This window comes from Caloenas nicobarica, chromosome 4, assembly GCF_036013445.1.
Source record: "Caloenas nicobarica isolate bCalNic1 chromosome 4, bCalNic1.hap1, whole genome shotgun sequence".
In the NCBI taxonomy this organism is placed as follows: Eukaryota; Metazoa; Chordata; class Aves; order Columbiformes; family Columbidae; genus Caloenas; species Caloenas nicobarica.
Genome location: NC_088248.1, coordinates 20,011,576 through 20,299,933, shown reverse-complemented (window position 1 = coordinate 20,299,933; position 288,358 = coordinate 20,011,576). Strand labels below are relative to the sequence as shown.

At 41.0% G+C, this 288,358-nt stretch overlaps 3 protein-coding genes across 6 annotated transcripts in view; 2 read left to right on the top strand and 1 right to left on the bottom strand.

The window, feature by feature from the left end:
* Positions 1-48,680: 48,680 nt before the first annotated feature.
* On the bottom strand, positions 48,681-62,964 carry ZNF330 (zinc finger protein 330). Of its 2 annotated transcripts, none has more exons than XM_065633795.1 (10): positions 62,758-62,964; positions 58,378-58,507; positions 58,087-58,106; positions 57,907-57,977; positions 56,438-56,517; positions 54,801-54,927; positions 53,993-54,097; positions 51,341-51,387; positions 50,123-50,240; positions 48,681-49,414 (listed from the first exon to the last, which is right to left on the bottom strand). In XM_065633795.1, exons 2-10 carry the CDS (start codon positions 58,495-58,497, stop codon positions 49,137-49,139), a joined length of 966 nt encoding a protein of 321 aa, XP_065489867.1. In that variant the 5' UTR covers positions 58,498-58,507; positions 62,758-62,964; the 3' UTR covers positions 48,681-49,136. The 2 variants fall into 2 exon arrangements, with proteins under 2 accessions (XP_065489867.1, XP_065489866.1); XM_065633794.1 differs by having other exon boundaries at positions 62,794-62,964.
* A 27,231-nt stretch (positions 62,965-90,195) lies between these two features.
* Positions 90,196-212,442, top strand: RNF150 (ring finger protein 150). Its single transcript, XM_065634075.1, has 7 exons — positions 90,196-90,668; positions 159,807-160,057; positions 167,031-167,102; positions 167,520-167,602; positions 174,572-174,668; positions 181,032-181,242; positions 204,559-212,442. Exons 1-7 carry the CDS (start codon positions 90,203-90,205, stop codon positions 204,675-204,677), a joined length of 1,299 nt encoding a protein of 432 aa, XP_065490147.1. The 5' UTR covers positions 90,196-90,202; the 3' UTR covers positions 204,678-212,442.
* A 26,994-nt stretch (positions 212,443-239,436) lies between these two features.
* Positions 239,437-288,358, top strand: part of TBC1D9 (TBC1 domain family member 9) — a 50,796-nt gene continuing 1,874 nt past the window's right edge. Inside the window, exons 1-19 of one of the 3 annotated variants that reach the window (XM_065633443.1) lie at positions 239,437-239,563; positions 254,867-254,977; positions 261,638-261,756; positions 263,428-263,656; positions 264,624-264,885; positions 266,042-266,249; positions 268,978-269,184; positions 270,875-271,045; positions 271,500-271,650; positions 273,175-273,389; positions 274,128-274,245; positions 275,201-275,486; positions 276,247-276,376; positions 279,492-279,590; positions 279,671-279,739; positions 280,853-281,093; positions 285,963-286,028; positions 287,256-287,342; positions 288,248-288,322. In XM_065633443.1, the coding sequence (XP_065489515.1) occupies positions 239,437-239,563; positions 254,867-254,977; positions 261,638-261,756; positions 263,428-263,656; positions 264,624-264,885; positions 266,042-266,249; positions 268,978-269,184; positions 270,875-271,045; positions 271,500-271,650; positions 273,175-273,389; positions 274,128-274,245; positions 275,201-275,486; positions 276,247-276,376; positions 279,492-279,590; positions 279,671-279,739; positions 280,853-281,093; positions 285,963-286,028; positions 287,256-287,342; positions 288,248-288,322 (2,971 nt within the window). Of the gene's footprint in view, positions 239,564-254,866; positions 254,978-261,637; positions 261,757-263,427; positions 263,657-264,623; positions 264,886-266,041; positions 266,250-268,977; positions 269,185-270,874; positions 271,046-271,499; positions 271,651-273,174; positions 273,390-274,127; positions 274,246-275,200; positions 275,487-276,246; positions 276,377-279,491; positions 279,591-279,670; positions 279,740-280,852; positions 281,094-285,962; positions 286,029-287,255; positions 287,343-288,247; positions 288,334-288,358 lie in introns of all 3 variants that reach the window. The other 2 variants (XM_065633444.1, XM_065633445.1) reach the window with 2 other exon arrangements.

Here is a 288,358-nt window from a genome sequence, read left to right as displayed (position 1 = left end):
ATGAAGCTCTGTCTTCCATGTTGCTTAATAACCTTTATTTCCTTGGACATCCTAACAGAATTTTCTTCTTGTAGAATATTTACTGAATGCAGCTATAAGAAGTTTGTTTTGGTTTGGTTTTTTTTAAGATAAATTATTTTTTAGTGCTTCTAGATCCTTTTTTAGGCCTATAGACATATCTTCATGTACTTTTTGGTAACATGTAAAATTAGAAGAACTGTCTAAATGCAGGCACTGAAATTGTCTGTCACTGTTAAGTTGCTTGTTATCATCTAGCTACAACGAATGCTGTCTTGATTTGTTCTCCATAGTCTTTCCAGCTGACTGGTTCTACATTTCTATGCAATGACACTCCATGATCACCTGCCAGACTGTTGATTTGAGGCAGGATAATGGTAGCAAAAGTTTCTCAGCAAGTTTTTGACTTCCTTTCCTGCTGTCACCAATATCTAGCTTAGTAACTTCTGTGCTTTCTGTTATTTATATTCTTTAGCAAGCATGGAACTCCTACTGCTGCACTTCAGTGCCCAAAACAATTCTTTGCAAGGCAGCCTTCATCTAAGCATCCCTGGATGGGGTTTAACAATGCAAACAAAATATATTGCTGCTTCTGAATAAGCTTCCCATAGGAAATGTTTCTTCTGCTTTCTCAAAATGGATGCTAATTTAATGGTTTTGAATGATATCTGTCAAGCACTCACCAAAATCTTGACAATCAATATTTTTCTCTTTCATGATTTCTATGCAATTCCACCCTCTCTTATGCCGTCCCTTTATATAGGGTAATTGTTCTACAGGTTTTTCAGAAAATCAGTTTTTTTCAGAAAAGTATAAATACTGACCCACTTAGTTTTTCTCTAAACAACTCTCTCAGAGACTTTTTGCAATCTGTACTGTTTCACAGGAAATGTTTAGTCATTTGAAAACTTTTCTCCTGTATTTGCATCTTAAAAAAAAAAAAAAAAAAGGAAGCTGTGGGTGTGAAATGAAAATATATTTAACAACTTCACTACTCTTGGAAATGCTGAAATAGTTATAGAAACATGGATGTGCTAACATGGATGTTAGTACATCAGTTTTAGAGGTGATCTATTCTTAATGTGTTTGTCCAGGCTTCAATACCGCTTTCCTGGTATTTAGAACAGTTTTTAAATTTACTTCGACTAGATCAAAATTAGTTGCCCCTCTGATTCTGTAATTATGGTCTGTTAAAACAGACTGTAATTAGAAACTACATAATGGGCTTGCTTGCTTAATTGACTAATACAAGTGGTTTGATTTTTATTGTATAACTGATGCCAAAACACTTATTAAATAAGTTTGCACACATAGATCGATAGTGTTAAATATTCAATCTAATTATAATAACTTGCTAGGGACACTGAGGAACACACCTTATCTTAGTATTTTCCCTCTCTGAAACTTTTACCACAGAATAAAAGAGGCAAGGTTTGCATGGAGAAGCAATATCTCCTCTTAAATCAGCTGATACAGGTAAAAGGACTGGCCCAGCTTCCAGACACTCATTTCTGAGGCAGAGGCAGCAAGATTCAGTCTGGCAGAGATTAGGAGCAACTGCCCTGGAATGAACAATGTCCTGGGTTGCCAAAGAGGAAGGAGCTGTTTATGAGGAAAGTGTACTTTGCACTTGCAGAGAACAGGAGAGCAATAAAAAGAGGAAAAGGAATGTAGTGTTAGGCCAACTTGACTTGAAACAACTCTACTGTTGCCAACTTTCTTGAGCAGTCTTGATCCTAGAACACTTTCCCAGAAACAATGTGAGACAGCACTGGAACAGAGGAATTAGTACACTAAAAGGAGCATCAAAATACTGCTCTTATCATGAGATTTTCTTTGTGCACCTAGAAGCCATCCAGCATCTCATCTTTGTTATTTTATTTGTTCCATTGAACATGTTTCTAGAAATACTTGCTGGCCAAAAGCGGCTTTTCAGGAGGACTGTGTCACCAAAGTACCTGACAGTAGGAAAGTACAGCAGTGTATAGCATAGCAGCTCTGTGATGGTACGTTATAGTAATACGCTATCAAAATGATTATACGTTACTCCAAAGACCTTGTAGGCCAAACGTAGATTAACTTTATGCAGTCTCCCTGGCAAAGGCACAAATGGTAGAAGTGGGTGACATAAGGCTATTAAAAGGGAAACAAAACAGGATCATAATTAGTGTTCTTCTGTGTTGTACACAGAATTCCTAGTATCTGTATTTCGTTTACTTTGTCCTGCTGTTGGATTTTCATGATTGCATTGAGTTTACCAAGATCTGACAAAGCTCAACAGTGTCTTGCAATCAAGTGACAATGTTTCTGGGAATAGGCTTTGGAATGGCTAACATGACACGATATAGTTCTGGCTCTTTCCAGTCAATCTCAAAAAATTGCCCTGGAATCTTTTTTGTAAGTCATTTCACTCTTTCACTGTTTTACTGTTCATACATATCTTAAAGAAATCTAAGAGGTATTTAGCCTTAGATGGCATTCCCTTGGCAAGATTTGAGAAAATACATGCTAGAAATGCTGAGCTGGTTCAGCCTGTAGCCTCACTGATCACCGAGTCTCAGAATTTACACTTTAGCAACAATCCAAGTGTTAGGGAGATTACAGATGGAAATGTTTACCTAACTGTTCAGTTCATGTTGAGCAGTTTCATGCTGCATGTTTACTATTGCTTTCTTCAGCCCAGCTTAAGTGTCTTGAGAGACAGTGATTCTGCAGTATCCTTCTTGGCAAGTGTTTTGTTGGATGAGTGGTCTTGCCATTCTGTAACTGCTTTCCCTGGAGAAGTGAAAAAATAAAATACTTGACAGTATTAACTGCAGATCTAAGTGGGTCATGCCATGCAAATGTCTCTGATTAAAAACACAAGAGATACTTCCGTATTTGAAAAACGCACTTTAACATGAGTACTAGAAATGTAAGTGTTAGAATATAATAGGCACTTTTGTACCTAAGTGCGAGTGCTGAGCAAATGCCAACGAGGAAAGGGTTAGCTGAGTAGATCAACAGAGATTAAATGTCTGCACTTTTAAAACAGGACTGAAATATGATATGCTGGATATTTTTTTTTAGTGCAAAAACGTTAATCCTCATCTTCAGGTACCAAAGATGTCATGAGAGTGGATATTACATCTCCAGCTGTTCTGAATTTACATATTTTACAAATGCTTAAAGCAGATAGTAAGGAACGTTTGTTCTTTTTTGCTTTTCCCCTTTTGTGTCCTGATTCCAGAATTCTTTGTTTCTACTCTTTCTGACAATCAGTCCTAGCAGGTGCCGCCCCTGTTGTGGTAGCATTTGTGAGAAGAAATCAGTGGTCTGTAACTACCTTTAAAAACAGTGACAGAGCTACAAAAAAGGCACCAATAGTTTGGAAGCTTCAGCAGCAAACGACCTAAAGGAAATTTGCTGCTGGTGATCAGCTCAGTCAAGTTTCTGAGCTTTATTTAAAGGCTAGGAGAGAGGTTTATGGACAAAGTTCTTGCATAATGTGATGTTTTTCAAGCATAGGTTGTAGTTCTTCAAGAATAGTGTATTAAAGTTTCAGTTCAGGGTAGGATAGAACAATCAGAGTTGCCTATTTAGTGCCAGTTTATCCTGTTGCCTCATGACAAGATTTGCTGTAGTACTCAAATGACTTGTTCAAAGGCTCATTCATGCTTTGGAACAGAGTTCTTATTGACCTCTCTTTACATGGATGAGGTGAGCTCTATGTGTGTTTTTCTCAATGCATATGAGAAAAATGGTGACATGAGGTACCTGGTGGTACTTCCTAGATATTTTTTAGTGCTTTCGATGTAAAATGGTGTGATGGATTTTTCTGTAGATTCCCTCTTCACGGGTGGCATCTCTAATTTTCCTTTAGATTTCCAGCTGTTCCTTATGCTGAGGTTTCACAGCCATTGCAGTATGATAATAGCACAGTTACTGTGTTATTTTATTTGCTGCAATTGCCAGCATATTTTCCTGCATGAATTGAAATTCAGTAAGCATGTATTTTTACTTCACTAAAGTCACCGTTATTAGCAGCTACTTATCTAACAGTATGTGTTACATCTCATGCTGGTTAGTGAGAATATAAGGATGTCTCAAGATAGCAGGTAATGGACAAATCTAATGGATTAAATTAATGCCTGTTATAGTCTGAACAGCTTCAGCTGAAATTAGCTTACAAATTAACTTGACCCAATAAGTGAACAGGACTGTTATTATCAAGAGTACTACTGAAATCTTCTCCTTCACTTCTATTATTAGAACTATAATACAAACTTTAGTCCTTGTGAGAGTGATTGAGGAGACATCTGCCCTCACTAAACTCAGATGTATTCTTCATACATACAGCCAGATCCTTGGCTACTGTTATTAGCCCAGCAGATTTCAATGCATCTGTAGAATCAAGCACCATTCTCTAATGTTCTCCAAGAAAACAGTATTACAGTAGGTTTGCACAATGTTCTTGGCACATAATTACAGAACTTAATGTGTGATCTGTTGGATTTTTTTTTTTTAATGCTGCACAGGCCAGAATGGGAGCTAAGTGTCAAGGCTGCCTTGCAGATGGTATGAGACTGTGACTAGTCATGGTAATGTGCGTCTGAAATCAGTAAAAGTAGCAAAATTGCTTGACAACTGGTTAATAGTTAAGTGCATGTCAATCTGCTTGGTTGATCAAATACCTTCCTCCTCTCTCCCCCTTCTTTATTTTCTTTTCTTTCAATTGATTTTAGTGGGTTTGGGGCAAATCCTTTTCAGTAAAGAACTTACTATCATGGCATGAAAGGTTTGTTTCTTAACAATCAAATACCTCAAATGGTCTACTGCCAGCAGGCTCTTAAAGAAACGCAAAGACTTCCTGGTGATCTGAAGCAAATGGACTTATCTTTCCGATTTGTCCTGAACTACAAGTTGCTATCTTCCAACCGTTACTGTTGATTTGCATTCTGTTGATAAACTCTGCCATGGTATGAAGTTTGAGGAATCATATTAAGTAACAACACCCTCTTTGGGCTTACCTTTTTATCAGGATGCACACATGGAATATTTGGCTTTCTTTTTTTCCAATTAGTGCAATGTAGTTTGTTTGCTTGCTGTCTGAAGAAAAAAAATGATATTACAGGAGAAAATTTTCATATTTACAGTAGATCTACTGTATTCTAAAGATCTTTGATTAGTACCAATCTTTTAAAGTTTTTCAAAGACTAATAGAGTGACCACTAATGCAATCTCAAACAGCGTAACAACAGTCTAAGAAGATTTTTCTTGCAAATTTTTCCTGCTTAGCAGATTAGCTCTTTCACTTTCATGGTCAGTCTACCATGTCCTTAACTACCTTTGCAATTTGGCAATAATATAGGTGTCAAAACTGGTTTGGTGTTTAAGTGAGAAGTCATCCCTAAAATGGAAAACAGCCAAATGAAAAACAATAGACGAAACCCCCCAATAAAATTAATTGACTCATAACAACAGAAGTCCTAGATCTTGAGACATATAAATCTTATTTTTCTTGATCTCATTGCAGGTAAAAATTGGCATTGGGCCTGGCTTTCAAAACTGGGATGTTAAAAGAGCTTCTACATTAGGACAGCGTTTATCTTGCTATTCAGTGGAAAAACGCTAATGAATTACATGCTATATCATTTTCCTGAACTGGATCATTCTACAGTCTGCTGTGTCTATATTCAGTATTTTAATAGTCTCCTTTCTAATTGCATGTCTACCTTTGGTTAGCGCTGTCCACTTCAAGGAAGGCCCTGCAATGTGTTTGCGTGAAGCTCTGAAGTATTTGAATGTCTCCCCCTCCAAGGGAGTCTTCATTTTAAGACAGCGTTCTAAAGTGTATAAGAGGAGCACAGATACTGAAGGTAACAGATTCTGGCAGTCACTGAGTCTCATTTGTGCTCCTTGAAAATTAGGACTTCAAGAGTAGGAGCTTTTTCCTGAGGCATTTCCCTAATGCTTTCCAAATGTTGCTTCATCAGAGCCAAATGGTCAGAGCTGCCATAGAATCCTATTACAGACGCACAGATTTTTTCTGTGTGTGTGCATTTCCAGCATATTTAGCTGCATTCCTGAAGCTGTAACTGATATAAAGCATTTGTAAAAGTTTTGCTTATAGACTTCTCTACAGCTGAATCTCAAACAATTTTCCTTCAAGATGCATTAGAAACAAAATGTTCCCAAAGTGTTACTGATGCTGGTTGCTTTGTGTCATACACAGTTAATCTGGTTCATGTGAAACATTCCTTAATCGGCAAGGAAGCACATTTTCTGCATACTCTTGCACAAAATTCAGCAGGAGTTCAACAAATTACAATTCAGCTGCTGAAGCATAGCCAGCTTGGACTGCTTTGGGTATCTATATTTCACTTATTGCACTATCTGTTTTATTATCCCCTACACTCAACTAAAGCTAGAAAGAAAATAGCGAAACAGAAGGAGGAGGAGAAGTCAACGGTTCTGTAAGATTAAAAGTGGTAGCCAGGAACAGGTATGATAAAAATTAAAAGTGTGTATACTTAAATCAAATAGAAGCCTCTGTGTGTGTTGTACATATTCCAAGCTTTCGATCTGAGGGTCTTGATCTTCTATACAAATAGGCTGGCTGAAGGTGTGAGTTCATGGTGCAATACATGCCTATTTACAAAGATGCTTCAGATAAAATTTTTAGGCATGAGTAAGTAGTGTATAATTTCTTGATGTTTCTTCCAAAACCTTTCCTTTTCTTTCTCCGAGTTCTGTTGCTCTGGTCTTTGTAGGGTCTCTGTTGAGAAGTCTGCCTGGATTTTTGCTTGAAGCATTTATGCCTGTCTTTGCTGGGATGGACATTTTATGGATGGTTCTCTGCAGGATCCTGGTTGTTGTTGCTGGACCACTGAAGCCTCATTGAAGCCTCATTGTCGTTCCTCTGGGAAACTCACTTCTATTCTTGCTTCCTGCAGTGTGGGTAAGAAAAAATGTTCTTCCATGATTAGACTGGCAGTAACAGGGACTGGTGGCAAATTTAAATGGGCCATTACTGAAACACTACTTGAAAAATGCAGAAAATTAATCTAAGCTTTCTGATTTTCTTCTTTTTGTAACAACAAATCAGTTGGTAATAGCAGGTGATACCATATTAAAGAAAGAAGAGAGAAAAATTAGCTGAAATCTTTCTACCCACAAGCTTGGTAATATTAAACCCAGTTTCCTGTTGTGCAATAGGTTAATGTTTCCAACATGCAAACATGAACGAGTTGGCTTCAATAACATCATGGTAAGAAAAAAAGAAAAACACCAACAAAGTAGGCTACCAGGGTAACACATGATGCTTAATTCATGAAATGTAGCTATTTCATAAATCTTCTCCCTTTCGAGGAAACCCATGAAGGCAAATATAGTATTTACACACCTCTCTCCAAGCCTATTTTACATGTAGTTACTGTTCCACATAATAGCTAATTCAGGTGTATGCCTTTGTATAGAATTGATCAATGCAGACATAGTTGATGCATAATTAGTTAAAGTACATGTAGTCAGTGTGTATTTAATCTTGAGAGCATGCAGAGTATATTGTCTTGCCCCCTTGAAATATATTAATATGTTTCAGAAATTTTAACTTTATTAAAGAGATAATAATATTAGAGCACATTGTCCAAGGGGCTCTTCAAAGCTAAGTCCCCATCCCAGGCTTCATTGCTGTCAGTGACTGATGAATCTGTTTGTGAGCAAGGCCTTGTCAGAATACTGCTGAAATTAGAGGAGTGAACATCACTATGGGTGGAATTGGCATGCCCCGAGCAGAGGTCTGTGTGGTACTGGATCATAGCAGGGTTCCCAGCAGCAGGAGGGACACAAGATTTAATAATGTGCTAGCAACTTTTCAGGGCTGTGTCTTTCTTACTGGAATCTGGAAAGAGCCAGTGCCTCCTCTGTGCAAAACGCCAACCTTGGCCCCACAGCACCCCCTGCCAAGTTTGGCATTGCCAGGCGGAGCTGGACGGCCAGGTCCACCAAGACCTGATAGTGATGGGCACAAGTGACCATAGCTGGTCCCCACACTTTCTAGCCGCTTCCATCTGTGGTTTTTGTTCTATATCCCTTCTTCTTTCTTCTGCTCTGCAGCATTGCTAAAGTGACTCTTTTTTTCAGGTCCCAGCAAGAAAGGCTGCTGTGGTCTTCTTGCGCATTTGGGAGGCTCCTAAATAGATTCCTGTCTCTTGGTTCTCAGGAGGCATCAAAAGCTCTTCACACTAGACAGTTGCAAGAATATTCTAACAGAATCTCTTACTATTCTCTTTCCTTTTCTAGGCTAATTTTGCAACCCAAGCCTGGAAATGGCTGTTCTAAAAGTAAACGCTCTCACCTCTGTGCCCAGTTTGATGGTTTTCCCTGGTTTAAACTGCAGGACCACCCAAACTATGTAAGTAAAAAGTGTATCTCCATACCATTTTGTTCATCTCTCCTCGCCATCACTGCGAAGCACTCCAGAGAGGATGTGGGAGGCTCCACTCCAAATGTCTCCAGTAAAGGGCTTTCCTTTCCTTTTTGACCTCAGGCACTGAGCTTAAGCAAGGCAAGACAGTGGCAGAGATTGATACTAAACATAAAAGTTCCCAGAGAGACTATTAAATCAGTGTTGACCTGATTTTAATAACACATAATATTTCCATGGCTTGCAAGCAAGTAAATAAGCTTTGACAAATACCTTGCATTTCTGCACTTTGAAACAGAAAAGACCAATAAAGAGTCAGAAAGTATACAGAGGCTATTTTCTGGAGAAGGGAAAAGAGAAAAAAAAAAAAAAGAGAGAGAAGCATTTTGTAGAACAGCATTTTACCAAGTTAGAAGCTTTTTGCATCACTAATGTGCCGTTTCTTGTACAGCTCCAGTATAAAATGCTATTGGAAAAGCTTTTTAAAAACCTTAGTGTCACACCTTGTTGGGATCAACTGGGGAAAAAAATGTTCTTCAGAAATCATGGAAGTGACCTGCAAGGACAATAGAAAGTTTATCTAGGGCTTAGTCCTCTTTCAGATGAGACATGTGCCAACACCTGTTAAAATTGAGATATTCCATATTACTCTTTTGCAGATTCTTCATGATAAGTACAGGAGGGAAATGGGAGCGCCTCTTCTAATAAATTATATTTGGGATAACACCGTGAACTTCAAAACAACAAAGATCCAGAACTGGCAGTAGGACCGTCCTAGGTAAATACATTGCGCCTTTGAGAAGAGTTACTAGTTAGTCTGGGGCTCAATATTGTTGGTGACATGCCTATAAATGGCTGGTGTCCTAAGCGGGAAGTAATCACCCCCTAATTTTCTGGATTATACTTTATCCCTTTCAATTAAATCTTATCTTGCTTTGACAACTACTTAGAGAGCTTCGTGGCACTTTCTCCTGACAGTATGGCCAGCCCTGGAGTGTGGGTCTTTTGGCTCAGTGAAAGCCCAATGGAGAGATGTTGTTATATGTTGACAGAGTGCTTACAGTTCTGCAGAGCCTTCAGCAGTGCATCTGGGTGCAGTGCTTGTCTCTGGAAACAGCACCTGCTATTCTGTCTGCCACAGGTAGTGAACTGCCCCCTCGTCATCGTGCTTCTGCTATATCCAGTGCTACAACATGCATTGTGTCTGCTTAGTGCGCTTGTGATGTTTTCTTGTGAGCAGACCATGTCTCCACTTCATTTTGCAAAAGAACTGCTCCACGTCTGAGAGCATAGACTGTATCTACTGTTGCTGTAGAACTGTTGCTGTAGCTGTTGTGAAGAATGTAGTATTTCAAAACTGGTGTCTCATTCACAGCTTTTTTTCTTTTACTTTGTTTTACAAATTCCAGTTCTTGAGTCTGTTCTTACCTTACAGCACTAATTGTAAACCTTTTTTTTTTTTTTAAAGCTTCACAAGTTGCGAGAGTCTTATGCAGTAGCTGAAGTCTTGCGAATATATCCTTAATGGCTCTTAGTGCCTCAAAGGATATCTGATGTTTAGGGGACTTCATTTCTGCTCAGCTGCAGCCTGTGAATATTCTGCCTAATATTCCATTCCCAGCACATTTAACGTTGTCACACCTTGGAACCTTCTTTCTTGACCTCTCCTCTTTTCAGGTGGGAATGTCGTGATGTTTAAGACAATGAGTCTCTCTGGATCTGGTTCTGTTGACATGTGGTCCCTTGGCAGGCAGCCGAGGTCCTGTCTTCCATTAATAATTGTACCTAGTGGTGTGGTGAAGGCTTGAATGTCTGATTTGTGTCTTCTCTCACAGTAGAAATTCTGCCCAACATTGCAGATGACCCAGGAATATAAAGTAGGAAGGCTTATTTGGTCAGGTCAATTGACCTCAGCTGCTCAGTGGCTTTGGGCTGACACCATTTTTGAAGAAGTTAGGATGCATTTCCTGCTGATTTTGATAGCTCTTCCTTCTAGCTCTGCCTTGACCAGCTTCCACATTGTGAATCTTGTGCTTGGGCAGACTCAGATGAACTGACTGAAGGACACGGAGGGGTTTACTTCTCAATCTTCTGTCCCAGAGACTCTCTCCTTAAAATTATGGATGATATTTAGAGAGATCTTCTTTGGGAGAGAATAGAGACTTTCTGATTACTATTCTCTTCCACGTTGTCTTTCATATGAAATCTGGTACTTAATTCAATGTTCAAGCCTGTGGTTTGCCCTGCCCTCCTGGCCAGCTACTATTGATATTCAGTACGTCAGTCATAATGTTTTAAATGATGGCATGGCTTGTTTTGCTGAGTTTTCTTATTCACAACTCCATTTGCTATTTAGTCTCAAAATGAAGCTAATTCTTCCATCTAATTATCAAGTCTAATATTGCTGCTTTATCTGTGCTCCTGAGATTACACCTCAGCTGCAATCAACTGCCTGTTGTTTATACACCCTGGCTGTAAGAATGGCAGCCAGCTTCTGTAGCCTGTGTGCATGTGAACTGAGTGTCTCTGCAAGCACTAGTCACACCATGAACAACCTCCTTTTCATTAGCATTGCTTCATGACATGAATTACTGTTTTCTTTTCTTGAAGTAGCTGTGGTAACGGGTCCCAGAACTGCTGTTTCCCATAACTCTTACATCATCGCCTCTCAGCTGCATATTTATCTTCCTATGAGGCATGATGTTTCCATAGAACATTTCCTGGCCCTCAACACATGCATCCTGTTTTCATCCCTGTTTTCTACTGGATGTCTTTTAGCTTTAGCCTATGTACATGTTCCATCTCAGCGGTCTTTGCTGGGGGAAAAAAAAAAAAAAGAATGTGCACCACAAATTGCACTTGAACAAGCCCAGGGACAGAAGTTAAATGCTGTAAGAATGTTTCACCATATGCTCATCCTTTTTCACCCTACTGAGATCCCGTCTACTGCTGAAGCAAGAGGGAAAGGGGCTAGAGAAATTCCAGCTGTCATTGAAACACTCTTCTCTACTGACATAGTTAGTAGCAGTGTACCAGGTGGTGTGCAATTGCATTGAGCAGATTCATTTTCACGAGTTCAGCTGAAGCCATCTATTGACTTTATCACAAATCCAAGTTTAGAGATTCTAGACGGGGATCAGAGAGGTTCTGGCCGCATGGCGCACAGCAGTGAACCAGTGTAAACTCACCCTGCCAGTTCAGATTTGTTTAAAGCAGCAGGTTCAACAGCTTCATGTTGTACTAGCATGCTTTATGTTAGATTAGGCATTGCTTATTCTCACAAAACCAGCATAAAAACACTCTGTGGTGTGTACTCTGGCTAATCTGCCAAAAATACCACGGCCTGATCCAGATCAAATTAGTACTGCTGGGTGACCATGTGCAGCCCTGGCGTTGGCTGTGGCCCTGCAGTGACAAATACATGCTCTTGAGCTCTTGGCAGAGCTCGTGCTGTAGGTGTTGCTGTTCAGTCTGCCTGAGCCATGGCTGATGCCACGTAGGGAGGCTGAAGAATCACAAAAACCTTTAAGGCCACAGAATTAGCTCTTTCATTCTCCAGCCTTAGCCAGCAGACTGTTTTGGCTTTGACCTCCGTGGGAAATGGTTCCCACTTGTGCCTTGATGTTTCCGTAGCTTTGACTGCTTCCAGCATTTGAAGACCAGTAGTCACACCAAGTCATGAGAATGCCCTCAGCACACCCCTGTCACTGAGCAGCATTTAAGAACATGTGAGGAGAAGACCAAAGTTAAGCCAAGATGTTTATGCTATCCATAGGTCCAGCTAAGGGTGCTGAATATCTCAAGACAAGATAGTGAGAGGAGGTAATATTGCTCAGGCATCCCCATTTCTCGTCTCCACATTACAGAGTTCCCTTTTGATTCACTGCAGGCTGCTGGATCTATTACCAGAAAATAACTATATTTTTTCTGTGGTCCCCTGACCATATTTTTTGAGGAAAATGTGGGTTTTTTTCTCCAATAAATTGCCGCCTTGGCTAGGGCTAACCTTCAGAGTAGCTCAGTGGTCTGGTGAAACATTAAAAAAAAAAAAGGGGGGGGGGGGACGGACGCAGAACAGCAGAACAAAACAAACCCCTACAACACATTCTGTGTTCAATATTCCAGTTTGCATGGGCTAGCAATCATTGTCAGTTGTTAATGACATAGTGACAGGAGCTGTAATTTGAATGCCATTGCAAAATGAAGATTTAGGCACTATCCCTCCTCTGCCTGCTCCTCCGTTTAGCAGGCATCCATGTATTGGGAAGAAATATTTGAATCTGCAGGATGTAGCCACCTTGTTCTGTTAATCTCACAAAATGCGTAGTTTAGGCTGTGCATTATTCAGTATTAACCCTTTGTATATCTGCTTGTAATTTGTTGTGGGCATTCGAACTGATCTGGAGTATTTCCTAAGCCAAGATAGCTATTCAGTTTTTCTCATGCAGTTCAAATGCAGTTGGGCAGGGTTAGAGCAGGTCTGCTGGGTGGGTCCCACTGACTCTAGGAGAAAGGGGGTGACAAAGGGTCGGTATTGTAAAACTGCCTTAGATCCCAGCTGCATATTCAGCCAAGATTTGTCTTGCAGAGCCATGTCCTTCTCTTTCTCTAGGCTGGTGCTTCACCCTTGCTGCATTCAGTGCTGCAGAGAGCAGTGCAGGCTTGGAGCACCCAGGTTTCTTCTGGCAATGGCTAAACCAGAACAGGTTTTTGGGCTTTGCTTCAGTCACTGAATTCCCACTTGTGTGTATAAAGCAGTCACTTGATTTGTTAATCAGGCCTGGCCTGTAGTCAAACTGGTTAGTAAAAAATGGGTAGAAGTGATTCAACTTAACAAACCAAAATAAAGAAGGGGCTTATCTGGGATACTCTTCAGTTTCATTTCACTTCTCCAGTTACCTGCTACTGTAGATTTTTGGATCAGGGAGGATTCTCAGGCAGTCCTCAGGTCTTGATGTTCCCCAATGCTAGGTCTTGTGTGAGGCTGTCACTCTCTTTTAATTATCATATTGCTTAACAACCTCCTGGATAGCTCCAGGGGATAATTCGGAGTACATGGATTATACCACATTAAAATGTGTCTGTACTATTAAGATGCATGGATGACAGGCAAAATCAGAAAGCATGAGAAAAATATCGGTCAGAAGGTCTCCACTTAAGCAATTTGTGTCACTGCTGGGTTTGTGCAGCTGATCTTTTTTACTGCTGTCTGCCTCTTGGCCATTTGGAGAATTAAACAATACACAGTGGTACAGTGCAGAGGTATATTATAGTAGCCACATTCTAAAATGGAGAACTCTCTCCAGTTCAGTTGGGTTTTAAAAAAAAAAAAAAAAGGAAAAATGCTCTAATTATGAGAGAGAAATATCAGGGTTGATGCAGAGCCTTTAAAGGCAGCAGGTAAAGGTGCGATTAAGTGTCTCTAATGTTGGAATCCTCAGTCAGGGTCATGCAGCAGAGGGAATTCTGGAGGTCTTCTCTAGCTGCCTGAAAAGATGACAAGGCAGTCCTGACCCCAGTGACTCCCAAATTTTTCCCCACGTATGGTGCCTTATTTTATCTGGAACACTTCAGCAGTGCAGGTACGAACTCTGCTCTCTGTGGAACACAGAGGAGTAAATCTATTTACTAAGCAGAGCCCAACATGCAAACCCTTCCTGAGAGCCACGGTGTGCACCCGGGCACTGCCCCTCCAGCTGCCCTGGCTACGGGTCTTGGGCTGTGCCTCAGGCAGCTCAGACTGAGCCAATAAACTGCTGCTAGTTGCCCCTTGGACTGCAGTACAAAACACACATGAATGCTTTCTGTGCTGGATGCTCATCTCAAAGCATTATCATCATAACCCGTTCTGAAAATGTAACTGATTGCACTGACCGGGCCCTGGGTTTTCCATCGTATCTTGCCAAGTGCCCAGCTTTTAAGGGCAGAAGGAGAAGACTGCACTTTTCCCTAAACAATGACCCTAAATATCCTTTGATAAAGCCTTCAGGAAACTTACATGCAATATCTCGTTGTTTATTTTGACAAAGGAGGAGGGATCTTCACAAATTCTAGACAAACATAAAAGGAAGAACAGAATGAAAAAAGGTGATATGGGAAATCGGCTTTTCATCACAAAACCCTTCTCCAAATACTACGTATTTTTGGTGTTTGGGCCAACTTAATGAAGTACTGTAGTGCTATGTTTTGATTAGTATTTAGATCCTTGAAAGCAACAGATTTGCAGGAAAGATATTTTGGAAAGAGGAAAACCTCTTATAATGGTTTAATACAGATGTTACAAAATTCTTTACTCTAGAGGTAAACTTAGAATCCATATTTTCTGAGCATGTCACATAAGGTCCTTGTTCTTCCTCTGTATTTATACATACAGCTTCATGGTTTTTCCCTTCTCAGCTTTCTCATAGTTACTTTCAGCAATCTCTGTGTGTGACTATTTTCTATTAAACCTGCATTTGTATTATTTACAGATACCTCTGTACTATTCCCAAGAAGTTTTTCATGTTGACTTCTTTATTTGTTGTAGTTTATGTTTTTATTTCATGGGTGGCTATAGGTTTTCCTGAAATGACATTCCAATTTTAACATTGCAATATAATGTCATTGCTAAAATGTTTCTAAGCAAGAAATGCACTATGATAATTAAAGCCTCAGAAAGTGAAGAGGAGGCTGTTATAAACCGAGCGGCTCTTCTGAGGTCAGGCAGGATTCAGCACTCCAAGGGCTTCTGCCACCTTGGCTCACCCTGAGCATCCCATGATTTCTGAGAGGCTGTGCTCTTTCAGATGACTCAGGCTGCTCGCCCAGTGAAAGTCTGTTCAGCAGGGACAAGGGGAGATGAATCTAAGAGTCTGCTGCCTAGAAGCTTGCTGAAAAGATTAATTACTCTGTAAAATAACCCAGTAATGAGAAATGGTGTTGCTTTTGTTGTAGGCCATTGGGTCCTGGATGTGCGTTCCCATTTTCCAGGGCTAATCTCTAAAGTAAATAGTTTTCTCTTTGTTGACTGTCAGTAGTGTGTCACTGTGCAGTGACCTGGATGTGCAAGTGCTGTGGGCTAGAGATCTTGTGGCCTCTGCCAAATCTGTACAGGGCATATCTCCTGCTCCCAAATGCCCCTGCCACCCATTCCTTTCAGTCTGAAAGGAAGGAAGTGGGCTCTGAGTGGGCTGAGATTGAGCAGTTTGTCATCGCTTCTCAAGAAGTGGCCTTACGTGCCTGACTGCCACGTCCTTTCTTGCTGGCCTTTCTTTTCTTACTTCCAAACCTCTTTTTCATCTCAGCAATGATGCTTTGCTCTGCTCCTTTTCCTGCCTTTTATTTGCCTTTTTCTTTTCTCTGCTTAACTCCTTCTTTCTTTACAGGATATGGTTTTAAGTAAATTATAAGTTCTACTTCTAATAGACACCTGCAGACTTTGCCATTTACCAAACTTTTTCCTCCATGATTTCATAGTATTGCATGACCTACTGTCAGTCCCTGACTAATTAGAGTGATCATGACACCCAAGCAGCATACACGTATTCTTCCTAGTATTTTTGTCTTTAGTTGCATGTATTTGTTACTTCCTTTCTAAGAGATACGAGAGCACCTTCTAAGGTACTGTTTCTTTGAAAATTACTGATGACAATGAACAATATATGAGTAGTCACTTGTTGTGCATTGAGTCTTCCACAAGTAATTATGAGAATGCTTAAATTAAAAATCTTGAATTTTATTAGAAAGCTTGTTTGCTCACGTGAGACTTTCACCTGCTGACAAATTTGCCTATATATCTGCAGCCAGCCCTTAACATCTGCCCCAAAAGACTGAGAAGACTGCAAGGCTACCCAAAAGTCCAGTCCTCCCTATCCCACAACAGTCATTCTTCATTCTTACTGTCACGCTCTACAGCACAACCATCTCCCTTGGTGACCAGATTGGTGACTGCAGTTTGGGTCTGGGAAGAAAACCAGGTGCACAGACTTTATTCTGTGTACAGCTACACGGCTATTTATTTTTCAAGTCATTGCCCCTTGGTGATTCCTCGTGAATAAAAAGGTGCAGTGAGGAGATCCTCACTGTGACGGACCCTGCAGCGCTTCAGTAGTGCTTTCACAGCTGGTGGCTGGAGGCAGTCAGAGAAACCGAACCTTAGGCATATCAGACTAATAAAGTAGATTGTAATCCAGCACTGTCACTTTTTGTCCCAGGTCTTTTTAGGGACTTTATTTCTTTCTCATAGAATGATCCAGAAGGGTATCAGTGGTTGACTGCTCACAGAGCTCCTTCTGACCTAGGGATGTTTTCAGAGCTAAATTCTGGGGCAAGTGAGGAAGCCGGCTTTCAGCCATGGATGTCCTGGGCTTTACATGAGCTGAGACCTTGTTCACACACCTCTGAAAAGCTTAACCTCTTATCTTGTAATGAAGTGTTTCTAAACAGTCACATACTGCTGTAGGAAAAAAAGCCCAGCCTCACCTTGCAGATTTTGTAACCCGAGTATGTGATGAGAAAATTAGCAGATGCAAAACCAAAGGTAACGTCCAGCTGAGCTTTAGAGTTTGGAGTAAGTATAGAGGGAGTAACCACAGCACAGGGGTAATGAGTCACTGTCAGGAGCTATGTGCATGGGCAGGCATCAGTAAGCCTTAAGAAGAGATGTGAAGTGACTTTGTAGATTTTCTTTAGAGGAAGCTTTTCATTTCCAAAAGTAACGCAATAAAAGAAGAAGGGGCAGTGCTGGAGAGCACCAGCAGCTGGAGATCCATCTCTTATCGCCTTGGTCAGCTGCAAGCAAGTACCGGCCAGCATGTGCTTTGAGAGAAGTGGGTAATAGCAAGGTGCAGAGCTTGTTTGATGCATTAGGAAAAGAAAGAAGTAGATGAGGGATGCAGAGTAGGTGAAAATACAAAAGAGATGTTAAGTCAGAAAGATAGTTTCTACTGTGATGCATTAAATGGTTTTGCAGGGAGAAAAAAAGAAGAATTGTTGAAACCAGGAATGGGAAGCTTTAGTTGTGGATGTGACAATAAAGACCTGAACCAGAGCTTTACTAAAGAAAACAGGACCGGATTTTTAAGGCAGTGTGCAGGAAGAATGAACATGATTTGTGTCAAACAGGTTACCCCTTTTCTTGCCAGCTGTGCATGTTAAAGAGAATGCTGCTTTTTGCCATTCACAGGTTACTCCTCTTACAAAATCACTGAACATTTCCATGCCTGTTGTTATTTAGACACGGTTAAAATTAAGCTAATCTAATTATTTCAGTTTTCTCTATTTTGGTTCCTCTTATTGTTGGAATTAGTTCCTTTGCTAAAATCTGCAAGCTTTTGCAACTTGTGTTTCACTCATTATTCCTGATGTAACCATTATGCCAGCATAAAAGTCCTCCCAGCTTCTACAGTATTTTTCTATAGGTCTGCCTTATGCCATGTAGGCTGAAATCCTGGGAGGAGATTTTTGATCAGGAACCTAAAGCTTTAATACTACCCAAACTGTGTTCCTCTTGTTTATTTTGTTCCTAAAATCAAAAGCTCACACAGCTGTTGGGCTTTTTTAATTAAGTCTGATCTAGCTCCCACTAATGTCAAAAGAAATACTTCTTTTCAGGTCAGTGAGCCTGATTTAGGTAAAATTAAAACCTTGATTAATATCAAGCTTACTTCAAGAATCCTAAAGATTGGTATAATATGAGCAAAGACTAGTGCTGATTGTGAGCCATAATGATAATTTTGATAAGGGGCACTCTTTTAAAAAATGAAATAAAAATCAGAATTTGTTATGTTCCTCCAGCTAATATCCAGGTCTGCTGGAAAAAAAAAAAAAATTCCTTCTGGGACTGTGAGAAATTGCTTAAAGTCTCAACTATGGAATCCCCATTTTACCATACTATACAGAAGATATGTTTTCCAGTATAGCAAACATTACAGAGGATTTTCCAAGTGTAGTGTTTACAATTTGGATTTGGCATTAACTGTAGTTGTGTTGGATTCATCCTTATTGTATGTAACCTACAATGAAAGAAATAACCCCTCCAGTTTGGAAGCACAAGGAGGGTGGTAGGATGTACCACACCAGAGGGAGATGATTAGCCAGAGGAATTGCAAGCACATGGAGCCAGTTGTCTCTCCTGGAGGACATCAGCGCTAAGAGGAGTCAATGCTTCCTGAGATGTCCTAGGGAAGAAAGGTATGATGCATTTTGCTCTTGTTTGGTTTAGTGGTTTGTTTCCTCAACATGATGAGAACAGATGTCACCTTTGGGTCAGGAATTAACAAAAAGGAAAGTTTTTGTTGCTTTTCATTTTCAGACAGAATAAAATTCTCCAGGTTTTGCTGATGGTCTTGGTGAAAAATATAGACGTGGAAACCCACTGACTACAGGGGGAAATGGAGTAAGCTGGGGAAGGTACAAGATAGTACAAGACAGCCTTTCTCCTCTTGTTACAGGGCTTGAGACTGAGGATCCAAATTATGACATTATGACTCTATTCATAAAAATACTGAATCAAACTGACACATGGGGCTGTGGAAGGGAAGGCAGCATATAAGGGCATGCCTTCAAGCTGTGGTCTGAAGTTTCTCTTTTGTCTTCACAAGACAATGCAAGCCTAGGGAAGATGAATAAAGCTGAGGCTGTGATTCTGCAGTCACTCTGCACTGACACAAGCGCAGGCTGCTGCCAAAAAGACAAAGGCATGTGTTTTGACACTAGTCTGCCCTTGCACTTGCTTAGGGTAACCAGGGAGTAACGGCTTCAGTTAATTCAGGCTTACGTGTTGATAGAAAATAGAGTGTTAGTCTGGTTTCCATGCAAAAAGAAGCAAAACCACAAAGGTAACATTTTATAACTCCCAAAGTACATTAGGTAAGATTTCTCTTCTAGGTTTAATAATTTCAAAAGCATTAAGGTGTTTGAGGCACTCTTACCTTACCTGCTACATTCAACTTTTACATAAATTTGATAGTGAACATGAGTCATCATAACAGAAAAAACGGGGGAGGAACAATTATGCCAGCAGGTTCAATTAGCCACAGGAGCCTCTCACTAATGGGCACTGTGCTCACTGTGTCCATGAGGAGAGCAGTTTGCCTCCTGGGAGCACGTGTTGAAGATACCGGGTGTCTGGTTGTGCTGGTGGCACGACCTGCCTCCGTCACTGCTCTGCTCAGGCAGTAGGGTCCAGCTGTGTGGTGAACTCCAGCCTTTCTCACTTTCCTGGTGCCAAGACTCTCTCTGCAGGATAGGGAGACATGGGGTCTCAGCTCTCTTCACTGCTCCTGGCTCCCAAGATGCTGTCCTGTCACTGCGTTGGCTGCAAAGGTCACGTCTTCGTGGACATGGTGCTGCCAGTTTGGACAGATACACAGACTTCAGGAGAGGTACAGAAATGAATTGTTCTATAATTGGCAGAAGAGAGGTACAAAACCACAGAAGCTAGCCAAAACCACTCCAGATTGCTTGTATGTACTCCCCTGCATGAGCTTTTCATCTACTTGCAGGGCATTCAGTAAATTTGAATCAAACCAAGGAAAATATTTATCCTCCTGATCCTGGATGCACAGTTTTTCTTTCTTGAAATGCAGTCTCTTTCTCCAATACAACCAGTTTCCTTCAAATTATCCATGGATGCCACACCTGCCCTTTCTTTTTCCGTGGTTGTGTCCAGCCCTCTTTTATGGTACTCCCTTGACCAGCTTCTTCAGGCAAATGCCTGAAGTGATGCATCCAGCTGATGTGCTCTTTTGGGAACAGCCTCTCAACATACAAAACATTCCAACAGTGTAAAGGACAAAGATCTATACACTATTGCTAAATACCCAAAATGTATACAATCTGTGATTGGTTGATTGGTTGGGGATTTCCCCCCTACCACCTTCTGACATTCAATTTTATACATGTCTGTATTTATCTACCCAACACACTTGTACAAGCGTGTGTAGACAAAATACAGCACTATGATTGGTGGAAGCCTGTGCACTAAGTGGATTTGAGACAGGAGTATGGGCAAAACAGAACTATAATAAAGCAAGTGTGAGAGTAATTCTGAGTAAAAGGCTGAAAAAGCGAGAGCCTGGAGGATGTTAAATTCTGCATGGTGATACCTATCCTAACACACATCCTTCCTAGTGCTTCTCTTTTCCTGAGAGAGGGATAGGGCTTGAAAGAATAGTGGGATGGTATCATTACGCACAACATCATAAATGCAAGCTAAATGGGTTACCACAAAGGAATTCAGGTCGCTGGCTTTGAAGTTTGCAAATACAATAAACAGGAGAACAGTATGTGCTTAGGTGTTCCTCGATCGTGGTGGCTGCCTTGATGAGGTTTCTAACAAAAGGAAATGCATTCAATGCTCGGTCTCTTCAGCTTTACTTCACTATGTGAAGTGATCATGCTTTTCCACCTACAAAGGAGAATAAAACATTTTTGTTCCCTTTCAAAATTCTCTTTTGTGGTGATTCCTGAAAAAGCATTGATAGCAGGCCACGTACCATGGCACTGCTTACCTTACTGATCTCTGCTGCCTCTTGTTCTCACCATCTGTTGATTTGTGTTTTATGAAAGGTGTGAAGCAGAGATTGTGTGTACAAAACCCAGCAGAGTATGGCTTTGATCTGTGACCAGCTCTTATTATCAAACTCATTATTAATAACATGGAGTTCCTTGAGCACAGTTTTATGTGGAATACTATCCCCAGGAGTTACCACATCGTTTCCCCAGTACCTAAAGAAGGCTCTCTGTCACTCAAGAGGTGCACAAATAGCATTCCTCTTTTCTTCCTGACTACCTACTTTCATGAAACATGCTGAAAGGTAGCACACAAGAGATCTTTCTGTCTCTGTCAAGTTGAATTGCAGCTGGCCAGAAGTTCAGAATGATGAAGGTGGGAGCCATGAAATGCTAAAAAAATGACTGATGTTTTACCTTCAGATCTGCTAAGCTAAAAATGGGCTGCTTTATTTTCAATTAAAGAAAAACAAAACTGGGATGATATCATGTCAAGCAGTGTGCATAGCTTGTGTAAAACAGTCCACAGAACAAAAGTAAGGCTGCATTACTAGTTTGTAACTTTAATGCTGTCCTGGGATGTGGATTTTTTTTTTTTAATGAGTGCTGTAAGCATGACTGGAAACTTTTTAGTCCTAGGATGTATGCACCTCTTCAGCTTTCCCACAAAGTGTAATACCTTGTCAGTAATATATCTTTCTGCTGACAGAGGACAATATAGAAAAGTAAACACGCACATCCAAAGCCTACTGTTCTGTAAGTGTGAATTCAAGCCATTTTTCCTTTGTTTCTTCTTGTGAAGTCAAATCTGTGTTTCTGGAATTCTTGTGCTTCATATAAAGTCTTAAATATCTATGGCTAAATCTGTGATGACAATACCCCAAATCACAGTCGTCATGAAAAGCTGCTTCAGTCCACACCAAGTCGCTGTCTTCATACTGAGCTCTTTTGGAAGAAAAATCTAGAGGAAGTAAAATGGGATCTCGCTGTCTCTGCTTTTTTCCCAGCCTCTCAGAAATAGTTCTATTAGAAGATAATCATTTCAGCAATTTAAAACTGGTTTCAGAGGTTGCTGAAGGATTGGCTTTGCTTCACGAGAATGTGCTTCAGGTTCTTCATGCAGAGATGGGAGGAAAAAGTCACTCTGCCTCGGAGTCTGCAATGCTGATCGAGCAAATGCTGGGGAGACAGACCAGCTTTCTGTGGTTTCTGGCTGATTAACCAGCAATGGGGTAACCAATCCAGTAAATAAATAATAACAGTGTTTTTCTGTCTTCATTAGATGGATTTGGATCTGGTAGGTATTACATAGGAATATAAACCTTCCTTAAGTGCACAGTAGCCGCTGATACGCACATTCTGTGCTCTGGGTGAGAGAAGATTTCTCATTTGTGGTCACTACTGCAGTGCTGCTGCTGATGGAGTGGCTGCATCTCTTTTCCCTCTGCAGCAATTGCAGAGTATGCAACAGCAGCAGCCAGCGGCACTGCAACATAAATGTGTCCAAAATGATACTTCAATTACCTATAAAACTTATTCCGTTAAAGAGGGGAAAAAAAAATCACTGTTGCTTTCCTTAAATAGATCAAATTTCAGTAATAATCCTGACAGTCTCTTTACCTTTGATTTAAAGAATGCAGGAGAGGCCTGCGTAGTCACTATATCAGCTGTCCACTGGTAGAAGGAGCTTGGTACTGCAGAAGAGATTCAATGTTCTAATTAAAAAGTCTCAAGCTATTAGAATTTTACATTATTAAAATAGAATGTCTGTTTGCCTTACAGTTATGATGTTATCTTGACTGGTCTCATATATTGTAGATATGTGGAAATTAATTTGAGGAGGGTAATTTAGAATGTGTTCTTTTAAGCCACTCTCTTTTGGGAAGGTGGAAAAAAGAAAAGAGCACCAACCCTTTAAATGCCCTAAAATTTGAGTGCTTTTATATTGTGCCCCAGGACCTGTTTTTTGCCTTCTTTTTTTTCCCGTTAGAAAAAAAATATATCTGCTTGCTCATCTTTCTTAAAATGAACAATGCTGTAGGAGCTATAAAGGGCTTAAAATATCTGCTTACGCTACATATTCTTCCAATTTTCTGGGTGTAGGGCTTTGTACCACTGCCTGCATTTTCTCTGAGCAACCTATTCCAGGGTGGTTTCCATTTCAAAAGAACCTCTTCCATTTGAAAGCACTGTTTCTTTTGTTCCTTTCTAAACATTTCTTGGAGGTCATATTTCTAAATTACGTACGCAAATCTCCACAAAAAAAAAGGTAGATTCTGTCAAGAATCAAAGTTAGGGAAAGAGTATTCTCTGGTAAGTGATATCTGGTCATGTCACTATCTAATATAAAGACAAGAAGGTAATACAGTCCTAAGTACTTAGGAAGCCTGTTGAGAAGAATGGCAGGACCAAAGAACTGAGAAGCCATTTCATGATTATGTTTTAAGCTGCAATCTTTAGTACAAAATTCTCTTGTCACATACTTTCTTTTCCAGATTTATTTTATATATGTGTGTGTGTGTACATATATAAAAATTTATAAGGTATTGGACTAGGCAGTAACTGGTACATGATAACTAGGCAATAATGAATACTGTGATTCAATAAATGAGTATGTAAGAAGGTATTTTCACTCCTTTCTGGGCAAAGTTCTATTTCTTAATTAACAGTTAAGGCCTTCTGTAAAGAGCAATAGAAACCACCAAAGTTAGACTGCTCTTCTGAATTGCCTTTCAGAGGATCCCTTGAGTCCCTCCTGAGAGACCAGGCTCCTGGTTTTGACATCACCATTAAGTCTCCAACATCAGAATATGCCAGGATAAACAACTGTATAAACAATTATGTGTGTAAGCTTGTGCATGTTGAAACAAATTCTGAAAATACACTCTCCTGAAGCAGAAATTGATTTTTGTAAAGCTTATTTCATACTTCACCTGAAACCACCTTTTTCACAACTCCTATGTGATTGTTACTCACAGAAGACTGCTAGAGAACTAGGCTATATCTGGACAGTGGAACTTGGGCATGGTCTTGTGTTCACAGACTTGAGTCCACATCCAGTCACATCCCAGTTTACATCAACTTAGACGATGTGGATTCACAGTTTAGTTTCTGATGCAGGATTTTTGGCAAGCTTATGATTTGCGAATAAATTTACTAATACTTTTAGTCTGACATAACTTGATTTACAATTGTAACTTCTCAAAGGAAATAGTAAATATCTTTGTCATTAAATGTGGAAATATTAGACTGTTAATTTTCCCTGCATTGATTTTTTCCTTTTATTTTTGAAACATATGCCTTTTCTTCTTTATCCTATCTGAATTTTCTGTTTGGAAGAAAGACTCTCCACTTGCCCGCCACTGAGTTGTCATGAAGCTCATTACCTCCAATGAGATGAGCAGTAGTGTGGAATAATTAAACTTACTTCCTGCTGGCTAGTGGTAAGTTTTTCCACTCCATTCCTTTTGATTTGACCTTTGACTAAACATATTTCTCTTTGCTATGTGGATGGTGTTTAATCTCCTGGATGCAGTGTGTTGCCTTATATAGGATGAGGCAGTGATTTCTACAGCATTGTTTTCTAACTGTGTTTGCAAGAAAGAAAATATGATCTTTTTTATTGTTGAATGAAAAAAATGCCTGTGCAGATCCTTGTTAGATGGCAATAAAAGCTGATTTTTCTGCCTATGTGAATTAATTTCCATGATGGAATTTTGTTATTAATGCTTTTTAATTAAGTTGTATTGCTTTGCTTATACGTGTAGTATTTAATCACATAAGAATCTAAACCAGAGCTTTCCCACCATGTAAAGAAAGCTCTTGGGAGACTCGGGATTTAATTTATGCTGAAATGAAGAGGAATAAAGCTTCTATTATAAGCTTTTCCTTAGTTACCAGTAAAAACCATCCAAAAAAAAAACCATCAAGGCTGCCTGTCAAAGTGAAATGTAGCCTAGTTACAGTATGACATGAGTTTGATTTAGTGGTATCCAGTTATTGCCTGTGGGTAATTGGCATTTTCCTGCAGCAATTTTTCCTTCTTTTATTTTTAGGTCATTTGAATGCTTACGAATATGGGCAGCCTATTGACCTAAATGTGTGAGAAACACTGCATGGGAACCAACAGCACACACTCACACCATCCTCCTAACATTGTCCAGCTGGATTTGGTGAGAAAGGAAAACAAGAGACATGTATTTTCTCAGCCTGCTAGAGGCCGTTCTCTGGGGACCTCTGGTTCTTTTTGCCTGCTCTGCTTTTGCAATTATAGTTTTATATCAGTAAGAGCAGTCTTAGTATAGTATCTCCCCATCCCTAGGCAAGAAAGTAATTTCCCTTCCATGATTTCTCACTCTGATCTTACTTTCTTTTTTCTTGTTTTCCAGTGGAAAAACTTGCCTGCCAGGGATAACAGAGGAGAACATGTGCACTCAAGGCCCTCCGTAGCAGAGAAAGGAGGACTAAATGAGGGTCTCTCTGATCTTGAGGGCATTAGCTCACCCAGCACTGATGGGAACACTGCACTGCTTGCAGTTTTCCACCCCCAGCTGCAAAAGACTTGTTTGCTGCTGCTCATTTTGTAAAAGAAGTATACTGACACTCTTCCCCTCTGGAGAACGGGTGGAGGTATGTCCCTGAAAATCCCTGAGGAAAATCCTATCTCTCCATGCCAGTCTTGACTTCTGATGCCCGTAGGCATTTTTCTCGGGAGCAGGGGGTACCACACAGACTTGCGTGGGGCTACCAACTTCAGCTTGGATTGTCTACCCATGTGCTCCAGAGGCAGCTTGCACAAAAGAAAGCTGCCTGTGTCCTGCCTGGGGTGGACGAGGATGCACCCACCAGCTGAGGGTCACCTCCCTGTCAGGTGGGACTGCCGAGCCAAGTGCTTCAACCTGGCTCTCCAGTCCCCTCACCACCGCTTACCAGCTACAGCCCAAATAGACTTTTGGGGGCATCTGCGTCATCAAGCTGTGGAAGTAGGTCTGGTATCGGGGTGCCCTTCTCATTTGAGCTGGGAACAGTAAAATCCATTGTCAGCATTTGTACCACTTTTTCTTTGCCTTTCTGCCCTGTTGGCTTCACTGAGCACCACGCAGCTAAAAATTTACAAGGCTGACAGGGTCTCGCTTTCACCTGCTGTGACATCACTGTTAGACCATGATGATAAATGAGGTATTTTATCTTGGGGAAGTTAACTTTTGCAGCTGGACTTTGTTACCGATTTCTTCCTCCATTACTGCATGCCAGGCCAAATGCCCCCCTGCTCAGGTCCTCAAGCCTCTTGAAAGCATCTAGAGAAAGACTATGCGCTCCACTAGTGTCAATGTAGATGTGAGAATAGGCAAGAAAATAATCAAGGAAAAAGCTGTGACATTTCTGCCTCAATGAAACATCATCTTCTCAGATTTATTTAATCGGAGGCTGGGGGTTTATTAGAAAAACAGTTTTCATTTTGCTTAAAATAAACCTTAAGTAAGCTTGAGATTTCAACCTTAGATAATCCTTAGGATTTCTGTGCATGTTTTTCTACAGAATTCCATGGTTTTTGTCATCTTTCTAGGTAACAAGCCAAAGCATAAGGTCCATGAGAATATTTTATGGTCATTGCTGTAACGTGGTTCACAAAGGCAAAAAGACAGCTTGAAAAACAAGATTAGGCAGGGTGTTTCATTTGTTGATCCATATAGAAATTTTCTTGTATTAAAATGATTGCGGCTAGCATACAACATTATTGCTTACAAAACAAATTCCAATTTAATTCCGAAGTGCTGTTGGCATGGGGTGCAGTTATTCCAGTGCTCTTGGCTCAAATATCATTCCACCAGGGAATTCATATGTAACATACTTCTTTCATTACTCTTGATCTTCCAAAAATAACATGGGAATATGACAAACCACAAATGCAGTACCTCCCAGATATCAAAGATGTTCCTTAAAATTTGAACCAAGGCCTGCTTTTCAGTAAACAACAGGACAGAGATAAGCAGAAAAGCAGAATTTTAAAGATTTTTAATGAGGCTCATGCTGCCCCAGATGCTGCTTTTCTCCAGGCTTTGTGCCACTCAGTATTTTGGAATTGGGTTTTCTAAATCACTAAAACATAAAAGAAAACAGCAAATGCTCCTAACTATAGAGAGATTTGTGAAATAATGAGTCAGGTTGGATTGCAAGAGCCTTTTAATGTGAGAAAGCATAGATACTTAAGCATCTGTTGATGGCACAGGCAAGCTGCGGGTGATGCAAAGAGGACACACGGCGACACTGACCTGTTTGAGCTGCTTCTAAACTAAAAGACTCACTTATTGAAATATCTGAGCTGGATCTTCAAAATATTCTGCTCTCAGTGAAGTCTGGGCATGTTTTCTCTCCGTTTCTGACTTTCATGGCTATAGTGATTGGAAAAATGCATTACTGAGTCTAGAGGAAACTTAAGCACCATACAAACCCAAATTCTTACCATTTCTCAAAACTAGATTTAACTTTGAAGATTGAAGATTGCCTTTCTGAGTGATATCTAAACATCTTAAAAGTGCAAAAGTGTAGTAATAACATCAAAAGATTGTAAAGGGGAGGAAATCTCAGGTGAAGAATTATTACTGAGACAGTTCTCTCATGGAAATTCTTGTACAATTTTGGGAAATTGTTGACAGGAACAGCTGACAAGGTATTTAGCCAGTTTATATCTGATATGTTCCTTCTGTCAGGACGAATTTCATCTTTTTTTTCTTTTCATTATTGACAATACTGAAATTTATATAAGAGGCAGAGGCATAACTTGTAGCTATGTGAGTTTAAAAACGAAGTAGAAAATCCGACAGCCAGTAATGTACATATGTTATGCTGACCTGAAGGCACATTTTTGTACACAGAGTTCCCAACTTTCTACAAATGTGTTCCAAAGCATGCTCAAAGGTATAACTTTGAAATTAAAGCTGACTTAGGGAAAAGTACTGAGAACAAGTTAGCTAGTTGTATATCAGCACAAGATAGTAAAACGACCTGGTAAATAGGACAGGATTTGCATCAAAGGGAATTTTGCTTTAAAAATGTGTTTCTCATTTCTATAAAACTTTGGTTGTGAGAATGCTAATATTCTTTCCATAGCACGGAAACTTTTTTTTAAGCTTTGGCCAATGATGCAGGTTTTTTTTCCAGCTCCATTCCAATAAAGTTAGTTCTTCTGAAGTCCCTAAATACAAAAAAAGATAGATTGTAGTAAACAGCAGACTTTCACTGGAGTCACAAACAATATATTTTTATTCCTGTATCTAGCAGCAGAAGGCTCTGATATGGTAATTTTTACGTCCTTTACTTCATTTTCTCCTCCTTCCTTTACATTCATCTCAATTTATTTAAAGAGACGCATGGCTGTGTATATGCATTCACACCAGAGAGCTGAAAAACACATATGCTCTACCCACCAGAGTAAGCCAGAGACTAGGGCTGGCTTAGGATATATTCAGGCTGGTCTATTTTATCAGGAACAGCAGCTGAGAAGACCAGTCAGGCTGCTCTTGGCAGGCTGGTTTGCTGGATCGAATTTGGTGTTATGACCTTTTTTTAATTGCCTACCTGCCTTATAAAAGTCACCCACAGCTATCACGGGCGCCTTTTAGTCAGCTGAATAAGCACAGCTTCTAGTTTTTAATGTGATTCCTTTCATAGCTTTCGATTTTCCTGTCAACTCAGAATTAATATTTGGGTAATACTTTCACATGCTGTCTTCTGGGGGCTCATACACATTTTTTCAAAAGCTGCTGAGTCAAATTAAAATTCTAGCAGATCTTTGGTTCCCTGCTACCTAAGTTGCTCTTGGAAACTTTAAGCAACAACTTGTTACATTAAAAAAAAAAAACAACAAAAAAACCCCCCAAAACCCAAAAAAACCCAAAAAAACCCAAACCCAACCAAACAACAACAACAAAACAACAAACAGAAAACCCCCACCACCAAACCACAAACAAAAAACCACGCAAAACTTATGTGTGCAACTTTAACAACAAAAGAAAAAGGGTATTGAAGTTGCAAATTTTGATATTCATCCTGCTCAAAGAAGCAGGATTAAAACACACATGGGCCTGAGGTCTATGTAAGCACTGCGATCAGAACTGACAATTCTTTGTTCAGCTATAGTGCAGAAAATTTCATGTCTAGTAAGAATGAGAATATTGAAGAAAATATTTTAGTTCCCTAATACCTCATGTAATACAGAAGCATCCCTGGAATGCACATCTGAGACTGAATAATTCAGGAATTATCTAAAGAAACAATGGCAGAAAGGATTCTTTAATTCAAAAAGCCAAGTGCTCAAGCCACACAAAACCCGCTAAGAAAGTGCTACAAAAGATAAGTGAACAAGCTGTTGGCCATGTAATTATTCTCCCAGCAGGCCCTCCTGCCTCTTCTGGGGATGTTTTGACTAAATTTAACAAAATAATAGCTGCAGTCATCTCCTTTTACAGTCACTTGTGATACAAATTGGATGCAGTGTCAAGTCCTTGAAGAAACTGATGGTTCTCATCAGCAGTATTTGTCTGTCAGATGCAAACCACCTGGCAGACATGCAAACATTGTGAAGGCAATTGGAAAAAAGCATCCTTTTTTTTTTTTTTCTAGACTGAGAAATCCTCAGCGAGAAAGCCTGCTGACATATGCACTTTTCGTATGTTTCTTTTTAAGACAAAAGGGATTTCTTTATATAATTTTACATTATTTTTAGGAAAATGCATCCGTGCTTTTGGAAACTCCTCAAGCAAATCATGCACTTTGCTCTTCCTTAGCATAGGTATCATCTTTGTCCTCATTAGGAGCAAGGAAGTTGAGCAAAAATAACTTCAGAAGCTGTTTCAAGGCACTTGTCCATTCATTGCATCTTTTAATACTAGTCATAAATATTTATTGTTTTAAGAATTTGCTTCCAAAATTGAACTAGAACTCAAAGCTTAATTACCACACATCTTCAACATGAAAACCATTCTCAGCTTTAACATGCCTAGGTGAGACCAGAACTGCTAATATGAATGTTTCTTTCATCGGCTCTGTGATGAACCCAGAAAGTAACCTGGAGAAGAGCTTCATGATTAGTTAGATCTCTCATAGCCATTGGTCTCATATCACAGTTTTGATAACTATAGACATGTTCTGTGTCTCAGTAACACATAACAATGGCAGAAATTTTAGCAACTTGTAGGTTTTAAATGCAGAAAAAGCTGTAACACCTCCCAGAGGAATAACAGTACAATAAAGTTGCAAGGTGAGGTGTGATTTCTCTCCATCTTTTTCACACTATCAAACGTAAACGTAAAGCAATCTACTGAATCCTTTATGTCATAAAAAGTCGAAAGATAAAAGTCAGTTGCCCTCCCTGATGTGCAGAAGTCTCCACTAATAATAGACAGTACGAGTTCACACAGTGCTTAGTCAGATTTTCTGGATTTGAATGAGGAATATATTTGAAATCTACTTTTACTATAGGACATGAACTTTGGAGCACCTCACTGTCATTGTCCTAATTGCAAGGCTGTGTGCCTGTCTGTTAGTGGGCGAGGAGAATTAGAATATCTGAGTAAGATCATGGTGGTCAAGATGGAAAGTTGATCTGTTGTCACAAGGAAGCTGCAAGGCCACGCTAGGCACCCCTGAGACTTCAGAGTAGAACTGACAGGAGACCCCATTTAGGTTTGGAGGGCATCAACAGCAGACTTCAGCCCTAATGTATTGTGCACCTGTCCACCACTGGCCATTTCTGCTGTTGTTGGATAGGCAGCAAAATGCATTTTTCCCTCTACAGACATGGAGATGAAGCAGTACCTGTGGCATAAGTCAAAACGGTTCTCTTGAAATAGTTACCTCTAAGAGAAAAACCCCATGATTCCTACTGTGTGTGCTATCTATGACTTGTCATACTTTTGTGGGGGAGAAAAGTTATTAATTTCTTGGTGTTTCTTATTGCTTGACAAATTCATGTCCTTTAAGGTGAGGAAGGATCATTAACTTCTCTCTCTCCTGACTGTGCCTCACATGGGTCACAGCATCTCATTACCAGTGCAGCAAGGCCTATAACTTGAAAGTTATGAATGAGGACAAAATAAATTGGCCAGAATGAAATCCCTGGGGTTTTCCTTCTGCTCCATCCACAGAGGGCAGTTGGAGCATGTTTGGTGACTGCCCCTTCAGCACTGACAATGAGCCCTCTCCTCTTCCAGACCAGGCAAAAGGGCCTGGCTGCCCCATACCAGGTACTTCTAGGTAGGGAAGGAGCTGTGCTTCTAGAAATACTTGCTTGTGAAAAGATTATGAAGTGGAAAATGTTATCTTTAAATCCTCTTTAGAACACTGAATGCCAGTAAAGCAGACTATTTTAGTTTTGTTCTCTTTTTTTCCGCCTGATTCTACATGGTTTGCAAGCTTAGGACAGCTGAAAAATCCAGCTTGACTTTGGAGAAAGCTGTTTTCAGTCATGACAATTCAAAATGTTAGACTTATTCAAAACCTGACATTTGCATGTCCAAGTGGATAGATCAGTTTCAGCATGTAAGTTAGAAAGTCTGCTCTCATCTGTCGTTTAGTTTATAGAAGTGTATCTTCTTGGAACAGGCTTCCTTTTTTTTTAAGGTACTTACAAACTTCACCATCTCAAGCTATTATACAAAATCTGTACTGCATTGACACAGTTTACCATGGTTTTTACAGTCTTTAGGGTAGTGTGTTGGATAATGGATAATTTGCTCCAGATTTCATTGTAAAACCAAGTTAACAACAGGGTCATCCAGAATATTCCTCCTTTACACTACTTCAAGAATTGCGGATATTCTTTCTATACTAACATGCAAATAGAAATATGATCCTTAGCCTTTGTGAAGCTGAACTCTATGTGAGATATCTGGCAATTTCCTGCGTCTTACAGAAAGATCCCTAATCCTCTTTAGTCCTCGAGAGATCTGGTTCTCCTTCATGTGGCCTGCCCCACCAGCTTTTCCTGGTCACATTTGCTGTGTAAGGGCTGCTTCGGTCTCCACTCTTGCCTCTCATTCTGGATCTAACAGAGCCAGCCAAATTAATTAACTTGAGCAAATGGCTGCGATGCTTCCCAGATCTGCTGCCTCGTGCCCACAGGAGCACAGGTCCTGCGGGACTTGCCTGCACGTTGTGGTCAGAGCACAACTGCACCACAGTCCCTGGCTTTTGCTGTCCCCAGAAAAAGACATTTTACTGTTCCCACTGAATTCAGTAGAGATTTGGCAGATGTTCCTTCTGCTCAGTCCCCAGAAACTTGTGTCTGTAGATATAGACATCATGGGTTCAGGCTAGACTATTTCTTCTGTCAGGATGGCCAGGAGCACAGGTTACAGTGGTGATGAAAGGTACAAAATGATAGGTCCTCATCACCTTTCTCGCACTCACAGGGACTCAATCCCCCTCCATCTCTGCCTGCTGCAATCCCTCCATCTTCTCAGCCTTACGGTCATTCCCCTCAGGTCTCAAAGGCATTGACCCACTGTTTTATCTAAAAACTTCTAGTTTCAAATGTGGTCTGAGGAAAAAAAAGCATTTCTTTGGGGTATATATTTCCCCCTGCACATCTCATTACAGCCTGGTCTGTTTAAACATCAAAAGTGCTTGTGTAAATATATACAACAAGGCTAAGTGATTAGAATAATCTAATGCAAATTTCAAAGACTGAGCAGATCTGAGAAATCAACACTCTCATAAGTTTCATTTCCACAGCATGAATGGAAATAATATAACTAAAGTACATGTTATACTTCAAAGAAAAGCAGTGTCAAAATTCTAATAAGTAAGAGGATTGCTTGAAGGTGGGGAGGGGAACATGGCAGGTGGGGGAAATACTCTTTCCCCAGTTGTAGATGCATTTTATTTGCTCATAAATGCCTTTAAAAAAGTAATAATGTATCTGCAGGCAATGAAGCACTCTTTTCCATTAACTTTTGCCATATGCTGTTTTCACACATCCTTATTCATCCCCTGAGCCTGACTTCAACTTCACAGGCAGTCCTGACGCGGGCCAGCACCCTGGCCTCCCTCTAAGCCACAACCACTGAGGGCAAGAGACATTAGAAAGTGTCCCAAGGGAAGTGCAGCACTTCTCCAGGCAGTGCCCTGGTCTCTGCCACTGCTCAGACCACCAGAGGCAAGGATCCCTGTTGGTGGTGTGAGCATCTGTCCTGTCCCCATCACGTTGCTGATGTGTGTCACTGCTGAAGGGGATGGTGGAGAAGGGTGTTGAGGTGTAGAGACACCCCATCTCTTGTCTGGTGGGGGTGCAAGGGAGCCTTGTTAAAACACTCACTTCAGATTCAAGCTTTCATGAGCCTGCACAGCATTGCCTGCCAACAGCGAGCAGCAAGTTTAAAAAAAGCTCCTGGGCTCCAGAGCTGCCGGAGCAGAAGCATCTGCCTTCCCATGAGGGGAGTGTGTTGCAGAGCAGATGGTGGATCTGGTCCCTCAGCTGGGGCTGAGTCTCCCACCTCCTTTCCCTCTGAGACACAGGGCAGCTCCACAGCCCAAAGTGCTCATTGCCTCCATCATCATCACTTCTACCCAAAGTGTGGTGGATGCCTCGTAAGGGAGCTGGTGGAGAGGTGGCACATCAAGGCTAGGAGTACATCTTCTTTAATTCTGGAGACAGATATTTTCATGAGAAAAAAGAAAAGGTACATTTTCAAATCAATATTAGGTGAACAGTTCAGAAATGGAAGCTTTTCCCTTAGCAATGCAAATCATCTGGACTGCTCTAACATGTTCAGGGCTCTAATGCTCTTAAAGCACTGTCTCTATGCTGACTGCAAAGCAACCATAGATTGACCTCTGAAGGACAATTTCATTTCAAGTGACCTGGGGAAGTAATAAAAATATGAAGACAAAATGGAAAGACTTATTTATTGGAACACTCATGATGCTATTTTTGTTTGCATCACAGAGAGCACTGACCAGTTCTGTATGTTTTCTCCACTCTGTAGAAATTGCAGTGTTGAACTGTAGCAAATGCACAGAGTTTAAGGTCAATGTCAAGTCATAAAACAGCTACAAGTACAATTTAAACATTTGCAATTATGGGCAAAACAAGAAAAAAAAAGTATACTTTATACTCCATCTGCAATTCTACTCACTCTGTACACAGTGTTAATAAAATACAGATGCAACTCAGGCCAGTGGTAATCGAAAGTCATTAACAACAGACGCTGTTCAGTGGCCTGTATGAATTGTATTTTGTTGGTCTTAGCCCAGGGCCCGTTAGACAGATATCTACATTACAGCCAGAGCCTTTGTGTCATTGGCAAGGACCAAGGGCTGTAACACGTTTTCTCACTGAATTCCCCTTTTGGAAGTAGAACTAATCACTTTTGGACACTGTGGGGTCCCTCCTCTCTGGCACTACTCGTGCTCATAACGTTCGTGGTCTCTGAGGGCAGAATGTCCACCTGCAGGACTGCTATATCAAATGCAATATATGAATATTGCATGTCAAATGCAAATACACACGGGCAACCAGGAGAGCCCTGACTGACATTAAGCACAGCAAGTGCAAATCATCAGATTGTCTGTTTTACACAGAGGGTGGTGGTACCTTTTCGCCACCCACTCATCCAGAATCAGTCCCATGTGCCAAAGTCTTTGCTGCCAACAAAAGACGCAGTGTGCCCGCAAAGCAGCTGTCTGGGTACACGACATCCAGCATGGTCAGGGCTTTGCTGTCTGATGCAAGAGCCATGTGCGTATTTCGGTTTTGCTGTTGGTCTTCAGCCTTGCACAGAGAATGGGCATGTGCACTTTTCACCCCTTCTAGCACTATATAAACTCTTTGGGGCAATGTTTGCCTGCTGTGATACTCAACATAAAGTACAATGAGTCTTTACAGGAAGCCTCTAATCAGAGGAAAAATATTTGTAAGCACATCTCTCTTCTCTGCCATGCAACTTCTCCCTTACCTGCCTGTGCTATTTCTCTGTGGGACCTTGCAAAATTCAGAGCTTAATACTGAGGCAGCATCTCCCATACCACTCTCTCTGGTTTGCCCTGCTCTCTATAAACCAGCCTTTGCTTGCATTTGGTATGAGGGAGACAGTTTCCAGTCCACATTTTACAGGATCACCCTTTCTGAGAAACACAGTCGTTCGCTACCAGTGGAGTGTGCCTCAGCCCTGCACTCAGCCCGGCTTTCAAGCCTCATTGGATCCATATGCTCTGAATGATCGGAGTGATTTTTCTCCTAGTTTCTGCACGGGTATGAGTTCTGGTGATCTCATCCATGCAACGATAGCTGTATGCTCTCGGGTACCAGCAGGAGCAAGAGAGGAAAAATTATGATCTTCAGAGAACCGTGTCTGTCATTAGCACAGTTGCCGCCATAACAGTACAGGGCCGGTGACCTTCAAGTTTTCCTGTTAAGACTTGCTGTTCTTCTACGATGTGACCTTTTATGCTCAGATTTGTCATGCGCCTCACAGGTTGGAAATCATATCCCGAGTCATTAAATCCCCTGGTCTTGTTTCGAATAATATCCTTTGTAGAAAAATTTCTTGAAGGCATTTCCGTGAAAATACAAGTAAATTTGTTTTTAAGGCTGTAAGGATCTGGAAATATGTATTCATTCACTGAGATGCTTTAAAAAGAGTACAAGGCTTAGCAAGTGAAAATAAAATAGGTCTGATTTATACAGTAACACAGTAAAAAGGCTGTGCAGGAAAAATGCAAACAATCATTTTATATGTGTTTATGCACATTAACTCTCTAAGTGATTATACAGTCTCTAACATCTAGATTTTCATGGGGTTTTGTAATGCTTCAAAGGAATTTAGCTGCAAATAGACAAGTATAAGTTCCATTTCTCTCATTTTGGTAACAGCAAATGCATATTTTTCCTTACAGAAGCTGCCTTTTCTGTCACTTGTACTTACATTTTTGTCTGCTTTTATGCTGATAAAATTCCACTGACGTCAGCTATAGCAAACCTTCATGCTTGATAAATGTGTGAGCAAGAAGAGAATCAGGATCGCGCTAAACAAACAAATGTCAATCATCAAGGAATAAGTGGTGTTGTCAGCCTCCTCGAAGGAAAGATAAGTGGAAGGGACTTTGTATAACTCTTCCTCCATGCTCAAAGGTAATAGGTGGATGGGTTTAGCTAAGTGAAAGCTTATATTTTGCCTTCTTTTTTCCTTGTGTGCTCTTGGAGGAACTGATATTGAAAAGGCTAAAGCCACTGACATTTTGATGTTGCAAAAGAGTGAGAATGTAAACTAGAAATTAATGGAAATGCTCCCCTAATATATGATCCATTAAGTTGTTTTGCAACGCCGAGAAATGAAGCGTAGAGTATTTTGTTAAAGTCAATATTCTGTGGGGATGAAAGCAAGATTAGGATCTTGCACTGTAACAGGCCAAGCCCTGTCAGTAAGCACGTAGGTATAAATCCAGAATGCCTCCAGTTTAGCAAAAGGAATCACCCTCAATTTGCACTGATGCAGCTGAGGACCAACCCAGGGCCTGTATCCTCAGTTTGGGTGTCTCCAGACCAGTATCCCCAGTTTGCATGTCTCTGGGCCTGTGTGCCCAATGCTGTGAGCCAGCCATTGGCAGCTCTCTGGCCTGTGAGCAGAGAACTTCAGCCAGATGTGTTGATCCAGGAGCAATGCAGGACATCATGGACTCCTCCTGCCCTCTGCCAAGTGCGGGATACCTTGTTTGCACTAGGATTTACTGTGGTTTTCTGAGTGACTTATGTTTTATTCTGACTGCAAGGAGTTGGCTACTTTTTCAAGAAAATAAGATATCCGACCAGTGGAGAATGAAGTTTGCATTATTATTCTGCAAACGGTGTTTATAACATTCAGTCATTAACGCTTTGCCGACAGCTCTAGCACTGAAGCACGACGTTTCACTCTGTCCTGGCAGAACAGATCAATCACCAGTTTTTACTGGGGTGTATCTTGGTATGCTGCTGCCTTTTTCCCACAAGTACGGACTACCTTGACATGGTAATTGCATTGCTCAGCAGTTTCTGATTGCTCTGCCAGGTGTTTAGTTATTCAGTTGGTATTCCAGCATATTTTCTTCTGCTTTGCTTACAGACCTGAAGGCCAGGAAAAGGGCCTCCCAGGCTCAGCCTGAGGTGAATCTAGACGGGTGTTTTCAGGGGTGCTCAGCTGCAGCAGGTTTTTCTTTTCAAACTCAACACAAAGGACGAAATAAAGAAAAATAACCCTCTGGAGGTTTTCTTTATATTGCATACCTGAAGCCCGAATAAAAAGAAACCAGGCATTAAAAAACTGCCAGCTTCAAAAAGCTGTTGGCACTGGCAGAACGTGGCTGATCAATGGTGTTTTGTTGCTACAAGAGGAGCTTTAACTGAAGCTGCTTCTCCTTGGTCTGCTGCCAGGGACAGCAGCAGAGGTCTCTGAGGAGCTCAGAAGGGAAGGTAAAGGCGCCAGGAGGAAATTCCTTTGTGACAGTGACTACAGACCAAGAGAAACCTCTCAGCCATGTGCATTTTTTACAGCCGAAAGCTCAGTAAACATTAAAAGCAGGCAGTAGGTTGTTGAAAAGAAAGGCAAACCAGTCCTCGAATACCCTTTTCATAGTATTCTGTCTCCAGGTTTCATGAAATGACAGGAGAGATGAAACGCATCCAAAGACACGTAGGTACTTTTTTGTCTTTCCCTCTGCATTTGGCGTACTGGGATCTACAAAGCAAAAGAATTATGAAGCAGCAGTTGCCCAGGGTAAGGGCTGTCTCCCCATTGTCAGTTCAAGAAAAGATACGACCTCAGCAGGAGTTTTGCCCGAGTGAGGAGTCTTACCCAAGCGCAGCGAGAAGTTTGTTTGTGAAGGTTAGCGTTCCTCAACCTGGGATTTCACAGGCGACCCCCATGCTAGAGCTGCAGCAACTCTGATGCTTCCAAAAATCGACGTGTACGGTGCACTCCTGGAGCACAAATATACGGGTCCTGTGCAGAGAGACTGATGCTCCCAGGGTGCTGCAAACCTGCTCTCCCCTAGCTCCCCTGGGACTGAGCGGTGCGTGCACAGCGAGTGCCAACCTCGCTTGTGCATTTGTAGGGGAGGCTTCGGCCTCTGCTGTGAGTAGATCAGAGAGCCACAGCGTCAGACTTGCAATGTCAGAGCAGATGTTGAGGGATGATGTTGGCCCTACTGCGCACACACCGCTTTAGGGCACCCCGGGCCCGTGACTGTGCCATCTCGTAGGGACATACCCGAAGGAGCTTTGTCCCACCTGGCCCAGGTGCTGAATGCTGCTCAGGCACCTTGGCCTTGGGAAGCCGGTGGCTCATCCACTGGCTTTGAGCTGCTGTTTTTACAACTTCAGACCTAGGTCAGGTTTGTTTACACAAGCTGAACGCACACACATGAACCGTGCAGCTGATACCCTCCAGCAAGTACCTTGCAGATGGTGAAGGAGCTGTGCTGAAGTCAGGAGGACTGCTGGTGTGACCAACAGCCACATTTAGTAAGAGGTGGAGTGAGGACCCCTGTCATTCCACGGACTTAAAGGAACTCTGTTTTTCTAGTTCTGCCACACAGTTTTTGAGGCAATGATTTTTAATTTTTCTTCTGAAAATGAAACAGATGCTTCTAATAAACAAGCAAAGCCCTTGGGTCCTGCATCTTTTAACCAGATGACAGAGTGGCTAGAAAACATCTCTCAATATGATAACTTTTGCCTTATCTCTACAGTAACACATTTGCCCGATCAATCAAATACAAAAATGCAATTTAAAATGGCTACATTTTGGTTTCTGAAATTCACTACGTCTTTAAACTGTTACTCTTCTCCCCCAAGCTGCAATATTATTTTAGTTAATAAAGTTCTCTTTTGCCTTACAGTATAGTCCCATCAAGACTCCCTTCCTTTCAAAGAAACCAGTTTGATGTTTTGGCTGCTGGAGGTGAGGAGGAGGAAAATCTGTGTTTGTAGAGGAAGCAGGATTGCTTTCATGTTTTGCTTTTCTTTCTGTGCACACAAGATTGAGACAATGGGTAAACCTTTCCCATCTGTGACTATGCAGAAGTAGGTTATGATGCCTAGAGCAATTGCAACAACTCCCTTGCCATTTTTATAGAACTCTCTGCTTTATTAGTTTTATGCTGATAACTTTATAGTTACTTTCCAGGCATATGAAAAGTGGGTAATTGAAATCACAAAGGTAGCGTAGTACCTGAGTTATCATGTAAACATCTGGATGCATCTGAAACTAGATTAATACTATGCTACCTCTTTGAATGGGCCAGTGATAGGGTTGATATATCAAGTAACTGACTGTTTTCCTTTAAATCGGACAAGTGAGAGAAGGACACACTTCCCTCACAGAGCAAGTTCTGTAATATTTAGGAACACAAATTTAAGACCATCTGGTCAGAAGCTACTCTTCTAACGTGAAAGGTGCACTGGCATGAACCCGGCATCCTAATGTTTGGATTAGTGGTGTTAGAAAAAGCAGAAAAATCTATGAATCTGCTGGATCTTCAGAGTGTTAAAGAACTTTTATTTATTTATATCAAAAGCTAGTGCTTTCATGGCTTTCAGGCACAGATGGAGAAACAGCTTTCACCGTGTCAGCCATGATGAAATATCCCATGGTGACTAGTAGAATGCAAGAGTGAAATTAAAGACTTCTCTTTCCATGACAAAAATAAGAATGGAGACCATGGATTACCGGTTTAGCCAGATCTCGAGAATAACCTAAACTGACTAAGGATGGCGTGCAATTCCAACATCTCGAAATGTATTGCAGTATACAATAGACATGGGAATTCCTCTACTTAATCTTCCACATTTTCAAAAGGTATCCCTTCAGTCAAGCATCATATCAGTTTCATTTTCCCTGCAGAGTGTAGTTGTAACAGAAACAGTTCAGCCAGGGTGCTGTAAATTTCAAATTAAGATGGCAATAAAGGTCTCATGGTATGTGAAAGCTGAGTTTGGAAAAACTGTTTTCAGATTGGGCCCTCAGAAGAAATGCAAGGTATTCTGGTGTTCATATAGTAACGACTAGAAGCAGATACTTGGTATCTCCACACATTTCCAACTTTCCTAGTATCACTTGCGCTACTCCCTTAATTTAAATGACAGGAAATTATCATTTGCTTATTTCCTACACTAAACACACAGGCAGCTGACCTTTGTCTTGAGGTTTTTTTAAACCACAGTCACTAACTCTACGTTTACATATATTCATTAATTTTGAGTCTCAGAAGGTGGAAAGTCCTGTCATGAGCAGAAAACCAAAGCACGCAAATGGATTTTTGTGCTGGTCTTTCTGTTCAGCTGCAGAGAGAAATACTGTGTGCTGTTAACTTTGGGGTTTGAGGCTCCATGCAGAGGCATTGCCCGAGGGAGCATGGGCTCTGCAAGCAGCTGGAGCATGTGCTCTTTGCCTTGGTCCTTGGTTAGACTCGATTCTTTAGGCAGAAATGGCTCCTTGGAAACCAGTCACTAGTGCTGGGCTGAGGCTCCTGAGACAGGAATTGCCTTCTGCTGTTCCCAGCTGCCAGTTCTGCGTAAATGAAAGTGAGTGGTACATGGGCTCTCCATCACTTAATGCACTGCAAAAGCAACTTACGAAGCTCCAAGTATTTGATCTCACAAACCAAATGGTCAATACTAGTGCCAGAAGGAACACTAACAACAGAAAAGGGGGGAACGCAAAGGTGCGGCCCCTGCTGCAGTTCAGAGAGGGGTGTCTGAGCCCAGGTGGGAGTGAGCAGGCAACCCCCACCAGGTCCTGCAGGCTCAGACACAGGAGGTGGTTGTCCAAAGACCACTTTCACCCAGTTCACAGACCGTGTTTCATAGAATCATAGAATCATTTCAGGTGGAAGAGACCCTCAGGATCATCGAGTCCAACCATAACCTAACTCTACCACTAAACCATGTTCCTAAGAACCTTGTCTAAACACCTTTTAAACCCCTCCAGAGTTGGTGACTCCACCACTTCCCTGAGCAGCCTGTTCCAGTGCCTGAGAACCCTTTCTGTGAATAAATTTTTCCTAATATCCAATCTCAAGCTCCCCTGGCACAACTTGAGGCCATTTCCTCTTGTCCTTTCCCTTGCTACTTGGGAGAAGACACCAACACCCTCCACGCTACAACCTCCTTTCAGGTAGTTGTAGAAGCGATCAGGTCTCCCCTCAGCCTCCTTTTCTCCAGGCTAAACAGCCCCAGTTCCCTCAGCCGCTCCCCATCAGACTTGTGCTCCAGACCCCTCACCAGCTTCATCGCCCTCCTCTGCACTCTCTCTAGTACCTCAATGTCTTTTCTTATCAAAAGAAAGACATGTCTTTCTTCAGTTCAAAATTGAATGTAGTATTCAAGGTGGGGCCTCACCAGTGTCAAGTACAATGGCACGATCACTCGTCCTGCTGGCCACCCAGCTCATCCTGACACAGCTGTGCCTTACTGGATGCTAGAGCTCAGCTCCCATGGTTCAGCTGCACCTAACAGTGAGTGGGCAGCAGGGGGGTCTTTGGCTGGAGGGAGAAGTGCAGATATTGAGGAAAGCAAAGGAGCACAGCCCACAGAGCACTGTAAGGCTCCCAGGGTGCAGGTGGGCTAGAACTGATGGCTACGGGAAAACCATTCCTCAGGTTTGTCAGTAATGTGCTTTGGCAATATTCTGTATATTAGAACAAACCGCAGACACTAGAATTAGTCCAGTAAAGAACACGACAGGTCATTTGGCTTTTGTTTTCACCTTAGGATATTTCACCAAAGGACCTGAGCTTCGTTGGAAACAAAAATACCGTGTCCTGAGGCTTCATAGGTCAGATCACTGCTTGGTACAAACACTGCTGCTCAGCCCCAGCAGCACCTGTCACCCCAGGCCATGCTCTCCTGCTGGGCTGCAGCTTACAGGACCAGCAATGGAGCAAGTGGGAAGATCTCTCAACTTTCTGTACGAAGATGGAAGCAAGCCGATTATCCGGGAACCAAACATCTCCAACACGGCAAAGATTTTCAGATATGTTTAAAAGGCATTGTAGGGGCTGTGCCTCACTTTTGCTGTTAATAATTTAATATGGCTGTAATATATATATTTTTAATACCAAAAGACAAATTGTAGCACATAAAAGACCATGAGGTTATATTTCAGTTTTCTAGAAGCTGAGAGTCATATTAATATATTATGAAAGCATTGTAACAAGATGCTAGTGTTTTAATGATAAAACATCCAGGGTCAGTAGAAAATATATATCATCATCTGCACATTCATTTTAGACGTAATAAAATAGCACAGAATAGGGGATCTGTCACATTTTAAATAGGATAAATGTTATTTATACTTTATGCTGCACCATTTTATCTTTTGAGGTGAGAAGAAGCAGCAGAACCGAGTATTTGATCATGCAGTGTCTGCAAATGTCAGAGGGGCCACGGCAGCTCATCTGACAGCAACGGGCAAAGGCTGCAGGTAATTATGGGCTGGCTGCTGATGAAGGGCAGCTGCAGAGAGGCCACGCTCACTTGTCTCATTGGAGTGGGACAACTGGGCCCTGCTGAGGGGGTGCAGGTGGGGAGGAAGGTCATAAACAGGGGAGCAGGCAGCGAGCTGTGAGCTTTTGTGGTGTGGAGCAGCATTGGCTAGGAGCCTGGTCTGGAGTGGTTTTGCCTGGGCGTGAGTGATATTTTAGTTTTCTTTACAAGGGGAGTGTGATGGTCAGATGTAGTTGGTGGTGATGAGAGGAGGGGAAAAGCTTGTGGTGGAGAGTGGTTTTCCCTTGTGAGTGAGACCTGGTGCTTTCAAGGGTGGCTGTGCGAGGCCATGGGAAGTTACTGTGGTCATGGGAAGTTACTGTGGCCATGGTTTTGCATCGTGTAGCTGAGCTTGGGGCAGGCTTTGAGCATTCTGTTGCAGCAGCCCTGATGGAGCCCAGGGAATGGGAGGTGCACATCTCTGCTCCAGTACCAGCATTTTTTTGGGCACAGGTTCACCCTCAGTTGACTGAAACTTACTGACTTAAATGAAGGTCAGAAATGTTTCTTGCTGGAAAGGCTTCTTAAGCTGTTAATTTGCTGATGGCTTTGTGAAGCGTTGGACAGAAGAGCAGTGTTTCTCTGAAGGTGTGATACACTTAGATGGTACTTACTATGTTTTATGTTGGCACTGTCTGCTTAGAATTTTTTTTCTGATGGTAGATCAGACTGGGTTTTTGCAGTACTACCATGTAAATGTTATGATGGAAGCTTACTTTGAAATATATGTAACATCAAGAAAGTGAGGAAAATATGCAAGGAATGCAATTTTTCATCTAAATTATTCTTAATGTTCCAAGTCTGGTCATAATGGTTGTGTGCAGTGAATGTTTCATAATAAATTGTATAGTGTTCCCTTGGAACTGTTGATTCTTTGGCAAACAAAACCCCCAAGGTTAAGCTCAGTATAATGCTTTCTTGGCCTGTACTCCAGACTTAAGAGGACAGGGCAGAAAAAGCCAGTTGTGAGCATATGGTGTTGTCTGTACATCTCCCTCTTCCAAAGTGTTCAGTATAGCTTAGTTTTTCAGCCGTTGATAGTGTAATATCTTTATTTTTTTTGTTGCTGTTTCTTTTTCTTCCTTAAATCCACACCCAAGAGACTTTTTTTTTTTTTTTTTAAGGAAGAGACCAGTAATAATGAGTTCTGTCTAAGCTTGTGGACCCGTTCTATTATCACGGAGGAAGAAGTAGAGTGAAAATACCTTCTTGTTGGGATTCAGCTTGGTCGTAGTTGTTTTTCCAGCCAATGTGCATTTAAAGAGCAGTAGAGAGAGCAGCATTTGGGTTTCTGCAGGCTTCCAGAGCAGTCTAGTGAAAGGCCACGTTTCAGTTGTTACCACCTTGAACTGGCAGGAGAGTGCGCCGTTTTGAATTGATGCTGATAGCAAGAGTGAGGTCCTTGCACATCTCCCCTGCTGGTAGGAAAATCTTAGAGACTCATCCTTGTCTCTGCCATCAAAATAAGGTGCTGGATTTAAATTGGATGGAGGCAGCCTAAGGGTTTATGTGCCTGACTTGCAATGTTTCACTTTCAAAAGAATTAGCCTCTTTCTCTATGCCAAAAATAAAACAGCAGAAGAGCAATGGGCAGCTAGAGCAGTAAAATATTTATATTACTAGCTAAAGAAATTGTGGATCTTGGGCATTCTCCCTGATAAAAAAATTAAGATAAAATTTACTCAGTGGTTTTGTAATGTAAAAATGCACAACATATATCACGTAACACCATGACGAAGTCAAAATATTATTTAGGCCCGAGTACTTGTTATTTCGGAATGAAACAAATGTGAATTTCCATATAAGGTTAAGTTTGGGGGTCACTGTGGAAAGAATCTTTGTATGGCTTCAGAAGTCAGTTTACAAAGAATGCAGCAAACATTTTAGTATACTTTGGTGTTAAAAAATAGTAGAGATAGCTACAAAAGGTTTTCTCACTTCGCAGTTGTTTCTCTTTCCTTTTCGGAAAACATTGTGTGTTGCTTAAAAATGGGATAGTTGTAAACTAACAGCAAACCTGAATGCTTATTGGAAGTAACTTCATTTGGTGAAAGGCTGAAATGTGATTTTTATTTTTTTTAATCTTCTTCATATTGTATGAGTAGCTAATCAAGTAAATAGCTGCAGAAGACAAAATAAAAGCTTGTGAGGCTATTGTTTGCTTAGCAAGGGGAAAACAGGCTTTTCCATGGAATGATGCTCATGTCTGTAACATTCTGCTGCTGGTTTTTTGTGTTGTGGTTTTTTTTGTTTTGCTCTATTCTGGCTATGGAAGCTGAAAGATAAAAACCAGGCTCTGCTTCAAATTTCAGATGTGTGGTAGCTAATTACAGTACACATAATCTTAATAAAGGAGCGTCATTAGTTATAAAATATGTTTGCTGTAGAATTTCATGGGTAAGAGACAGAGTCCAAGCTGCAGAGGGCTGCTGCCAACTGGATGGCTTAGGCTGTGATTTTTGTCAATTACTGTGTTTTCTATTTAAGTACCTAAAAGCAGAGATGATAAAAATCTGTCTGTGTCCTAATTACCTTGAGCTTTCGGCAAATATTTATGGACTATGTGCAGACTTTCAGGAGATGAGTAATTACATTTCTACATCTTGTTAAATATGTTTTGTAGAATCTTATCTCTTCCTGCTTTAAACAGCTTCCTCTTTCAGTCTTGAAAGCACTTTCCATTATAGTTGTTGAAATTAAAACAAAATATTTTAATGCTAATTGTAGCACATTAACCTCATGCTAAGCTTTGCTCAATCTTTCTCATTTCAGTTTATCCTCATGTTTTGTTCCTTAACACCTCTGGACAATTTAAGGTGAACTGTACATACTAAAGACTACTAATTTGCTCCCACCTTGATAAATGGGAGCTTTGCCATTGGTTCCTCTGGAAACAGGCTCAGGACCTGGATAGATGTGTGTAATATCTTGTAAGACACGTTAATATATGTTTTTCCTGAACAAATAGGACTCTAAGCACTCCTGAAGTTTGTTCTCTGCAAAATGCAGGCTACTGCTCGATCAACTGACAATCGAAACTGTTCAGTACATTACAATGATCTTCATATTAATTTGTGGAAAACAAAACCTGCAACAGGACTGACCAAAAGACTCCCAGTCACTAAATCACACCCGAGCATAAATTAAAAATGCATTAAATGCACATAAGCACCCAATGAATTAATAATGAGCTGGTGGTGTCGCCATAACTAATGCCAGAAAAGAGCCTACAGAGGTGGCCAGGGCTCTTGTTTTTTTAGGGTCTACAGGCACAACAAATATTACTGTGGTTTTTTGGGTGTTTGTTTTTTTGTTGTTGTTGGGTTTGGTTTTTTTTTAAATTGAATTCTACTTAAGCTTCGTTTAAATAGTCAAAGAGGTAGAAAAAACTAAAGTTTTTACACTAAAAAAAGTGTAAGACTTTACGAAGATCTTGGTTTCCTGGAGTACTATATGTAACTCATGTATTCCTGATTACATATTAAAAATATCCTACTGTCAGCTCAGTATTTCCTTAGTCCAGGACAGGATTTTTAAAGCAGAAGTCAATGTCATGTGCCATCTTGGGACTGTATTTATCTGACTCCTATCCCACCAGGACATACACTCTGCAGTACTGCAGTCTTAAAAACATGCAGTTATGCACAGGGGTTTTCTGTGTGCCCAGGCACCAAGTTCTGGACTCCATTCACTTGAAAAACTGTCTCTCTTTGACGGGAGCAGCTCAGCAGTCACCTGAAAGTCCTTGGTGGATTGTGGCAGTGTCTGAACTAGCTTGAGGTCCTGTGAGCTGTAAAACACATGTCATCGGTACCACAGCATCCTCACCTCCAGATTTAGTTAACAGCTGACTTGGCTGCTGAATTTGGAGGAACAGTAAACGGAGCAGTAATTTACATTTTAGGTGCAAAGATAGCATACAGCCCTGCCAGTGCCCTACTAGCAGTCCTCCAAGACACTTCAAAGTGGGATAGTAGCAATGACAAAAACCAGAGGTGACAAGACTGGAAGTTTGTCCCAGACCTGTTTTTCAATAAAGCTAGAATACATGTTCATTCTATTTCATCCTGTTCCTACAATTTACCTTAAGACAACCAAAATGATGCACTTGCCATGAAAGCTAGCTCTGAGGACCCCTCCCCAACAGACCATGTGCTTTTAACTTTACTAAATAAGCAGAGAAGGATGAGAAAGTGCAACCTGTAGCATCATATTCTGCCTGTCCAGTCACAAATCGACCAACTCTGTTTATAGAAAATGTGGTCGTGTTTGGCTGTTCTAGGTTTAATCCACCAGATTACTTTAAAGCAGCTTAAACTTGTTTGTTTTGCCCAGCCATTGCAGGTCTAATAGCTGGGCCCTATTTACAGCCAGGTTCATAGCACAGACATTCTCAGTGTCATGAACAGCAGCACAAAGAAAAAGCAAACAAATGCCTCTGTCGATTGAGTGGTGACCTTGCTAAATTACAGCAGGTATCCTGAGCATCTGTCGTAGGCAGTGCTGTGGCCTTCTCTTACTACACTATCATTAGAACATGCATTAGCTCTGGAGGATTGATCTTGCAGGGATCAGTGCAAGGACATTTCAATGAGAAAATGAATAATTCTTTACTCTGATTATGATGATTAATTCTGTTATGTCAGCAGCCTTTGGCACAGCCAGTGACAGCAGCAGATTTCATATGGGAAAAATCTAATTCAATAGCCAAGAACCTTAAAGGGAGTTTTGTGTGGTTAAGTAATAGTATTAATAAATGACACACAAGCAGCTACAATTTTGTGTACATCTAGAAATGTGCATCCTTTCCTCAATCCTATATAAGAGTTCATACTGGTGTGTAATTGTTTTGCATTTGAAACATCAGCCAAGATAAAAAACTGCCATTGTTGCTGGAACTGACCAGCCACAGATGGACTCAACTGTGGAAGTTTTTGGACCATGTGAATTTCAACAGAAATTCTATCACAGGTGCCAATTTCACAAATAAGTAATCACTATTGAACTGGCAGGCATCCTACTTCCCTCACTTTGAGTCTGGTTATGCAAAAGACTAATCAAGACATCTATCGGGTGCATAATTTAAGATGGGTAGGTCTTCCCTGGCACATGAAACTGGATGGCCCTAGAGTTTCAATTTTTGAAGGGGATTTGGCTTTCAGACACAGCATTAACTGGTTTCCTCTCTGGTTCTGAAAGCGAACACTTGACATGCACTGATCAGATAAAGTCCTCCTCTCCAGTACAGGTTCTTATCTCAGCTGCCATAACCAAGTTGCGCTGTTAGTTTGTTTTTGTCTTGGATGAATTCCAGCTCATAACTTTAATGCATTTGGTGTGGGAGGCATTTAGGAGAGAAGTATGAAGACCAGGTTCCTCAATCCTGTTTTGTTAAAAAATGCTCATTTGGCAATCCTAACATTGTTAAAAACTATTCTCAATAGGGTATGCTCTGCCAACATATGACCTTTAGCTGTTAAGAAACCATAGAGAAAGTACCACAAAAGTAAGTAATTCTACAATCAGTTCAGATATTTGACAGATAACATGACATAGCTCACTTGCATTTAAGCATGACATTTATAAAGGTGGAGTAACATTTCAGGTGACTGTCCTTGTATCTTCGTCTGTCTGCTATTAAAAGTCACTATCCTCTCAGCATTCCCCTACAGGAGGAAACTAAATTTTATCACTTAGTAATTGCCAATCTACAAATCTATGTTTACTTTCAAATCAGGATCACTGCAGACACTTCTGCGAGTGTCACCTCAGCTCTGATGCACTGATCACGTACCTTGTACCAGTATATTTGCACAGAACAGTATAGGAACCCAGCATCCTGACCCCATCTGTGTTTTCTCACCTTATCAACTCATATACAAGGATTGTTCCCTAGCGATTTTTTTTTTTTTTTTTTAATTTCTTTGTATCAAGTGCAAGGAAAAGAGCTGAAGGCTAGGCACCTTTTGATCTAATGAGAAATTGTCTTTAGAGTTTAGCGGCAGAGAGGATACACCAACACTTTTATTGCAATAAAATTTATTATCTGGCGTGCAGTTGTAATGACTGCGTATAATCCCACTGATTAATATCTAATACTAAAAACGCTGCAAAGGTAACGTTCAAGTACATAGCGAACTACATTGATCTGCCTTACCTACATAAACAAGGAAGTTATTTTAGCCTCCATTTACACTTTGTGTACAATCAGCTTTCCAACTATTCAAGGGAGATCAATATTTGAGATTTGAGACAATGCAGTTGATTTTTATTGTGCAGATGAAAAAAATGCAGTCACCAACCCACCACTACATTAATTTTATGAAATCTGTTAACAATTACTGTAAAAAAAAAAACTTAATTTCTGATGAGCAAATGGAAATGAGTTGTACAGCCTTCCCACATTCCTGCACTGATGGGGAAGTGGCATTGAACCATTACACTCAGTAACCTGAGGCCAAAACCCCTGTTTGCTTAGGGGAATAGAAATATTTGTGGGTTTTTTCCCCCTAGTCCCAAACCCAATATTGGTTTATACCAAAAAAAATTCTCAGTTGGAGTTACTGCAGAAGTCTCACACTCTTTACCCTCTAACTTAGATATGTAAGTACCCGATAGAGCTACCCTACTGGCACGTACACAACACAAGTGAAGCACAGCTTGGCTCCTCTCAAATATTTTCAGCTTGCCAGCATACTAAGCTTAATCTTCAGGCTCCTCATAATGTGCATACCCACTAGCATAGGTCCTTCCCAAATTCAAATTGCTGAATACATCTGTGGTCTCTGTATCGGAATCCTTCCCTCCCTCATCGTTGTCGTCTTCATCGTCATCTTCTGCTTCATACTCCTCATATTCATCCTCACGATCACCTGCATCTGCAGCCTTGCTGGAAGAGAGGCTCTTCCAGTAGGCATCATAACCAGAAGCTCCATCTGCATCTTCACTTCCAGTCTGCCGGCCAAATTTCAAAGAGCGTGCTGCAGGCAGAGAAAAATCATTACGTTCTCACCCCTCAAGAGCAATTTGAGCAGAGCACCTAAAATTCTTTTCCATCCTTTTTCACTACTCAGCAAAGAGTGTACAATGTTAGATAGCCTTTTTCTAAATCTGACATTTTCAGATGTAATTCTTACTCTGACAGAACCTTTCTCCTACACACAGTCTCTCCCTCTAAACCTTTCTGCTACACACAGTCTCCCCCCTGCAGTCAAGTTTGTATGAAAAATAATGGCACCCAGAGTACAATTTAGGTTTTAGGATAAACTTTTGGTACTTCAGCCAAGAAAACCTGTAACTGGATGTGCTTTGCAGACATAATACATATTGTGATTTATTCAAGTGGTTGAGGTAGATTGTATGCACGTCATCTAATTGCACTTCAAAATTCATTAGACAGCTTCTTGCAGGGGGAAATAAAGGCTTAAGCAGTGTTTTTTTGCAATTTTTGTATAACTGAAATATCAAATTAAACAAAAGCTGTCGCTGTTTTGGAATCCATTAATGATTGAGAATGAGAAACGGCTCAATTCTAGAAGTAAGAAACACAAAGCTTTTCTCAAAACAAACACAGCAAAGCTCTGCAAAACAACTGAAAGCCATTGGACTTTACTCAGTGTTCCTATGCAGAAAAGTAGTCACCTATGGTACTTGTATAGCTTGTTAGCTAGAGAAGCAAGCAGACTTACTTGACATGCTGAGATCCTTTGTCTGCTGAGTTTCATGGCCACATTTTGGGCAGGGAGGCTCTTTTCCTTTTTCCTGCTTGAAAACTTTACTTCGCACATGATCATCACAAAAACAAGCCTGTGGGGTGAAAGGAGAATAAAAAGGCTAAATGTTTTAATCATAGAAACATACACTTTGGCAAGAAGCAAGCAAAAAAAAAGTCTAACAGCAGTAGGATTTTCTGGCTGGCATAAAAGTTTAATGAGCTCTATCTGCAGTGGAACTGGAGTCTGTACGCTACACACAGAGCAACCACTTCTGTGTTGAACTTAGTTTCACGGCTTCCTGGGGAAAAGGCTGCATAAAAGTGCTGATAAACAAGTAGAAAAAGTAACATACTCAAGGACTGGATCATATTCCTGCCCGCAAGGAGACTGGCAAACTTTGGTTTACATTGACAAGCTTAAATAAAATACAATCAGAGATGTATGCCAGAACATAACTATGCGGTGACCTGCAGGCAAGAATTTGAGATAGAAATTTCACATGTTGAGCACCAGAGTGAAGGTATCTGGAGAAAGGAGCGATCTGGAATATGAAATCAATGCCATGGGAGACTGCACGGAAAAATATGTAGGGTATGAAGAGTAAGAGCAAGCAACGAACCAGCACCTGGAGAAATCTAGGCAATGCTGATGGTGAAGCACGGGGAACTTTTTATACAGTTACTTCTGAGTGCGTAAAACCAAGCCTGATATCAACAAATTAGTCTGTGCATGTGTAAAACTGGATTAGCTGTGGAGATGGTTTCTTTCAGATCGAGGCTGCAGTGTTTTCTGGTCAGACCACGCCTTGACTCTTTTAGAAAAAAAAAAAAAAAAATTCATTGTCTTAGTTCTATGCTGGATCAAAACATATCCCAAAACATTGGATTCTGTTCAAGACCAAGGGTTGATTTGTTTGTTTTGGTACAGCCCTAATTTAAACACAGAAGGCTGGACAAAGTGAAGACCACCTCACCTGGCATAAGGGTGCACAACACTGGCTCATGGCTATAGGCATACACAGACAAAAGCCCTTTCGTCCTCTGTGAGTCTGCACCCAGACTTCAGAAACTAATACAAAAAGTATGCTTTTTTTTTTTAATAACGCAGAGGAAGACATGACAAGGCTTGATACCAGCCTTTGAAGCTAAGGAGAACAAGTCTCAAATCACAGCTACTCGCAACTGTCTTTACCTTACAACGCAGGCAGGAATGCTGCCCAAGCCTGTTACAGGAAACACCTGTTGGAGAAAATCAATATGTAAAATGCAGTACTTGGAAACCACGGATCTGTTTTTAACACCTTGTAAAAGTATGAAATAACATAACTTAGGCATTTATTTTAATTCCCTGACATAACTCCACTTTGGAAACACAAGTCAGTCATTTTACCATACAGAACAATTTTACTACATTTTTTCAAGTCTAAGCCTCATTGCAATAATATGGTTTGACATAAGAAGTGAAAGTTGAAGAGGGAAAAACATTTATTTCTTGAGTTTCCAAAGTTTTAAAAACAGAAGGTTCAGAACCTATTTGGAATTAAGTGATCACCTTACTTCTCCTTTTCCCACAATGTCAAAAGGAGGAGTGCTAGTATTTTACAGTCACTTTAAACAATGGCAGCCTTTAATACCTTTATCTTCTTTAAACGGGATTTGGGAATATTTGAAGCTTGCAAACTTCCAAACCTAGAATAATTGTTTTGTTTTGTATTTTCTGTCACATCCTCTGGAAAATGTACTTCGTTGCACAGAACTTCATATGAAAATCTACCTAACTGTTAAAGAATTATAACTGGCACATAGCTGTGAAGAGCAGAATTGGTGCTCAAAATCTAACCTGTCCTGAAGCTTCCAATTTTTTTTTACTCCACTAGAGGGAGTACAGTAAAGGCAACCACACAGGAATTGGCAGCAGTGTGAAGCTGGGTGAATGTCGCTCCTCAAGAACCAATAATATGTATTTTATCAGTCTCTGTGCAAGTATTCACTCTGACCTTGCTTTACCTCTGTGACGATAAAACGTTTTTGAATCTGAAGTAATAAATATCATGAGTTCTCCACAGGAACAGGACAGCCATGATGGGAATTAGCACTCTGTTATGTGTTTGAAGATGGAATTGGAAATGCTAAAGCATATATATTCAAATACTTCTGGAGAATCTGCACTTTAAAAAACTTCTCTCAGATAGTGATGGAAAGTAACAGAACCTTTTTCACAGCTAGAGTGGGATTTAGACTACAATTGCAGAACCACATTTTAAGGTTTGTGTACTCTGTAAAACTTCAGGCTGTACAATCTTGTTAGCATACACTGAAAAAAAAGTCCTGCTTCTCTACCAAAACTGCACTGTGCCACAAAATGCTGAACACAGTGAAATCCCTCAAAAAGCAACTTTTCTATTCAGGGTGTGGCATCACATCTGTGATTTAAAAGCTTCCAACAATCACTGAAAAAAAACATTCTTGTGGAACAGCTGTTGCTACTTCAATTTTGATATGCAGGAAGATATTCTGGCAGATTATATCAAGGGAAGCTAATCAGGACTCAGAAAATAGCTGCCTGGGAAAAAAAGGATGGAAGATGAAAAAGAGATGAGAGATTTCTAAAGACAGACTATAATGTTGAAATCAACAAATATTCTGAATTGGGAGAAATCAATTAGGACAAGATTAGTCAGTTCTGAAGAAAACAGTCTTATACATGATAAAGAGCACCCTGAATTTCTATAAGGATTGAAAATGTTATAATAACCAAAACACATGCGTTTGAGTTTTGGAAGGGACAAATGCTCATCTCATGGGCTAAACCAAATAGTTAATGGTGGGTAGAAAAGAAATACTTCTACAAAAAATTGATTATTTCAAACATGCATGATCTTGGTTTGTTTGGGTTTTGTTTTTGTTGGGGTTTTGTTTTGTTTTGTTTGTGGTTGTTTGTTGGTTTGTGGTGTGTTTTTTTTTTTAAGTTTGCCTGTTTCAACCAGATATGAGGACAGGACTAACAAAGTCAGGCATGGCCATCATGTTCTCTTACAACCATCAGTTTCAGTTTGTCCACACAATTAGTCAAGGTTTGAGAGGACACGAAGTCTTCGGCTACCTGTTCTTTACTCAGTGAAGGTGGATACATATCAACATTTGATACATCTAATGGCATGTCCACTGGTCAGTGAAGAAACTAACACTGAGTTTATGTGCTGGATGAACATTATTTTTGTTACATCCTTCCATGCTCACTGTCTCACTACATCAGACAATGACTGCTTCCTGAGTCATGGCCTTTCTTAGGACTTGCTGCTTTTGCAAAATCAACAGATGTGAACCCTTCAACATACAGGCCATCCACAGCAATCTGGGTAGGTTTAGCCAGACTAGACATAGGTGGTAATATTTAGAGCAGCAGTTTTCCACGAGAAACAAGTATCTAGAAATCACTCATCATATGGTGAGAAGAGTGGAAGAGAGCTCCTTGCCTGCAGAGCTTTGAGTAAAATAAGCAGCAGCAGCTGTTCCAGCAGTTTTTCTGCAGTCCTGGCCACTGCCAACGCTGCTACTTCGGAGACTGCTGGCTCCTGCAAAGGCAACTTCCCATGGGAGGATTGTAAAAGCCAGGCATGGAAACAACTGCCATGTAAAATCTGGCATGGAGGAAGGTCAGAGACAAAGGGTCTGGTCTAAATAATTGCATATCGAGACCAAGCACAAAGGAAACAGAGGCCCTTTCCTTCAGTGGTGGCAAAAGCGAGCTATTTGGAACAGGCAATGGAAAGTATTCTGGAGCACAGAGGAAGCAACTGGAGATTCTGCTTAGCCCTGGTGAAAGGGACTACGAATAACTTACATTTAAATGTCTCTGCTTCCAAAACTTGGCAGCTGGCTTGATGTTCAAACTGATCATCTTCACAGAGGAAATTGTGGCAAAAAGAGCAGGCGAATATTCTGCCTCCTGAAAGATTTATCGAGGCAAAATAATCAGCAACAGGCATACACATCAAGTTCTGCTCTGCAAACAATTTAGGCAGTAGTTTTGACTGAGGACCAGTTCTGCCTTCTGTCACAAATGCTTCAACAAAGTCCTAAATTAGACACTGCTATCCATTATTATATTGAAAAATACCATGTATGCTATAATACAAGACAGCATAAATATAAAGTAATATTACTTCTAGTCCTTTTCATTTTGACTATGGCATTTTTTTCTTAGTTCTGTTTCTTCCAGTCTCCTTCCCTCCTACCCCCTTGCCTCTGATGCACACTGAAATACACACTTTAAAGGATTCCACAGATGGACATCACTATGGTTTGCCAAGGAACTGGGAATCCAAATACCAGTACTAGTGCAGATGAATGGAGTGGGAATGGCAGAAAATTGTGTGTTAACAATTTGATGTGGTGCTTAATTATGTGAAGCACTCAGCTGCTAGGACAGTTAATGCTTTACATAAACGTACTTGAGTTGTGCACTGTATGTTCTTGGGTAGGTCACTTATATTCCCCACTGCACAAGGTCTATTTTTAAAATGGGGAGAACACCTTGCTTTGAACATACTGCAAGGACTGATCAGTGAAGATTAAAAATGCTATGCTAAGAATACAGGTACAATAACTTTAGCAATGTCAGGGCATTGCTTAAAGTGTGAGCAACCTACCGTGGTCCCAGACACTTCTTTCACACTCAATACATTCTGCATCTGCAAGAGGGCAGATACACGCGTGTGTACTGAGACATTTCCTCCCATGACACACCCAAGCTTCGCAGAAATCACAGATTGCACCCTGCAATTACAGAAGGATATTATCTTGAGACTTCTGCAATACCTAGAGAGAGACTCTTACGCTATAACCCTGAATGTATTCAAGTATCCATTCCCTCAGTTGGTTCATTCCAGTTGAGCGAGAGTATGAACTGCATCTATATTCCTATCAAGACACTCCACAGTTCATCTTGCTTGCTTGATATTAATTTCAGCAAGATTAAGTATAATGCAAAATAACTAGTTTTTCTCCTTTATGTAGGGGTTTGTTTTTTGTGGGTTTTTTGTTGTTGTTGTTTTGGTTTGGGTTTTTTTTTGTTTGGTTGGGGTTTTTTACATTTGTATCTTAAATCTTATGCATGAAAACTCTGTCCTCCAGCTGAAACCTGAGATCCATAAATTATGATAATATTCTGGCAAAAATGCCATTTCAAAAAAAGAACTGAAAAATGCCACTAGATTCTTACAGTTGAAATCACTCATTTGGATTTTAAACCGTTATATTAGAACACAAGCTCTGCAGACAGCCAAGATCAAATAACTCATTAAAAATTAGGCTGTTTAATTTTCATTTTGATTAAACTACAAGATCTACACATCAACTACCCCTTAATTGTAGCATTTAAGAAGCTTCCTCAGCTTCTATGTAACAAACTACTGTGTTATATACTAAGAAATCCATGGTGAATCCAAATTAATTGTTGATGAAAGTACTGTGTCAGTTTAGACACAGAATGAGTTTAGGAACTTAATTCAGACTGAAAAGGGAAGGTGTGTTACTGAGAAAAGCTGACTGCTAACTGGAGGCAGAAACAGGTCAGAGGTTTAGTCCATACAGCATTTAATTCAGAGGCTGCAACATCTCATACCTTGCTTCCCAGAACTGAGTAACTTGTCCTTCTAAGAACAAAAATTGAAAGGCCAGAACTCACAATTATCTCTGCTAAAAGCCCAAATGTGGTGGGATTTTGTTTTGTTTTGTGGGGGTGTTGTTGTTGTTTTGTGCTTTTTTTGTTTGTTGTTTTTGGTTCTTGTTTGGGGGGTTTTTGTGGGTTTTGTTTGGTCTGGGGTTTTTTTGTTGTTGTTGTGTTTTGTTTGGTTGGTTAGTTGTTTTGGGTTTTTTTTTAAGTAAAATTCCCCACTAACACCATGGAACAGATTCTTCTCTGTGATTATGATGGTCTCTGCAATACTGAGAAGTGAGCAACAAAAGTCCACTGTTTTCTACAGAATGATCCTGGATTTCAATGGCAACTGGGAATTCGCTGTGGGGCATGTAAGCTCCAGTGCTGCTAGTGCACATGCTTGGGGCCTGTCACCAACACACATCTGCTAGCATCCAGGACATGTGTCAGAATTTGCAGGAGTTGTGTTTTCATTATAAGGGAAAAATCAGTTTGTGAAAGTAAGAAGAGAAAAAGATCTTGCTATGGTACATGCTATCATCCTATCAAACTGTTTTATCTTTTTTTCAGAAAGAGTTGCATAGAATAACCTCAGTGCAAAAAAGGCTGTGATTTTTCTATACATACCACCATTGCTAGTCCAGTACTGTACACACCAGCATGTTTTATGACACAGTCTGAAGACTTCATCATGCATTTGGTTTTTCCTGTTATAAAAAAAGGCAAGCAACAGAAGAATTTTTTTAAAAATTAGAAGTAATGTTCATATAGAGCAGTACTTTAATAAAGCACCTGTACTTAATGGTAAATCTAGGTAAAAATAATGCAAACAAATGTCTGCAACCTGAAACCTACCCTCACATCTCCCTTAGATCAAAATGTCTATTTTCAGCCAAAATCTCTTGCCCCCTGCAAACCCATCCAAGAACTGACAAATTCTACTCTGAAAATGTAATGAAATCCCAGTATGCAGCATCAGCAGAGCTTTGTATTAAATCACACCTCAGATACTAAATGGCTATTGGAGGGTGAGGAAGAACCAGTGGTGGGCTGAGCTGAGCAAAGTGGGGTGCTGGGGTTATTACTGGGTCTGGTGCACTGCAATACAGCTGCCTTGCTTCCATTCCTCAGGGACTTCTCCAGGAAAGATGCTCTTGATTTATAGGGGCTGTCACCAATGCAGAATTAAGCACCAAACAGCTCCTACAGTCTTTGTCTTGGAAAACCCTGGGACTCAAGATATTTTTATGGTTGTTATTAGGAATGCTTTTCCTCCAGAAACACGGCGCCGATTAAGGTAAATTCAACACAGAGGAGTCAGCTTCAGATGTATAATATACCATAAGATTGACGACATGTTTTTAGTGCTTCACTGCGTGATGACAGAAGACGACGTATAAAGGATGACATGCTGCAATTGCACACTAACAGCCTTGCTTGTGGAAATGCTCAGTATTTGAAGGTCCCAACAAAGGTACTGGAAGCTGCAGATGTCAGCAGCTCTGAAAGTCAAACTACAAAACAGCCAGCTTGCTTAATGACAAATTGAAAATCTGCTAGGATGTGTAGAAATAGTAAAACAACAAAATTCACCTGAAAGTATGAAATTATTATCAACATCCCCTGCAAGCATGCAGTTGTTTTGATTGATACTAAAGTGATCAGAAATTAGATCATCCCCAAAAAACAGTATTTATTGCTGCCTTGCTGGCAGTCAGAGCCTTTCTAACTTTGCTGCTGTTATGAAACAATACCCCACAGGGTCAAACTAGGGAAATGATCAATCAGATGTTCTCAATCCTAAAAGGTAGCATGAGAAATTCTTTTAAAGATCAAGTGCTGAAGACAAAGGCCCATGACCCTGACTTGGAAACTTCTGGAGGTCAGAGGCATATGCGTTACTGTGTGATGAAGCAAGATATCTTCTCAAGGAGTATATTCACAGCAGATTTATAAGAACCCACTCCAAAAATAACAAAGGTGCTTTCTCCAAAAATTGCAAAGGTACCTTAAGACAAAGATATTCTAATTGCTGGGAGTTTAACAATACAAATGAGGCTGAGGATAGCATGTTTTCCTTCATTATTTCTACTTACCACATTGTGCACAAATGGGTAATTTTTGAACAGAGTTACAGAAGTAGCAAAAAGCTCTATTCTTCTGTCGTCTAGGCACATAGAGGGGGGGAGAAAGAAAGCAAGGATTAAAAATCCCTGTAAAATGTTTAAAACCAATTAATATTAAAGGACTGGTTTTAGAAAGGGAAAAATACTTACCTTTGGCATTTATCACATTCCTAAAAAAAAAAATTACTGGTAATTATTTTTATTCTAGGTAAAATACATAAAATTTACACACCCTACAGGGAGTCTGAATTAAGTTCTGATTAGGAACCAAATGTTTTATTCAAGTATTATGTTACTGATGAAAAAGTAACCCTAAATTTAAAGGAAGGATGGTAGAATGAATGGCATCCTAGTGGCATTAAATACAGTCAATGTATTATCAGTGCTTTTACAAAATGTAAAATCAAGTATTGTAATATAAAGTACTTTAGGTTATTTTACCATAGAAGCATTACAAGGATGTTTGGCTAAATCTATGTTGGCTCTTGAAGCCCTTATCTGCTTTTCACGTTCACGACGGTTCTCAGCTTTCTTACGGGCACCAGTCTTCTTTTTAGGCATTTTTTGCTATCTGTGAGGGGAAAAAAAACAGGTATGTAAGGAATGCACACAAACCCATGTATGTAAATACATGGATACACATGACACATCCAGTGCTAAAACTGCATCTTGGAGTTCCCATGTTAACTGTGTTTCACCTCCATCCATTTCCTTTTCTGAAAGTTTCTTTTCAAACGTAGAACAAGGGGATGTCCAGTCCTGCAGGAAGAATCATGTAATGAACCATAAAGAATCTTGTGATCTGGAAAGGACTTTGCTATCTTAAACTTAACTATCTTTGAAGTGTTTTCCCTTAAAAAAACCTGGTATGCTTTGAGGTTTGTTTGTGATGGGCCTCTTTGCTTTTAGTTTGCCTTGTCTATTTAATAAGGAAAATATTCAGCTATTTTCACTTCTCTCTCATGCTTACTAACTAATTCAATCAGGTAAAAAGTACTCTTGAGGTAAGCGAATCATGGTGTACTGCAAAAATGTAAATTTCACACTTCATGAAGGCTTAGAAAACAAAATTTCATTATTATGGATTTAAGAGCTATGACAAAGGGATGTTTGTACTGCTTATTTATCATTCTAGCACATTAGCAATAATGAAGAGATGAGCATGCATTGCTTTGAAGACACTGCTGTTTTCCAGGAAGGGTTTACACTAATTTAATTGCATCTCGTTCAACAGTGTGTCCACTTTAACATTCTAGGAGGGAACTAATGCAATACAGTGGTAAGACCACTAGGTAATCAATCAGACCACTGCTCTCTTGTCATCTCCACAATGAACTGTGCAGTACTCACATATGCTTAACTTCCTCTGTGTCTATAATTAATTAGGCAAGTATTATCCTGACTTCATGAAATGGATGACTGAGATCTTAAAGGTGTGGTCTGATCTTAGAATTTCTTTTGTCAATACAGGCAATCAAGACAGACACCCTTCCTTATGCTCCATCTTTATCACAGCCCCCACTTCTGCTGATGTAACTGCTGTTGGTGTCATATTCTAAACCAGATACAGGTTAAAAACAAAACTGAACTAAAAAAAACCAAATCAACAATGACCTCCAAGACCCAGATTAGCATGAACTGATGGGGGAAGAAAGTGAAAGGAGCAGCAGGGGTATTTGCTTAGCAAGCATGAGAATAAGAAAGCAGCTGAGGAAGAGGCAAGGTCCTTTCCACTGACCAAAAAAAAAAAATTCCCAAGTCTATGGCCCAGGTGGACACAATTCTTTTTGCTGTAGCTACCAAACCATACTTCCTTGCAGATGAGAAGATGGCTGAATTTTTGAAGTGTTTAGCTCTTATTTTGGTACTTCACTACAATGCTTCTGTTTTGAAAACCTGGCCTCTCTAGCAAGTTGCCATAACGTATATTGCACTGCACAACTAATCTACAGTTCTTTTAGCTACAAGTACACTCAACAGCGCTCTGTGCTCTGCCTCTGATTTCCAAAACTGCATAAATATACTTACAAACAATTGATAACTGAGACTCGAGTGTCATCTTAAAATCTCAATCTCCACTTATAGGATTTGAAGCAAATCACTGCAGACCTGGGGTTTGGCAGAAATTGGTCCACGTGATGGGACAGTTCTGCCCAGACCACGTTCTGCTGACTCCAGTAGATATCTGGGTTGCTACCAAGGGGCCACTGGTGTGAGGAAATGGGAGGTACCTGCTCTCCCCAGCTTCATCCCTAACTCCATGCAGACATACAGGCATACACGCTGGCATCTGTAAGGAGAGCTGCAGTATCAACTGGCAGTGAATTGTAGCAGCTTAAACATGGAAGAAAAATTAGTATCTTCATTCAAAAGGTCTTATAAAATAAACCAAACAGCCCTAACTTCCCTGAACAATGAAACATATTGTCCTGACCAAATACTAAAATTCGGTTTTGATAGCACACGTAGATCGGTTTGCTCGTCCTGTAGCATTTTGCACTGTGTTTAAATTGTATTAGTGTCACATTTTATACCCAAAATCATATTGCTGAGCTGCCTGCCAGCAACTGTCATTATTCTAGAGCATGACATTTCTGACACTGGGAGTCCAATATGAGGTTGCACACTAATTTTCAAACTGCTTGAATGCTGATTTAACAACTGAATTGAATGGTTAGTATTTATACCTTCATTACTTCACATTACCTCATAATCGAAAGCACCAAAATGACAAACCATTTTGATGAAAAACACACTCTCAATGACTACAGAGGACACACTGTGAGAAATCTTCAAGAAGGTAGTTTTTAGAAAGTTACACTAAACAACAAAACTGCAATGTCAGGTTCTTTTAACAAAGCTATCAAGTCAATCCAGGCTTTCAATCACCATCCAATAAACAATAACACCCTATAGATCAACAGTCTATCGCTCTTTCCCTCTAAGCTTCCACTTAAGGTGTTTGTTGTAGTTGAGTTCTAAAGTTTTAGGGAATTGACCATCTTTTAATTTTCTCTATAGAGCTTAATAGTGTTATGATGCTAGAAAACATCAAAGTAAAAACTTTGTTTACCTGCAGTTCCTTTCAAATCAGGATATTACACCTTTTAAAAGTACTAATTGGTATTTAAAATGCCTCTGCAGTATGTTCTACCTCCACTTTTGGCAATGCTTCTGTAATCCAAGGCTGATAGATGACCCAAAAATTTATTTAGGCACCACAATACCATTACCAAATGCTCAGACAGGAAAGACACAGTGGAATTCGCAGTCCGGTTCCCCTGAGGGTGCATGGGAGGAAAAAAGTGCCTCTGGGGGACCTAAAACAAGTCCAACTATCAAGGAAATGCCCACAGTGCAAGATCTACTTGCCAGAAAGATCGTGTGAACCTTTTGCTAACTGTCTTTTTTGCTGAAGGCAGAGACTTACTGCCCTGCTGGCACCTTTCTCTTCACCTATAATGCTGTGGTAAGAGTAGTGTTCTACTCGGGAGCAAAATGCTCTGCAGTGACTGGGTCAGAGTAGCAGCAGGAGTAAGAGTGACTCCAGCTGAAGGGCTGATGCTGTGGCACAGAAAGCCTGTGTTCAGACATCAGCAGGCCATGTATGAAGTGAGCAGTAGTTCAAAGGAAAACCCCTAAAGTGTGTTGAGTGCATGCTGGCTCACAAGAACTGTTTTACTTCGTAAAAGTTTGACCTACTGTTTCTCAAGTTCTATTTTTTAATTTAAGGTAAACACAGGCAAAGAGAGCAGAGCTCCCACCACAGCTCCAAAGACTGCTTATGTATTTTACCTGTCGGTTGAGCTATGTAAAATACACATGCAATGTGTGGCACGTAAATTCTGTTGAGGCAGTACCATGCCTATGCCGTTTTTCCCCTCTTGAAGGCTGTCCTTGAAGAGTTCCCAAAGACACAAAGTAAGTTTGCAGCAGACAGGAAAGCAGACTGCACCAGTGTGCTGAGCACGACTTTCCCTTGCATCATATTATTTTGTCTTATGTGATACACTAACCACTCTGCTGCCAGGAATATAAGGAACAGCTGTAAGAAGCTATTCATTCAGAGGGGGAGCAGGGGAACCACTGGGTTATTCTTGTCATGCCATGCAAATACTAACACTCAAATAGGACTCTCTGTATTTCAAGACTTCTTGTATTTGACCATCAAATAGCTTCTAGCTTAGGTATATTCATAAAAGAGGAATTGTGGTAAATTCACTGGGTCACGTCTGATTCTGTTCAGGACTCAGCAATACCTGTTTCACCGTGTTGCAAGCATTACACAAGTTTAGAATATTGATTTTTTTAAGTCTATATTAGCAGTATTTCATAGTAATGTCATCCCAGTCTGCGATCCCATCTAGTAACAAAACAATTTTTGAGGCACTGTGACTGCTAATGACTTATTCCATCTTTCTGTAGCGCGGAGGGTAACTCGGTTGTCCGCGACCCCAGCGTGCAGGGGCTGCTGCGCCGGCTGGGGTCCCCGAGCGACCCCGTCCTGAGGACACGCACCTCGGCCCCAACGGTAACGGTAACGGCGGCCCCAACGGTAACGGCGGCCCCAACGGTAACGGCGGCCCTAACGGTAGCGGTAACGGCCGCCCCAACCGTAACGGCGGTCCTAACGTAACGGTAACGGCCGCCCCAACCGTAACGGCCGCGAGGCCGCGGCGTTCTCGTGACCCGATATAAGGCAGTTACGTGACAAGCCGAGCGCGGGCTAGCATTTCCAAAAATACCCACACCGCGGTTTTTCAGCTTTTTAGTATTTTTCCTTTTTTTTTTTTTTCCTGTTTGTTTGTTTTAGTATTTTACCTAGGCCCCCAAACCGTGCCGCAACACGCTTCCGACCTGGATCCCCGTGCTCCGTGTTTCTCGGCATTTATCTCCGCGGAAGCCAGGGACCGCCCTCGCTTGCTCGAACGGGGGAGCCGCGGGGGTCCGGCACCGCCCCCGCCGCCCCGCCAGCGCCCCCGGCCCCGCTGCCCCCGTGCCCGCCCGGGTGCCGCGGCCGTGCGGAAGCCGGAAGCGGAGCGGTGCGCTGCCCGGCCGGCCCCGCGCGGCGCGGCGCGAAGGTTCCGAGCGCGGCCGCTGCGCCCCCGCAGGCCCCGGTCGCCGGCGCGGCGGCAGCGGGTGGCGGGGGCTGAAGGGGAAGCCGTGGAAGTGTGTAGAACTAGGGACTGAGGGAGTCGGGGCGGGGCTGGGGCTCCGTCCGGCGGGAGTTAGGGAGTGAAGCAAGTGCCCAAATAGCAAGTCTGCGCTTTCTCCTCACAGAACTGCGGGTTGGACGTGGGATGGTTGGGAACCGGGAAGGGGCACCATTTCCACACTGCAGGGAAAGGCGCTGCCAGAGTTTTGGAAGGAGACATCGTAAAAAAAATGGTAAATATATGGTTATCGAAGGCAGCGCTTAAGCAGGAGTTAGTACCTGTATCTTGTCTAGTGCTGAGCACTTGGTGTTACAATGCAAACTGCATTTGCATGCACTTGCATCTTCTTAGGAAAAAAAAAAAAAGCACCAGAACTTCTATCTCCACTTAAATGTCAGTGTCCTGAAGAGAATTACGAAAAAAAAAAAAAATCTCTTTTGGTGTTATTTAGGAGGTCCTAATTAATGTAATCTTTCCCGTCCCTTCAGGTATGCTGTGAGTTTCACTGTGGTTGGGGAGTCATTGGGAAGTTCTTCTAAGCTGTTTGCGTGGGTGTTGCTGTTCTGTGGTTGTTCTATCCTCACATTCTGTTTGCTTGCTTAGCAGCTGCAGCTTTAATTTGAGAGAGACCAAATATTAGGGCATAGTAACCGCAGCAATTACTTGTGATTGTAATTGATTAGGGTTGGCACCTGAAAAGTTATGTCTGAAATCCTTCATCACTGGCTGCATCTCTTTTCACAATAAAACACTGTTTAATCTTAGTGGTAGGAATATGATTTAGCTTAAAAAGGGAAATAACATCCATAAAAAAGCCTGTGCGTAGCTCTGTCTCACCTGAGGTTATGCAAGACATACATGATCACAGATCGACTTGCCTTTCGGAAGGAGAGCTCAGTCTGTTTCTCAGCAGTTTCTGCTCATTTCCCCACTCAGCCACCTAGAGGTCTGTAATTTAGGGGTGCGTGCTTGAGTTCTGCGGTAGCTGTGAGCTCTGGAGCTTGCTTTGGTTGGCACACAGGAGCGGTACTACACGAGGTGTGAAAGGGTACAGAGGGTGACAGAGCACTGGAACAGGCTGTCCAGAGGGGTTGTGGAGTCTCGTCTGGAGATACTCAAAGCCTGCCTGGACACGTTCCTGTGCGATCTGCTCTGGTGAACATGCTTTAGCAGATGGGTTGGACTAGATGATCTCCAGAGGTCCCTTCCAACCCCAACCATTCTGTGATTCTATGTGGTGAAGACAGCTGCATGGACTTGCTGCTCCCTTTGCTTTGTATGTACCATGAGCCCTTGCTTAACTACTCCTCATAGATGGCATGCAACACAAGTAGAAACATGAGAATGTCTTTGATTCGTTTTAATAGCACAAGTTCTTCCTACAAGCATATTTATTGCTCTTGAGTTTATTGTCTAGAAAACCCTTTGTGAAAATCATTGGATGGTGTATCACACAGATATTTAAATGAAGGTGAATGCGAAGATCACAGAGCAGTTACATTCCGATGTATTTCATAGTCTTTTACCTCGGAAGGGCTTGATACATTGTTTGTATAAATAAGTCTTAGGGCGCTGTTTTATTTCTTGTGTTCTTTGACCATCCATTCACTCAGGCGGGGCAGTTGTATTGCTTCACACTGTACTTGGTCGTGCACGTCTTGCTGAAAGTTGGCTGCTAGTTATGGAATGGGATTTGGGCTTAATGAGCGAGGCAGGTGTTCACTGGCCACCATTGCTGTTCCAAGAAGACTCTCGTAACTTCTGTGAGGCCAGGGTTATACCTCTCGCAACAAATGGTTTGCTTGTCATGCTTTTCCTTCAAGATGTAATCTTCACACCAACTTAGTGGGGCACACAGAAAACAGCATTATTGTTTAAGACAAAAATTCATTATGATCGCTTAACTGGACATGTATCCTTTGTAAGAAAGCATGTAGAGAAGTAATTTTAAACTGTTTTCAGTAACCATGATGACATACTATTTAACTAACAACCTAAGTAGAAAATATGATATTTTGTAAGACCTTATAGCTTTTTGTGTGTCATTCTCACTTTTCTTAGTCAATGTCATTAATCATTAATATTGTTTTATTATGGTTGTGACCATTCTGGTCTGGTTCAGGCAGCCGTGAATGCAAGAACACAATGAGAATAAATGATAAACTATTGGGGAAAACTGCAAACAGAAAGTTTGAATGTGTTTCAGAATAAATATCCTAGTCAGCTAATCTACTTTTGTGAATGAGTGGAGCTGCTGAAGAAAGGACTCGTACATGATGATTGGATTGTCCTCTCATTTGAGTGTTGTGTTCCAGAAACCACCCTCTAGATGGCAGGAGTTAGTCACTTCACTCATGAACAGCAAAATCCTTTCAGAACCAGTCAAAGTGCCCTAGGGCTGTAATACAAGTGAATAAGGGAGAAGAAAAAAAAAAAGAGAGAGATGGGAAAAGCCAATTTAGAGCTTACAGAATTTCCATTAGCAATATTGGCCTACTCTCTGGAGAGCTATTGCAGACTGTTGTTTCAAAGATACATGCAGAAAGTGTTGAGAGTCACCCTCATTTTTAAAGGTGTAGAAGCCATGGAAGGGGAAAGTATGTGTGTCTCTGAACTATCATCATTTCATGTTACCTGACAGAATCAGAACTGTCATGTTTTTGCTTGATGGCCACTGTCCTGTTTAGATGAAAAACAGGGCAAGACTCTGTGAGGGCCTCTATACACTGCCTGACAAAGGTATTTGTATGATTGAGAGCTTGCACGACAGCACAAATACTGGTGGCCGTCTTAACCCTAAGTTGTGCTAGCTGCAAAGTGAAATGTATAAACTATTATATATGATGCAATGACCGCCCAGCCGTACTGGTTGCTAGTTCCACATTGAAGGCATGCCCTGCAGCATGCATTGTTCTTCACTCCTGTTTTACTCTGCTACACTGCCATGCATCTCATAAAGTTAGTTTCACCTAGACAAAGGGCCACAGAATGCTAATAAATCAGAATCCCTCCAAGATAAATTGCTGTCAGTGGGTGCAGAACAATGAAATGTTGGGCGATCTCTTTCCATCTCGTTCCCTTTTTCATTCACCTTCTGGGCTTGTGTGGCAGGGGCACCTGGATTACACAGGGACTCCTGGTCAGATATACATTTTTAAGGCAGTTAATTCACAGACATTTGAAGTGGGAATAGTTCAGCGAGAAGAAGTGTTGGGAACAGTTGTCTGAGGGAAGGTTGGGGTTCTTTTTCCCGTTGTAAAGCTGAATAGTACCATTGCAGCATGGTGTACCAGCTCATGTGGACACAAACCATCTTCAAAATTGTCCTTCTCACTCCTTCATCTGCTCATTTCTTAGAACTTCTTCCTTTCCAATGAGGGCACAGTTCAGGGAGGGACACTTATTTATTCCTTAAGCTATTCGAGTGATAAAATAGGATTCCTGCCATCTCTCTACTATTGAAAATTATTGAGATCAGAAAGGAAAATCAGGGAATTAAGTGTGCGTGCAGCCTTTATCAAAATGGCAATATTCTGGGAGAGACAGGACATTTCTTTGCAGTGACACTGGACTGTGCTGGATGACAATGAAACATTTTTACTGCCTTTTGCTGTAGTGCCTCAATCGCTTTAAAGATACAATAAAGTGTGTTAACCATCAACTTGAAATAACTACTGGCCTGAATTATTGTAATTTACTTTTAATTTAATACACTGCTATTTCTTTTTCTCTAAATAACATGCTTGTTCTGATCTAATTAAGCCCCTATTACCTACCTACCTATTACAGTAATTATCTTCATTATTGCAATGTCTTCTCGCGGAATTCAATATGTTTGCCTCCCTGGGGGTTACACTGTAAAATAGGTGCAGTATATACCTTTCTAACTGACCTTTGAAACAGCATGCATCAAATTTAATTTGCTTTTAAATCCTGGCCTTGCAGCAACTGACCTTAAAAGTCACGTCAATATTTGTTTGATGTAAGATAATTTTGTCTGTAGACATTTATCCTTGCTGATTTAACTACATGAAGAAAAAGGAAACAAATAAAAGAACTTGAGGCAAACATCTTTACTGATGTCTAGTGAATTGGCACGTTCAAATATGGTATTTTAAAATGGGCCCTCCTGAATTGAGTGTTGGAAAGATTTTGTGTGTGTGTCTTTTCGTTTCCCTCTGCTACTGTAACTGATACTTACAATCATTAATCTTAGCCCTGCAAAATTATTTCCCAAGAAATTTCTAAATGATTATTCTGTCTGTTCAATGTTTGTAAAATGTATCAGAAGGGGAAAGGAAAAAGAAAAAAAAAAAAAGAGAGAGAAGAAGAAAAAGAGAATTTGCTGTTAAGTGATTAGAATCCTGATTTGGGGAGCCCACTCAGTTGTCGACTTCTTTATTAAAATCTATTAATCTTTCCTATGATATTCAAGTTGTATATTTTCACACTTCTTCAATGACTTAAACAAAGAACTGAACAGAAATTTATCGTGGTAGTTTGTCAGGGTTTTGGTTTTGTTTGGGTTTGTTTGTGCTTTTGCGCGGTTCTGTAGTTGTTCGGTTTGTTTTGCTTTTTCAGATGAAAGAGATTCAGTAAAGCTAATATGGAGATTTCTGTAACACATGTAATGTGGTATCATATGTTAATTAAGATTGCTGAGGTGAGGGGATGGTGCAAGATGGATCAGTTACTTATTTTCTCACAAAAGGGGTAAAGAGTAATTCTTTGTGATGGAAATAGAACTTGTTGGCTCATAGCAAGCTACTAGAATTTTTCCATTATGAGACTGTAATGTCGGAAATTGTCTTATTTCTCTTCCATTTGACCCCGTCAAAAGGCAGGCACATGATGATAAATTCGCTGCATGTGTGACACTAAGAGGCTTTGTGTGTGAAGAAGAGGGGAGTACCTGATAGAAATAAACAGGAGCACCTGTGTTGACAGAAATGGAAAGAGTAAAAATCAAGGTCAGACAGCAGATGACTTCCTTAACAGCTAATGGCAAGAATTTCTCTTCCAGTGCTGGAGGCTTGTCAGGTGGAAGTGACACAGGAGAATGAAAAATGTGAATGTTTTAATTGGTCACAGAATATGAGATTAATTCACCTAACTTCAGCTGTGTAATGATGAGCTTGTGGGTCTGAGCTTGTTTTCCAGGCTCTCCCTCATCAGCAGAGAGAGATGGGCACCTGGAGAAGGTCAGCCATCTCTCAGGACAGGATGGTCACTTTTTTCAGACAGCTAAAGCCAGGTCCCATGAAACCTGCCCAGGGTGCCCACCAGCTGTCCATGCCAAAGAAAGGAAGGCTCTAGCGTACACCAAAGATGATGTTTCCAGTGGAGCTAGGGAAGAGTTGGTGGTGTCAAAAAGGTCTCACAAGGCATTACCTAGAATCTGTGGTACAGTTACTCACCTGAGTTCACCCCTGGTGGAAGATGGGGGCTGCACAGCTGCAGCCCCACCACACGAGTTAAGAGATGTGTTATACTAGAGGATGCTAAAACAGAGAGGAAGGAGAAAGGGTGGCTGGAGTTCCTGTGGACTTCCTGCAAGTCCCCCTGTAAGCATGGACCAGTTAATACCTGTTCATCCTTGTTTGAGGTAAAGAATTCATACAGCCAGGTGGAAGGGAATTTTGCCAAGGTGATCAGGAAACTAAGAAGCCCGTTACATGGGCTGAAAAAAATGTGCTGTATCTGGCAAAATGAAAGGTCAGAATGGGGCAGGGTGGTTTCCTATCAGTGTGCCAAGCACAGGGAGTGAGCAAAAATTCCGTTCTAGCACAAGAGCAAATGGGTATGAAACTTTCCACGTGGTGTGAGAGAGAACAACAGTGGGAGAGCGTCAAGGTTCAGGGGCTGTAGTTGTGTGATGTATGAAGAGGGCAGAGATTGTTTAATCTGGAGAAGGGAAGGCTGAAAAGATCTAATTGCTGTCTTCTAGGACCTGAATGGAATTTATAGAGAAAACAGAGACAGACTCTTCTCAAGGGCACACAGTGAAAGCATGAGAGGCAACAGTCACCAGCTGCAGCAAGGGAATTATGACTGCAATTCAGAATAAAATTGTTCTGAGTGAGAGTGGTTAAGCAATGGAAAAGCTGTGCTGGAGCCTCATACATTGACAACAAGAAACTCTTCTAATTTAGAATGGATGTTTATTAAAATAACACAATAAATTAGATTGGAAGTGACCTCTGGAAGTCACCTAGCCAAGTCTCCTGGTGAAAATTTCCACATCAAATAAGGTTGGCCAGGGTCTTGTCTAGCTGAATCTTAAATATTGCCAAGGGCGGAGATTGCGTAACTGCTCTGGGCAACCTTTTCCCAGGCTTACCAGCTCCCTCTGCAAAGATGCTACACAGGAGGATCCTGTTGACTTCAAAGGCAGTTGGATTATGGCCTAGATGAGGCCATAATCTTTTTCTACGCTAAAAAATTCAGCGTTTCAGCTGTTCCATGTTTTTTCTCAGTTACTGAGCTGTGTGACACGTTCCTCTTTTGTGTCACTTCTTATCTAGATAGCAATTTTTCTCCTTTAATTATGGCTTTCCTTGTTCAGTAGAATTCAGTTGTAGAAATCTTATGCAAATACAAACTGAATGGTTTTCCGGTCTAATTTTAGCTCCATTTAGATGAGACTAATACCAGTGGTACTGAGTGCTGGCTGAATTAAATACTGAAATTATTCAGCTCATGAAAGCTGAAGAGCCGATTGTTTGCTTTGCGGCATACAACATGAGTGGTTTAGCTGTTGGTTCAGAGGATTGAAAGAGAATTTTTGCATCATCTGTTCACTTCTCTGATGTTGCAGGACCTCTCTCTTCTCACTTCTTTCACAAACTTAAGCTCCCATCTTATTTGCCCTCACCATGTTTTTGAAAAGCTTTATGGAGAAAGAACAGAATTACATGCAGTGTTTATAATAGCATCATGCAGCAATTAATCACATACTGAACTTCATATTGTAGATTATGTCATGCCAGTATTGTAAATAAGATGTCTGAGGGCAGGTAATCAAGTGTCGAATCATATGCTTATGGCATTGTGAATAACAAGACTTGGAACCACTTCTAGTCACGGACATCAGTCCTCAGTATTCTGATTGATTTAGAAACCCCATTTGGTTATGTTCCACTGCTATTAGTTGATATTCTGGTAATAGTTTCTTTTCATTGTCATTCGTATTTTATTTGTTAGATTTCATTTATAGTACTAAGGTGTAATAACAGTTCTTTTGCTTCTCAAGTAGCTGTACATTTAGAGTTATTGGAGTGTCACTATAAATAGGCATGTGCTTACAATGTTCGCTAAGCTCCTTATTTATTGTGGGGTAATGTATCTGAGCTAGAGCTTGTCAACAGGTGATGTGTTGTGAAATACATTTTCATTTTATAATAAGTGTGCCAAGTGTGGTGGTGTTAAAAAGCTGAGCAAAAGCATTTTTGATGGAGTATAAGAGGGAGTTGAAGTGTTTGTTTCAATGATTTTATTGTGTTTATGTATTATTTAAAACACTAGGGGAAAACTGCAGCACTGGTGTACCTAAGGTAAAACTGCAAAAGAAGGACAAGAAAAAAACAGCTTCTGAAAACAGCATCCTGGCCTGGGATCTGGTTTCTTTATTAATTTTTGCTCAGTTCCAGTTCTTTTTGAGAAGATGGAGTTCTCTCTAACTCATTGTAGACACTGGACATACCATCGAAGTGTTTGAGGAGTTGTTTGGTTGTTTTATTGTATTTCTTGCTGCTGTCATGCATTGGGCAGTCTAATGCCATCCACAGCTAGGATGTGGCTATGTGCTTTGTACGAAGTTACATTATTTGTCTACAAGGAATAGGGCCCTGAGGCTATGAATTTGCTATTTGCATGATGATGAGTGAAGTTAGATAGCAGTATCTTTTGGTCACTGCCATCTTCTCTTGGTCTGATCCACTCTGAGTTGAAGACCTTCCAGGCTTCCTACAAAAGCTAGTTGTGAAACAGATTTGGGCTAGAAGATGGATGAGATGCTCCTGGCAGTCACTGTGTTTCCAGAGCGTTTCCAGTTATATATTTACCCAGCTGAAGGAGAATATTACTTCCAGTCATTTTTTTTCAGGTGGCTGCTTGGTGGAGTTTATTTGCATAGTGTTATTTTTGTCACTGGTCAGTTCATTTTAAATCTAATTAGGTTCAGAGAGCTCAGACCTTTTAAATAAGCACGCTTTTTTTCCGAAGTTAAATCCAGCTAAATCAGCCTAGAATGAATTGGAGCACTGGCCTAGAAAGGAAAGGCTTCACAGCCCATTGCCAGTCCCCTGAGCCACCTCAGCCCCTTGACTGTCATATTATGCTTGTTTAATGTAAAATTTCCGTATAAAACAAAACAAAATAAACCACAAAAAAACGGAACAGCAGCTCTTTGGCGTTAAGATATTCAAATGTGAAGGTAGTGAAAATGAGATTTCCTTTCATAAGTGCATTAGCGACCTTAGGGGAACCCTCAGCAGGGAAAATGCCACAGTGGTGAGAACAGGCTCAGCTAAGAGAAGGAGGTGGATGAGCATGTTTGGCAGCGTGGGCTGGAGTCATTGGGGAGTTTTGTTTTCAGCTTCAAGGGAGAGGAGGCCCTTGTGGGAGCCTGCGAGGGTTTCTAAAATAAGTGCTCTGGGCCAGTCTGTCACTGTGCATGTTACCAAGCGCGTCTGGGCAGGAGTGTGTCAGTGTGTGAGTTACTGAGGACTGCTATGCATAAGTGAGCACGTCGTTTCGTGAGTCACTGAGGATTTCTATGCATGAGTGACTGTTTCTGTGCTCGAACATGAATAAATAACATGCAGAGCCTCCAGTCATTCTAAAAAGGTTTAATCAAGGCTATCAAATAACTGGATTGTCAAAAAACATAGCTTGCTGCATTTATTCATGAGGTTTCAGGAACTAAAGTAAATTCAGCATCCCAGCAGCTTCTTCCACGTCTTTTTCAAGTTCCCAGGAAGATCAAAGATGGACCCTTGGTTAAGATCCTTAAAAATGCAAAACGAAAATGGGAACACTTGTGTGAAAGGCAGAAGTGAAGTGTTCAGAGTCCTGTGTATGCATCTCCTACTGTGGGACACCCTAAAACTCAACAAGTGTCTCCACGGTCACTGGTGGATCTGTCTATCTTTGCACCAGTATCGGGCGTTGACTGTAATGTTCATCCTTGGTGGGTTGGCAACTAGAGGTACTTGGCGATGAGGAGAGTACATGCCAAATGTGAGTGACAGCCTGCAAATGTTTACTGAAGGTATTGAGAGAATGCAAGGGAGAGAATTTCAGAGCTCACTCGCTGAGCATATGTTAACATTACACTTAGTAATTACATTACATTACCTAGTTGTGTTTTCACACAGGCCTACCAAGTCTGGCATTTTCAATGAGACACTCACCCAGTCTGCCCCTGCATCCCACTGTCCCTGCTGTCATCCTGGCCTTGCCTTGTATCCACATGACGCTGGGTCCCAGGGGCACATTTGTGTCACAACCTCTCCCACTTGCTGGTTTGTCGTTTCATCTTAATCTGTCGGATGCCATCACTCCCTCCCCCATGGTGTGGCACAAATGAAGTTAAATGAGGTGAGTAGGCAGTTCTGTAGATTAATATAAAGACATTCCAGGAATGAATAAAATACGAAGAATGAAGGCACCTGAAGGCTGTCCACAGAAGTCAAGTTAGGAAGAAATGAATGGCTCAAAGGTTTATACAGTAGTCTTCAAACAGGAGTTATCATGGTATCTGCAGAATCAGCAGAACCAGTTGGGTCCTGTGGCAGGGTGAGAGCCAGAGTGCCCAGCAGCGCTGCAGCACTTGTAAGCTGTACACAGGCCTGAGCACTTTGTCCAGCCAGGCTGTCCCCTAGGAGGGTGTGCTGGCTCTGCTCTGTCACAGCCCTGTCCCACGGAGGGCGCTCACCAGGGGAAGCAGAGCTCTGAAGTCACCCTCTGCTCCCAGGGGAACTTCTGCGCAGGTGCTTCTGCGGTATGCTTGAGGCAGGCTGAGCCCTGAGTTAATGGACCTCTGCTATGAACTTACCAGAGCTTTTCTAAAAAGACTGGGCATCATGAAGTTGGTGAGTCAGTGTGAGATTGACCCCAAGAAGGCAAGATGCAGGTTTTGAAGCAATACTTGCTGGAGAATGGTGTTGGTTTTTTTTCATTTCATAATTGGGTAGCCACAAGCAGTAGAGAGTCTCTGTGCCATGCATCTCTTAAAGAGCACTGGGAGGGAGTCCTGAGAGAAGGTTAAAGAAGTGATTCATTCTTTCAGTAACCCAATCTGCCATTACATCGGACTTGCTTGGATTCAACTTCAACCGTTGCTCTTCAGCCTGCTGCTGATCTCATCCAAATGTTTGGGTAGCTGTCAGATGGCATTGTTTGCATCTAAGGTGAAGCTGACGTGAAGTTTGGAGTGGTTTTCTTATTGCTGTTATTTTATCCTTGCTATGTACCAATGTACACTAGAGGCTTGCAGAGAACACGGTGTGACACAGCCCATCTAAGAACAGAGCTGCAACCAAAGTGCTAAAATAAAAGCAGTTATTGAAAGCTAGTCAAATATTATCTGCAGAGAGTTTGCTGCCCTATCTCTGTTGTGCAGTTATATCTCTTGTGGAGCAGTTGCAGCTAATAAATAGGGTGCGGGAATACTACAGACATCCTTGGAGGAGAAGGATGCAGAGATAAATGCAGATAAACGTGAAATACAATTATCCAGCTTGGAAATGGGTAGCCGCACAATTTTTATTGCCTTTCATTTGGGGAATTTTGCAGAAACAGACCTTCCACTTTCATTCTCTGATGGAAGATGGCACCTCCCATAGCTTAATACACATTAGCAGCCCTCAAAAGCCTGTGTTCATTATTGACTGAAAGAGAACGTCCCTGCTGCCTGCTCAATCACTGACTGACAGGGCTGCAAGGTTTTCCCTAGCTGAGGTTTGTTGGCAGTTGACTGATGAGCAGAACCTCTTGGCCAGCTGCCGGGTAACCCCAGGGGTACCCCCACTGTGAGTGGGGGTTCTGCTCTGACAGGGCAGGCAATAGAGGTCTCCTGGCTGCACAGTAGCTGGAGCTTGTGGTGGCTGTGCTGTGTCTGTTGGTCCCCATCCTGGCTCTGTCCTGAGCTCGTGGGACTTGGCTGTTATCTCAGGTTTGTTTCTGGCCGTGGGTCCTTGGCCATATAACCTTGCTCCAGTCCTTGGCCCTAACAGGTGGGCAAGATTGGTTGTGCAGCCTAAGGCTGGCACTTCAATCCCCTCTCAGCCCACATCTTTGTAGGGCTGTAGTGGTAAATCTCTGGTCACTTGTTGGTCTGCATGCGCTTGCCTTTCCTGTTGCAGCTTTTCATGCCTTTCATGCTGATTTCAGACCTGATCCCTGCAAACGGGGGGAAAAGTAAAATTGTGGTTCTTCTTATACAAGACATTCAAATTGCTAAATAACTTGTATTATTATTATTTAACAGACGGGACTTCCAACCCTTCTCTTTGCAATGGCTTCATGAACCCATCTGAGTAACATGTAGCTGATGTAGCAGGTACACCACTCAAAGCAGAGGCAACAGCCTAAACCCATAGTACGTGGCGGCAAGCTAGAGTACGGTAAGGCCATATGTGGCATGTTTGTGCTGGCCATGTCCTGTAACAGAGGCAAAATGTACGGCAGGAGAAGGGTGGTGGTATAGTGGCATAGAAACACCGTTTCTTGAAGTGGCACTAGCTAAACCAGGGTATGGTGTAGTCTCTGTAGCAGCCCTCTCCCTTGTCACTTGGGATTCTTTGCCATCTCCCCTGGTGTAGTTATGCCTGTAAAACTTGATAATGCAGGGAAAGCTTGTGTGGCTTTAATATATAAGGAGACAAAAAGCATAGCTGAGTTTATGTAGCCATCTGCAGGGAATCGGCAGACAGAACAGATGAGAGAAGATGCAACAAAGGACTAGTAGGTACAGCTACAAGAAAGGCAGTCACTTTGGGAAATGTCCAGGGTCAAATCAGTGGATGTTTGGGGTCAAATGCTGATGATGGATTAAAGCCATGAGCAGAGAAATTTGCGGGGAGAGGGTTCCCTTAAACATAGAAGAAATCAAGGTTTTGTATAGGATTTGTGAATAAAAAGGAGTTAAAACGGTCATCATTTTTTTCCCATTTCATGAAATGTGCAGGAGATATTGAACTTCGAACTACCTACAAAGGTCTGGATTCACTACTGGTTGCAGAGCTGTGCTGGATTCATCTGTCTGGCTAGGAAATAACCAATATAGCAGAATAATGAAAGTTAACATACTTTTGTAACACTTGGGCATTAATTAACAGAATGTACCTATGCATCATATGATTTAGCAGACAGTGTTCATTTGATGGAAGGTGGAAGATACAAAATCTTACATTAAAACACCAATATTTAGTATAAGAATTAAGATAACTTTTTCTGTGTAAAATATGTTGCGGTTTTCATGGGAAAGACAATAAAGATGTAAACCCATTGGAGTTGGTTTTGTTGCACTACAGGAAGTAGCTATAATAAGTTAGGAAATTTTAGATGATGTATTTTTTATCACATTCCGCTTGATTTAACGCAAAATTTATTTTGTAAGGTCTAGTAATCTAGTTAGAATATTCAGATTAGTTGAATATTAGACTATGATTCATATAGTGTAAAAAAAATAACCAGCTCTATGTGAGGAGAAAGTAATCTGTTTGATAGAGCTAGTCAGTATATAACAGCTTTCAAATGTAAGCCACGATACTGTGCTTTTCTCATACATTAATTGTATACAATTATGCAGAATATTTACCATGTTTTCTCTGTATTGCAAGTTGAATGGGCATCAGCAGTACATTTATTTTCTGAACATAGTTCTTTTTCATCTTGAATCTCTATTTCTCTAATGTTAGTTAGCAGCAATGCTGGTTAGAAAAAGTGGGATGAGGACAGTCATGGACAAAATACAAAATAAATATTAGTCACGGAATTCTTTATTTAAAAGTAATTTTAAAGTACAATGACAAATATAGTCTATAGCTAGAAAATTTGCATGTTGTAATATATCCATGAAATTAGTGAATTAGTTTTCTTTCCTTTTGCAGTAGCTGCCCTGCAAGCTTTTAGTATTTCAATAAATTGTAGCTGCTTGTGAGAACAGCCTGACACTGGTGCTAATTGAATGGTACTGGATTGTTAGCTTTGATCTGTGATGAGGTTTCCATGGTGATATCACCAGATGAGACTATGGCCACTGCAACAATTTCTTTGTGCTGATGTGATTCTGAACTGCCTACCTAGCTGAGGATGAAATCCCAGCTCTGCTGAAAATCAAGGGGAGTTTGCTGTTGATTCCAGTGAATTTGATAGTGTCTCTACCATGACTGGATTTGGAAACATGCTCTGGAGTCATACAGGCCCCAAATGAAGGCAGTCTGTAGTCAAGATAATACTTTTGTTTTAAACTGTTTACTGTGTTGCTTGAAACCAGATGGAATTTGCTGATGTGCAAACCATTCCCAGACTGACCATGTCTCCACATTAAGTTATGCAAGCCATCTTCTTCATTGCTTAAACCCTTAAACTGTGCTTATTTGATTTCAGTGCATTAGGAGCCCTTAGAATGGAGGGATCATAAAAATACAGAAAAGAGCTTACAGCTGGATAGAGATGAGCTTATGAGGAAGACTGGGAAAGACTAAGGTAAGGAGGATTGGCAGTGATAAGAGCAAACCAGTTGCCTGACTACATTGGGTTTGATATTTTGCCATTTGAATAATTGACATGGATTTCGAGGAGGCTTTTGAAGGAAGACAGAGTGATTTGCTCTTCTGCACAAAGCAGGTGGACGAAAGCGTGGCAGCGCTTTTTGGGAAGTGAGTGGGCAGCAGGGACTGGCAGCACGGGCAGAAGGATGGTGAGGCGGGTGAGGATGTACCAGGGGCAAACCCAAGAGAGATTGCGATGCCTCTCGAGGTGAAGTTGGTAGCAAATATTCAGTGTGACCAGGAAGGAAGAGCTGGTAGAGGAATATAGGGAAACAAGGGAAAGGGCCAAGACAAGATGATGATTTTCTTTGAACAGTGCTCTAAATTGGCAAGATAGCATTTGCCAGGACAAGACAAAAGAAAGCTTCTATAAATACATGAGACGGGTGAAGCTCCTGTAAGAACATGAGATGCGTTCCTAGATAAGAATTTTTAGATGCAAGTATGGTTAAGAAAGTCTATAATTTTCAAGAGATTATGTGGGGGAAAAAAAGGGCAAGCTTTAGGTGTAATCAGGGTAAGAAAATCTCTGGAAGGCTCTGAGTATTAAACAGTTTCCAAACTTTTCTACCTCCTTATGCTAGTGAGATAAAAAAAAAAAAAAAAGTAGAGAGAAGCATTTCCATGATACTTCAACTGTTTTTTAAAGTTAAGAATGGGACAAGGGACAGGGTTCATTGTAGAAGGTCAAAAGGTCTCTTAAGGAAGGACGTGAACTGTAATTTCACAGAATCACAGAATCACAGAATGTTAGGGATTGGAAGGGACCTCGAAAGATCATCTAGTCCAATCCCCCTGCCAGAGCAGGAACACCTAGGTGAGGTTACACAGGAAGGCGTCCAGGCAGGTAATTTTACCATCTGTTCTTTTGGACTAATAAGCTCTTTCTCCTAGCAAGATAAATATACAAAATAATATCCCCTTCTTTTATCCTTGTGTTAAAGTCAAACTATGAGTATGTGGAAAGGATCAAAAAAAGAAATTTAAGGAAAGTGAGAAAAGATGTATTCAGGATAAAGGTACCCGTTTTAAGAAATTGCTGTGAATTTATTGCAGAAACTTTTTTTTTTTAATGGAGAAGAAAAAACAATCTCAGTTGTGCTAGTTTTATATTTAGTTCTTTAACTTGTGTAAATATTGAGTAAATCCAGTACATAAGAGACCAGTATTTTTTTTAACTAGACTGCAGAGACACTGTTTTAATGGAGCAATCATGACCTCTTGTGGTCATCTGGTAAACCTTTGAGTTTGTCCCATGTAAAAAGGAGTTCGAATTTTTATTAAACTCGGGAAAGTCACAATATTGCCCGCGACAGCAATGATTCCCATGCAACTCCTTTATTTAAATAGGGAATAGGAGCTTACTCTCAGAGAGTATGGTTTTGCCTTTTCACTACAATGTCACTCACGTTGAGGTTAATGTTCTAAGCTGAAATGGGATTTAAAAAAAAAAGTGAAACAGAAAAGCAAATAAACTTTGTGCAATTAAAGCCTTTTAGGTAGATATTCCTATCAGTCTAAATGTGTGTGACCCAAAAGTGGCACTGTGTTAGTATATAGGAAAGCACTATTTTTTTACTGTTTATGTTGAGTGAAGTAGAGACAAAACATTCTGCATCAGCTCATGACAAATTTGTTTCTAAAATTACTTCCTTACAAATAATCTAATTCACATTCACATTGGGTAGTGGTTTTAATGATACTTCATGCTCAGAATGTTCCCTTTAATCTTGTAAAAAGCTTGTATTATTTAAGTTGAAATTGTTTATGTTCAACCATGGTCTGAAAGTTAAAAATCTTTTGACTGACATGAAACATGGTTTAAACCATCACTGTGTTTGAGGAAGGAAACTATCTCTCTTTTGTATGGCATCAAAATCCTTGCTAGACTTCCTTTCTGCCTCTGCTAGACAGTGCAGTAAGCTGTGAAATGTGTTTTGTAAATAGCTCTCGGTGGCTGTGTACAGACCTAAGGTATGTCGGTTTTCTTTCGTTATGTTTTGCCAACATTAATGTAAAATTTGTAGCTTGAAGACTGGGAAGTCAATATAAGAATTTTCTCATCTCAATATGCCGGCGAAGGAGCGCATCTAAACTTCTCGATAACCTTGGGAAGAAAGACTCAATAGAATTCATTACCGTGGGACGTCACTGTGACTGAGAGTATTGGAAAGCTCAGAGACTGAACTGTTAGGTATTTCAGAGTGCATCTTTCTGGTGGTTGATGCTAGCATGAAGCAAAGATATTATGCTTCAAGGCTTAAGATAGTCATTTCTAGAAGGCAGTATAATATGAGCTGGAGGCGATGCTGAGAGGACAGACCACCTCGCATCTGCTTATCGTAGGGCTTTTTGTACCTTCCAGTGTGTTTCCTTGTTTTGACCATTCAGAGGTGGGATGCTGATTCATATAGATTGTATGTCTGCTGAAATACATCCATCTCCAAGGTGCTATGAATAAATCACTAGACTGCACATCATTAAAAATAGACCACCAGAATAAAACACTTTTCTTTTTGCACAAATCACTCTGATATGCATGAAGGCAGCACAAATATCTCCTAAATGTTGTGGAAATGTTGCTACTATCTGTGGATTGCAGCACATAAAGTACATGTTATGTTTATTTTCCACCTACCTCAGTTTCTGTATCTCTATGGTTAGTGGTCACGGTGTTGTCCAGGACTAATTGGTGTTCACAGGATATCAGAAAACCAAATTTAGAAACCACCACACATGCACATTACTACACAGTCAAGCAGGTATGAAGCGGTGCCTACATGCAAGCATTGTCATGGTCTGCTCCTAACCTGTGTCAGAACCAGACACCAGCCCCTTGTCCCCACTCTCAGGTGGCCAACAGGCACGGGACACAAATGACGGGTTTTCTTCTTTGGGATTGGTTTTCTTTCCTCCAGGAGTCAGTAGCTCTCCAGTTCTGAAAGGCCGAGAAATGTTGCACTGTGGCTACTGCTTGTAAGCTTCCACCTTGCTTCCAAATACTGTGAGGCAAAACGCTGGTCAAATCTCTGGGGTCGGATAAAGCACTAAAAACACAGGAGCAGCCTAAACTAACTTATATGAGCAGTCAGTTCCTTGGGGGGATGACCCTCAGCCACAGATTAACTCTGAAGATGTCTATCAAGTGCTTCCTTGTACTGAGGGACTAGCTAGCGACCGGGTACCACAGAATTGCCTAGAAGTTTTAAATATATTTACAGAGGGAATGGAGCATTTTTGTTTTGTTGCACCACTTCTTCTGTTTGGAAATAGAGAAGGAAGATACAGAGGATTCCTGCTCAAAGACAGGGCACTCATCCAGGAGACCTTTCAGCAACAAGAGAGGTGCCAAATTAATCCCCTGTTCCTAAAAGATAATAAATAGTAATTTTTGAAAAAGCAGAACGTTGGCAGAAAACTCTGAAGTATAGCTATCTGTAAAACTTGCACACACATCGCTGATCGTATGATTTTTCATCACTCTTAAGCGTGCAAAGCAACGTTTCTCGGTCGCATCCTTCCTTCCCCTTGCCCCTGCAGCATGGTGGTGAGGAGTGGCTGTGAGGCTTCTCCTGCATCAAGGTGGAGAGAAAGTCTCTATTTGCTTTCTCCCACCGCTTTGGAGTTCCTAACAGACTAAAGTGTTGAGGGCTTCCTGACAAGTCACTTCAGCCTCTTGTCTTCCAAAAACTTGCCCTAAAAGCTGAGTTTATAAAAGGTGGGCTGTGGAAGGCTTAATATTTGATAAATTTGATAAAATATTTTTCTTAGATCTCTCTGGGCTGTTTGGAAGCAAGCAGGCATTTGGGGAGAAAACTTATTGTTGGCTTAGGTTTGTCAGAACAGGTAGTTCACATTCAGTGACTAAACCAAGTAGTCTATTTAGGACCAAAGTATTCAAGGCAAAGAAAACAGAACAAGGCCATGCTATGCCTAGAGAAAAGAACCTTAGTTCTTTTCTAAATGCATTTATATATACTTTTTGTCATCTACAAAACGAGTGGAGGCAGCCTTATCACCTATTGAAACATTTTGCTAGTTTTTATTGACAGTTTGGATAGTAAGAGGAAAATGATTTATAGTGCAAATAACTTCTGCCTATGTTCACAGGTAGTTTAGGAATCAACTAATGAATTTCTACAACCTTACTTCGAAGATCAAAAATTAGTTTGTGAAGTTTGAAGAGTGTAATGGAATATAAACACTATACAATTCTCTGAAATGCTAACAAGTTGATTTTTTTTTTTATGACTCATAAAACATGGATCTAGGAATGATATGTGATATTAAAAACAATATTAACAGTTTAAATGTTAATAACATAATTAGTGTTGTAGGAAATCAGAATAGGTGATCATAATGGACCTACTTACAGGAATCCTAATTAGTCTTTGCAATCTGTAACAAAAACAAACAAACCCATACTGACTCCAGAAAAGCCTCCTCTTCTCCCAAGACGATGTTATAATGAACCATTATGTTGACTTGTACGACAACAAAACCTTTAGTCTGTTCACCAAAAGAAGCTTTTAGATGAGATATTCACTAAGGCATATGCCAAATAAAGGTGCAATGCAATAAAAGGATTTGAGCAATTTGAGTTTAACTCTGTCAGACAAACAACGTTATTGCAAACTGTTCTGCTCAATTCTATATAACAGAAAAAGCCCATATCTGAGATTAGAACTAGGACTTGATGAGCAAACTTCTTGAATGACTTTTTTGCTAAAAGTACTTATAAATCATTCATCAGTTCTTACTCTGCAAGGATCATTTCTCTGTAATTCTAATTGTAGTGATAAACAGTTTATAAATGTATAAGAGGACACAATACAAAGGATAAGGCTATTATCTAAACTCTAAATGCAATGTCTGAAGTATTTAAGTGATGAATTCGGAAGACTCAGTTTTTAAAGGCTAGCCTTATAGGAGGACAGAAATCTAAAGCAGAAAGAGAATGAGCAGTGGTAATAGCCCAAAATTAATAAAACCCATCTGAGCTCTATCCAATTTTTAAGTGACATTGAAATTTTCCATTAATTCTATGTCCAAAGTCTTCATAGGCTATAGTCTAACTTGCAGACCAGGTAACAAATAGCCTTCCACTGAATTTAAAGAAAGATCCAATGAAGGAAATAAGAAAATGAGACAGCAAAATCCAAGACTCTTATCTTTTTCTTGTGCCTGGCATTCCAAGGATTCAATGCAACTTCCATTCAAACCAGTGGTAGAAATGCTGTTTGAAGAGGAATTTTAATATCTACATAAGAAAATACTTCCTTTGAGCAGTAGCACTGCTTCTAAGAACCTGTTCAGTCACAGATCTGAGCAGCAAACAAACTTTAATAGCATATGCAGGAACACCATAAAATATCCTTAACGTGGCACAGCTACGCAGCATTTTGGCCACAACCTGTAAAAATGAAAGTCTGGGTGTACTGAACGTATAGAACAGTCTACGACAGCACCATCTGGTGTCTTTCAATAATACTATTTATGCTGTTTTGGGGGAGGGAAAGTAAAGAAATATCCCACCAACTTTTAAAGCTAAGTATGGATATAGACAAAGGGCGTTCCCTTGGTCATCTAGTCCAAACCTTGCTATTGCATGCACTCATTTAATAATTCCTTCACATCAGTTTATCATGTCTTCTTTAATTCCAATTAGGTAATTAGAAAATGTCACAGTTCTGTTAATCAAAAACTTTTCTCCATTTTTTGTGTATTCATTTAAGTATGATCAACTTGCAGTCTTTTTAAGTGCCAAATCCTAAATTGCTGTTTTCCTTCCACTGCATTTAGCCTTCCTGATATATAATAAAGAGCAATAATGTCCCCTTCAGCCTTCCACTTGTTGCCAAGCTTTTAATTTTTTCATAAGTAATTCTTCATTCCCTCACTCTCTTAGCTGCCCATTTTTGCATCTTCTACAAGTGCAGTTCCTCTTACACAGAACTCCAGCTGGAATTTCTTGAGGCCTTGTATGAGATGATTTGTGTCTCCGTCATCAATGCTAATGCATTGTAAGGCCACATTTGAAGTGGTGGAGAGGTTAATGGAATCATTGTGACATTGACGTCCTCATGAACCAGTATCCCAACTCCCAACCCATGAGCTTCCAGTTAAGAGCAGAAATATGTATTTTTAGTCTGTAAATTCATGACCTAGCATTATGTACTATTGAATTTCATCACATCTCTCAGTCAGATCAATAAGGTTATCCTGGATTCTATATGTGCCTTTCTATTGCCAATGGCACCTTATTTTATGTCATCAATGAATTTCCCATTTTGTTTGGATGCACCATGGTCATTAATGATCAAATTAACTATGATCAGTCCCAGGAATCTGTTTTCAATGGAACATGTTTCTATTTTCTATTTAGCCAAGTGTCTGTATTTGCTGCCTGTGTGGCACTGTATAAATGCTCTATTGAAGCTCAGCAGCAAGGTGTATTAGTATGGGAAAATGCCCAATTAATTCAGGTATATGCTTCCTGTCTCTAAAGCATGACTGGGAATCTCTGCATATGTCTAAATTCTGCCATATAAACATTCCCACCATTATCCTGTGTATATTTGTTTTTCATTATTACATTTAGAGGCTTATTGATGGAAGTCTCGACAAACATTAGCATCTCAGTGTTACTGAGTACACTCAGCTTTTGATCTAAGTGTGGTAGGTTTATGGAAGTGTGATACCATAAAAGGAAATGTCACTTGTAAGCACAGTCTCTGAACCATAGCTAGGATGAGTGCATGTAGCTTGTCTCCTCTCACACACCTCCTATGCTGGCAATTTACAGCTTCATGGTGGAAGAATTTTAGGGGAGTCCTTTCAAAAGCTGAGCCACTGGAAAATCTGTCGGTGTGACTATGTCACTCAACTTGTGGTGTAGTCTTGGTGAGGTGAACATTGCATTTTGCAGCTTTGCACCCTCTTCTGATGACTGCTTAAGGAGCAAGATCCAGGATGTCTGTTGAGCGAGAAACTTTGTCCATGTGAATACTACCTCCTCTGCAGCACAGTCACTGATATGTTTTGACCAAAATAGTGTGAAGCAGGATTCTGCCACTAATTTGAAAACTGCAGTAATATTTAGTGTATGCTGTCCACAGCAGACAGTGCATTTTTCAGCAGAAAGACTGAACTCTCTATTTCTTTTAGGCATTAGAGAATGGCATGTAGCTGTCAACCTCTACTTCCAAGATTTATCATTATACCACAGAAGTTATGAGCCACCTAACTAGCACTTAGCCTGACTCTCTTCATTCCAGATCACAGGAACTTCCAGCGCAAGGCACAGATAATCTCTAATCACGCATTTCAATGCAGCTTCTGCAGCAAGTTCAACTCTTTACACACTCTCGGCTGATACATTTCCGATTTGTCTGATTTTTTGGAAAGCGTCTCTGTTATAAGTTACAGCTTCTTTTAGGTTCTTCACAATATTTCTCTTGGAAGATTATTATAACAGCAGGAACTGGCACCATTTTGGAGCTCGAATCCTTGTATGTTAAGAAATTCTGCCCCAGAAGGACTGCACTTCGCTCGGTGTGCGTGTCAGCACCAGAGCAGCTAGCACAGATTGAGCCTTATCCCACACTTAAGCTAAAGGCTGTCTCCTGTCAGTCTGTCTGACCGTTCAAGAAAGAAGATGAAGGTACCTGGATCTGATGCTAATCACAGTAGTTCCCTCCCTTCCCTCCATGCTGTAGGCTGTGGAAGATGGTAAGCTTAATAACAGTAGTTTGTTAGGTCCTGGAAAACCTTGGATATATTTGGTTACACATGTTCTGCCTTAGGAGGAGACAAGTAGAAAGTAATGTAGTAATAGGAGAACACGAACTTTTTTATATTTTTATGTTGCAAAGAAAAAGCCAATATTTTGACTGACGGCTTAGTAAGCCTCTACGTGAGATTAATGAGAAAAGTGGAAAAATCTGAAAGTTTAAGAGAGCTGGGTGAGCCATTACGGAAGAGAAAGAAATTGCAGAAAGGAGATATGTTTCTTTCAAATGTTCTTTATTTTTAAGAAGCTATAATAGAAGAAGGAACAGGCAGAAGGGTGTTCATCAGCAGCAATCTCCTGTGTTCTTGTAGTTTGCAAAAAAAATCCCTGTACCAAAAGCAGATACTAAATAAATATGATAAGACATGGCAATTTTTGCTTCTGGGACACAGGGAGCACCATCTCACTATGAAAACTTAATAAGGATCTGAAAACATATTAAGGATCAAACAAGATAAAGGTTCTTTCAACTCTTTTAATAATTTTAAATGAAAATGTCATTTTCCCTATAAATTCTATGGAACCTTTCCTATAACTCCGGCGAGGATTTTATCTTGTCTGGAACATGTTTTTATTTTTTTCTGGAACTTTACTCTGAAGATTTCTTTGGAGCATTAAGAGCATTATCAAGAATATTAAATTGACCTAAGTGAATGAAACCAGAACCACAGCAGTAACTATAGTAATTCAAACAATGTTCCAGAAGAATGAAGCAGTGTTCCAATCTAAGGCAGGATTCTATAATAAAGTGACAGGCAATATAGCTATTAGCATATGAATAAGAAGATGGATGGAGTATTAAAAATGTCAGTTAAGTCAAGAAAAGATGTATTGCTCAATTAACTCTCTAAATGAACAAACTTGCTCATTTTTTTTCACTCAAAGCACAGTATTGACAGCAAATGGGTGAGGTGATAGTATTGCTTTGTCCTTTGTGTGGTCTTCCAGTGTTAACATCTCTTCTGTTCTTCTCCAGCTGTAAACAAGAATCAATTTCAGCCTCATAGCTAGGGGAGGAAAAATAACTCATTTTCCTCAGCACCTGCAGAGAGATAGTATTTCAGCCAACTTTTCCTGCTGTCCATCAGCATCAAGAAGCCTTCAGGCAGCACTGGAGCTAAGTCTAACCCCAGGTCTCTCCCAGTCTGCACCTGCTGGGGTTCTACCCCTGTGGGGACTCATCACTCTCAGTGCAGAGGGAACTGAGCTGCCAACCTCAAAGCTCCCAAGAGTAGAGGGATGGGGTTTCTTACCTACCCTGTGGTGTGTATATTCCACGGGTTTGCTTTTGCCTGTGCCCAGCTCGACACTGGATCACTGACCTCTGAATGCATCCAGGTCCTATATACAGTGTAAGGCATCAAGTTTGCGTGGTCTGAATTGCTTGCTGGAGGCTCTTTCCGTTAATGGTAAAGGGAGCCACGTGCCTAATTTAGGCTTTCTCAATACCCTGCAATGTCATCTTCAGTATTCTTCTGGACTAAGATTCCTAGCTTCCAGGTAAATGCCTACTTCAGCAGAATTTAGGCAGCCTAGTCTTCAAAAGCCTAGCTTTAAAACCTTTTGCCATTGTACCTCTTGGCAATGATTGTCCCAACAGGCTGAGATAGATGTCCACAAAATACTGTGGGATTCCATAACAGAGGGGCTTAGTGACCTAGAGGAGATTCCTCACCTTTAATCAAAGCAATTTCTAGCCATTCTCTTTGAGATAGTTTGAAATTTTGGGTACAAACACCCAATCCAGCACAATCTAAGCATAACCAGTTACCATTTAAACAAAAAGAGGGTATAAACTAATGATTTTTACCTTGTGAAAGGGCAATCTAACAAAGTATTGTGGCACGTATTAGAGGTAGTCATGTAGTGAATACCTAAATCCAGCTTCTGAGTTTCTGTATATCAAGAATCTGGAGCGGGAGTTCCCCACATGCCACTTCTACTTGTGGAATGAATGTGTGACGCTATTCCACACATTCAAGTTTGGATATGATGGTCTTGTAACTTTCTACAAGGTATAAAAGCAGAGATTGTGCTTTTCACTGTAATCTAGGCAAGGTGATTTGTGACCAGGCTGGACGAGTGCCTTTTCTGCTTCTGTGGAGGCTGGAGTGCGATGAAAGTCACAGGGTTTGGGCTGTTTTGAATGAGAGAGAATAGTCTAGGGTAAGGTGGTGGCAAACATCTTGCTGGCCTGAGAGGAGACATATTACAGCTGCTTGGATGTTCACTGAAAGTATGGTGGGTTTGTGCCAGGACCAGAATGGAGCTCTGGGGAGCCAGGCAAAGGGAGAGCCTTGGATGTCCCTATCCACAGGAACAAACAATACAGGAAGAACTACCATCAACCATTATACCAGACTGGGTGATTGTAAGTCAAAGTACTAACCTAGCTAATTGTAGTTCAGCTTTCAGCAACAGAAGTAATCAAATATCCTGTTGTTTTTATTCAGCAGTGCTTTTAAGGTGAGAAGCAATCACTAGATTATAAATTAATTGTAAAGAATTTCATATCTTCCACTTTATTAAAGCATGATTTCGAGTCGTATTTTTGTTGTTTAATTTGAATATGGGTAGATTTTCTTTCACTTCCCAGGACAGTCTCACTTCTGAATTTTCTCCAATGGACAATCACTGTTTAACAGCTACTTTTTATTTAAGTTGCATTGTCAAGTTGAAATTTTGGTTCTTGTTATGCCTTTAGCCACTAGCTTAAACAGTCTGTTAGTACCTGCTGTTACATCCCTCTGATGGTACTTACACAATGTAATCATATTGCCTCTTTTCTTGAAAAGCTGAATAGATCAGGCACCTGAAGTCTCTCCCCAGAGGGGAATTACTTCAAATTGTTTTAAGGGTTCCTTTCTTAACCTTCTCCAGTGTTTCAATACCCCTTTTAAAATGCAGATACCAAAACTGGACAGCTTCCAGTATCTATTTCTCTGATGCTTCATGCAGAGAGAAAATTGCTTCCCTACTCCTACTTGTTACTCCTCTGGAACATTTGAAGGGTAGCTCCATCCTCTTTAGGTCCCTTTTCCCTAGGAGTACAGCACAATTCCTCCCTACTCTGACCCCTAAACCCTGCCCTGTGTGCAGAGTAAACCACAAACTCCTCAGTTCTGCTCCAGAGTGGCCGGCAGTTTTGATCACCTGGAGTCGTATATTTGCATTGAGCTTATTAAAACATGTTCTGTTTTGACTAAGTTCATCTTGTCTAGTCCTTAATAGGTTACACACGTAATGAGAATGTTGTGTATCATTGCATGATATACCTTTCAAAAACCTGTTATGGCCGTGGCTCTGTACCTGATCATTTCCTCACAAAAACATGAATCATGTTTGCTTGGCAGGCCACTTCCCATAAAAAGAAACTTCAGCCATACATTAGATTTTTTTTCTCTTGTGTTTGTTTTTTTGTTTGTTTGTGGGGGTTTTTTGGGTTTGTTTTGTTTTATGTTGGGTTTGTTTCGTTTTGGGTTTTGTTGTTGTTGGTTGGTTGGGCTTTTTTTGGCGTTAGTTAATGTTAGGCTAACCAGCCTGTAACAACCTGGTCACCATAATTAGGTTTTCTGGATCTTATCAGGAAGCTGAACACTCAGTCTTTCAAGATCTTCCTGTTATGCCAAGATTTACTTGAAGTAGTCTCAGAGAGCTGGTTATTCTCTCCACCCTCCTGCCCGGTCTTTTGGGATTCATGTGAGCCATTTTTCCAGGTCTGCTTTTTTTTATATGTTCTTCATATGCTGCTTAATCTCTCTTTTATGAGTCAATAATCTGGCAAATACATCCTCCCTTTCTTTCCAAATATCAACCTGAAATATTTATTGATCATTTATACCTTTTTCTGCCTTCTCTTCTAATAATGCTTCTTTTCCAAATATACAAATGCTTTTTTACCCATAGCCCTTCCAGGCATGGATTTTCCCCTTATGGCGTTTGCTTCCCTTACGACATCTCAACACTTTCTAATTAATGTTGATTGCCATCTACTTTCATTTCTCAATGTTAATTCTACATGGGATTTTTTTTTCTTAGTTGCTGACTTCACTTCTCCAGGGATGGGCTTTCAAGGAAAGTTGTTCTCTTGCTTGATGGCAGACTTTTTGGCAACCTATCATATTTGCCTGTAAACTTCTCTATTTTATTCCCCTATTCATCTGTATATTTTTCTCCCAAATTCACTTTTTTCAACTTGGGGAAAATAACCATTTCAAAGCAGCATGTGCATGCGTGTAAAGTACAGTTAATGCTGTCGTCTGATTACTTACATCAGTGGCAGCTGTGAACGTAGACTGGAAACAGGCAAATATTGATGCTAGCGAGATACTTGGGAATCTCATCTAAATGGAAGGGCACGGTATTTCTAGAAGCAGATTTTAATAACAAGGGGGCTAAAACAGGCAATATATATATTCATTTTGTGAGATGTTCTTCTGTTATTGAATACAGATATGGAAAAGCAGATTTTTTGCTACTCGCACTATAATAGACAATTGCATTTTGACAGTATTGGTATGAAAAGCTTCTAAGTCTTCGCCACAACTCTCTTTGGGTGTTTTATACATTAAAAATCCCCAAATCTGGGCTTTCACTGAGTCAAAATTCGACTATTCTTGAGTGTTCCCAGAGAGCAGCTCTGTCAGTTTCAGAGGTTTCACTTCTATGTTGGTTTTGTCCCTGACATTGCGTACTCAGTTTTGGTAAACGCACCTGTCAGCCTCATTCAGAGCTGTAGAGTAAGAAATGCCTTCGGTTTGTATTTTAAAACCTGGACGCGGAGGTAAGTAACTTTTAAAAATACACAGGCAATGATCCCTCTAAGCTCCGTGGCAGAATTACATGGTAACATTCACGTTTGCGATTTTCTTCACCTATACTGCAGCAGCCCGGAAAGGAGAAAATGAATAATAATGAAAGAATCGCAGATAAAACAAGCAGCTGAAGGTGTGACCGACCAATTGTGCGCAGCCCCCCGGAGCCGGGCGCTCTCCCTCGGCCCCGGCCCCAACCCCCGCGGCGGGGCCGGGGGGCCCCGGCGGCTCCCGCGCTGCCGCCCCGCTGCCGGCAGGTGCCGCTGCCGCGCCGCCGCTGCCCCGCCCGGCGGCCCCGCCGCCCCGCAGCCCGGGGAGCGCAGCCCCTCCGCGGGGCCAGGCCCGGAGCGGGCGCGGCGCCTGGCGTGCGTGTGCGTGTGGAAATCCCCCCCCCGCTCCGCCGCGCCTTCCCGGCCGGGCTGCCAGCGGCGGGGGAGGCAGCTGTGCGGCGCGGGGAGAGGGGCAGGAGGAAGCAAGGCGGCGGGGGAGGGAGGGCGGAGACGGGGACAGCCCGAGGAAATCAAACGGCCCCGACATGAATTAGGCGGCAGGCTGCAGAGAGGGAACGGCCCCCCTCCCCTTCCCTCCCCTTCCCTTCCCCGCACGGCGGCCGGCGGGAGCAGCGCCGCCCCGCACGGAGCCGGCCGCTCCGGGCGCGCCACACGCACAGGCGCGGCGCAGACAGGCGGGGGCGGGCGGGCCGGCCGGGGTGGGGGGGCCCGGCAGATGAAGATGGCAATGTCTGTAATCCAAGCGTGCCGCAGCCTGGCTCTCTCAACATGGCTGCTGTCCTTTTGTTTCGTGCATCTGCTGTGCCTGGACTTCACCGTGGCCGAGAAGGAGGAGTGGTACACGGCCTTCGTCAACATCACCTACGCCGACCCGGCGGCCGGCAGCGCCGAGCTCCGCAGCGAGAAGAGCGAGTGCGGGCGCTACGGCGAGCAGTCGCCCAAGCAGGACGCCCGCGGGCAGGTGGCCCTCTCTGCCTCGCCCGCAGACCGCTACGCCTGCGACCCCAGCACCCGCTTCAACGCCCCGGCGCCAGGCAAGAGCTGGGTGGCCCTTATCCCGCGGGGCAACTGCACCTACAAGGACAAGATCCGCCACGCCGCTGCCCAGAACGCCTCTGCTGTGGTCATCTACAACGTGGGCTCCAGCAACGCCAATGAGACCATCACCATGCCCCACGCAGGTGAGCCTCGGCACCCTGCCCGTACTCCGTGGGCACGCTCTGAGGTCTGCGCTGGGCAAGTGGACAGACCCAGTTTTCCCATGTGTGGCAGCCTGCTTTGCTGCCTCGCGTCCTTGGGATGGGAGCTGGTGGGGGGAAGGTGTCTTTGCGCCTCTTGGCAGGGAGTGGGGTGGGCTGCAGGCCTTGCTGGGTGATGGGTGCCCATCCCGGTGGCCTTGAAGCACCTCTCCATGCTGCCATGGCAAGGGATGGACGCGCTGCCAGCAGTGATGCACACTGGTCCTCTAGGGATGAAAAGTTTGGGAAATGTAAAGTTTGGGTCTAGATGGAGAAATGGATGGGACCCTGAGTCCGCTGTGGGACACCGACGTTTTGTTGAGTCCTGAGGATCCTCTGGCAGGTGTCGTATGGGATCAGGTGTGATCGAGACGTTCAGAAAAGAAGCATGGTGTTTATGGTGCTTGCTTATCAGGAGATGCAATAAAGTAGGGAACGCAGCATCCACTGTCTTGACTGTGATACTGTAAAAGCTGTGGGATTGGTTAGGAACAGCGAATATCTGATTTGGTGACAATATGAGATATTTTGTCCAGGACGGGGGTTGGAGAGAGGTTCATTCTGCCAGGTGAATGCTCTGATGGAGTTTGTGCTTGCCGTGTCAGCGTGTGGGTGCTCAGGTCCCAACATGTGCTTGTCAACTGGAATCGAGCAGAAATCCAGCCCTCTGAAATGACCCAAACCTCAGGTTATGCCCACAAAACCTCCTGGTTTTGTAACAATGCTTGGTCTGAAACAATGTTGCTTTAAAAACAAATCGCCAGATTTATATTTAGGGACAGTGTTTTCTGCCAGGGGTCACTGGTCTTTTATACAAGCAGCCTATGCCATGGAGACTAAAATGCCACCCATTGTGAAATCTCAGTTTGGTTTCCATCCAGTAACTAATCATGCCCAGCTGTTTCATGCCAGTTGAATCTTTGCAGAGTTAGGGGTAAGTTGAAACACACAAAGGCTGCAAAACAGGATGTTGTTCTAATGACATTTTAAATTTCCACAGTAAACTAGCTAGCATGGATGTACTGAAAAACAATTTGTTGCCTAGCTATAGTGCTATACTACTGCTGATGCAAAAGTAGTTCTTTTGGAACCTCTTGTGTGCAGCCTCTTTAAGAGATTAACCATTTATTTGGGCAAATTCATGTTTCTTTGGTAGGACTGGTGGAAGATGGGGGGGCGGGGGGTAGTATTTTCCATTGGTTTTTTTGAAGCAAGCAACTCATAACCTCTTGAGCTTCTTAAAACGGTGCTTTATAACCTGTACATGGTTTGGTAGCTGTTCAGATTGTACTACGTGGTACTTTAAGTATCACAGATTATTTACTAAGCCGTATAAAGTAGCAGGAGCTTGCCATACTTATGCACCTTTAAAGTAAAGCTCAGATTGTTTCAAAACTTAAGATGCATCGCTTGTTCTTGTCTAGTGAGTTTCTCTAAAACTGCCAACATGTTGGATCAATTAATGGTCTGCCTGTTTTTAAAGTATGCACTAAGCTGGTTTCCCACATAAATGGTGTTTTATTAAGAAACAGTGGGAGTAAAAAAATGTGTCTAACCTTTTAAAATGTTAGAACTTTTGTTTGGTTTAAAGTCTCAAATGAAGTAAGCAGGGAATCTTTCTTACTGAAAGTGACCTCAGCTTTCAAAAATACGAACACTGCATCGTTTATCTTGGGGGCAGCTTCTTTTATGTCATATGACTCCTTATAGTTTAATCTGAGAATCCTTTTTTGAGTACTGAATTGATACCCAGCAGTGTAGTTGTGCAGTACCAGAGGCTGAAATGAAAGCAAACTTGTAGGAAATAATCTGGGCTTGTTGAACATGATCAGTGAGACTGAAGGGCTTTGCTGATTGATTGTGTGGGGTTGTCTTCATTTTAAGGATTTGTGTTCTGTGAAGTTGAAAAAGGGTTGTTGGTCTTACCCTTAGGGAAAACCTGCCCTCTGCATACAGTCAGAACTCAGAGGAGTTTTAGAGCATAAGCCTGCTGGAACAGGAGGAAAAATAATTATTCTTAAACAAATATTTGACAAACTAGCAGAGATGCAGAACTGGATTTATCTTTGCTCTTCTTCTTGTACCGCTGTTACGGTGGGACAAAGTGAATGTATTAGCTGTGTAAAATTATCTTTCTGACTTGCAGCCTTTGACGTTTGCTCAATCCCAGTCTAAATGATAGAACAAGATTCAAGGAAAGAATGAATCAGATTTTTTGGGTTTTGAGCTCAGCAGCATCTGCGGTGCTCTGCCCACGCCAAATCCTGGAGTGGGAAGAACAAAATTCCATCCTGGAAAATACTTGGGGGGTGGGAGGGGAGGGTGAAATATGACCTAAAAAGCAATTTAAAAGTCGAAAGAAATACTATGTTACTCTCTCTCTTTTCTTCCACAGATTTCTTTTTTGAGGTTTCATATAAGCTTAAATAAACTCTTTCTATACAGAAAACAGTATATCCTGTTGCCTAACAATGCGGCTCCTGCATTTACTAGAGAACTCCTAAAAGAGATGTTTCTTTTCCATATGCACATTCCTCTGTATGTTTTGCATTCTTTCTTTTCTGTCACTTTATCTTTGTGCTTTTTTCTCTATTCCTCTCCCCCGCTCTCATTTCTTCATCTCTACCCCTGTGCTTCATTCCCCCGTTGACCATGTTACTGTGCTATTTCCTAGTGCTTTGCCCTTTCCACATTCTCCCCAAAGCTCTTTCTTCTGCCAAAGATCTTACTTCATAGCTGTATGTTTAATTATATTTCCTGTTTTCTGTTACAGTGCATGCCAATGACCCTTTGCTAATGTGGTGCCTCTTGATTTTAAAATCCATAGGCAACTGTAGCAAGATAGTATTCTTGAAGAAGGGTTGGTAGACCTCCCTCCCCCTGACACCCCCACTCCTGGTCAAAACCAGGGTGATACTATAATGAAGTCTGTTGTGGAAATCTTCAAGTAGAACTTTCCAGGATTTATTTGTAGTGCATGAGACAGAACCAACAAGGTAAACCAGTTCGGTCACTGCATTGAAAGCCTTTGCTTTCACAGAGCCTGTTCTTCGGTCACTGCTTGCACATCCAGAAGAGTAAGGTAGAGTCGTGACATCTGCGTTCACAGGGAGCGCAGAGCTCTGTGGTTCTCGCGCTAGGACACATTTAGCTTTTGCATCATCTGCCACAGCCTTCGCAAATCAGCTTCGTTATTTTTATTGGCTTGAAGTATGGTATAGGAGCTGTGAGTCCAACTCTGTTTGCTTTTTGACTAAGTACATTTTAACCACAGAAGGAAAAAAAGCATCTAGAATTTCTGTTTCAGATGCTTTTTATTTCTCCTAAATCAACTTTTCTAGTAGAAAAGTACTCTAATAATATAGAGAATGTTCTTTTTTCTTCCAGGAGGATAATCTATGATGTTGGCTAGGGTTCTGATCGGCATTTTTTCTTCTTCAGAACAAGTTAGCTGTTATTTAGGTTAGAAGAGGCCCTAGCCACTGCATCTGCATTTAATAACTTAGTATTAATTGCAAGTATTCTTGCTACCTGTTGTAGCACGTGTCCTTACACTTGCCCTGTGCTCTGTATAGATACAGTAAGGGAGCCTTCCAGAAGATGGTTCAAGGTGAGAACTTCTCTCTCGAGCTGTCATTAACTGCTGAGGCAACCTAGGCTGACCACTTCTAACTCGGGCACCTATCAGGTGCTTGGGGCTAAGGAGGGATGTTAACTGTAGCTGTACACACAATTCATATGTGCGTAAAAATCAAATCGTTAGTAACCAATACAGTTTGTAACATTCAGTTTGAATGCTGGGGTGCATCAGAATATCTCACAGAATGGATAGGATACAATTACTTCATAAAATAATCATAATTATTTTGCACCAGAAGCATGTGTGAGTCAGGCAGTTTTGCATTCTCCATATTCTGCTTTTCCAGTGCATGCCATCACAAAATTTAGTCACGTCCTGTACATATGACAGCCTGTTTTCAAAGGGAGGCAGATAGCTCGTTTTTTGTAATTGCTCGTACACCCTGGGGGCAACTGTCAACTGTATCTTTGAGTCATGAATCTCGTATGTAGTCTAAGATAACTCTGACTTCTTCCCTTCGTCTTTGACCCTAAAGCTCAGCATGTCTGCACCAGATTGCATGGCCATCCTGCTGCAGAACCAGATGTGCTCCTCCACACATGATATGGTTGTGACCAGCCTTGATCTGTGCCCTTTCAGTTCAGTGATAGTTTCTCCCCTTGTACTTAGCTTTCTGTTCCATAGTCAATGTCTAGTCTTGCCTTTTACCTATTTTAACACATGTTGGTAGTAGTTTTGGCTTTGGGCTCCCCTGTAGCTTTAGGACTTGTACTGATGTGCAAATTAAACACTAAAGTTGAAGATTCCTCTCTTTACTTAATCCAGTACTGTAGCTGCATTTGTTCCTTTACTAAAACAGCTGTTTTCCTAAACTTTTGTTGAATTCTAATGAGGACAATGTGCTGACAGCATTCAGACTGAATTTACGTATGGATAAGTGTGAATTAATCGAAGGTTGGTGATTTGAGGCTTCCAGGGCCTGTCATAATTATTTTCAGTTCCAGGCACCCAGGATTCATTCCTAATAGAAACCGGCTCAGTGGGGAAGGGAGATAGAGATTAGTGCATCTCTGAGCCTTATCCAGCGTGAAGTTGAAGCATGGCTGAGCTGGGCTGCCATTCTTAGGAACTCAGAGGAGCTTCTGGATTTTTCACTCTATCACTTTTGATCTAGTGATGGTTAGTTCTAGTCTCATAGGTATTTTGGCTTTAAAATGGTTATCTGTTAGCTTGGGTTTTTAGAATACTGTGGCAGTCTGTGACTAGTGTGTTAACTCCATTGTAGCTCACTAATACATGCAGATACATTTCTGTGCTTGCCCCCCTTCATGCTATGTCACAGAGCACAGGAACATTTTCAGCAAAAGGGGAGAGAAACCTTTGGTTAGTTCAGTGTCGGCACTTGAAGAGTATCTTTTCCCTGTAAGAGAAGACACTTTCTACTTTTCTCGTGTAAGCAAAGAGCTAAAAGAACATGCTATTTTGCCACACTTGTTTGATGGAGCTCACCGTGCATTGTCTTGTGAGATGACTGAGTTTCAGGTGACCTGTGCCTCCTTACACCGCAAGCCAGGCTGATGAAGAGTTAGATCTTCATGAAGGGATAGCCCGATGGTTTCCCCACTTCCCAGTAACTTCTGCATAGCTAACCTGCACAGAAACAACATTCATTTCAAGACAAGCCCCACTTCTCCCTTTCGGTGGCATTTGAGTTCTAGTCACTTGGTGATTTCTTTGGTACAGAAGGGAGTGAACAATGCAATCATTGAGTCATAGAAATCAGATATGGAAAAGACTGAGTAGTCAACGTAATCCATCACCTTACTAATGGAGGGCTGCTTCCTACAGTGCTACCATCTACTACTGTCACAGTGCTTTTTGCTTAGTGTCTTGCAAAGGAAGGAATCTTGGGATGCTTCAGAATTAAATGCAGTCTGTGTAAGCAACTGAATGGTGCTGAGGCAAGAGATATAAAATGTAGAAGGATATCAAATAGCAATATCGTATCTTGCAATAACATTTATTTCTTGTAACTTCCACAAAGTCATCTTGGCAGAGTCATACCTGCTGAACAATAAGGTTTTAAACCAACTATATCCATTGAACAACACAATTTAGGGGAGTATATGGCGATTGCAAGAAGAAAGGGGAGATAAAATACTTTGTAACTGGTTATGTCCAAACAGGCTTACTCTGTTGTGTCTTGATTCCATAGTGGGACACGACCCAGGACTTCATTAGTGCCCAGCTCTCTCCTCATTTCACTACATAGGGTTTTGGTTTCTCTAGATGAATAGGCCACATGTCAACCACGGAACAGTTTGACCAGGTCCTGAATGTGGATGAGCAGGGGTCAAGGACACCTCAGGGTACCCTGCTTGTTCATAGGTGCATTTAGAGGTAGTATCTTGAAAGGTAATTCTATTGGGAACTACAGTCGCTCTTACCTGCAGGAGAAAACCCACATCACTTAGGTGAGACCTCAACTTTTAAAATTTACTGTATTCAATGTACTGGCTTTGTATCTACTGTCTGACCCACTGCCCCATTAGTGGATGCTGAGTTTCATAAAGCTACAGGTTTGCTAATGAATTTGCTGTGAATTTAAGCTCATTGGTAGTAGGCTTATTGTTCTTTGGTGCATTTTGTGGACCCTTTAGAAGTCATCCTTCGGCCAGGATAGGTTGAAAATCACTGATTTAGGTAAACTTGCCACTCTGGTGGAAAGCGTGGTTTTTAGTTCAAAAATGGATGAGTGGAAACACTTTTCACCAGTTGTAGTAGATGGAGAAAGGTTGTGAAGATTGGTTTGCTTATGAAGCAACAATACTGTGCAGCTGTGTTTTACAAGAGGGGCTTAACAAGGGCATTATTTAGTTTTTGGCTCCTCTTCAATAAATTATTTGAGATAAACCTTAGAAAACTGAGCAGAGGAGAACTGATGGAGATGACTAAAAGATTAACGTGTTTGTTTTATTGCTATTCTGCATTGAAATACGAAAAGCTAGCATCTTGGGTTCTTTGCTACTTAAAGATATAATAGCTTTTTCAAATAATTGTTCCTTTCTTTTCCTTCTCAAGAGTGACTTATAAATAACGTCAATAAAGTGAAGTGCTTGTTCATTTGCTTCTGACAGTATAATCATAGTGATACAAAAAAGACATTGAGGTGCTGGAGTGTGTCCAAAGAAGAGCAACAAAGCTGGTGAAGGGTTTGGAGCACAAGTCAGTTGAGGAGCAGTTGAGGGAACTGGGACTGTTTAACCTGGAGAAAAGGAGGCTGAGGGGAGACCTTATCGCTGTCTACAACTACCTGAAAGGAGGTTGTAGTCAAGTCGGTGTTGGTCTCTTCTCCCAAATAACATGTGATAGGATAAGAGGAAATTACCCCAAGTTACGCCGGGTAGGTCTAGGTTGGATATTAGGAAAAATTTCTTCACTGAAAGGGTTGTCAGGTGTTGGAACAGGCTGCCCAGGGCAGTGGTGGAGTCACCATCCCTGGAGGTGCTTAAAAGACATGTAGATGTGGCATTTAGGGAGATGGTTTAGTGGTGGACTTGGCAGTGTTAGGTTAACAGTGTGACTCAATGATCTTAAAAGTCTTTTCCAACCTAAATGATTCTGTGCTTCTATATTCAATTATTCTGCCAGACCTAAGGGTCTATCAGAGTTTCAGTCTTAAATCTGATGTGTTTAATTGTGTTTGTGTATGTAATATTCCCTGTAAATTGGAAAGATATTTTAACCTTATTTTCAGTTTGAGACAAAACTGGAGGAAAAAGATGTTTATCTTTTTAGTTCCTAAAACACAGAAACATAAATTACGGCCATGCAACTCCATAGAGTCCTGGTTTTGAGTATATCTTGTATATTCCTTAGACACAGAAGTATTACATCTGCACAGGAATGTAGTTCCTCCAGAGATACATGGAATAAGATGAGTTGGTGAGTGCTCCCTTGTGGTACCCACGTACAGAGATATAGCTTTTAAAAATGAATTTACATTCCATAGTGTCTTGAAGCCTTTATCATGAGAGAGGACCCCTGGCACTGGGGTGCTCCGTAACAAAGCAGTTCTCTGCATGCTCTTCTACCAAGACAGCCCCCTAGTACAGACATATTTGGCTATGAACCATCATCATTTGTTCCTGAACATTGACTTAATTACATAGGATGTCATGCTTCCTCATAATTTGTCTCATACCTTGGGCTTCCCTTCTTTATATGCTCTTTAGTTTGCCTCTTACTGTTCAAATCTCTTCTTGCGAAGCATCTCTTTTTTAGAAGTCATTGTAAGAATATCTCACCAGATAATATATGTATTTTAAAGAGAATTATGCATCACATTAATCTCCAGGTTCTAGCTGTATAAATCACACATCATTAAACTGTACTTGTCTATTAATTGCTTGATCTTGCAGTCCTTGTCAAAAAATAATTTCTGGCACAGTCGCAGTTGTATTGTGGTGAATGTGTCTGACATTACACAGCAGCACTAAGAATGGTCTCGAGAGCCTAGTAGATAGATTCATCTTTAGTTAACATATATGTCTAATCTTAAGATTACTGTAGAATATGTTGACATTAGTTGACTATGTGGTGTGGGTTGTCTGGGGTCAGACACAGTGCAATAATCTGTATGGTTTTATTGTTTTGCTTAAATTGATTTGTGGAGCACTTAAGCTTTTGCACCTAGTTGTTACTGTCATACTGGCAGAGCAATTCCAGTTCATCATGATCAAAGCTCGGGGTGTCTAACAAGTTTCACTGTAAAAGGTTTCTTGGATTTTCCGATTATGCAAGAGTTCTGTATCAGTATCTGATAAAGATCTCTCTGTTTTTACATCCTGTGATGCTAGCTAAAATGTTAGTATTCTTTTTCCTTTTCTATTTCAGTATTTTCTGTGAGAAGACAGAAATATACTTCTGCTTTTCCTTTGCCCTTTCAGAAGTCTCTGTATTAGAGCATCTTAAATCTTTGGCTGTATTTCTGTGGCATGTCTGTGCTTGGACTCAAAAAAAAAAAAAGTCTTGGACTCAAGAAAAAAGTCTTTAAAACAGAATGGTCTGATGCTGCAGTCTCGTTCGATTGCTTCTTCTACATGTACAGAATACGTTTCCCTCTTGTGCCTTTTTAAGCTTTTATTATGTGTGCGCTGTCTCCTAGTTTTACCTGCCAGTATCATATTCTTGGAGTGTGGCAGGTTTCACAGGATTGTGTAATCTCTGTGCCTGGTCTTTCATCACTTTTTATATGTCCATGTGTTTGAAGTGCCCTGGGCTTGTCCTTGAAATTCATACCTTTACTAAGTACTATATCCTGACTTTTCACGCTGGAAACAAGGAGATGAGTAAAATCCATTATGACTTGTTATAATACTGCCTTTGATGTCTTTCTCTGGCCTTACATTTCATTCTATCCTCTTCATCCTCTACTTAGGCTTCCTCTTTTTGTTGTTGTTGTTTTGTTTATTTGTTTGTGGTCTTTCTAGGGTTTGTTTGTTTAATTTATTCACTTTCCACAGATCAATAAATCTTTCCTTTGGACTTCTCGCCTATTTTTTTGTTGTCTTCACTTCTCTTTTTATGCGCTTTGCACCTATTCTTCACCTCCTCTAGGTTGTTTTTTTTTTCCTCTTTCTTCCTCACCCCTTACCAAGTTGACAAAAATAGGCGAAGGCTGTTGCTTTACATACAATTGACTGTAAGGGGAAGCAGAGCAGGATTATGCTGCTTTGGTTGCTTTTCCTTCGCAGCTGACTCTGGGTTTAAAGAGCATCTGCTGTCGTCTGCTCAGGGTGGGCCGGGAGGAGTGGGACACCAGCCGTCGGGAAGAGTGGCAGTGCCGTTCGTGAACAGCTGCCAGTCAGGCATGGCACATTTGCTATGCATAGAATGGCTTTGTGCTGAATGCTCCCAAGTCTTTTTTATGAATTCTTAAAAGACTAAGTTATGGTCCCTCTTATGTAGAGAGGCAGATTCTGCTCTTTCATGCTTTTGCAGAACATGCTTAAGTTTTCTCTGCTGGGTGTTAGAAAAACTGACGAAGAATTTTTCCATCAAAACTATTTTTCTTTAGTAGTGAGATGGATTTTTAACAAAAACAAACAAACGACTCTTTTGGAAAGTTTTTGCTCTCCAGAAAAGGTCTTGCAGTTCTGAGTTTGAAGGAAGATTTTATTTTACTAAATATTTCATGTCTCAGAATTTCGGATTTGGAAACAGTTTGGTTTCCCTTTCCTTTTTTGATGATATATTGCATTTTAATCAGCTTCTGCCAGCTTTATACACTAGTTCCACCCCAGAGCACAGACCTGAGTCTTCCCAACTCAAATGTTACACTTCTCCAGGAATCAATGCATGCATTTCATTACAAGTGTTATTTGAAGAAACTGAACTCAGGTTTGCAATGCTGAATTTCTTTTTTCTGTGATAGCGTGCCAACAGCTTTCTGTCTTCCCATAGCACAGTCTCTAAGCTATAAGATCTTTGGCCCTTGCTGTGTGCGTATATATCTTTACTAGCAAGCTAGATGTGGCTTTAGCACTGTGTCTAGCACACAGGAATGAGACTTGGTATGAAATAGAGATTGCTCTTAAAGACATAACAAGGATCAGTAGTTGTCAGTGGAAGTGAGACAAATTCAGTCTTGTAGTAAGATGCAATTTCCTACATGGTTGCCCGTAACTTACTGTTATTTGAATGGGCTTAGATAACTCTCCAGAAGTCAAATCCTGGAAAAATTATCCCAATAGCTGGGAACATTGTGGTAGTACGTGTACAAGGAAGCTTAGAGGTGATCATGGTAGTTCTTTATGCTTTTTAAGGGTTGTACCTCTCTGGAACTACCACCCAACTCTTTTCCGTGCTTGGAGACTGTCAAAACAGCTCTGGCGGAAGCCCTGCACAGTGGGCAGAGGTAAACCCTACGGCCTGAAGCATTGGCCTCTCAAGATGGGATCTCTGCGTAGCATGTCCTTTATCACCTGGAAGGAACTTATCTGGGTGACAGTGATGAACCAACGTCCGTTCATTATTTCTTTGTGACTGTTGCTCATAGAAAAGGAGGCTGCAAGAAAAGGCACTTGCAAGAAAAACACAGTCTGAGACACTTCTAGTTTTTGTGTCTGCAGATAGCCAACAGATACAGAAAGCTGCCTGTAAGCCTCCACAAAACAAGCATTTGCTGGAGCATCTGTCTCACGTTGTAAAATAAATTGAAAGCCTTTCTCTTCCAAAACTTCTGTTTAAATGTTGAATACCAGCACAGGGGAATATCATGAGTAAATGCAACCCAGAGGGGCAAAGGTTATCATCACAGGTGGGCATGAAGTATCTCAAAAACCAATAGCACCATCATTCACTTTGCCAGAGAAATGGCTAGAATAACCATTAGATGAAAGTCATATGAATAAACCTGAATCCTGGAGAGGTTGATTCAAATTGATGGGGAAATGATAGCCATTGAAGTAGCTTGTGACCTCTGTGACATTATCAGCCACGAGACGTTCTTCCTTTTGGAGACTATGGAACTTGTTTGGCTAATAAATGTATCTTAACCCCCATTTCAGTTCCGCACTGACTCCCATTTCTCACTGGTACCCACTGACATGATCTTAGAAATGTTCTTGTTTGCTGCCTCTTTGCTGTTTGTCCCAGACCTTGTTTGCTGCCTTTGCGGGTGGTGGGAATGTTCCCTGGGATGATGGGGATCCTGGTCACCTTGTGCTCAGGCTTGAGTTTGTACATTTTGAAGTTGCCTTTAGCAGTTTTGCATGTTGCTTACTGTTTGAGTATGGGGGCTTGTATTGCTCACGGAATATTGCCCAACTGGATCCATAGGTGAACCAGAGGAATCTACCAAACAGCTCAACTGTATGGGAAAGTAATGAGCTATGTCTAATGCAGTTGGGATCCCCTGGTGTATATTGATTCTTCAGGGAACTCATCTGTCCTTTTCACTTCTCTGGCCTGCTAACCCCTGCTTAAGAAACCACATCGGAAAATTTCACTTTTCTATGTGTATTTCTCGTTTTTTCTCTTTTCCTTATCCGTCTAAGTCTCAAGCAGTCTTTTACTTCTGTGCTAGTCTACTAACCAGAAGAGATAAACCAGAAGAGATAAAACCCATGAAAATCTATAGCCTATTCTTAAGACAAAAATATGACTGTATAACTATTTTCTTCTGAATTTATAATTTATAACAGTTGGTAGTTCAGGGAAATTTTTGGCAAGAAGGAGTTGGAAGTATCTGGTATTTCTAAATATGCATGACCTATCACTTCTTTCTCCAATAATTAAGGGCATCATTCCCATTAACTAATTTATCTACCTATCTTTCTGCTATTATGCTTACACAAAATAACAAAGCAAGCACTGAATTTTTGTATAGAATATCTTCTGTTGATTAACTTGTGCATTTGCGGCACAGAATCAGTTCTTCATTCTCAGCCAATACTGTGTTGAGTCAGCACAATGATTGCTGTTTGTCTTTTCTGGACAATTTATTGTGTGTCCATAGACCAGAATTATTTTGCACCAATGTAAAGGTAACTCTGCTAGCTTTAACGCAAAGCTGTTGCCTTTGGCTCTGACTAGCCAAATCTGTTGTGGATTAGCCAGCAAAAGAGGAGCTACAGTGCACAGGTAAAACAATAGACTGGGTGGCAATAGTTACAGCAGGGAGGCAAATATATAATAACTGTGTGTCACCCTATGCATTGATCAGTATGGCAACTTCTAAAACCTCTTACTCTCAAAATGGGACTGATACTTAAAAATTACTTCTCACTTTACTGGGGTAGTGATTTTGCTGTCCTAAAACTCATTAGTAGGTATTTCAAAATTTAGGTTAGACATTATTTCTAATGTCTATGTTACATTAAGGTAATTTGGAGAATGCTTTGTGTCCCACTTCAGGACGATGTTTGCACAAATGGTTATTGTTAAGCTCTTGTTCAGTTCTTGCTCAGAATGGGCCAGAAGTCGAGGACCTTGACTAAATGTGATTGGATGTGGTTTTATGAGAAAATGTCATCTATGAAAGAGGTAGAAGTGTCTAATGTAGCCCAGAGGTGTATTACGAAGAATGTTATTGTGGTAATCTTGTGGGATCTTACACCCTCCTCTAACACTGTAAATAGTCAAGGTCCTTACAATATGGTGGTTTTATTTATAATTTTATATGTAAGATATATACTTTATATATTTCATAAAACAGGCACCTTATAAACACCTATTAAAAGAGATGCTTCAATAATTTTACATTTCTCCACATAGATTGGCTACTGCTTTCTGGGTTGTCAGGCACATCTGTATCATGGTGAGAAGCAAAGATGCCTCTCTCAAATTCCAGTGAACGCTGTTCCTCTTCCACCTGAGGTGACCGCCCAAACCCTTTAAAACTGAGATGCTGTCTCTTCTTAACCGTGCTTTATTTGATGTCTGTCACCAGTAAACTGGTACATTTCTGGCTAACCAGTGAGCTGCCTGATTTGAAAATACTGACATATCTAAGGCCTGTCAGATAAACGGCAGCTCCATACCTTACACCCATTCCAGTTCGGGAGTAATTATTGTAATGTTTTGCAAATTTGGTTCCAGGAGATAAAATCTTACATCCTCCCTTGTGGCTTGTCAGTCTGTCAGCTTTATTTTGCTTTGAGAAATTCAGGAGAGGTTTCCTTAATGTTCCCGATGGTGTCAATTTTGAACTGAAATTGCAGCCACTTGGACAGTTGTTGAAACTGTAAAGTGTAAAATTATCAAGTATCCCTCCATTAGACATTCCTAACAAGTTAACTGCCATATTTACTTAAAAATCTGTCTGGAAATAATACAGTACTTATTTTTCATAACCTTTAAGTAACAGAGTTAATACCACAGTCAGACTTGCCAGACCAGGCAAATATTAATGTATAATACACAAGTATTAATGAATACCTGAGGTGACTCAGTAGTGTCTTCACTGCTCTGCAAATCTGTATTTACCAGCACAAGACTCAAAGATCCTCCATAATCTCAATATGAATGGACATCAGTGGGAGTGGAGGTGATTAGTATCCATTTGTGGGTGCTATGCTTTTCACAGGCCTGGGCCTTAGTTTACCTTCTCCTGTGTCGTCTTGTTTAATGAAACAGAACTGGAATCCATCCATCAGAGAATTACTGCAGGTGTGATTAATTTGAAAATAAACCTGATGTTCATGCTGTTATCCAACAGTTGTCTCCATCTGGTGGCAAGAGTTTCAGGATCTGCAAGTGCATCAGGTCTTCTTCATTCAAGTGCTTTATTCGATTGGTTGCAAAAAAAAATTAATTACAATTTCAGTTTTGTTTTCTGTCTTTAATAATGGCAATGTCCCTGTCACTGAAAGGAATAATATACACAGCATTTAAGCACCCTCAAGCTATAGCAATGAAGAGATTGTACCTTTATTTTTGTGGAAAGATGCTAGGCTGTGCAGACTTGGTGTCATGGAAACTGCAAGAATGTATGAAGTTTTAAATAGGCAGATGGATTTTAGATCCACTTCTCTAGCTACTTTGAAGAAGCACGCAAACAACTTGGCTGGAAAAGTCACAAGAAGTTCACAGGAAAAAAAAAAATCTCCAGCACCAATATGAAGGTCTCCATAGTTCTTATGTTGGGGTTTTGGGATTAGACTGGGCTTTAAACTGGATTTTCAAGGCTCTATTTTCTTTATGCAGACTGCTTTCAGGCCAGCTCAGATGCTGACGTTTGAACTTTCAGGTTAGCCACCATTACTTTAAAAACCTCTCAAGTCCCCATTTCATTTATTTACTTTTTTATTAATGTTTTGAAGAGAAAACCAATAACCATCCTGTAAAATTCCAAGCCCTGAATCTTTCCTTTAGAAAAAAACCCATAGGTTTGCTGTTTGCCAGCAATGCACTTACCTATGCCATTAATTTGTAACTTCTACTTCTGAAATCCTAACCCTGCTGAAGTCGATGCCAAAACTTCCTAAGGATTTCATTGCCAAGTAGCTACAGCAAGAAAATAAATACCTGAGCTCATGATGTATCTTCTGCTGCCCCATAGTATTTAACACATTGTTGTCAAGTACAGAAAAGCCCTGTTCATTGCAACCCAACAGAAGTAATCCCAGTCATTCACCAGCAATCTCTGTGAAGTATGAGCTGTCTGCATTTCGTATGAATTGCACACATCTCTCAGATTCAAGTAACACAACAGATAATACCAGGGCTTCATTAAGGTCATTTTGTAACTGAGTAAAATTAGGGGCCAGCCTGTGAGAGCCTTGAAGCTGGAAGTATTAACTTCCATGAGTTCTCCGGCACATTTAATAAACGGTTCATCTGGCCTTGAGTGATTGTATGAATTATGTAGCCATTGTTACATTTATGATATAGGTAGAAGTTAATTTCCTCACCTTTTGAAGTGCTTGAGAATAGTAGGTCATGTCTTATGTGTATTTCTGACAGCGAACATCAAAACAATTTTTTTTCTCAAATCTACTAACAGATAAAATTTAGTTCTTGGCAGACTTACGGCTTTTGTGTGAAACAAAGGAATCGGGGGGAGGCGCGTGGTGGTGTTAGAGCTGTGTTGCAGGAAGAGGCTGAAAAGCTCCGTTTGCAGGACACACGTGCCCACCAGCTCATCTCCAAGGGCAGGGAGCAGCCAGGCCCACGAGAGCTGCAAGAGATGTCGCTGCCTGACAAAAGTCATAGCTGAGATAAAGGCTTCTCAATCTCAAGCAGGTACTGGCTGCACGCACTGCAACAAGACCTCTTCTATATTCAGAAGGGTGAGAGCAGTGTGGTTTTCGCACCTTTCTTCACGAAATGGTATGCTAAGAAGGAATAGCAATGATGACAGCCTTATCTCGGAGGGGAATGTGATGGTTGTTAGGAGAATGCTCAAAATTAGTATTTGCAATCTGCATTTTATACTATCCATCTACATACTAAATAAGTGTGGACAGTTGTCACAGAAATAGTTACAGAAATGAAGTCTATCCACATTAAGCCTAGCAGATGTCGTTCCTTACCTGTTTACCATCTGATCAAGTTAAGACAGCATTTAATACAGGCTGTATTTGTTCTAAACAGAAGATTAATCCTAAGATCTTGGAATATGTGGTTAGTTCGTGTGTGAATTGTTTTCTTTCTTCTTAATTTTCCTGGAAAAACTGTTCAGCTGAAGAGACCACAATGCAGGCAATACTGCATGGTGATTTCCGTGCCTTTGTTCCAACATGCATATTGTGTTTTGAGTGATGCTGATCTGTTTTGAGAGCTTGTGGGATTTTCAAAACCACTGCTATGTTAATCTTATTTGGCTCCTGTAGCATGCTTCAGATCACTCTCTCTTTTCAGCATCTGATGGCAAGACATTGAATGGTGTGATTTTTACTGCAAACGGTTTATTTTCAGTTTTCACTACACCTTCATTTTGGAAATCTGTGACTGTTTAACCCCTTCGTAGGTCTTCAGCATGCTTTATTACAGTGAGTCTTTTTGCTAATAGAGATGTTTGCTAATGAGTGAATCTCTGTCTCCCAGTTAGTGTAGGCATTGCTGTATCTTAAATACACTTTGCCTTTTGATCTCTTCGATCCAAATTATTGTAAGAGGCTAAATGCAGACAGAAATATCAAATGCAGAACTATGCTTAACAGAAATGTTACAATTACGTAAAACTATCAGAAATCAAAGGAGAGATCCAGATAGGTGATTCAGCGTAGAAAGAACATGGTAGCTGAAGTTCATAATTTAAGCTGATGGTTCTGATCTGCTCGTACTTAGGCACTGAGTCATCCAAGGCATAAAAGCTAAATGAAGAGAGGGAACATAAGCCGTCATACAAGAACCAAGGTAAATAGAATTACCTTCCTTTCGTGTCCTTCAACCTACAGGCAGAATTGGTCTCTGAACATAGAAATATATAAGCAGCAGGAATATTGCCAGCAGGGGGAAATTTCCAGTGGCTCCCGGGGAGCCTATATGTGTTTTGTTTGTTGTTGAGGTTTTTTGCTGTTTGGGGTTTTTGTTTTGTTTTTTCGTAAGGGGAAGGGAGGGGAAACAGGCATGTAAAATAGTATGCGAATGTCCAAAACAGCATCTGAGTGGCATATTCAGAAAATAACTAGAAGCTACCATTAAACAACATTGGCTTAAAAGAAGCCTTGGTTTGGAGTCAACTGTGTAACTTAAATACATCCCCTTTACATCTTCAGCTGTGTCTTGTGTACTAAAATTTGCTAAATTGGGTGCAAGATTTAGTTTCTGAACATCTTGGATCTGAAGTGTTTCATATCAAATTCTAGTTTCAAGACATTTAAAGAGCTGTGAAATTTGCATTCAATCTAAAACTCTCATCTGAAATTTCTGGCTCTGGTACATGTTCGGATAATCAGATTTCAGTAGGGAAATATGGCACTTACCTTATCTGTTGCAGATAGATCCAGAATGGAAAACCCTCATAATCAGCAGGTACTATAGAGACATCTGCACTGGTATTCATTTGAGTATTAAAAACAAGGGATCTAATTAGCAATGTACTGTGATATCAGCATTATGTTAAGTGCATTTGTTTTCATCATCCTCAAAGCTTGCCTAAATCTCACAGACAAATGGCGGAAACCGTTTAACAAACCATATAACAACATCAGTCACAGTTGCACAAAATGTAGCGTGGGCAAAATTGTGAAGCCTGCAAATACTGACAGGTAACTCTGACAAATACTTTGTTTTAGAAATATGAGTACATGCAACACACTCTGAAGAGATTGTTTCAGCAGAACATCATGAATTTGAGAAGTATGTGCTAAGAGGAATTTATTTCTCACTGAATAGTCAGAAGCAAAGCCCGTATTGCTGTGTTCCTGTAAAAGGAACAGTACAGAGGAAGGACTCTGCCTGCTTAAAAGAGATTTGGACCCATTTATGCACATAACTTCCATCTAGGCATCTAAATACCTTTTATAGGAGTAGATAGCACAAATCCCTTGCCCGTAGATACAGATGTGAGTGTACATCTGTGTCCTTATTCGCACACACGTATCTATAAAAATAGTAACTTCCTCTGGGGAGATTGGCTACAACAGATAACTTGCACCTGGTCTTGAACTCACAGATGAGCCAAGACATGTGGATATCCGATATAGTTATTTTGCCAATGAGTGATCTATGTGGACGTAAACAGCCCTATGTTAAGTCCACATGGCATGGTGGTAGTACTCCATCTGGTTGCTTCGGGGTTCATTTCAACTGCAGTTGTGCAGAACATGGAGGGAAAAAAAAACCAACAAAACCAACAACAACAACCAACCAAACAAACAAACACAAAAAAAAACCCAAACCAAAACAAACACGAAAAAATAAAGCATATAAAAAAAATCTAGACAGTTTTAAAGAAGCCCCTTTTCTGTGTTGTTCTCTCATTTTGAGGGGACCGAGGAGAAAGGGAGCAAGAAATGTTGTTTGTGTCTCAGCAAACTCTAGTCCTTAATTTTTCAGGTCTTAGAATTTAAATAATTTGCATTACACAGGGAACTCATGATGCTCTCTTGCAGCCTTTATATGCATAGGTGTAACAGAGTGGGGACAGGAATTTGTCTTCTATTCATTAGCATTTCAGAGTACTAGAAGCAAGAGATTCCATCTGGAGATGAGTTTCTCATAGTTTCTGGGTACAAAAATGAAATAATTGTTGTTACTGTATTGTTCCAACTGCTTGATTAGAAATGAGTCAGAGAGTGGTCCCTGTGTTCTTCTCCATCTGGACATGTGTACTCCATGATAAGCTCAGATATGAAATTAAAAAATTCTGTTAAAGTATTTAGCTCCTCAACTAAAAAGACAAGGTTGGTTGTAGGAAAACTGTAGAGATTAGTTACGGTCTTAGGCCATAATGCTGAAAATACTCATGCGGGCAAGTACCTCATGCATGTAATGAACTTGCTTGATCTATTTATAGCTTTACTCAGTGGATGTTTGTACCCAGATGGTGCTCCTTAAATTTCACTGGGCTGTGTGTATGAGCAGCAGTTCACACTACAGATCACAATGCAGGACAAGAATCCAGGTAGCAAACAAATATACTTAATTAAACAGATGTTCACAATTACTTAATACAATACTTATGACTTTTTTTTTTTTTTTTTTTACTGGTGTCTCTCTGCAAGAAGGATCTGTAACTGATAGGACTTGCAATATTGCATTTAGTTACTCTTTTTTAAAATGCTGGGTAATTTCATTTGCAGGGATAAATACATAACATTCAATTTTAAGAATGGGGAAACTGACAAAAAGGGTGGAGAAGCCAAATTTTGCAGTGTGTCAGGAGCAGATTCCAACTTTCCAGAGCCCCCTTCTCTCAGTAGTAAGATCGTTCTCATCCCCACAGCACCTTGCATCTCCAAGCTTGTTCTTTGCCAGTTTTGATTCTCGGTGTTTACTCTTTCCGTGTGCTTGAGCTCCCTCCCATCAAGGTTGGTTTGGTTTTGTTTTATTATAGAAGCAAGACTGAAATTTTCTTTTGTGCTTAACTGAAGTGTGTTTGTATTCTCTTCTTCCTTCAGCTAGTCTCGTAAATTCCATTAAAAACAATGATATATATTCTGAAATTCAACTTCAATTTACCAATTCGTAGTTTTCTAAATCTCAAAAAAAACCCCCATAGGTGTGAAGGGGGAACATAACCCAGGCAATGAACACTTACATTAAACAACAGTTGATGCAAATAATTTCTCTGCACCACTCCTCTCCTACTGAAATAATAGATTCTGTGTTAAATACAAAATTTGACACTTTTTTTTGGACACCTCCAGCTACTGAATGGTATGTCATCTGCTGGTATCCTGATACTTGTGGAGGGTATCTAGTACACATGAACACACCTAGGATGGCTAATTTTAACACTTGCAGGGGCAGATATTATGACTGTGTATAAGGATGTCTGCAGCTGTCTCTGGGAGGGTTACAAATGAAAGCTCACTCTGAGTCCAGGCAAAAAGTACGGGGGTTTTATGTTTTGTTTTCCTGTGCAGCAAGAGTTAGGAGGCTGGCTTCCCTTCTGCTGTTTGTTACTTTTAAAAGCCTTTGAAAATACAAATGTAGTGATTTATTTGGGCACAATGATTGCAAAGTGTTTTCTGTTACTTTTAACAAGATAAATTACTAGATTGGGATTACATCTGAAGAACTGTAGGATTATTAGCATCACAAATCTGCTTCTTGATGAGAACTACTCAGCACATTGATTCTGCACATTGAGTTCAAGGTGGTGAGATTAATTTATTTCTATAACATGAATGAAACCCATCTCAGGTTTTAATATAGCCTCTTGTGCACTGCATATAACTTGACTCTGTAAATAGCCAGATGCTATGAGGTGCTGATTGCCAGTTTTAAGCTAATGGTAATCTACTGATTCCAACATAGGAGACATTAAAAGTTACAGGGAAGGAGTGAACAAGGGGATACTGCCTCTTTAGTCATAGCACTCACAGCAGTGGCTCTATCTTTAATGTAATTTCTATACATTTGGCATAAAACCTTTATTTTTTTAGAAAAAAAAATTGTCACTGTTCTGAGAGGACAGAGGTGAGATGGAAAACATCCTTTGAAAAAAATCTGCAAGATCATTTTAATTAACTGTGAATTTTTTTCAAGACATTCGTATATATGTATGGGTTTTAATACTGCTAGAAGTTTTGCATTAGTCTACTCTTTCTTGTTCTTCTGTCCCTGGCACAATCTCTGCTTTCTAGTGTTCATGATGACCCCAAGTAGGCAATATTCCACAGATAGTCTGCAGAAGGCCTGAGACAACAGGAGAGTTAATGACCTGGTGTATTTTCTTGGAAGCACAGATGTCTTAGAAGCCTCTCCCCATTTTCCCTTGCTCCTTTCCTTGTCTTTCTTCAGTCTAGTTGTTTCCCACTCCCATATTGCAGTTTTCTGGCCTTTTAGCTGGTACAAAATGAGCTGGACTTTAAAAAGATTTTTCATAAGAAGTTAAAAAAATGTTTGGTTTTTTTAGGTCATATCAGACCTGATTTACTCTGCAGTCATTTAGCATCATGCTGGTCCAGCTGAATGATAGGTGAGAGTGATGCTGTGGCAGAAACAAGCAGATGTTGGTGAGGAGAGCCAGTAACTTTGTAAAATGGCTTTGTTCCCAAGGAAAGTGCATAAGGGAACTGCATATGGATTATGTCTTGAGCTGAGCATCAAGTGCAGCTGTGTTGATTACACTCTCTGCAAAACAGAGCAGTAGTGTACGGGCAAAGCTCAAAAGCCCCTTAGCGGCTTTCCTAATCTGAGGTCAGTCAAGAAGGGATTCGCCTGTTTCTGCATTCAGCTTCCAGGTTAGAGGAAGGCCCTGTACGTAAACCTGCTGTATATTCAAATGTCATCTGAAGTGGTTTGGGCTACAGAAGAACAGCCAATAGCCTTGTTAGAGGACCAAGCGACTGGAATTAGTGTAAATAACTGAACTTGTCACATGCGAGTGTGGGGCTGTCCATGTAATGTGTGTGTCCCAGCTTCCCAGACTGCCGACATAGTCCTTCCTTGCCGTACATCCTTAGCCTGTTCATGTTGGGCTGTTTTTCTGACAGCACTTCTGTCACACCAGCTGCAGCTTCCCGCTCCCCACGTCTTGGCGTGCCCTGCGGTTTGGCTGGCTTGATGACATTCCCTGCTCCAGAAGAGCCATCTCTTCCTGGGGAATATCTATCATATCCATGATGACCTCCTGTCCCATTAGCAGTTCTTCCTCACTTTCAGTCTCTTTCCTCTCTTTTCCGACAGTGATTTCAAGTCGTGTCACATGCCACGCTGTTACTGGGCATGCATTTGCTCTTTCTCAGCCGTGTGCTTGCCTGATCACGTTTAATCGATGCTTTTCCTAAGGGTGGTCTCTAATTTTCTTGCACAGTTTCAGTAGCTGCAGCTTGTTGAAACAGCTGTAATATCCCGACAGGTAGTAGAACTAAATGTGCAATGTCTGTCTTTCTATTTAAAACATTTTAAGGGGCGGGGGGAGATTCACAAAGAAAGGTAGCTCAGGTCAGGTAAGAACAGTTACTTATGCTGGAAAATCTGTGAATGCATCTCAGGTAAATCTGCCTGTGGCATCTTGGCTTCTAGGGTAAATGCAGCTCTTCCCAAGTAAGCTTTTCTGATCAAGTCGCATCTTTCTCTCTATGCATCTTCCTTCTGTCCTTTATGATTTCAATGAAAAATCAGAAACAGTTTTCTTCAACATTTCTTTTTTGTACATAACAACTTCCTCACTGTAGCTTTAGGGAACTATTATGTTTTCCTGCACCACCCTCTTATAGACACCAGCCTCTCTAGATCATCAGATGTTCTTCAGACCTACCTGTAGTTCACTTAAATAGCAGAAACTGAATGTTGCAAATCATGTCAGGATTGTGAAAAGCCGCCTGAAACTCAAAGTCCGTGTCAGTCCTGACCTGGAGTCGATGTCTTTCTCTTCTGCATAGACCTGAACTGTTACAGGTATAGTTCTGTCTGCCTTTAAAATCAATGTAGACCTTGTTTTATGGAGGCATATCTGATCAGTCTGGTATATTAGTACCCAACTGCACATCTCTTGCCAATGACAATGAATTATCTGATTCAGTTTCTGTCTGTATCACACTGTCTAGGCAGTGGACATCGTCTTATCATTCTTCACATCTCTATTTGTGAGTTCTCTTGTAAGCTTATGAAATATATTAAATAGTTGCAAACAAAAAGAAAATCTAGTTCTAAAGCAGTTATCCAATTTTGAATAAGACTTGTTAAATAAGCCTATGTTCGATTAAGATTCTGGTCACTTTAAAATGCATTTTAAATTATTAAAATTCTTTTACAGACGCTATATTTAGTCCTGTGCTGTCTCCCTCTCACAGATGTACTATTAATTCATTAACATGATTTTTCTCAGTAACATTGTTAGCAGGCTTGGCAAAGGTGAAGATTGTAGCAATTAGAAAGGGGAAATTAAAAGTTAAGGTATTCACTGACCACAGTAAGGAGTGCATAAGCATTTTTCTCAACACGGGAAAAGGTTTTTATTTTCTTTTGCAGATGGGAGATGTAATATGCTAAAAATGCAACTTAATATGCTTCCACATCTAATTTGAATAGACATCAAGCAAAGCGTAGGAACTGTATAGCATCAGAGTACTTGGCCTCAGTATTGCATAAACATGGATTATTAGTTTTTGGCTCTTATGGTCTCCAACATAGTTCAGGACATACTTCACATTTAAAATATGTGCTTGCATTGCATTTGTGATGGAGCCTTTGTATATTGGGAAAATTTACCAAAAGATCTGTGACAGACAGCAGAGAATAGCAGCTACCTTCATTAAATATTGCTTTTAATATATCAAGTGTTACAGAGTAGGTACAGATTAGGAAAGAAATATTTTTGCCTCTTAGGTCACTGAGGGTGGATGAGGGGTTAAAAAGCTGGCACTGGATTGTTATATCAGTATCGACTTATTGTCAGGCTTCTTATCACAAGCTGGAAAGCAGTGTTAGTAAAAATACCTATTATCACAAAATCTTGTTAAGAAGTGCATGCTGAGGCTGAATTATTGTATCTTAATGCAAGAAGAATACATTCTTTGTTTTTGGCTCTAGAAGAAAAGGAATTACTTACCACATTAAAGCCAAGAGGCAAGCATAATTAAAAGGTATTGTGTGAGCTTATTCCCCTTCTACTTCCAGTATTAGTTTTCTACGTGCCATATGTACCAAAGGCATCACATACGCTGTTAGCAGCACCGGTAGCTACTTGCAGGACAGCAGTTTATGGCTCAAGGCAGCTGTTTATTTTATTTGTTTAAACTTAATCACTAGTGCAGCTGACTGCCCAATACATACTTCAGCTCAGTAAGGCCACCTATGGCACAGCAGACTTTTGAGCATTGAAAACACCCCATGTGAAGTCGGATAGACAACTTGTTTCTTGGCTCGAGCATACGGTCAGGGACCCTGTTGTGCTGGGGCCTGTGACAAGGAGCCTTCTGAAGGAGGCTAATCGCAAGTTTCCACGTTTCCTTATTGTGTAGCACGTCGTCTCAAAATTACATGTGCTCTGCCATCATGTCACACAGTTTCATTGACTCATCAGAGGCTTGTTGCCAACATTGTGCTTCATCTGTTACTGCCAGGAGAACAAACTCGTGTGTGTTATGGAGCTATTCAGAGCTCCAAACAGGATGAGTGCTGAGAAAGAGGAAATAGAAAGAGAAATGCCAAAACGCTACGAATGTTTGGAGAGCCAGAAGACTAACACAGGAACTGCTGAAGAAATAACATATAGCAGCACAAATAAGTGGAAGAGAAATACAGGAGTGTGGGATATGGTAGAAATCCTTACGAAGGAAAAATATTTGAAATATTTGTCAAGATAGGAATAATCACCAGACCATGAATGGATTATGGCATTTCCTAAGGTCTTTTCTGTTTCACCATGGTTAGGTGATTTGATTGTATTTGATAAGGTGATTTCACTTCCTGTTTATACTCATTTTCCCAGCTGAATGCTTCTGAGCTAGCTAAAAAATCACAGGTTCATTGTCTTATATAGGATTATCTTATTGTAATATTTGATGACATTCTGTAAAAAAGGAAAGTTGGTGGTCTAGATTATTTGAAATGTAATTTTCTACAAGTATTTTAAGTGGATAGTTTATCAATATTCTGAAAAGAAGTACCTATTCCTCCCTAGATCTGTGGAATTAAGTTCTGCTCTGCACGTGCAGGTGTAGCACTAATGCAATGAATACGCAATGACAAATGGAGGCCAAGCTCTCCTACCCTGTGTACTAACGCATGCTAACGCCCACTCCCCGTATCCTCAGTGCTACTGCTGTTTGGGCTAGCTGGAGTAAAGTGCGACAAGTAGCTCCTAGGCAAACGTTCTTCTAGGCAAACTTTGTGGCTTGCCCAGCTGGGAGGTGGCAAAGGACCATTGCAGCAGGCAAGGAGTGCCAGAGAGCACAGGTGTCTGCTTGCCGTCCTGCTCTTTTCCTGGATCTTCACACTGTGAAAAGGTCCCTTGGGTTGTGACTTAAACCTGAGCAAGGCAAAGCACAGGTGATGCAACTGTCTGCATCGTGGATCCTGTCTTTAATATTTGTCCTTCTGTCTGTACTTTTCATGCCAGTTAGAGCACTCTCTAGCGTGCGCTGAAGCCTTCATTTAGGGTGCAGATAGGTCCCCTGATGGATGCAGAAACCTTTGGAAGGTGTGCGTTGTCCTCGGTGGCGAAGAAAATGCTGCAAGTTGTATTTCCGTAAACCTAAAGCAGAATCCTAAACAGTAGCCTCTTCAGGTTATTTCCTATCTCCTCTACACTAGATATCAGTGTAGGCCAATCGCAAATTCCTCATTTCCTGCAGTACTTGCAAATATAATATTGTACATTTGTTAATAAGAAGAAAATGAGTTTGAATTTCCCTGTGAAATATGAAAATAAGATAATCACGCAATACTTCAGAGATGGAGGGCTCCAAGATGTATAATGCTACAGCTGTCAGCCTATCTGTACATGCAAATGTCATCCTGTCAGAATTTAATGGAGTGAAATAGGTTTTAATTTTAGATGAGTGAGAACGCCGATTATAACCTGTTACAATTCCAGTTCCTGTACTCAGGGTGAATGTGTTTAACAGCAATTCAGTATACAGTGCAAAAAAAGTCCTTTACCTGTTGGCTGGAATTACAGTGCTGGTTACAACATCAGGCTATCCATACAATAGGGTAGAAAAGGCACTCCCATTAATCCCCTGTATTTGTATTTTTTGTAACTTTTTCTAGTATGTCTTTTAAGCTTGAAGTTGTTGCTCTTATTCTCAGTCCAGAAGTCAATTTTCTTGAAAACTGATGAAAGTCCCACTTGGCTAATTTAGAGCTCTCCTGGCTTTAAAAACGGAGGTTTATTATTGGCTAAAGAAAAATAGTCTTGTTGCATGTTTTAACATTCCTGAAATATGCGAGGTTAGAGCACTTAATATCATGAAAGAATTGTGATATCCATAATTATAAGCATAAAATTTCAGTCGGCATTTTTATTGTATTTCTGAAGGCAACTGGGCAATTGCTTTGCTGAAGAAATGATGTAATTGGTAGTAAAGTCAGTAACCTGTTGCCTAAGTTGTATATGTGATCATGAAAAATCTGTTTTGTAAATAGGTCCTCACAAGAGAATGTTCATGCATCGAAGTTAAACAAACTCTGCCCAAGTTTTATGTACCTCCTTGCATATTGAACCAAAAATCACAATTCAAATATTTTGAAGAATTCAGTTTCTAAAAAGAAAGCATTTGTTTTAATTCCCTTTTGTGACAGTTTGGAATCGCAATTAAAATTTATTATAAATTTATATTTACAACCTGATGCAACTTCTTTTACTACTTGTGTAAAAAAACAAGATTGCTTTTTAGCAAGGTGGGCTAATTTATTACATTCAAATCTATGCAATTTTAAGATTATATGTTGAAATCTGTGCAGTTTTAAGATATTGCATTTATATCTGTGTTTATTCATTGTCCTGAGTTTTACAAACTGTGACTCAGTCCTGGAAACACCTGAGTGCCCAGAGTGAAAGGGTTCGTGCCTGTGACAAGACAGGAGGAAAAAGTATTGGTGTTTTACTTTTCAAAGGGAACCTCTATTGTGTAAAGTAGTTTTGATGCGTGATCTTCTTCTACTAAAGACAGCTTCCCCGTATATAGTCAAATTAATTCATGCTTGTGGTAGTTTTCTGTAGGTAGTTTTCTGTAACTTTAGAAAAGTTAACGTAGCAGACATTAATTGTTTGTTAGTAGTTAAGTTCATTTGCAGTTGTCTGTATGCTTAAGCCTGTGCCTATTATTGCAGTTGTGAACAGTTGTCCCCTAAAGCCCCATGTGAGGACTGGAGAGTACGGAAGGTACACCGAGACTTAACAGCTAGAACAATGCTTGACTCGTTCGTTTGCTTATTTACTAGATGCGAGGTATCATTTTACTTGTAGATTAAGAACATTTGGTATGCAAGTTATTGAGAAGAACTAGTTACAATTTCACGTGTCTCATTTCTCTGAACTGTCTGTAAAAAATAGTCTGTCACTGCAGTCTGAAATGTTAGTATTAGCATTAGTATATATTTCTGTTGTATCAGCAAAAGAAAGCAATTTGCTTAGTAAACCCATGTACCTACTGTGGGCTTGTCGTTTGTATAGCCTAGCAGCCTTGGTGTGTTTGTATAGGTCTGTGGTGTGTTTGCAGAGGGGGTTTTCATAAAAAAAAATAATATCAACGCTATTTATTACATATATATCTATTTCACGATCTGCTTTAAAAGAATACATTAAATGCAATACCTATAAAATGATACATAGCTATAATAGGTTAAAGTATGTAAGAGTGTTATTTATCGGACATTTCATCAAATTCAGTCCTGAAAAAATAATCCGTATCTGGGCTCTGTGATAAAAATAACAGTGGGATACATTTTGATCACGAACTAAACTGAAATGCAGCAGTCTGTCAACGCTGTTGATCTATTTCTGAATGCCATTTAATCTGGTAATGAAAGACACAGTATCCTTTTTTGTTTGTTTTCTTTCCATGCTTAACTGGAACAATTTTTTCAGGTGCTAAGCACCTGTGGCTCCAAGTCAAACTGTAAATGCATTGTCTGGCATAAATTGAGATTCTGCTTCAATCAAAAATGCTCTTCGACAGGTCCTTTTTATTGCAGAGATGACCGTCTGCCCTTGTAAGCTCCTGACGGTGCTATTTTAGGATAGTTTCACTAGTTAGCTCTGGAATGATCGGAACACATCTTAACAGCAACAAAAAACCCGATCTAAAACAAGTGCACTTAACTCTAGCTCTGACATGCTGGTAGATGACTCAAAATCGTATTAGATTTGCTTCAGAGGAAAAAAACCTTTGGAGACAATAATGTGAACGAACAGCGGAAGTGGCATTTAAGGCACGCTCACAGACTTTAATTCCAGATTAAGCTTTACTGTCTGAATGCCAGTGCACTCACTTCCTTACCATAAAAAGACCCTGTCTATCTCTTCACTTTAGTTGATTGATGGAATGCAGAGAAAATGCTCACTGATGGAGTGAGATCCAAAATGAAGTGCTGCAGATTAGCGCAGTCAGAATTTGGAGTGCATGATGACTTCTGTCTCTGAGAAATTATCCTTTAAGGCATTCAAATGGGGCTGAGGGCAGACAGACTGTTGGGTTTGGCTTTGTTTTCTTTGTTTGTTTATTTAATGTCAGTATTCATTTTATTGATAGAGAATATGTTTGAGAGCAGGCTATGCGTTTCACAAAACGAGGTTTTAACTTGTCCCATGGTAGTCGATGCCTGGTTTGACCATGTCGTGCTTGCAATCAGTCTAAAATTACCAGGAAAAATGCAAGTGAAGTTGAGGGCAGAAGCTTTTGCAGATTTACGCTCCTCCTTCCACCCCCAGCTGGGACTCTCAAATTAAGAAATGAACACACTTGGAGAATTCGAACAAGAAATATTAAAGTAAGAGCTAGTCAAATGCAGAATGGGTCATGGAGAGTAACTGTTGCTGTCTTTTAGGAACAGCTAAAATACAGCGAGTTACCTCAGCACAGATAGCTTCATGAGCAAAAAAAAAAAAAAAATCGTATACTTTATGATGTGTGAGTGTTTTTTCTAGTTACGCAGTAGGTTTTTGTCCATACCATTCCTCACCGACTCCCATTGAAGCAGGAGTTTACTGTTGAATCTCTGGGAGAGCGGTGGCCGTGGGACAGGGCGTGCTGTTCGGAGTGGACGCTGTGTGCTCTTCAGCCATCACTTACAAGGGGACATGCAGTAAGATGCAGTACAGCCTCTCACCACAGGTGACAAAATGGCTCATTTGGGGAGCTGAGCCTGTTTACGCTAATAATAGGTGCTATTTTTGTTCAGCGCTGAGCTGAATCATCAGGAATAATTTTCTTTTGCTGAACAGCTCTGTTCTATGGAACAGAAGTCTAGTAATGAGGTATTTGGACTAGTTTGTCTCTGTTGTGACCAAGTTCAGGTTAAAAGTTTGGCAGTTTTCTCTGTGTGTTTTTCAGTACTGACTGAAAGAAAAAATGAATGTGACGAACTTTATATTTTCAGCTTACATCCTTTTGCATAGGGGTGAATCTTCACTTGCTTACTTTAACCACATAGAACGATTGTAGGTTTGTTCTGTTGCATAATGCTGCTCCAGATCGTGTCAATTTAAATGAGAAGATTTACATTATTATGCATGCTTTGATACAAAAATGTTGCAAATAGTTAACAGCTATGTCCTTCAGGGATCTAACTTTGACTGTATGCATGGTCTTTGAGAGATGCTGAGCACTTGCAACTCTTTTTTTTTTTTATTTTAGTGGAAGCAGTGGCTACTCAGGACCTCTGACAAGCAGGTCACAAATCTATTCAAAAATAACCATGAACCCCCAGAAGCCCATTTCTTGGCATAATTCAGGACTGTTAAGAAAGTAAATGTGATTATCTCTGTGCAAATGCTCCAGTGTACAGTTAAGGACATAGTTTTGACTGTTTTAACAATCAGAATTATTTTGACCCTGGAATATGCTATAGCACATCCTTAAGCTGCCATCTCCCAGAAAAATGTAACCTTAAATTTAATAATATCAAACTTTAAGCAACAAAAGCATTTTAAACTTGAAGCTTTTCTAGCTAGTCCTTTGCACCATTTGGATCGAATGGCTCCTTTTGCCCATCCCTGGGTGTTTTTTCCTTAGGACTACTTATCTGTAATGATGTGCTCAGTGATTCAGACCTATTAAGGAGGTTATTACAGCATTGAAATAATTTTCATTTGAACTTACTCGAAAGCGAATACAAATACCTATAAATAAGCAAAATTCACTTTCCTCATCTGTCATTGCAGTGGCATCTAAAAGTCAAAGATACAAACAAAAGTGGATGATGGCAGACAAAAGATGGTTTTGTTTATTCAAATGTGTAAGATTCTGCTCCACAGAAAAAAGGAGTGCAGTTAACAGGAGACCACAATAAGCATGGAAAGTTAGAAAATGAACTTGATTAGGTGCATGTCATTGTTGGAAGAGTTTCTGTACATCACCAAGTTATGGACTCCTTGTGTCTTCTGGCGTGCCCTTTTTCTTTAATGTTGACCAAAGAGCCTTTAGCAGGTCCAAGGAATGTGCAGTGCTTACTCTTTCTGTGAGAGCTGTTAATTAAGATGTAACAAGGCTCGTTACTATGGAGGCCTAGGTACCAAGAGCGCTTCTAACATCATAGCCATCATAATGAATTGACCTGCATTCCCTTCAGGGTGGAGCAAACACCAAGACCTTCCCAATACTTACTTGATCTGGTTTTGGAGAGTTTCCAGTGCAATAGCTCTGTCACATTTTCAGAGTACTTTCTGTTGTGTGGTGAGGATTTGAGTAACATATAAAGTTTCTAAATGATTGCAAGCCCCAGCAGAATAAAATTAAAAACTTTGTGAGACTGAGCTCTGTCGTGTGATGTACCATACTTTGAAATGATAAGGATGAATCTGGAAAACATTATCAACAGGACAAGACACAGATGAGACCAGAGCTTGGCCAAGAGTGTTACAATATATTGATGATCAGGAATAAATGTCTTGGGTGCATTAAGTATCTGTCTTTATAACACCCTTTAAACAGGATTAAAATGGAAAAGTAGGCAGATAGAGGTGAAGGATCTAGCCTCTACTCTGAAAACATCAAAGACACGCTATCAGGTTTTTACTGGCGGATAAATTATCTGGTGATTGTGGTGGATCCTTGGTACCCATTCATTTTGCACTTTGGTAATTCTCTGAAAAGTTTGCGCAGTACAGCAGTAGCCTGCAATCAGTCGCTCACAGAGCACCAAAAATTAGGGAGATGTGGACTCAGGAGAGCTGATATTCCCCTTTTGGAGATGTATTCCACGCACTTCCCAGTTGCCACAGATGAGTGTACAGTTGCCAATGGTGACGATTGGGAGGAAAATCGGAGAGGTTTTTTTTAATCAATACTTAAGTATAAAAAGAAAAAGTCACTCCATTATTTGTATTATTGGGAAATATGCTGCAAAGAGATCAGTCAGAAGAGCTAAGATCTGCTTAGGTCATGGGAACTAAGTACTTCAGGAGAATGCGCAAGGAAAACAAGGCATTTCAGGCTGTAGTTTTAGGAACTACAGAGATTTGCCGCCCAAAAATCCAATTTGGGTGATGTTGGTAAAGTGTGATCTCTCATTGGACCTCTGTTTTCATGTCAGAGCTCATAGACTTCTGCAGAGCTTCTGGTATGATCTGAAGTCTTTCATAGAAGATCATAAGGTAGAACTGGGATAACAGAGTCAAATACTGACTGTGGTTTGTGTCTGTGCTGTGATTTCCATGCAGCAGGGAAACGTTTGAATTTCATTGCCTATTTCACCAATCGAATAGTATACTTACTGGAATGTTTCATTAACCACCCATTAAAAAACTTTTAAAAGTCTTCCCTTCTCCTGTTCTGAAAGCAGATAAAATACTTTTAACCACATCTGGCTTTTGAATTCTGATGAAGGTATATTTTGTCAAAGATGCTGCTGCATTTCCTTCAGAAAGGCATTCTCTTTGGGTGAAGGTTTAATCTAAGGTGATAGAATTAAACAGATTATTTAGTACTGCTTAACGAGCAAAGATTGATTAGTCAGGTATAAAGGCACAGCCTTCCTCCTTTCTCTGAAAGCCTACTTAAAATTGAATTCCTCAGTTCAATGTAAAAGATTATTCGATCAGCTTGTAGTGAGCTGTAGCTAAACTGTACATGATGAGACAGGGAGTTCTGTGGTAGAAGCATCTGTATGTGTGTATGAGTGAGAGGGGATAGAGGGAGGGATTTTAGCTTGTTTAGAAAATAAAATGCATCATTAATCTAAATATGACAGTAGCATAAGCTGTGGGAACTGTCTTCCAAACAGCATGCCATGAGCCTGCTTGGTTTGCTGCTCTCTGCCAGCTGCAATCACGTTTTTGCCTAGCTGCGGGTTTGCTTCCTGGCGCTTGGATGGACCAACTGCTGCTTCTGCCAGGGGAAAAAAAAAGAAAAAGCTTTGCAGGGAAAGACTATCTGCAAAACATCTACTGAAAGAATAATCTACTCGGATGCAGTGTAGTGGGAATGAAGGGGAAAAGAAGAGAGATGCCAGTTCGTCACCTTTCCCAGCTAAATCTGAACACTGTGGAGAGACTTCATGCCCTCTGCCGGGTGTCTTGGAAAGAGATGTGTGTGTTTGGTAGTGATGTGGGAAAGATAGTGGAAGAAAAGGATTTTATAAGAAAAATCTGGCTGCAAAAACTGGTTTTGTTTCCTTTTTATTCTTGTTAGGAGTGATCTTTAGAATGATCGCCTTTCTATTTTGCTTCCCTTCTTCAAGAGCTAGATACAAAAGCAGTTACAGGATAGAATATGAATACCTAATAACTTCATGTATTTTTCACAGCACTGTTTTCCATACGTGGTACTTTCCCCCCTCCCCTGAATAGATGTTTTTCCTTTAAACACCCTGCAAGTTTTTGTTTTGTTTTGTTTCAAGTAACAAACAGGTCATGGGTGAGAGAGTGCAAAAGCTAACAAACATAAAGCAAACAGCAGTTATGCGTAAGAAATGCATGGAGAAATGTACACAGATATACAGGAAGTTTTTAAATAAACTGAATCTAAATACAGTGGAAGCAGAAGAGGCTGAGCTGCTGCCAGAAGGATGCTTACATAATTGATGTGCTTGTCTATGAGACTGCTTTTTCTGTGGTTTGATATATAGCTCCACTAATGAGGTAGGTCGCAGTCCCAGAATTTGGTCTCCTGTTCCATGCATAAACTTTAGATATACTTAGACAGCTCTGTGAGGAATATGCCTAAAATCTTTTGGAAATGAAACACAGCTCTTCTAGGTAACGCTCTCCATGTTTGCTGGTTTCTGGGCCACAGTAGTTGCCACTTCCCATTTGGAGGAAGATGGCAGTGGGAAGTGGTACAAACAGAACATGAAGAGTCTTGTTATGCACACAGTGATTCTCCTTTCCAACAGGACTCATGTTTATTTACATGTATTTTCTTGATTGCTTTCGTAACCAAGTTCTCATTGTGCCTCCTTTGGACATTAATCATACTCTTCATCTTGCACTTGATCATGAGATCAGTCTCTGCTTAAATTGATGTGCTAATGAGGTCCGTGAAGGTCAGGATGAGGTTCGTAGGTGTGTGACTGGCAGAATCAGGCTGTTTTGCTGTTGTGCCATGCCGAAGTACTGATCTAAACTGAATAATGCGTTACCTGGAACCAATGAGATGACTCTGGTTGAAAATTGATTTTACCGTTCTGTTTCATCTGGTTATCAGATTTTTTTCCTGTTCTCTTTTAGTTTTCCGCTGTCTGAATTCTCTTCCTGTCTTTGGGCTCTCCTTGTAACTTTGTTCCCTCCTCGTGCACGCACACACACACGCACACACACATGCATACCCACTTCACAGAAGAATGCTGAGAAATTTCCAAGTTCCAGAGCTCCTTCATTTTCCTTCGGAGGGGCAGGAAGATGAGAGGATCCTCAGGACTTCTCTTTCCTCCTTTGCCTCTATTTCCACCTTTCCATTTCTTGTCTCAGAGGAGAATCCCACAAAGCAGTATTTCTTTGCTCACAGTTACTGCGACCTCAGAATACGTTAGTATTGCAGCAGCCTGCTGGTGAGGGAGACTGTCTCTCAGACCCTCATTCAGTGAGCACCGTGTCTCCACCGTGGTCCCAGGCCTTAGAACCAACAGACACATTTTGATGAGTGTTTTTTCTGTAGTTAAGAGAATGATAACTAGTAACTAACAGCAAGACAGCAACATACTCCTGTTTCCTAGCATTCTGTCTCTTGAATCCCTGTATATTTGTGTGCTAGTTCATGTTCTCGAGTGGCAATTAGGAGGCTTCAAATCTGGAAATGCTGCATTATAATAGGTAAGTTTAAAATAATTAAAAGTGTTTTGCGATGGGTATGGTTTTGACAAAAGCATGAAGGAAGCTAGTTTAAAGATATGGACCAGAAGTTCCAGACGTATATCCCAGCTTAACGCATGATTGTGCAAGCCATACCTGAAAAAGAGATCCGAACGAGATGGGACAGCATCTGTTCTCTGAACCTAAAGGACCTGCTTTTCTGCTCCGCCAGGCTTTGCTTTGCCTCTCATGTGTTAAAGCTGGTATTTAAACCTTTACTGGAGGTGTGATTCCTTAGTTTGGAAAAGGCACAGATCTTGAAAAAACAAGTGACAAACCATTAAAAGGACATTGTTCTGCTAGAAGACATGAGTTACATGTGTGCTGCCTCGGATGGGAAGCATGCTACGAGCCTGTCCAGAGCAGAACCAGCTGGCTTTGGGAGGGTGATTCAGTCACTTAAGCAGAGATTCCCACCACCCTTGTGGGCACTGTGGCATATCCTGCTGCCCACTGGGCACCCAGAGGTCCTGCCTTGTCCCTGCGGGCCCTGTGCAGGTCTCTCCCATACCCCGAGGGGTGTAAAGCGGCACTGGGCACCCCTCTTCAAGCCATTGCATTTGGCGGCAGAAGGAAGCGGCTGGGGGTGGTACGGGAAGAAATGCCAGGAGCATTGGGCAGCAAGGAAAGCACAGCCAGAGCACGTGGTAAGGAGGGTGTGAGCGAGGCAAATAAAAAGAAGAGTGTAGGTGCCGAGAAGCAGACAGTAATGAAAGAAACTTAAAATATAAGAGCCTGATTTATATACATTGACATGTGTTTCTTGACAGAAAATCATGTTGGCTACTTTCCTCCTGCAGGAACAGGAAAGTAGCTCAGGCTGGATTTGTCTTTCTGTGGATCTTTCCTGCGTATAATGTGTTGCTGTTCTGTGGGTTAGGTTTGTTGACAAAATTCCTCTCCAAAAGGTTTGCAGTCTGCAGACTCACTTGTTTGTCAATACTGTACACGACTAATATGAACCAAACTAATGGTTCAGAATTGTTTTGAAGTAGATTGCCCTTGGCATAAAGATATTTTCAAGGAAGTATGAAGCCAAAAATAGAGGTAAAGACAAAATATACAGCAGAGCCGTGACTGGAGAATCATTAGCAATGATGTCACTAACTAGGCCACACTTAAAAAATAAAATTCAAATGGGAAGAAATCTAGCATGTGTATGCTGCAGTAGGAAGCAATATCTGGATAATGTACTGAGAAGCGAGTGCCAGGTTTATGAATTTAAACAAAAAGTTCACACATTTAAAAATCTGGCTGCAGGCAGAACAACTTGGAAGCAAGTCATCTTGGTGGCCAGAAGCTGGATGCAAGTGTTGCGCCCGACAGAGCCCAGCCAAGTCAGTGCTGCTCAGCGCAAAACTGCGTTTTGTGGCAGCCCAGCCTGGGCAAGGGCCCAGCCTAAGGAACAGGCAAGGAAGGAGCAGGTGAAGGCGAAGAGGTGAGGGCCCCGGAGAGGGTGTTTTGCAGGACCGTGGGTGCTTGTGCTGCAGGTCCCCGGTGGCTGCAAAGCCGGGTGCTGCAGCACCGGCGGCCGGCCTGGCTCTGCCCTTCCCTGACCTAACGCTGCCTCGGGCATCAGCCTGATTTATCTAAGCCTAGAGCTGGCTGCAGGCTGCCCAGTGAATTGCTGGCCGTTATTCTTAATGAGCTGTTGAGAGCTAGGTTAGCTCAGATCTTAGCCAGCAATGTGTGGTCAGTACATTTGAATTATTTTTAACTTGGTAAAGAAAGAAGACTGTTGAATATATTGTTGAAGTTGTGTTTCTTCTGGCAGTAAAAAAGAAATTTACTTTTTAGCACCGCTATATCCCTTAATGTCTTCCTTTACCTCTTTGGTATTTTTTAGTTATAGCATCCATTACAAAATAACATCCTAAAGTTTGGCAGCTTTTTACGCAATGATAAGATGGCAATTTCTTTCACGGAGGGAGGCCGTTGCACTCCTCCTACTCCAGCCTCTGGAAGCGAAAAAGGAAACAGACCCATTTTGTTTCGTGAGTGGCCCCTGGCTGCTGGTGTCTGGGCGCCGTGAGATGTGCCCCGGAGCGGGCAGCTGGAGAGCAGGTGGCCAAGCGACTGGGAGCACAAGTACGCCAAGTCTCTCTAAGTCTGCGTTTAGGTCTGAACCTTCTCAGCCAGTGTCTTTGGTGGCTCTCGTCAAAAAATATTGGTCATTTGGGCTGAAGACAGTGCAATATATGCTTGTACAAGGCCGCAGGGTCATCTTTTTTCCTTGCTCTAAATGGCAAAGTAAATGAGACACACTTACATACTTGAAACAGGTGTTACAAAGGCTGGTATTAGCCAGGTGTCATGGCCAAAGAATCATTGTTAAAACTTCAGCATGATGAAGAAAGGTGGATTAAAACTTTTGCAATTAATCAAATTAGTTATTTAGCACATTAAATCAGCATCTAATCAAGATCCATTAACAAGTATGGCACAAACCTTCTGCTTGTTGTAGATCACAGGAAAAACAATATTGTTTGAATACTGCTTGAGAACATAAAGGCACTATGCCTGAGTTTTTAATCTACTTTACAAGGGTAGTTTTGATATTGTTGAGTGCCATTGCTTCTTGACAAGAAGATGTATTGGATAGTCTCTAATATTAGTGTATCGGTTGCATTACTAACCTTGTGCTATCATAAAAATTAGATCTGCTCAACGTAACCACTTTTGAAAAAAACCCTGTGTTTCTTTAAATTTGTTATGCTGCTATTCTTTCATTTTTTGTTAATACATTCCATATACCTTCTCTGCTAAACTTGCAGAGGATCAGTATGAAGGTGACCACACAGTATTTTATCCGTTTTAAATAATAATTTAAATGTAATCAACTTTGTTCATTTTGATAGTTATGCCTTTTCTGCATCATTTGTTACTCTCTGATATTTAAACATTTTGTTTGCTCCAGGTGTATATTGAGAGAAACCTTTAATATCCTTAGATGGCCATGGATGTTTGACTGATTTGATTACCTTCTCTTGTCGGTTGTCCCTTTTTCCCCTACTAAACACAAACATATTCATGCATATTCTTTCTGGTGGTTATCCTTTCTTCCTTGCTTTGAGAAACTCTTGCGGAAGAGCTCATCGCTGCAGCCATGTCTCTCTGACACGTCCTTTGTGGAGTTCAGGTGCTTTTTAAAAATTTTTTTTTCCTTCTCTAATATTACAGTCATGGATAAATATCACTCACAAATTATGCTCCTGTCCTTGACTAGGTCAAGTTATTAAGACTCATTTACAGCCTATAAGACATGTCTGGAGATGAAGTCTAGCACTACTAAAACATCAGTGTATCTGTCTGCTTGTTACTGATCATTGCTGTCAGGTGAGAAGACCTGTGATACATACGTCCATCTCATCATCTAAGAATTTATTCACATGAGTCTTAACCAGCGTTAATCTGAGCTGGAAGGAGGAGGGAGACATACACCTGCCAGAACAAAGATAAGTCTAGGAAGTTCATGTTGCAATTGTGAAAGAAAAGCAAACAAACCAACCAGGAATACGACTGGTAGGCAAGTGTGAAGATAGGTTAACTAAACATTGAGCTCTCCAGTTTCCACCAGCAGAAGTGTGTTTGCACAGAGGATGATTTGCTTTTGTTTTCCTTTTGGTTTTTTAGGTTTGTTTTGTTGAGTTTTTTTACTAAGCTGTTTTCTTGTTCTGTTCACACTGGTTTTGAACTTTCCATTTCAGTGCTTTACAGAAGCCTTTTTTCACCCTCAGCACTGCTAAGGGAAGCTGCTATAATGTGACCTTTTTAGAAACTAGGATCAGTGTTGCAGAGGACAAAACTGTTCCAATAGTCCTCTGAATTTTGAGCGTTGAATGATCTCCCCAAATGGAAGAAGTAGTAGTGATTCTAATTAATCCTCTTAAAATACATATAGAGCTCCAATTCCCATACGGTTATGTTTCTTTAAATAAAGAAAAAGTGAAGAGAGATCATTTTAATCAAATATGAATAAGATTATTTTTCTTGTTTGTCTAGACATGAATCTGTTTCCATAGCATTGTTTACACCTGGAGAATGACTGCAGAAATGTCAGAAACAAAGAGGAGAAAAGTTGAAAACCATTTTTTTTAATGTTTCTCTCCCTTCCTTACCCACTGTGAGTCTATCAGTCCCTTGCTATGAATTTTATTGTATCTATTGTGCAATATTCTTTTGCCCACACTGAATATAGTCCATCCCCACATATTTCATTTCAGGCCTCCAACCCTTTGAAAATGCAGTGTTTTCAGCGCTCAGTATTAAAATTCCCCTCAGTTAAGTTCTTCTTTCCAGACTCCAAACTGAGACAAACAAGTGCTGTAGGTTTTTTCTTTGTCATTTTCTTGTGCAAAACTTGAAAGTGTAGTTATTTTAAGCTTTTGCTTTTTTCTTAAGGCTTTTTTTTTATTATTTCTTTTTTCCCCCAGAAAAGCTCCAAGGTCCAGAAACATTTTCTAAGGAAAGTTGAGGTTCGTACATGATTACTTAATTTTTTTCCTTCATCCATAGTGTCTTCTCACCCCCTTAGTACTTCTGTCTAGCTGCCTGACATTCAGATGATCTTTTTTCTGAGGACTTGCTTTTGGAGGAAGGATGGATGGCTTCCCCTCAGCCCCATCACTGGCTTTGGACAAGCCCAGCACCCTCGCCAACTTGAAGAGGTTGCTGGAGCATCCCACACCCGGAGCACCTCTCACTTGCCAAGTGCTTTGTCATCCATCCCACAGGCACTACCCAGAGGCTCCACAAGGTGTGTGAGGATGTAGAAGTTATGAGACAGGAGACTTAACAGGTGTGGTTTTACTTTAGGAAAGACTTGCAGAGCTGCGTATCCTCCAGTCTGATTTGTAGTGACTTTTGCAGGTGGGAGGGATGGGCACGTGTCAAAGTCAAGAGGGAGAAAGCAAACCCACCAACTTGTTAAAGGAGTTTTCCACGAGTTTTCCAACCCTAATCAGGCCTTCCAGCAGAGTCGGGTTTTCCAGTTATGTTTATGAGAAGTTAACCAAGCGCAGTATGTGGAATTTCTGGGTGCATTCAGGATTTTCATTACTTTTCCACAATATGATTCCAGATCATAAGATTAACTACACTTGTTACAGAATCCCAGCACAAATTTAAGGCACTAACTGTACTGTGTTGACAGCCTTGCCTTTTCCTTCTCAGTCATTTCATGTGTTTCTTTGAAGCCGTTCTTTTTAAACCATCTTTTGCATTGAGGAAATGAAGCTTCCAAATTAAGTGTGAAATACTCCCTTCGTCAACAAATAACTTTTTACAGTTCTGCTGTGTTATGGATATACATGTTCTTTGAAAGGTGGGCTGTTGTTTTTTGCTCTGAAAACTCACTCTTTCACACTTTGTAAGCGCTAGGAAAAAGCTCTTATACCTTTTCCCTTTCTTCCTTTTCTTCACCCAGTGGAGTATTTATGAATAATTCATGCAAAACTCTCAGAATACAAGGCATGAAACGGAAGAGTACCAAAATTCCCCAAGACTTTAATTTTGTGCTGCTTTTCACTAAAAAAAATCCTGAAGGGATGCATACATCCAGGTCTGCGAACAAGCACTATTGAATATATAGTACGTGATCCTGGGAAGATCCAGATGTGTACTTTAAGTGCAGGAGTCATTGACTTCAAAACCACAGCTACTATTAATAAGCATTCTATATTAAGCCTTATATGTTGAATATAAAAGAGACAATTCTGTGGAAAAAAGCTGAGCTTTTTTATTTTGCCAAACTATAGTTGTCTTTTATCTTGATTTATTCCCTTATTTGTCTTCATTTTTTTCCTTATTCCCTGCTTTGTGGTGCTTGCATGTAGAAACCTGTGATAGTTAATGATGGTAATAGAGAGAAAGCCAATAAGTGTGCATACTGGAAATCTCTGTTGTTCTGCTGGGGCCAACATTTCCAATACAGAATTAATTTCAAAATAGCTTGTTTGGTGATGGAGAAGTTTTTTAGAATATTTACTTTGAGACTTTATGCTTGGTTGTGTCACATATGATGCCTAATGCTTTTAATATTTTGTTAAACAGGAAGATTAGGAAATCATCATTTTTGATGGCAGCCTGACTTCTGTTAGTCTAAACAGCAACTGTGGAAGGAAAGTCATAACTGAAAATGAAATAAATTATGAAGTTTTTCTCTTGGTGCAAGATTTTTGCATTTGCATATAGATCAACCTCAAGGTTCAAATATTATGCTGTAGAGAGCTGTCAGCATTTGTAACACTCTGCTTTTTTGTTGTTGTTTTTGAACTTCAGAAATTAAAGTAAAGGCATGGAGAATTTTATTTCTCCTAACAAAAAAAAATTGAAATCCTCTCAGCTCATAAATGATACATTAGGCCTTTTCAGTTTTTTGGCCCTTAACTATTATTCAAGGTGATTATGAAGAAAATTTCTAGTATCTGAGAGAGAGTCCCGTTGCTGTTGAATCCTACCGCAAGTTACATTGCCTTGCTGCTTTTATTTTTTTGTCTGCTGAAAAAGTGCCCTGTACTAGATGTAAAAATACTGGTAGAGGACTTGGTTCTACACAGTGCAGAAAGTCATTTTACTACTTAGTGTAATTTTACAATAAATGCTTTTTCTTCTCATTCATCTAATGAGTTTTGTTAGCTCAGTGTTTTCAGAGTACTTCAGTTACAAGAGTCAAGATGCAGGAGATGTCTCCTGCCTTTAGGTTGTAATTCGATGAACCATAATAATATTAATGTGTATTTAATGTGGTTCATAATATGTCCATCGTGTGTAGTGATCTTTAGAATTAGAATTATAGTACAGTTCCCATAAGTGTTTTCTTTATCTGAATCCACTCCTTGTTTGTCTGTTTGCCACTCTGAAAAGCCTGATCTAAGGTGATATTAAAAGGCCAAGTTCTGCTGCATCTTATTTTGGAGGCTAAATGCTTTAGGAAAGATGGACTAATGTTCTTTTAATCTAGAACATGGAAAATGTTTTGTTTCATGTTTGGGGTTTTTTTTTGGTGTGGTTTTTTGTTTTGTTTTGTTGGTTTCTTTTAAGTAAAATATCAGTAGATGTAAAATGTGGATTGATTTGGATAGGAAAATGCATGGAAATGGCAGAACATTTCATATGAATTTTCATAGAAACCTTCATTTTTCATTCTCCAGAAATGTTTTATTAATATTTTCAATAGAAATTAAAATAGATTTTTTTTTCAATCTCTATTGACATGGATGACTCATTCTACAGGGAACAGTTTTTGTAGTTATCTGATCTGTCATCAGATTCGTGAATCCTCATACCAGTTGTTTCTGCTCCTTGATTTTTAGCAACTTTTTAGTTAGAGAAGAATTAAGAATACTTCTCTGAGGGGAAAAAAAAATATAATGATGATGATACAAGTTCTAAGCAATTTTCTGACATGAGCTGTAATGAATTTACTCTTGTCTAAATGCAGTATTAGAGTAGACATCAAAGAGAAGTAAATATACTAGTACTTGAAATCTGTTTAGGAGAAAAAAAATGCTGCTTTTACTTAAAACTACCTATATTTTCTATTAGTACAAAATGTGATTTCCATATCATGTGGTTCACTACGTGCGTACCAGTAGCTGGTTGTCAGTTTGTTGGTATGATAATGCCCACAAAATTATGCTTTTCTTTCTCACATACTCTTTTATGGATGCAACAAGCCGTAGCCCTGCAAAGCAGCCTTGGTTTGTAAATGGACTACAGCAAAGAGGCCTAGATGGTGCAGAAATGTTTGGTTTGTGCTTCGTCCCAACAGAGAAAACTGGCCTTTTAAGTCCATCTTACTAATAACAGGATGGTGGGGTGAAAGTAGGCAGAGAAATGAGAAGAGTATAGGTTTTATTTGTTCATTGTTTATTGGACATTGGAAAGCTGATTTCTGTTGTTTGTGTAGTAAATCTAAGAAAATAAACATATACAGAGCTATCTTCCATTACTCACGTAACGGTAGCATAGCAGAGAAGTACAAAGGTAGGATAAGTTCTTAATTAGTCATAAAATGTCATATTTTATCCCCTGCTTCATGCTCAATAGTTAGTCATTCAGTCAGGTTCCTCCCGGAGCACAGCAGAGGTGGCAGGATTAGGCCCAAAATTTGAATGACAACCTTATGCTCTGTTTAGCTGCAACACTGATTTAAATGGAAGTTGATCCATCTGGTATTTTCATCCTACATCAAAAGCTCTTTCTTGAAAATTGTTTGTTATGAGAAAGAATAATTAGACTGTCTACTTTAATATAGGGTATTGAATTTGAAAACTGTGCCAAATGCTGAAGTGGTTATGGAGGAGAAAGGTCTATTGAAAGTGGTCAACGCAATATGACATCAAGGTCATTTATCAAATGGAACTTAGCAGAAGTTGGGGAAGTTTTTGCTCTACATAGTGCTTTGGCTTTTTGCACTCTAGGGGATGCTGGACCCACTAAACCCCAGATTCCTAAACAGCACTGTAGGAAACTTCAAAAAATCAAACACAGAAAATATATGATATTTACAGGGATGTTTTTAGAGAGCATAGTGTAACATAATGGAGTACAATGTGATGAAAAATGTCACTGAATATATTGCGTGTAAATCTTTCATAAAATATACCCTTGTGTAGTGAGTTTGCCTGACGAGGTTTTGGTAGTGGAGGGGCTACAGGGTGGCATCTGTGAGAAGCTGCTAGAAGCTTCCCCTGTGTCCAACCGAGCCAATGCCAGCTGGCTCCAGGATAGACCTGCTGCTTCCAAGTCAAGTCTGTTTTGCTCATGATGGTAATTGCTGAGTGACATCCCTGTCCCTATTTCAACACCTGAGCCTTTCATTGTCTTTTCTCTCCTCCTGTCCAGTTGAGGAGGGGGAGTGATAGAGCATCGTTGGTGGGCACCTGGTGTCCTGCCAGGGTCAACCCGCCACACCTTTCTATCTCAGAACTTCTGTCAGCCGTCCATATCCTGACTTTAACAAAACTTCATTTATTGACTTCAAACTGCTGTGTGGTGGAGGTACTGGGCACAGAAGCAACCTCTTTTTTAAATTTTTTTTTTTCCTTCTGCTTCTTGCATTTACTTATTTGAAATGCGTTATAGAGAGGATCAACAAAAGGTGAAAGTGTAAGACATTTTGTACAAGGTATGGTCCAAATCCTTTTTCAGTCCAGCTGCCTCCAGCCTAATTACCTACTTTGTCCTGCTCAGGTGTTCAGACAGGAGGAGGAAACTGAAGAATTAGGTTGAGAAGCTGAGCAGACTGCTCCCAATTTTCTGTTCTGTTGAACCGGTGCCCTGAGAGTGAGGGACATAAACACTTTTCCTGAGACCTCACTAAAGGGGCGTGCTGCTTTGCTATTAGGTTTTGCATCTCCCTTTGGCTTTCACCACGTACAAGGAGCCTCACCACTGAAAAGATTTTAAAAATATGTTATAGAGGAAAGGTAACTTTATATGGGGATGAAGAATCAAATGCGATAAATCTCTTTAGCTTCATAATTTGAAAGAAAAAATGCAATGCCTTAAACATATTTGAAGTATCTGAGAAGATGTGTGTGTGTGTTACTGTTTTGATGAAAAACTACTATAGAAAACCTTGAAGGCCACACAAATACATACACAGAGGTGGGGGAGTCAAATAGCAACCTGTGCTGTGGGGCAGCAGCGACTTACACATAGATCTTCAAATGCAGAATGCCTGAGCCTTCACGCCTGAGGTATGATATGTGATGTGGAAGATGTGTAGTAGGGGTTCATCCAGGATTTCTCCTGTCTTAGCCTGAAATTAGCCTGAAGATCTCTGTTGATCAAGAAGAGACTGGACTGGAATCTTGGCTAAAATTTTGGGAGTCTACAGATAGGTCTAAAACTACATAATAACATCTCGACTACAGAAGACATTTGATTATGAGAAAGACTGGTTTGCACTAGCTTTTAAAATCTCTTCGGGGGATCTTTGGAAGTTTGGCCCTGTGGGTGGTATCTTAATCCTCAGAGGCTGATTGTGCTCAGACCCAAGGATTTGGCTCAGAACCAGTTTTGTATGTTGATGATGCAGGAGCACAGGAACTTTGCAGGTTCTTTGCAGCCAGGAACAGCTGAACTATATACTTAGGGAGAAATCAGCCAGGCTCCTGCTAGTTAAACTGTGGTGGAAGGAAAGTTGCACATGTGGAACTTGACTCTGTTTCCATTGAAGTCAATGCATTTTCATTCCAAGAAGAATAGGATCTGTTTTAGTTTTCCTTTCAGCGTTGGAAATGAGTGTCCCAAAGGTTTGGAACTCTGTGAAGCATTGTTAGAGATTTTTTCCATTTAGTATAACCTCTGCTTCCACTTTCTGAATCTATTTGTTTGTTCAAAATGATTATTGGCATGTTAGAAAAAATGTATAGGCTACATTGGGCGAGGTGGTGGTTAATTTTTAGAGCTATTTAGTTGGCCTGATATAATTGCAAGGGTACACTTCTATATCACTGAAGACATCAGACAGAAAATTATTTCCACAATTTTAGCTAGAACTAAGAAGAATGGTTTTGTGCTTTCAAAGCTGGTTTTATGACAGTATAAATTTGTGTTTTTCCTACAAAAAAACCCTGAAACTGTATAGTTTCATTGAATGTTGCCTGTAATTTTTGTGTGGCAAAGAACCAAAACATCCCTAGGAAGCTGTATGTTTGTTTGTCTTTTATTAAAAAGCTGTTGGCTAAATAAATTTCCATTGTTGAATGACTGAGACAGTCAAATATTTATGATGCAGACATAGGGCAGTTCCTTTCAAAGGCTGCGTAAGAAACATCTGGCCAAATGAATTCACATCTTTTGTAACAGGGAATTTCTGGGACTAATGGTCAAGGATTATGACTAATTGCAGGCACTAACTCTTAATGAGTGCCAAATGTGCACCTGTTCACCTCTGTCTCTAGCCCCTCCATAACTATTTGTATGGATGATGTTCTCGCGGGTGGTCGTTTTGTACTGTGGCTTGAAGATCATTTTTCCTGCAGCTTCATTTTATTTCGCACATCTGGGCACATCATGCACACAACAGGATGTTTAGTGCTGTTATTCAGCTGTAATCTAGTGGCACTGCATGTGCACTAAATCAGTTCCTCTTGTATTTAATGCTCTGTGTTGGACAATGTGGTCAACTGTTTTGTCAGTATTTGTAAGATTTTCAGAATTTCAGTGATTGTATTCTGAGATGCTTTTCATGCCCTCTAGCATCTAACATTACAACCTAGACAAAGGCAGGAGAGTTTGCACTGACGATTTAGGGTCTGAGCCACTGCTTTTCTAGTTTTAGATGGATTTAATGCCACTGCAGGGAAGCAAGCTCAGAGAGGAGGTGCTCTGCAAATCACAGTCTGTGTCTGGCAATGAAATTTGCAGAGAATAGATCTCACATACCCCTTCCAAGCCCAGTCAGTGCAGATCTCGCCAATCCAACGTGCACTGGCTGCTGAGGTACCTGTGCTAAGCCGTGTCTTTGCCCTCAAGGTGCTAAACAGGTGTATTCCCTTTTCTGCACAGTTTCTATGGACCAGTTTGAGCCGTGGCCTTCCTAGGTGTTTGGGAGGCTTCCAGCAAGCATGCTGATTTGTTGCATGGAGAAGCTACAGCACATATGCACTGAGTGCTGCTGCACGGAGAGAGCTGAGTGTCACTCTGCACCTACCGCGTAAGCTCCTGTGCACCTGCATAGCAATATGGATCTTCTAAAGCTGGAGCCCCAGAAGACCAAGTTATAAAGACATCACTGCTTGAGTCCTCAGGTCAGAGATAGGGTAGGGCGGGACCTCTTACTGACAGCTTTCTTCAAGGGCAAAGTAGCAGGGAGACAGTCCTGTGAAAATGTTTGGCTTTAATATTATAATGCAGATATCCCAAACAATTAAAAGTGAAATAAAATAATCTAGAAAGGACAGCCCATAGTAAGCAAACTGATAAACTGGATGTTTGCTGAGCTAAAAGTGGTGGCCCTTATCCTCAATTTAGAATTACAATAAATGAGTTGTTGAACTGCAAATCAATAAGGTGAAACTTTCACTTAAATAATTCTCTAATGGCTGCTTAAATCCATGAAAACTTCCTCTGTTATGAAATATGGTGTGGGATAGTCTGGGATATGACTTTCAGAATCAGGTACTTCACAGCACCTTTGTGCACACTCCTTTCCCTTTTGCACTTAAGAATGTAGACCTTACTGTACTTTAAACTCCTTACAAAATTCTTAAAGTCACACAGAATAATGGTTTACTTCTGAAGCCCAGACGAAACAAATCAGGATTCTTAGCACCAATGTAAATGTGATAAATTACAAAAAACAAGCTCAAGTCCTAATTTTGAAAATCCAATGTACTGCTGTGGTGTTTTCAGTTTGTTGCTGTCCAGCCACTCTGAAAAGGCAGCAGCTGCTGTGCTTCATTGCCTGCTTCTTTCCTGGAAGGTGCTTTTTAATTTAAATCACTTCTTTGGGTGGAGAAAAGCAAATCTCTCAAATTCAGCAACAGCCGTTTGCATTGACTTGACACCAAGAAATAAAACCAATTGAAAAGAATCACTGCAAGGATAGAGAAGAATAGGCTTAACTAATAAAAAGCTGCTGAAAGCAAAATTAAACAAAAAAGACAACATACAGACATACTACCAGGATTTAGCGCTCTGCTTCAGAACATAAAAAGCATACACACAGTTTTATGCTTTTAAAAGTAAAGTGTTGTTTGGTGGGGTATTTTAAAGGCAGGTTTTTATAATATATATTGCTCCTAGGTCTAGAATAATCTCTTAAATCAGACAGCAGTATCTGTGTGCTATGTGGGCATTTTAAGCAAAGAGCTGACTATCACCACATGAAAATCCTTTTGCCTTTTTTGGCTGGAGAAGAAATGCTTCCAAACTCAGTGCAAAGGCAAGAGGAGGACCAGACTGTACGGCTTTGTGTTTGTGACTCTTTATGCCATGTGCTTTTAGCAGAGTGTGGCATGGCTAGTGGGCAGCTTCCCCCCCTCCCCAAATCAGATTATCTCGCCGTTAATCTGTTTCGTTGATGTGCTGAGGACAGCAGCTCTTTCAGGAGCTGACTCGGGGAGGGAGGGGGGAGCACTTCTGAGAGCAAGCTGTTTCAACCAAACATTTTCCTTTTAGTGATTTGTAGGATTAAATTTCAGGCTGTTGCCTATGGAACTTGGCATTAACAGCCAACGCATTCATCACATTAGCTTTTCTCCTTAACTTGCCTTCTGGAAAAAACGCGCAACCAGACTTTGTCATTATCAGTCTCCCTTGACCAGTTTATAATGCTGTGATTACCCCTTTTCATCCCCTTTTAATATTGACCAAAACCTAGGTAGTTAAAATCACAGTTCCCTTGCCTTTTTTTCCTTTGTGCTCATGTGTGTTTCTTTTCAGCATATACAGAGGGGTTCTGAAATGAGCTGGAGTTGATCTGTACTGCTGTTGACCTCTTTCCTTTCTAGACACATAATTATTATTTCTCAGCGTGTGTGTGTATGTAACCATTCGTACTCAAGCTATGTAGCAAGCCTATTTCATCCTTACCTAGAGGAAAGGTGGGAATACGTGTTGTATTTTGTCAACAGTTATTGCATCCTCTTTCTCTTGTTTCAGTTAAGTCCATTAGTCTGTAGATCTTTACATGGCTCCTGAGTACCAGTTTGTATAGTACTTGGTAGTTCATTTACTGTCTGAATGGTGAAGCCTCCTGTAGTCTTCTCTCTTTTCATGACATAAAGAGGGGGGCAGGGAAGACCTAAGTCTAATTAGAGTGAATGAATCTGCCTTGTACGTGCTGCTCAGAGGCTTTGCTGTCTCTTATCCATATTACTGTCGCAGCTGAGGAGCACAGCACAAGGGCACCCTGGTGTGGACCTCGTGTGCTTTATCCATATAGATTACTGCAGCGTCTCCGTGCGAGGTGAATCCAGACTCTGCAGCTTCAGCTTTCACAAAGCCACTTCATGAGGGGAAAACAATTTATGTTAGTTAACATATCAGGTGGTAAAAGCCTAATGAAATTAAGACAACGTGTGGTTCTCACAGGTTGTAGCAAGTGCTATGGGGAAGCCGAGAGATAATCAGAACCCGACAATAGGCACTAAAACTACAGATACCTTGCCTTTTCCAGAATTCCATTTCACTTTAGTCTGTGAAGAGAGACGAGATTTCAGCCAGTACAGACACAACTGAACTAATAACAGTTTAGAGGACAAGCCAGGGACTAGCCAATCTTGCCGGGATAACAGCAAGCCCCACCGTGGAGTCACAGGGTCGTAGTGTGTGTATTTTATTTGAGAATGCTGTGTTTGCTTAGCTGGACCTGCTAAACTTGTCCTAACCACCGTAGGGAAGCAGCTTGTTTCTTTATATACCCATGTTTTTTGTATCTGAATATTTCTGTCCATGGAGAGTGTATAAATTGCATGATACTTGTATGGTGTTTAGAAGATCCCGAAGGCAATAGGTTGAAAGATACCAAGTGGCCTTTTGAAAGGGCTCAATGGCACAAAATGCTGGGAGAAGCTGTGATTCTGGTGGTGAAAGAGAGGGCAGTAGTGCCCATGTATGAATGTGGTGGCTTCAGGAATTGTCCGGGGCTGTGAGTAATCTGGGAGCTGCTGTAGTCAGGAGAGAGTCCCCTTGGCTTACTGGATCGATACAGGTGGATTTTTGGCTTCTAGACAAATAGCGAGAAGGGTCACAAATCTCCTCTGTGTGTGATTGAAGGTGGTGGTCCTCCGTCTCCCTTCCGTTTCCAGAGGATGGCAGACAGCAATGGCTGGAGAGCAGTCCAGGTTCTTGAACCTTCTATTTGTCCTCTCTGGACTTTTTCCATGTTATTTTTCGAGTCTGCCCTATGTGTGACTTCTGCCCCTACTCTTAGCCCTATTGTAAATGTAACCCTTTCACTCTTCTTTGGATATCGTAGTCATTTAGTCTGTTTCTAAGTCAGCATCTGAAGGGTTCAGCGTGGAGAGACACCTCGTACAGTGCCGCGTGGTCTCCAGCCCTCATTCCCTCCCGTTCAGCAAGCTGCTCTGAAAACCTCACCAAAACAAAGCACCCATTTGCCCCTGTGTGGTTCGGGCACCAATTTTATTTCATTTGGAAGCCCAGCATCAGCCTACCTTGGCCTGAGATACAGGACTACAGGAGGTTTTCTTTACAGTTCTGGATTTGTGCCTCTTTTGGGTCAGTTTCTCCAGTTCCTTCTAAAAAGACTTGTGTAACTCCAATAAAACGAGTAAGATTTTACCGTCAGAGCACTTGGCTAATATTGTATGCCAAACAAAGACATTTTGAAGATTAGCTGTCTGCATGTCATGAGTATGTAAATACTGAGCATTTGTTTATGTAACAGGTTTTTTTAAGTGGTAACTTTTGACAGCTACAGTTCAATTTTACCAACTGTTTCTTTCTAGAGGTAAAGAAAATATAGCCAACAGAAACAATACTTCTTCGTGTAAACAAGTTGGTTTTACAGATTTACTAGATGAAGCAACTACTGAAAGATGTAAAAAGGATTGTATTAGTGACTAGAAATGCAAAGTCAAGTATAATTCAAAACCAAATTCCCCAGAAAGAATTCGCATAATGTACATGAACTGTTGAGCAGTTTAATAAACAAGGAAATTGGAAAGGGCAGTGTTTGCTGTAATGCAGACATGTTAATGCATCCAGATATTTGCAGCCAAGTGAAGAACAGTTTTTAATGCTGAAGTGTGAGTAAGAAACAAGACAGGGAATTGATAATACCTCAGTGGTTAAGCACGCTAGAGTGATTCAGCATCCTCTATTCTTGATATGCAAGAAAATTTATCAAACCTCTAAAACCTTTTGGGATTCACTTTCCCAGTCAGGAGCAGGGAATTTCAAAACTGAATTTCTGAACTCACCGGTTAGTAACTACAGAAGCCATTACTGACATACACCTGGCAGCATTTGGCTTATTTTCAACCAGCACCGTAGATCCCCATGGAATAGTGATATGAGAATTTCAGTTCCTTCTGTGGCAACTTCTTCCCAGGATCTTGACAAAATGGAGAGCTCTAAAAACTTCACATTGTAATCAAAGCTCCAGTAAACCAAACTTTGCTCTGAGTTAAAGAGTAATGCCATTGATCCATGGAAGTCACTCTGTAGCATTTCAGCATTTGGCCCAGCTGTCACTTTTTTTTTTTTTTTGCACTGCTAGATCTGGAATGGGAATAACCATCCCAGCAAAAGCCACTGATGTAGATCTTCATTGTGACAGCTGAGCTGCTTTCTTTTTTGGAAGGTCCTGCTGCCCTTTAGCATTTTTGGTAGCACTCTCGGTCAACCTTTACATAGCAGCTATCGCCAGATTCCATAGGCTACAGCTTCCAGTCACAAGTGAGACTCCCTGTGCCTTGGAATGAGCGCTCTGCCCAGTTTCACTGGGGCGAGGTGAAAGTCAGCTTTTGTTTGTCAGAAAGACAAACTCTTTTCTCTGCTTTGTGCTGTCTAATCTGCTTGGACCTCGGAGAGCTGATTTAAAAATTGCCCACAATATTTCCTACTAGAAAGGAGTCCAAAGAACTCAGGCAAGAACACCTTAAATTTTTGCAGGCTTTTTGTGTGTGTTTCTGGATGGCTGTGTACCTCCGCAAATATGGGGAATGAAACTATAATGGACTGGCGTAGATTTCAAACCTGTAGGTCAGTGCAGCTCACTGTGGTGATTGCCTAGTGACCTCCCTTCTGGAGCCTTGACAAAGCCACTTCTGCTGTGACCTCTGATTACCGATATTAAAAAAAGTATTTCATTCTTAGTCTTTCTCTCACTCCTTGTAAACAAATAGGCGTTGACTAGTGTGGTCATTATTCCCTGAGAGCTTTCTGTAACCACCTTTCAAATAAGCTTGTACTGAGATGCAGAGCTTTGTGGTTTGGGGCAGCCTTCAGTGTGTGGAGATCAAGTTCCTTGGTCTCCCACAGAATTAGTTTGATCACAGTGGGTGGGTTGCTTTGGAGGGCGTTCTTCTTTTTTTTTTTTTTTTTTTTTTTTTTTTAGCCAAAGTTATCTAAAAGCGAGGCCACTAAATGAACCAGGTGGGCTCCATTTATTGTTGAAGAGGAGAACAAGGCATCTACAGAAGGTGAATATCTCATCCTTGGCTGTAGGAAGAGCCTTAGGGTAGCCAACTTGTTACAACTGAGTTGAGGTGACATTAATGCCATGTTATGATTTTAAATCAGACCACTCATTGATTTTGATGGGAGCACACCTGAGCACCCTTTTTCGTTTCCATTTCTGGGCACTGACTCATCCAACCCGAGGCATCCTGTTTTTAGAGTAGTATGTTTAACTTTTCTGTGTTTTTCTTATCTTTCCTCTAACATTTAGATTGCTGTACTCCTGTTTTGACATGAAACTTGCTAACAACTGACCTACAAAAGTGTCTCAAGCAGAATGCATTGTTTCTATGGGTTTTTTTCCTACTTTTTTTTTTTGGCGAGTACGTTTCCACTAAATATTTTTGGGAACTATCGTGATGCCTGTATGTGCTACATAATAGTAACTGAGAGAATCATGTAAAAATAGCATTGGAAGGGAGCTCAAAAAGTCATTTAGGCCATCTCTCTGCACTTCAAGGCAGAAAAATCATTTCTTACGGGGTACAAAGTTTTGGTTTGTATCTTTATTGATCTGAGTGCTCTTACTCACTGGTGCCCTTTCTATAGTGGCCTAAACATTTTTCCCAGCACACAGGGATTTTCAAAAAGGCACATTTTTAATTCAGCTAGGTACATTTTATTTTGTTTGTGGATGAGATAAGTGCTGTCTGAAATATCTGTGCCATATGCATGGGAATCCATCTTATGTTGTTAGCAACCTCGACAGTGCTTCACAGAGCAAAGCAGTAGTCCATCTGCAGGGAGAAAAGAAGATGTAAAAGAATTCACTAACAAACCCAGGGTCTTTGTTGATATACTTGGTTTGCATCTCAGTGTTGTGTTCAAAGAACATTAAAAAATTGCCATCAAAAGTCTGGATAATAGAACAATTTCATTCAATTTTGAGTCGACTTTTATTCTTCCTTTTTTGACTTCTGGAAGTGACTGTCCAGGTTTAAGTGTCTGGAGTATATTTTTGGTGTAGAGGACTTGTATGTGTTGACTTTTAATGTACCCACCTCTGAGACTGCTAGGCTCGCCTTCTGGGGGAATTTTCTGTAACTGGAGCTTCACATCAAGTGTGTTGTTTTTTGACTAAATTCCTTTAAAATCTTTGGTATTTCCCTCTTTTATTTCTGAAGTTCCTTCATTTCATGTCATAAATAACGCTGAACTTGCTGAATCGCTGCACGTTAATTGCTTTAAGACTGGGTGCACAGAAAGAAAAAGGGAAGTGAGAGAGGATTTATTCAAACTCAACTTTAATGTGAGCAAGTGGCACTTCGAGGCACTGCCCAAAATACTAAGAACCCAAAAACATTTACAAGAATTACAGAGCTGATGTGCTGCTTTAAAGCCATCCTGAACCTAAGCAGAATCAGAAAAATCAGCAGGAAAGACCAAAGGTTAACAGTGCTGCTGTCTCATGACACAGAGATTTAAACACCAAGCACACAGACAGCAGTGGTATTATTGTTAAATGTATATATAATACAGTAACTCCGCATTAAAAAAAATCCATATGTATGTATGCTCAGAATTATCATCCTTTAAGAAGGTGGACTCAGGAAATTTGTTTTGCTTTCCATGAGCTTGGGCACCTGATGCAGGCACAGCTTTGATGGAAAGTGACCCCGTGGCCCGCGGTTTCTGCTGCCCTTGCCTTGTGTCTCTGCTTGTGCCAATGTTACCTCATCCAGGCACAGAATGATGCCATAAAAGCCACAGAACCGTATTTTTGAGATTTTTACATTAACTGTCAGAATAATGCTGAGTTTTTTGCAGAGGGTTATTGCAGACTTTGTTTTACATTTCCAAAAAAAAAAATTATTGAATGAAGTATCTTCCCCATGTGGCAGGAAATACTGGTTTATTTCTTGATGTAGTTTCCAGCCTTTGCTTAGCAAATGTCTTGAAGCCTTTGAATAAAAATAATTCCGGGAAACAAGTACTAAAAGTGTTTGCAAGTAAAAATGCCTGAAATAAAATCGCTGGCTGATATTTTCACTGAAGGAGATTACTCTTAGCTGCCCTGGTGTTACAAATAGTGGTTTTAAGAAACACAGGATTTTCTTTGCCCCGTGTAGTATATACAAACAGAACTATGCAGTTGCGTGTATGGCCTAGTGAGGTCGGAGATACCTCAACTTGATTCAAATAATGTGTTTTCTTAAGTCTGCATTTCCAGTGAGGTACTTGAAAGGCTAAGGAGCATTGCATGTAAGCATGGAGAAGACACATTTCTCTCTGTCATTCAATTGTGAAGCATACAGCTCTATAGGATTTGATAACGGTGGCATAAAAACAATAGTATCTTTGAAGAAGTATAGAGGCATTATATCTGAAAGGCACATCAGAGCTATAACCCTTTTCTTCTCGTCGTGCTCACATGCTTTTGACAGCGGAAAAAGGATACCCTGAGCAGATGTAGAGGGATTTCTGTGTCTGCAGGCGAAATGTTCTTCAGTAATTATAACTCCTTTTAAGTAACTCTTTGGAAGTAACATCTCTGAAATGAGATTGTGCAGTTGTTCAGGCCAGGGAGTATATCTGGCAGTGATTCATTCAGACACTGTTTAAAATGTCGTTTCATGAAGTATGCAGTTCTACTTTGCTGACAATGACAACCCGAAAAATGCTGGGACGTACTGTAGCATTTTAAGAAAATGTTTTTGCTCTTACACCTGCCAGGACATTCGAGGCCCTGTTCTCTTTCTCCAGGATGTGTGTAACTTCCATATATAATCAATAGGCATTGCTCATATCCTGTGCTAAGAAAATAAGGCCTGTAAGCCAGTTTTTTAAAACCTGTTGTCTAAAGAGCAGCATACAGATAAAAATATCCAGCTTTTTCAGTGGTGGTAGGTGGTTTTCCTTTTCTTCAGTAGGCCTTCCATAGTTTGTTTTACATACTAAAGGTCTGGTTCTGCATCACTTTAAGCCAGTGGGGGACTTAACTTTAATTTCATTGTCATGAGAACTGGCCTTATAGAGAAAAGGTGTCTGACTTCTGAATGGAAAAACGTACCTTTCCTCCCTGCTTGTAAGGTGGGAAAATAAGGTTTATAACGCATTTGCTTTTCATATATTATAAATGTGCTTTTGAGGTGTTTATATTACTGTCATGGCAAGGTGTGCATTGCAGAGATTTTTAAAAGCAGCTGTGCATCCAAGCTCCACATAGATTTAATAATCATAAGGTCCCAGAGCATAATTGTGTCTCTGTATTGCATTGCAAAGCATTCCAGGGACTTTCTCCACGTGAAATCTGGAGAGATAAACAGCGTGCCTCTATAGAAGTATAAATATTTTTCTCCAAGACATTTAGACTTTCACATGCTGTTGAGGGTTGTTTTTCTTGAAGGCCTGGGTGTTCCAAACATTTTCAGGCTTGATGTTCTGTAGTTTTAGCTAAGGGTGCGTGTATCTTTCAGACCTTGAGGTTTGGTTAAGACTGCCAACTATTTCTGGGATCACACGGTTCATTCGTCTAGTTTAAGCCTGTAAAAATACTTCTCCTGTGTTTCACTCGTGGAGTTTTTGCTTTTTTCCATTTGTTTTTGTTTATTCTGTTTCTTGTTTTGAATTAGGATTTCTGCTCTGTGCTCGAGTTGGAACATCACCTTAGGAAAGATCGTGTGTGTTTTGTAATGTGCAGCTTGTGGTGCCTCTTTGGTGTCGCTGCCGGAGCCAGGGATGGCTGGCTCGATAATAAATATTAAGGGGTTCTTTAGTGAGACTGTGGCATGTGAACAGCAACGTCTGGCAATCTCGACCTTCCCATCAAATAATCTCAGCACTCGTGTTACTTTAAGCCCAAATGCAGATGGGAGTTACAGTTGCCCTGGCAGGTATTGGTGACTGTACTGAATAAGCACACACATGTACACGTCCTTGCGGAACGCTTCTTTCGACTTCTTTCCATGTGGAAAGAAACCCAGTAATGTACGTATTTTGTCAAACTTTTTTCTTATAATAGCTAAGTGCGTTTGAAATTAGATCAAGTAAGTGCACGATCCCTAAGTTTCAAAGCTTCTGAGAAGCTGGGGTGTGCATCTAAGAAATTGCAGAGTGATTTTTACATTTTTTCCAATCTGTTTACTACAGATAATCAAGTTTCAGTCAGTTTGTCCCGCACTGCCTGAATAAGTTATTATTAAATATATTATTAAATTAAATGCTCTCCCCAAACAGTATTTTTTTCCCCAGTTTAATCACCCTCACAGTTTAAAAATTTGTGATCTATTTGTGATTTATTTCTGATTTGAAAAGACTACCTTAAGATTCCAGCTGTTGGTTCTAACTATGCTTTTTATCCAAGTAGACAAAGTCTCTCTTACTAACCATGGTTTTCTCTCACTCAGAGCATGTGTTACATGTATATGCACACACACATATGTATGTGTATACATATAATCAAGTCACCTCCTGGTCCTGTTTTCAATAAACCAAACTCCTAGCATTCTTCAGGTCTCCCGGAGACACTTTCTCTGCAGCCACAAGCAGTTGCATTATTCTGCTGTTCCTCTCAGTTGCTCTTTGCTTCTGCTCACTATTTCCTGTTTATAAATCCCAGGATCCTACTTTTTTTTTTTTTTTTTTTTTTTCCCCACAGGGTTACCCTTGAGCTCCACATTGATACGGCACTTTTTTGTTTGGTTTGCTATCCTGCCAGAATAACTGCTTTCCAGGTTTTTGTGTCCTCTTTTTCCCCTCTTTTTCTGTCTTGCCCCCCACTTTTCTTTTCCCCTCTTTATTTGTTTGCCCAGTCTGGCTTCCTAGTTCCTAGAAGCATCATCTTGTTTATAGGTGTGCAGTAGGAAATGCGTATCACTGCAGGGGGCCACGTGATCCCTGGCATCCCTCCCCTGCCATTTCCTCTGCTTTTTTACGCTATTTCATACAAGAAACAGGCTCTATTGCATATGCACAGTTGGGCTGGGTTTTCCTCAGGAACACAACTAGGTATATGTTGGGAGATACAACAAGTAAATGTAAGAACTAATGTATCAGAAGATATTCCTGATTCTGAGTCGAGTGACCAGGGAACCAGCATTCCCAGCTCTGCTATTGATTTTTCTCTGTGACTTGGACACCTTGCCCCACTCTAAGCTGATACTATTGACATTACAGCCAGTGGAGAGAGAAGGTTGTGGTGTTACAGCTGCGGAGAATAACACGCAACCTTTCGGCGGGATCAGGAGCAATCATTTCTAGACAGGGTCAAATGCAGAAAAGCAGAATTTATGGTGCCGGCCAGGTTAGTGATGGTCAATAGGGAATAGTGATGGTCAACAGGGAATTCTAGCTGCTTCGACACATTCTTTTGCTCTGTGAGTGAGGACTCAGGTTGGCTATTTACTCAGACTGAGCAGAAACAGACAACGTTAAATCAGCCCTACCCTAGACTCCAAAGCTGACACTTGAGTCAGTCGATCAGAGGAATATTAACTAACACCAAGATAGCTTAGTTAGGTGAAAAAAGAAAAAAAAAATTCTAGCAGTTTATTTAAACGACCTCTCTGCTGCATCAAATGAGCATTTTTAGGTGGCCTGTTCTCAATTTTGTCTCAGTTGTTCTTAATTATGTCTCTTTTCCTGTGATTCTGTATTTTTTATTTATATATAGCCAAAGCATTACTGAATTTGTCTTTAGAAAATCCTGACACCGTAGTTAAAAACGGAGTTTGTTGCTTACTAGACCTTTTTCTGTGATGTACAAAGAGGCCTTGGAAGTTATGTTTTGCTCCAAAAGCACTCCCATTCTCTGAAGTTGATGTTCTTACAGATTATTTTAACCTGGTTTGCAATGGTGTAGGTAATTTAACTACATTAGTATGAAAACCAATTTTAGTTAAGCTTATCTCTGTGCATAATGTAGGAAAGAACTAACATTTATCTTCTGCTTGATTTTTTTTTTTTTTTTAATTAGACATTTTAAGTGTTGTTTACCCTAAGGGATTGTAGGGACAGCTGGAGAATTGCAAAACTAACAGTGTTAGAGACTAATGAAGCTTGATGTCTTGAGAAAGGAGGTGAACTTTATTATCTGAAAAATATGGTTTTGCCCTGAATTTTGTCTGATTTATACTAGTTTTACCTGTTTGATTTTAGTGTGTGGAATAGGTCCCCTTAACAATACCACTTGAAAATAAAGGCCAAAGATGCAGCAGCTCTGCCTCATCCTGAGGATGGAAGGTTTCCCTGACAAGGCTCTTGAGCAAATAAGGTCCCTCCAGCAAAAACAAGAGAGACTTTATTATTCCTGTCTATGTCTGAGGTAAAACGAAGTAAGACACATCTCCCTCTATTTTGAGGTGTTTGCTTGATTTTTCTTTCTTTATGTAATTCAGGAAGTCACTGGACATTTATAGCTCATAAACAGACAGAGGCTACAAATGTTCCCCCTTATTTGCTGTGGCATCGGTCATCCCTGTGATGCTAACATGAGGTGATGAAGAAGGTTCAGGCTAGTAGCTATTGAGCATAATGACAGAAGACTCTTCTTTCTGGGAATGTCTTTAAGATGGCAGCAACTAGAAAAAAAGTGTTGGCAAATGTACCACTATTAATCAAACCTATCCATCCCCTATATGGAAAAGTATGTCCGAAGGTATGGAATGGCTTCCATACGAGGAGCGGCCGAGTAAGACGGGGATCATTCAACTTGGAAAAGAGATGTCTGAGGGTATATATTGTAGAGGTCTGCAAAACTTCCATAAAAATCTAATGGCACTAAAGGGATGTTCAGCAATTTTGGAGGGTATGGCAATGTCAGTGATACTCTGCCTCAGATTTGGCTTATTTGACTTCTTGTTTCATTCTGCCAATGTGTTCCTGGCTTTGTGCTTGAGATTTGGCTTATTTACCCTTTTGTTTTCTTGTTGTTGTTTGGTTTGATGTTTGTTTGTTTGTTTCCCATGCATTTTCACAGTTTTCCATCTTTTGCTCCACTTTAATTTGTTGTTCTTATCAGCTACTTTTAGTCCCATCCCCCTGCACGGAGCGGTAAAAGCATTTAGAGTGTTTTTGCACCTCTGGGGAAGTTTTATCTGAGTGAGGAAAGAGGAAATCCCCTGAAGTAATTTTTACAAAGTTCCAGGATTGCTGCTGCAAACCTGTTTCTTGCCCAGCTAATTTGAGGTCACTTGAACTGGAACATGCCCAGCAGTGTTTGCTTAAAACCGCACCAAATGTGCTGTGCTGTTTTCTAGTCCGTGCTTTTTAAATAGCAAGCCACTCCAGCCCACGTAGAGCCACTGGAGTTGTAGTATGTGACTTCAATCAGAGGTGTCTCAATCTCTTGGTTTGGGGATGTTCTGTGTTGGATTTGTAGGCAAGTGTGTCTGAGGGCTGCTTCTGTGGAGCTTCATCTTCTCCAGAGGAAAACGGGTACCCTGTCAGGCTGCTCTGGCTGGCGGGTTTGATGGTGCAGGAGGATCTGCACAGTCATGCCTCTCCCATCTCTGTGTCACCATGTCCCCTTTCCTTCAGCCTGCAGCCCTTGGATTGGCATGAAAGGGGGAGGTAAGGGGGTTGCAGGGGAGCTAAGGCAGCCTTGAGCTGTCCCTGTCCAATAATTCGGGTGCTGAGGTAAAAGACCTTCAGCGGGAGCTCTGCTAACTGGTGGGTAGACCTGCTGCACCTCGGAGGCACTGGGGGAGGTGGGAAAGGTGCAGGAGAAATCAAGGATGGGAGCAGCACCCATGTGGGGACTCCGCGGTGCCCCTTGCCAGTCCCCCGGTGCTGCAGCCCATGCTTGGACTTGCACTGGGAACTGATGTGGTCCCAGTCACAGGGACCGGTGATGAGAAACGGTGATTAAGAAAATCTCCTCTGGTCCCCATCTATTTCCTTTAATGAGCAGTTTTCAGGCAGAGTTGCAAATGAAGCCTCATGGGTTTAAGAGGTATTTTCAGCTGTGTTGTAAGTATTTGTAACATCATTTTATAACTCAGGCATTCCAGCTGAAATGAGATTTTTTGCATACGTGTCTTTCTCTCCCTCTCTTTTTTTTTTCCTTTTTTAATGTCTGAGAAAGTTCCTAATGATACTTTACTGTCCAGGGTCAAATGTTGTTTATTTTGCACTTGGCACTAATACTTTTATAACACCTTCTCTGACATTATGAGTAAACGGGCAGAATTTGTTCCTACATCAAAAAAATCACTAATTCTGCCTCTAAATTTAGATGAAAAGCTGTAATTAATCTGCATAATAAGGACTACATATTTTTCTGTGTATAGTCTCATGCTTATTTCCTAATTTTTGTGTATTTGCAATATTATTTGTTCAGAAAGTTTGCAAAACACCAACAGCACATAACTCTATGAGCAAGACATAATTCCATACAGCTATTTAATTATGCAAACAGCAGCTCTAGTTACTTCCAGCGTTGTCGATTTGTTTCCTTCGTTTTATCTTGGAGAATTCCGTGCATCTTTGTGCACCTGTAGGTTGCATTTCTGCTCAGTGTGTTTGCATATTGTCAGGGCATGGGATTAAAGTTTGGGAGGGGGAATTGCAGGTCCCCGCTGCAGTTAGCTGTGCTAGCATGGCTGGCCTGGCGTGTGCAGCGGGGAGCTGTGCTTCTTGCCAGGGTTCAGCATCACACACCCCGCCTGGGGGCATTTCCCCCTCCAGTCATAAACAGCAAGGGGTACAGCCTCCTTAAACCCTTCCAGTACCATCAGCTGACTGTGTTTTTATCCCATATTCTCTGCAAGCATCCCGATTCACCCAAATACAGGCTTACATGGGGAGGGATCCGTAGTTTGAAGGGAAGAGGGTTTAAACAGGGATACGGTGACAAACTTGGCATTTGTGTCCCCATGCAGGGATGCGACAATGGTAGCATCTACCAGCTCTTGCCAAATTATCATGCTAACAGAAGGAAAGGCTCCTGGGCCAGGCAAGGCTGTGCTGAACCCTGCCCCTGTTTCCAAGGAAGATGTGAGCAGTTCCAGCTGTTCTGTTTATTTATCTTGCCTTTTTGGAGGAGTAGCGGAGCTGCTTGCCTGTCAGGGGTGAGGCTGAGGTTTAGATGCTCTGCCCTTATCTTTCATGAACCTTTACTGAGTTGTTCAACACACTTGCTCTAGTTTCCCCATTTGTTAATGGAAATACATTTATACCTGTTCTAAGAGTGCCAAGCACAGTAACTAGCTTGCGTTTGCATTGTACTCTACTCTGAGTACTTAAGATGCTATTTAAGACATATTTTCTTTTGGCATGTTTCCACTGAAGATAGCAAAGCAGCTTCTGCTTTACACAGTGGATGTGTTTTGCCACAACTCTGAAAAGGTTGTATTTTGCTAATAAATTATCCTCGTAGCATATTCTGCTATGAGTTGGAGCATTTCCTAGCTGTAAGGCCTGCATGAAGGAGTCTGTCTGGCCACCTTGTACATGAAAAAACAGAAGATAAAACATTGCAGTGCAAATTCCAGAACAGAGAACTTACAAGAAGTGGCACGTGCCATTGACAGTGTATATATTCTTTAGTACACAAGACAGGTTTCTCGAGAGGTCTGCAGTATAAATGATGAGCACATATAATGAAGTACTCTCCTGGCACGATAACAGTCTCAAAAATTTGTGCCTTGGTTTGGGTTTAGGTCTGAGGAAACTTCTCAGAGAACCACCCGTTTTCTGTAATCAAGTGTGAATAAATAACACCGCGTTGGTTCATTAGCATTGGTTAGTTCAGCAGACTGATTAGCTGACACTATGGGAACCAAGCCCAGGAAAAATGCAACTATCGTGCTGAGTTTGATTTTGTGAGTTTTTGTAGCTTTTTACTTCTTTTTCCTTTGCTGCAGTTTCTGCATAAAATTAGAGGAAGTCAATATATTCTGAGCTCCTACAGCCTTGGCAAGATCAGCATTGATTACAAAAACATGAACAGAAATGTCTTTGTCCCTAAACAGTAATAAACAGTGGCTGAGAACGCTTTTCACTGGAAAGATCACAGCCAGAAGCATCTTGCCTCTCCTGGTTTTAGCATCGAAACAAATGAACCGAGAGCAGCCCTGCTGGAGGTTATTGTTGTTCACTTCAGGACCAAATAAAAAACTTTTGTATCCATCACTTAAATACTGTAGCCAGTCATTAACATTAGTAGGTCTTTTTTTCTTTACAGGTCATTTAATTATCCCACTAGATATTTGTGCTTCTGCAGTGAAAATTGTTGCATTACAATAAGGTTGTCTAAGAAAAAAAAAAAAATGTGTAAAAGAGTTTCCTTCTTTTATAAATGGGAAAAGTGCTGTAGGGAAAAGGTGTTGCTCCTCTCTCCAGGGTTGCTGCATTTCCCTTATAAGGAAACCTGATTTACAGTGAAATGTTTTGGAAGATGGGCAAGGGACCAAGGCGAGCGCTAACGGTGCCAAGGAGAAGCGGGAAATGAGGGAGAGGATAAGTCGAAGGAAATATCTCTCTGCTTTTAAACAGAGAAAGAAAACAAATTGGAAGTGTGGGTGGTGGGGAAGATGAAAGCACCTACGTCATTGTAAGGCAAGAGCTCTGGTTTTAAAAAGGAAAAAGATTATATGGTGAAAACTCATATTCTGATAACTTCAGTAGCTTGAAATCCACAAAAATGGGGCTACGTGCTGCTATGCTGTGTTTGCTTCTGGCCTTCCCCTGCATTTTTTTTTCCCTCTCAGGCCGGGGTTAGCTCTGCCTGCCTGCTGTGTCTCGGGGTCAGCAGCGGGGACACAGAACGGCCAGGCTGCTGCTGTCCCGTCCCTGCCGGCAGCTCTCCTCTCCTCCCCGCAGGGTGCCAGGGCAGAGCGGGGCTGCTGCCTGCCAGCCCCACCAGTGGGTCGGCAGAGTCTCCTGCATCCCACCCTGCAGCCCTCCCTCGCTGCAGGGTGAAATCCTTCCCAACTCCTCACCAGTTCCTTGCCGCTGGTGACAGTGACACCTTTCTGGGATGGGCACTGAGGGAGGTGGTGGACAGGCGCTTCTGCAGGACCTGGGTGTGATGTTCGGCGTAGGGGGCGATGCAAGTCCATCTCTCTGGGACAGCAAGTGCATCTCTTGTCTTGCTTCCGCCTTCCTCTGCTTTGCTCCTGTGTTCATACCCCCATGGTGGCAGCTGAACCCTTGATGCTCACGTACGTGGTGCACAGTTTTGAGCCACCAACCCACCCTCCAGCCTCCACACCAGAAACACACACTTCTGCCTTGGTTCAAGCCCTGGCTGGGCCTTTGGGAAGCAAGAGGCACTGACTGTTTCAGCCTCAGTCCTTGTTCGTCACTGGTTGCAGAAACAGGTACGGTTTCCCTACTCCAGCTCAGAAGGATTTTTTTTACTTAATCAGACCTCTGACTTTGGTCCTGTTGTTTCACTGTCATGACTGAATCTTTTGCCTGTCCGGGAGAGATACTTCCAGTTCCCAGTTAATGTAAAAGCAAGTCTATGGTTTGACACCAAAGATCTATCCGTCCCAGCATCGTGTGTCTCAGAATGGCAAGCAGCAGCTGCTTGAGGAAGAGTATATTGCAGGGTGAACCTTTAGTCCTGCCTCCCCAGAAATGTTCTCCCAGCCTCCAGCAGTTTGTGGCCCTGGGTGTCTTTTGTACTCAGTGGCTCTCTGGTGTTTTGGAACACCAAGATCTTGTCATTTAACCCCTTCTTTTCCCATGTGAGGGATTTCCTGTTTTATTCAGAACCACCTCTTTTTGCTTAAGAGTCTTTGGTGAGGAACCTCACTGAATAACTTTGGACAACCTGATCTGTAGTTGCCCATATCTGTTGTGAAACCTCATTAGAAATTGGTGTCCTTTCTAGTCCTCTGGCCTTGACACAGTTCATGAAAGAGATTTTAGATGAGGTTTGTAGTCATTTCACCTATGATGTGTGATGAATTGACAATGTGTTACTGTTACTATATATTGTTCTTCTCTTTGCCAATTTTTTTCTATAGTCTCATTTGCTGATACTTCAATTTGAGACCAATGTCATGAATGCCCCATAAAGGAGAGTCCCTGCAGGGTAAAGTCCTTTGGCCCATTTCGATTTTTTACTGGTAATGCTTCCTAGTTGGTCTGTGTAAGAGTCTAGGATGTTGTTTAAACAACATTATGCTGCTGCTTCTCTGAAGTGGGTGAAGCTCAGAAATCAGCATTTCTGAAATATTGCTTTGGTTTCCAAAATTAATTTTTGACTTCACAAAAATGTAATTTAGGACTATGTTTATTTCTAAAGGAGAAAAACAGGCAACAGCTGATATTCTGGTCAATTTACACCATACAGAACAGAAGAACTAAGATTGAACTCTCATTGGATTGTCTTAAAAACTTGGAACCCTTGTTGCAACTATAAAAATGTTAGAATAATTTACATGGCATTAAAAAATTCAATTGAAATGCCATCAAATTAACCTATATACCATTTCCCATGTAATTTAATTATGAAGAAACCAAACATAATTACAAAGCAATAATATTTTCAACGAAAATAAGGTCTGTAGCAAAAGGTAGTATCTTCTAATAGCCCAGCAGACTATTCTTGGTTGTAACTGAGACAATCACAACTACAGCACCATCACCATGGATTTGTTTTCGTTCTCTTCAGGACTAAATTTTCAGCTGAGCTGCTGTTCTGGAGAAAAAAAATATATAGCATTCTTTAAAAAATGATGTCTATGCTTTGCTCCAAATTTGCTTTAAAATGTTACACGTAATCCAGATCATACTGAAAAGTGCATTCAGGGAGGCGCAGGCAGCAGCAGGAGCGATGGCAGGAGGGCACTCGCGTGGTTGGCAGCACAGTGAGTCCTTGTGCGGAGCCGAGTGGGTTCTCACTGCGTGGGGCTGGCAGGACCCACATGCCACAGGCTGAGCCGGGGGAGGATGCTCCAGAGCTGGGCACAGGCAGGCTGTCGGGTTGTTTAGATCTGCATTCGTTTAGCTTTTTCTCCAATAGCCGGTAGTTACTGAAACTGATTCCTAAAAATGAAATTATTTCTTCAAGAAATAAAGGAAGAGTTGCTTAAGTTCTTGCACCTCCTGTGAAGTTTCTCTTCCTGAGCTCTAAGCAGGACTGAACACTGTCTGCTTTATCAAAGCAATTTCTGAACTCTGAAATAGTGTTTGAGTTTTCAGTTACAAAATCTATAAAAGGGAAATACTTTAGTACCTGATTTTGTTGTACAACGTAAGATAAATCCTTATTTACATCTTGATAGGCTATCTTGGGGAAGACGCTGTATGCCTCCCAATTTGGAATTCTACTCAAATAACTCAATTAATTATTTCTCTAACTGACTTCTGGCAGTTGCCAAGCATGAAGAATTAAATCATCTCTTCTAAGATGTGTCAGAAACATACCACTTTTTAGAGCCTCCATCAAAACTTGGCAAAGCATTACAGGAGCAGCCCGCCACTGCTGGGTCTGCCTGCTAATTAGGAGAAGAGAGGGACTGTTTGCAGTATTGCCCCCTGAAGATTCCAGAGCAGAGTCAAGAAATATCACAGGTTTGTCAGCACTGCCTGTGGCCAAGGTGGAAAATATACGTACATCTTCTGGCTGTAACATCTGTTCATTTCTCCCACAAAAGCTACTGTTACAGAACTGAAGTCTGTCTTTTCCTTTGTCACCAGTGAATAGATTGTTACAGTAGAAAAAGTTTTCAATTTCACATAAAAAGCATGCCAGCTGAAGTCCATTTCCACAGCCAAGCACTGTGGGGAGGAGGAAGGTTTGGAGAGGGTCTTTCAGGTCTTTTTTGCTGGGTGCACACCTTGACATAGAAAACCGTCTCTGATTTTGTCACTGCTTCACAACTCTGCCTTCCAACGCCACATGAAGGTGTCAGTGGGTGGCTGACACCTGCTGCAGACTTGCTGTCCATCTCCCCTCACACCGTGGTTCCTCCCGCTGTTAGCGGTGACCCAGGAGATGGGATGACTTCTTCTGCAGGCTGGGGGGAGGAGGAGCCCAGCATGACCCACACAGGAAGGTGCAATGCTTGGGGAATTCAGTATATCCATACTATGAATTCTAGAGCATCCCTTTGTAAGAGAATGAAGTAGCCTCTGCTTGGCGCGGTTGTGCCGTCCGTGGATTTGCCACAGGGCTGCAGGTTTGGCCCAGGCGCTGGGCTTGCCCACAGCTCCCCAGCACGGTCCCCCTGGAGCCAGCAGTGCCCACCGCTGACCCTGCCGATGGCCAAGCCTGCGCGATGCCCTGGGATGCAGAACTCAGAAGCGGAACAGCAGCCTGGAGACCAGCAGCACATTTTTCCACCCGGAAATATTTGGTTAAGTGAATACATTTCAGCAAGTTAAAGTGACTTAAATGATCCCAAATGCCTGCAAGTTGCACCTTACGTGTTTTCTTATTGGCTCACAAGGAGAGATCACTGATACGTTAGATGCTTCCTAAGCCAAAAAAGAAGAAAAACAATCCATTCACTGCAGCCTGAATACCTTTGATTTATGAATCTCTGATTCATCCTGACAGCTACTTAAAAATTCATGTCAAACTCGGCATTAATCGTGGCCAGAAAAAGAAAAGAAAAATTTTAAGTAACGAGAGTACCACAAAATGCAGTTACCATTGTGGATGTGTGTAATGAAAGGCATCATTAGTGTTTAACTCACAAGAGAAGCATGGGTACAAATTACCAGACACTGCTTATTTTTTGAAGTCTGTTGAACAAATGTGTGCTTGGGTGTAGAAATGCATCTCTAACATTGATGGCTCATTGCATTATTGCTCTTCTTTCATGTGTATAGTTTTCCTGTCTGTCAGAGCTTCCCATGTGTCATTAGATACTGAAACTGAGGTAATGCAAACATTTTGTTATGTAGGGGAGGAAAGGGAAATAAATTACTTTCTTTTTTTAAAATTTTATTTTCATCACAATATTGAGCATATTTGAGATTAAAAACTGGGTGAATGACTTGACTGATCAAATAGCATTCTTTATAGTGCCTTGGAGAAATTATCATAAACTCAATAAAATGTAAAAAAAAAAAAAAAAAATCCTGATTATTAGTTGTTGCTGATTTGGTAATTTTTTTTCCAAAAATGCTTCATTACAAGTGGTAATGTTTTCCAGGAAAATAACCAGATAGCCTGCAATTTGAATATATTAAGGGTTTGAATAAATAAAAGCAGCTGCTTTCCTCTTGCAATAGCTGTGTCTTCTACTTTGCATTTCTAAGCGTAATTTTACTTAGCATATATCTATGGCAATTCACTTAGTATCTTGTGTTTTGTAAAGTATGTGAAAAGGCCCTAGGCCCAAGGTGGCAGTAGACAATCCTGGCAGAGAGATGTAAGGAGGAGGAAGCAGAGGAGGGAGGCATGTGGCTGCACTCCTGTTCAAAACCAGTGGTGGTTCCACCGTGAACTGAAGCCACAAAGCTGCCCTGTAGTTTAATCAGAAAGGGCAGGCGATGAAAAACAGGAAGGAGGTTACATTTAGGCAGGAGATCAAAAATTTTTCTCCTTTTTCGTACCTTTAATATTAAAGAAAGAAGATAGGACATTACTGTAGCATGCTTGGTTTATTATGAGAAAAATATTGATTTCATAATTGAACAATTGAATGGGATTCTTCATTTGCAACATGTCATATCTGGCATGTGCCCATTATTTACAGTTGTCCAGAAATATACTAAGCTATATTCAACTGAATTGTAATTAAACATGTTATTAAAGTTTTTAAAGAAATCTAAGATTAAGGATAATTAAGCAGTTAAAATACTACCTATATTTTCTACTGAAAATGGTTTTGTCTGTATCTCCCATTTGTACAGGCTTTCAGGTAACAGCATTCATACAGTGTCCCAGGTTGTACAGAAGGTGATGTTAGAGGTCCATACTGGACAAGGAGTGGGTCAGAATGGTGGCTTTTGAGAGGAGCTGATGAAAGGTACTTCAGGTTGTTTTGTCTGTGGGATTTTTCACTATGGATTCTTTTTGGCTGTCTGTGAAGTGGTTGCTCTGGTGCTTCGAGGTGCTTGGGTTTTCTTGTAGAGTGGTTTTGAAAATTTTATTTTATTTAAAGAAACAGAAGAGAGCAAAGCAAGGCGTGTGGACAGCTAAGCACTGCTCCAGGCAATTTGTCTTATTGACTGCAGGAAAATTACTGGTGTGGCACCAGTGCCCTTCTCAGCCACTTTGAGATTTGGCAAATTCTCCCTAGGCTGTTAGGGTAATGTTGGCATCTGCCTTTTGTAATAAACAGGTATCAGAAGAGTTGCAAAGGTAGATTTATCTTGGCTGCTGAAGAAGGGCTCTCGCTAGACATATAAAGGGAAATAGCTGAAAATGATTAATGCTTTATGGAAGAGTATCAGCAGAAAGATTAAGTTTCCTATCATGGATATCTAAAACTCTTTTGACTCAGCCATACTATTGATTTCCACCTGTTTGGTGGCTGCCCTGTTCATAATCAGAGAAGTGTAATGGTGGGAAGTCTCACGAGAGGAAGAGTGAAACAGTTTGCACTTCTACTCCAAGACTTGAGAGAGGAGGGTTCAGATCTCAGCTTTGCAGCAGACTTCATATGTGAGTAGCAACAGTCTGTCACAGCTACTTCAGTACCTCCAATTGATCCAGATACTCAGCAAAATTTGATAAAGTTTCCACCGCAGTTAGCATTTTCCATTGAATACCACTCACCTGTCTGCTTTAGTAGATATGAAATCCTGCTGGACACATCTGGGTTTTTAGCACCTTTGAAAACCTGATTTGTACTCCCCAGGGGTTTTGGGTAAAGAAACATTCGAGCTGGACCGTGAGAACAGGCACAGTGCTGCACCAGTGAAGCCGGGGTTGGATATCAGCTTGGAGGGGGATGCTGTAGGAAACACAAGCCACCCTCTTGTGTCTCGGTTCTCAGCCGAGAGATCCCTTCCCACCTCCACTGATGTCCTGAGGTAGGACAGTCAAAACACAGGTAGCCATGGGGTTAACAACAAGCCAGCTGATTTCCTGGGATTTCAGCTGAAATTCTGAAACCCCACCGCAGCATCTCTCTGGCTCCAGACACCCCCAGTTTGTACCTTTCTAAATGCCAGTTTGCGATCGTTTCATATGCAATTGTTTGTAGCATGTTTCTGTATTAAAATTTGTCTTGTTTGTCTATAGCTGCTTAGTACAATTCAGGATTTGACCATTGCAACACATAGCTTAGGCATAAAAACAGTCTACACACTTATTATGTGAAGTAGAAGAAGAGAATATCCCTAATATTAAACCACAAAGATGTGATAGTTTATTTATAAAGCCAGAAAAGGCATTTAATGAGCTGCCCAGTCCCAGATAATTCTGCACTATATTTGTCGTGTACAGAGGGGACATAAAAGAAAGGAAAAGTTGTTTCAGCAGCATGTGATGCAAGCAAAATGAACCAGAAAGGAGAGCTGATGCAGAGCCGAGGCTTGATGGATCGGGAGAGGGCCCATTGCACAGAGTCACAACTTCAGAAAGATCGACAGGACCGTAGGAAGTCCCTGCCCTGTCCCGCACCCGTTTGCCACCCCAGCTGTGCTGATTCATGTGCTTGTGGGGCACAAACTGCATTGGGGGCTGCTCTGGGCTGCCGTAGCCTTTTTCGTGGAATAAAAACAGTGCTTTTGGCTTCAAACTTGCATCAGTTGGTGAGTTCAGCTCCCAGCATGGGCTCCCAAATATCTGCGTGGGCTCAGGCTGTGGGGAGCCTCCAGTGGCACAGGGCTGTGGGTGAGGTGGGAACATGTTGAGCTGCTGTGGTCCCTGCAGGCATCTCCTGCTGGCAGCCCCGGGCAAGGGCAGTGATGCTTTGGCATGTTCGGGCTGTGAAACCATGTGGGGATCTGTGATTGAAAGCATTTCTGCTCCAAATGTGGTGTTTGGAGGGGCTTCTCTGGCAGACTCGTGACCCTGCGAAATGGGCTGTGATAAATGTATATGGAGTGTTGGACGGAAGGATGCTACGGCGTGTCTCCTCTTCTGCAGTGCTTCCAGCAGTGTTGTCTGGATAAGCCTCAGTAGTGCTGGAAATCTGTGTTTGTGTCAACCCATGAAACATACTTTATGAATCTCACTGAGATTATAGAAACATACTATGTAACTGGTTCTAAGTGAAACCTTCACTACATCCATCTGACTTACCTGTTGTGAAAACCAGCAGGAGAAAGGGGAGCTTTTTTGTTACTATTTTGCCTTTTTTTTTTAAATGTTATTTTTTGCCTTGCCACATCCTTTTGTCATTTTATTATGCGGCAATCACCTTTTTTACTTAAGGTTTCTTTTCTCTCTTCTGTCTGACAGGTCTGGAAGATGTTGTAGCAATAATGATTCCTGAACCCAAAGGAAAAGAGATAGTGAGCCTCCTGGAGAGGAACATTACTGTGATGATGTACATAACCATCGGGACACGCAACTTGCAGAAGTACGTCAGCCGGACCTCTGTGGTGTTCGTCTCCATCTCCTTCATTGTGCTGATGATCATCTCGCTGGCATGGCTGGTCTTCTATTACATCCAGCGATTCCGCTACGCAAATGCCAGAGACAGGAATCAGGTGAGCAGTGCTGGAATGGCTGTTTGTGTTTCCAAAAAGTCATCATGGGATTCAGCTTTAAATAACTTAAAAGTAAAATCTGAGGAAAAAGAAGCCAAGACTTCTGTCAATATAGATGGGATTCTGGAAAAAAAGAAATTAATAAATATGTAGTGTATATATATTATGTGCTTTTCCTCTGTGCAAAACACACAAAAAATAGACAGAAAGTTGATAATGTTTATTAGCGAAAAGATTGCTGTCATGCATGTAGCCAAGTGACATGGAAATATATATAACTAGTGACCCTTGAGATCAAAATGATGACTGAAATATAGTGAGGTATATGAATACCTGCATGTTACACAAGGGTTCACAGTAAGTGAAGAAAGAAAAAAAGAACAAAGTGTTTTCATTTTAATATTTTTTTAGAAGTATTAAACATGTCCCTGTTCATTTATCAATGATCACTGAACATGTAAGTGCTGTAGCAATGGCCACCAATATTATTACAGCATTGCTTTTGCTTTTGGCACCTTGTCCAAACCCCCGGAAAAAGATACAAAATGTATAGATCTGGAGAGAAGTCAACAATGGTGAGAATGAGCCATAGGTCCTGAGGCACTCTGGATTTATAAAACACTGTGCATCTTTATGGTAGTTCAGCAATGAATAATAAGAGCAATGATAATAATAAATTTAATCCTTTTCTTGTCTGGATGCAACTATCTAGGCATCAGCAAAACTGTGAAGCTCAGGCTTCTACATTTCATTCTAATGGTACAGTAGAAAACGTTATCAACGTATGAAATCTGAGGAGATAACCATTTTACTGCAGGGAAAAAATGCACTGCGATTCAGAGATGTGTCTGGACCCTTAATAGGTAACTGTCAGGGCAGGGGGAGGGTTGCCTTGCTTGCTCAGCAGAAAAAGGAAAATTGTGAGTGTTAATAATAATCTTGTAGAGAAAAGTACTGCCACATACTCTGTAATGTATATTTAACGCATAGGGATCCCTCACCAACCTCCCTTATTTAAATTCAGGCATCCTCTGAGATGCAGTTGCTCTGTATTTACAGACAGAAAGAATGTATTTTCCTTTTAAATGTACAGTATGAAATTTTGGATAGCAAGAATGAGACTGTCCCAGCTGGAATCTGAACATTACTGGCAGCAGATTCGCTGTGACTGTAACGGCTGTGATAATTTTTAGATGCTTTGACTGCAAAAGCACATGTGCCTAATTTATGTGTATGAGTACCGTAAGTGTGCTTTCCATCAAGTAATTATACAGGCAGATTAGCACTGTAAATAGACATACATAAAGATGAAACCCAGTAAAATAAAAAGTTCATTCAGGTAATATGCTGTAGCTTGGAACTGATAGGTTTACATGTTCAAGTAGGTTTCCTTTTCAGTATTTTCTTTCCAAAATTTGAACAAGACTAAGGTGCACAAGCAATTGTCCTGTGCAGACGTTTTAAAAACTTTGTCATTATGCTAGTTGTGTTTTTCAGGAGAATAAGAAAACATGCCTCCTAAGCAATTTTTTTTTTTTCTGAAGCTGTAATAATCATATGGGGTAAACTAGAATTTCTTCATGTACTTTATTCAGTTTTGCTTGATATCGTCTCTAATCTCTTCATTATCTCTCTTCATATGAAAAATGGTAGTGATAAACAGACAAAGCTCAACCACTTGTGTTAATGAGTTGCTGTGGTTTGTTTGTGGGTGGTGGTGGTTTTGTTGTTGCGGGTTTTTTGTTTGTTTGGGGTTTGTTTTGTCATTGTTTGTTTGTTTGTTTTTCCTTTTAGTCCTGGCTATGGAATGTAATAATGTAGGTAGTTTAGAAGAGCTCAGCTTGCTCTTGCCCTTTCCATGAAGATTCTTCTCTGTTTCCCCTAAAGTTCTGGGCTTTTTCTTGTCTTTGACATATTTTCTTGTAGCACAAGGACTGAATTAGAACATTCTATGTTATTGTCATGGATGTTCAGATATATACAAGAAGAAGGGTTTGTGTTACTTTGGAACAGGATTCTTTTGTCACTGTGCTCAAAAGCTTTTGCCATTATAACTTACGTGTCTTTTTATGAAGGTATTGTGCTTACTTGTTTAAAACACATGCAAGGCTTTTCAACACCTTCATTGCTGGCCAGCTTTAGGAAAAATGCTTCCTTCTAGTTGTATTTGATGTACTCAGGATAAAGTTTATCCAAAGGGTAAGATTGAAATGGTTGGATAAACAGAGCATCAGATGCCGGGGGAACCAGCTGGCCTATTCAGAGGAAGTTGTGCTATCGGTTCTTACCCCACAATGCAATAAAATCTAACTGTGTAGACTGACTGCCCTGTTCTGAAAGTGGAAAACACTGTGACTCATTTATTAGACTTCAGTTTAAAAAAAAAAAAAAAATCTGACATCTGAATGATTTCAAATCTCACAGTTTTAAATCAAGGCCTTATGAGTGCCTATGTTTTCTGTGTCAAATAAGAACCTTTGCAGACCTCTTTGTTATCCTCTGTCATGGCCTTCATAGGTTTGGCTGATGCTGGAGTTGCTACCAGGAGCAGTTCGTTCATCAGCCTCTGGGTTGATAGTCTGGGCACTGTGCTGAGGGAATGGGACGGGGTGTCTGACTGCAAAATAGGATTGGGAGAACAAGCCGTTACCTCCAAGCAGGAGAGGTGTTGTACTGTTACATGAAAGCATGAACGTCTTCCCTCAATCACGTCAAGCCTCCCTAAGTGATCTTCCATTTTGCCTCTTCCAAGCTGACCTATTGCAGCTGTGTCTTCGTTTCATGAAAAACGTGGTATGTCCTTTTGTCAAGCCTCAAAACCACCTTTGCCTCCTTGTCCTCTTTTATACGGTGACCCTCTTATCTTCTTGCACACAGCAGAAGTTGCTGATCAAGCAGTAAACCCAGAAGGAACTGATTTAATTATCCATTGAGAAAGCAACGAGTCCAGCTAGTGAGAGAGGCAACTAGAAATACTGAAGAATCTCCTGGAATAATTTCCTGTGACTCCCTGGTGAGATGAAATCTGAAGATACAGCATATCTGTCTTCAGCCACCACTCTTCCTCACCACGTGTGCAAAATCCAGGTTCTTGTGCCACAAGGAAGACACAGCTCAGTCCTGTTAGGTGCCTGATTTTGATGAGTGGAGAATCAGGACTTCAGGGATTCTCACTGAATGCCCTGGGCCGCTCATCCCAACTGGGCTGGGAATTTCTGTAGTGGAGCGCAAAACTGTCTTCCATTGTGGGCTTGTGTCAGCTACAAATATGGTTAGATTACAATTTTTATTTTAATACATTTAATTTTTAAGATGATCACTAGCACAGACAACTGTGCAGTACCGGCAGAAGTAGAAGGTAGGTAGTAATATTCAAGGTCTCCTCTTTTTTTCCCACCTAACAAGATGTCCAGGAAGTAGGTGGTTCCCTGATGATACACCCTTTTGATATGAAGAGGATATTTTTGTGTAAGGAAAGCGTAGCCAGTCTGCTTCCCCAGTGGCTTGTTCCTAGAGCCCTCCTGAAAATGAGAGAGTTTCTCTGTGAAAGACTCTGCGAATCATTTGCATCAAGAGACATCAGGTTGCAGAGCGAATTGCAAGCAGTTTGGAATTACATGACAAGTGAAGTCCTGGAGATAAATCAGCAAAACATGACTTGCTGTCTCAGCCCTGTAACAGACAGGACACAGACCTAAAAAAAAAAGCCATGGGCACTGTCAGTGTGTCAGATTTCATATTTCACGGGCAATAGTAGCATTCTCTTCTTATTGTCTGTGAGATAGGAAGATGATGCGGGGATGATGTTTAAGTGCCAGAATTGTTGGCAGGATTTCTTGCATGTCATTCCTTCCCCTTGGTTTCTTGGTAAGAAGATGTTTCCTGTAGAATCAATTTGAAAACAGGTGGGCTCCTGGAGTTTTTCAGAGTAGTGAATGCTGAAGGAGAGAGTGATCTCAGTGGGACTGAGGAGGGTCCTGTGCATCCGGGCTTAGTCTCCAGGGGAGTATCTATTTTAGTATGTGACTGGCAGCGTGTCCAGGGCCAAGCGAGTCTCTGAGAAGGAAAACTGCTGGCCACGGCTTTGAATGAGACTTCTGGGTCACTGAATAGAGACATCATCTTTGAAGCAATCTTAGGAAGATGCTTTCCATGATGGAGTCCGCAAGCTTGATCTGTGGTACGGATGTGTTGGATACCTCGTCCTGATGGTGCACTTCATTCTGCACAAGGCGATCTCCTCCCTGCAAAGGCCATTTAGCTTAGTTTATTTAGTAAGGCCGTTAACAGGGAAGCGCTTACCGCAGTTTCTCTTCTGCAGCATTTATGGCCACTTTCTTCCTCAGGAACAGACAAGTGATGCTTTCTATGCCATTGTCCTTTATTTTTAACTAGTATCACCATCTCCACAAGACCACCACATCTGACGTGCTTAACTCTTTCCAGTCCAGCACTGAATGTTGCAGCCTTGCTAATGAGATTATGGGATTTATTATTATAAATCTCTAAGCCTCACTTTAAACCCTTAAACTGTTGCAATGCCTCTTTTAGGGGAAATCATTGGTTAGTGATAGCGTGCCTTTCATTCAAATAGAGGAATCCTTTGAAAGTATGTTTTTACTCCAAGATATTCCTGTTCTTTCAAAAACTGAATTATTCTCATTTGCATGTAAGTCATGAACTTGTCTATTTAAGATAGATAAGAGAAAGCAAACATGAAAACAAGAAGATCAAAGACGTACATGAGTCTTTAATCTTGTCCTTTCCCCTGGAAGAATGTGCAAAAAAAAGAACTGAGACATTTCATTAGTTTAAGTAATAATAATGATAAAAAGGAATCACAGGGAATTCCTGAAGCAGGACATAATGGCTCTTGTCTTGCTGTATGTTATCAGTCTGTCTTTGATTTACATTGGAGAAACAAATAGCTGGCAAGAAATGTTTCCAACTCGTGTCTGATCCTTTTATTTAAGGGAGACCGTGAGAAAAATGTACTACAGAAAAGATGTTGTGTAACTAAGAGATACTCCCTCACTTGTAATAATTAGTTATGTTGGAAAGCTCATATGTAAATCTCATAGAAGCCAAGATAATTTTCACCTCGTTAGCCAGATCTGCGATTGCTCTCTGCTTTCACTATTCCATACGTTTTGTCAGTCTTCCGTGTCTTTCCATTCCAATAATCTCACTCTCTATATTTAATTCAGTGATTTTAATTGAATCTGAAGAACAAAGCGACAATTTGTTAATCGTATCTGTATGGTGATGAGGTCCCAATTTACAAACCACATCCGGCTTCCTGCCATTTTTGGCTTCATGCTCTCACCCCCTCCAGCTGGAAACCCTTCCCGCTGAACCCCAGCACAGGCAGTGCTCCCAGCCCAAAAAGTTGAATGTCTTCTCAGTCACCAGAGCTCCTCAGTCTCCCTCCTGCCTAACAGCACATGGCTGCAAACATGGATGGGGAGAGGAGGTGAAGAGTTTAAGTCATTTATTGGTGGCAAATTGGGATGTCACCAGGAGGGTCACCAGTGTGGTCTGGGGACAGGAGCATGCGACACGTGAGGAAAGGCAGAGGGAGCTCAGCTTGCTAAGCCAGGAGAGGAGGAGGAGGAGGAGGAAGGGCTCTGCTTGTGGCCTTCAGGTGCACAACTGCTGGCTGGAGAGAGGGCAGAGTCAGACAGAGAAGAACAAGGGTAATGGTCACAAATTGCAACAAGGGAAATTCCATTTGTATATTAAAAAAAAAAAAAAAGAGAGACTGAGAGCAGTTAAACACTGGAACAAATTATCCACTGAGGTTGTGAAATCTCCATTCCTGGAGATATTCAAAACTTGACTGGACACAGCTCTGACTTTGAAGTTGACCCAACCTTGAGCAGGGGGTGGGTGGACATGACCTCTCAGAGACCTTTCCAGCCCATGAGTTTGTCTCCACGTTGCCTTGTTGTTGGGTTTGCACAAGGGAGCAGCCGAGTCCTTGAAGCACTGATACAGGCACAAACTCAATAGGCACAGGGTGCAGGGGTAGCTCTGCTGAGCAGTGGTGGTGTAAACTGTCCCATAATGTTCTCAGCCCCTTGCAAGAAGCAGGCATCTCCACCTTCAGCTTTTGAGAACAGGGGTGTTTGTGTCAGGCTTTTATTGCATACTTTAATCCTGAGTGGCTGTGACCCTGCCAGCACAGTAACAGTGTTTTGGAAATATGGGAGAACAGTCAGAAACAGCACGTGGCAAGCAATTCATGGTCCACTGGAGGGAAAGATAGAAAGGCAAAGAAAAAGCAAATGGTTATATATGGATAGGATGTTACTGCAGGACTGTATAGTGCTTTACCTATAAGATACTGCAGATGCTTTAGCCTTCTTTTTATACCTTGCATTGCTCCTATAAAGTAGGCAACTCTGTATTGCAGGAAAAGAGAACAGCAGAGAAGATGACTCATGTTTTTCATGGATAACGCATTAGTGGCTCACTTTCAACACTTATATCTTGCTGAAGATCTTGCACCATTTCTGGAACAGCATAAGAACGAAGACCTTCTGAATCTTAAGTCCAGTGTTCACTCTGCTTACCAGCCCAGGCCTCATTTAATAATGTATTCTTTACAAGTGTCATTAAAAAAAAAAAAGAGAGAAGAAGTAGGATACCCAAAGAGTAGATTTGTTATATACATTGCTACTCATTGGAATAGTAGAAGTGCTGTAGTGTAGCATCATGATGGCCTCACGTGCAGTCTGCACTGGAACTCCATGAGAATAGCTTTGCCTCATTGGCCATGGGTTACCAGTGAGCCTAGAAACACCTACTGTGCCCTTATTCTGAGTATCAGCATGACTGACCTCATCTGTTTATACAGTGCTGTCCTGTTTCATGTACAGTCACTTCAGATTATTAAGAAGCCTAGGGAGAAAAGGTGATAATTTCTGCATGGGGAGATATTCTTTGCTTAAGAGCAAATTTTGTGTTACAGCGCCGGCTTGGAGATGCTGCAAAGAAAGCAATCAGCAAGCTGCAAGTCAGAACAATCAGGAAAGGTGATAAGGTAATTTTTCAAATTGCTCATTACCAAATGAAACCCTGTACTGGAGGATTCCTGCAGACCACTGGGACAATGAGGCAGAACAGAAATGGCAATTGCTTATTTAGCTAGTATGTGTCCTCCAGGCAAGGGAGAAATACTGGTAAGCAATTTATGGATGGAATGGAGTAGAGAGAGAAGGCGATTCTGTGACGATGCAGAAAATCCTGGAAGTTTAAACATGCTAACTAAATCTGCATGCTCCCCAGGGCAAGTTTCCAACTGGAAATGTGTTGAAAGTCAGACTTGCCTGTCTTGAAGGGATTATTGGATTTGCAGCATGCATCAGTGACTGTTTTACTTTGTCACATAGGCTCTTGTCTGAAGAGATTAGCTGACAAAATCAAAAAATGAAAATGATGGATGTTCTCTTTCCTGTAGGAAACTGAGCCAGACTTTGATAACTGTGCTGTTTGTATTGAAGGCTACAAGCCCAATGACGTCGTTAGAATCCTGCCCTGCAGGTAAGTCGAAGGTATTTTAGTGCTGATATTCTCTCTTCAAGATAGGCTCTGTTCTCAGAGCATCACTCTGATAAGATTGCCTGAGAACCTGGGGGGAAGAGTGAGTTTATCATTTTGATTTATTCAAAATCTGTTCTGTAAAGTTATCCAGAATGCCTATTTATTCAACTTGAAGTGAAAGTAGTATTAATGGTGGTGAGAACCTGAGTTTAGCATGACAGTCAGAAATTTTGTCTGATCTGGACCTAATACAAAGTCTTTGGTAGGATTTTTACACTGAAGATTTTGATTTCTCTGTTTTTCTCACTGGTTTTATATCAGCCCGGAATAACTCCCTTAGAAGAATTTGCCCAACTGCAAGGTGAGCAGCCAGGGATAGAACAGCCTCCTACTCCTGTGGAACCATTTCTTTTGCTGTCCTGGGCCATGACAAGGCTCTAGCAAAGGGATGACTTCTATCAAAAAAACCCCAGCCATAAAAGGAGAAACTGAGTAGAAACAGTAAAGCAAGAAAGGAATGTGACAAAGACCACATTATCTATTGCCGGCGTGAAAATATTCCCTGGCATGTGAGACATGGAGGGGACAAGAAGAGCTTTTGGGCTTGTTCTTTCTCTTTTCTTTCTGTGATGTGGATGTGTTCTGTGCAGCACATACACTCACAATGATGTGGCACAGCAGTGCAGCCTCTTGCCACCCATAACAGCCGTGTTCGTCTCGCTGTGCCATTGTCTTGTCTTCTGTGAAGTGTTAGCTAATGAAGGATTTCTCTAAGGAAATCCATTTCTTGGAAATTTCCTAGGAACAATGGTCCCCTAGGCGAGCAAGAGCAAGTGTTTGATTTCGCTAGAAATAGGAATCTCAAGTGTTATACATACAGAGCACAGATTTTTTTTTTTTTTTTAAGAGAGCTTTTCTTCTCCTAGAGACATGTTCACTGGCTTGAGAAACTGAAATATTTGTTTCTTTTCCTGCAATGTTGTTCCCTAGTAGATATTTTAATGTTACAAGCTGTCCACTTCTATTCATTCATGTGGCTCATTAAATCTGTTTACTGCCATCACTAAATGGCAAACAAAAAGCAACAGATTAATCATAAATTTGACCTACTGTAAATCCCCCACAATGACAAATTGCATGTGAGCTTTTTTTTTTTTTCTATGAACAGACACAAACACTTCATGAAGCAGAAATACAGAACATTGAGAAATTACCGGAAAATATGGACCTTGGTTTGACATCAAGCCTGTTTTCGTAGAAGCATAATAAAGCCTGGAATTTTGCACAACAGACACAGGCAGTTCTGGGAGGTAGATACACAACAGCAAAAATGCCTTTATGCTGTAGTTTTCACTTGTGTCTTGCCTCATAATTCAATGACGCTCCAGTCAGACTTTGTCATCCACAGTGTTGAGTCAAACAGAGTGAATAGGAAACACATAGTTAACAGGTGATGTTCAGCTCTTGGCTGACTTAAAAGGTCACCTAGAAAATGACTCATTCTAAAAGGTTAGCAGCAGTAGAACTGTCTTGTAAAATAGTCACAGTTTGAGCCTCAGCAGTTTTGAATTATAAAAACTCAAAAGATCTTTCTCAAACAGCCACTTCTCAAACCCTGGCTTTCCTGCTACACAAATTGTGAGGGCAGTATTTTACACATTTACGTTGGTTTGGACTTGCAAAACAGGAAATGGCAGTCATGACTCTTTCTGCTGTTGACAGTGTCATCTCCTCATGAAAAAAGAAAAAAAAAAAAGAAAGAAAAAAAAAAGTATTAACTTCTGTCTCTGTTAAGTGAGTAGGAGAGCGTTACATCTTGATAAAGACCTACAGGCTCTGTAGGTTTCTTCCTCCAGAATCCTCAGTTAAACCACGTGCAGTTTCTAGCGTGGGAACCTCGTTAGACTGCTGTTTAATAACAGGCTGGCTGTTCATCAACCAGGACGATATGACACCAGTGCTGGCTGACCTTAGTGTTGCTATCCAAGATGGTCAAGATGTAGAACTTTTTGCCTGCAAAGCCAATTATGCCCCAAGAGCTGCACATGAAGGGTGCTGCTTTGTACTGGAGACACTGCTGGGAAAACAACCACTATCAAGCACAATCTGTACAAAACCCTGTATATCTTGAGATTTCTTTTTAAGGCTGCTGGAGCCTGCATCTCTTAAGAAATTGGTACCAAAGATCCACCAGCCAATATTGCAGTGGAGTTACATAGATGTTTACTAGAAATTAATGTTTCCCCAAATGTCCTCTCTTTTCTGTTGGCAGAGAGCAGGCACTGGGATAGCTGGTTCTTATGTATTCCATGCTGGAGAGCTGGGAGGAGAAATCTAGTCAGCTTGTGTTTCTTTCTTATTGTCCTCTTTAGCCAGCTCCCACAACTGACTGTATTAATCAACTTCAGTCTACAGAATGTATTAAATAAATAAGGACTGACACTTGATTAAAAAAACGTGTTGGCTTGCAGCTGGTTTTATGTTTAATGGTAGCAAGTATCACTGAAGTTATCTTTGAGGGCGTTGACACAACATCAAATGTAACCAAGTTCATTGCTCTCAGAATGACATCTCTTTTCATTGCCCTAGATCCTTCTGCTTGTCCTCATTCTCTAGCTTCAAAATACCTTTGTCTTTTCTGCTGTGTCTTTGGAGAAGTTACTGGTGCTGCTGCTCCCAGTGTGTGCCTTTTACTAAACTTTTACTAACTTTACTAAAGTTCTACAGAGAAGCAAGACGATTCTTTCAAACTCATCTCTGCTGAGTTCTCCATAAGCTCTTTTTTTGGTTGTTTCATTTCTGGCACTGATAAATGCACTTTCTGACCTCATTGCAGCTCTTTTCCTTATACTGAACCTTCACTCCACAAGCAACTGTGATTTCAGAGACCACTTCACTCCTTTCTCTTTTTATTGGCTTCCCGTGAAAATTATTCATCACACATTTTCTCCCCTTTGATTCCTTCCTCTTGCTCGCCTTCATCATCATCATCTTCTTTTGTCCTTCCTTCTTCCTCAAAAATAAACAAATACCATAAATGCACCCCCAAAAGTCCAGACCTTCTCATTGGATACTACAGCACTGCTCACTGAAACCCTTCTCAGTCCTCTGCTTCAGCCTTATCACTAACCCAGGCAACTGATGCTCTTACTTAGGGTCCCTGGGGATGTACCTCTTTTTCTGCTTTTGCCTCCGTTTCTCTTAGCTCATGGTTTTCTTCTGAGAAAAATTACATGACTGCTGGGTTTGTTCATGTGAAAAGCTGGGACTAGGAGTAGAAGGTGGGAGGAGGACCGTTTCCCTTAACCTGGGAAAATAAAGCTTCTCAAAATTGTTCGCAAGCTGAAAGCTTTACAATGGTTTCACAACAATCAAATTATTATTACTATAATTATAATTTTGGACTGAGCCCAAAATTAATTTTTTTTTCTTGTGTGTTTAGAACTGCAGTTTTAAAGAACATTTAAGTGCATTTCAAACAAAAGTAATCTTCAGTTAAAAACTATGAAGTGCTGTTTAGATAACAGTGAATGTAAAGCTCTGGGATTTTGAGGTTCTTTGCCTTTCTTTGTGCTCTGTGAGCTGTGCACAGTGGCGAGCAGTCGCAGAGGAGCGCAGGAGCGATCCCAGGAGGTGGCAGCTCTGGAGCGGCCCAGGGGCGCTGGCCGGGCACCTCTCGTTCTCAGGAGCTGTTTTTCCAACACGTTCTGCAGCCTCCGGGGATGAAGACTCTTGCAGATTCCCCTGATAATTTGTTGCTGTGCTTCGCTACGCTGACTGTGATGAAGCTTTTGCTGCTGTGTAACCTGGATGTCACTTGCTGCAGTTTAAACACATCACTGTGTGTCTTATCCCAAGGAGGGGTGAAGAATAGTGGTTTCCTCTCTCCTTATGGGTACCTTTGTTTCGTATGAGGATTGTTACGACATATCCTCTCCTCTCACCTTCCTCTCTCTCAATTAATCAGTTACACTTCGGAGAAACGTTTCAACCCATCCAAATGAATGTGGTTTTGCAAGGCATGTGGTTGCACAGGAAAAAAAAAAAAAATTCTAGGTCTGGCTTTGATTATCAAAGCCATGTCCCAAGCCCATGCTTGAAACATCTCTCCTCTTGTCTCCTTGTATGGGTCATTATTTCTGAACGCATCCGTGATGCCTCTATCCTCTCCTTTTTTTTTAAAACTTGCATCAGTCAGAACTGCAGAGGGAGACTGATTTTTGTTGCAGCTGATCTTTTTACATATTTGTCCTACCATATGATGGTGAAATATTGCAGTTGCTCTCTCATCTTACTTTGTGCTGATACATTTTGCCTGAATTTGGATGATAAACTTACCAGGACACCAAACAAATGACAATTTTTTGGAAGCCATAAGCATGTGTATAGTGCTATAGCTGATAACAAGTAAAATAAACTTTCAAATCCAAATCTGCAAAGCCTGCTACATCACTTCTCTGCACAAAATGTTTATGTGTTCCAAAAGAGATATGATTGCTCGAATTGTATAATGTGATACAAAAATTTAAAAGTGGAAATCTTTATTTGATTTTCAGTAACATTCCGTTCTTCTGTATGTTTCTGTTGAATAATCAAGTTCCTTCTGTTGCACATATTAAATCTGAAATTATGAGAGCCGTAATACACTGGGCTAATTTAGTATTGGAAAGTGCAAAGTGACGTGATCTGTCATGTATCTATATTACTCAACATTGCTAGGATTTGGTTTAGAATATTGGTTTTTGAAACCAACTTTAGGAACAGTAAACTTCAGTTTTTAAAGTCTTTAAGGCATGAAAGTTCCGAACTTTTGGTGATTAACAGGCATTATGAAACGCTGTAATATGAACCACAGCTTGACTAAAGCTTGCAAAGCTTGAATTTGAAAATAAAAGGGGATTTTCTAGTCTGTGGTAAAATGGATTGATAGAAGTTATGGTGCTTTTTTTTTTTTTACCTGAAACATTTTGGAAATATGTTTTTTTTTCGAGAGAATAATAAATATCTCAGATTTTGTAAATGTACTGATTATTTTGGCACAAATGTGCCTCAGACATTTGCAGTTAAACATACGTGTTTATGAATTTGAGTATCTCATTAAAGAAAACCAGTCACTGTCAAGAATTTCATAGTTACTTCAAGCAGCCTAAAAGCAAGACATTGACTTTCAGTACCCTGCATAAATTAACACCCCCAAGAAATCCTGTCACTTAGATTTCAAAATGTAAAATTGCACACGCCTGAGGACTGTCTTGTTGTGCTTTCCCCTGTTCAGAATGGTTCCATGCGGCTGTGCTGAGTTGTGCTGAGTATGTCCCTCCTGAGATAAAAGGAAGGAGGAGTTATGCAAGACAGAGACCAAAATTTGGAGCATTGTGTTTTTATCCAGTAAGGCAAGACTTGTTTGGAAGGAAGGCTGTGAACATCAGTGGCCTTTGTAAAGCAGGGGTTCAAACTTCAAGTATCACGATACTTCAGTTGTGTCAATCATGTTGACATACAGGATCAGATGAAGTTTGACACAGTTTGGTATTTCTGCCAACTGATATAATTAGACTAGGTTGAACTTCCAAGAACAGATTTGCCCTTTCCCATAGCTGTGTAAAGTCAGACCAAGTACAGGAATGTGATAATTTGCCATGTAGCTTTGTTTGACAAAGGATCCGTTTCTTCTAGAAATAGTGAGAAAAACATGGCAGTGAAAAGAATAAGATTCTGAGATTTCACACAGTTTTGGCTTTGAATTTCTAGTGTTATTTAGGACTGAAGCCAGCTAGTAAGTCAGCCAGCTACTATCTGAGCTAGTATCATGTTAGTAAGAGCCAGGGCTGCAAATCGATACCGAAGAAAGTGCATCTCAATATCTTCCGTCAAGTAGAAAGGCCATGCATATCTTGTTATGTGTGAGAGGCCGCGACACAACACAGCAGCCGACCCATTCAATTAAAAGATTTTTAGGAAGGCAAGTCAATTTTTAGTTTCCTACATGCCAGTGTAATTTCCGAGGCTCTGTGCATGGTAAGGAACTTTCCTCCTTTTCTTCAGAAGGAGTGGGACTGAACAAACTTGACAGCCTTGGGCCGAGTCCCAACTGTTTTACTTGCCCTTAAATCCTGAGCCCCACATTGCTGTGTTTTATAGCGTTTGTCCTCTATAACCACAGGGCGACAGAATACACTCAGAAGAGAAAATACAATCTGTCACTCAGGTACATGCACTCAATATCTCTGTATTCAATCTCAGTTTGTGTCAGGTGAAGCTAGACAAGAAACTCTCAGTTCCTCTGCCTGGGTAATATCTACGAAAAGTGGTCCCCAGCAGCGCAGCAGGCTCAGGTAGTTGATTAGTCGTCACTTCAGACGAAGCACAGGTATAGGAACAACTTGTTCAGGGCTGGAATTGTTTGAGAGCTCTTCTCTGGGCAACTTCTAAACATCAGGAAAGTCAGGGAGAATGTTTTAAAAAGTGTCATCCTGATTTTACTGTTTAGACGAAAAGTAGCATCTTTTTCTAATTTGCTTTATTTACTTATGTCTGCATCCTAAAAAATACCAGACCCCCAATGACTTCACAGTTAAATTATGTGTAATCAGGTTTGTCTGTAGAACCATCAAGAAGCAGTAGTGTGATTTTACCTTTACCAGCAGGCAGGTTTTTGTTTACTGACAGCCTTTAACATTTTAAAGAATATGGGTTTTGCTGATGTATCCTGTGTATTTTTCCTAATTCTCTAATTATGTACATCTTCTTTTCCAAACTCAGTTGAATAATGCTGTGCACATGTGCTTGAGATGCTGCAGAAATAATTTTAGTCTTGTGTGCACAGCATATAGTTTTGCAGTCCTTGCAAAGGTCACAAACCACACCATTTGAAATACTCGCACTTTACTGGGTTCAGAAGTGTCTGGTACTAAGTGGTAAATTGTGCTGTGGTGGATTTGAATTAAAATACCCTGTTTTTCATTGCAGGCATCTTTTTCACAAGTCTTGTGTAGACCCCTGGCTGCTGGACCATCGTACCTGCCCAATGTGTAAAATGAATATTCTAAAAGCTCTAGGGATCCCGGTAAGCACGTCACAGAGCAGCTGGTTGGGACAGAAGGGAAACACCAGCCACTTGGGTGTATCCCTAGTCCTTTGCCTGTCTGTTCCCATCCTACTTTTCTTGCTATGTTATTGATTGATTTATTCATTGATTTATTAAGGGGAGTACAAGCTCAAATATCTGACCACCTCTCTCCTGCACCCAACTTTTATTAGCAAGAAAAAGCGCGTGTATGGGGGTCAGCTGGGTGTTGGGAATTGTGTGTCTGTGGCTGCCTGCTTTGTGGAGCAGAGGATTGTTTACTGGTGTATTGGTGGATTTATAGATTCTTTCACTTAACTGTGAATCCAGGAGTGGATTTATCTTTTTTAATCATGCTCTCAGTTTGAATCTCAAAGCAGAAGGTCTGCAAATAAAATTTTCCCTGCTGTAGTAGTTGAGGACAATTAATTGTTCATTTTCGGGAGCCAAATCTTCTTTCTGTCAGATTTTTCTTAAAGTCTATCTGTAGCAAGCTCTGTACTCCTGATTCCAATTAGGGAGCATTTCTCCCAGTAACTAAGCATGTAGCGGACCACATGACTTATAATAAATTGTTAAGCTCTTTGTTATTTGGAAGTTTCAAGTGTGGTTAGAAGTTGCCAAAGCAATTGATCTTTTTAGGTTGCATGTTTACATTCAGATAGCGTATGGCCTGTCTGCCGTACAGTCTCCTAACCACAGTGATCACAGAGACCAGGAGCTTCTCCAGGAAGAAGTGAGTCAGTCTGTCATGCCATGCAAGGCTTGCCATGTGATAGTGAAGTTCAACACTGAAACACCAGTTAACAGGTGCTGTAAATATCCCCCCCCCACTTACAGATGGTGACCTGCCAGATCACATATGGGAGAGCTATATAAAGTAAAATAGCTCATGTGAACATATTAGGGGAGCCGATGCGGCTATTCCCCAGGAGTTCATTTTCCTGGAGACTAGGTAGCCAAGCGGGTTGCTGCAGAAGAGATTTCATAGCAAGTGATGAAGTATGTTTTTACTGACGTAGGCAAACATGTTAATCAACCTAATATACACCAAGCTGAAAACATGAAACAGGAAAAATGAAGTAGCGCATTGTAGTTAGGGTAACGTCATTACAGTTGGGCTACTTTTTCTGTTATGCATGCATATTATCTCTGGAATATTAAAAGATGACACAACTGTTAAATCCGTGTTTGAGATGTCAGGATGAAGGCTGTTTCTGCCATTCAGCATTCCTGTGTCCAGGCTTAAACACAGATTTATTTTTTTTTCTCCAGGCTCCATGTCTCAGTTCACAGGCCTGCCAATGAGCAGTTACCCAGGATTTTGACACCTCTTCTCCATACCCAGTATATTGTTCCATGGCTTTCTTCTTTACCACATGGTGCCACACAACTCCTGCTCTCAGGCTGGTCCATTCCCACTTGGGATTTATGCCCAAGGAATTTTGTTAATGCGCTCCCTGTCCAGCTTCATAGTCAGGGAATACGGACAAATCAGACCTCCAGTTTTTGGAGGTCTGAGGTGAGGTGTTAAGTTCTTCCCAGAAAGTTTAGTACCATCGGTCAGTATTTACATGCAGAATAGGGCTCTCGCTGACTTCACTGGCAGCTGCTGAAGGCTAAGGGCGTCTGCAAACCAGCCACGAGCTTTCTCAGGCTGGGTACATCAAGGGGAAGGGGAAAAACATGCCCAGAGGCCGTGTGTGGAGGTCTTGGTTTACATGGCTGGCTTTACTACCTATGAACAGCTCTGTGGTGGCAGGTATAGAGCCTGATTGCCAGGAATAATTAACAGCGCCATTCAGTTTCCTCAGCTGTTGTTTCTCTTCTCACAGCTCCCTGTCTCTTTCTCTGTACCATGTAGCAGAAGAAGGATCCGTTCTGCTCCCCTGACTGAGAGCTTTCCGCATGGAGCTTCTGTGGAAATAATTGTACTGGGCATGTAATTAAAGATACCGTTGTAACCAACATAAACAACTGGGTCAAATTAAGATTACAGGATCAGCCTTAGTGCTGGTCTGTCTTAACACTAAAAAGCAAGCACTCTGATGTTTATGTCCCACTAGCAAAGTTTGTTTAGAGGATTTTATTGTATGAATTTCTGTAAAAATTTCCCCAGGTCGTTCTAAGACAACAAACTAAAACCAGCCCACTCCACCATTTGGAGGATGTATACTGGCTGCCACCCATGTGGGACATCAGTTAGGTTCAGGGAGGGAGAGCCTTACCCCTCAAGGTAACTTACCATAGGAGCTGTCGTCCCTGGGAACCGGGAGCAGACGATAGCCCTTGTGTCAGTGGTTTCCTCTGGGCAACAGCAAAGGAACTGCAAGTCTGAGAGCGTCTGGTAGGTTGGAGGTAAAGAATTCCTGTGCTGCTCTCAGGTGCTCCTCTTCTTCTGTTTTCTCTGCCTTTTCTCTCTAAAATATGCCTCAACTCCTGCCTCGTGCCCTTTCCTGCGTCTCCTCTGGATAACCCCTCCTGTCCAACCTTTATCCTTTTGAGCTCCTGCCCTGGTGTCGCGCCCCCTGCACCCTGCTCAGCTCTCAGGACCTCTTCTCCAGCCACACAGAAATTGTGCGTCCTCACTTGTCTCGCTGCCAACTGAGGGCAGGCTGGGGTGGACATCAGTTCTGTGAGGTGCCTTCTGGTGCCACCATGAGCTTGCATGCACCATGCAAAGCCCTCTTCTCTTTGCAAGAGTAGCTGTTGGTCCCGAATAAGCCACCAGTCTCATTCGGCACACATTAACTGGTATTTTCAGAAGCTTATAATTTAGCCAGATGTCAGTAGGCTGTTGTGGGAAAAGGCATTTCTCTGGAAGAAGCTGTAAAGCTCTAGGGCTTCTCAGTGAGAGGTGGCAAACATTTCTGTACAATGGATAGAGCAAAATGCCATTCCCTAACCACATTCTTGAGTCTTGCTGAGCCATCTTAGATGAAATTTCCATACACAGAGAAGAAGCCTTAGGCAGGCTGCAGTCTCTGATGAGAGACTTGAGTGCAAAATTTGCCAAAATCCTTTTCCAGGCTTTTACAATGGGAGGAATGAGGAAATCTTACCGTAGGCAGGGCTAATATGTTTTGTTTTGTTTTGTTTTCCTGCCAGCTGCATGTTTAAAGAGCTGGCTTCAGTGGCTCTGGGTATATTGTACTTCACTTAGCGCAAAGACTTGGGATTTTCCAGGAAATGATTGGTTAAAACCCAAGTATCTAAATATTTCAGTTGAGTTCACATCTACACTCTCCATTTACTTTATAACAGAGACTTCAAGTATTATCTGCCCTAAAACCAGATTCCCCAGACTGCTGTGAGGCACCAGAATGACTGCACTCATTTTCATGGTAGCTGAGCACCCTCACATCCCTGCTTTTCACTGTGGCACTCTGCAGCTCCAGAGGATTATTAACCAACCATCTATCAGCAAACAGTTGGCATAACCTTTTTCACTATCTCTTTGCTGGTGAATCCAGCTCAGACTATACCTCTTTTGGCTGTAATATTTTAATTGAATTATCCGTGAAAGTGTCTTTTCGCTTTCAAAGAGCTACATTGTTGTTGGGACAATCATATCACATGAAATAGTTTCCCTCTGCTTCTTCTCCTTTTCTGCAAATATCTGCTGGATATGCAGACAGCTGCATTTTTGGCAGCAGACTGGATGACTCGAAGCTATTCACTAGGAGCCTTAGCCAAGCCCTCAGAAGTCAATACAAAGCCTTCCCTTGACTTTAGTGGAATTGTGCCCTCAAAGCACTTACACGCAGGGAATGAGTGAAACCAATATAATTAAACTTAGCAAATGTATCTGGGTCGCTCTGACAAAAAAAAGCCACAATATATTTTTTTCAATCACTATTTCATATCATTAGTTTTATAGTATGCTGCTTGGTTTGGGTTATTTTTTTCCAACTGAAATGGTTCAAGAGTAAAGGGATTAATTAGATTGAGCAATGCTATTTTTGCATCTTTAATGTTTGGTTTGGCTTTCAATTATAATCCCCCATTTTTAAAAGTTTAAAAGTTAGTGATAAAAACCCATTCTAGGAATCACTGGAATCAGAGCAAAGGGCAGACAACTGATCCCCTGAAAAAAAAAACTGAAATGGTTTTTCTTAGAGTAGAAAAGAAAAAACAGACCTTTTTTTCCTTTACGATACACTGCCATCAAAAGGCAAATTTAAGTTAAAAATGAAATTCTGAAAGCATTTATTATAACAGCTAAAGGTGAGGGAAAGAGTGATAGATCTGAGGAATAATTTTGAATTGAAATCCTACAAATGAATGATTGGTATTTCACTTAGAAAAGCACAGGTTCAATGGGTTTCATTAAAACCTGGTATAGCTGAATGTGCCTTTATCCCAGTTTTGAGGTGTTCTCGCAGCTTGTGGATTAGACTGGAGCCAGACAATGACAATTCTCATTTTTATCCCAAACTTCAGTTTGTGGTTACAAGTGAGCTGAAGATTGTTTAAAATACCTCTCTTCTTCGTTAGGAACATTTGTAAAAAAAATATTTATGAGGTGGCAACAATCAGACAGGGAAAACAGAAAACATGCTAAGTTCCTGATTCTGCAAAAAAAATGTAAGCATATGGTAACCTTCTATGCCTGAGTTTGAATGGATTACCCTTGTGCTTAAAGCTAAGCCTGTATTTAAGCCTTTGCCGTATCATATTTTGCTTCGTTTCTACGAGCCTGCTGTTGGAGGTGGGCAGGTAGTGAGATTTGGAAATATGCCTTAGCGAGTGAGACAGCTAAGCACAGCGAAAATCAGACCCGCAGAGCAGAGTATAATACATCTCCTCTGACTTGAGCCATCCAGATGCTGGATTTCCAGTCTAGCAGCTTAAACCCCATCTCTGCCGAGTGCTGAGCAATGGGGAGGCAGAGGGGGCAATTCCTACCACTTACCTTAGGGCGAGATGATTTACACAGAGAAATGGTGCAGAGGAAACATAAGTGACTGATCCAAATTAGCTGTGTGACTCCTGGACAATAAAGATAAATGGGAACAACTTAACTTTACGTGTTGCCTAACTTAACAAGGTATCTATGTAATTGCTGCTCAACCTTGCTATGTCCCTCTGTCATTTGGGGAGATTTGCACCTTGACACATGGCATTCTCATTTCTAAATTGGCCTTGTTTTTGTTACAATGTTAAAAATTCGAAATCCAGTTCTTGAAATAATAATGCAAACAATTTTTCTCCACACCTTTGGGAGAACTAGACCTTGTTCTATGGGCAAACAGCACGATAATGTTTCCTCTTAGAGGAAAAAGAGCTTTTTTACTCATATGTTTGTCACCAATGTTTATGGGCAGCTCCACAGAAATCACTGCTGTATGCATGGGAGCATCAGGCTTATAACAGACCCAGAGAAATCAAGGGTAGAAACGAGTCTGACTACTCGAAGTGTCCAGCTTGGACCTCATGTCTCTGGACAAATGATCCACTTTGCCACCCAGTGCCCACTTGAAGTCTCAGTGCTCTTCGTGAACAGGTGCTCAATGCTAAGGATGCTGTGCAAAAGATGGGCAGCACCACGCCTTCTCATTGCTTGCCTATAAGCTCAATGGAAAGGCAGATGCCTGACTTTGAAGAGCTTGGCTCATTCTGGAGGTGATGGTGCATTCACTATGTAACTGCGAGAGGGACGTGTCTAGATGGCCCAGAACTGGGTTCTTCCACCCTTGGTCTTTCTGAATCACAAAGGAAGACTATAGATCAAGTAATACTGTTCAAATTCCCATTATTGCTTGTTTGTTTCTTTTCTCGTAATTCTGTTTTGTAGGAAATACAATACTTGCAAAGAAGAAGATCTTTCGCCATTAAAAAACTTGTCTTATAAACAGCTTTGGCTTCTATTTTTGCACCCCACTCATAGATGCGCCCACAGGCAGTTCCCTTGAATTCCTATTCCTGAAAGCTCTGATATCAGCTCTATAAAAATGTATATTTAGGGAAAAGATAATAATTCCCCTTCAGCTACTGTCTCTGTTTACATTTGTAATCTGACTCAGCAATCTGCCTGTGCTGAGCAGATCATATCAAAAAGTGAGTTACTTTTTCAATGTACACTCTCCCAAAACCTTTTAAAAGTATAAATAAGAATATTTAGAGATTGTAGGTGACGCAGTTTAATGCTGAATATTTCCAATACATACTTTGGGTCTCTCTTCCAGCAAATTGTAGTAAGAGGTTTTCGGCACATGAAAACAAAAAAAACTGTACATATTTATTAATCATATGCTCCCATTAGCAGTACTGAAAGAAAGTGAAAAAACCTTAAGTGGAAACAGGTAAACGAAATGTTTTTATCAGGCGAAAACTCAAATGTCTTCTTTTTCTTCCTATTAGCCAAATGCGGATTGCATGGATGATATACCTCCAGACTTGGAAGCATCCATAGGAGGACCACCAACCAACCAGATAACGGGAGCCAGTGATATCACGGTGAACGAGAGCTCGGTAGCCCTGGATCCTCCGGTGCGGACTGTGGGAGTTCTACAGGTCATCCAAGATGTAGACTCCTTTCCCCAGGTTGGGGAGGGTAACTTCACAACAAGCAGTAAGTTCCTCTTTCTGGCAGAGTTTGCACCGAAATAAATGTTTAGAAACCCAAATCACAAACTGATCTCTAGCGCGGGCAAAAAAATAGCCTTTGAGGGCTTTTTTACTGGAGCTATGACCTTACTTTAAGCCTAGTGGAAACCTATGGGGTAAGTGAATTTAAATGTCATGTCTTTCTGCTATACTGCAAACACAAAAAAAGCCTGTGTGCAGATCTCTAATTGGAGTTCCTTGCGTGGGCAGAACGAGCTATTTCAGTCAACACAAACCAATATAAACTTATGGTCGTCTTCAGATACTGTTCGTAGTTCACCAGGATAACCCACCACGTATCTCCTGGCTTCTTTGTGAAGCAGACTGGTGCACGTCCTTTGGCCTGCCTTTCCTCACTGGGGTGTATGTTACCATGTTGAAGTTATCCTTACCTGCATTTCATAAAATAAATTATAAATGCAACAATCACTTTTAGTGCCTTTGGTCAAGAAAAAAAGAATGCTGAATTCTGGGTTTGCCTTTCCTTTATCTCCTTACGTCAACAGAAGCTCACCTGGTTGTTTATTCATACTTGAATTTATCACTTCAGAAGGATTGAGGGTCAGAGTTCTTTTACTTGAAAATCTAAGCATAGTGAAATAACACTGCCAATTAGTACGAAAAAGGAGAATTTTGCCTGTTTTCAATGTGTTTAGTTTTCACTTGTTTAAGGGAGGGGCACCATTTGAACCAGTAACTCTCAAAATGTCTGCAGTCTCTCTGTTCCTAAAAATTATGTTCTTTGTTGAAAAGCTACTTCTGACAGTTTGAAAAGAATGTTGTCAGTTGTTCTGAGTGAGGATTGCACTAGTCTAAAATTCTCATTTTTAGGTAAAATAGCAGATCAGTAGAAAATCCATATCTGTTTGATACCAGTTGGTGGATTAGTATTGGCAAGACTATTGTAGAAAATCATCAGATATACTTGAAGGGAGCAAGAAGAATGTGATAAAATATAGGTTTGTATATGGAGCCAGCATAGGTCCTGGAAAAAAAATTATACCTTTTCAACCATTTCTAGGTACTAGTCTGGGCCTGGGCGTGAAAAAGAAGGCAAGTAATAATACGATGTGTAAAAGGCAGGAGAGAGATGAAGGGACTAGGCTGAAATTATTTTACATTAGTCTCCTTACTCTGTGGAGAGACTTGATAATCACATTTTCCCTCATGTTGCAGCCAGAGTCATGGCAGTGAAAATAACTTCTGGAAGTGCTGGTCTTGCGACCTTAGCCATAATTGACCCAGCAGTGGATTTTTAAGTTCTCCCTTTGTGGATTAGGCACTTATTTCAGGTTTATTCCTTTTACTGTTTAAATCCTGCATGCAGCAAGGGGCGAGCAGCAAGGTTATAAGCCCTGCTGTCATCCCTGCCCAGCCTGTCAGCCGGTGGCGTACGGATTTCTCAAGCCTGCTCGAAACAAGATGTTATTTTGTGCCTTCCATTAACTGTTTTTAAATGCATTTGAGGCTGATGTAAACCATGAAGGAAAGATTTTACTTCATGATACCACAATGTAACTAAAGACTAGGCTTAAATGTCGGTTTCAGCTGTACCCTCTTAACGCTCCTGAAGCAAGTAGCTCCCCTGGCACATAATTATCCTTGTCCCCTTCTTTTTCCAAGGTTGACTATTGAAGCTGGGGAGGAAGGCCGTGAGTGCCCTTTACACCCACAGCTCCATGGCACGTGCTGAGAAGAGCTGCCAGCCTGGTGCAGGGCCCAGCGCTCAGGGTAGTCCGTGCTTTTCATCCCAGGATTTTGGCACATCGAAAAGCAGTTCTTCTGGTTTGCCGTCGGGGGTAGTAATGGTGTTGAGGCAGCCAGGGAGCACAAGAGCTCAGTAACTCTGCAGCCACTCTCTCCCCCTCCAGGTTTGTTTCCACAGTCTGCCGCAGGGCTAGTGTCAATCCAAACACATTTGTTCTTCATTTTCCAAGTTTCCAGTTAAGTAACGGGGTGAAAAACTTGCTCTGAGCTGGCAGAGTACTGCAGGGTCTGCAGAGGTGCCTTACGTTTTCATCAGTCCTTCCATTTTTCCGCTTGCTTTAAATGACATTAAGCAATAGACACTAACACTGGGCAATCCTGAGGGCTGACAGCAGAGCGCATGGACAAGGAACTCGTGCTGAGACCAGCGGTCTGTGCAGGCACACGGGTAATGTGGCAGCAAACTGTGGAGCTCCGGGTGATCTCCATCGCCTGGAGAGGCTGGCCATGTCTGGGGAGGGACTCTGAAAAGGGTTTTTCCCTGGTTATTGGAGAGACAGAGAGGGAGAAGTGAGCACGTGGGGGAAACTGGCAGATGGCCTGGGCTCAGTGAAAGGTGTGGGCCTCACAATGTCACAGGGGTAGCTCGGGACCCACTGCTAAAAACAGACCTTTCCAGTTGTTTTGTGAGGAAAGAGGAGTCCTGAAGAAAGCTCAAAGGACCTAGGGAGCTTCCAAAGCCTGGTGCGTGCCTGCCCACACTGCACCTGTCACACACAGTCACGCAGGGAACTCTGCTTTGATCCTTGGTTAGATGTCGTCACGCGCCTATCACTGATACGTAGACATGAATCTTCATCTGGATTTCTCGTCTCAAAGTGGAAAACAATACTTGCATATTAGTCAGTGGCAGGTGTGCAAGTTTACGTGCTGTCATCACCACATCCAGAGTGGTACAATTCGCAGTATTTCCCAGAAACAGAACTGTTTGTCCATTTTTGCAGCAGAGCTACAGCGAAGAGGTCTTTGGTTGGATGCCAGGGGCTGAGATCCAGCAGTGATGGAAATTTGTGCCTCCAGCTGGTGTATGTGCATTTGGGGTGTTCAGGCCCTCTGCAAGGTAGAACTTGGCATCTTAGGCAGCCTGAACTCTCAAGCTAGCAAAAGGGGAACATCCAGGACCACTGTATAGTTGCGGTATGAAACCAGATGCTAACTGAATCAGAGGGCAACTGCAGGCTAAATAACTGGGTCATAGCTGTCATATAGATGGGGCTTTATAGACATTGGGTCTGTTTATTGGATTCAGGCATTGTATTTCTCATCTCAGTAACAGTTGTAGTTACACAACTGTGGAGCTTGCTGAGCGTGCCCTTTTTGTGAACTAGCCTGCCTGGGTATTTGTAAGCGATGATGCTGATTGCTCCTAGGAATCTTTGCTGAAGTTGCTAGCTTCTGGCCTCTTCATGTAACGTTAGTGATTGGAGCATACTCCAAGGCTGAACCTGTGCTAGAAGTTTTTCTTCCTTATGTTATTGAATCTGTGCAGGCTGCCTCCAGTGCAGTCTTGACTTGGCACTCTGCGCCCAGCACCTTGAGTCCTTAATCCCTCCTTATTCCTGGCAAAGTTCAGTGGTCCAGGAGGTGAAGGACTTGATGCTTTCCTTCCACCCATTTCTGCATTTGCTTAATTGTTGTTGCATCCTTTTTGTTTGTTGATTAATCATTCTGGTATTGTTTTCTTGTTATGGGTTTAATTTCCCTTTCTGTGTTTCCAGTGAGCATTCAGAGCCAGAAGAGCTCCCGCAGTGTGTCTGGAGGGAGGATATTTCCAGAGTGCTGTTCACATCGGGTGCAATTCTGTCTCCATTGAAATCTGGTGGCAAAGCTCCCACCTACTTCAGTGGGGCCACATTTTCATTTCTGGAACTCAGCCAGTGCTTTTCTTTTTATTTCTGTGTGCGTGCTCAGCAGACATTTCCCCTTGTCTCCCTCCGTTTTTTTCCCCACACTCCTGAATAGAGAATGTCTTCTATGGGACCCTTGGTGACGTGTTATACTATAAACATTTGGATGGGACTTCATGTGGGGGCCCATCCCTAGGATTCCTTACTAAACCAAGTGTCTCCTGTGTAGTAGCACTGAACACTTGAAAATGGACCAGAAGTTTCCCTGAGCTGGCTTCTACCAAGATCTAAGCCCTCATCAAGTCCCTTGGATGCATCTATAGCCCAAAGTCTGTTCAGTCTGCTTTTTGTGGTGGGATTTTATGCAGCATCCTGGGACAGTATCTTGTAACGTGCTATTTCTGTAATAAGTTGCTGAAAATGGATGGGTGGATGGATGGAAAAATTGAAAAACTAGAGTTGGAAAAAAAAGGGGGGAGGGAAGGGTGAAAAAATCATGTGAAATACATTAGAGTTCATCTCAGCTGAGTTTCCTGCTTTGACTCTATTACTTTTCAGCTCTCCAGAGTGTATGAAAGAAGATCAGCTAAAGATCTTTTTTCACAATAATGCATCACAGCCATCTGCTTTGCCTGGTTTTTAGTAGTGAGTTATACAAAATGCTAACATCTTTGGAAATTCCAGCACAGGTGGAATTTCCTGCTCTACAGATGATGTGAGTGTGAGCTGGACTTGGCTAAGATCTGAGCCAGAAGCAGCTCTGAGCTACACTGGCTTTGGAGGAGCAGAAGGTAGATTGGGGATTTGAGGAGAACATTGCGATATTCTTTGTTTCAGACTCAGACAGGATTGAATGATATCGTTACAAAAAACTAGTTCACTGGGAGAGAAGCATCTAAATATTTTAAAGGTTGTATGGTGACGCTTGCAGGGAAAAAAGTAGTTATGAATTTTTTTCATGTTTTATAACGTCAATGGTCGTTCATCTCCCCCAACCCATGTGGCACTTGCTAATTTCTGCAGTAGATAATGTGGACTGCCTCAGTCTTTGACCTCTGTTGGTAAATACCTCTGTTTTTTTTCAGTTTAGACAAGCTTTTATATTCTTTTCAGTGGGATATCTCGTCACACAGCATAAGGCCTCAGAAATCCCACCAGCACTGTCTCTGTAGTTGGAGGAAGATGTGTAAATAATTCTACTGCAAACATGGGCAGTAGTTTTAGTAGGAAAAACCACAAACTCTCCTCCAAGGTGTCATATCACCTGCAAAGTCAGCCTAGTTTGGCGGACTGTACAGCAGTGTGGGCAGTCTAAAGAATACCAGCAGTTCCTTTTCTGTCTCTCATTTTGTTCTTTCCATAAAACGCTGCCAACGTGTCATCGTGACTGTTAGGACACTTTCAAGTTTCTTTGATAGCTCTTCATTAAATCTATTAATATAACTTCTCAAGTAATTATTTTGATCTGTGTGTGTCTAAAATGTCTTTGTGAAGAATAATTAGCCCTTGAAAGTGGATGAAAGTGCATGATAAGAATCTGTTGTCTTGCAACCACTTGACTGTTCCTCCTTGCTGTTAATGGCGGGTTTTTTAGGCAGAAAGTAAAGGGGGTGGAAAGGGTGGAAAAATCCCCTAGACAGTAGTTAACACGGAAAGTTATTAACACTTGCATTAGCACCTGTACTGTTCTGGAGACAGAATACTGATGGGACCTGAGCAGATTGAGTCCCATGTGCCTGGAGTATGACATAAGTCCTGGTGGCTCTATTAAAAGCCTGTGCGGATGTTGCACTAAATAGTTATCATGGACTGAAAATTCCAGTGAGCTGAGGTCCTGGATTTGTTTTGAGACTAATACTAGTGCCAGCATAGCATTATTGGTGGTTTAGAAGGCCAGCAGTGCTTTGAAAGAGTCATCAAGTTAAACCTAACTGGCACTAAAAATGTGGTCCGGGTTATTACAGGCACCTACAATACTCCTGTCAGGCTGTGTGAATGGACAGTGAAATTTTCCTCTTATAAAACTCCTCTTCCTTTCCATATGTTAAGATGTGAAATACAGACAAAGTGTTTCTGTACAGCAAATTGCAAAAAGGGATGTACAAAAATGCCGTTAAACAAGGAGCAAATTTAAAGTCTAGTTTTTCTTATTTTCTATTTCACATCTGCTACGTACATTGACATTGTGTACGGAGCAAGGATGAAACTATCGGTTACCAAATCTCCATTCTTCCCTGCAGACACACTGAGCCGTGTCCCTGGCCCAGTCAGAGATTGTGGTAGGTACATGCAGTAGTCTGGCCTGACCTTGAGTGCCAAACAGACTGCAGATCTTAAGAAACTTTCTTAATAATTGACTCTAGGTAGAGATTTAGAAGAAAACGTTCTCCTTCAATAGTGGAAGCTCCATTTATAAGTCAGTCTCTACACATAGATGCTGTGGCAGTTACCAGCTTGCCTCCCTTTGTCCCAGATTACTTGTTCCTGCCTCCGTGTTGCCCTTCTGTTGTGCAGCTACCTTGTGAGCCCAAAGCAGAAGCTAACCAATACAACAGGAGGAAAGAAATGCAGAGCGCAATAGATGGACATATAAGCCAGCTTTCACGACGCTATTGCCAAAAGCAAGCACGCTATCTCAAGCACAGCTAGACCCTACGCAGCTGTCTGTTTTGCCCAGAAATCAGGATAAACAAATAGGCAAAGCAAGCATGATGTTTCACATCTCATATGAATGCTCATATCTGAGTATACGCGCATTTTATTAATGGTCAGTGAATACGAGAGACATAAGGGTTTTATTATGTGTTATGATGACAGTCAGTAAGGAAAAGTGCCGTCATAAAAACTGTGATGGCACACAAGGGCATCACTCCCAGTTGCTCTGGATGTGCATTGCACGTGTGCAGGGGAAAGGGGGATCTGAGGACTGGGATCACTGATAACACAGCTTATATGTTTACTTATACTTCACTGTCTTATGCAGACAGCTAGATAAGACATTGAACAAGAAAACTTTTAAAGCAAAATGAACAACCAATGTAGAGTAATATACAAGTCTGAACTGCAGGGAGACCGGATGACTTAATACTAGCTGATCTCTTTGATTTAAACTTGAGATTGAAAGCCTTGCCTTGCAAGAGATGTTCAGCATCTTGTGTATAATCTGCTTGATTATTTAGGACTTATTCTCACATCTCTAATGTCTGTGGAGTTTTTATTCTCATCAGTTTTTACACAAAAGCCTCCAGTGAAATCATCAGCAAGTGCTATTTAAGATACAATGTGCTACCATGATACTGAATCTTTCTTCTGACCAATTCAGGAACAAAGACAAATGGGAGACACAAGGAACCGGCTTGTATCAGCACCTGAATTGGTGAAAGTAAGAATTAAGAAGACTGAGCAACAGCCCTCTAGCTGGGCAGGCAGACGAAAGGCAGGATTCCAGGGTCAGTCCTGCTGGTTGCTGCCATTATTCTGAGAAGAGAAGAGAAGAGAAGAGAAGAGAAGAGAAGAGAAGAGAAGAGAAGAGAAGAGAAGAGAAGAGAAGGCAAGGCTCTGGGGGGATCTTATAGCAGCCTTCCAGTACCTAAAGGGGACCTACAAGAAAGCTGGAGAGGGACTTTTTACAAGGGCATGTAGTGATAGGACAAGGGGTAATGGCTTTAAACTGAAGGAGGGTAGGTTTGGGTTAGATAAATATGACAAACCTTGCTTCAGATTTTGCCCCGTGTGCATGGGATAGTGAATTCAACTGAGATGTTGCTAAACTTTGTTACTTCTTCATAATTGCTTGTTGAAAAGGTAGTGGCACCAGCAAATTGTCTTTCTGTGCATGAAAAGCTATCAGTCTGTAACACTATGTCTCAGAGTAGGAGATTTTAGAAAAAATGACTCTCTGCCAGCCTGCTCTGGGAGATGTAAGGAAACAGTTTGGAAGAAAAGCTGTGATAGAAAGATAATATTTTCAGTTGTTGTCCCTTCAACAATGCCTTGTTAAGTTACTGTAATGGCTGCGTATTCCACAGAGTGGAAACCATTACTTTTGTTTGCAGTAGTTCATTCCTTCTCTCTCTTTTTTTTTTTTTTTTAAATAAATCCTCCAGGTTTTGTCTGATAATGACTGAAAGATGCAAGTCCACTTCCATTGTAAAAAACTGAAAATAGACTCTAAATTTATATTCAGACTCTGAAAGACCTCTTTGCAGACTGTATAAATGATATAATAATATGTCAATCTTTAATATTTTCTAAAAGCTCATGAGGTCAAAATATTGTTCTGGAACCACCCAGAAACCTTCTGGAAACCACCACTTTTCAATGAGAGGAGTTCAAATTGAAGAACTAGAACAGAAAAGGAAAGGCAGAAGGGGTTAAAACAAAACTTAATGTCATGGAATTTTGACACTAATTTTGCAGCAGTTTTCCCAAGGGAAATAATAACCAGTGCAAAAGCGTTTACATTTTTTGAAGTTATACAGTTGGTTTTCAGAGAGCTTTTGTTATTTTTACTTTTCCAGGTACATATTGGTGCATAGGGTAATACCTCTTTCTTCTACCTCTCTGAACTCAAAAAAAGGTGGAACAGGTGTATATATTCATTGAAAAGACTGAAACAGAAACAAAATGTGTTTTAATGCAGACAAACAGTGTTTGAAATTTACTCCGTTCCAATTTTAGATTCACTTGTGGAGTGTTAGAGAAGTCTTGATGGAAGTGGTGGTGTCCAGGTGACCTAATGAACATGTTTTCTATTAAATTCCAGCAGCAATTTGTTGAAACTTTAGTTGACCTTTCCCCTGAACTGGTCCAGGAGGAAACTCTGAAAATGGGTGTCTTGGTCTTTGTCATGTTCTTGTGAGTGTTTCAGCAAGAGTCCCTGTTAAAAGCAATGGCTTGGAGGTGGTTTTCTGATGCCAGAAGTTGTTCACGTGAAACTAGATTGTGACTGCAAGCTTATCTGAAAGGAAATGCTAGATTTACATGCCCTAAGACCAGTTTCTATTGATGTCCCTACTGGGTTGCCTACCAGCCGGTTCCAGGCCTTCCAGGGCACTTGGCCAGTGAGAAATTCTCCTGAGTCCTAGGACCAAGGTGCCCTTCAGGCACCTTAAGTGGCCTTTAGGTGAGGTTGAGTTCTGTCTTTTGTCTTAGTCTTGCTGCTTACTGTCCTGGTTGCCTCTCTGTGGGTTTTAATTGTCACATCGAACATTTTGTAAGCACATAAATGGAGCTCACCTTTTTGTGGCGTTACTTGTGTGACCCACGAGCAAGGAAGGCAAAAGGAACTAGTCAGATAAGCAGAGAGCATTCTTGCACCCTTGATTGAGGCTGGGGAGACAAAACCATTGGTTTCCCATCTCGGGTCGAGGAGTGAGGTCAAGTAAATCTGTGCTGTGTTCTTTTTTGCAAAGGCTCATTTTGGGCAGAAAGAGAGACGGGCAGGAAGGAGATGGGATCAGAGGAAGACTCATGTTAAATTAATTTAAAATCTTTAACTCAATGCTTGTTAGTTTGGTCTCAGTTTTTGTAAAGGCTGATTTTTTTTTTTTTCTTCTTTCATAAGGCATTTTTATAAATGTATTTTCATTCAAGATTCTAATGTAGCAGGCCTGGCCTGGCAGATCAAAGATTTATATTTTTAATGGGAAAACCAAAAATGTCAAGCTATTGCAGCATTGTCAAAGAAATGTTCCAATTAAATGGAAATTGGCATCAGTTGATTTAAAATTTCTCAACATTACAAGAGAAACTGTTGACCTTTTTCTTCATGAATGCTTTTCTGAATTGTTGTTCTGTACTCGTGTTTCTCTGTGAATGTGCATTAATACACACAACCTAGCTTGTTAGAATTTTATCTCATGTACTAGCCCTTCTGCAAGAAACAATACTACTTTGGACATTTCTGTTCCAAATAGGCAGTGGTTCTGTGTATCTCCTAGTCATATTTTAATCCTCATTTCATGTGCTTGTGATGAGTTTTAAATGTGTTTATTTTTCTTTCCTGTAGAATGCTTTTGGTTACATCAAAAATGTTGTTAAATCCTTTAAGCAAACTTTGAAGGCAAACTAAAGGAGATCCAAAGGGCATTTAAGAGGTTTTACTTTACCAAAAAGTTTTAATACAGTCTCTGGAGGGGGTGAAGAGTCTGATTTCTAAAGTAATGAAAAGAGCCACATTTCTCATAAAGCTAGCTATGCACAGACAGATTAAATCAGGTTTTTTGCTCAAGTTTGCAGGCAGTCCTGGCGAATGTTCCTGCTGGGAACTATGGGCTGTTTCCGGCTGGATAGCCCTGCTTCGCTCTTCCTGCTAGTACTGAATCAGTCACACAAGATTCACAGATTATACCAGCACTGACCGTGTCACGTCCCACCTGCCAATCCATAGATGTCGGCAGCAGTTTGAGTCACTTCACACCCTGTGCAAAATGCCGACCCACAGCGTGGCGCAACGTTCTGCTTACGGTTGCCCCATGGCACACAAGGACCTTCCTGGTACACAGACCATCCAAATAATAGTGGGAAGCTCTCATTTTAGGAAGAAGTCTTGAGTACAGAAGTTCACATTTTGGTGAGGAGATTGCTGTTTGTGGCCCTGGTCAGATTCAGTTCTCAACCAGAGAATCAGCCACAACCGTAGGTAGAAAATCTTACTGCTGGTGAAAATATTGAGTAGGCTGCAGGGCAAGATCAGAACTGGAATAATTTCTGTTCCAAACTGCATAATTACACTGGAATGTAAAACATGTTGCAATGTTTGATAGCCATGTGAGGTTTAAGAGAAAGTTGTGTTAGCAGCTGAACTCATCTGTCATTGTAGAATGTAAGAAAAAAAAAATCTCTGTAGGTTGCTGCTGCATGAAGGGCTCTTTTGAAAACCAGGTATTATAGGTTTTAACTGACATCTGTATGCAGTTCTGCACTGGCAAAGAGATGAACTAAGTAGCTGGAGAGCTTGTGGAGTGAATGACGCTAATTGCTAGCAAATCTGAAACGGATTATATGGTGCAGCCACTACAATAGTGGAGAGTAGACTCAACTACCCAGGACATCCCTTCCAGTGCATGTCTCCTCTCTAACTGAAGGGAAATACTCCACATGTTAAAGAAATTGTTCTGAGTCTATTTTGAAGTGCTGTTTCAGCACTGTGCACTGTTTCTTGCTATTGTTTTAAAATAACATCATCACTTATATTCCAGAGAAGATGAAAAATCTGAAAACAGTGAAGCATTTCAGGTTACATATTTTAAAGAAGACATTTATGGTAGCTCCAGCAGTTGGTAGTGAGTCATCTTAACTGTTTGCCAGTGCTCAGCGAAGGACAGAACTGTCCTTTCTATGTCTATATGAGGGAGTACCAGACACAAGTACCTAACAAGAATGCATCTGTACACAGGGCACCAGAAATTAAGTGTACACTGTTTTCAATTAGGGTAGAATTTCCTTATGTAAAGATTCTGCAAAACTGGATATTAAAGAAAGCTTCCTTGCAGAATTTTTAAATTATCCTAGGAGCCTTGAAAGAGAAGTGTATGAATACTGAAAGAAGCCTGTAGGAAGGAGATTCAAATTAGTAGAATATGTTACTTTGAAAGTGTCTAGAATTTATTTTAAAAAAAAAAACAAACCCAAACTTACTGCATCTCTGATGAAATTAAGGGGTGACACTTTAGCTTGTCATGATATTTTTCTTCATTGCTGATGCACATGTAACTGGCTGAAATTGTTTCTTGTGTATGGAAAACTGGATGTTCTTATTTTAATTCATCATTCTATTAATTCTTAAATGTTTTGTGTAGGCATAAAAAATGCCTGGCTAACCGATTCAACCATCCCCTCCGTGTATTCAGAAAAATGTCTATTTACCTATGTGCCCATCTTAGCACAGCAGAAATAGTATAGCTATAGGGTATGGCTGTGGTCACCTGTTCAGGCTCTTACTTTGTTCCAATATGTGCATCAAACCTGTCTGGAGAATATTGTGCTGTTGCTGATGCCACATCATCAAGAACAACTCATTTTCCAGTACCTGGTGGAGTCTGTGAGACTGAAAATCATGTGCTTTGCTTTAAACAAGGGATTTCTTCCAGAGTCACGGAGACACTGTACAGTTGAGACTCCATGATTCTCCTTTTTTTTTTTTTTTAACTTGAGATTTTTCTACAGCTGAGTTACACTTAAATCAATATTCATCTTTGAAGTACAGTAAGTAGATAGCTATGGCCTATGGCAAAGTATATAATTAAGCTGTCCAATTTAGATCAGTTAGACAGTCCTGTAAAGTTCAAGAACTCTTTTTTTCCCCAGGTTGTTGTGCTCTCTCTATCGTGTATTCCCTGTTTTTACAGACTTGTGACAATTGATCCTTAACCTAACCAGTGTCAAATGTCCCCCAGGTTTTTTGGGGGGCATGTACCTGACAGTCCTTAGGAACATGAGCATGTGACAGGAGACTAGAGATGGTCAAATCCTGCAAGTCCACATCTGGCTGATGGAAGGCAAGACACTGATTTCACTGCGGGGTGTCAGAGGGAGGGAAAAAAACACTGACACACCATGTTATGGTCTCTGTACATGTCTGTTGTTTGTGAGCAGCCCTTGGGTGGCACGGAGGCTGCTGAAGCCGTGTGGATGGATGACCACCGAATGCTGCGCTAATGTGCTCAGCCTTGGCAGGCACGGCGGTCCCACAGCTGTGCCCTGCTTCAGGCATCGGGGTGGCTCCTGCAACAGAGCCAGGCCCCTTCTCAGGCACGTTGTTTCCTTATACTGAGCAAAACAGATGACTGTTTTCCCCGTAACGTAAAAGTTACGCTGTTAAAAGTTGTATTTTGCTAGTGACAGCGGTAAAAATGACATATCCGATAGGCGAGTTCCTCTCCCGCAGTGAGATTTTTCTCCTTTAGCTTCATTGTGGTCTGCATGGTTTTTATATCTAATGAGGAGACATCCCTGGGTGAAATTTTTATTATAAACATTTCTCATGGAGTGAAATTTCAGCCAAGCATCACCATCACCAACGTGCATGATGAAGAAGAAATTTGTAGCAACATGCACCAAATTCAAGAGCTCAGGAAGGGCTGGGCTAATGACTTGCCCCTTTATCCTGGAAATGTCCTGGAGATCCCTGGTGGAGCCCAGTGTTAGCAGCATTGGAAAGGAAGGCAGGACTGTGTGTGAGCAAGAGGGAGAGAAGATACACATGAACTTTATTTAAGTAATTCCACCACTGTTGAGCTTTTCAGCCACCTCCTTGTGCATTTTCTCATTAAATCCTCTAATATATGCACAGGCATTTTTGTGGTCTCTTTGCACCTTGTAACTCCTCTCCAAAGTTCAGTGTATGATTCCTCAGGTCCATGCTTTGCTGGTGACCTGGGTTTTTTGAGAGCTTATGTAGTAAAAGGTATTAAAGAGGCAGATTTGAAAATTGTGCACATGCTGCAATGACAGCCAAACTCAGCCAGACTACCGTGAGCTTTTCCAACCCCCTCATTCAAAATTAACAGGAGTTGTCTTTAAAGCAAGCTGTTGTTTTCTGTTACAGCTGTGTTCATACTTGTAATTGAGGAAGCAATTCATAGTGATTAGGCAGAAACGGGTCTCTTTTCTGCTTGTCACAGCAGCCTATGTTTCACAACAAGTTCTCGGGATTAATTGCCCCCGTTCAGATTTTCACTGGCCAGTAGCCACCTGGCCAGTAGCTGAAGCAGGAGTAAGGAGCTTCTAACATCTTTGAAGAAAAGCTGCAGTAATCTGAGATCTCTTACAGCAGCCTTGCTCTGCAGGACCACTTTCCTGCCCTAGTCTCATTGTATGCCCTCGGTGGGTTGCTCTTCCACACACCAAACACCCCATCTTGCATTCCCCCGAGTGCCAGAAGTGGCATTCCCGCTTCCCAGGAGGGCTGTAGTCCTGGGTGCCTTTGCAGGATCCAACCATGCTGAAGCCATTGGGCAGAGATTGTAGTAATGGGCTACAATTTCCAGCCAGCAGACCCTGCTGAGCCTCCGCCACCACGCAGCCACAGGTGCTCTGGGATGGGCTGTTCCATTGCCGCAGTGGGAAGGAGGACGCCTGTGGGTTGAGCATCCCTTTTGTCACTCCTCCTGGCCAAGAGCAGGGTGCAAAGCAGAGCTGCTCTGCACGGGGGGTCAGCAGGGATCTGCAGTTTTGAAAAGGAGTGATCTCAGGTGGCTTTGTGCAGCTGCTCCTGCCATGGAGCCCCCCACAGAGGAGTCAGGGCTCTGCAACATGATCAAACCAGAGAAAAAGGTTTTGGAAACCACTAGCTTATGTTGAGCCTTCCGATTTAGTATTGTGTGGTGTTGGCCAGTAAATCTCTAAATCACTCTATGAAAGGATGTTTCTTCCTTGTGTTCCTTAAGAACAGAACAGAAGTTTCTCTTACCATTAGACTCTCACTCGTTCCATCTAGTGCATTATGTGTCTGAGTCAGGCTGTAATTTCCTTCTCCTTTCAGGCTTGCAGGAAGCAGAGCACACTGCTGACATGGGTTTTTAAAATATAAATAAGAAAGCTCAGTCACAATAGCAGTCAACAGTATAGCCCATGGAAACTGCGATGCAGACGGCTAAATTGTGTGATTATTCTTCTTGGATGTAAAAGTGTACTATGACAGCCTGCTAATAGGCCATAGAGCTTATAACCCATGCTAGGACATACAGTATTTAACTCTACTTTTGTCACATACCTGCTATCCCTTCAGATTTCTAAATTGCTGGCAGTGTGATTAAAGATGTTTCCTCACTGTTCAAAGGGCGTATGTCTGTTCACACTTTGGTGACTGGAGGAATCCTTGCACTATCCCTTTACACACCACTAACATGACGAAGCATGATTATTTTTAATGTTATCACTTATTGCTATTTGTTTTGCAGCAACACCAAGGAGCCCTGGTCATTTAGCAGCTGTTAAGAGAACCAAATTTAAGAAGTAGTCCCCATGCCACACCTGACATTTCAGATGTATAACATCACGGTACCCCAGCGACAGCTTGCAGTACTTGCCTTGTGACCAAGACAGCTCATTCAGCTGCTAACCTAGCAAAATAAATGTCTCTAAGGTAGTTTGCAGACTTTTTTTTTTTTTAAAGTTAAATCAACTTCCTGGCCACTCAAAGCAATGGCAGAGCTGACTCAGGATGGGTGGCAGGAAGGTGAGCGAGGGCAGGGGAGTTGGACTTCCACTGCTTGGCTCTGTCATGCTGCTGGTACACAGATCTATACTTCAGCTAGGTCAGAAACTTAGTCTGCATACGGACAAGTTAAATGGAAGAATAATAGAAATGATCAGAGAATAATACCTGCACGTGAAGTGTTTGTAGCAGTGCTTGGGACTGCTCGGTAAGAGTGAGTTTAGTTCAGTCCGGGCCTAAGAGACTTTTTTGTGAGTGAATTTGGTGAAGAGTTGAACTAGACTTTTGTTTAACATGATATGGAAAACTTAATGTTTCTTAGGATTCTTAGAGTGGTATAGGAAATGGCAGGATGTTACCAAAAGCAGCAAAATTCTTTCTGAATTAAAGATCTTCGACTACTAAATATATTACCAAAGGTAACTAAGGTACTTCAGAATCAAAACTGTCATGTAGTTACCATTCTGCACTTCAGTATTTTTGAATCTTTTCCCTTTTTATGGGAGATCTTATTTTCTGATTCTCAGTCGAATACATGAATAATTTTGTATGTTCTAAATAGCAATCATTTCTAACAGGCTGTACATTGAATGAAATGCATTCAGATTTATTTCTGGAACTTCCTATGGGCATCAGAAGAACCTGCTGTCCTGACCAGAGGTGCATCCAACGCAGTATTTTGGTTCTGAGGATGGCCGCTGGTGAAGGGTACGAATGGCGTGCAGCGGCATCCTGCTGTCCTTGTCCCCTTCCAGGTAGTGGGAGAGCTTGGAGGGAGAAAGGAAAAGCAGCTTTGCGAAGGTTTAAGAGGCTGGATGCTCTGTTGTGAAGGAAGTAGGATGGTTCTTGTCTGGCAATCAAACAAGGGCAGAGTGTGGGCCTGAAAAATGTGGTCACTCAAAGATGGAAGAAAATACATTTTAGTGAGTAAGACCAGATGTGCAGATAAACTGTGAAGGACCTTGAATATGGGTATTAGCTGATATGAGAGCATAGAGTCAGTGCAAGAGACCTCAGGGTGATGACTCCGTTGACTGACTGTTCAGGTAACCTTTCTGATCGTATTTTGACTGAGTTTCCAATACGCAAGAGGAAAGACTAATCACGGGAAGAGAAAATTATATAGCAGTATCTAGGCCACAGAAGTCGTTTCCCTGCTGGTCTTGGGGCAGGAACATGATAAGCACGATCCATAAAAGTAAGGAGAAAGAGGAAAATATACTGAAAGCAAAAGTACTAGGTTTCCTTGTGTTATACTTGGCAGAGGCATGTTCATTGTGTGGCAGGGAGGGTTGGCAGCTCCCGCTAAGACAGCCGATTGAGAGTTCCCAAAATGTCAGCCAGGCTCTCGTAGAGAGAAGACAGATCTCCAGAGTGTTGACTCCTAAAAATGAAGTTCATATATGCTGCGAATTTCAAAAGCCTTGTATGCTGATTCATGGACAAAATCTCAAGGAGCTAGTGTATGCTCATTAAAGATAGATATACATATACATATACATATAAAATTTTTTAAAAAGCTTTGCTTTTCCAGACAATCAGGTCCAACTGTCTCCATGCAATAACATCTGGTATGTGTTCTTCCCTTTTTGCTCAGCTTTCTGCAAATGTTTTTGCTATCAGCTCCATGTGTTTTATATCATATATCCTTATTTGGACAGATTATTTTTTCAGAGCATTTGAGTGCCGGTACTTTCTATGCCGTTTATGAAAATTAGTCTATTGGTCTTGCCAGAACACAAAATGTCTTCTTAGGTAAATGGTATTAAAGTTTATTGCTTAAGTACAACATGTTCCAAATTTAGGCTTCAGAAAATTGATCTTATTGCTAATAATTTCCCTTTCATTTTTGGATGCTTGACTTGAGATACTGGGATATGATTTCCAGAAGTGCTGAGTACTTACAGCTGTCACTGAAGTTAGTAGAAGATATACTTGGGGCATACAATGTGCAGGTCAATGCTGTAACTGAAAAATCAGGTTTACAGTGTCTTAACCGGGCACGCAGAATCAGTTAATGCCTGGAAGAGTCGTGACTCTCCATCTCGGTAGCTCGTGTCTAGAATGATGATGACGATGTTACCCCCTGGTACTGCAAGATGTTTGAAGACAGGGAACTATGTCTTTGGCTGTTTTCCATAAAGAGATGCTATATATTCTCCCATAATATGTATCCTAAAGAAAGATTAAGGGAAGTTTGTTGCCTTTTCACTCAGTAAGAAGAAAAAAACAAGTTTGCTTTGGGACAGACTCTAGTGTTCTATGTCATATCCAGGCCCATCTATCAAGTCTCTCAACCGCTTATGGGTTTGATGCAGACAAACACATTTTTGAAATGTTATCTTGAATTAGTCTTGGCAGGTCATGGCGTTTGGTTCTTTCTCATGTGCTAATGTTTGGGTATTCTTTGCCATGTGTTTCAGATGTCATCTGCCTTATCCTCTGGATTAAGCCCTGTTGCCTTTAGTATATTCACAGAGCTCTGGGTTGTTATTTATGGAAAATACTCTTAGCCTTTTCTTCCAAAAGCAGTTACCATGCTCAAGTACTTTTTCCCCTTGCTGCTTAGCAAAGTCTCTCTGATGCTAAGGAATAACAATAAAATATTTCCCCAGTACTTTGTTCTCAATTGCAGCCAGCCAGACTTCTTCACCCATTTTATTAGCCTCTGTGTACAAAAGGACTGTTAGCAACAGGTTTTTCATAACTCTTCCTCCTCAAACATATTCCCACTGCTTCTTTTGCATTAGAGATTTTGTAGGCATTTTTTTTCCCATGTGTTTTATCTCAGTTGTTTTGTTAGTGTAGCTGCGTCCTGTTCTGAAGCATTATGATTATCAAAATAATGTGGAAGGAATTTAAGACTTACTTATAAAATGATCCCGTAACAAGTACTGGATGATTAATTTGAGAATAATTTTAAGAACCAGTAGGTTTTTTTAAAGAGGAGTGTCTTACCGATAAAATAAAATTGATTGGTGCTGTTGTGGAGGGAGTTGCCATCTGAGGTACACACTTCATAGGACCGTGCTCCTCCTTTTAGACTCCAGGCAGCAAAGTGATGCTGTGGCAATGCTGCAATGTGAGGGAGCAATAAACACTCTAGTGGTAAAGTGCATTCTTTGGCAGACAAAGAAAAACAGAGGGCTCTAGCAACGTCTCTCTCTACCTCTCATAAATCAAATGTGATGAGAAATGTTCTGGTTGTTCTAATACTGGAAGAAAAATCTGAATAACACTGCTTGCCTTGGCAGTTTGCTGTGGCTTTGTACTGACCAGAATCTGTTTTGATAAAGGTCCCACATCAATGCCTCTAATGACCCTGGGTATATTTTCTTCCTCAGAGCTCCAGGAGATGGTCACATATCTGGTTTCTTCTGGAGCAAAATGCTTCTAGACAAATCTGACTGGGGGCAATATTTGTTTAGTAGAAGTGAGCCCCAGACCAGAATAATGTTCATGCTAATACATACATTTTAGATATTTATGTAGATCTGAGGGCATACCCTTCACCAGGGATTTCATGTTTTGGCTTAGCTCCATCTTCAGAAGATGAAGAATTCTGAAATAGGGCATATTTCACAGTAGTGAAAATGTGAAATGAATAATGAAATCAAGTTTGAATTTTGCTGTATATTTATTGTCAAAATGAGGTTTTAGACAGCGTCCCATTGTCTGCTGTACGGTTTCTGCCAGCTAAGGATGGGATAATAACTGATAAATTTTTCAAACCATTTAATTAGATGAAGAAATCAATAATTATTCATTTCTCCTCAAAGCTTGGCATCTACCATCAAGAATGGAAGATCTGTGTAGAACAAGACCTGTTTCTTCTGCTAAATGCTCAACTTTATAGCTAGGCAAATAGGTTACACCTAAGTCAGTAGCCCAGTAGCAACTTTTTCTTACCCTCTGATTCCTGTGACCACCATGAGATGAAGAAAACCATTAGCAGCTGCACCACTCTGTGCAACCATTCAATTGTGTGTGGAGCAAGACCGAGTACGCTGAATTAGTTCACAGACCATTGATAATAAGTGAGAGAAGGGAGACCGACTTCCAGCTGAAGAGTTCATTGCTGTGGCCCATGTTTTTAATCCACAAGAACAGGAGATTGCTGGCTTTAGTTACGCTTCCAGTAGGTGAATTACACACTTGTTGGCAGCTCTCATTCAACTTGTAAAAATCAATACTTCCCTGCCTACTCACAAATGGGTATAATCATGAAGACCTACCCGAAGGTCCCAAGAAGGTAAAAAGTCTATTGTCTTAGGCAAACCTTATTCAATGCTGAGAAGCTTTTGCTGTATAATATTTTAGTGTATTCTTATTTTTCTGCTGATTCCCTGGATGCAAATTGATCGTGGACCTTTTAGCCCAATCATCAGGTTCTGCAGCTTTTCCAGCTCTGTGAGCTTGAAGGAAATCTCAGGCTCTGGGCCAAGCAGGAGCAATTTTAGGAGAGCCCCATGGCACAGCCCATGTCCAAGCGCAGTGACGGACGTGGCCTCCATGGGAGGAGCACAGAGTGAGCAGGAGTGGGGCCTCTGCGAGTGCAAAACCCACCGCAGTTACATCAGTTTGTTCCTCATCCTTGAGTGGGTCGTGACAAGTATATCTCCATTTGTGCTCTTGCCTGCATGCTTACCTACACATGGCAGATTAGTGTTTCTGTAAATGCACTTTTTCACTCACTTTTGAATGCTTAGATCCCTTCCAAGACTCTTGCAAACAGTATCTAATTCCCAGAAACCCATTGTCTGACCTTTTCCTTTTGGAATATTTATTAGCGTACAACAGCTACAGTCTTCCTCAAAGTGTTGTGAGTAGCAGCAGCAGTAGATAACTATTACTAATATGCGGTCTTACCGTTTTTAAAACACCAGAGTAATTAACTATTTTAATCCTTTGCACTTATACTCAAATATAAACACCACTTAATGAACTTTGCAACAAGGCTGTACCACTATTATGTAGGGCAGTTCCATATCTACCTAGTGATATTCTTACTGCATTAACATAATTAAAATGAGAGTAATATTGCCTAGAGAAGGAGTTTGTTTTATTGCACCCTCCCAAACGAATGTGTGTCAGGGAATATGAGTGGAAAAAGTCTGTCTGGAAGTAGGCAGCGTGCCGGGGTGTATTGCATTTCGCTGACATGAGAGGAATGTGTCAGTGAGGTCTACGGTTGCCTGCTGTAGACACCAGCACTCGCGCTGAAAAGCAGCTTGGGATGTGCCTTTTGCTTCATTAAGCAAAAGGCTTTCATGCCTGTGGCATGAAATGCTATAGAACATGGTGGCAGTATTAGAGTGTGTGCTGTTAGACAGGATTGCCAATCTCAAACATCTAAAATCACAAGTCAGATATTCCAAAATAAGATCTGTCTAAAAATTAGAGATCTTTTAAAAAACTCTTTATTTCTTTTTACTTCTTAAGATTCATTCATTTTTAAGTGAAAGCTGAGATCTTCACTGAAAGTTGAGATCCTCACCTGACTTCAGGGCTTTAAGAAAAACACCAGATGTCTCAAAACTTTCAAAAAGCTTGTTGAAGTTCTTGAGAGTGAGTCAGGCATCTTCTGAAGAAGCTGTGTGATTGTATAAGCTTTGTAATTGTAAAGAGGATCTAAAAACCAGGGATGCAAAATGCAGGATGAGCTCCTGGCACTTGCAGTTTGGTTGAGGTTTGTTTACCTTTAACAAATGTCACTAACTGTGCTGGCTCACGTTATTGAGCAGCCAGCCAAAAAAAAATAAAATAAACAAAACTCGCACAGTCTAGAAAGGCTGTGTTGTGTGGGGGAGCCGCGGTGAGGTCATTTGTAGCCCTTGCAGCCGGATCGGCACCCAGAGCCACCGACAGCTGATCCCCGTCTGCTGTAACTTCTGCAGCCTTCCCGAGTTTCGTCCTGTGCATGGTCGGGGTCGGTAGCAGGACTCCTGTGTGCAAGAGCAAGCACGTAACGCTGAGGGATGCCTTAATTTCCTTGTGTTGTCTGCATCTTCCAAAGAAACGTCAGTGCTGACCCCATCCGTGAAAGAGAAGATGTAAGGGACGGTGGTGTCTTGAGTTTTTCTCCCTGCTCTGCTGAAGCAGCAAGCTGTAGCTTTAGGATTTTGAACCTCTGTGCTCTTAGCAAGCAGGGAAGGTGGAGCAGTCACATTTCTAGGCACTTTTGCAGCACTGGAAAAGCAATGCCAGGGCATGGGCATTTTTAGGATCCTTTGTTCGTTGTTCTTACTGACCTGCACTTCAGTCCCAAAGAAGGCGACCTATAAAGCCCATAGTTTGGAAAGATTAAGATCGGAGAATTTGAGTATTATATAGAATTTTTAATGTAAATCTCAAGTTTGCTGTTTTGGAAAGTGGGTGCTCCTGTACGTAGACAGGTTAGACAGCTGGTAGGTGCGCTGTAAACCTGTTTCTGTTCTACCTGCGTGTCTTGAACTCAGTTGAGATATTTTTCTCTGCTGTGCAGCCCTGGAAGAAACAACGATCTTGAAATAACATTTCAGCACCAGAAACACTTCTCATTTGACACTCTGACATCAGGTGTCGGCAGCTCATCCTGGCTCTTCAGCATGCATGTGGCTGTCGCCACTGGAGCCGTTCTGTCCTGCACAGCCAGCTCCGGTGAAAATCACCTTTCTCTCAGGAGAAACACGGGTATACCTCTGGAACTCCGTCATGTAAATGTAAACTTGCTCTTAGGTCAATGTTTAGACCATCACTGTCATTCTTTTTAAGAATTCTGTTAGTTATAGAGGAATGATAAATAATCCAGTGGTCTGGAACCACAGCGTTCTGGCTCGGAGAGCTGTTACCACTACAGATGATGCTTTAGGGCTTGGGGTACATGTGTTGCACTTTGGTACTCTTGGATCTAGCAGTTTACCTAATATGTAATCATGTAATTGAAGCCCACTGAAGTCTGCATGAGATATCCCTCTGTTGGTAAGTACTTCCTCCACCTCCAGGGGAAACATTTATAGTCAGAAGCAATGCCTTGAAATGTTTTACTACTGTCATATTGATAGGGAAAAAATACACAGATATAAAGAGGTTGTGTGCATTAATTATTTATCTTGCAATCAGGAAAGTATAAAAATAATCCAGGGTGAAAATTCAGAAGGGTTGTAAAGGAAAGCACTGGCTTTTTCAGTTTGACTAATGCAGGTTCCACTGAAGCTTTCTCCACAGAACATGAGGTCTAATCCCAGCACAAGTAAATACCTGTTTTTTCTCTAAAACAGATTTAAAAATCATGCAGTTCTTGAGAGGAGACTAATTGTGCTCAGTTAGATACAACTGAATAATTAAACTGTGAGGACTTATTATTTTCCTGGCTCCTTTGTAATGTTTCTTATTTATTAATTCTTAAATATTCAACTTTTAGACTTTTTAGCATCAATCAAGCTCTGCTTCTATTGTCTGAAAAATAAAATATGTAAAGGAAAAACTGCCACACATTTAAACACTTGTATTGTTACAATAGAAATATCGTCATTGTAATTAAACCACTGGAAAATATGAACCATCAACTTTTCCTCTCAGGGACTGGGCCACCTATGGGATTGTTGCGCCTTTGAAAAATCTCCCCAGAGATCCAGTGTGCTTTGCTTCTCCTGATTGTTCTTGAAGTAAAATTAGCTTTTAGTCCATTAAAATCTGTTGGCTTTATGTGTAGTAAGTGCTATGGAATCAAAACAAAAATAAGTTACTCCTCCTGTGCTTTTAGTTTTGATGGGATTTTCAGTTTGGCAAAAGTCAATAATCTGACTCTTACTGTATTTGGGATCCTGCTTGGATTAAGGTAGATCCCTTCAGCCTGGATCAGGAACCTGACAGGTATCTTCAGAGGAAAGGGTGAATAGAAAAGAAGCTTGAAAAGGATGAGAGAAGGTACCTGAGAAGGCAGGTAGCCTGGTCCTGCGTCCTGGGCAGAACTAACAACACCCATGTTGCTCCTTCCAGACATTAGCCAAGAGCCCTCTTAAAAGTCTCCACTGACAGAGATTCTGTCACCTAATGAGGGCTTGGGCAGATATTTTCCCTGTTAGAAATATTTCTTGATGGCAAACCCACTCCACCATGTGCCTGTGACTTTGTCCTTAACTTGCTGCCTGTGGTGGAGAGTGTAGGATGATGCCAAGTTGGAGAAGTGAAAAGGGACAGGGAGGGAAGTGCCCCCAGGCAGTGGGAGAAAGCTCATGGAGATGAAAGGCCTGAACGGAGGGAGGATGAGGAGGAGAAGAAAGTGCTACTCATCCAGGTTCCTCGTTATCATGTTTCTTGCTACTGGTGGCTTGAACTTTCTGATGATTTTGAAGTGCTTTAAGTAGATACTGAATAAGAGTAAAGTTTGAAATCTAAGCACGACCTCAGTGGTGGAGAAACCCGGATCTACCTTTGAGTCCCGTCTGCAGAACTAAAAAACAGTAATATGCTGACAGAGTAATATGACCATAATGCCCTTTTCTTCTCTTTTCTACCCCCACAGATGAACAGGAGCCAGCAGTCAGCAGTGATTCAGATATTTCATTGATTATGGCAATGGAGGTTGGACTGTCCGATGTGGAGCTTTCCACTGATCAAGACTGTGAAGAGGTGAAGTCTTGAAATACAAACAGAGATCTGTCACTAAACTACGGGGGGGTCACAGGGAGAGACTGAATCAGCTTTCTAGGATTTGGACCAGTCATGCACACGCCTCCAGAGCACTGTCACCCCTGTACACTCCATTCTGGGATGGTCACGAAAAGCAATAGCAACAGTTGTGTCTGCCTGGATGCGGTTTCATCATCTGCATACGTTCATTTTGTTCACATGGGAGATGGATGCTTCCAGGTAACCCACGTGCTTGAGAGCAGTCATGTAACTCTTCAGTGGCTCGTAAATACGCAACTGAAATGACGGCTTAAGTGTTTTCTACACTTGTTCAATCGGATTTTTGTTTCCTTTTTTTTTTTTGAGAAGATATATGTTTGTTATGTTTGTTTGTTTGTTTATAATTTGTTATGGATGGACACTCTGGTTTTGTTGACTGACCCCAGCTTTTTCAGGAGTTCAATCCAGAAATCTGAATTCTCATTCACTGGTCACTTCATGATGTGACTCCAGGATTTATCATTGCCTTGTTGTTTCTCCGTGAAGTACACATGGCTTCAGAAGGATGGCGCAACGGCACCCTGCATTAATGCGAAGCCTGCTTTAATTAAGTGGGAGCCTTGGAAATGGTAGCCCTTTGTTTGTAAGAGCGCTCTGAATTAAGAGATTGCTAAGATTTGGGTTAAAACTGTGTTATGTTGGATTTTACTTAAAGCTCAGTTCTAGCCAAGTATCGTACAGTGTGAAGGAGAGAAAGAAAAGCTTAGAGCTTCACTCCGTCCTTGTAGTCTTTTGCTATATTTTTTGCTATTAGCAGTTGCCAGTACATTAACAGCCTTCCTTCAAGTCACAATTCAGTAGCTGGAAAAGAAGATCTAGTATAACATCATGTCTTTTCTTAATTTTACAGACCAAAATCTGACCAGTAGGCTAAAGGAGTATCTCAGAGGTTTCCAGAGGCTGCTCGTTAACAGCTGTGCATTACGCGGGTTCCAAGAATGTTCTCAGAAAGGGTCTGGAGATGCTGTTGTCAGTGTCAGAAATTGCTAATGAAGCAGGAGGCAGCTGGTTAAAATGTTTACTTCCTCTTTTGTTTTGGTTTTGTTCTTAATGTGTTTCACTTATTTTTCGATGGCAGTTTTTGCCTCCTTGTCAAACACGAGAGTTCAGGTGGTTCTACATTGTGGCAAGCATAATGGAATACTTGCAATTTGTATATAAAGAGATCTACCAAAATATTTGGGGCAGGAAGATTTGGAAATAAACACAAGTAGCATAAATCAAAACACCTAAATAATAATGACCTGTGATTATTATTTAGTTTACCCTGAACTGTGCTTTCCAGAGAAAAGGTTATCATTACTTGTTTGTCTTAAGATTTCATTTTTCAGGCAAGATACTCAACTGTGAAGAAGCATTTTTATCTTACTGTTATAAAAGAGTAAATGGTTTCTGTTGACAGTCAGGTGATTTGAATCACATTACTGCATCCTGAGTAAGTCCATAGACTCAACAACTCACATTGAAATTTCACGGAGAGGTCAAACATTTGGACTTGATGGTGTCACAGCAGCATCTCAAAATGCAACTATTAGGGTTCTTGCTGCATTTAATCTCCTTGTGGATTTACTTGTTAGCTGTGGAAACCAAGTGCCAGCCAAAATTTGGTTTGTGAGGTCTTATTTGGAAACAAATGTGTTTAGAATTGTCCCTAAACTTTTGGGCAACTTGCTGCTTAAATACAGGAAGAAGGAAAAATTATACTCCATTCTTTTCAGTTCAGTTAGAACTTCATTTGGTTTATAGTTGAATTTTTTTTGTGTTCTTAGTCCCTAAATTGCAGGGTAACTTTGAGGCAAAGGAGCCCAGCCTAATAATCCTTCAAAACCACGATGATCCGGAAATGCGCCGTTACATTTTATAAGCCATTCGACAGGACGTCTTCTTTCAATTAAAGAGATGCAGGCAGCTGGAAACCTGCTTGGTTTAAAAAGGAAGTTAGAGATCTTTCTGGAGGGCGCAGCTAGGTCAGTGTTGCTGATATTGGTGGTTCTGTAATTGTATTTTCCTTGTTCTTTATGTCTTCTCTATTCCTTACTGCTATGGGAAAGGCCCACAGTGTCAAGAGAAGCAATGCTGAAATTCAGCCCCACACAAGAGAGTTTGCACGAGGCATCACATCAGTTCCTCTTTGGCTCTGGAAATAATGCTGAAATGGGATTTAAGTGGTGCTTACACCAGATACTGGCCCTTCGCACAGGAATGAGATTTCATCTCACGCGACCGCAGGGGAAAGAGCAAAGCTGGTTATACACAGTCAGGTGTTCCTACGGAAAGTACACACACGGGAATGGTTTCTTCTCTAGCGCTGGAACCCAGGTGCTGCATGTCACAGGAACACCATGATCATGATATCTGAGTTGTCAGTGATCTTTAACATCTGCCCATGGCAGCCCAGCACACAGACAGAATAAAAAAAAAAAACACCAAACTCCTGGCCGAACTGTTTGGTTTTCAGAAGAGCAGTCACAAAGTCTTCATTTTATTTCACAAACTTAATTAAGTTAATCTCAATGGATAGATTGGCCAATTATCTGTTGCCATAGCAGAGCCACCCGCAGCACAGCAGAGCAAGGGAGGTCTGTGGAAAAGCAAAGCAGGAGGTGAGACTCCCAGCTGGGTCTGAACTGGGTATTTTGCCCAGAAAAATCCTTAAAGGGAGCTGTGCTTAAAGCAGCATCACATGGGTGGTAACTGAGACCCTACCCATATTACTGGGAGCTGGGGAAGGATTTTGGACAGGGATCACACTGTGCATGCTCTTTTCCTAAGTATCCCATAGCAGATGTGGTCTCTTTGGGTCCACAGCTGGCCACTGGGGGAGGCAGGGTGCTAGGCTGGGTGAAATTTTTTTTTTTTAATATCACCATATTGTGGTATTTCAAAAGAAGCATCCTAGCAAATCTGGATCAGGAGTCTTTCTGCTTTTGATTTCCCGATGCTACCTGCAGTTTCGCTCAGGAAATATGTTTTTCCATCCCCGTCCTCAGGTTTTCTACAGCCCTGAGCACTGTTAAGCGATAACGAGTGCAAAGCCAGGTTACACATCACTGAAGCCAGAGCTTAGGAAAGCACTTCCATCCCTCTTCAGAAAAGCACTTTTAACTAGTTTTGGACTTGTAGCAAAATCATGTTATTTTCAACAGGTCTTCTATGAGCATAATTAAGCTGCTGTGTCAAATGGAAATGTTTTCCTGAATCAGGACCTGGCTGGCAATATTCCTTATATGTGTAACCTGTGAAACGCCTTGGGAATTTGAGTTGCTTCATAAATGTTAAGGCCCCCAGAGGCATGTTTGTAACACGTATGAAAGCTTTAATTCTGCAGATCTGCATGCCCATGCACAATTTTGCTTATGTGAGTCTCTCCACTGAGATTCCTCACAGGGTAAAGTTAAACCTCCTGATTTGCAGCTTTGGGCAAAATTAATCCCATCCTGAGTGTTGTGCGATTCCTCAGTACTGCTGCCCACTAAGCTTGGGCTCCAACATTAACTATGTGGGATTCAGATGCCAGGGACACAGCACTGCCTGTTCAGAAGGGAAAGCAGCCTTTAGCATGCAGCCAGGGGGAAAAAAAAAAAAAAAAAAAGGAATCCTCTGGTGCCCTCTGATGAACAAATGCTCATGCACATAATTCTGCAGGTTTGTGCCGTGACTGCCCACCCTCGGCGCGGTGGCTTTGCTGCAGCTCCGGCTCTCTGAGAAAGGCCCTCTTGTCACGCAGCTGTTCCTATGTCTCTCCAAGCTCTTCCAGTTCTGTCATCTGAGGCTCTTTTCTTTTCTGTCAGCGAGTAGTAGGTGGTAGAAGCGTTCGCTCATCTTCACTCAGGCTGGCTTGCAGGATGAAACTTGGACGGACAGAGGCTGTGCTCTGAGTTTCGTTTGACTTTCACGGGTTTTACTAAACTGCCTTCCCAAGGGTCTGTTCAAGAGTTAGGACGCATAAAAAGTTACATGGGCTTGAATTCTGCACTCACAAATGACCTAATGCGCACGTGCAGACGTGCAAGGCACCGACTCTGCATCTCTTCCCCATGGCTCACTCATTCTGATGGGGATATCTATCTGGCGCTTGCTGAGGGTTTGAGTTTTTTTGCTTTTCTGACCGCTTTAGAGCCTCAAAACTAGGGTCAGGACAATCGTAGCACTACAGTTTGTTCTTTAAGCATTCTATAGAATTAAATTGCTGAGTGTGCATATAAAATTATACTGATATGACTATAGAAACTGTATTGTAGTAAAACGAGAAGCAGCTGCCATTATTGCATCTTTTTTTATATGAGGGAGATTGTGGCACTGAAGAAAATGGCTTTATAGAGGCTATTTGAAAAAAAATATTGAAATCATATATGGTAAGAGGTCCCTCAGATCTCACTGCTTTAACAACCCCTGGATCAGATCAGAGGAAGACATTGCAAGAAGGTCAGTACTTTGTCTCTTATTGAATGACATGTTTATAATTTGTTCTCATTTTGTTAACAGAATGAACCCAAGCACCAGAGACAGATCCAGCTCTGAATTTAATCTTTCTCAAAGAATATGCATTTTGTGATCCAAAGTTTTTGTTGTCAAACCCGTTAACCTACACTCTTTTCCTCCTTGCTAAATAAAAAGAAATGCTTCTTCAATTTGAAAAATGTCTAGCTCAGAAGACCTTTGCATATGGATGGGTTGCCCTGGCAAGTATCTGCAGATCACTTAACACATCTATGTACTTTTAGGCATCAATTTAACATCAGATTTTCCATAAATTGTGTTTTATTTGCCATTCTTGTTAAACCTGGAGTGCAGTCGTTGTATAGATTTTCCAGAGTTTTGCCTTACAAATTTTCTCCTTTGAATATATGCCACAGCCCTTTGAGCATATTCTGTAATTAAAAGGCAAAGATCGGGGTACAAGTCTTTATATACAGTCTCTGGACTGCAAGTCCTTGTTGTGACAGTTGGCCTGTACTGAAATAAGGATACGGGTTGTGCCTGAAAGTGGGAAACGCCTTTCAGCCCAGGCAGCTGGGAATCTCCCAGGCTTTGTTTAGAAGAGGCTCATGCCTTTATGGTCTCTGTCCATAGAAAAGCTCATGACTAAGCATATAGTTTGAAATAAGACCAGAATAGGAATTTATTATTGGAAAACCAATAGTCATTTATTGATTTCTATTTGTTAGCGATAATGGATTTTTTTTAACCCATCGTTCTTGCAGATCCCTGTTGTAGGCCCAAAGTTACCAGTCTGCTAGGAATATGGGCCAGGACAAGCTGACAGTCTAAAGAGAAGAGGGAGGGCTTTGTTTGCTGTTGGGGTGCATCCATTTTGCAGGACTGAAATGGCAGAGAAATCCAGCCTGTTCCTTCCCAGCCCCTCTCACAAATGTTTGCTCTAGTGGGAGCGTTTGCTGCAGGGGAAGGAAATCATGGGATAAAACTAGTGCTGTGCCGCTTCCTCTCTCGTATTTTGTGCTACCTGTGTCTCTGGTAGCAGGCTGGGCTGCTCTGCTTCTGTACAGGGCAAAAGGAGCCAGCCTAAGCTCAGCTTAAGGGCTTAATGAAAGATAGGCTCAGGGTTTTCAGCAGATTCTGGGTAGTGAAGCTTCTTCTTATGCTGACTGAGAATTGCTGCTTCAGTGAAGAACACTGAGCGTTGACTCATTTGTTTTATAGATGCAAAATGTGTGAGCGTATACGGGGCAACCAGCGTGACAGAAATGAGTCGGCTTGGTTAACGCAAGCGGTGAAAAACAACATACCGAAATACTTTAGGGGCGAGGGGAAAAGAGGGTGGAGGTGCTGTTTTAGCAGACCTTTTAAAAAGGGACAATAGATCCAACACAAGCACTTCTTTTATTTTACCAAGCTATTACCTGAACGAATTGATAGTTTCGCAGTTGAAAGAGGAACGCCAGATGGACTTTTAAGTCTGGATTTGTTTGCGTCGCAAATGGCAGCTGCGGGCTGGGCAGAAGGCTGTCCTCTGCACCCGCGTGGCTCCCTTCCTCAGCTTTGGTGCTTCTTTTTCAAGGGAAAAAAAAACCTTCTGAGCATGAGCTGTGTTTCAAAGGGAGAAACAGAGACAAAAGATGAATGATGTTGTGGATTTTGAATGAAAAGCCAAAAGATGAATTTTCCATCTGAAATTAATCTTGCCTCTCTCAACTATTTTAATTGTGAATTGATGGAAGTTATTTCTTTCTGGAGTGAATGCAAAAAAAAAAGAGAGATAAACGAAAGAAATAGCATTTTCCCTTTTTTGTTTATTTCCTGATTCTTCAGTCCTGTGTAGCATTAAAAACAGTAGCAAGATCAAGATGCTTGTTTGCTCTGAATGTATACAGTTATTTCAGATGTCAAATATCTAAATGTTTTTGTATGTGTATGTAATACCATCCTCACTTCTTGTTTCATGTTAGGAACCTGAAATGACTGTACCATTTTATAATTAGAAATATAAAGAGGGGATGGTAGGAGGGTCTATTATTTTTATAGCAAGATGTTCCTTGTATTTAGTGAACATTTAAAATGGTTTTGTACTTGTCAAAATATACATTCCATCCATTTCTAGAAGAGAATTATTTTTATTTAGAGTAGTTTATAAGCAAATCAAAAAAATGTGGCGTCCCATTTGTACGCAGTTCCTGAACAGAGCGAAGTATCCTGGTTTCCATTGATGGCTCCAAAGCTTTTTCCAGCCGTGTCTCTTCTCACACGCTGCAGAGCCCTACCAGCAAATGCCGATGTTAAAAAGGGAAGAAAAATCCCCAACAAAATAACTACCATATGGATCGGCGCACAGCTTACCAAAATAGCTGCCAGTTAGGAGACAATGGTCTGTCCCAGTGAAATTCTCCAAGGTAATCAATCAGTCCTGCTGTGGATTTACTGGGAGGTCCTCAGCCCTGGCCCTGCCAGCCCTGGCAAGCTGGGGGTGACAGGGTTGTCACACAAGCGCACACTCACACATTGCGTCTCTGGTTGCGCTGCGGGTCCCTCGGGATGGAGACGGATTTTTGACTGAAGCTGTGTTGCTGGTACCGCAGGCTCACCACGCTGTGTTTCTATTGACTGTGGAAATAACCCTTCATCTCCATGTCAAAGAAAAGTTCCTTTCTCCAGACAGATACGCTTTGGTTTGTGAAACAGCCAGTGAAAGACCACGACAAAATCACGCAGTGGCATTTGCGTAGGTGGTTCTTTTTCTTGTGGTTAGCTTTTGGGTTTTTTTCCCCTGCTCCCTGTGACTTGCTGCCAAAACCGTGCAGTAGCAGTTTGTGAAGCGAGCCTTTTTTCTAGCATTACTTTCTGTACAGTATTGCAAATATACTTTAACTCTTTGCTGATATTTTATAACGTATACATCTTCCCTTCCAATGCACTTTATCTCTCTTGAAAAATGTGGGAGTCAGAGAACTACCATCTTAAAGGGATTTGCCTGAAATCATGAGGCACACACTTTTTTTTTTTTTCCTTCTTGCTTTGTTATATACTGTAAATGCTAAAGAGCATGGACAGTGACTCAGCTGGGGGAAGTACCGAAATGTTGAGGCTAATATTTGGAAGCATTATTCAGTAGTACAACACGGCTATTTTTGTTATATAGAGGATTATAATGTAAATAAGTGAGACTGTGTTATTATGTACTAGTAAAATATTGCAACTCTCAAAGTTAAGATGGTGAATTCCAAGGAATTTTATTGCAAGTTTTTTAATAAAACAAATCTGATTACTGTGTCATACGTGTTTTCTAACAAGACTATATAAAACTGGCATTTCCTGATGTGTGAAAGTTGCTGATTGTTCCTTCCTGGACTCAGCCACTGCAGATTTTGGCATTCATAGGGGGCAGGAGCGATAGCAGGCAGGGACCCGAGCGGCAGCCTGGCCTCTGCACTAGTTACTGCTCTGATCCTCCTTGTCCTTCAGCTTCTCTTGATCAGAAACCAGCAGCCGTGCAGGAGGTAAATGCCTCCACTCTGCAGGAGGAGAGCAGCAGCCTCACCCTGGACGCTGGGCATGATATGTTAAAATAGCTTTAAAATGTGACAGCTCTGCCATGCCTCAGCGGAGGTTGCACCGTCTTTGTCATCTGGCTGCTCTTCCCTTGCCCGATCAGCTACTGCCCTGTGTCCCTGGGTGTGGGGGCTGTGGGAGAGCCCTGGGGGTTGTCACGACATAGGTGTGCTGCATACAAGAGGTTGAAGGCACAGTAAAAATCCTGCTTGGAAGAAATTTAAGAGACATAAAGAAAAGTTCTCCCGGGGATGCAAAGGCAGGCAGACAGAAATCCCTGAAGGAGGGCCAAATCCTGGCTCGAGCCGCAGCCCCACCGCGGGGGCCCAGCCCGCCCCCATCCTGGCCACGCTTTGTGCTTGCTGGCCCGTGCTGCCGGCGCGGATGCCTCTCTCCCAGCCACAGCAGTGTGTTTGAGGCGTCAACGTGCCAAATCAGTTGGGGCCCTAGCTCCTCTTTCCCCCAGGAGCAAGAAAGCAGCAGCCGTGGGCTAGATCGCACCCAGCTGCCCCAAGCCCTGTGCCCGCTTGCTCCCGTGCACCCAACCTCCTGCTGGGCTTTGCTCTTGCTGTTCACAATGGAGGGGCACCAAGCTGGCTCAGAGCATGAAAACTGCATGTGATTTAACGTGGCTTTATCAACAATACTGGGAATTATTTTTCCACTCCCAACCTGTGTCAGCTAGTCGGCGGCACAGCCTGGAGCTCCCCGTCCCACCAGCCCTGCTCCAAGGTCAGAAACCTTTCTCACCAAAACAAAACCTGGGCTGCCTTCAGAGGGAGATTTTAGGTATTGCTAGCCAAGGAATCTGGTCTTGCTCTTCCCCGCGCAACTCCTTCCCTGGCCCCTGCTTTGTTCTCTGCCTTGATTTAATAAATGGCCAGGGGAGCGAGCGGGGCCGGTTTTCCTTGGCAGGCAGCTGTGCGCAGTTGCTATGTGATCTGCACACACAACACAGCTGCTGCCGGTGCTGCAGATCTGGCGGGAGGCAGCACGCTTGAGTATCGCAGCACAAGTAACACAGCATTGGAGCTGCTGGGAATGGCATCAGGGCTATAAATAACAAGGGTCGTAAGGCAATTAATTCCAGGATGCAAGCACGTACCTAGGGCTTGGGCTATGGCACTTTCTTCTCTGCTGTATGTGGGATTCATTTCTGGTCAAAATACAGACATAAAGCCATGCTGCTTTACGTTCTTTTTTTTTTTTTTTTTTGGTCCAGAAGGAATAAGGCAAATTGTACTCACTCTTGTGGTTCAAGGGAGTGACCCTCAGACCCATCAGAGTGAATGGAGAGGACTCAGGATTCAAAGGGAATTTATGCAGCTTTGCATAGTGCAATGATTTGCATGGCCCAGGGTCCCTTTTGTCCCATGTTACCCACATGAGGCTAGCAAAGAAAGCAAGCTTTGTGCTGCACATGGAGGGTGCCCTAAGGGGAGACGCTGTTGTCTGTGCCAGGCCTTGGGGAGCCACTCTGGAAAAACCACTCTGAGAAGGCAGTTTTCTGTAACACCATGAGGTTGAGTCTGGGGGTATCCCACAAGGAAAAACAGAACTTCATCGCCCAAAAGAAATCTAATGAGTTGGTGCATTTGTCATAGATAAGCCATAGGAAATCAGTGCTCAGTAAGCAAGGGTGTAATATTGCAACACACTCATTCCTCAGCCTTTGATCCCAATGCAATCAAGTGGCCCGGCAGCAGAAGCGAGCAAAGCATTACCACTCTCACGTGCCTGGGCCAGCCTCTGCTGCAGAGCACTGTACTGCTCCTCTGGACATCCCCCTGGACATCTGTGTCTCAGTAGCTTGGCTTTATACTCCCTCCTCTCACCTGAGAGCAAAGACAGGCTTGCAACAGACCTGCAGCGACTCGTGGTGGCTGAAGCCCAGGCATATGACCCTCTTCCTGCTCCAGCTAAGAAGCATGGTAGCTCCTGGCAGAGGGACAGAGCAGACATCTGGGAGCGGTAACGCCTTAGATGTGTTGGCAGAGCCCCAGAGCTCATCTGTCAAAGCCTGCAGCTCAGAAGAAATTGTTCTTCTGTCCCTGTTATGGGCAGCCACGCTGGCTCAGACCAGCAGCCCCTCCTAGCCTGGGTCTGACTCAACTCGGGCCAGGTGCAGACACCCACAAATGAGTAACACCAGGGAAGCCACCTCCTCCACGTCACGCCTGGTTGTGCAGATGTCTGGTATATCCCTGTGGTGTCGATGCTTTCCAGCTGCAGGATCCAAGCTTGCTCAGTCGTGTTTTGTGGGACAGCGATCCATGCTTCAGCACATCCTCACTGCCCTTCCTCCAGACCTCACTGCCCTTTCCTTAACTGCATGGCCAGAGGGGGGGGTCTCAGCCATAGCATGATGCCAGGAAGGGAGCGTGGAGCCAATCACTGTGGTGGGGACACAGCCAAGGAATCAGCTGGTGCCATGATAGGAAATGTTCCCAGCTCCCTTGGGTTTTGGGTGGTACCAGCACACAGCGACCCAAAGTACAAGTGGTGCACCCCCCATCCATGTGCCCTGGGGCCTCCACAAAGCCCGGAGGTGCTGGCGATGCCGGCCCACATAGAATCACAGAATGTCCTGAGTTGGAAGGGACCCACAAGGATCATTGTGTCCAGCTCCTGTCCCTGCACAGGACAACCCCACAGTTCACACCGTGTGTCTGAGGGTGTTGTCCAGTCTCTTCTTGAACACTGTCAGGCTTGGGGCCGTGACACCTCCCTGGAGAGCCTGTTCCAGGGCTCCACCACCCTCTGGGTGAAGAACCTTTTCCTGATGTCCAACCTAAACCTCACCTGGCACATCTTCCTGCCATTCCCTCGGGTTCTGCCATTGGTCACCAGAGAGAAGAGATCAGTGCCTGCCCCTCCTCCTCCCCTGGTGAGGAAGCTGGAGCCACCATGATGAGCTCTCCCCTCAGTCTCCTCCAGGCTGAACAAACCGAGTTACTTCAGCTGCTCCTCATATGGCTTCCCCTCCAAACCCTTCACCAACTTCATAGCCCTCTTCTGGACACTCTCCAGCAGCTTAATATCTTTTTTACCCTGTGGCGCCCAGAACTGCACACAGTGCTCCAGGTGAGGCCGCACCGGTGCAGAGCAGAGCGGGACAATCCCCTCCCTGCCCGGCTGGCCGTGCTGTGCTGGATGCACCCAGGACACAGTTGCCCTCTTGGCTGCCAGGGTCACTGTTGGCTCACGTTCAACTTGCCATCAACCAGAACCCCCAGATACTTCTCTGTGGAGCTGCTTTCCAGCATCTCGTCCCCCAGTCTGTATGTACAGCCAGGGTTGCTGTGTCCCAGGTGTACAATCCAGCACTTGCCCGTGTTGAACTTCATGTGGTTGGTGATTGCCCAGTTCTCCAACTTGTCCAGATCCATCTGCAGGGCCCCTCTGCCCTCGAGAATGTCGACAGCTCTCCCCAGTTTTGTGTCATCGGCAAACTTACTAAGTAATCTCTCAAGTCCTGAGGGTAAGTCATTTATAAAGACATTGAAGAGCGCTGGCCCTAAGGTGGATCCCTGCGAAACCCCACTAGCGACTGGTCACCAGCCTGACATAATCACATTTACTAGAACCCTTTGAGCCCAGCCCGTCAGCCAATTGCTCCCTCACCGCATTGTGTGTTTACTCAGCTGTGTGCTGGACATCTTGTCCAGGAGAATATTGTGAGAGACGGAATCAAAGGCTTTACTGAAATCCAAAAAGATCACACTGACAGGCTTCCCTTGGTCTACTAGGTGGGTCACCTTGTTGTAGGATGAAAGTGAGTTTGTCAAGCAAGACTTGCCCCTCATGAACCCGTGCTGGCTGGGACCAATGGCTGCATTGTCCTTCAGATGTTTTTCAGTACTCCCAGAGCAATCTTCTCCATGATTTTGCCAGGCACAGAAGTGAGTTTGACAGGCCTGCAGTTGCTGGGATCATCCCTGTTGCCCTTCTTGTAGATTGGGACAATATGTGCCAGCTTCCAGTCATCCGGGACCTCCCCAGTCATCTAAGACCTCCACAGGCTCCCATTTCATGCTGTCCGTTACGATGGCTGTGATATTTGGTGTTTTCTGCCAAGCCTCAGCTTCTGGAGGCAAATAAGTGAAGTGCAGAGGGTGAAGCAGGTGCGCAGCATAGATGGCTGAGAAGAAAATGGTTTCGGCTTTTTATTTGTTTGCTTTTGTTGTTGTGGTAGTGGGTTTTTTAAAAAAAAAAAAAAAAAAAAAAAAGAGAGAAAGGCCATTTATCGGTCGGGGTGGAGAGCAGCGGGGCAGAGGCAGCTGCTGGCATCACGTCCCTTCCCTCTGTCGCCAGCAGGGGGCGCTCCCGCCCCGCCAATGCCTCCCCAGCCCCGGGCGGCCACACGGGGGCGTGCGGCAGCCGCTGCCCGATGGAACCCGCCGGGCGGGGGTTCTGTCCCCGCCCCGGGCGGGACCGGCCGTGGTTGTGACCTTAAATTAGTGAGAAAGGGTGGATGAGGATAATCACACAGAGATGTGTCACTCAACAGTGTTGTTTTGGTGAAGGTGTTGTTTTTTAAATAATTGTCCTAAAGGACAATAGAGGAGGGGATTTTTCTTATGGAAAATTGACCCTGATTGATTTTTCCGCTATGAAACTCCTGAGAAAAGGTTCATTAATGCCAGAGGAAAAAAAATTCTCTATTTGCTTATGTTCAGTGAAGTCCTAAATACAAGCAGCTGCTGAAATTCCCCAGATGTGTGTGATAACCTTGTTAGCAGTGCCAGCCTTGGTCATTTGTGCTGACCCAGGTGTGCGGGAAGGGGGATGCTCCGCAGGCTGGGAAGGCCATTGTGGTAACTGTGGAGGCTGGTGGTATAAAGCCTGTGAAATAGAGGTGCAGCTTGTTTGTTTTCCTTTTCCTTGCTGTGCTGTAGAAGCTTTTTTTTCTTTTTTTTTTTTTTTTTTTTGGTGAGTGGAAGAAAAGACCTCAGAGCAACACTGGGGAGTTGTTCCTTGGGGTGTGCATTTCCTGTGCTTTGACTGGTAGGAAAATGTGGGATTTTTTTTCCCTGAAGCTGGTTATACCTTGCTGGAGAGGTCTGCCGAGGTCACGGTATAAATGCTCCTTGAGTACACCTCATGCATTGCTACCTGCAGACCTTCACTTTGCCTGGGTTTGTTATAAGCTCCATAACAAGAATTTTTTTTTTCCTAAAAATACCTTGGGGTGGGTGGCTCCTTTTCAGAGTGAGGAAGGAGTGCTACTCTAAGCTTTGGACCTCCTCAGTGGCATGACCTCCTGGGCCAGCTGCAGTCCTGAGCTGTGCCTCCCCAGACCCCTCTTCTGGAGAAGGGCTCCTGGAGGCAAGCGGGTGGGTTTCACCCCCACTTCTGCTAATCCTGACAGTGTCCTCCAAGCCCTCCTGCTCACCGAGAGGGAGACATCTACTGCTGGAGGTGGTCAGGCTGATGTGGTCCATAGCAGAAAGTCCACTTGGGAGTGGTGATGTCTTAAATGCCCTTGGGAGTGGAGCTGCTGCGGCAGGTGAGTGATGTGGAAGGGCTGCGTGGGCAGGGGTGAGAGGCACAATATTGTTTTTTACAGGCAGGTTGGTGTTAAAAGGCCTTGAGGATGTCAAACCCATCTCAATTCAGAGGCTGCAGGACCTCTGGCAATCCTTACATAGTATAGGCTTACTTCAAGGGAACTCGAGAAAATCACTGACGGGGTGTTGAGCGAATGGACTGAGTGTATCCTCAGATAAAGTGCATGAAAATGGCAAATGACCTGGGGGGGGTGATGGTTATTGCTTGAGCACTGTATGCGTGATTGGTTGGCAGCCAGGCTCCAGCAGTGGCGAAGTAGCTTCACTCTGACCATGAGAGTTTCTCTCTCCTGTGTTGAGGACAATAATCTTGCGCAGCGGTGAGATCATCTCCCTTGAGAAATCTTGCCAGCTAAGGGGCAAATCTACTGAATCTCGCTCCTCATATGTCTGAAACGTTAAACAGAGCAATTCAGAAATGCATTTGACCAGCTCGGAGGTGTGAAATCCGACTCCATTCAAATGCCACATTAAATACAAACTGTGTGTGGAGTGTGTGTATCATGTTGCCTTTCTAACAGAAGAGTGTCAGCTTGCTGTTCCTTGCCCTTGATTGTAATGCCAGAAACCTTCCTAAATACCGGTAGTCTTGCTGGTGTGAGGAAACGTTACCTATCTTGTTTATTATCTAAAGTGGACAGAAACAGAGATTATTCCTGCTTTTTGGTTTATGTAATGCTTGCTGGCAGCTAGGGAGTCAAATGATTTTGTTTGGCTTTAAGCACCTGGCTGTAAATGTGATGAGCATCCTTGTTCCTCCTTTCTCACTAACTTTGTTACCTCCTTTTAAAGGACTGTTGTCCTCTGACACCAAATAGGGGATGCAGAAACTGCAATTATTCCAAGGACCTGACTGAGACCTTGTATTGAAGCATTTAATGCTCCAAGAGCATCCGTGCTTCCATTTTTCCATTTCCTCCCCTTCAGAAGGAAGTGACACTGTTGACTTGCCTTTTTTTTTTTTTTTTTTTTAATTAGGACATACTGTCCTAAGAGACTGCTGTCTCTTTGAGGTATTCTGGCCAGAAGCTGGCAGCAAACTGCTTGTAAAAGGCAGCACAGTTGCTTTGATGTATTTGGCAGTGCTTTTTTCTTTTTCTTCTATCCCTTTAGTGCAAGTTTTCAGATGTTCATGTTCTGATGGCACAGGAGGGGCTATTTTTCTGCAGCAACACCTTTCTATGTCAGCTATGCTCACGTAACTCTGGCATGGTGTTTGCTCATCACTAAATAGGTGGAGGAGAAGGTGTTTCTGTGTTTGAGGGCGTATATGAATGAGCCTGCTAAACTAGCTGCTTGGCAGGGCTGGAACTCACGCTGGCGTTCATGCTGGCTGGTGTGAAGTCCCGTGTCTGCAGTACTCTGGGCACTTTTAGTCACTCCTCGAAAAAATGATACCTGCCATAAGAAGCACCCAGAGCACTGTAGATTTTGTGGGATACAAAGCACTTTCTGTCTCCATTAAAGATGGATATCAAAATGTGTGTTACTTGGTTTGTGCAGGAAGCTTAAGGGGTGTGTAAAATGCCATTGTAGAAAACAATCATGTAGTTATTTACTCCTGCCTGAGACAAAGGCATGAAAGCTATGAAACCTGAAGACAGTGAATGGAAATAACATAATGCAATGTCCTATTGATCTGTGGAGTTCACTGCTGCTTCAGACAGTGGTACCACAGGTAATATTTGTAGTTGTACTAATTAGAATTTAAATAATTATAGGAAGGAAACAAACCAAAACACGAACTCCTCAGGCTTAATGCTTTCTACTGCTCACTGGTTAGCTGGTGGGGTTCAGAAGAAATGTTTTCTGCCATCTATGCACATTACTGCAGTGCCCAGTTACGTGTGCTATGAATGTTTTATGTCTCACTCTAGCGCAGCTCGTAACATCTCCTCAGGAGGGCTGAGTGCCAGGCTTTTTTAACAGCCCCCTCCTGCCAGAGCCTCTGTCTCCCCAGTGCAGCAGGATGGCTGTGATGACTGCTGGGCTTGTACAGGTGGCACTCACTGGCAGTGAGGGTGTAATCAGTAGCACCATGGCACTAAGTAAATGATTAATTTTAATTATGATGTGTTACAGAGCTGTGGCTGAAAGCATTTTTCTTCATTTCAAGCCCTAGTTAAATACATTGCTGTAATAAATAGCCCGGCAAGCCCTGATGGTGGATATTAGCAGGCTGAGTGAGTGTGAGAGCTGGGGGACAGGTCATAGGAAGGTGACAGTTCGATCTTTCCCTAAGCACCATTTCTGTCTGCATTACAACAGCTTAGTGTTGCAGATGCTGTTACAATAGCTTTTATTTCTTTTTCCAGAGTACAGAGAGGGTCAGACTCTTCAGGAGCTGGGGGGTGGGCTCCTGGGCTCCCCCTTGGCTCCCCACATCCAGGCTGGGTACGGAGATACCTTGCTGCCTGTTTACACCCAGGTCAGATATCTACTTGAGAGCATTTGTGCCAAGCAAGAAACACCTCTTTAGATTATTTCTTTCCAGTACACAGCCAGAGTTTCCATTGCACTTCAGACCAAATACACTCTCTGTCATTGGAAACAAGAAACTAATTAAAAATAAAACACAGAGACTGCAGGAACCAGGGATTTGATTCTTGGCAAGTTTTGAGTACTTTTGACTTGTATTAAAGCTGATCAATAGGGGTCAGTTTGCATCATCCTTCCTAAGAGAAACTCTGCTCACAGGAATAGCTGCTTCTCCAGTGATGTGATGCTTCAACAGGCACATCTTGGAGGCTGCACAGGGATTTAAACACACTCAAAATCTGGCCTCCAAGGATACTCCCATCAGCCTGCTCTGATGCATAACTGAGTTATGCATGAGAACAAAACAGTTTACAAAAGACTGATGCCTTTTTCCCTGCCACCTCCAATAGCTTGTGTATCCTTGGATACACGAGTCACTAATTGGGTTGGTGGGTCTTCTCATCATGACAGCAGCTTGCAGGGAGACCAGGTGAGAGCTGAGACTGGAGTGATGGGCTTTCATACAGGCAGGGAGGCAGAGGCTTCAATTACCCTTAGGACTGGCTGTGGGAAAAAACCAAACAAACAAAACCCCGAACAACCACCTCCAGATTTCTCTTCTAGGTTTTGAGCTGAGCATCTGGGAGCAGGCGCTAGCAAGGCTCTGGTTTCATTTCTGCCAGCCCAATAACACGTTATTGAAATGTTCCCGTGAAATCCAGGTGAGAGGATTTCTCTCCCCATTCCCAATACCCCAGTATGTTGCCATTAACACCTTGTTTCCCATGTTTATTTCTTTTTCTAAAGAGAGCCCCGAAGGGTGGTGAACAAAAGCCTTTTCCCACCTTGACTTCCTTTCCCTTCTCGTGTGATGCTTCAGCACAGCTTTGACTGAGGCTCCAGTATCAGCCTATGGGGATTTTGCAGACTCTGTAGTGCAGCGTCTGAGTCATACTCTAAAAATAGCTGGGAAAATGTCAGCCTAGCCAAAGTCATTGGCTGATTAACAATGAAGTTTTGTGATTCCAGCTACCTCCACATACGCTCCTGATGTTAACTGTACATCTGAGCTTTGAAGAAAAAAAAAAAAAAATTATGGGTAGAGACTTTGTATTTAAAGAAAAAAAATGTTAGAGGTAATACAGAAACAGCTTTCCCTATCCTCACCAGGAAGGTATGTGATTAACAAAGTGATTAGGTGGCAAATGGCTAGAGGGACTGGCTGGCTGGAAGTGTGGCACATCCCTTCTAGCAAGAAGAATGAGAAAGAAATTCAAAACCAGACAGGACCGAAGGTGATAGCAAATGCTTTGAGTTACCTGTTTGCATGTTAATTCTGGAAAAGCCTTTGTTCCTAGTTGCTTATTTTGTACACAGGGGCTCAGCTGAAGGCAGCTGCCACACAGTTGAGGGGAGAAGAGGAGGGATGCTCAGACATAACTGAGCTGTCAGAAACAGCAAGGGTGGTGGCGGTGGTGGCACCAACACCCTGTCCAGGAACCAGTGTGTGCTGGGGGGGTGGAACGGCTATTTACTGCAGCTGGGTGCAGCTTTGGCAGTCCCATCATACTCTCCTGTGAGCTCATCACCAGTACAGTGCCCAGGGTAGTTAAACTGGGAATCAAGACTGTAGCAGCAAAGGTATGAATGGGCACACTGCCCCTGCATACAGTCTTTGAGTCATCCCATCAAGTAAATGAGCTTTTCTACAGCTTATTTTCAGGCTTTATGTTAAGTTACATGAAAAGATGTCTGCCTAGGGTGAATAGCTAAACAAATTGCCATTAACAGCAAGGAAGAATGGGAGGGGTGTAAAAGGGAGGAGCTTTTAACCTGGTATTTCTGAGGAGCTTTCCTTCAAAAGAGGAAAGAGTTGTGACTCCCCACCAGACCTTGTCATGCTTGATGCAGCGCAGCAAGATGCTCTCTGCAGGTACACACTGCAAGTAGCTTTTCCACCTCAGAAATCATCACCTTCCCCACACATTGCAGCTCTGGAGGGTCCATGCTAGTGAAACCACATCAAAGAAACCATGCTGGAGTGTGGCCACCCTGTGAGATCCCTGATGCTTCCATGGCGTGGATGTGCCTCTGCATCCAGCCAAGCATATGCTAGTGGGAGAGCTGCTGACATCCCTGGCATCACTCTCAGTGCTCAAAGACTGACCCATGGCATTGCCTGTCTGAGCCAGTGGGTGGGGGGTCTGGGCTGCACTGACTGGGGGGTGGGTCATGTTTGCCACCCCAGGGTGCTGCAGAGATCTCCCGGCAAGGCCACAACGGTTGTGCCGCAAGTGCCAATCCCTCTCTTGAGCTGGCAGCTCTGCAGGGACACCCTCTGCCCCCACCACGGGTGCTTATTGTTTCTCCTGAACTCACTGCCTCGCTCCTTTCAAATTTAAGGTCACTGGCACACGGAGGAGCTACCTTCTTGTCAGCTTGCTGGGCCTTGCGGACAAACCAGCAGTGCCTCCAAGGCTGATGCTCAGCTGTTTGGTGTGTGAAACAGTAGGGATGTGCAACCTGCTCTCCTGGGTCCCTCCTTTGCTGGGTAAAACTTTCCATTCCAATTTCCACTTCCATTTCCAACTTTTCCAATCCTTGCAGAGGAAGCCTCTCCAAAAACATCTCCCTTCAGGTGCACCACAAAAAGCTTTGTGTGCCCTGGTGAGGGAAGGTGGCAGAGTTGGTTGACCCTGTTCTGGTGTTTTAAATCTGGAGCCCTTGTTCAAAGTGCCATAGAGAGGTATATTTTCATGATAAGTGGAGTGACCCCCTTTTTGAGCTCCTCTCCAGGCCTAGCTGCTGTTGGAGATTAAAGAGAGGTGAGAGAGCAGCTATATGCTGCTCGAAAAGGTTATGGAGATGGGGACATGTGGATTGCTTGATGCTCTCTGAATCCCAGATCTGCTGGAGCAAGGGTAAGGCTAGGGATCAAGCAGTACAGGAAAGCCTGCAGAAGTGATCCAGCTGGTATCTGAACCCCCAATCCAACAAGTTATTAGGAAGAAGTTGAAACATCCAAAGGGTTGAAACATTCAAATCTTTCACTGATGCTGCTTGCCACTAAAGTGTATATTATGAAAAAGAAAATATTTCTGCAAGGAACTTGTAAATGAGAATTCTCCATGAACTCTGAGCTTTAGTAGATGCATTTTTATAAGTTGAATAATTGCAAATTAGCAATAATATTCCCCTGATTTGGCAGTCCTTCCTTTTGCACTGAGGATGAGGTAAGTGCAGCAGATAACTGTGTGTTTATCTATGTTAGGAGAGACCTTTTCCTTCTCAATAATCAAAGAAGAATTTTTCAAGCCATCTTGGTGTGGTAATAGCCCTTCACCATCTATCAGTCTTCCCCTGCACTGTAACCTTGTCTGTCAACCCTCATAAATAATCTTGAAATATGTGATTGGTTAAGCAGGCAGCGAACCTTTATCAAACAAATATTTCAGGGGCACAAATATTAAAGTGGAGCAAAATGGGTGGAAAGAAAGCCTCCTCCATGATGTGCCTTGCTATTCTGACCATTCCCAGACTGCCTTCCAGCTGAACGTGTGAGTCAACATCTAGAAACCAACATGTGGGCACCTCTCAGGGCACCAGCATAAAGGCAGACTGGCCAAGTTGAGATGCAGGGAGACAAAATACCAAGTTGTTAAATACAGATTACAATAGTTTGGAACATGTCTGAAATGCATCAGTGTAAGTCTGACATGTTGATTTGCACCAGGTAAAAGCTGCTGTCCTCTTCTCTGTGGTGACACTCCAGTTTCACCCTGGTCTGGATCTGTTGAACTAAGCAGTGATTGGCCCCAAACCTCCAAATTATCCCTGCTGCCTTGTACATGAACTAGGATGCAGCAACTAATGTATAATTTGAAAATATTTATAATAGCAGTAATTTTAAATTTCGTCCTTCTACGAAGCACAGGTCTACACATGAGAATTAAGGCAGGTTATAGCAGGTTGTGGATCTATACTGTGATAGTTGTATCTGAACAATTTTTTGGAGCATAATCTTACTATGGGGAGAAAAAAAAGAGGAGTCCCTTAATCCTGATCAATATAATCCATTTTCAGGTTTATGCTTGATGAAAGCAAAATTATTCTTAAATAATTGTGTCTGAACATGAAGTTATTTTGGAATTATTACACAGGTTATTCATTACATTGGGGTTTTGTTCTTTGAACAGATTACCCAGTCCCATTGATTTTATTCCCCCTGTCACCCACCTATTTTACTCCTCCTCCTCCTCCAATTACTGTTTTACTCAGCTACTAAAGAGCACACATGAAATGCTGAGAGACTGACTTGCGGCTGGCAGCCAGCCCAGGAAGACCTCACCAGGTCAGAACCACTTTTCTTTAGTGTGTGTATATACATATATATATATTTCCTGCTTTTTGAAACTAATACTGGCACTTCATTATCAAGACTATCTGAGGGTAAATGCCTTTCTACAAATCAGCTGGGTTTGGGTATTTTTTTTTTTTTACAGGAAAGGTAGAGGAAACAGGTGTGTAACTATTTGGCAGGTTCTCTAGCTGTGACTGGACCTTCTGTTTCTTGTATATGTTAAATGTTGTGGACTGACTGTGTTACCTTCTTGTTATCCTGATGAGGACCTGCACAGAAGAGCATTCTTGAGGTCTCTCTGCATTGGGAAGGCACATTTCTGCCTCTTCCAAGCCAAGTGAGAGACAAGTCTAAGTTTAAAGAGAATTTACCTTGTTGATGATCACCTCTTATAGGAAATTACCAGTGAGGGTGGTGGTAATTCATGGATCCCCTCAGTGTTATTCTTTCCTTGGTTTTTGTTTGTCTGAAGACATGAGAAGTTCCCTTTATATTTTTGGGGACGCTTGGTGCTCTCACAGATTTGAAACGAGGATGTCAAATACTTTTGCAGGTACAATCAGAGGGTTCGGATCTAAAGTAAAGCCATGTTCAGTGTTCAACAGAAACTTGCAGGTTTGGCTCCAGAAGGCATTTTAGACTATATCATCAGTTCATACAAAACCAATCAGAATGAGAAGAAAACACTATCAAAATGTAGAAGGGCAAGAAAGCCTGTGACTGCTTTGCTGAAATATGCGTGCAAAAATAGGACCTTCAGTTACCCAAAATTTGTGTGCGCGCATGTTTTTGTGAGCCTGTCTTCATCTTCTATAGCAATTTCCTTCTGTCTCAAGACTTTGCTGCTGCCTTTTTTTCCCCCCCCTCTTTTTTAGGGGGGAAGAAAATTCAGTCTGATTGAGACACACATGACTTCCAGTCTCTGAAAAGCCCTGTGTCTGTTCTTGCCTTGAGAGCAATTACACTTCATCTTCTCAGAGCAAACCACAAATAAAGCAAGTCATGAAACTGTACAGAGAATGAAAAGTATTCCTGACCCCTTCTTTCTCAGATTTCAACAAACTGATTTCTGAGATTTTTCTATTAAATATATATATATACATGCATTTTGAAATATGTTAGGAGTGCAGCTACTTTAATGTCTATTTTATGTAAAATTGAATTGATCTTTTCCTTTCTGAAGCTGACTTGCCAGATTAGCTTCAACACTTTTCAACACAAAGTTGCCTGAGTAACTTCTGTATTTCCCATAACTGATTTTCATGGCTACAGAAATCTTGCTTCTGTGCACACATAAGCTGTCAGAAAAACTGAGTTCCAAGATATAAAATAATTATTTCTCCTAAATTACTCATTGTAAAATTTTGGAGACTGAATCCTTGAGCCTCCATCCCACACCACAAAACTGATACAGGCAATGACACAGACTTTGATCTTTATGTGGAAGTCATCTCTGCTCCTCTGGAGGGGGGGCAGTGGAAAAAGTCATCATTTTCAACCCTAACTTTCTGTTCCCTGCAGCTGCTGATTTGTAAAGAGCTATGTGGTGGGGGCTCTTGAGATACTTGCTGCACACAAAGGCTCCCAAGTGGGGAAAAGAGGTGTTGTCTTTCCTGTCCACCCAAACACCAGGTTCATTATCCAGGCTGAGATACAAGCAGCACCACCAAAATCTCTGGGGATCAGAATCTACTGCCTACTACTATTGATCTACTTCTAGCTGTGAGATAATGACTTTTCTCTCTGAGTCTGAAAAGTGAGAAGAAACTTCTTCCACTATCAGTCTTAGGTACTGTCATGTTTTACTTCCTTCCCTTTTCATTGTTGTTGGCATCTTTCAATTATTCTGTCTTTTTACCATTCTTTGGTCTATTAACTGTTTTCCTCTTCTGTTTCCAGTGACATGTTTATCCCTCCTGATATGAAACCCCTTCCGCACTGATTCCTTTAATTCTTTGCTCTTTTGGTGCCTCTTTACCACACTCAGTCATACTTAAGCTCTTATGTATCTATTTTCCTTTCCCGCTTCAATCGAATTATTCCTCTGGCAACTTCTGAATTATTTATGTTCTCCAGATCACATTGGTTTTACCATTCTTGGTGGGTTAGTTTGTTTTCCTCTTAGCCAGTAGCATGTCCCTTATTCTTTTCTCTGTAATGGGCAAATTATTATGCTTCTCAAATTGACGCTAAGCAGCCTGGTTGATGGGGAAAAGGTTTTTTTCATTAAGTGTTATCTCCGAAGAAGGTGGGCTGGGTTAATTTGTGTTTTGGTTTTTTTGTTGTTTTTTTGGTTGTCGTTGTTTTGCTTTGGTTTTTGGTTTGGTTTGTTTGGCAAAAAGACAGATCAGGCTATGCAGTGCATACCGATGTGGGAGCAAGAACAAATTGGTCCAGAAAACTGAGAAAATATCTCAATTTGCCTGTCTTTAATTTTGCATGTGGAAATCTTGAGATGTTATGGGTACCTGGTTTGCTTCTGTGCCTTCTTTAGAGGCATGAGTGATACACACATTGCAAACTAAAAGAAAAAAGAAAAAGAAAACCAACTACTTAACTCATTAAGTGGAGGAGTTTTAATTCCTTTCTGTTCCTTTTGATGTGTATGCATCACATTTACACATCTAATCGTAATGAAAAAGGTGACAAATAATGCAGAGAGAGAGAAAACAGTGGCTCTCCTAGGAAGCTGTGGGCCTATGTAACCACCAGTGAAAATACACCAAAAAGTTTGCCTTCAAGTTATGCTGAAAGCCACAGCCAGAAAGAAACCACCCCTGACAAAAGGGAGCTGCCCAGAGCAGCGAAGGAGATAGTTTAAGCAGAAAGCGAGGCACTGGCTCTGCAAAGCACCGGGCGCATCGCTCTGGTAGCACTTGCCAGGATCCAGCAGAAGTGGCTTTGCATACACCTTGGCGTGAATTGACATGCTGTCCTTACTTTTATATCATCCTTTTTGTTTCAGTTCTTCTCCAACCCTTCTTCCATACACTTCTATTAGTTGCTTTTTATTTCTATATTTACATATCTTTTTCTCTTTTTCCTTCCATCTTAAATCATAACCTCCTGCATTCTCCTTCTTCCATTTCTCTTGTCACTTTCTTTCACTTTTGTCTGTCAATAGCCAAGAATGGGTTGAAGAATTATGCATCTTCCTCTTTTAGCCCCTGGCAGAGATTACTGGAATGGCTCAAAGGCACAGTTTTGCCTGGAACTACGATGCTATCAAGTAATGATAGGTGAGGGTGTCACCAATGATAGCAAATATTTTGCACGCTTGTATCCAGGCAGGGTATGAAACTCCATCAAACACATTTTTGTTGGGTTTAACAGTGCTTTTGCTGTTTCTGCCTGTGTGTGTGTGATTAGGTGGTGCTTTATACTAATACATTTTGATCTAATGCCACAAATAAGGGAAAGCCTGTCTGCCTCAGGAGGAACTATGGGAAGACATTAGGACCTTTGCAGATGCCTGAAAAGCAGGCAAGTACTGAGCTGAATTAACCTGGAGCCTCGGTTGCCATGGAACTTACAGCCACTTAGGCTAGGCTAGCTCTAGCTCAAAACACCCCTTGTACCAGAAGCTGTCTGTGTGATGGTAAGGAGATGAGTGGAGAATCTGGCTGAGTGCCCAGGCTAGCAGTGCAGTCAGTAAAAGTAGGCATTTTGTGTGGAGACAGAAACTCTGATACCAGATTCTCAGCAGCTGCTTGGTGGGCAGCCAGGAGGAGTGGGATGGAAGAAGAGCAGCAGCCAGGAGCCTGCTGAAGAGCTGCTTTTGTCTTCACTGCTGCGATAGTGTGTGACTTGCCGCGGCTTAATTAACAAAGAAACTCAAATGAAGACAACTCACCATGCAGCAGCTGGGCAGCATCAGAAGGCCTCCTCCATCAGGAGAAATGATGGTGGAGCCGACATCTTCTGGGGTGGCAGGGTAAAGTAGCAAAGACTAAAGCTGTGCTGGTTATCAGAAAAAAACAAAATTATAGATACTGGCCTTTTAATTGGATATTACCTTAAAGGAGAGTTTTAATCTTATGTTGAAGGTAGCTCAGTTACATCAGTAGCATACATGGCTTGGATATCTCCCAAATCTTTCCTTCTTACATGTGAACTTTGACCTTCCTGTTTGTTTCTGTTTTCTGAGACATCTAAAACTTCAAGTTTCTCCAAAGCGTTGCAATTCAGGTCTACTGGAAATTCTGTCATGTGAATACGACAAGTATGTCACGCACCAGAACAGGCTGCCTCGAGACATGATTGAGTCACTATCCCTAGAGGTGTTTAAAAGATGCGTAGATGAGGTTCTTAGAGACATGATTTAGAGGTGGACTTGCCCGTGCTAGGTTAACAGCTGGCCTCGATGATCTTAAAGGTGTTTTCCAACCAAAATGGAAAATTTGAAGAAATTCTTCTTCTCAGTTTTTGAAGTCAGCACCACTGGAAATATCCACCTGAAGATGACCTGAACTATACTTTTCTATAGAAAGCCACTGCTCATACAGGTAGTCAGCTGCAACATTTGATTTACTGTGGATAGTTTTTCCTAGGCAGTCGGATGGAAATGAACTTGTTATAAGTGACTGAAGAATAACTTTTAAGTTTTCTGAAAAGTCAGCTGCTTCTTACTGGTACCTGCTGGTCCCTTATTCCATGACTCCAAATTCTGCCTGTACAGCTCCATCGGCAAAGAGGAAACAGAGCATCTGCTTCCATAGGAGCCCTTAGCACAAGACAGAATCACAAGTAAACACACGAAGTAATTGCCCAGCTCACAACAGCAATTTATTCTGGGGCTGTGAGTGGTTGTATTCTGCAATATACCACTTGTTTTGCATTTTCATTTTCAAACCAACCACTTCTGTGTTTTTTGTAACTTGTAAAATAAAATGTCCATGCTGGTAATGTGTTCCTTGGTCAGCTGGGAGCTGTGCAGAAATTACGTTGACTGTGTTGGTTTCTACATTCGTGTGTGTAGACAGCATTAACTGAGCTGTTCGCTATGGATGTGTTGTGATACCAAAATACACTGCCACTCTCTTCTACCGACATGAATAACAGGTGATTGGAAGAAAGTAAAAAGGATCTTAATGAAGAAATACCAGATTTTACAGGCTGGGACTAGAAAGGTGAGAATTAAACAAAAAGACCGAGGGGTGAATTTCCCTCCCTACCATTCCCTGAAGAAGAGAAATAGCCCCCTGCAGTGACCCCTGCAATTCCAGAGAGCTCAGGAGCCAGCAGCGGGTGCTAATTTGATGGAACAGCGTGCCTGTTGCCAAGCAGATTTTGACTTGTTTCCTCTCAGCTACTGTATCGGAAAGAGGTAGGTTCAATCTAGTCATGGAATGGAGATGAGGTAGGTCTGAACTCCAAGTAAGTTAAAGGGGGGCAGTTGTGGTTGGTTTGGGGGTTTTTTGTTTGTTTTGAGAGGAATCGGTGGGCCTTCTGTACTTTTTTCACAATATTGTTTCATACCTTTTTCTTTTCCTGTGGTAATCAAAGACTTTTAATCTCCCTCCACCTAAATATCCTCTTCCAAATATCCTAAGAAATAATTTTTCTTAAGAGTCCAGTTGGCATCACTTTGTCTTGCACTGAGTGCCACCTCATTCCAAAGTAGTAGGCATGTATTTCAAAGCCCCCTTTGGCCACACCTTTTTGGTGAACACTGAAATGTATGTTCTCTTTTTTTTTTTTTGATCTACAAAATCAATAGTAATAAAAATAATAAAAACTTGCGCGCTTTCTTCTTTTAGGTTTCAGGGAGAGCTAAACACCGAATGAAGTCCTGCAAGCCCATGATTACATGTTAGCAACAGTGCTATAAGAAACTGAAAAATATCCAGGTCAGTGTTTGTTTACATGGTTCATTCAGGAAATCAGCACAAACCCTTTGAATATGGTTTTGCAAGGTTGTGTGGATCAACTGCTATGGTGAACCTGGCCTGCTGTCTTACAGCAAGTACAATGATGTTATTTATGGGTGATTTGAACATGTTCAAAGGGAAATTATGTGATGTTTTCAAAGAAAGTCAGCTCTCCAAATTTCAGTATCTTATCTCGGTCTTGTCTATGTTATTTTCGATAAGCAGGCAAGTGACTGGTAAATAGTTATTACCCATCATTTAGATGTTAAATGAAGTATATTTTATCAGCACTTCATGAACCACCTAGTTCCTTTAAAAACACGTAACAGTAATTTTTAAGTACCTATTGACATACCAGCTGCCACACAATAATTTTTTAAGCATTTAGTCGTATAAAGCAAGATTCCTCCTTGACATTATCTCCACTGATTGCACCAGAGTTGTATTAGAAATCTATTTGGTGAATGCCACATATTCTTATATTTTGTAAGTAAACAGAGGACATCTCAGTGACACTTAAAGAAGCAGATAAAAATAAAAAAGATAAAATGAAACAAAAATACTTTGGACAACAATTTGTGAAATACTTAAGGTAATGATTATTTAACTATAACATATTCACTGCAACTGCGTTTTAAAAAGGCCCCTGGTAAGATCATCAAGGAGCTTAATCTAAAACTTATGTCGTCAGTTTAACCCATCTTTGAAAGACTATCATACATGTGGCACTGTATCAGGAAAAGTATCAAAGATAAGAGCCTTTTCAATGAAAGACACATTAGCAGAACCCAGAGCACAGATGTATATTAACCTCTTCTTTTTTAATAAAGCAAAAAAAAAAAAAAACCAAAAAAACCCCAAACGAACAAACAAAACCACCTCTCTTTACACAGTCTCTCTGAACAAGTACACCCACACCCACAAATTGTTACCATCTCTATGCCAGCACTTGCCAAATTAACATCTTTGTCAACTCCCTACATAATCACATTGGATTATTTCATAAAGGGTAAGGGACATCACAATTAAAAAGAAGCATTACAATTATTATAATACACTACAACTCCTATTTATTAACCCTGTGTTTGTAAGCCAAACTGGGGTGGCGGTGGGGGGAGGTAGAATATGTATTCTGCTTGATGTCTACCTGCCCAGTTATGCTTTACAGATCTCTGAGCCAGTCTTCAGGTTTCTGGTTTCAGCAACCAGAAATATTGCTGGACGTCCCAGACTAATAATGAGGAAAGCACCAGAGTAAACTAACTGCAAATTAAATTAACCCTGTAAATTATTCAATACACAAATGAGCAGACAGACTAGTGGGTTAATTCCTTGTCTCCAATGGAATGTTGCTTCTCTAAATAATTTCAAATCAGATGTGCACTCTATTTTAGCATAACACAGATAACAAAAACAAGGCATAGAAAGCATGTCATTAGAGAGTAAACAAAATTTATTGTGAATTTAAAGATAAACAAACCTAATCAGTTTATTAACAGGCAACATTAATTAAGTCTTATGACACCTCGTAAGGTATCTAAATTCAGGTACTTAGCATATATAATTAATGAAGAGGTTCTGGGTTCAGTAATTACTGAATATTAAAACTCTTAAAGCCAAATGAAGTTCAGCATTTCTCTGTTGTCCAACATATGTTGTTCCTCAAGAGATCTATTGTCTCCAACTGGTACGAGTTATTAATTATGAGAGCATTTAATGAAACCATCAAAATCCTTAAAAGAAACTTCGTTCCTTGCCAGTGCTTTTCTTCAAACTTTCTCAGTCCTGTCAGGCTGAAGAAGTGGTGCCAATGAAGCTGCTCGCTGAGCTGGTTCAGTGATTTCTCATCGGTCTGACTGCTGGTGGCTCCTGAAGGTGCAAGGTGAAGTTGGATTGCTGAATCTGAGAGAAAGGGGCAGATTGTGTTGTTACCAAGATGTCTACCTCCCTTTTTTTCTGGTGTGTTGCTGAAGTATGATAGCAGTGCCTTTTTTCAGGGCACTGTTGCATTTAAAATATCAGCTGCTGTCAAATGTTTGTTGGCTTTCCACTTATGTTAGTAAAAACTTGGCTGTGTGCAGCCTCCTCAGGCGTATTTAAAAGGGCTTTTGTTTTTCTTCTCAGTTTTATGATTCTGTCAGCTTTGTTTTGTTGTAGGAAATTTTAATAGCTTCTCTGGATTTTTAATTCTTAAGCTTTTTCTATTTTAATTTCACTGGAAGATAGCAGATGTCGACATTTTGATACCTTCATGCTTATACTGATGTAGTTCCCATTTTTATAAACAACAAGCTTTGCTAATTAGTTTGTTAGATGTAACAAACTGTGGACTTATTAGTTTATCATTGACATTTGTTACAGTAACAAAATGATTACTGACACAATATTAACAAATAGTTACAGGATGAGGATATAATTGTATTTTATCTCGAACAATTGATAGCTGGTCTCATGGAAGCAGGTCCCACCAAACAAAGCCTGTTTCTTTGTTTTGGCAGCGTAAAAGATTTGGTTAATAGAGATAGCAGAGTTAATATTACATGTCTGGATTTTGCCAAAGCAATTTTAATTGTAAAGATGGATCATATATGGAATTAACTTGGTTACAACAGCTGGGTATGAAACAAACCCACAGGGATATATCAGAACAAGGGGGTAATAGTGAGTGGGATGGTTTGTAGCAGTCCATATACACATAATATTTTACATGATCAATACTGTGCTAAAGGATCTTTGTTTTTAAATGACATAGGGATTGACAAGGTAATAAATACTGATTAAGGTCACTTCTATATCAGGACTCAGATCATTCTACTACAGCCCAGTGCTTATGTCCATAAACCAGATGTAAGGCAAAGAGTGCCAGTTATATCCAAAATATGGGTGGCTGCTTTAGAAACCTTTTCCTGCTTGAACAGGTTGGATAAAGTGCTCAATGTGTACCCAGTGAATTGCTATGTCAAAAAAGGATGATTCAGACAGAATGTCTCCAAAGCAGCAAGGACTCCGCTTCTGTGAAAAGCAACAAAATATTGGAAAAGCTCTGTTAAAATACCCTATCCATTTCTGACACCTGCACTTCAGAAATTGTCAGAGTTCAAAGGACAGTGCAGACATGAGAGCTGGAAATTGTGAGTCCTATTTGACACACCTCATGATGCAAGATAGCCCACCAATGGACATGTGGGTTGTGGGCAGGCAGCTGCCTTACCTGTGGAGAGCCTGGCACACCAACAGTGCTTTATAAAGAGTAATCATTGTGATACCCAAGGGTAGTTACATATAATGTCTTGCCAGAAAGTAGGGCACTGCTTTTTATTGACCTGCAACAAGTTGTCTGTTTGCCATGGGAGAGTGGCAGAATCTCAAAGACTGGCCTAAAAAGCTGTCATTCACAATGAGAGGGAAAAGTAGTAAGGGGTATATTCAGGGAGAGCTGTCATTACAGGGAAGTGCAAGAATGCAAGGCAGAATATGAAACTGTTTTATTTACCCTTCCTTGGAAATGTAGGTTTCTCATCCAAACTGAAAGCTTGCAGTCAGTTTGTTTGTCCTGAATTTGACGATCTTCCCAGGCAATGAAAATGCTCTGGGAAGAGAAATGGCTATTACCTTTAAAGCTGATGTTTCCTGTCTAATGCACAAACAGAAGAGAATTCAGCTGTAACAGACCTCCTGGTGGGTAGGCAGCTCTCGTTGAATATGGGTAAGTTAGAGAGTCATTGTCAAAAGCTCCTGCCAGAGGGTCAGGTGCTCTCTTTCCTGCATGCCTGAGAGCATTCAGAATTAACACTGCTCTTCTGTTCCCCCTCTGGTGTGCCAAGCTCCAAAACCAGCTGCTGGAGCTCAGTGAAGATCCACCCTGCTGCTCAATAGGTACCCAGAAGAAATGCTGAACATTTCCCTTCTAAGGATCACCACATTGATAGGAACATAATGCCCTACTGCCAGCCTGTTATTTTGAAATCACTTTTAACTTCAAGATGAATTGATGCAGAATCCAGTAAATGTTCTCATTTATAGCATACCAGACAGGCAATAAAGGTTACAGAAAGGAAAATGGTTTTTACAAAAAAAAAAAAAAAAAGAGAGAATTGTTCTTCCACAAAGAAGCAAATCCAAAAATCTTCTGGCAGCATCCTTTTAATGAGGTGCAGATGCTTATCTAACCTATGCAGTTAGGACGTGCTTTGTCCTCTCAACTTGCTTCCATGCTGGTAAACATGCCCCTACCTTTTGTTGTAAACTCTAGAGGCTTGTTTGGGATTCTTCCCCATTACTTCTCTCTTGTTGTCCTTGAAATATTTTGATTCTGGTTTCCCTTGGAAGACATTTCGATACTATCCTCCAGGGATAGTAAATGATATTTCTTGTAGCCTGGTGCTGAATAGCTGCCTCAATCCTATTATTAACTCTATCCTATCAGGCAGGGTGTGTTCCAATTTGGAGTAAAGGCTTGACACATGTCAAACCCCATACTTGACTCAAAATGTACCTCTTACAGCAGGTGCTTGACACAAATGGGACTCGTGTGCAACCAATCCATTAATAGCTTTTGAGACTAGACGCAAGGTGTATAAAGTTATTCTGTGATGATGAAGGGCTTGAGAGTCACTAATCCTGGTCCTGTCTTCTGATTCCAACTGGGAAGTGGGAATCACGAGTAGCGGGTGCTGTGATTTGATACTTTTACTTGCAGACTTGCTGGACAACCCAAAGCAAGAATGACTCGGTATGATTCGATTTGCTCACCTGTAGAAGTGCTCATAATGTGCACTTGCAGCAGCATGATAAAAGTGTTGTTATTTTTTAATGCTTTGAGGTTCTTCAACAGAAGTTGTTCCGGGCATACAAACTCTAAGGTTTGTGGCACTTGAGTTGACCATACACTAGGAAATCTCAGATGGTTTTTCCCCACTTTGTTTCAGCCCACATCCTACCTAAAGCAATGTCTTCCAGTCTTTTAAACCTTTAGTACTATTTATAAAATCAAACACTTCTCACAAACAATGCGTGCATTTCTCAAAGATGATTTCTGATATCCTGATATTTTGTCTTTGCTCCTAGTCAGCCAAATGGCTGTCCTGAACCATTGGCAAATGCTATTGGCTGCATCTAAAGAAGAGGTCTGTCGTGAAAAGGTCTTCTGGGGAATAAATGGTAAAATATCTCCTTTATTTTATATTTTTCCTGCTTGAGTACTGTTACTGTCCATTAGTCTGATGACACTGCACAGAATGGTGGTCCTTCTAGAATGATGCTGATTTTCTTTCCTGAGAGCTTTATAATATAGCACTATAAGAAATCACTCCTTCGTTTTTTATTGATAGCTGCTGCTGATTTCTTTAATTCATTTTTCAAAATTGAATGGCATAAGTTGAAGTTCTAAATCCGATGGCATGGAGAGCTTTAAACAGTCCCATTCAGTGTTAAAATGACACTGAGGTTCCAACCCGATACAGTATTTTCAACAATATATTACAAAACAAGCTGGGGCAATTATTGCTTTATTTGGACTTAAGATTTTTTAATTCTTATTACAATTCACAGGACTGGCTAGAAACTCTTAATTTTGTTCACAAATTAAATTATGAAAAAGAAACCTTTTAATGGAGCACTAAGATCCAAAAAAATACACATAGACAAGCATTTTACATGGGAGATAAAAATATGTGATGGGCATACAGGAGAATATATTTGCATTGGCTTCAACAAAAAGGTCAGCTGTGATAGCACAACACCTATTTTTCATTACTGCAAAAGCAGATCAGCTTTGCATTTTAAAATGCCTTGATACTATCTACAGCACAGCAACAAAAGGACACAATATAACCTAATTTTAAATGCCATTTACTTGAGCCATGACATTTAATTTCTTTCCAGCTTCACTTAAATGTTCTAGAACACTTAATGGAAAATAGATATGGAAGATGTTAGAAATTATGTTTTTGGTGTTCTTTATGTCATTAATATATGTGATCCTACTTGCATCTAAAGCTGACTAATTGGCACTAATAAGGCCTGGCAGCTGTTTTCAGAGCTTACAGTTTTGCACAACAGTCTGTGCCTGCTGTTGAAAAGCTAGTTAGGAATGGGAAGCATGGTGGACTTCCTGGCCTCTGATAATGCTCTTTTCCTTCTTGCGGTCAGCTGCACTGTCTACAAAGAAAATGAACTTCATCACCACCTCTGACTGTGGCAGAGCATTATTTGGTTATTCTTTCCTAAAATTTCAGCATGGCTTTAGTAGTAGCTCTACTGCAGGTTGTTGACAGGGATGACATCACTAGTATGTAATGACATCAGTACTCCTGTGACAACACAGGAGCATTGACGAGCTTTGTGTGTGTGACATCATGCCTTTACTAAAGGAAGTTACTGGGAATTTTTGCTACTACTTTTAGCCAGGCTAGAATTTAACGTTTAATCTACTTCCAATGTAGGTTTTAACTAGAGCTGATTAAAAATAAAAGTCCTGACATTTCTTCTCAGAACTATAAGAAATATGCTTGTTCAGAGTTTTTCTTTAAAAATACTACTCCCTCCCAAAATCTTCCTGTTAAAAAGACAAGGTCATTTCAACAATACTAAAATTCAAAATAATCTGCCTATATGATAAATCGGCAAATGGTAAAGAAGCTCTTCTGCATTCTCATTCAGATTGCAGTCTCCCGCCTTAGCAACAACGACAACTATTCCCCGTGGTGCAGTGGGACTGACAACAGCACTATCAATTTTTCAGTGTTCATCAGAGATGGTCACTTCCCTCTCTTGAACTTTTTACCTTCACAGTAACGGCCGCACGACTGCTACCTCAGATGAAGAGCCATTTCTGCCATGAGCACTTGTCCACCTCCACATGACGAGCACTGGGCATCCAGTTCCACGCCAGCACCAGGTGATGAAAGGCTAAATTACTGTAAAGCTGCAGCCAGAGTAGGAAAAGTTTGTGCTTGGAACAGGGGTTTAATATTGTCTTTTAGGTTTAATTTACTCTTCTCAAAATCTTTAATAAATCAAAGACAAGTATCTGATCAGAGAGTAACAGTGTTCTGTCTGAAGACTAATTTTTTCCTAATCTCTTTCAGTGATGCTTGTGTTAGATGTTATTATCTACCTGAGGGTTACTTTGCATAGATGTGGATGGTGGATCCGATTGACATGCCGTAACATAATTGACTGAAACGAACTACTTTTAAGTTTCCTTCTTCAGCTCTTTTCAAATTTTTGTTTTTCTGCAAAATAGCCAGGAAGGATTTTTACATGGCCGTTCACTCAGATGTAGCAGAGTATTTACAGCTTGCTTTCAAGCAGGTCATCTCTCACAGGTAGCAAGCAATGGAAATAAATCCAAGCAGTAGGAGCCACCGCGTGGGTCTTTTTCAGGTACCTTAAGCTCAGCCCAGAAATCCTTTCCTTTGTGCAGAGAAAGGTTGTACCACTTATTTGGTAGAAAATGCATTTCTTGACTGTAGGAATTATATGCAATGATCTCTTTTCATTTCTTTCTGAGGGCTGGAACTAGATGGTCTTTAAGGCCCCTTCCGACCCAAACCATTCTGTGATTCTATGGCAAAGGCAAGGCCAGCGAGTCTAGTCCTTTCCTACCAACTTGCAAATCAAATGTTTAAAGCTGCGAGGGTACAAAACATATGTAACCTGTATGTACTGCTCCGAGTACACCTGGCATACCCGTCAAGTATTCCGGGTTTTTGGGGGGCTTTTCAGGCCCTCAAAAATTCCCGCTTGATCTCAGCGCTGGGCACGGCAGAGAAGGGCTATGTGAAAAGGGGCTGCGCTAAGAGGGCGGTCCCACTGTCTCCTGTGGACGGGCTCCTGCACACTGCCGGACAGAGCCCCCTCTTCCTTTCAACACCTCCAAAAAAAGGCCCCGATCTTTCACGGCAGGCGGTTAAAACCGGGCGGTGGGTGCCTCCTGCCAGCAGCCCAGCGCCAGGGTAGGCCCGCCGGCCGTTGCAGCCAACGGCCGTTGCAGCCAACGGCCGCCGCAGCCCCGCCCCTCCTGCCGGCGCGCGGGCGGCCCCGCCCCGCCGTGCGCGCAGGTTGCGGGCGGCGCGGCGCGCGCCAGGCAGCGCGAGCGGCTCTGTGCGGGGAGGCGGGCGCGCGGCGCGGGCGCTGATGTCACTGCTGCCCTGGGCGCTGCGGCGGGCGCTGCCGGGGCCGCCGCCGCCGCCGCCTCCCCTGGCCCCTGCGGCCGCCCCTCCGCGCCCGGCGCTGGGCGGGTAGGCGGCGGGAGCCGCGGGGACTATGCGGCTGCCGCCCCTCCGCCTTGCGCCCGCCGGTGCCCGCCGGGCTGCGCCGTCCGCCGCGGCGGCCGGGCATGGTGGCGTGTGATGCGGGCGGTGCGTGCGTGAGTCACCGCGCCCCGCTGCCGGCCGGCCGGGCCGGCCTTTGTCTGCGCCGGGAGCATGTGGGTGAACCCCGAGGAGGTGCTGCTGGCGAACGCCCTGTGGGTGACGGAGCGGGCCAACCCCTACTTCATCCTCCAGCGGAGGAAGGGGCACGGAGGCGATGGCGGCGGCGGAGGACTGGCGGGTAAGGGCGGCGGCCGGGGTCGCGATCCGCATCGCGGTCCGCACCGTCTCTCCCCCGGGGTGGCGCTGGGTCCCGCCGGCCGCGCGGGATAACGGCCCCCGGGGCTGCCGCGGAGCCTCCCCCGCTCCTCGCCGCCTTCCCGGGCGGTGCGGAGAGCCCGGCGCCCCTGCCGGGGGCTGCGGCTGGCGCCCCGCACGGCGCTGGAAGGCGGCGGGGGCCTTAGGCGCTTGGTGGCTATTTAGGTACTTGGTTTCCCATATGCTAAGGTTTCCCGTGGGATTTAGGCGCTGTGGAGCTTCGTGCGAGTGATCACCGGTGTCCGATGCCACGGTACGTCGGGATGTGACTTGCCCAGGTCCTTGGAGGATTTTACTGCTGTGCCTCTAACACGCGATGTTTAAAATAAGACCAAGTTTTAATTCACAAACGTGCACTACGAGAACAAATTTGCTTCAGCTTCTCTGTCTTCTTTGAGATGTCCTTGTAAAGTATGTTGCCTGAATGCTTTGTTTTAGACCGCTGGAAATGCTTTTGTAGATTGGCTTATACACATCTTGGTTTGTGCAATACTGTTCGTATACATTTGTTGAAACCATTCATCATTTTTACGCAACATATATGCCTTTTATAGAAATAAAACTGGAGATAGAGGACCTGATGGTAGTACCACTGGTTCTTCCTGAATTGGCAGAAAATAGTCAAACTCGTTGTCTGAAAAGCTGTGGTTTCTTCCTTACCCACTTGCGTTGCAACTAGTTCTTCACGCTAATCAAAATAAACATATGGATTATGTATGTGGTTCAAGGTCCTGTGTATGTTTACCACGTGATTAAGTGTTTCTTTAGCCTTTGAATGCTCTATGGACTTGTAAACAATCTAAACTAATGCCCTTGAGATCCTCAGTGTTCTTCAGTGTTGTATGTTGATAAATTACTTCATTCTTGTGTGGAAGGTGACCAGCAGCCACTCCACATTGGCTGTAGATGTTTTTTTCTTATATATTTTTTTTAGTCTTTTGAGATGTGGACGATGTTGGCAAATCCATAACAAGAATGTCTTGCCTCAGAAATTGTCTCTGCTATGTTTACGGAGGAATTTTTGCAGACTCTTGTGGATTACCCACTGACCTCTAAGGATTTCTTTCTCCGTCTTAGTGTAGCTGGTCTGACAAGGCATTCTTGTACCTCTGTGGCTTTGTTATCTCTGAATTAGGGATTGTGTGAGATACCAAGTCAATTTTCCAGACATTTCTTAGTTATTGGGGAAATATTTTGAGTATTTTGGGTTTTCTCTTCAACCTGTTTGCAGAGTGTGTGTCTATCTAGGCCTTTGTGCCGTTCTATGTATAGTCGTCTGATGATACTACTGTACAGATGGAGAGATCACTTTTGAAGATCTAGTCCTTGAGTGGAAGTAGGATTCCTAAATTGGCACTCTTTCCTTTTGGTGAAAGTTAGATAAGCTGGCAGCATTTGGTACAAGTTCAGAATACAGAACTGGTTCTGAATCTGTTTCTGTATTTTTTTCCCCTTGGAATTTAAGTTTTTGTATTCAAGTATGGGTGTTCTTTTGTTGTTTTGTTTGATTTTCTTATGTGGATACAGTCTGTATAGTGAATATTGACTTAGAATGTAAAAGTTCTATGCATATTTTGAAAACAGCTTTCCATGTAGCTTTTATTAGTGTCTTGCCTGGTATTGCAGCTGCTGTGGGATTGAGGTAGGAGCAGTAAGTTGCTAAACAATTTCTAGGGGTTTTGTTTGTTTGTATGCGGAAGGGCTGGAAAAGAGTTGTATCTTTTTCCAGTATGTTGCCAGAACCATAACTAAACAAACACCCACTACTAGGAGACAGAAAGTTATTAGTGCTGGCAATATTAAAAGGGCTGTATGGGAACCTAGACCTTGCCATTTTAGCACATGGGGTTCTGACACAGTGGTTGGTAAAAGGTGGGAGAGGAAGAAAGAAAGGGATGTAGAGTGTCCAGGACACTCCCAGCTTGGTAGGCACAGTAATAAGTGGAATTTATGATTAAATGTTTCCATAGAAATAATGGAAATTTTACACCAGTTGCTCTAATAGTTGTGATCTGCCCATGGAGGGCCGAGGCAGGCAAAGGAAGCCAATGAATTGTTCTTCATAGGTAAGACTGGCTAAAAGCAAGGTGTTGACATACCTAGCTGATCCTGAGGGTTCAGAATAAACAAATCTGCTGAAACAGTCCACAGAGTACATAATTTATAAAAATGATAGCATTTACGATGACGCTGTGGAATTTCTGTAGATGGTAGCAGTACGGTTCTTGTGAAAGAGGTGGAAATTATCTGGCTGAAACTAGAGAAACAGAAAAAAAAATAACCTTTTATGTGTTTCGTTTCTGTTTTCTTTAAGTGCCATTTCTGCAGTGACATAATGCTGATTTTTGCTCAGATATAATCTAAAAAGGTATTCACCCGTGACTGGGGTATAAAAATTGGCTCGGTTGCTCTGTGGGACACCAGATTATCTGTCCTTGAAGTTAACTAGAAATATTGTACATAAGATTTTTCACTGTGGTGGGAGAGGTCTGAATTGTATATGCAAGAGAGAACGTAAATACAGCTGTCACTTTTTTACGTGTGTGATCTACCTTTGCTGTCCTGTACTCCCTCATTTTTGACTCTTGAAGTCATTTGCCTTAAATTGTAGAATGACAATTGACTTTCAGGCTTGATGACATGAGATGGCTTCACCATGTAACTTAAGCAGTGGTTTGATGATGAGAAGCATTGATTTGCTGGCATTGCCCTCGAATCTAGGTTTGCTGTGAAACTACCAGTCAGCAAACTGATCTGGGTGAAGTGTAATGCCCTTCTCTTTCCATCCACAAGCATTTCAAGCTTGGAAGACCCTAAGTTGGGGTCACGCTGGCATGTAGTTGTGTTGGCATAGCTGAAAGAAGAGAATGCTTTCCCGGGGGTGAATGGGAATCGGGGGGACAGCTGGGGACAGACCTTTTCAGACTGTGCTGTGGCTGGGTGCTGTGACTGTGAAAACGTGGCTGAAGGCTGGTGATCACCCTTGAAGGGGCTGCCCAGGTCTCAGTGTTACCTGTCCTCCATCACTTGCTACCATCCTGTGGACAGAGGTTGCCCTCACCAGAGCAAAATCCAGAACACCGGATCTTTTAGGTCTTTTGACAAGTCTCAGTCTAAAAAGAAGTAGTTTATATAGCCTTGGAGGTGGGTGAAAGTCAGTCTCTATGGCTTTATGTTGAAGCGGAGGAGCAGTACTCACATTACGTGTTCTTCTGGATCGACTCCGACTATAACAGTCCTTACAGGAAAAGAAGTATTGATATCAGTTGCACTAGGGGAAGGGATGAAATATCTGCCCTTTCTGCTCTGATTCTTTCCTCTTGGCCTCAATTTATGTAACTTAGCTGAACAGAGAAAGCCCTCTTATTCGAATACTCATTTGGATATTGGAGACATTTTCTGCACTTATTTTAATGTTGGATTTTAACAAATTAGAAGCATGATGATCATCTTATTATGTGTTAGGGCAGCGCCTAATTCACGAATCCCTAGGAGTCATCTCTGCTAACAAAATGTATCTGATCAGTGTTTTACTTAAGGGATACAGTTTTTCTACTAAGCTGTGTGGATCCATTTTTATATGAAATTAAGACCTGCACTCTTTTAAATGATTTTGTCTGTGTCAGTACCAGTCACATCAATGAGACTTTCTTTTGTAAGCATGCCTTAACTGAAGGGTTCTTTGGGTTTTGTTTTCCTTTTTAACAAAAGAAAAACAGGAAAGATGCATAATTTGGATTTTAAATTGGATTTTCATAGCTGTTCTGCAAACTCGCATTATCTTGCATCAGTGCATTAATCTTCCAGGACAAGACCAAAAAATGTACTTCTCTGCTTTGAAATTATTTGATGGTTGATGAGCGTTGTCCTTAATGAAATTGTTTCATGCCTTGCACATGACGCCATGCCTGTACTTCGCTTCTGTGTGACCCTCACTCAAGAGTTTAATCTTCCTTTTGTTCACCAACAGGGGAAAAAGTATTTTCTTTCCTCTAATTAGTTTTCTCAAAGGTGCCAGATGTTTTTAACCGTCTCCTTCTCACCTATTCAATTTCTGCTAGGCAGCTGCCTCCCCTGGGCAGTTGGGTAGTTTGAACTGTATGAAATAGCTCCTTCTCAAGAAGTATCAGGTGTGTTATATGGCAACCTGCATCAGCTGGGGCAGAGGCATTTGGAGAGAACATAAACCCAGATCTCTCCCATCATTTGGGCACTGTGCCCTGTATGACCATATTACTTTCATGAATGTAAGGATCTCGAACATGTCAGAAAGTTTATAAATAACTAAAAGGCTCTTTTTTTTAATTAAGTACATCTTGCATTCTGATACAACAAATATGTTAAAAAATGTCTCTAGCTGCTTTCTGCTATACTGTGGTAATGCTTGCCAAGCTCTTTTATTTGGAGACAGTATTGCAAGGAATTGTTGCAAGTAATAGTTGACAGTGGAGCAATGTGTTCACTTAGAGCTTATAGGAAGAGAGATTGAGGGTGTGGTGTGATGTGATTAGCTTATGTGGCTGCTGTGCTCCTTCTGTATGTGGACGTTTGTGAAGTGGAAATTAAATTCTAAGTAATTTTGTTTAAAATATTATTATAAGATCTCTGAATCCCAAAGTAAATAAATTGCTCTTAGTTTGCAAGTACTGTTTTTAGGAGTGAATTATTTTGCAGATGGGGTATTTATGCTTACAGCTGGGACAGCGCATGTGTGAGAGATTCAGTGTGAGTTTGTAAATCTATGAGATGTTGCCAAAGATGATTCAAATGCTTAAGCAGAAGAGAGCAGATGGAAAATTGCTGACTTCTGGTGATAAAAGAAATTGATGAAGTGCTGTCTTTCTTCCCAGATATTTTTGCAGAAGGGGTTGGCATATAATTTCCACATTGGGAAGACAGAAGGGAGAAGTTCTGAGCTCGACTGGCTGATGCAAGCCTTCAGTGTCAAGTCTAATATAATTTTTAGTACTGTGACAGTATTCTAGCTCTGAATAGTTTTCTGCAGCCTTGCTCACCAACACAATTAATAGCTCAAATTTAAAATTCAGATTGTATCTTGCTCTTAACCTCTCAATGCAGAGAGTTGAGGAAGGAGCTGCTTGAAAACCTGTTTATGCTTAAGATTTAGAAAAGCTTTTGACTGGTATATCATCTGCCTGATGAAAAGATGGTACATGCTTTAATAAACGTGACACTTTCTGTCCTCGTTGACTCAAGCAGTTAGGATTTTGCCTATCAAACTCAATACACTTCAGTAGAAAGCATGTGCTTTCTGATACTTGAAATACAGCATTTATCAAAATGCATGCAATTAACATAACTGACATGAGTGGTCAGCCTATCCATCAGCTTTCCATGTCCATTTTGGCTCATGGAGTGCAAATTAATTTCTTCCAGTTTGCTCTGTCATTTGGTGTTACACCAAATCTGCTCTGATGCTGCTGAGCTTCTCATTAGGATCTGCTGTGGGTGTGTTTGCTTCTTCACACTAGGAGATTTCCACTTCAAGAGGACATGCAGATGTATAGGGTTGAACTGCTGTTTGATTCTCCAGATTGACTCACCAGTCTTTCTGTTGAATTCCCAGATGCTTTCACGACTGCTTAATTGGAAGGTGTCTCATTTCCTGCCTAATGCTTCTCTTGATCTCCTGTTCTTACAGGCAGTGCACTGTTTGCAGATACAGTGCCTGAGATGAAAATTCTCTCTTTGCTTGGCATAGCGCTGGTTTCTGTACTGTCATGCTTCTTGGTCAAAAACTTGATGTTACTTTGTCTTTTATGCTTTGAGTTGTGTGACCCATCAAGGTGTCTGAGATGTCATTTGACATTTTTGCCTTCTGATAATAATGTTCTTGCTTGACACATGGAATTCAAGGATGGCCTACTATTTCTCTTGATATCTCTGTGTGAAACCCTGTTGGAAATGTCACGCAGGATCACAATATAAAATAAAAGCAAAAAATGTCTAGACCTCTTAGTAATTTTCTCCATTATACCAGAATTCATGTTGCTTACAGGGTTTTTTGTATTACTCTATGATCTCACTTTGAAAGGTGTAGAGAAAGTAGCACTACTTCACATCAGTTTTCGTAATTCCATCACTCCTCTGTCCAGTTATGCACCCTTACAAGAATACATCATATTTCACAGAGATTTGGGCCCTTGACAGTTTCAGTTAGAGTTCTGTAGAATTAAAAAAGGTTCCACAACATATGTTGGGATGTACTCCCAAATGCATTTGAAAGCTAATTAAAACATATATTCTTCTATGGTTGTTCTTGTAAATATTTGGTATATGCAGAAACCATTCAGCTTTCTCTGTTCCTTCTTAAATTTCAGAAACGCTATTTAATCCTTCATAGTATCACACCGTGTATGCCTTTTTCCTCTAACAGACAGGAGTTGCTGCCTGTGATGTTGAAGTATGAAGATATAAGTTGTATAAAGGGCTATAAGCATTTGGCTGAAATCTTTTCTTTAGCTCTTTGATTGCTAATCATGCTTCTATGTCTCATCAATGTTAATACTCAGTAATCTACGTTTGCATTTTGCAAATCTCAGCTCTGTTGCTGAGATGGGCTTAAGTTCTGAAGGACTTATTCAAAATCTTTCCATTTGTCTTAATTTCAAAAGAAAGGTTACAAGTATTTTCTCGGCCTGTTTTCTGTCTGGTTTTTTTTTTTTTTCTTCTGAAGTTTCTAGGTAGGGTTGTATGAATGCCTATTACAGCAGCAGTCTTTGTTTCAGCTAGTAAGTTCTTAATGCGTTTTTGGTTCTTCCCTCATGGTCCTGTCTTGTGCTTCCCCTCTGTTTTTTCCAGTATTTCATTAGCCAAAGTTCTTGGGAGTTTCTGCTCAGCATCGTTTCTTTCCTTGGTCAAGTGCCTCCTCTGATAGCTTATTGAAATCTCATCGATCTGCAGGTATTCGGTCAGAAGAGTTAGAACTAGATTTTTTTTTTTTTTCTGAAACTATTGCTTCTCTTCAGATTTAGCTTGCATTTGACCATGCTGTGCTTCAGGACTGTTCCTTAGTTTAAGCTGAGTTTACTGCGCACACTTCAGTTCTCAATTTGTACCATTGATTTTGTTAGCTAGATTCAGTTTATATTTGTTTTTCTTAGTCTGCTGATACTTACTTCATTTGTTCTTTAATCTTACGTGGTTTATCTGACTCTTATGTTGGCGCAGATGCAGTTGATTTAAATTTTGCTTTTGCATGAAATCTGTTTAATTTGCTTATGCTACTCTGAGAGAATGAGACACTTAACAAGAGTTAGTTTCAAGTGAAATTCAGTGACTTCCATGCTGTTTTGGCAAATGGTTCTTGATCATGGTTTTCCCAAGTGTGTTTTTACAAACTCAGGAGTAAATTTGTGTATCATACCTTGAAGGTATTTGTTAACTCCATCTGTGTTCTCACTGTTTCTACATCACTTCATACAGCCTGGTGTGATTGACATGTAGTGTAAAATTTATTTTCTTCAGATATGTGAGATTGTTTGGGATTTTGTCCAAATATCAATTTCCTCTGTGTTGTAAGCCTTCACATATGTGTAACTGTCTAGCATGTCTTGTTGATGCTCATCTCTCTACTCAGCCTTTTCCTGCCTTTGTTAGGTTTTTGTTTCAATTCAAGCCTGGTGGGTTTGTTTCTGGGAACTTACTGTTTGGATGTATTATTGTGTGAGTTTCTGCACCTGGACATTCCTTCATTTGTGAACTTGGCCTCAATGGAAACAAAGGCAATTCTACTGCGCGTGTGTGTGTTTAAGATGCAGCGACATGTAGGTTATAATGCACAGTCTGGTTTTTCTTCTCTGAAGGGAAAAGCAACAAAGTTTTACATGCCTAACGTAATTTTAAATGTTGCTTAGTGGATAACTCCAACAAATGTGGTTGCATCTTACAGTGATTGGGGCCCTTCAGCTATAGCAAACAAAATCACAAAAAGTTCTAAAAGCTGGAAGTCTAAACCCGGTCAGATTTAAGTTAGAATTAGGATAGAGATTTTTACAGGGATGGTCATGAGTTGTTTGGACACCTTGACAAGTACTGTCGTAGATATTCAATTCCTGGTCACTTTTAAATTAAGATATTTAGAAGATAATCTGAGTCAATTGCAATTGTTAAACTTGAAGGGAGGGTGAAAGCTTTTTACTTTTTACTGCTTTATCCTGCAGTAGTTAAGCTAGATCATCACATTGGCCCTTCCTGAGATTTTTCTTTTAAAGATTAGTGGTTAAGTTTCCAGTCTTCTCTCATTTGTATTCATTCACCTGAAGACACAAAAACCAAGTATTGTTTTTGCTGTTGGTATTGCTAAATGTCAGTAGTGATGGTACTTCCTCAACATCAGTTTCCCTGAAGATGTTTGAGAACCTGCACGCAAAGGAAACTGTGGCTGGGCAAATCAGTGCTCTGTAAACTGCACTAGTAGAAAGAGAGAGCAACAAAGGCAGACATTGGGGACGACTTAACAAATCTTAGGCCTTCATTTCAGAGAAAGGATTTGTTTTTCTTGATACTACATAACATGTCCATATAAGCCAATACTATATAGCCCACATGGAAAGACAGTTATCAAACAAGTATTTAGTGGTTATTTTGCTTTTGTTTATATGAATGAACACCTATAATACAAAACTGTATAACCCTTCGTAAAGTTCCAAGGGGCGATGTTCACAATGAAGATGTTATTTTCATACTTTTGTGGATACTGTTATCAGGATGATAAGTTTAACATTGTAGTTATTTTTGAGTGGTCTATAATACTTACTATTAATTTAGCCTCTCCCATGAAATGAAATCAAATAGAATTGACCCACCCTTTTAGAAGGGTTTGTACATAATATTGCCTATGGAGTTCAAGTTGTTGCTCTAGGTTGAGTTTGACAGACAAGTAGTTGGATGACCTCATCCTGTAATGACAAATGAGAGGGCTAATCACATAAACACATGGACCGCCTTGAGAAAGAATGGATGAGTAATGATTCATTGTAGTTACTAGGAAAAACAATTGCTTGCACTGTACATTTTAGCTATGTATTGTTATGAGTCCAGGAAGTAACACTTAAACATGAGGAAGACTTGTTCATTGTCCATGAAATCAATATAAAACTGGATGCTCAGAGTGCAAATATAACTTAAGTTGACTCTATTGATCGAGGCTTTCTCAGAAATCAGCTGACGTCTACAATCCAAATAGGTCCCTTGAATGTTTCAGGTTTATGACCAGAGCTCATCATGTGTCCATCTAACTTTAGTGGAAAGAGCAGGGGCCATCAGCACACTTTAAATATTGGGAACCATTTAAGTAGTATGTGTTTCATTTGTTGTTGGAATGTCACAAGGCCTGTTTTGAAAACTTCTTACTAATGACAGACGTGACAGTGCAAGTTTTCCTAGTTGTGGTATTGAGCTCTTACACAAATAGGCTGCTGACATCCGTGGGACTATTTGAGTGATAGCTCGTGAGCATGACTCCAAGAGTCACAGCCTGACCTGCTCTTAGCTCTTTTGGAGGTTATACTTCTGTATTTGCTCCCCGTGCTAAAAAGATGTGTGCTGTTTGTTTACGCATTTTTAAGATAAATATCTCCTAACAGAAGGTGTCTTGAGAAGCTGTCAGGCTGCTGATTACGTTAGTGTAGAGGTGGGAGAAGGATGTGGCAGGGCAGGGCTGGGCTCCCAGGAGCCAGGTGAATAACACATGCCTGTCCTCTGGCAAACTGGAGGAGGGAAGGGCGTCCCTGGGTGGCAGTGCCAGGCACAACAGTGACCTCCTCCCAGCTCCGAGCAAGGTTTGATGCAGGCTGTGTATGACACTGGAGGATGGATGTATCCCAGGTCACTGGTGTGGGCTGAAAGCACCTTGAGTCTGAGGACTGCTTGGTTAAAGCTGAATGGGAAGTGTCACTGTGATACTGTCCTGAGGTTTTAGTTGGTGTTTGCTGTGCAACAAAGCCATGGCTTCTGGTAATCTTTAAAGTCCGAAGTGACATTATTTGTTATCATTCATAAAAAGTAAATAAATTGGTTCTCATGTTTTAAAAAGGTGCGTTAGAGGTAATGTATAATCCAGGTCTTCATTCTTGACTGTGTAATCCAATTTACTTTGAGAACACTGTGTGTTTTAGCAGGTAAAACACTGCAGGCTCACATAGTCGTAAGATCGCAGTCAGAGGGACTGTAGAAAGGTGATAAAGACTACTCAGTCTTTGTGTGTGTTTTATTTAAAGCAAAGCATGACTTTCTGTGAAAGAAGGTTACCCTTTGTCGGTAAGAAAATCCTTTTGTAATAAAAAAGATTGTTCATGCATAAGGTGTACAAACTTGCTTTTCTTTTAAAAATTCTCATAACTGGTGTTTTGCAAAGAAACTTGCAAATTCTTATGAAAGGTAAAAAAAACACTAGGTATATTTTAAAAGAAAGATGGAAAAATATACCTGAAGCAAAGGTCTGTGCCACAGATAACCAAACAACTGAAAACATCGTAACTTGTTACAGGTATTTGAGTCCAAATACTCTAAAATGTGTGTATTTTCAGTGGTGGTAATTTACAATGTACCGAGTTGATTCTACTGCAGATCATTCCTTGATTTCATTAGTGTTAGTGGGCAATTTGTAATCAATCTGGACTGCAAGAAAGAGAATAGTAGAATTTTTTTGGTTGGAAAAGACCTTTAAGATGACAGAGTCCAACTGTTAACCTAGCACTGTCAAGTCGTCTTCTAAACCATGTCCCGAAGAACCTCACCTACACATCTTTTAAACCCCTCCAGGGATGGTGACTCCACCACTTCCCTGGGCAGCCTGTTCCAATGCCTGACAACACTTTCCATGAAGAATTTTTTCCTAATATCCAATCTGAGCCTCCACTGGTGCAACTTGAGGCCATTTCTTCTTGTCCTATCACTTGCTACTCCGGAGAAGAGACCAACACCCTCCATGGTATGACCGCTTTTCAGGTAGTTGTAGACAGTGATCAGGTCTCCCCTCAGCCTCCTTTTCTCTAGGCTAAACAGCCCCAGCTCCCTCAGCCACTCCACGACTTGTTCTCTAGACCCTTTACCAGTTTAGTTGCCCATCTTTGACCATCTGGAATGCTGGTCCCCAAAGAGCAGAGTATGCAGTGATGCTTGGAAGAGTCTTAACTGGCTGAATCAATCGGCTCCATTTTCAAATCAAGATGACATAATTTTCTGGAAAATATTGTTTGGTCAGACAGAAGTCACTTGGCTTAAAGGGGATCTGTGTTATGCAAGACGTCAGGCTTCATGTGGTAATAATCTCTTCTAGCAAAAAAAGCAAACAGACAAAAACAACAACAAAAACAAACCAACCAACCAACAAAAAAAACCCAAACACAACTATTTGAAAATTTGTTGCTAGTGTATCAAAACAAGTACAGTACATCATAATTTAATACATGAATGCAGACTACCAATCTCCATACTTCATACAATGGTTATAGGTTCCCCCTCCAGTTTATGACTGAATGTGAGGCACAGTGGTCAGATAAGTAAAATTTAGTATGATTTCTTCCTTCAGCATAAATTGCATCAGGTAACCAAACCACTTGCCAGTAATACCCTCTAGTGCATTGTATGTGCTTCCAGTAACATGACGTAAGAGCAATTGCCCAGACCCCCTAGCCTGTTGTGGCTTTGAATTCCCTGATTTCCGATATTACATTTCACTGCTTTTTTTTTTTTCCTGCTAATACATATATTTTACAGAAAACAAAGAAAATATTGAACTATTTTCTGGACCTTGCTTTAGAATACAAGTTTGCAAAAGAGAAATGTGACTTTATTCCAAAAGTAGTATCAAACAAAATGAAGGCATTATTCCTGCCTTTTCCCCTCCTGCCCCCATATCTAGATATGGTTGCTCTAGACATTTGGTGTGTATGTCTGATGGGACTGTTCCTCCACACAAGGTTACTTGTGCTTGAATGCTTTCAGGATCAAGGCTGTCATCAGCCAGATGCTAATCCCACAAACTTTAACATGTGCTTTAAACCTTTGCCCATGAAAACTGCTTGCTTGAGCAAGGACTTGCAGGTTTAGTATTCTTACATTGGGAATTCCTTCCCTTATTTCACTATGTAGTCAGAAACCTGATGGAATAATGGGAAAAAAAAATGCAGTCAGTATAGCCACATGATTTGATGCCTGGATAATTCACTGACTATTGCCCAAGGACCAGTCTAATCTAAGGAAAATGATTCTTTGTTGCCTGTTCTGTTTCTATAGAAACTTTCAGTTGCTTATTTCTTTATAATGTCTCAAAAGGTACTTGCTGTATGAAGAATTAATGAACAGTATTAAAATAATTTGTTAATTTTTTATTATTACGTTATGATCACTTCATGTAGAAATTCCTCTGAGAGATTATCGGTTTGAACTGCTGTGATTGCATTCTAGTTGCATCACCTATCTCCATTAAAACAAACAAACATATGAACAAGAACCACAAAACCAACACATCACTGGCCTACAATGCAAAATGGAACCATTCCTGAAGGACAGTAGTCAGGGGTACCTACATGATTGCAAGAGTCAATGTTAATTGGCTTTAATGTGTATAAGAACACATAAATGATACATGTGATATTTCAAAATAATTTATCAAAACAACTATTTCATGTTATAAGTAAAATTTTACTGATAAACTGTCTGTTGCAATTAATTTAGTAAGCTAGACTTTGACTTTTGATGGGGTCTTCTGGTGTTCTGCAAATTTTCTTCCTTTAACCTCACTGCAAGGATAGTTTTACAATCTGTTTTCATTGCTGAAAAGGCACTGGGCAAATCCTACTTACTGCATTAGTGGAAAATATTCTTTCTTTTCTTTGCTTAGCTACCTCCCATCTGTTGTTTCAGTGCAGGCCAGTCTTTTTTTCTCTCTTTTTTTTTGTTTGTTTGTTTTTAATAGTTTTTCTTCACATTTCTTGAATACACTGCTCTGCCTTACATTGTTTCTGTCTGGTGTGGCACGGGGATGTTCCTCTCCTCTTGTCTCCAGTATCTCAGGGAGAAGGAGGGAGGATGGGCAGCTCCTCTTCACTTGATGTTACTGCACAGGTCAATAGATTTGCTGTAGCTCTCTGACCTTAGCTGTACATCCCAGTTTGTACAGCCACAGCACCCTCCTGGAACTAGTGGCAGAATTGGTTGGTAGGAGCATCTGCCCACGAACAGATTTGCAAATATAGGAGGAGGAAAGAAACAAGCATATTTTTAAAGGTTACAGGGACTTAACAGTGTACCTGTACCTTAGAGAAGATTACATTTGGCCAGCATACAACTTTATTTAGATACTACATCATGCCTATTGCTTGTTTAGTACTGGCAGTAGACATGTGAAGCTGCAAAGCGCGAAGCATCTTTGGCCTAAGCCCTGCTACATGTTTGCAGCAAGCCTGGATGATTAACACAGCGTAGCATCTGCCTTGGTCTGCACTCCAGCTGAGCTGTACTCTTGAGCTCAGTGGTAGCTTGAGACATTTGAGGATCTTTGCCCATGGTTGAAGTGAAATGTGTACACATGTCTTTCTGGACCAGGGCCATGTTGGTTTTGTAAAGTTAGAATGGAGAGTATATGTAACAGAAAAAAAAGTTTAAAAGAACATTATAACCTACTTCAGTCTGCTGAGTTTGAAAGGAGTCAAGGTGTATCTAGGAGGACTGATCAGAGGCAGCTTGTCAGTGTACACAAGTAATCCAAATGCAATCAAAATTAAGATGGCAATAGGAACAACTAAAGCTAGTTACACTAATGAACTTTGGGATATTTTATTTTAGTATTTTGTGGTCATATCCTACAATCAGCAGACATCTCTCTAGCACTGCTCGCTAAAGAATAATCTCATGTTGTGTACAGACTTGCTCCTAGTGTATTTCAGAATTCTTGGATTAAAAAGTGGTGGATATGGGTGAATCGGGCAGTGAGATTACATTTGATCTGGCCTGTGAAGATCTGTATAAAGCAAAATAGAAATATAAAACATGGAATAGGGAATACAAAATCACTGATAGGTGGGGTATTTCCAAATGCCAGTTTCGCTTCAGATTTAAGGGATCTACTAAGATGGAAAATGTGTAGTACTTTTATATCTTTATGATCTGAAAGAAGAACAACAAGAGAAGCGGTTTTCTGTACTGGTTATGACAATGCAGAATGGGGAACTAATAAAACTGTGACAGTAAAAGATGGAAACAGCCACTTGAAATGAGAAGAGGAATTTAACAGCAGTGTTCTAGAATAGTTTTTTGGTGTGTACAGCTTATTACAGCTGCTTAAAAAACCCGATTTCTGACCCAATAAATATTTGCAGGAAAAAAAAAAAATCCTTGGAAGCTCATCCATCTGTTTTCAATATGTGCATTTGCTGAGAACTTCAACATCAGAATTTATACCAGACATCCCTGCAGGGGAGATGAAAATTCTTTATGGAGGTGAAAAAGAAGAAAAATGTTATTTATTTTGAAAATAGTTAGGGCATTTTGTGGGAAAGGATTTGGGGAGATTAGACATTTGTTTTGTGTGTAATTTCTTATTAAAGTACAATCTAGAATTTGTGAAAATATAGTTAGGAATTATTGGTAGCATTTCATATGCAACTGTTGATGGGCCCCCTCAGTAGCAAAGAATTTTCAAAGCTACTTTAAGAAAACAGTATGGCTTTGTCTTTCATTTGTATCCTTTCAGCTGAAAACCAGCTTGACTTAGGCATTTTGATCCCTTCTGCCCTAAAGAATAAGACCATTAAGGAGCATAATTATTTTTTGCTGGAAGTCTTAGTTTCTCTTAGCTGACATTTGAGTTTTGAGTACTGTCTGGGGCTTTTTGTTGGTGTTGTGGTGGTTGATTTGTTTATTTTTCCCCAGAGCTCCAAAAGTATATGAAACACAGGAAAGAAGTGAATAACTTTTAAATGTGGTTTTATAAAACAGCTACCTCCTGCTTTGCTTCAGTTTCTCTGTCTTTATGCTAGAATCAATGTATGTTTAAAAGTTTTAAGTCTCGTTGAGACTGAAGATTTTTTCCTTTGAATCACTTTCCCTCTTTACAACATGTGGCAAAGTGTGGAGATGAACACATAGGTCTGTATTTTGCTGTGGGGGGTGGAGTGGGAGGGGAAGGCTGTGAAGCCCCCTCCTGTGAGATCTCGGATGATCCATCTCTCTGTATTCATCAGAATTTCCTGTTCCGTAGGTCTCCTCGTGGGTACGCTTGATGTTGTGTTGGACTCCAGTGCCAGAGTGGCACCGTATCGAATCCTTTACCAGGCACCAGACTCCTTGGTCTATTGGACTATTGCCTGTGGTAAGGACAAATGTACTGACATGTGGATTTCTATTCTTCCTGGGTACTGTGCCGCATAACTAATAGACCATCCTGCCTGCTAAGCTAAGTCATTTCAGGACAAATAAATGGGTCACGATAAAAACCTGCCCTAGTGGTTAATTTAAGAGGCTCCAGAGCTGCCGGTATTTAAGACCTTGAATGCCACACTGTGTGTATGTATTATGCACAATGACTGAGTAAAACCAGAAATGGCCATGGAGCAGGGCCAGAAGCCACCTTTTGTCTCCCAAATAACATTCCCAGCCCAGCAGTCGAGTATCCATCCCTCCTCCTTGCATGTTCTTTTCCATGCCCATGGCTCATTGCTGCAGGACTTCTGAAATGCAGTATTGCTGGGTGATGGGGAATCTCTAAAGAGTATGGTAGGAGGAGCACCTGGATTATAGCTCCCAAATTACTCAGACTGGACACCTGGCTTCCCTTGAAATGGAAACCAGGAAGATAGTGCAACCCCAGCTCTCACCTGAGTACTGAATGTCTGTATGGCATTTCTTGGATAGCAAGCTCAGTCTCCTTCAGGATAAATACCATCAAGATCCCAGGGATGCCCACCTCCTGGACATTTATTTCAGACAGTGTGTTGTCTTTCTAAATTTGATGTACTTAAAAAAATCAGCAAGATGTTAGCTACATAATGTACAAAAGTTATGTTCTTACGTAGATGCAAAAACTCTTTAAGAGTTTTCATCTTTAAGTGTCAAACTTTGACAGATCTATCTGTGACACTGTTTCTCCTGTCATTATTATAATAGTTGGTAAAATCAATGAAGTTGATATTTTGGTACATGGAGTAGGATTTTTTGCATGCATCAGATCCTGTAAATACTAAATGCTTGTTTCTGTGATCAGGTACCTATTGCAAGTAGCATAAAGCAGTATGTAGTTAATTTCTGGTTGTGTTTGCCAGCTCTGATAATAGGGTCTGAAGCTGAGTGTAGAAAGTCTGTCATTTAGCTTCGATTGGCCAAGCTTGTAAGGTCAGATCTCCAGTTTGATAGTATTGCTTTTCAGTCTTAGAAAATGGAAACTTTTCAATGCAACACCTCTAGCTCTAACGTTTCAAACACTGTTTTAGGCAGCAGCCAGATCTCTGCTCATTTGAAAGAAAATTGAGAATGAGGACAAATAAGAAGTGTACACATGCCTGTCATCTCTTTAATAGGCTGGTAACTTCCAGCACCCCCAGCGCTGCCTGTCATTCAAAAATACTGGTTAATGAAGCTGTAGACTTCTTCTGGCGTAACAGTGCCCCCTCATCTGTGCCCATTCTCCCAATAAAATTTGACATTTAGATTATTTGGATGAGTTTTCCTCCAGACAAATCCTCTGTCTTGGGAAATGAAGAGGAGAAGGAATGGATAAAGTTTTGCTACAGATCTAACAATTTTAGCAGTTCAAAGCAGGCTCTATTTTTATGAGCATATGATTTGTGCATCTGAAAAAGGTGATACCAGAGTTGTGTCAAAGTCTGTATCCAACAGAAAGTTTTTTGATAGCTCGTCTTAGCATGAGTATTTCTTGCCACTTTTATTGGTATTACACCTGAAAGAAGGCATCACTTTAAACACCTTGTTTTCCCTCTATTCCTGTTAGTACCAATTCCCTGAACATTTTAGAATTCATATAATATAATTTGCTTTACTAAGAGCTGATAGTAAAAACAGATGTTAATGAAATTGTCAATATTATGAAGGTCATTTGCAAATCTTCATTTAATTGCTTGCTTTGTACTGTCAGCTACTCTGCTGTGACTGTATGTAGTGAGACCTTGCATGTCAGCTCTCCGTGGATCTCAAATTATGAGAAAGAAGGGTAAAAGTACTTGCCGGTGTGTTTATTTATACTATTTATGCACAGAGGTAGTTGCAAATGCACATGCAATGCCTTCTTCACCCGAATGTCACTGTGTAGCAATTAGTAAGGACCTCTCTCACGTAAACTTGAAAGGGAGCATCTGAGGGCACAAATTTTCTTGCTGTTTCCAGATGGCTTTCCAAAGAAAATAATGTATCACAAAACTCTCATCAAAATATTGTTTCTTCAAAGACACATATTCAGTAATGAATTTTTAAGACTTTGGCAATAGGCCATGTGACTTTAAATGCGTTGGCAGGTTTTTTGCATGACATCTATAGATAGTTCCTATAATTTTATACCTACAACATGTGTCCTCAGACAACCAGGGGCACAGAATTGAAGACAGATGAGTTACGGCCCCAGAATAAGCAAATGTACCATACATGTAGAAATTTGTGCTGCTGCTGAACTGTGAGGATTTTGCTTCTCTTATTTGACCAGTATGGCAGTTTTTATGTAGAAATACGGTATTCTGTTACATTTAAGTTAGTTTCAGTGAACATGCTGTTCAATTATCAATGTTAAACCTGACCAAAATAGCTAACAAAGTAGTTAATGTATGTATCTGTGTTTCCATTTTGAGGAGTGTTTCTTTAATTTTTAGCCTTCTAATATCTAGCTGGTTGATTGGCTTAGTTACTTTTTTTAAATTATAAGACTGTGCTGGCTCAGTGTTGTCTCCTGGGGGGAATAGTGTGGCTCTTCCAGGGAGGTAAAATTTTACAGAAAGCAAATTATTTATCTACGCAACCCTGAAGCTGAGCAGCCTGTTGTCGCCTAGGGCTCTGCACTGTGATTATTTTATGAACTTGCAACTAAAGCAATTCTTTCTGAACTGATCAAGGGTTGTTACCATTATAAAGGTTCCTAAGGGATTTTGCTGCATTTAGCTATGCAACTCTGATTTGTCCTGTATTATATAGCTGTTCCTCCGTGTTCCCTAGGGTGGGTTGCTGGTTATTTGGTACTTGTAATCTCCTTATTTTTACAGAAATTTGTCATATTCTCCTCTGCCTTCCATAAAGCAAAAATCTCCATTTTCAGAAAGCAGCTACACAGAATGACTGGAACAAATGTGATTGTTTCCTGGTTCATTCATGCTGCTTGACATTTGGTCTTGTTCTGTACAAGACTATTCAAGGGTAAAAAATAATCCAAGGGGTTTTGTTTGCTCTAAAATGACTATTTAAGTTATGTTTAGACCCCATATTTGTTATAATTCATTTCGAATGTGAACTTTCTTAGGTATTAACTCTGCTGATCTAGGCTGTATGAGAATGCTAGCTGGTAGATGTGAGGCTTTTTAGCTCTGTTAAGGAGGCTTGTTAACAGCACTTTCTCCAGTGCAGCGTTGTGTTGAATGTGTCACAGGTTATAGTTATGTCTATTGAACTATACTGAAAAGACGTTACCGGTAACTTTTCAAAAACAGTTTAAGCATGTTAATTTTGTAATGGTCTAGAAATCCAAAATGTTGTATGTGATCAGCCTTGCATATTTTAATAACCCTTCTGTGTCCCATGTCCGTGTCACCCTCAATCTGCGAGTGCTTAATTTAGAGGGGAGAACGATGGTAAATGTAAACTCTGGAAATGAACAACTTTTTTTAGATCCTTCCCCACCTATAAAATCAGTCATTCTTACTATGTGTGTTTTTCAGATATAGAATCATTGCTGTATTTTTTTTGTGCTAGCAGTAGTTATATGTATTTCCATAGAAGTTTCTAAATGTGTATTTCACATGTGAAAAAAATTAATTATGGATTATTTTAAAGCACCAGTCTTGAAATTTTATTACATGCTGCGGAAAAGGTTTTCAGAAAAGCCCATGTGCTTCGGTTGACAAAGCTGCAGGTTTTAGTTAGAGTGCTATTGAGTTTACCAGCTGTAACTATTTTCTGCCTGCTCTCTGTACAAATTGAGGTTTTTTTCCAGTCCACTCCTGAACCCACCCTTACTGGTAAGAACAATTTTATGTTCCTGTAAGTGTTACAGTGTCTCCTGCAGTGCATTCTGTTAAGGGCAGCAGTTCAGGTTGACTAATGTGCACCCTGGGTAAGTATCTACCTGGGAGAGAAGACTGGACATGACAGCCTCATCAGCTGTCTCAAGTTAAGCCATTCCTATTCTTCAGTCACTGACTAAAATAATGCTGACATTATCCTTCTGAGTGTGTTTGAAAGCATGTTTATATGACTTGTTAAATTTCTTCTCAGTCCTGAACTCTCTCACATTCCCTCTGTACCTTCAGCTCTTACCTTAGACAAACCAAACCAGATGCTAGAAACCTAACCTGACACCCAGAAGATCACATGTCACTTATGCTGTTGCTCCATCACAACCTGCCAGGCGATTGCCCCTTCTCATCCTCTCTCCAGCACCATGCATCCTTCCTCCAGCTCTTCTGGTCCAGAATGCCCTTAGCTCTCCAACGTCTGTTTAATACGCTGATCAGTTTCCTCCCTGAAGACTGAAAATAGCTCAGTCTACCAGGGGTGCTGGCCAGCATCACACCATTCTGGCCACGGAGCACACCATTTAGAGGAGGAGGAGGAGTGATTAGCAGCCTACTGTATGCATTGCAGCTATTTTTCCTTTTATTTCCTACTAGTCTTGAAAGCTCTGTGATCCAAAATGGAATGGTTTAACTGTTAAATGTTCTTTCCCTTCCCTGAGAGTCATATTGTTTAATTTACCTTAAAAGGCCAATAGTGGCAAAATGGTAAATGCTTCTAATATGCTAAGGTAGGCAAAGACTTGCTAGTAGCAGAGTTACAATAGACCTGTAGTTTAAAACATCTCCGCGAACATGTTTTTTAATCTCGAGTGAACAAAGCAAAGAGAAAAATCTAGACTGTTGATAACTGGGGTGTGGGTTTTGGCCTGGTTACATGATCTGCTGTAGATGAGACTGTCTGGGAGAGTAAACAGTAAGACAGTGAAGACAAAAAGCAATGGAAACAATGAGATGGGATGTTCCAGGTTGATGATAATCAACCAAAGCTGTTTCATGACAAAGATTAAAAATAAATTATGAACCACGAGCAAAAAGTAGACAGCTTTAAGAAATAGTTCATTATTGTAGTTTGTCTGCACTGCTTGTCACTGCTCTTCAAGAGATGAGCCATTGTTCTGATGACAGTCTAGTTTTATATACATAGCTCACGTATTTCATCGTTGCTTTTTACAACAGTGTAAAAGCCAAGAAGAAATAAATTGGTCTTCAGACCACCTCCTGAGTTCCAGAAAGGTCTGGTCGCATCCAGTAGTTTTAATGAGAAGCAACAGTGGTGATCACTTGTGGTTCTCAATTATTGGTTACGTATGCAGGCTGTTCTGCAACATGATTTATGTATCCACACAACCAGAATTGTGAAATTCCCCTGGAAGTTGCACAGAATGTTGCATTCTGTTGCTTTCATTGAGATTGTGTAAAGCTCTCATTGTATTGTGTAGAAAGAATATTTTTCCCCATCATTTGTTGCTGTACAACAAGGAAAGCAATTGTTTGGTATGTATTCCAGATGGTTGCACTGAGTTCTTCTACAAACCATTGAAACACTTATGTGCAGACACATGACAGTTTGTGCCTATAGTGAAGCTGAAGACGTTATTAGCAACAGCTTGTTGTAATTTAACGTCTTTCTAATGGCTGTTTCACATGAGCAGCTTTGCTTTGTTGGGTTCTGTATGCATTTGCAGGTAGATACATTTACTAGCTACTTCTGAGTAAAATTAAGTAAATCTGTGATTTGAACAAAAATATTACTTACTTTTGATGCTATTTCCTACCTGGATTGAGATATTTTTAATCAGGTTTCGAGTACAGATGTTCCTATGTGAAAATGCAGTGTTTGTTTTCTGAAAATACTTATTTAAAAGTCACAGTTTTGACATAATTCCCTCAAAATCATTTTGGACAGGAACAATTTTTTGTGAGTGCTTGAATTTTTTCTTCTTTCAAGATGGGCACAGAGACCCTGAAGAGCAGCAACAACTTTATTCTGCAAGATGTTGAGAACAGGGCATCAAAATGAAAGTGACATTTGTTACAATCCATCTCAAGTAAAATAGAAACAAAAAATTGCATATATAAACTCCAGTTCATATGAGCAGATTTTTCATCCTGGTTCTGTAATACTTTACAGACTACATGTATGCTGATTCCTCAGTATCAAAGATACCTCACTTGATCCCTTTTGGTCTCCTAAGCAAACTAGGGTCACTGAAGTTTCGTTTATTCTTTCATCATTAAAAGTAAACCACCTCTGACAACCCTCTCCCCCAAAAAAGATACAACTTTCTTAGAGGTCTTTCAGCACCATTCTTTTGATGGAGACACATTGTAATAGACTTGTCAGGAAAATTATCCTTTTCAGCTTTTGCAATTTTATCACTGTTTCATAATTTATAGTTGACAAAGAATTATGAACCAATGGTAGAATATACGACTGTTGGGGTTTTTTGTCAGTTCCTAACAGACGCAGGTAATGTCTTTGCTAACTCTTTAATGTGACATTGGTCAGCTCAGTGTCATTATTGTGGTTAGAATTCTAAATGTAGGAGGGTTTTGCTCATGATACTGACATGAAATTATAGACAATGGGAAAAAATTGTGGAATTTCCAGGGACACAATATCTGGTGAAATATTGCATCTCTAGTTACTGGTGAATTTTGTTAGAGTCTTTTATGATTAAGAGGATATTGACATTGGTGAATTATTTGTTTTGTGACTTTTTGGGGTCTTTTTTTACATACAGGTTGCTCAAGGAAGGAGATCACTGAACACTGGGAATGGCTTGAACAGAATTTGTTGCAAACTCTTTCAATCTTTGAAAATGAGAATGACATAAATACATTTGTCAGAGGAAAAATACAGGTAGTTAAGTATATTGTTATAAATGTTGTTAATGATAAATATGACTGTGGAAGGAAAAGTGATGTGAATGCTAAACAAATTTCACCTAGTAGTTCCCAGGCTGCTCCACCTTTTTGAAAGAAAACCAGATTCTAAGCAGCAACGTGTGTAAAAGTTAGGGAAACTGGGATTGGCAGGCATAACTACAGCAGTATGATTAAAAAAAAAATATATATAGGGACAACTTCAAATATTATATGTTCTAAAATCAGTTGCACTATTCCTTGTCTTAAACTTTGACAGTTTTCTATCTAGCTGCTATTTCAGTGCAAAATTTTGGGTTTGTGGGGGTTTTGTTTGTTTGTTTGTTTTTTTTCATGCACTCATTGTATAATGTCTCCTTACCCTCTTTTGAGTGGTTAAATCCCGTAGTGTTGGTGTTTACACTTCATGTAGGTGTTAGGGGTTGCTAGTTGATTTGGTTTGGGTTTTGCTTGTTTGTTGGTTGCTTTGTTTGTTTTACCAGAATTTTTTTTTTCTCCTTATAGGTGAGATAGTAGCTACATTGGTAAAAAGTACTTTATTCACACTGAGAATGATCTAAAAATAAATACTTTGATAAAAGATTGATTGTAACCAAAATGACTGTACTTGGTGTGTATTCTAAACATTGGCTTTGTCTCATTCCTCTTCACATTTCATGTAGTAAGTCAAGTGTCTTAAGAATCCCCTAGCTGTTTGTGTTTTACTAGTGGATCAGATGTGAGGACTATAGATTATCATGGAAACACCTTCTGTGAGAAGACATCTGTCTTGTGAAACAGAGTCCTTTAAGGAAATTGTTAGTTTTTAGATTTGGACATACATTAAGTGTAAATGATGGTTTGCTGTTTTATACTCTGCTTTCCATGTAAATGGAACAATTTGAAGGCAAGAAGTAACTCTCCTTTTTATAACTTTAAAATAGGAGGCAATAGAGAAGATTTGTAAAAGAGATTATGAAAATAAGTGAGTGGACCAGAACTTCAGTGTAGAACAGAGGCAACTGTAGTCTTTGAGGTATCAAAAAGCAGCTTTTCACAAGACTGTTGCCGCTTCAAATTTGATGAAGGTCTTCTGCACCTGAAAGAATGAATGATTTTTCCATCCTGCCAGTTAATCTAGTAGAAAATATTTCTTCTTTTGCTCTTGCTCTTCTGTTTTGCTCAAGGTCCACTAGGAGGGGTCATAAAAGTTGTTTGATATTTTCCTTAATGAATAACAAATCCTTTTTTCCTCTGACTTTTTCCCTTCGTTTTAGAATAAAGTTTTCTGGTGAAATCCTATCCATGTCTCTTCAGGGAGCATATTTACATGGAAGGCGAAAATTTTACAAGTAATAGATGCTTTACAGAGTTGCTAGGAGTATTTGAGATAGGCTGGTTAATTTTAAAACAGGGTACTTGGCAGGTGGTTGGTGTTTGGTTACTTTTGATATAGGCATGGGTAGGGAGCAAGGTCATCAGAAAGACAGCCTTGAATAAAGTAAATAACTATAAAAGCAAAAGAATGAGCAGAAGAATAAGGGATAAGCAAAATAGTTTCTTGACATTGCAGTAACTGTCGTAGCCTCTGGCCCAGACAGCAATGGTGGTGAGGATCTGATACCCCATGGCAACTAACATGCTGTCTACTTCTTTAACTCCCTACTAGGGCATCATCGCTGAATACAACAAAATCAATGGCATCAAGGAGGATGATGATACAGAAAAATTTAAGGAAGCCATAGTGAAGTTTCATAAGCTCTTTGGGATGCCAGAAGAAGAGAAATTAGTGAACTACTACTCCTGCAGTTACTGGAAGGGGAAGGTTCCCCGTCAGGGCTGGGTGTATCTCAGCATTAATCACCTTTGCTTTTATTCTTTCCTCATGGGCAGGGAAGGTATGTTTTACAATGGAATGGTGGTTTGTGCATCTCAGAATTGTTAGGAAATCTTCCGTAGTTTCTTACTCTTCGCCTGCTGATCTGCTGGGGGTGTGAAGAGACTGCTCAAGAGAAGAGGAGCAGGGAGCAATAATCATGCTTCTTAATTGTGCACTCACTCCCTTGTTTGTTTTGTATCTCTCAAAGTAGTTCTCTGTAAAACAGTACCTGGGTGTCATTTAGAGGCATGGTTCCCTGCAGGGAGTGTGCCCAAAAGGGAATAGAGATGCGATCACATCAGTCTCGGATGAGACGCAGGATCAAGACCACCATAGTGTGGATGCAACCAGTTTGCTCTAATGGGAGTTAATTCTAAGCAGTGTGAATGTAAGTGCATCTGCAGTACCTGGTTATGGGCAATGGATCATTCCCAGGTCTTTCTGTTTAGTTGTGTAGACATATGCTAGTGATTGACTGGATTTTTTTTTTCCTTTTTTTTTTTTTTTTTAAATAAATGTAGATTTAGTCCCTGTTTTAAGGATAATACCTGTAGCAGTATTGGAAGAAAAGCCAAGGATCTGTCATTATTGTAATATTTGAAACTTTTTAATGTATAAAAACGTATAAAAATAATTAAAGCATGTCTGATGTGTTCAGACTCTTTCTTTGCTTCCATAGCAAAAGGGGACATCAGACTCTGAGCAAGTGCTGTGACAGCGATAAATTATGTTAGCATACCTAGCTTTGTAACACTTATATGTGATGTTCTGTACAGAAAAAAATTATATTTAAACTCTTTTGTCTGCTGTTTGTCAGGTGATTGTAATTTGTTTGTACAAGTTGGGTCTTTTTATGCTACCCTCCAAACTTTTCAAGATTCAATAAATTTTCTGCTGAATACATTTTATAGGAAGAGGAAGAGAAATGCTTGTGAATGCGCTAATTTTTTTGCACTGAATCTTTTTTTCTGTTTGTTTCTGTTCAGCAAAGTTAGTTATTCGCTGGGTTGATATCACTCAACTTGAGAAGAATGCTACACTGCTCTTTCCTGACATGATCAAAGTGAGCACAAGGTCAAGCGAACATTTCTTCTCAGTATTCCTTAATATCAGTGAGACATTTAAACTAATGGAACAGCTTGCCAATATAGCTATGCGGCAGCTTTTGGATAATGAAGGATTTGAACAAGACAGGTCATTACCCAAACTGAAAAAGAAATCCCCCAAAAAAGTATCTGCACTGAAACGGTAGGTAGCACTGGCTCTCAGTCATTTGTTTCTCCTCAGTCATTCTACTTGCAGCATTTTGTCCAAAAGTTTTCTAATGTTGCTGCCATTTAGTGTTACTCCAAAAGGAATGATTGATTGCAGCAGTGGCAAAATGTGAATAATTATTTGGATATAATTATATGGTCTCCTGTTGAAACAGGAAAGGGAAAACATGTGAATATGAACATTTTGCAAAAATATAAGAAACATATTTGAGTCAAGTTCTCATTTGTTCAGAAGCTCTTCAACGTATCTCTTGACACTGGCTGCGTTAGGTATCTGTTGCAAGGCCCTTTTGTGTTACCAGGGGAACGTAATAAAGCAATTTCAGTGTTATTAAGAAATCTGTCTGTCTGGTCCTATAACCGGAATTGAAAAATTACTCTAGATGATGAATTCTGTCTAGAACTTATTTTAGGCAGCAGAGATTAAAAAATGACATAAAATTCTAAGGGATGAAAAGTAGTCTGGAAGATATTTATGCTGCTTGTATAAATATTGTACTGCAATTTGATAGTTTCCTGTTTATTTTTTCATTATTTTATATGTTGATTATGTTAATGAACCATACAGAATTGTAGCCAGTGCTTGTTTCTATTTTGCATTACTTAGTGACATCTGGCATGCATTATATCACTTATGTTTGTCTTTCTAATTATTCAGCATTTTGCACTGAATGCATGATCACGGCTAAGTCTTGAAATTATTAACAAACTCTAGTGTAAGAATTCCATCATGTTAATAAATAAGCATTAAAGAAGCATTTTTGGTGTACTATTATATGAGGTCATATGTTATTTAATAATAAATGGACGCTCTGGATATTCTTAGAAAATAGAGCTGAATGTGAAAAGATCATTCAATCTGATCCTGACTTCTCAGAGGGGACAATGTATCAAAGTCATTTGTAGCAGAGGACTTTTTTCTTGTAGTTTTAGAATCTTAGAGCAGCTGAGACTATTCATCCCCTATATGCAAAATATTTCCATTGTTTTGCTGTACACTCAGTACTCAACTGAGTTGTATGTTGCAGGTAACCTGCAATGATTTGTATAACATGTATCTTAAAGTTTATTATGTATTTCTTAAAGCAAGAAACATCTTTCTGTGGGTTATTCCTTTTTCTTTTCTTTAGGGATCTCGATGCCAGAGCAAAGAGTGAGAGATACCGCGCGTTGTTCCGACTTCCCAAGGATGAGAAATTAGATGGACACACAGACTGTACTCTCTGGACTCCATTCAACAAAATGCATATTTTGGGTCAGATGTTTGTTTCTACAAACTACATTTGCTTTACTAGTAAAGAAGAGAACTTGTGCAGCCTTATTATCCCTCTTCGAGAGGTAAATACTTGTACATGTAAATTGGTAGGGCAAATAATAAAGCAATATCCTATTGGAAATTGCATCCTAGCTTTTAATGTTTTTTTCATTATCGAAAAAACCCTCTTTTCATCCACTTAATCTCTTGTGGTCATACTACATTCTGATGTGTTCTAAGTAATATTTAATGGCTGTCTATTATAGTTCTAAGTTCCTACTACTAAAATTCACAGGTAGTTTTCCCTGTCATTTTTTACAACCCTTGTGAGTCCTTCCTCTTCCATAATTTATATTCTAATTTACAGCCCCATGGTACATTTTTTGTACCTCACAGGGAGAGATGGACAGTAAAACTTCCTAGATTGAGGAGTGGAACTTCTATTAAAGAATCTGTCAGATAAGACTTGCTTTTGTCAGATGCTGTAAAGATTTTAATTATCTCCTCACACAGACTTGCAGTCATTTATTTCTATATATGGAAAATATCTGTCAGTGTTCTACAAGTTTGTGTGCTTCCCTTTTTAAAGCTGGTTGCTTAAAGCAGATGCTCAGTAAAAAGAATTTAAGTTTGATGTAATGAAAAAATTATGTTGTGGAGGTTTTTTACAATTGACTCGTTTTGTGGGTTGATGGAAAAATGTGTAAAGTCTTGGAAATAGTAGCAAAGCTGATGTAACCAGTTTGGCTTATCTGAAGAACCATGGAATATTTCAAGGCATTATTTTATGCCACCAATCTTTAAGAGTAAAAGCAAACAGTGTTTGTTTGGAAACCTTGAAGTACAGCTTTTCCACGGTGTGTTGCAATGACTTTGGCTATTTGAGAAGAGATATTCGATTATGGTTGCACTGTTTGTCTGGAACTCTAAGGGAACAACAGTCCTCCAGGTATAGTGGTGGAGCAGAACAGAGTCTGCTTTAAGAGGACCTCTTTTCCTGGATGCAAATTCAGCAGCTGCTTTTGATAACCACAGCTGCGGCAGCATGGGATTCAAAGCAGCTCTAAAGCTGTAAAAGAAAGAAATAGTTGAAGGAATAAGTTATTTTGTGTGAACAGGTAAAGTCTTGGCACCAGCAAAGAGAAGAGGAGAACAGTAACACGCTATGTAGCACCAGCCCTCAGAATGACAGATCAGTACCCTTAATAATTAAAGGGAAGCTTTCTGTTTAATTAAAGGTTTGACTCAGAGCCTAACCTAATTCCAGTATTTTGTGATATCCTGGAGATGTTCTGACGGAAGAGACAATAACAAAGCATTGATTCAGAAACGGTGACAGGAGAAGATGATTTTCAGTGGCTGACTGCGCTGCTCACTGCACCCAGTAGGTGCAGTCTCCAAGATCAGCACTTCAAATACGTGTGTGCCTCTGCCTGCATAGGAAATAAGTGCATATTGGTTCTCATTGTGGCAGAGCATGCTTGCTATAATGTCTGTCCTATACCTCTAGAACTTTTGTGCCTTTCTTTTATGTCTTTCTTTTGTGCTGATTACACTCAAAACAGTTTTTAAGTGGTACAGAAAAATAACATGAAAACACTTTTTAGCTAATTTCACTATGCTATTAGTGAAGGTCCTTTACATTTAATGAAGAACTAATAGATTTGTAGTTAACAGAAAATTAAAAGGAAGATGAAAGGATAGAGAAGTGATTTAGCACCTGAGTTGTGCATTGCAGTGTTTAAATACATCTTTGAAGAAAATGTTTGAAAAATGGTTCTCTTAGCCTTTTAGCTAGAAAAATATTAATATTGTAACACTAGTATCTTAGCATTGTTCTCTATTTTAAAAAAAAGTGTCTTCTTCTATTCTGGAGGCAGTAAGACAGTTTTCATTACCTAGAAAATTGTTTGAAGTCATAAAAGCAGTGGTTAAAAGTACTTGCAATTATGCTTTGCGTTTCGTTCAATGTATGAACTGCACAAAGTTAATCGATTAGTTTATTTGTCTTTAAGGCTAATAATTGGTAGTGCTTAGAACACATGGATGTTATATTATGAAATTAATCCACAGTGTATGACTTACCCCTGAGATTTCTTTGTGTTAACATGCTTGACCAAAAGCTCAGGGAACCAGTGCCCTCTACTCAGTAGACTGCAGTGTGACTACTGTTTATAGGTTGGAGTTCAGTTAGGTGAGTGACTATTTCACTAACAATCAAAGGCCGAACAAATCTCCATGTCACAGGATCAGTTGTTTACCTGTGTAAGGAAAGCCATGGGGTTAGTTTCCCTTGGTTGCAGCTTTCTGTGTCCTGTGAAAATAAAATGGCAATAACAGTTGTTAGTATGTGGCTATAATATAGCAGAACAAGAGTGTTATCCAAAAAAAATGGCTTATTCTGATATATTGGAAATAAAAAGTAAGGAAAAGTGTCTGATTGAGCCCATACTGGTGTTGGGGAACAGGAGGTGGGATTCAGAGGTCTTGCAAGAAAGCCCATAGATCTGCATCTCACAGAAGAAGTTTTGTTGTACCGATTCTTCTACAATAAAGCCTGAGGAAAATAAACTAAGCAGTGCAAAGTTTAGCTGAGGAGTGTAATGAAGCCAGATGTTTGAGGGAGTGTACTGAAGCCATCTCTCAGACTTTTAAGTCTGTGTATTCAAATCCTGGTTGCCAGCAGAGCGATGTTCATGGTGATTCAGTATAAGGGAAGAATGGCAGGGGTTTATTGTACTAGGATGGTTTATTAGACCAGGCAACTTTATTAATTAAAGGTATTAAGCTGTAGCTACTCTTTCTCCCCAGGTGACAATAGTGGAAAAGGCAGACAGCTCCAGTGTGTTGCCTAGCCCATTATCCATCAGCACAAAAAACAGAATGACATTCCTCTTTGCCAACTTGAAAGATAGAGACTTTCTTGTACAGAGGATCTCAGACTTTCTGCAACAAACCACTTCAAGAATATACCTGGAAAAAAATATTTCTGGAAGCTATATCAGCTCAGATGATGAGGTATGTGGAGGAATGTGAAACATTTACTCAAAGAAGGGGATTTTAACTGGTGGGGAGAGAGGGAAGCCAGGAAAAACCTTTTAGTTTTTGTAAAGCTAAACCTTTGTACACAGAAATGTTACCTCTTTTGTGTTAATTTCTTTAGCTTTCTTAAGCTGAACAGTTAAATGTTGTGTTTAGGATTTTTTTTTTCATGTTAGACCTAAGAGAAAACACCACTGTTGTGGAAGAGCTATTCTTAACTCATGCTGCCACATGCTGAATTTACAGTGTATCTTGTTGGAAAGTGTCGTAGTTAACTAACTGGTTAATTGAATAGTACTGTTTAATATCTATCGACTTGTCCAAGTCAAAATATAATTGTGGAATTTTAATAATTTGAAGAAATTATTAGTTAATATGAAACTCTTTTTATTCAAGACTAACTGCTAAATCTGATCCTTTGATTCTTCAGAACATATGTCTGAGCTGAGCAAGTTTGCATGTGCTCTGCTAGTGAACTTTGGAACATTTGAACTAACAAAAAATTCTCCTGCCCTAGACATCAAATAGCCCTATTCTGAACTGCCTCCCTATTTACCTACGCAAAGTAAATGGTTCTTAAAAGATATGATTAGATAAACTTTTCTCCAGCACCTTGAATATCAAGGCTTCTGCTGAATTCCTAGGTTTTATGTATGAAATTTAAGTGCTTCATATCACAACCTCATCAGATCAGTTTAGCAGTTCAGATCTCAAAGCAGAAAAGGCTTTTGTGGTGTGTCATTTTGGTTTTATGTAGGCAGATCTCACGTTCCAAGTCTATACTAAGCCATAGCTTAGTATTGTGCTGAGTAGCCCTACCCTGTTTGACGTGTAAATCTTAAAAGTCAGGTTTTTTACTTTGATGGTTGATGTACCATCAGTATGTTGTTGTAGTTGTATGCCAGAGCACATATGTGTATAGGTATAATGCTGAAACTTAGTCTGGCCTTTTGCCCTAAATGGATCTACTTATTCTACCTACTGAATTATAAGAGCAAATTGATAATTGTAAGCACTATTTTTACATTTGGTAATATGACTATAAATGTAGACGTGCGTGACTACTAATTTCAGTTTCAGGATTTGATGTGAATTGCTGTATAAGATCTTACTATGATAAATTTTCGAAGCTGTTTGAGAAGTCAGAAAATCCTTTTTCTTCAAAATATTTTTCTTCCAAATCACAATCTATGTTGAATTTTCTGTAGAACAAAATAATTTATTTTCTGTAGGTCTGTATAAACATATCTAGATATATAAACAAGAGTGGTGTGTATGTGTAACATATGTGTGTGTGTAACGTGCACACATGTAAATATATGTTGTATAGAAATCTTATATTCTGGACAGTCAAGGATGTTAACAGGAGACCAGGTGAGCTGGTTTAATTGCCCAGGGCTGTTTAAAGTTAACACTACCTTAGGACTTCTGATTATAGGACGGATTACTTTTCTTAGGCAGGGGAGTGAAAAACTGGAAACAGTTTCATTATTCTATATTGTTTTAAATTCTGCTGTCACATGCTCACTTTCTGAATGTACCTGGGTGATTTAATTTGTTCAGTTTGTGTCAGCTGTTAGCTCGTATAAATTTTGGAATAAAATGAAGTAAAAAGTCAAGACTGGCACAGCCCCATGTCTGTATTGCTTGTGACTGCTTTCCACAGGTGTTTACAAGATCAAGTAGTATAATTTCTGCCAGCCCTCATAAAAGCCTGAGCTCTGAGTCAGAAGGAGAGCGACAGTTCAATCTCAATGACAATGGCATTCCAACAGCAACTCAAGCTTTAATGACAATGTATCGGCGGAGGTCACCTGAGGAGTTCAACCCCAAGCTGGTAAAATACACCTCCAAGTGCTGTACCTGACTGAAAAAGTTCTTAAATTATGTTTTCTCTAAAATACATGATTCTGACCCAGAAGAGTTTCATCCTGACAGAGAGTTGAGGCACTATTTTTCACAGAAATAAAGTGTTCAACATATTGTCGTCTTATCAATACAACTTCACTACATTAAAAAGCGAAGTTGGATGTAAATCTAGGAGAGGTTGTATGCCTGCTCTTAAGTACAACTGCTTCAATTACATTCTTTTAACAGCAAGGTCTACTGGCATAGAAGCTAAGAAATGGGAGGAGGCAGCCCATTAAGAACATAATTGGACTATAGCCAAGTTATTTCCTACTCCCTTGCAAAGTTAGAGTATTACAGGCTTTTTAGCACTTAGTATTTCAGTGGGGCAGAGTGTTAGAAAGACAAGCTGCATCTCTGTGCCTGCCTTTCTTTGCTTTTAGGCTAAGGAGTTTTTGAAGGAACAGGCCTGGAAGATTCACTTTGCTGAATATGGCCAAGGAGTCTGTATGTACCGTACAGAGAAAACCAGAGACCTTGTGCTGAAGGGCATTCCAGAAGGCATGAGAGGAGAACTTTGGCTACTCTTTTCAGGTAGGTATTCATTTGAACATGACTGTGGGATATAAACAAAAGCATGAGGGAAGAAAGGATTTCAAAGATGTTTAAAGGTGCAGATAATAAGCATCCAAAAATACTTGGAGCCAGTAAGGCTGTGATCATTGGTAGGCGCCAGACTTGTTTAGACAAGAGTTCTATTTAGACCGGTAAATACCCTTTCTCAAACAGGCTCACGTAATTAGGGAATAATATAAAAAAGCAGAATGCACACTCTGTTACCAGAAGCCAGCAGTCTAGGGGCTTCTAAATGTTCAACAACCACCAGCAGGCCTACTTCCCATTTGTTTAGTCGTTTCTGAATCCAGTTAAGCTTTTGGTCTTCACAGCAAGCTGTTGAAAAGAATTCCAAAGTTTATGCATGTTGCATGGAACCACTGTAGATTTTTTTTTTTTTTTAATAATAAAAGCAAATTACTATATCATTTTATTAGGTGCCTCCAGTACTTGAAAAATGGCGAGAAAATATTTCTACCTATCTTCTGTGCCATCAAGTATTCTTTAGATATCTGTCCCCTTGGGCCTTTTTTTCAGAGCTGAAGAATTTTATATGTTTTATTACTAGTTCTATGGAAATCAGTTCCTACCTCTGGCTTTCTTCACAATTTTTCACTTGCTGTATGCCTTGTCTAGCTCTGCCCCTTCCTGAGATAGTTACCATAGCTACCCGCGCCATTTAGGATATGAGCATGCCAGGGTCTTAATATGATAACCTAATGATGCTTTCTGGTTTGTTTTCTGTTTCTTCCCTAATAGTGCTTAATCTTGTGCATCATCTCTTTGCTGCTGGGCATTAAACAAATGTTTTCAGAAAATATATACAGGAATGCACAGATCTGTCCTGTGTACGATTAATAGCTAGTTTGGAACAATTTTCATGGTGTATATATAATTAGAGATTTTCATTTCCAGGGAAGTTTTAGAGTCAGCAGTGAAATCTCACAGCAAGCCTGTGAGCATGCAGTAGTACCCCTAGGACCGGCTAAGGGCCCTGCCCTAGGTGACAAGAGTCATTTTCAGAAGCAGGAACAGAGCTCAGGAGTTCCCGTCTCTTCCTTTTGGCTATCATACTTTCTGCAGCCAGGCGTAATCTACTCCCTCCTTGGGGCAAGTAGCTTTCTCAGAGGCATGTTTTGAGTTATTTAGGATAATCAAACCCAGAGCCAGTTGCGGAGAGAGCTCATGATACCATGTGACTGCACAGCTAGTTTGTTCTTTGTGCCTCCTGGTTCATCCTGGCTGAAAGAAAGACAGGCTTTGTTGCCTTTTTTTTTTTTTTTTTTTTTTTTAAACCTCATTATAAAATGCATCTAGAGGAGAAAACAAGAAAGGGTGATACCTCAGTCACCTAAGCATTATCCTTTTTTTCGTATTTGCTTTCAAAGTTTTTGTTGGTGACATTCAAGATGGAAGTGTAGTAGATGATCTTCATGTTGGGAAACTGTATCTGCTAAGCCTTGCTTTTTTCTTCTGGTTTTAATACTGTTCTCCCACTCCCAGGAGCCATTAATGAAATGGCCACTCATCCTGGCTATTATGAGGACCTAGTGGAGAAATCGATGGGGAAGTATAACCTTGCTACAGAAGAGATAGAGAGGGATCTGCACCGCTCCCTGCCGGAACACCCTGCGTTCCAGAATGAGATGGGTATTGCTGCTCTAAGGAGAGTCTTGACAGCTTATGCTTTTAGAAATCCAAATATAGGATATTGTCAGGTAATTGAAATACCCTGGTACTCTTTCAATTTCTGGAATTCCAGTTCCTTCCTTATATTCCTATTTTTTCAGCCATATACAGTTGAGTATTTGGCTGTGTAAAGTACACTGACACATGTATAACACTGTGAGGTGAAGCCTCGATGCTGCGGAATTGCGGTAATGAATGCTGAGGTCAGAGGGATTTGACATAAGGACCTGCTCTAACAGAAGTATTAGCCATGCATGCTGAGAGATGTGCGTAGTTTTCTGTAAGCATATTTTCTGCCCGTAAGTACAGAGACTGGACAGATTGTGACGACAGATCTGTCCCGAAGTGCATCAACAGAAATAGACAGGTGAACCCTCAAGAAAGATTCTTTCCTTTTAAACAGTAAACTTAAATTGTTCGGCCTTAAATTTTTATCTACTATTAAATATATTAGTTGTAATAACCCTCCAACACCTCCTTTACTTTTTTCAATGGTGCCATTCAATTATCCAAAACAAAACTAAAAACAAACAAAAAAATAAAGCGCCCTAGAAGACATCTTGTTGCTGTCCATCACAACCTTGTACAAGTAGAGTTAACACTGACTAGTGCCTGGTTTTGGAGTTCTTATGCCTGTGATTCAGGTCACTTCGGTTTCTGGGGGAGATTTATCTAATTTCTTAACTATAGTAGCCACTTATCTGCCCAGTTACTGTGCTATATATTGAATAAGCAGGTATAGCAATTTATATTTCTGTTTATTTTAGGCTATGAATATTGTCACTTCAGTACTCCTCCTTTATGCAAAAGAGGAGGAGGCTTTCTGGCTGCTGGTGGCTCTGTGTGAATGTATGCTACCTGACTACTACAACACGAGAGTCGTTGGTATGTTATGGGGAAATTTTCTAAAATGACAGTAAAATAATTAACCGAAATAATTGGTATTATTTGTCTTGAAACAGGCCTATGTGTGGATGTATGTGTGGCTTGTATACAACTGTGAATGCTTGTGGCGAGACAACTTCCTGGGAAGCATAGGAGCAATTCTCTAAACAGATACTGTGACAGTTAATGGTATTTCACTTACTTAGGATTAAGTGGCATTCTAAAGTGGGCGTAACCAAAGTGCATAGAAAATAGTTGAAAGGCTAAAATTTGAATTTGAGATGATCCAGTTATTTAATTAAGGTAAAACAGGAGCTTTGGCAATTTGCAGTAGAAGTCTTTGTGCCTGTTCACCTCTAATTTGAAAGAGCAACAGTATCAGAAAGCTATTGTTGTCAGATGACGGTTTCCTTATGTATGTAGAAGTGAATGGCTCTTCAGTTTGTCATGGAAACTCTTTACTTTAGCTCACAAATACTTGAGGGACTCATTTAGCCTTAGAAATTTTTTCTTCCTGGTCTGCTTAAAACACTGGTGTTATAGTATGGATATGTATAACACAAAGGTCTCTTAAAATAAATGCAAATCCACAGTCACCCTGGTCTCCTCCAATAGCTCATGATAAGTATTCTTGTGTTAATAATAGTAAGTACTAAGCCATCATGTAGCTTCTGTAGGTGCTAGACTAAATGGACCCTTTGTTAGCCCTTATGAAGTGTATAAATAAAACAAAAAAAGCCTACAACCCTTATTACAGTTCCATTTGTATGTACAGCTCAGTAGTGGAATAGAATCTGCTATTTATCTGAAAGTGAGAAACCGTTGGTAAGCATCATGTAGAATATTCTTAGGTTTTGTATTATATATAAAGAACATATATGTGTTTCTCCCCTAGATGGTGATGTGGTCAGTTGCTCCCAAATTAGTGAACATCCCACTTATTTATTTTCAACAGGAGCATTGGTGGACCAGGGTGTCTTTGAAGAGTTGGCTCGTGACTATGTTCCACAGCTTTATGACTGCATGCAGGACTTGGGTGTAATATCCACCATTTCCCTGTCCTGGTTCCTCACTCTTTTCCTCAGTGTAATGCCATTTGAAAGTGCAGTGGTGGTTGTGGATTGTTTCTTCTGTGAAGGAATCAAGGTGATATTTCAATTAGCGCTTGCTGTCCTCGATGCTAATGTAGACAAGCTGCTTAACTGTAAAGATGATGGAGAAGCCATGACAGTCTTGGGAAGGTATTTATTACAAAAAATAAAGCTGCTTCATTTTCTTTTTCTTTTTGCTTCCTTTCCTGATTTATGTTCTGCTATGTTAAAATACTCAATTTAAACCAGTACAATATATGTAAATATTTTACATACTTATATTCCCTTTTCACCCATATAAAGTACTCTCATATTATCTTAAAATAATATTAAATGAACAAAAATATATAAATTCTTCTTTCATGACATTCAAATAAACTTCCCAAACCTGGTTATAGAAACTTACTTTGGTTTAATATTTTAGTTGATTACGTGGGTTTTTTATTTCATCTTTTGCCTGCTGCCTTTTAAATGCTGCTAAGAAAAAGTATTGATCTCAAGGGAAATTGTTTTGAGAATGGACTAAACAGAACTCAGAAGAATTAGGCTTTTGAATTAATAGATTTTAGTGAAAAAGTAGGTTAATAAACAAACCAAATAGAGTCATTAGGAGTAAATTTTTTATGAGGGTGGTAAAACACTGGAACAGGTTACCCAGAGAGGTGGTAGATTCCCCATCCCTGGAGACATTCAAGACCGGGCTGGATGAGGCACTGAGCAACCTGCTCATTGCAGGGGGGTTGGACTAGATGACTTTTAAAGGTGCCTTCCAACCCAAACTATTCTATGATTCCGTGATAATTTCTACATTTAATCATATACATGTAATCCTTGTTCTATTAACCCTCAGAAGGGAGGTGGTACAAATGAATCTTGGGGTTTCTCAATTCTGTCTTTTTTTGCCCATCAGATATTTGGACAGTGTAACTAATAAGGACAGCACTCTTCCACCCATTCCTCATCTTCACTCGCTGCTCAGTGATGATGTAGAGCCTTATCCTGAGGTGGATATCTTCAGACTGATCAGGTCTTCTTATGAGGTAGGACAGGATTTCTTAACAGCAACTTGCCAGCCCATGCTTTACGGAGGGATTTGATACTCTGTAGTTTGGCTTTGCTTGGAACTGAAAGAACATTAAAGAAATATAAATACAGACTTGTCTCAGAAGTCTGAAATGGGTCAGGGGAGTGGCTTAGTCTTTATTTTTCTTTTAACCAAAACTTTTAATTGGAGATGTTTTGTATAGAAACCTGCAGTATCAAAGGAGAGCAGATCACAACAAAAAAGTGATTTGCATGCAAAAGATTGAAGTCGTAACTCAAAAAAGGTTAATTCTCATCTAAGCTTGTACATGCTTTTCCAAACTGAAATATTAGTGAAATCTATATGATTTCAGAAGGCCTTCTTATTATCAGTGGAACTTCATTTCTTTTGCCTTTTTTTTTTTCAGCAAGTACAGAGAGCCACTAGCTCCTGTATTATCACCAAAACTAAACAAATTGCAAGTGAAAGGAGCTGGAAATAACTAATGCCTGTAAAGCACAGGACAAAGCCTGAAAAAAACCAGTTTCATTGTCCTTAAATTTTAAAAATAAGCCATCAGTTAAAATATCCCTGATGATTACACTGAAATACTATTTTTTAATAACAAATAATAACTTTAAAGAATTAGTCTCCTTAACTTCCTTTTTTTCTTCCATTGTCATGCAGAGTAAATTAGTATTTTTAGCTCAAGATGTACCAGCAACATGACAGCTGTTTCAGAGGCACTTCCTAAGTCCCTAGAGCCTCCTTGCTCTAATAGCATGAAATCTATTTAAGAAGGAAGTAGGTAGAACTTAGTGTATTCTACACTGAATAGCAAACTGAATCAAGTTAGATGTGTAGTTCTTCTCCTTCACACAATATTATAATGGAGAGAAGAATGTTTATGTGAAATTATGTTTCCTTTGTATTTTTTTATTTCCTCATCATGAAGAGAGCTTGCATCAGCTTAACTGTTTTTAGATTAATAACCAGACTCTGTGCAGAGCCAGTCTGTCTTTTTTGGGGCTTATGCAGCACAGAACCTTGTAGATCCTTCTAGATAAATAACCAACTGTGCTCCAGTATAATTAGGCAAAACAAATAGTATGGGGAGTGAAGAAGTGTGAGGAAAGCAGGAGCAGGTTGCAAAGAGAGAATTAGTTTCAGGAGAGTCATTGTAGTTGGTTGGTTTGATTAGTAAAAACAAAAACAAACAAAAAACCCAAACCAAACCAAACCAAAACATTAGTAAACTATCAGCGTAAAAAACTTCAAGGCATCTGTTATTCAGTGACTGTTAGGTTCCTCAATTAGTCGTGTGCAGTCAGGGCTGGGAAGTTAGTGTGTTAGCTTTGTTGCAATTACAAAGACCAAAATATCAAGTAAGTGAGCATATTGTTGCTATTTCTAGAATTTAAGCTGTTAAAGGTACTTGTTGGGTGGCCATCTATCCTTGTTCTTCTAGTAATTAGTGTTTACAAAAAATTAGAAAGACCTCCAGCTGATAAAAATGCTTTTTCTTGGAGCCCTTTGCCCTCCCTCAAACACACACCCCCCCACCCCCAAAATGGGAGGAAAACCTTGTCCCTTGCAGACTGTCCTGTGGTATTAGTCATGAGAGCATAATGAGTCTGAGAATTTGGTGGAGTAGCAGCACTGGCAAAAGCACAATATTTGGATTGTTTTATGAAGAGCTGCTCACTATCACACTCTATCCTGTCCAGCTCTTAGGTAGTCATGTCAGATGCATATAGGGGCAGTCTCTAGTGACAGGTGAAGTGACGCAGAGGAAATTTTTCATAATTAAGCCATTAGTATGATTAAGCTCTATGATGATACTGAACTGGCTTTCTACTTTTGAAAGAGAAACTTTCTTGAAATAAGAGAATATAAATAACAAATACAATGCACACTTCCAACAATTCCTTGTATGATTTGAAAGTTAACATGGGCAAGGGTCCATTCCCAGGAGGTAATTGCATGCAATCTTCCTTTTCTGTAGGCTACATGAGTTTTAATTGTATGGATGTGAACAGACCATTGCATTTGGTCTCCACAGCAGAGAATAAGCCCTGATTACTGGAACAGATGTGGCCTCAGAGCCACAAAAAACCCCACTCTTTTCAAGGTTTTGTGACCTCTGTGATGCTTGATATTTATGGATGTTTATCTAGAGTCCATTTTTTCAGAAGTCTTCTTGATTTGTAGAATATTCCAAGTACCTGAAACATCTTTTTACTGCCAAGTTGCATAATAAAGGTGCAAGCAGCATCACAGCTTTAGTGTTAATTCGATCACACAAGAATGTGTTAGCAAATTATGACCTGCTTGTGTAGATGCACTGGAAATATAAATCCATGCTATATGAAAGCGTGTCTTGCCATCCCCTTTATCTTTATATGTGGCATAGTTGATGTCTGGCATTATGGTTCCTCCTGGTCATCTATGCATTTCTAAGTATATGTTGCAAGTGTTTTCTTGATGGTCAAAAACCTACAGTTCACAAAAAAAATTCTAGGAATTAAGCATTCCTCTATATATGAAATCATGGAATATTATTCCTAATAGGTTTTCCCCTGGGATGCTTCTGTAGCACGTGCAGGAGCTTCCTGAGGTGCATTGTGAAAAAAACCTTCTGAAAATAAGACTTGGGCACTTTAGAGCATTTTCTTCCTAATGGAAGTTGCGTTCTTGATGCTCAGTTTCAGATCCTTGTGGATGTAAGGACTGCTATACTCTCTCAGCTGTTAGAAATCCAGTTAGTCTAAATATCTGCTCTGTAACAGAGGAGTTATGAAATAATCCATTCTTAGAGATTTGCTATGGAAGAATTTTGCAACTACTTGAGATTACGGTTTGAAATGTGAGGATTTGTAGCTTAATAAAGACTTTTAAAATAAAATGAAAATAAGTTATTGGGAAAAATAGAATCTACTGATATACTCCTAAAGTCTTCATACCTTTGCCATGTGTTAGAAAAATACCTTAATGCCTTAACAGCAGTTCTTTAAATATACCATTTGTGGTATATCACATAATTAAATTAATTTCTTAAATACATTAAAAGCAAGCTAAGTAATCCAAATATTAATACACAGACTATCCTGTACTCCTTTTTCTCTTTTAAGAAATTTGGAAGTATCCGAGCAGATTTAATTGAACAAATGAGATTCAAACAAAGGCTGAAAGTTATCCAAACTCTTGAAGATACTACAAAGCGCAATGTGGTAAGTATTGAGGCAATTTCTGAAACGAAATTAGCTTTTCAATGAGACAAATCTATAACTGTTAATGTTATGTTTCCAAGGTACGAACTATTGTGACAGAGACTTCTTTTACTATCGATGAGCTGGAGGAGTTGTATGCTCTTTTCAAGGTAAAGCAAAGTGAAGATCATGTGCCTGCAGGAAATGGAAACATTTGTATTTGATACAGGACTGTTTGTTTTCCAAAGACTGGGTTAGGTCTGGGAGTTACTTACTGTCAGGTATACTGTTGGAGGTTGGACTAGATGACCTTTAAAGGTCCCTTCCAACCCAAACTATTCTATGATCTTAATACAAACTTGAATTAGTTGTTGTATTATTGAATATACAAAAAAAACCCCCACCCAATTAGTTTTTTAAAGCTCGGAAAATAAGTCAGTAATTGTCCATAGAAAAAATAAATATATACAGATGAAAATTATTATAATGAAAAAGTGTATATATAGAGATTTTTGATCAGTCTTTAGCAATTTAGATATGTCTGTCACTACCTGACCTAAGTTTCGGAATTTAGCACAGAAATACTTTTATTCTATTGTCTCAGACAGTTAATACTTCTATATCATAATATCTTATTTTTACCATTGTTAATACTTTAATGTATACTTTATTACATGGAAATTCAGTGCCACAAAGTGATGTGTCTTTGTAAGTCGATTGTAAGGCAATACCATTAGATCCACAAATTTAAAGGTGAGCAGTTAAAATGCTTTAGCTTCATCTTCATGCACAGTGCTTTGAAAGAAGGTACTTTCTTCTTCTGTTTTGTTATAACAGAAATCTTTCAGTATAGCACAAGGAATTCCTTTCCTTGGAATTTCCCATCTGTAATGTCAGGTCTTAAAATTGTCAAAATCCTGCAGTGCCTTCTTTCAGTCTTCCATGGCATCAGTGAGACCTAGTCAGACAGTCCACCCTGTTTGATGACTATGTAGATCTCTTTCTCTAAACTTCTGAATAATTTTGAATTAGATTCCACTGAAATCAGCTGCAGAATTGTCACTGACTTCAGTAAGACTGAAAAAGTAGTCCTTTCTACAGTAGTTTAGAGGAGAAACCTCTTGCAGAAATGCAAGGGCTAGGTAGATGGAAATACATCTGCTAGTCTTGTGTTGTTTTAAGAGTGTGTGTGTATTAATTGTTTGGATTTTTTTTTTGTCATTAATAGCAATGAGTTGTTCACAGAGGTGATGACAATCTCACAGCATTTGTCTTCTGTTCAGGCAGAACATCTGACTAGTTGCTACTGGGGAGGAAACAGCAACGCTATTGACCGGCATGACCCCAGCCTGCCTTATCTGGAGCAGTACCGGATTGACTTTGAGCAGTTCAAGGGGATGTTTGCTCTCCTCTTCCCTTGGGCATGTGGAACTCATTCAGATGTATTAGCTGCACGCTTATTCAGGCTTCTTGATGAAAACGGAGACTTGCTCATCAATTTCCGTGAATTTGTCTCTGGGCTAAGTACGGAGAATTCACAGCACTCTCAAAATAATCTGACCCAAACAGTTTATTTCTAAAGCGGATCCACTCTGTCAGAAACACAGATGTTATATTAACTATCAGCTAATGAGTTTGAGCTTGATGTATGCCAATTTGCAAAAGTCACCCGTGTTTTAAGAGCTGTTCATGCTACTGTTCAGTTCATTTTATCATGCCTGTGACAGTGGTTCCCACTGGGGTTTGACCTCGTCTCTGTACGTGCATTTACATTAGCCAGTTGGGTATCACAGTGGGAGAAGGACCACACATGAACTACATGTCCATTAGGATCTGAGTATTTCCCTGACCATTGACTCTTGACACGAGAATGACTTGCGTGCTTAATAATGGTGTGGTTACTTCTAATTCAAGTATTTCCTTTGGCAAAGTCTTTTGTATGATCTTTTGTAGCGTTCACCTCTTGGTGACTCTGCATTTTGTTACCTGCTCCTGTAAACCTCCCCTGAAAGCTGGGAATTTATACCTTTTGTCAGTGCTACCAGCTCTGAAAAGGGGAGAGAGGCAGCATTTGTTCCCTTGGTTGTTCAAGAAGACGACTTTTGAGAAATGTATGTGTACATAAAAGGGGCAGGGGAAGGAGAGAGTGAGGATGCTAGTTTTGTTTGCCTCTGGCTACAAGTGCTTCTCTTCAAAAGTCTGCTGCCACCCCACATACATGCGTCACTGTGCGAAGGGAAGGTATCGTGCCTCACAGTATATGCAGTGAGAGATACTACCTATATTACTTCTGAAATCAGTAACCAAAGCTATAGACTAAGAGAGAGAACAAAGTGGAAGTCACCTGAGAAAGGAGAAAGTGAAGGTACAGGTCACATAGGGAGACTGAATGTCATTAATGGAGATTATGGCCCATGCAAGTGTTGAAGAAGCAAGGTTTCAAGATATGAAAGTCAGTATTGGAAAACAAAAGGAATGTGCAAGCCCCAAGGTTAATAATGAAGAAGCGAGGATGAGGCAGGAGCTGGCCACCCCTTTTTTGAGTATAGCAGGAGTTGTTATTCCTTTTAAGTGACCAACATCTCACCATCTATCATGTGTTATTTCATGGCAACTTGACGTTTCCTGCAGCTTTACATTTTGATCCTTTTTGAGAGAGAAGAGGGTTCCTAATCTGGCTTTCAGCAACTCTTTGTATAACTACGGTATTTTTAAGCCTTGGGGCTCCAAATGCAGCCTTGCATTAAAACCTCTCTATAGCAATGGTAACACCCATTCTCTCACAGATGCAAAACAGCTGTGTGACAGTAAACCTGACTGCACACCTGCCCCTCACACCACCGAAAAAACAGTGCTTCTTTCCTATGATGCAGTTCTGAATTGTATTTGAGGGACTGTTTGTCAGGTAACACTTAATGGCCTTTTGAGACATGATCCATGGATTAACTACTCTTGCTGCTTACAGGATTCTGTTAATAACAATCAACCAGTTATTGGTTGAGACAGCATTTTTTTAGAACCAGTAATGAGTAATCAGAACAAGGAACAGTGTTGAGTACTGTGAACAGAAATTAATATAAAATGCATAAATGTGGCTATTAGCCCACATGACTGAACTAAAATAAAACAATCAAAACTGCTTATTTTGCAAAACCACATTTTTTCAGTGCGGCATAGCTTTAATTTTTTATTTTTTTTTTTTAAATCAACCCCTTATCCCTAGCCCCCAACCCCTTTTTTGTTTATGAAGTGCATGAATGGTAGCAAGGACAACACAGTCACCAAAAACAACATGGGATTTGTCTGAGCATATTTCATCATGCCCCAGGACTTTTAAAAATTACACAAACATCAGCTGCTTCAGTCTGCCTGACAAACACAAGATGCCTTGGCTAGGAAAGCCTCCTAACTGGGGAATATCTTCTTTTGGAGCAAGGTGCATCTGCTCAACAGAGAGCTCTGTCACCTTTTCCTTGTGGCTGTCTTGGAGAGCACGGTCAGAGGATGGACATTCTGGAGGTGGCCTGTGGGCACTATCCTCTCTGTTCTTGCTCTATCCAAACAGCAGTGTTGGACTCTGGCTCTGGTTCGTCAAGTTTGTCTTTCCTAGAGGAAGCCCATCTCAGAGAGTGCTTGTTGATGCTTGAAGCAGCCATGGCACCTGAAGCGTTTCCCCTTCCCAAGTCTCCCATTCAATGGCCTTATTCCATGTAGCCATAAGGATTTGCTCCCTCAAAGCCTCTCTGATGCCACTGACACCTGCTAGGAGCTCCATGAAGAGGAGGTAAAACTGGGTGCTGTGTGTCCCAGTGTGGGCTCATGGCCCTTTTGCATCAGCACAAAATCCTTGGGATATGAGAGCACTGTAATTGCAAGCAAGAGTGTGTGTTTCCTTTTCATAGCCCCTGCAGCAAACAGCTCAAGAACCTCCTACTTCGGGTGTCTCTAGGGCCTCAGCTAAGTGAAGATGGAACAACCTAGTATTTTTTTTCTGTTCATGTGCTCCCTGTCGTGTTACTGCGAGTTCAGATAAAGGAGTGGTCTTTGTTAGTTTGCTCTCAGAGGGTGCTGCTCAGAAAGAGTTGTCAGCCTTGGTTATGAACTGTTTGAGATATTCACCCATGAAGAAGTTCACCTGCACCCCATCCCCCACTGGATTATAGCATGTCAGTCGTTGACTCAGAATCCCAGTAAGCTAGAGAAATTTCCACATGTTCAAAGTGGACCCCTGCCTCCCATCATGCTTTTGCAATATTCCCTTTTCAGAGTGTGCAGCTCTTCCACCTCTCCAGTGACTGCCGGTGTCTGCAGCGCTTGCCACAGCCTCATGCAAAAGTTGGCACCATGAAAACTGTGTCTCTCAAGGAGTACCCAAGTGTGTAGTTGTTTTTTCTGAAAACAGCTTTAGTCCAGGCACAGGGTGCAGGAGGATGTTCAGAAGGCAGAGCGGTAACCTCACCACTCTGATCCTTTCAGGGAGCTAAATGCTGTACAAACACTCTGCACCCCTCCACCTGTGTTCAAGGGATGGGCAGCCAAAGCCACCACTTTTACATTGTTACTAAGTTTTATATTAACAGAATAAAGGTCTAACCTGTTTAATTACTTTGTTAATGGCCTCAAAGAAGACAGAGGGAAAACCATGCACATACAACATTATGCCCAGAAAAGGCTTGACACCTGCGTAGTATTAGCAGAAGGAGAACAGTCAGAAAGGGGGCTCAGGAAGGTTGTTCCTTGTCATGCCATGAAAAGGAGTGTGGTGGTCAAGTCCCGAGAGGGGTAAGAGCAGGTATGTGTGAGGACATCCGTTGCTATGTGAAGGTGACAGCTTTCACTGTTGCCGTTTCAAGGAGAAAGATTCAAAGGGTGTAGTCATGCTCTCTTCCAAGCACAATTTCTTCTCTTGCCACAAAGTAAATTTAAAGCTGCTTTTTTAAAAAAATTATTATTTAATACAGCATCAATGCTCAGCTCTTGGGTAGCCCACTGCAGCTGTCAGGCAGCTCCTGCACATCGCCAGTGGACTGTTCTTCCCTTTGTAAAACTTTCTGACCTCTCCCTGGGGAGACCCAGAGTGTTGCACCTGAGAGTCCGGTTAACATGTCTGGTAAATTTGTGCCTCATTGTGCTGTCTTGTAAGAAGGGCCTGGCATTAGAAAGCACACATAGATTCATCTCAGGCAAAAAGCTAAAAGTAGGAGCAGTTGAGCTTTTTCAGTTCTCTGCACATCTGGGGACAGGGAGAGGAGCAAGCCTACAAGTGTCACCAGATACTCTGTGCCCTGAATCCTATTTTGATGAATGCATCGCCAGCTGTTGCTGGTGGACATGGAACTGCGGCCCGTTCTGTGCTTTGGTTATTTCATGTCACCTTTAGTAGTGGGGCACTTCACATGGTACCTGGGTGCATAACCTAAGGCATAGTTTTACCAGAAGAGCATTATCTGCACAGTGTAGTACACCAGAAAGGAACACAAGGAGGTTTTGTGCATAAAAAGGACCGAGTGAAAAGTAAAACGGCTAATGTAGATGCACTCAGTTCTTTGGCTTAACATCTATATTTATTCTAGTCTTAAGCTTTACAATAGACTGTGATTTTTAGTATTTGCCAAACCACACTTTGTAGTTTGCATAGCATAGTGCATAGCATAGTGGACATAGTAGTCTGTAAGGTAAATATCTGCATAACCTAATTAATGAAGGTTAATTCATTTGTTTATGAATTATATGTCATAACAAGATTTATGAAGCAGTCTGACTATCACTTATTTCAGTACTTCAAAATTAACTAATATCTGTTTAATTAATTGGAAGGAGGGGCTACAATATACCGTTTGGATTTCATACACCTAATTTTTGTGTGTAGGCCAGAAAGGAATATGGGTTGAGGTGGATAAATCACTATAAAGTATTGCCTGAATGTTACTTTAGCCCATGGCTAAGCTGTGATAAATGATGTTTACTTGAATTTCTCTCTCTTTTTTTTTGTAAATATCTTACTGTTCTAAATCATATGATATTATTGGATCTGTGGATCATAAAGTTTGAAGTCCACACAAAAAGGTCGTCTTAACTTTCAGCTGGAGGCCTTTCTGAGTGGTAATGTGATGATCATAGATTATTTTTGAGCATTATAAAATAGACATTTAAAGAAGGACCCAAGACTGAAGTACGAAATTCAGGGTAAGGTCGTCTGTGTTCTCTTGCTATTTCTACTACAGACCTTATGATCTTAGAAGTCAAGTGACTGCCTTATGATCTTGGGCTGTAAAGGGGGTACAGCGCTTCCCAGAGTGAACGTAGCAGCTTCCAAAATGTAGGATTGTAGCAATAATAAATAGAATAGCATTGAATGCTGAGTATTAACATACTGTATATAATGCTGTTTAGGTGCCGCATGCCATGGAGATCTTACGGAGAAGCTGAAGCTACTGTATAAAATGCATGTTTTGCCTGGTAAGTAAATGATATTAAAATAGCGGTTGTCTTGTTGAAAACAGGAGTTTCGAGCAAAGTTGTTTATGCCTAACTTTCCCGATTAAAAATTGAATTTGGGGAATTACTGTAGCTATTTATGCAGAGAGCTTCTACCTTAACCAGACATGGATTTAGAAAGTCTGAAAGCAGCCATGCAGCCCTCTATAAACAGGCCACTTACATGTGTCTCTTGCCTGTTTAGCTGGATTTGGTGACTTCCCCCATGCATAACAAATACAGTGTTCTTCCACGTTTGTTACTATAATGCACTTCATTTATCAGTGAAGCCAGCTTAAAATGTTCCTGTGTGCCTTGGCTACTCATTTCTGTGCCCAGGCTTTCTTCTTGGTTTCCTGTCTGGGCTGATGAACTGTTTGCAGACGGAGGCTACAGATCATTTCACAGGTGTGTTTTCCAGGGAGCTGTACACACTGTTGGACTTGGCTAAGTGAGAAGGGCAGTTTATGGTGGAGAGGGGATGGAAACATCTCAGAACAGTTTTACCACTGAAGAAAATTATGTCCTAGAATTATATCCTCTCTAGCTTGTCATTTATGTTTCATAAAGAACCTATTGCTGTCCTCACTGAATCTGCGATTTAAGTATGTTCTGTTTGGGTAGTTTAGTTCACGTGCGCATTTACATCCTATGGCGAAGATATCTAAAAGCCTTGAGAGGACGTTCACCTTAACGTGCTTTGAACGTGTGTCCCTGATTGCTCACAGCTGGGTTTGCTGGGGGTAGGCTTGAGTGGTTCACTAATTTAGCTGGGGGAAAAAAAAAAATATTGAACTGTTAACAGAAGAGATCAGTTTCTAAGAATGCAGTTTCCGGTATTCAGGGACTGGTAAGTTCATACCAAATCACAACAGACTGTTTCCAGCTAGGAGAGGGTTCATACCTTGCTTAGGACATGCTGAGCTGCACAGAAGAAAGCAATGGAAGTAGACATGGGAAGATGGGCAAGCCAGCCCCTGCAAACAGCTACTTGTTAGTCAGTATTGGATATCGGGGAGGAGACAGTAAAAGGGTAATACCAGTTCTAGTTGTTCATCTCCCCTGAGCTGAAAAGAGATGATTCCTAACCCATCACATCCTCACACTTTTACTTCTAGAAACTGGCATTCTAAATGTATCAGTGGAAATATGCTAGTTTTTAATTAAAGGGTGGAATTTTTAATCACAGAATTTTATTATATCTCTTAGATCCATCCCCTGAGCAAGAAGAGCCAGACTCCGCTTTTGAAGCTACTCAGTACTTTTTTGAGGACATCACACCAGAATGCACACATGGTAGGCATCTTTTGTCTCTGGCATGAAAAGATGAGGTACAAACATCATGTCTTTTTAGGAAGCTACTTTTTTATTGGATTAAACTTTGTAAGTAAAGTATTCTCTGTAAAAAGAAGAATGTAGTCTTTGTGTATTTTGTGATATCCTTAGAGGTGCAGGTGTGTGTACACTAAGAGCTCCCCTGGATTGTGCATTGCAGAATTCTCTCAGAATAACGTCATCAGTGTGTGGCAATAGAAGTAATTTTGTGATAAGTGCAGTGTATGTGCCTTGCTGGAGAACGAGAATAAATATCTTGGCTTTCAAGACTTATTTGGATCAGAACTTCAAATATTCTAAAAAACTGAAACCAAAACATATATCAAAATGTAGTTAAGCAATTTGGAATCTTTTTGTGCCCTAATGAAAAACTGGCTCTCATCACTGTTGTCTTAAACAGCATTCTCTTCCTTGAGATATTCGATGTTAATTTTCTCTCTGATTCAAGAAAAATATTGCTCATCCTTCAGATTACAGGGAGAAGAAAGGTTGTTTGAAAATACAGATAAGAATTAATAGATTAGATATGGCAACTTTAAGTCTTGACAGACAGAAGATGATGCACTAATATGATCACAAAACATATCATACTGGAAGCTGTTTGTGTTGTGGTTACACAGGCTAAACATTGTACTACACAAACAAAACCTAAGATGGTCCCTATCTAAGTATTTATTTTATTAATTATGTAGAATTTGTCATCAGATTCAAGCAGAAGCAAAAATCATCATTTAGTCCTAATCTTTTAATTCTGCATTTTCTGCAGTGTAAACATTTTCTTTGTTTTGCACTGGACACATGGAAAGTACATATGTATCCAAACCCACACTGTTCTCTCTTTCTCTCCCCACCCCTCGACTTCCCAGTTGTTGGCCTAGACAGCAGGAACAAACAGGGAGTAGAAGATGGGTTTGTTACAGTGAGCCTGAAAACAGACAAAGGTATGCATGGTGTTTCCATCTGAATTACATCTTTCG

Bases quoted from the DNA above. Each gene is read 5' to 3' on its own strand.
- ZNF330 (XM_065633795.1), bottom strand. From the start codon at position 58,497: ATGCCTAAAAAGAAGACTGGTGCCCGTAAGAAAGCTGAGAACCGTCGT. The intron at 51,388-53,992 runs GTAAGTTATTCG...TTTCTCCAACAG, and splicing joins GGAAGCAGAGACATTTAAAT to GTGTTTCCTGTAACAGGCTT. The intron at 50,241-51,340 runs GTAAAGACAGTT...TTCACCCCACAG, and splicing joins ATTCCTGCCTGCGTTGTAAG to GCTTGTTTTTGTGATGATCA.
- RNF150 (XM_065634075.1), top strand. From the start codon at position 90,203: ATGAAGATGGCAATGTCTGTAATCCAAGCGTGCCGCAGCCTGGCTCTC. The intron at 160,058-167,030 runs GTGAGCAGTGCT...TTTGTGTTACAG, and splicing joins ATGCCAGAGACAGGAATCAG to CGCCGGCTTGGAGATGCTGC. The intron at 167,603-174,571 runs GTAAGTCGAAGG...TTTTCATTGCAG, and splicing joins GTTAGAATCCTGCCCTGCAG to GCATCTTTTTCACAAGTCTT.